The sequence below is a fragment of the Acomys russatus genome, chromosome 13, assembly GCF_903995435.1.
Source record: "Acomys russatus chromosome 13, mAcoRus1.1, whole genome shotgun sequence".
In the NCBI taxonomy this organism is placed as follows: Eukaryota; Metazoa; Chordata; class Mammalia; order Rodentia; family Muridae; genus Acomys; species Acomys russatus.
This window is the reverse complement of record NC_067149.1, coordinates 50,591,689-50,867,134: the sequence shown is the minus strand read 5'-3', so window position 1 is coordinate 50,867,134 and position 275,446 is coordinate 50,591,689. Positions and strand designations below refer to the sequence as shown.

The following is a 275,446-nucleotide window of genomic DNA, read 5'->3' as shown; positions in this document are numbered from 1 at the left end:
TTGCAGCAAAGGTTCACTCTTCTGGCCCTTGTGAGGCAGAGGCAGGCAAATCTCTGTGAGTTGGAGGCTAGTCTTGTCTACGTAGTGAGTTTCAGGCCAGCTACGGCTCGTACTGAGAATTTCTCTTGTTCTATACCACTGTGCCTTCCTTGCACCCCATGCAGAGGCTTCTGCCCTCTTTCCCACCCTTAGCCTTTTGTCTTTTTATGGTGTCCCGGTCTCCAGAGGCATGCCACCATCGGTCTGATACTGAGCAGAAAATAAAGATTCTAGGTTTCTTTCTTCTTGGTTTGTTTGTTGGTTTTGTTTTCTCTTGGGCCTCACACCATTATGATTCCAAGTCCTGAGAATTTCATCTTAAGCCAGGCATGGGGGCGGGGGGTTGGAAGATGGTGCATGCCTGTAACCCCAGAATTTTGGAGGGCGGGGCAGGAGGATCAGGAGTTCTAGGTTATCCTTTTGTTTTTGTTTTGTTTTTTTGTTTTTTGAGACAGGGTCCCTCTGTGTAGCCTTGGCTGTCCTTGGACTCGCTTTGTAGACCAGACTGACCTCGAACTCACAGTGATCTGCCTGCCTCTGCCTTCCGAGTGCTGGGATTAAAGGCGTGCGCCACCACGCCTGGCTAAGGTTATCCTTAACTAATGAAAAAAGACAGACAGATAGACAGCTGGTCCCTTGACTCTCTCATGCCTTCCAGCTGTCTTCGAGATGCCTTGTCTTTGCTTCTCAGTTTCATTCCCTCATCCCACAGATGGAAGAATCCATTTGCAACCAGAATCACCTTTACCTAAAATTGTCTGCTGGTTCCTGAGTTTCCAAAGTCAAGTCCCAGGGTCTTAGCCTACATCCTGGGACCTTCAGACACTGGCCTGGCTCTGTTGTTTCAGTCCCCATTACTTTGCCATCTCCTCCTTAAATTGTTTTCTGGTTTCATCCACAAAGAAGTCATTCTTGGCCAGGGCACACATTTTTTTTAAGTCTGAAAAAATTTTTTTTTGACAGTCTCTACATAGCCCAGGCTGGCCTCTAACTGTCTGTGTACCTGAGGATGACCTTGAACTCCCGATTTCCTGCCTCTCTCTACCTTCCATGCTGTGATTATTGGTATGCACCAACATAGCTAGTACCACTGCACACTCAGTGCTCCTGAACCCAGAGCCTCACACGTGCTGGGCAGGCACTAACTGAGCCACAATCCCAAACCCCACTTTTAATTTTTTTGAAATATTTTTTCCATGTCCTATTTTTTCTTTTTCTTTTAAAAACATATACGTTTATATTATTACACATGAATAAAATAAACTACACACAGCAGGAAGAACCATGAGACAATCATGAGTTATATAAATGTTACATTCTTAGTGCTTTGGCTATTTGTATTTGTCAAAATTGAAGTAAACATCTTTCCTATCTTGTTGTGTCTAAATTTCTGAATGAAATTCAGTATCTATCATATCTCATCTCTATTAATTTAAATAATTTATCTTGATCTAAAAAGATCTTATCCCCTAACCAACTAAACTTGATTGTAAAACTAAACTATCTGGTCTTCAACCCCCCTCAGAGACTTGAGAAGAAATAAAACTTAAATGCCTGAGTGAACTCGTAGTGCAGGTGAGCAGCTTCCAAAATAAAAAATGACTGAGACAGTTTACTGCCTGAACAGTCACCCAACACTCTCTATAACATTGGAGCCTCAAATTCGGCCTTCTAGCCCATTATCTCTGCCAGACATATTCGAGAGGCAGGAACTATTGCTTACCCTGTCTTGGCAGAGTTCAGCTGTCGACTCTGTCTGCATCTAAGCTTGCCCATTTTTAGGCAGAATTCTGTCTGTGGCGGAAACGAGGACATTTCACGCAGTGATTGGTTTGCCACATTTGAAGCCAACTCCATAAGGAGGTTCTTTGAAGCTCATCATCTTCTTTGAAGGTTGGCTGGGTGTTGCTAGGAGTTAACTTGTCTTGTCAAAGAATCTTTAGAATAATAAAAACATCTTTAGCTGGGCTTGGTGGCTCACGCCTTTAATCCCAGCACTCAGGAGGCAGAAGCAGGTGGATCGCTGTGAGTTCGAGGTCAGCCTGGTCTACAAAGCACGTCCAGGACAACCAAGGCTACAGAGAGAAACCCTGTCTCGAAAAAATAAACAAACAAAAAAATCTTTAAATGCCGTATTCTGTAGGTCTCTGAGACTTTTGAAGATCTTATTTTTGGAATATTTTTATTAAAACATTGCCACTGTCACCACAGATGCTCAGTGGTAGAGCATTTGCCTAATGTATGTGGCTCTGAGTTCCATCTAAGCAAAAATTTTGTCAAAAATGAATATACAGGGCTGGTGAGATGGCTAAGCCTGTAGGTATCTGCCACGAAGCCAGACCACCTGACTAGATCCCTAAGCCCTGCATGGTGGAAGGAGAGAACAAGTTGTCCTCTGACCTTCACACAAGTGTAATAAGTAATAAATTAATCGATAAGTAGTGAGGCATGGTGGCCCACCTGCAATCCCAGAGCTCAGGGAGGCAGAGGCAGGCGGATAGCTATGAGTTCTAGACCAGCCTGGTCTACAAAGTGAGTTGGGACAGCCAAGGCTACACAGAGAAACCCTGTCTCAAAACCAAACAGACAAACAAACAAAAAGATAAATAAACAGAGTTTAGATAAATAAATGAATAAGTAAATAAAGTAAAACTTTAAAAATGAACAACAAGCTCCCCCCCCCCACTTCAGTAAGTGATATGTTTTGTTTTCAGTTTGATGCTTTTCTTTCTTCCTTCCTTTCTTTTTTCTTTTGTAATTTATTTATTTTATTTGGATTGATGTTTTGCCTCCATGTATGTTTGTGCGAGCGTTGTTGGATCCTCTGGCACTGGAGTTACAGACAGTTGTGAGCTGCCATGTGGGTGCAGAGAATTGAGCTCGGAGCCTCTGGAAGAACAGCCAGTGCTTTTAACTGCTGAGCCATCTCTCCAGCCCCCTCCCTTTTTTGTTTTTGTTTTTTTCAAGTGAGGGTTTCTCTGTGTAGCCCTGGCTTTCCTGGAATTCACTCTGTAGACCAGGCTGGCCTCGAACTCAGAGAGCAGACTGCCTCTGCCTCTCAAATGCTGGGATTAAAATCGTGCACCCACCACCATCTGGCTTCTTTTTTTCTTTTCTTTCTCTGGGTAGCCTTGGCTGTCCAGGAACTCACTTTGTAGACCAGGCTAGCCTCGAACTCACAGTGCTCTGCCTCCCAAGTGCTAGGATTCCAGGCGTGTGCCACCTCACTTGTCGGGAGAGCTTCTCTTTTTTTCTTAAAAACTTTATTCTTAGACAATTTTGCACATGTGTGCAATACGTTCTGATTACTCATCTTCCACCCTTTCATCTTTCTCCTGCGGCTGCGACCTACCCTCCTCTTCCCAGCTAGCCCCTCTTCCACTTTCATGTCTTCCTTGCTTTTGTTGTTTCGTGACCTACCGAGTTTAACTAGGACAGCCCCAGAACGTGGGTAGGGAGCTGCCCACTGCATGGCAAGACTTCAGTAGCTACTCTGACTGGCCCTCCTCTGCTGCCCACAGTTCCTCAGGAAGAGGCGGGGCTGCGCCTCGTGAGGTCCCGCCCATCCATGGCTGGGCCCAGTCTTGTGCAGGTTCAGTGGGTTAAGATTGGTGAAGGCTGTGCAGTGGTGGCGCACGCCTTTAATCCTAGCATTCAGGAGGCAGAGGCAGGTGGAGTGCTGTGAGTTCGAGGCCAGCCTGGTCTACAAAGTGAGTCCAGGACAGCCAAGGCTACACAGAGAAGCCCTGTCTTGAAAAAGCAAAATCTTCCTTTAATCCCAGCACTTGGGAGGCAGAGGCAGGTGGATTACTGTGAGTTCGAAGTCAGGCTGGTCTACAAAGGGAGTCCAGGACAGCCAGGGCTACACAGAGAAACCTTGTCTCAAAAATAAATAAATAAATAAATGACCCAAACCAAGCGGCAGGGGGTCCAGTTCAATGACAGAACTCTTGCCCTCTTGCCCAGCAGGTGCAAGGGGCTGGGTTGCATCTCTGGCCTCAAGAAATGAAGAACTAAGCCAACTATGTAGCCTGAGTGCAAGGTTCATCTGTAAACATAACATGTTAAATATTCGAAAAGTACAGTGATTAGGGCTAGGTGAGTGGCTCAGTAGTAGAACACATATCTTGTGTATGGGACTCTGTAGGCCCACTACTGGAGGAAAACAAAGCAAAAACATTTACAATATTAGTAAGGGTGATATGGTTTATAGTTGAAATAAAGCTATGTGGAAATGGCTTATTTTTGAAATTTCTGAACCTACTTGTCCAAAACTTCAAATAATTAGCAAAGCAACAAGACCCGTTTATAATAGTGTCTCTTAAAACTAGACTCTCTCTCTCTCTCTCTCTCTCTCTCTCTCTCTCTCTCTCTCTCTCTGTGTGTGGTTTAAGTTAGCCTATTTTGGGGTGTGTATGTGTGGGGTATCCATGTCAGCTTGTTCCAGGGATCCCCTATGCCTGTCTCCCAAGTGCTGGGATTACAGGTGCAGGCTATCTTTTAAGTAAGGTCTGAAGTCCAAACTCACAGACCTCACATTTGCTTGGTAAACATCCTATTCAGTGACCATCTCTCCAGTTCAAAATTAGGCATTCCTTAAGCAAAGAGAGCAGTACCTCCCCCACCCTTTTTTGTTTGTTTGTTTTATGGTTGTTGTTATTTTTTTTTCAAACAGGGTTTCTCTGTGTAGCCTGGCTGTCCTGGAACTCAATCTACAGACTAGGCTGGCCTTGAGCACAGAGATCCACTTGACTTTGCCTCCTGAGTGCTGGGATTACCGAGGTGTGCTAGCACCACCTGGCTATAATTAATTTTATTAAAAGACTAGTGGGCCCATTTCCCCTCTCCCTCCCCAATCGTATAACCCAGATTAGTCTTAAGCTTGCTATATAACTGAGGCTGGTCTTGAACTCTTTCTTTTCTTTCTTTCTTTTTTTTTTTTTTTTCTTCAAGACAGGATTTCTCACCGTATCCTTGGCTGTTCTGGAACTCTCTTTGTAGACCAGGCTGGCCTTGAACTCACAGAGATTCACCTGCCTCTGCCTCCTGAGTGCTGGGATTAAAGGCGTGCACCACCATGCCAGGCCATACAGATGGCTGTGAGCCACCATGTGGGTGCTGGGTATTGAACTCAGGACCCCTGGAAGAGCAGCCAGTGCTGAACTCTCTTTTCTATTAAAAACAAATTTTACATGTATGGGTGTTTGCCTGTATGTGTGTATGTGTATCACATGGGTGCCTGGCACCTGCTGAGGTGAGAAGAGGGTATTGGATCCCTGGTACTGGAGTTACACACAGAACCATATGGCTGCTAGGAATTGAACCTGGGTCCTCCATAGGAGCAACGAGTGATCTCAGCTGCTGAGTTAACTCTCCAGCCCCTTTAATAGGGTCTCGCAATATAGTCCTTGCTGGCTTTGGACTCAGGGACTCCCACCTCAGCCTAAGACCGCACACAGGTGTGACTCTGTGCCACCATAGGAAACTATAGCTGCTCATGTTTGTGCCTGAAACTGTAGTTCGTATCTGACACCCATGAATACACTCGTTTATGCTGCTACTACTCGGGATGATAAAACTGCTATTATGCTACCAACATCACAGTCTTAATCGGCCCGGAATTTTGTGACAGATTACTGCAGGGTGCCCTCTTTAGTGTGTTAATAAGGCTCTCCAGGTTGGTTATAAAGGTCCTGAGGGAGAGAGACACAGCTTTTGTGTGCCCCAGGCCCAAGGAATACCTGAAGACTAATGGTTTCTATCTTCCTCTGCCTCTGCCATTTTGCAGATTCAGATCCCCAGCGACTCCAGCCCTTCCTACCTCAGCAAGGCCACCATGTGCCGAGGAGTCACGTTTAGGCAGTTGCTCCTGGTGCTGCAGCTGTGTAGGTTCTCTGACTTGGGGAGCTGTGGCAGACGGCTTGGGAGGTGGGGGAAATGGGGAAACGCAAAGGGTGGGGCACAGAGGGAGACAGCAGTAACAGCTGACTTCTTTCCTAAGCAGCACAATTCGTAGCTGTCACTCGAGGGAAGACCGTGATAGTGGGCAGAGAAGACACTTCAGTGGAACTCCCCTGTCAGGGTTCCCAGCGAAAGAGCACAACCTTCAACTGGAAGCTCCCTGACCAGACGAAGATTCTGGGAAATCAGAATCCTATCTTTCTCTTTAAAGGTACAATTCCCTGTCCCCCAACCCAGGGAGGAAAACAGTGAGTTGAATGAGTTTGCTGTAAAAGCCTGTCCTAGACGCCCACAGTCACATGTTGGCTAGAGGCCCTCTCTTCTGGGATTTCCTTTTCCCAACTGTGGTGGCACATGGCTTCTAGAATCCTAATTTAAAAAAAAAAAAATTCTTTCAATATTTACGACTTGAAAGGACATTGCAAAATTATCATCCAAAGTATATGGTTTCAAGAGTGTTTTACTACAGAGCACAAAGATGATACGATACTTGGTTTATTCCCATTACAAGCAGCAGCTATGATGTCGAGTGCATGCCTAGAACCTGTAAGCCCTAGGTTTGATTCCCCAGCCAAAAAAAAAAAAAAAAAAAAAAAAAAAAAAAAAAAATATATATATATATATATATATATATATATATATATATATATATATAGCAAACAAACAAAAAACTAAAACAAAGCCAGGTGGTGAGGGTACAGGCCGTTAATCCCAGCACTCAGGAGGCAGAGACAGGCAGTTCTTTGTAAGTTTGAGACCAGCCTGGTCTATAGAGTGAGTTCCAGGGCAGCCAGAGCTATGTAAAGAAACCCCATCTTGAAAACAAACAAATAAACAAAACAACCCTCCCCACCCCAGAAAAAAAAAAAAAACCCTACAATATTGCATGTCCTAGGATCTTAGCAGTAGGAGGCTATGGCAAGACTGTAAAAAGTCCTGAGGTCATACACCAAGACTGTCTCAAAAATAAATTAAAATAAATTTATTCAGTCTTAAAAGTGAACACATTCTAAGACGCCGTATAAAGGAGATAGATTCGGCTAAAGTATGTACAATGTCTCTGAATGGCTGAAGTTTGGGGAACACAGCTCCAATCCAACCTTCGTGGTGAAGCAGCTGAGGCCCAGCCCCAAGCTTTCACACCTACTGGGAGGCAGACCTGGGACTGGAGTGCTGCCCACCCCATCCCCACCCCCGGGTCTCCTCTAGAAAGCTGTGTTCTAGGCAATCCGACCCAGGTTGATATCTAGACAGATATTTTAAAGGTGATTCTATATCCATCCCTATGTGTAAAATGCATATGCTTGACCTGGTGAGATGGTTCCGTGGGTTAAAGGTTCCCCACTGCCACGTGTGACCACCTGACTTTTATTCCTGCCCCATGTGTTCCACAACTTGTCCTCCGACTCCTATGTGTGTTCTGTGGCATGTGGGAGGGAGCACTCCCAAACACACTCTAAATAAACTAATAAATGTAGTAAAATTTTAAAAATGCATACAGTTATGTGAGATAGGTATGTATCCTCAGCTCATTTCTTTTCTTTTCTTTTTTTTTTTAAGATTTATTTATTAAGTATACAGTATTGTCTGCTTGTAGGCCAGATGAGGGCATCAGGTCACATTATAGATGGTTCTGACCCACCATGTGGTTGCTGGGAATTGAACTCAGGACCTTTGGAAGAGCAGGCGGTGCTCTTAACCACTGAGCCATCTCTCCAGCCCCAGCTCATTTCTTTTCAGTAACTGCTTAATTCCTTATTCAATTATACTATCATTTGCTTGTTGGGTGTTTAGGCTCCTTTTAGTCTTTTTATAGCAAAATGATCTCCAGAGGATAATTCTGTGTCCTTGAACATATTTTGCAAATACTTTAAATTTTTTAAAAATTATCTTATTTTATGTGTGTGAATCTTTTGCCTGAGGAGGATGGAAGAGAATGGTAATCCATTGGGACTGGAGCATGGATGGTCATGAGCCACCACGTGGATGTTGGGGGCTGAACCTGGGTCCTCAGATACAGAACTCAATGCTCCTAACTGCTGAGCCATCTCTCTAGCCCCAAAATATCTTATTCTCTTATTCTCTCTCTCTCTCTCTCTCTCTCTCTCTCTCTCTCTCTCTCTCTCTCTCTCTCTCTCTCTCTCTCTGTGTGTGTGTGTGTGTGTGTGTGTGTGTGTGTGTGTGTGTGTCTAGCATTTGTTTAAAGACAGGATCTTACTCAGTTATCCAGGCTGGTCTTGAATTCCCTGTACTTCTCCTGCCTGAGCTTCGTACACTGGGATCACTGCTACAGATCAGAAGACCTGGCCTTCAAAAAGTCTCATGGGGTATGGTGGGGCCTTTAACTCTAGCATGCAGGAGACTGGGGCCAGTCTGAAGCCAATCTGATCTACACAGGAAGTTACAGGACACCCGGGGCTACACAGAGAGACCCTTTCTGAAAACAAAAACAAAAACAAAAACAAAAACAAAAAGCCAAAAGTACATCCCCCACACAGATCTTATCTCATTCCTGCAGTCTAACACACCATGTCTCATTAGATGCCATTCAAATTTGACATGAAAAAAAAAGAAAAGAAAAAAAGAAAAAAAAAAAACCCCAACAAATTTGACATGAGTGTTAACTTGTTCATTGAGTTCATTCTGAGACAAATATTCCATTTAGCTAGTTGTGCTTCTAAATAGACTGACAGGCAATAGAATTTCCACTCCTGAGGAAGAACTCAACAAGGAAGGGGTGCTGGGTGCCAGTGAAGTCCAGGCTTTGGCCCGATAAGTTCCATTACAACTTTTCTTCATTTTATAATGTACTTATTTTTATTTTGTGCACATTGGTAGTTTGACTGCATATACGTCTTTGTGACAGTGTTGGATCCTCTGAACAGGAGTTAACAGTCAGCTGTGAGGTGTCATGTGGGTGCTGCGAAGTGAACCTGGACAAACAGGTTCAATCTTTCTCTGGAAGCACAGTCAGTGTTCTTCGCTCTTCACCACTGAGCCATCTCTCCAGCCCCCCGCCCTCCCAACCCTCCCACCCCTGACCCCCTCACCTCCCCACCCCCACCTCCCACCTCCCCACCCCCGACAAACTTTTTTGAGACACAGTTTTCTCTGTGTAGCCCTGGCTGTCCTGGAACTTGCTCTGTAGATCAGGCTGGCCTCCAACTCGGAGATCTGCCTGCCTCTGCCTCCAGACAGTCATAGGCTGGGAAAGGCCTGAGCTACCACACTCTGCTCATTAGATCACAAAGATCTGCCTGCCTCTGCCTCCTGAGTGCTGAGATTATAGGCATTGGCCACTGTGTCCAGCTCACCCTGTACACATTATAACAGTCTACACACATTGTAGCAGTCTGTATATATTATAACAATCTATACATATAATGCTTTACATACATTGCTATTATTATTTTTAATTATTGTAAGACAAAGTCTCAGTATGTAGCCCTAGCTGGCCTGGAACTCACCATATAAACTAGCCTGACCTTGAATTTATAGAAATCCGTTTGCCTCTGCCTCCTGAGTGGTGGGATTAAAAGTACATATCACAACACTTGGCCATTATTCCTGTTTATGTAATTGTTTTTTGGGGGGCTATGTTGGAGGTTTGAAGCCAGTGCCTCCCATATGTGGGGCAAGTTCTCTACCACTGAGTCGTATTTCCAGCCTCCAAACATTGATTAACAGATAGCATTGAGGGTGGGACTGCAGCATGGTGGTGGATAGCTTCCCTAGTATGGGTGAAGTCCTAGGTTCAATCCACAGTACTTCCAAAAAGGGAGAAAATAACACTAGATAGCATTCTTTTTTGTTTGTTTGTTTTTTGTTTTTGTTTTTTGAGACAGGGTTTCTCTGTGTAGCCTTGACTGTCCTGGACTCGCTTTGTAGACCAGGCTGGCCTCAAACTCACAGCAATCCACCTGCCTCTGCCTCGCAAGTGCTGGGATTAAAGGCATGCACCCCCATGCCTGGCTTAGGTAGCATTCTTAAAGTTCCAGAGTAGAGAGTGGACACCAGAAAGAGATGAGGGCTCACAAAGAAAAGGGAGGTGTTTGAATTTCCTTTCTAATGCTGTGATGAGCACTGTCACCAAAAGCAACTTGAGGAGAAAATGGTTTATTACATCTTACATCCATTGTTAAAGGACCCCAGAGCAGGAGTTCAAGGCAGGAACCTGGAGGCAGGAACTGAAGCAGAGACCATGAAGGAACACTGCTCACTGGCTTGCTCCATATGGCTTACTCAGTTTGTTTTCCTCTACAACTCAGGACCGCCTGCTTTTGGTGACGCCATCATCAGCATCCTAGTTTGATGTTTTGCCTTAACTGTGTAAGACATGGCTAGTGAGATAAAGTGGGAAAGAGCACACATCATTTTTTATTTCTTACACCTGCATGTGAATCTACAACATCTCAAACCAGAATAAGATTGGCTTCCATAAACTCAAAACAAAAAGAACAAAACAGTTCCACATATAAAGGACTTTGTCAAGGGTATTCTATTAAGTGAAAACTGATCAATATATAGGCTATTTAATTCCACTGGAAAGATTATTATTTTTTTAAATATTTTCAAGATTTATTTATTATGTATTTATTTATTATGTATACAGTGCTTGCCTGCATGACAGAAAGGGGCATTAGATCACACTATAGATGGTTGTGAGCCACCATATGGTTGAACTCAGGACCTCTGGATGAGCAGTCAGTGCTCTTAACCTCTGAGCCATCTCTCCAGGCCTGGAAAGATTATTTTTAACTGTATGAATGTGTGTCTTGAGTGCAGGTATACACATATGAGTGCAGTTGCTGGAAAATGCCAGAAGAGGGCACCAGATAACTTGGAGCTAAAGTCACAAACTGTTGTGAGCCGCTTGATGTGAATGCTGGGAACCAAATACAAAGTCCTCTGCAAGAGCAGTTTGTACTTTTAACTGCTGAACCATTTCTCCAGCCCCATTTTAATTTGATTATATGTGAACATGTTTGAATAAGGGGGGAAAAAAGGGGCATAGAAAAATCTATACCAAACTAGAATAGGTAGAACTAGAACAGTGAGAGAGAAGTGGAAATGTTACCTCTGTAATTTTTGTAGTTTAAATGACTAATCTGAAAAAAAGACAGAGTGTCTTAAAGCAAATTTTAAGATGTGTGTTATGGACATTTTCCACTTCATGAAATATGTGTCATTTTAGTCAGTAGTGGTGGCACATGCTTTTAGTTTGTTTGTTTGTTTGTTTGTTTGTTTGTTTCTCGAGACAGGGTCTCTCTGTGTAGCCTTGGCTGTCCTGGACTCACTTTGTAGACCAGGCTGGCCTCGAACTCACTTTGATCCTGCCTCTGCCTCCCAAATGCTGGGATTAAAGGCGTGCGTCACCACGCCTGGCAGCACACACTTTTAATCCCAGCACTCCAGGAGGCAGAGGCAGGTAGATCTCTGAGTTTGAGGCCAGCCTGGTCTACAGAACAGCCAGGGCTACACAGAGAAACCCTGTCTCAAAACAAACACACAAACAAACAGTACATCTTAGTACCAACTCTAGTTGTCCACTAAATAATGTCTTCTAATATACCGCCATGCGGCTTGACTAAGAATGCCCCCATAGGCTCATATATTTGAATGCTTAGTCACCAGGGGGTGGAACTCCATGATAGGATTAGAGGACTCCAGAGATGGGCCTTGTTGGAGGAAGTGTGTCACTGGGAATGGGCCAGCCAGGCCAAGCCTCTTTCTCTTCTTGCCGCCTGTGGGACGGAATGTAGAACTCTTAGCTCCTTCAGCAGCATGCCTGCCTGTGTGCCACCATGCTCCACACCATAGTCACAATGGAATAAATCTCTGAAACTATGAGCGACTCCCTAATTAAATGCTTTCTTTTTTATAAGAGTTGCTGTAGTCACGGTGTCTCTTCACAACAATAGAACTAAGATAATAACCATTGTCATTTTCTGTTTTTAGAGATAAGGTCTCACTTGGCAGCCCAAGCTGCCTTTGAACTTAAAGTAATCCACCTGCCTCAAACTTTCAAGTGCTGGGATTACAGGCAGGAGCCACCATTCCCGATGCTATTACCATTTTACCTAACATAGCATAATATTTAACAATATTTTAATTATGATTTTTATCTCAAGGTAAGTTCTCACCATACAGCCCAACCAGCCTCCAACTCTCTTATATAGCATAGGCTGGCCTTGAACTTGTGATGCTTCTGCACAGCCTTCCAAATGATGGGATCACAGGAACGTACCATAACACCCAGCTAACTATGATTTTTGTTTGTTTGTTTATTTTGTTTGTTTTTTTCAAGACAGGGTTTCTCTTGGCTATCCCGGACTCACTTTGTAGATCAGGTTGGCCTCGAACTCACAGAGATGCGCCTGCCTCCACCTCCTGAGTGCTGGGTTTAAAGGTATGTGCCACCACACCCAGCCTAATTATGATTTCTGTACCCTTGGTTTGCATTTAAAAATCATTATTTAAAAAAAATGTTTATTCGTTGTTATTATCATCATCATAGTCTCTCTCTCTCTCTCTCTCTCTCTCTCTCTCTCTCTCTCTCTCTCTCTCTCTGTGTGTGTGTGTGTGTGTGTGTGTGTGTGTGTGTGTGCAGACATGTGAGAGTGAGTATATGTGTGGAGGCCAGACAACAACTTTCAGGAGTCTGTCCTCTTCTCCTACAGTGGATTTTAAGGATTGAACTCTGGTAGTCAGGTTCCTGTGGCAAGCACTTTACCTGCTAAGCCATCTCAGCAGCTGCAAAATCATTGGTTATCGTTATTTTTGAGACAAGGTCTCTCTTTGTAGCCCTGGTTATCCTGGAACTTGCTTCTTAGAGCAGGCTGTCCTTGAACTCACAAATACCTGCCTGCCTCTGCCTCCCAAATGACTAAAGCCACATTCAGTTAAAACTATGATTTCAAAGATAAAGCTTCATAAATCCAAGGCTGATAAATTTCATTTACTTACTTAAACAGAGGGTCTCTTGTAGCTGAAGCTGGCCTCAAATTCAGTTGTGTAGCTGGAGACAACCTTGAACTCTGACCCTTCTGTTTCTTTTCTTTTTTCTTTTTCTTTTTGTTTTGTTTTTTGAGACAGGGTGTCTCTGTGTAACAGAGACCTGGCTGTCTTTAACTCACTTTGTAGACCAGGCTGGCCTGAATCTCACAGAGATCTGATTGTCTCTGCCTCCTGGGTGATGGCATTAAAAGTGTGCACTACCACCACCCAACGACCCTCCTATTTCTTATACCTTCCAAGTACTGGGATTTCAGACATGTGCCAACACACTGCCTAGTCTGTGTGGCCACCCATGGTGCTGAGGGACAAACCTAGGCCCTGTACAACATGCTATGAAAGAGCTCTACCAGCTGAGCTACAGCCACAGCCTTGTTTACTTATTTTTTGAAAGAGGCCTAGGCTGGCCTTGAACTCATTATGGAGCAGAGATGACCCGGAACTCCTGATTCTCTTTTGTCTGAGAACTACAGACATGCCCATATTTACTGGTGGGAGAGGGGGACTGAAGTCCAGATTTCGTGTAGACTGAGTTATATTCCTAGTGGGCACACACTGCATTCTAGGAGAGTGTTTACAATGACTCTGGTCAACATTGCCATGAGCTCCTGTCCCCAGCGTCATGGCCGGCATTGAGCAGTTTACTTACACCTGTGTGTGCCTTTGTTTGTGAGTGTAGGAGCATACATACCATAACAAACACACGGAGGTCAGAGGACAGCCTCATATGTGAGTCCTCACCTTCCACCGTTTTTTGAGGCAGGGTCTCTATTGTTTGTCACTGTGTATGCTGAGCTTGCTGGCCCATGGGCTCCCGTGCATTTTGCTCCCATCTCAGTGTAGGAGTCCTGGGATTTATAGACTGGAAATCCAAACTCAGGTCCTCGCTTCGTGGTTGACCTTTTACTCACTGGGCCACCTTCTTAGCCTATTTTCTTTTCTTCCTAATTTTATAGTTTAAAGGTATTGCATTGTTCTTTTAATTTGCATTTATTTTCCTCACCTGTAAGATTAAAAACTTTCTAAAAATCCCTAGCCTGGTCAGTTGTGAGAGAATTAGAAAGGAATTATGGAGCTGCCACTCCACCCAGAAAACTAAAAAGAGGCATTTCCTCTTGTCGACAGTTGTTGGATACTGTCATGTAAGAGGGGGCCTCAAACCACCTAGGAGACGGGGTTCCAGGGAACTTGTGAGAGACTGCTTAGCCTCTGGGGATGACTGTGAGGACTTATCTTGGTCAAGTTCTGGTGGAGGACCTGCCCACTGTGGCAACAAACAGGAAAAAGCCATCTGAGCACAAGCATTAGTTGGTGACTCTCTGCCTCCTGCTTGTGGATACGCTGTGATCAACTGCCTCAACCTTCCATTGCTTTGATGTTTGAGCCACGATAGGCTGTTAGGCTGTCCCTGTGAGCTGTGAAACTTTTTCTCTTACATTGTTTTTGTCAGAGTGTTTTATCATAGTAATAGGAAAAGAAATTAAGACTGAGATTGAGCCGGGCGTTGGTGGCGCACACTTTTAATCCCAGCACTCGGGATGCAGAGGCAGGCGGAGCACTGTGAGTTCGAGGCCAGCCTGGTCTACAAAGCGAGTCCAGGACAGCCACGGCTACATAGAGAAACCCTGTCTTGGAAAACTGAAGAAGAAGAAGAAGAAGAAGAGAGAGAGAGAGAGAGAGAGAGAGAGAGAGAGAGAGAGAGAGAGAGGGCACTCTCTCCGGATAGGTATATTGTCTTATAATATTTCTGAGCTGGTGGGATATTGTTCCAGCCATGTAAATAGATATGGTGGTCCTCACCAGTCTGGAGTCCCTAATAGACCAGAGGGTTTTGGGCACTGTTCTCAGCAGGGATGCCGGGGTGGGGGGGGGGGATGGGGGGCCCTCACCTTCCTTTGTATGGCTTCTATTTACAGCTCCAGGCAAGCGGTTTAGCAATTTTGATTCCCACAAAGCTGATTGGGATAGAGGGTCATTTCCTCTCATCATCAATAAACTTAAGATGGAAGACTCTGACACTTATATCTGTGAGGTGGAGAACAGGAAGGAGGAGGTGGAGCTGTGGGTATTCAGAGGTGAGTGGGACAGCCCCGGGACGTAGATGCCTCCCTGCGCTCTTCCACTCTCACACCAAAACCAGAACCCAAACTGATGACATTTCACAGACCGCAGATGGGTCACACTGTGCCTCTTGGTTAATGGGGGAGGGACAAGGACTGGGGTGAGGTTGGGGGGGGGTGAAGAGAAAAAAAAATTGAAGGAAGGCAGAAGGAAAAGTGTGGAACCCTGCCTTGTGCTGGAAGTGGACGCCTGGGTTACAAGGGAGGCACTGTTGAGGTGGATGATAAAGAGACACTCTTGGTCTCCCTTCTTCTTCCTTTGTCCTTGGGGATGGTGTGCGTGACACAGGTGCTCTGCTTCCTCCACAGTGAGCATCAAGCCGGGTACCAGCCTGCTGGAGGGGCAAAGCCTGACCATGACCTTGGATACCAGCCCTAAGGTTGCTAACCCCTCAATAGAGTGCAAAGGCCCAGGGAATAGAATTGTCAAGAACGCCAAAGTTCTCTCCGTGCCCGACCTAAGGACTCAGGACAGTGGCTCCTGGCCCTGCACTGTGAGCCTGAACCAGAAAGAGAATAAGTTCAGCATAAAAATCTTGGTGCTGGGTAAGAGGCTCCACTCCCTGCGGCTTCCTTCCCTATCGGGAATTCTCAGGTCTCACTCTGCTCTTACGTTGGTTCCTGGACCAGTTGGAGGGGTGATGGGGATGGGGCCAGTCCCTTCTCCAGCTGAGGGCCCTTCCCCCATAGGGAGCCCATTACAGCAACCCAGGGAGTGTATAAGAAGGAAGAGTGGGAAAGTAGGAGGTGAGAGACTCCAGAGTCCACAATAGGGAGGTGGCAAAGACACCTATTGTCCCTTGTCACCAATCTCAATTCCTACTAGTGAACAAATCCATCTCCTCAGGGATATTAACACCAGCAAACCAGTCATATTGGCATCTGCATTGCATCTCTACAGCCTGAGCTAGGCACCATGGGAAGACTGAGAACCCTGAACACAGATCCTGTGTGTAGCGTTGACTTACACCCCAACTCTGCCACAACCATGCTCTCTTTTGTAAAAATTATTTTTAATAATATTTGGGGGGATCACGATGAAATTACATCATTTCCCTTTCCTTTTCTTCTCTTCAAACCCTCCCAACTCTCTTTCAAAAACATGGCATCTTACTTGTTTTACACAACACACACACACACACACACACACACACACACACACACACATTGCTCAGTCTTCTGTATAATGTTGCTTGTATGGACATGTTTTCAGAGCCGACCTTTTATTATTGGATAACCAATTGGTATGCTTTTCCCTGAGGAAGACTATTTTTCCTGCTCCCAGCATTCCTCTGCCGCCTTTCTTTTTTTTAATTTTTTAAAAATTTTTGTTGTCTAAGATTGAGACCTCATGAGTTCCCCTCCTTCCACGTTAGCTTGTCTATTGGTGCCATCCTGTTTCAGGCCATGTGTAGGCCGCCATGTTGGTGACGAGATTTTGTGGGTGAAGTTTCTGACATTCCTAGGAAACACAGTCTCACAGCAAACTCCCCATTTCTCTGGGCCTTACAATCTTCCCATGCGTCTTCTGAAATGACTCTTGAGCCTTGGGGTGCAGGAGTTGTGTTGTAGATGTATCGGGTGGGAGTGGGCCCCACACCTTTGCTCTTAGTCTGTTACAAAGACAAGTTTCCTTGATGAAGGGTGAGAATTACACTTCTCTGTGGGTTTAAGGACAAATATTCAGAGTGTTGTTAGGACTATGCTGGTTTAGTGAAGTGATGGCTGTAGGTTGTGGTGGTTTGAATAAAAATGGCCCTCATAGGATAATACTTTTGAATGGTTAGTTACCAAGGAAGTGGCACTACTTGAAAAGAATTAGGAGGATTAGGGGGTGTGGCCTTTTGAAGTAAGTGTGTCACTAGGAGTAGGCAGTGAGGTTTCAAAAGCCCACACCGGGTAAGATGGTCCTTGCGTTCCTGTGCCACATGCTTGCCCCACCATAGGCTCCCTCCTCATCCTCTCCCTCCTCACCCAGAGTTATTCTTGCTTCCTTCTGACCTCCAGGTTTCAAGAAGGCATCTACCACAGCCTACAATAGTGAGGGGGAGTTAGCGGAGCTCTCCTTCCCACTCAACAGTGAAGTAGAAGACTTGAAGGGAGAGCTGACCTGGAAGGCAGAGAAGGCCTCCTCCGTGCACCGCTGGGTCACCTTCTCCATAGAGAACAAGAAAGTAGTACAGAAAACAGCTGCTGACCACCTCAAGCTCCAGCTGCTGGAGACGCTCCCGCTCGGGCTCAAGATACCCCAAGTCTCTCTTCAGAGCGCCGGTTCTGGAAACCTGACCCTGACTCTGGACAAAGGAACACTGCATCACAAAGTGAACCTGGTGGTGATGAAAGGTGAGGGGTGAGCTGAGAAAGGGCGAGCGTGGGTGGGGAGTGGGGGGGGATGGGGGATAGGGTGTGGGGGTGAGGCGGGGAGTGGACCAGGGCTCTCCATGGCTAGTCACGTCCCAAAAGGCAATGCTTTGAATCTGGTAGTCTGGCTAAATAATGAAGGAATTTCCAGATTTTGAGCCAGTTTTATTTTATTTTATTTTTTTTCCTCTGAGGACAGAAACCAGGGCCTCATGCATGCTATGTATAAACTTTTTTTTTTTTTCCTTTTGAGACAGGGTTTCTCTGGGTAGTCCTGGCTGTTCTGAAACTCACTGCGTAGTGCAGGCTGGCCTTGAACTCACAGAGATCTGCCTGCCTCTGCTTCCCCAGTGCTGGGATTAAAGGTGTGCGCCACCACTGCCCAGCTCACGCATACAAACTTTATCACTGAGCCCACAGTTGTGGGCTGGCTTTGAGTTGAGGCTGGAACCCACACGTCCTCCCCTGATGTCCATGATCTGCCCTGGGACTGGCTCCACTGAGGCCTGGACTAACACACAGGATCCAGTTCTCCCTCTGCCTGACCCCCTGTGACCCTGGCTAAGTCCCTTCGACATCATGGGCCTGCATGCTTATCTTTTTTTCTTTTCTAAAGATTTAATTATTATTTACTTTATATAATCTATTTTTATTTTATGTCTGTATGTGGGTATCAGAAGCTCCAGAGTTGGAGTTGCGGATAGTTGTGAGCTGCCATGAGGGTGCTAGGAATTGAATCTACATCCTCTGGAAAACCAGCCGGTGCTCTTAATTACTGAGCCATCTGTCTAGCCTCTTAAGAAGTGTATGTGGAGGCTGGAAAGATGGCTCAGTGGTTAAGAGCACTGCCTGCTCTTCCAAAGGACCCGGGTTCAATTCCCAGCACCCACATGGCAGCTCACAACTGTCTCTAATGCCAAGATCTGACACCTTCACACAAAAAATGCACATAGATTAAAACTAAATGAAAAAAATATATATATATATAAAGAAGTGTATGTGTGGGCTGGAGATATGGCTCAAGAGGTTAAGATGTTCTCTTCTGGCCTTCTCTGTCATATACATGTACGGCATACATTCGTGCTTTTTAAAAAAGATTGATTTATTTATTATGTATACAGTGCTCTGCCTGCATGTGTGCCTGCCCACCAGCAGAGGGCACCAGATCTCATTACAGATAGTTATGAGCCACCATGTGGTTGCTGGGAATTGAACTCAGGACCTTTGGAAGAGCAGCCAGTGCTCTTAACCTCTGAGCCGTCTCTCCAGCCCCCATCTTCTTTTTATTACGGAAGAGAATCTTAGCACATAGCGGTGGTTGTGATATGAACCTGAGATCTTCGACTCCTTAACTCGTCATCACATCGATTCCACAGACAATAATGACTAATCCATAACACAGCACAGGCCAGGGCCGCAACCGAACACTTCGGGCATTCCTCCATTTCACTATTGTCAGTGGTGCAGTTTCTCCAGGGCTGTGGGTGTCTCTGTGAATCGCCACGGCTGGCAGAGTTGGGCAAAAAGGAAATCTGGTTTAATACGACTTTTGATTCAAAGCTAAGGATAGCTCACTCCCAGGCTGTTCCCCACTGACAACTACAAGAAAACACGATCTGAGAGGCTAAAGGGCCACTCACACACAGGCTCATTTTCCCCATTGACTGAGTCACCTTACTTACAGCTTGAAAGTGCTGGGAACCCTGAGCAACAGGCCCCAGGTCCCGCCTCTCCTTCCTCTGCAGTGGCTCAGCATGACGACACTTTGACGTGTGAGGTGACAGGACCCACTACCCCCAAGATGACACTGAGCCTGCAGCAGGAGAATCAGCCTGCCAGGGTCTCTGAGCAGAAGAAAGTGGTCCAAGTGCCAGCTCCTGAGGCAGGGATGTGGCAGTGTCTACTGACTGACGGGGGAGAGGTCAAGATACACTCCAAGATCCAGGGTAAGGGTCCAGTTTCTCAGGTCTCACGCTAAGCCTTGGCCTCTGCCTCTGTGGAACCTTCCCAGGGATTTAGCTACGATGACAGAGTCCCAGCTCCCTAGCTCATCTCACCTGGAGCCATTTTGTACAGTGGCCTCAAGAGAGAGAAGTGAGGTGGGTAGGTCCTGGGCTCTCGGTTCCCACTTGAATCCTCCAGACTCCCACTTCCAAACTGCCTGGGCATGAGGCCTTTCTGGCTAAGAGCTACATGCTCTCTCTAACCCTAAACAAACACATAGACCCTGGCATCTGGCCCCTGCTCTAGCTTTCTAGAGAACTCTGTATGGGAAAAAAATCCCTTCCTTGTTCTGTGCATCCAGGGCCTGGTGGCCTTTGAAAGTCCTGTGCACTCAGCTCTTCCCTCTGACCTGGGACCACAGGTCAGACTGTCCCTATATGTATAGCTGTTTCTCGTCAGTGTTTGGGGTGGAGCCCAGGGCCTCCCTCCAGCAGAGCTACAGCCCCAGCCAAATACCCCCTCCTCCTCTTCCTCCTCTTCCTCCTCCTCCTCCTCCTCCTCCTCCTCTCCTCCTCCTCCTTCTTCTTCTTCTTCTTCTTCTTCTTCTTCTTCTTTCTCTCTCTCTCTCTCTCTCTCCTCTCTCTCTCTCTCTCTCTCTCTCTCTCTCTCTCTCTCAGTTTCTTCCACAGGTTTGTTGAACCAGAATCATCCTAAGTTCCTGGCTGTCGTGCTCGGGGGCACCTTCAGCTTTCTGGCTTTCATTGGGCTCTGCATTTCTCTGCTGTGTCAAATGCCGGCACCAACAGGTGAGTGAGCTTCCACCATCACCCCCGAGCGCCCCAACCCTACCCCACCCCACCCCACCCCGCCCCCTGCTGGGCCCTCAAGCCCAGTACCTTGTACTTGAGGCTGAACACCCTGCGACTGGCTTCCGGCTTAGCTTCCTTGGCCCAACCCTGAAGATCCTCACTGCAGACCTTGCCTGTGATTCCCATCTGAAGGGATGAGATTGCTTCCTCAAGAGCTGAGTCAATGACAGGGCAGGTGGCTTAAGCCACCCTAAATGCTTCTTCTCTGCCAGCTTCCCCCTCTCCCCCCTCCAAGGGGCACCTCCCTCCTGGAGGACTGGGGCCCTCACAACTCCTCTCCTTGTCCCTGGGCAGCGCCAGGCAGCACGGATGTCTCAGATCAAGAGGCTCCTCAGTGAGAAGAAGACCTGCCAGTGCCCCCAGTAAGGATCTGGCTAGAGGTAGGAGGGAGAGAGAGAGGAGGGAGAGAGAGAGAGGAGGGGGGGGGGTGACAGGGAGAAAGTAAAGAGGTGGAAGAGACCAAAAAAAAAAAAAAAAAAAAGGGAGTTGAGAAGGACAGAAGGTACAAGGAGGAATGGAGCAAGAGATGGAGTAAAGAGGGGGTGATGGAGAGAGAAATAGAACCGGGAAAGGATTGGCAGATCTGGAGGTGAAGGGGCAGTGGGCCTGTGGTATGTCTGGACGGACACTGCAGCGATGACCAGAGATACCACTGTGCTGCAAGAGCAAAGTGGGGTCTGGAGCCATGCACTCCACTCCGTAGCAACACTGATGGACTGGGAGGTTGGACTTGCTCACTTCTTTCTTCTTTCTTCCAGCCGGATGCGGAAGACTCAGAATCTCATCTGAGGCCTAGGCCTCACCTGCAGCCAGCCTACCAGCTGTGGCCTGTCTCTCTCGTTGCCTGAGGCCTGCGGACCTAACGAATGTAGCCAACCCAGCGTCTCTGGCCTCTTGCTCTCCTCTTCCACAACTGGCCACTGTCTCTCTCCCTCTATTCCCAAGCCCACCAGCAGAGCTTGCTCTCTACTTTTTGGACCCTTAAACACACACCAATTATTCTTCCCAGCTTCCTTTTCACCAGAAGCTCGGCCCTCCTCTGACTGTCCCTCTGGGACCACATCAGCTGTCTGCTTGGATCTATGGGCTGTGAGCAGAACCAGCCCTACCTGGCACAGATGGTGTGGGGTGGCACACAGTTTACAAGAGAGGGTTCTGGGACCAAACCGAGCGAGGGCCTTGTGTGCAGATCAAACACCCTTGGGACAGACGCAGACCCAAAGGCTACTGAAGTCAACTTCAGTTTCCCATACCACCTGCTTCTTACTTTTGTACTGGCAAGACCAGACTCACATTCTGGCCAGTGCACCAAAGCATGCCCAGGCCACACACCCCCTACACACAGCCACACACTTGTCCACAGACCCAAAGAACACATCTTAATGTATAAGTCAGTTTAATGCCCTAAAGACAAAAACAACAACAACAACAAAAAACAAACCTTACATGTGTGTGAGCAAGATAGCTTGACAATAAAAGCTCTTACTGCCAAGCCTGATGACCCAAGTTCAATTCCCGAGAGTGGAAGGAGAGAGCTGACTCTTGAAATTTGTCCTTCACTTATGTGCCGTAGCCCTTGTGTACCTAACACACACACACACACACACACACACACACACACACACACACAGGCACACACATATTAGAAATCCTGCAAGCTGGTAGTGATGACCAAGATGGCAGAAATGACCAATCACCTCCAGCAAAATAGAATTTAGGTTGAATGACTACTTAAGGTTGCACAGCTAACAAGCACTCATGTCAGAACCAACCCAGAGTCCCTGATCCGTAGAGCCACTACGTGTAACACAGGGATGAATGGCACACGGAGCTTGGGAGCTAAGTCACGGGTACTCTGTGCACCATGGCTGCACAGGAGCACAGCAGCTGCCTGCAGACATGGCCAGCCTCCAAGTTCTGAGCGGACGGAGGAGCACTTCTTGTTTCAAATCCCTCCTTGACCACTGCAGTTTGTGGAGTCCTTTACCAAAGGACTCTAAGAGCAAGGCTGGGAGAACCATCTAGAGACCTGCCACTGTGTGCAGAGCCTGGGAAGTGAGCTATGCTGGGGACCCTCTAAGGGCACCCTTGTGGAAGGTGACTGTGGCTTCTAGCTTTCCCACACATCCTAATAGATCAGGGCTCTAAGTGATCTCCCTGCCAGCCTTGATCTGGTTCTCAGACTTTTGGCCTCCTCCCCGGCCTCTTTTACTTCCCTGCTTTAGTGCCTCCCTTTTCCCCCCCGACCCCCCCCCCCCCCCGCCTCTCTTTCCAGGCGGCCTATTCCAGAAAGAGACCTCCCCTAGTTGCTACCAGACTCCTCATTGCTTATTTTTTAGTTGTGCCCACTCCCCACTCCTGCCTCCTGAGCTGACAGAAAAATAAAAACTAAATAAAACGCACTCACTCTGTGTGTGTGTGTGTGTGTGTGTGTGTGTGTGTGTGTATGAAAGAGAGAAAGAGAGGGAGAGGGGGAGAGGAGAGAGAGGGAGAGAGAGAGAGAGGGAGGAGAGAGAGGAGAGAGAGAGAGAGAGAGAGAGAGAGAGAGAGAGAGAGAGAGAGAGAGAGAGAGAGAGAGAGAGCACGAGCGCACACTTCTCTGGGGACCCAGAAATCTTTGGGGCTTTAGTTGCCTGGCCTAGCCCGGGAAGAAGATGAAGTTGCCCAGAGAAGGGAAAATTCCCTGGAGGCTGATGGCCCACCTCCACATCCCAAAAGCACTGTGAGTGACTCTGTAATTAAGGGAGAGACTACACAGTAATGTGTGCTTTCCTGCCATTTGTGTATGAGAGAGTAAGGGGACGATGAGAAACTGTAATGTGTGCGGCAGTTGCGTGTGCCCCCATCGTAACTGTATGCTCGGCTGGAGGAGGAGGAGAAAGAGGTGTATGCAGGTGCACCAGGAGCCCACTTCCTTTAAGATCCCTGCAGCCAACCCTAACTTCACAGTGGTCTCAGCTTGCAGCACCAGGCGCCTTAGCAAGCTTTCAGGCGGTGCCCCTCTGAGCTCTACCCAAAAAACAGCCTTCGCAAGGATGCACGCACACTGTGACACACGGTGACACAGGCTTCCTCCTTTCTGAACAGCTAGCTCCTCAGTCCCTAACAACACCAGCTGCCTCTTCGGGCTCACTCGTGTTGAAAAAAACGGGATGGGGTGGGGGCAGGACACCAACCGCTTCACCAATGAAGCCCGCTCCCCGCCGTCCTCCTCGCCCCCTCCCTCCCGGAGCCTTCCTTGCCCCTCCTCCTCTAAGTCACAGCCGTCCAGTTTCCCCGCCCCACCCTCGCCACCCCCCCGACCCCAAGACTGGCCAGAGGTTCCCTAACCCCGGGCTCGCAAGCCGCTGACCCAGGGAGATAGGGCCCTCGAGGGGCCGCAAGCTAGCACGCCGCGGGCTGAGCCGGAGAGGCCGGGCTTGGGGGGAGGGAGGCCCAGAGGGAGGGAGCGAAGGAAGGAGGAGGGCTGGGAGCTGGAGCCGGCAAGCGGCGGGAGCTCAGGCGAGCCTCGTCGGGAGTGCGTCTTTTCTGGAGAACAGGGCGCAACTAGAGGTAAGAGGACCCCTGCCCAGTCCCTCAGGAGTCTCCGCTCCCCCTCCACCCCTCCCGCCCCGCCAGCTGCCTCCGCGCCCCTCCTCCCTAGCCACCTGCTGTTTCTGCCCTGGAGAACACCCTAGGTGACAGGAGGGAGGAGCCGCCTGACCTTATCTCATCAAGGCGAAGGGCGAGGGACCCCTGTCGGCCAGGAAGCCCCCAATCCTCCCCCTCCCCTTTCCTTCCCTCTCTGTCCTTCACCTCCTTCTCTCCGTCCTTCACGTCTTTCTTCTTCCCTCCCTTTCTGACTCTCCCTTTCTTTCTTTCGGAACCACCAAACTGGGTCTGGGGGTGGGGTGGGGTGGCGTAGGTTGGATGAAGGTGGGTGGGAAGGGGTCCAAAGGCTGTAGGGGAGGCCAGTGGGGGGCATCCAGACCAATTCCCTACACCTCCCTCTGGCTATCCATTGCCATGGCAACTAGGATGTACTGGGCTAGATGTGGGGGGAGAAAAGTAGGGGGGGGTGGACTGAGACAGACCTCTTGGGGAAAGCGCGGGTCTAAGGTTCTTTGCAGGAAATAGACGATGGCACAGCTGTGCCCCCCCCCCCACCCCCCCCCCCCCCCCCCCCGCTACCTCTCCCCCCTCCCCCGTTTGCCCCGAAGGTATTATGCGGGTCCTTATAGCTTCTATTCTGTTCCACTTGGTTTCCTAGTGCCTTCCTCATATCTCACTGAACCGTGTCACTAAGATCAAGACCCTCCTCCTCTCCCTCATCAGAGGGAAACTGAGGCTCTGGGCCAGGGGAGGAAACCCAAGGTCCTCTAGTGAAGACAGCCAGCCTATTGAAGGTCGGCTTCCCCCCCACCCCCCAGCTCTCTGTCCCCCTGCTCCTACCTCCACCCTCTTCCTTCTCACCCCCCTTGCTCCACTATCTCCTCCCCAGGGGTTTCTGAACCATTCCTTCTATTTTCAGATACTACCACTTTTCCCCCCTTTCTCCTCTGCTCAAACTAGTCCCCCCTCTTTCCATTTCTGGATGCTTCTGATGTCAGTGGTTCCCCGCCTGCAGGTTCCCTAGCTACCCACCGCTGCAAGCCCAGCCTCCTTTCTCCCATCTTCCTTTGGGGAGCTGAAGGGGTGAACATTTAGGCTTAGATTTAATGGGCTGAGCGCAAAAGACCACAAGGTCTAGGAGAAGAGCGTGTGGGAGAAGGGCTTGAATGTGAGCTCTCCCCCCCCCAACCCCCACTCCCGCCCAAAAAAAAGGAAGGCATCACAAGTCTCCCATTAGCAACTGAAAAAAGATCTGGGGACATGCAGACAGGGGTGGGTCTTTTGAGCACAGACTATTATAAGAAGGAAACTTAGAAATCCAAAGCAGGTTGAAAGGGCTAAAAAGAATGGAGCCAGGGAGACCGTCCCATGTAGTCTGGAAGTGTGGGCGGTCTGAACCGTGTGGGCGAGCAGGCATCTGATTTAAGGCTTGAGAACGCTCTGAATGACCCCAGGGACCCTCAGCAACCAGTCACCCCTACAGTTTCAAGAGAAGCGGGGTACAAATGAGCTAGAGTTACAGCACAGGCCTAATTTTTTGCTTCCTTCCATCTCATCTTCCCTCACAGCTTGTCCAGGGGACTGAGCTCCACCCCTACGGGCCAAGACTCCCCCAACGGTCAAGACTGGAGAAAGAGACCTGGAAGTTTCGGCACAAGCATCAGAGTTCCCCAGCCACCCTCATAGATGGGAAAGCAGCCAGATTGCCTCCCCTGTCAATATGAAGGCTGAGGGCTACCACCTCTACTGACTCTCTGCCTTCTCCCCTGCCCTGTCCACCTGGCCTTAGCTGGGTCAGTCATGTGATGCTGGGCAGGAAGGAAGACTCAGGGTCAGCTTGCCTGGCTACAGGGCAGGGATTGTGGGCAGCAACATGGGGGTGTGCGTGAGCGGGGCTCCAGGGTGAGACCTAGCCCCCGCCCCCAGGAATTCGAGGGGGTGGGGGTGAGGCCAAGGATAGAATGGCTCGGGGTGGATTGGGGGCAGAAGAGGCCTCCTTAAGGTCGAATGCATTGTCCTGGCTGGCCTGTGGGCTCTTGGCCCTGCTGGCCAATGCCTGGATCATCCTTAGCATCTCAGCCAAACAACAGAAGCACAAGCCGCTGGAGTTACTGCTCTGCTTCCTGGCTGGGACACACATACTCATGGCAGCTGTGCCCCTTACCACCTTCGCTGTGGTGCAGCTTCGGCGCCAGGCATCCTCTGACTATGACTGGAACGAGAGCATCTGCAAGGTCTTTGTGTCCACTTACTACACGCTGGCCCTGGCCACCTGCTTCACAGTTGCCTCGCTCTCCTACCATCGCATGTGGATGGTGCGCTGGCCCGTCAACTACCGCCTCAGCAATGCCAAGAAGCAGGCACTGCATGCCGTCATGGGCATCTGGATGGTCAGTTTTATCCTTTCCACGCTGCCATCCATTGGCTGGCATAACAACGGAGAACGCTACTATGCCCGAGGCTGCCAGTTCATAGTCTCCAAGATTGGCCTCGGTTTTGGCGTTTGCTTCAGCCTCTTGCTTCTCGGGGGCATCGTCATGGGATTAGTCTGTGTGGCTATCACATTCTATCAGACACTGTGGGCCCGACCCCGGAGAGCTCGGCAGGCCCGGAGAGCGGGGGGCAGTGTGGGAGCCAAAGCGGGTGGGCTGGGGGGCTTGGGCACCCGGCCAGCTTTTGAGGTGCCAGCCATTGTGGTGGAGGATACTCGAGGGAAGCGGCGGTCCTCACTGGATGGCTCTGAATCTGCCAAGACATCCTTGCAGGTCACCAACTTGGTCAGCGCCATCGTTTTCCTCTATGACTCACTCACAGGGGTGCCCATCTTGGTGAGATTGAGGTCCCCTAACCGGTTCTTAATATTCAGGTCCCACCAGTTCTATCAGCCATGCGGAAACTCCATCATGTTTCCTCCAGTTCCGTCACCCATCGTCTTCCCCTCCACCGGTCCCCTGACACTTGTAGTTCCCTGTCTTTATCATCTATCCTCGCCTCCCACTACTCAATCTCCCAGCTCCATCGGGCCGTTCTCCTACTTCTATTTCTAGTCTACAATCCACTATCCATCCACCCTGCCCTGAGCCATTATCTACTTGCTAATTTTCTTTGGAGACCAGGCTCCGAACACTCCTGAGTGGGAACCCCAGGCTTACCTACCACACTCTCCAGGCCCCATTTCTGAGTTTCTCTCAGGCTTTGAGTTTCTTGCAGCCTCACTCTCCCCTTCCCCCTCTTTCTCTCTCAGTCTCTCTGTATGTCTGTCTGTCTCCCCCCACCCCCCTCCCACATTCAAACCCTCAACAACACCAGGGTTTTGTCTCCAGCACTTCCTGACTTTCCTCATTCAGTCCCTTCTCTATGCTCAACCTCCCTTGCATTAGGGGTGGGTATGAGGTTTAGGTAGGGCCTGGGCTCTCAGGCCTGACCTGTCATTCCCTATCCCCTGCCAGGTGGTGAGCTTCTTCTCCTTGAAGTCAGACTCAGCTCCGCCATGGATGGTGCTGGCTGTGCTGTGGTGCTCCATGGCACAGACTCTGCTTCTGCCCTCCTTCATCTGGTCCTGTGAGCGCTACCGTGCAGACGTGCGCACAGTGTGGGAGCAGTGCGTGGCTATCATGTCTGAGGACGATGGCGATGACGGTCAGAGGAGGGATGGGACCTTTTCTTTCCTGGACAGCTACCTCTGTTTTCTGTCCTTTCCACTGCCCTTCTCCTTAAGGAGATGTGCTGCCCTAGTGTGCCCCCTGCTGGTCTAAGTTGGAGCCAACTCCAGGCCCCCCTTAGCCGGATCGTTCACTCTACCATCCAAGCCTTGCTTCCTTCCGCACTGAGGAGCATTTCTCTAGGCCTCTGCTCCTTTCTAGAAGCCCACACTGCCCAGCTTGGTCCATGCCAAGTAGAGTTCCAGAGAAAGGGCCCTCAGTCCTAATGCAAAGGAGGCGTGGCATTACAAGGAAGCTAAGCTTCCTGAAAGAGATTCTCTGCTCTTGGGACAATTCTTGGAGAAGAACAAGCAGAAATATCTGTCTGTATAAAGGACAGTGAATGCAACAAAGCTGGCCAATCCCTTGATTCTCCTGGGGCATACAGGTTAATGGGACCCAAAGGGTCCTCCTGGACTTTCTGAAGGGGATGGGGGGGAGGGTAGGTGTTGTCTGCCTGTAACCACTCTGCTCTTTCTCCCTCCTAGATGGGGCCTGTGATGACTACACAGATGGCCGAGTGTGCAAAATCCGTTTTGATGCTAATGGGGCCACAGGATCAGGCAGCCGGGACCCCTCCCAGGTGAAACTGCTGCCCGGACGGCATATGCTCTTTCCGCCTCTTGAGAAAGTACACTATTTACAGGTATGGGACAGAAGGACTCGCCTCCATTTTGGTCCCCCTGCACCACTACTCCATGGCTTTAGACTGCAGGGTACCCTAGGGGGCAGATGAAGGAAAGATGAGGGGAAGAAAGGTTCGCTCGGACCTCTTAGAACCAGGTTTGCCCACTAGAGCAAATGTTTTGGAGAAACGGAAGAGCGTGAAGCCATCTTGCAGGGTCCCCACTCTGGTTTCTGCCACCTCTACCTTTGTCTCTGCAGCACCTCCAGGTCTCACCTGCTCCTCTTCCCAGGTCCCTTTGTCCCGCCGATTGTCCCATGATGAGACCAACATCTTTTCTACTCCTCGGGCACCAGGCTCCTTCCTGCACAAGTGGTCATCCTCTGATGACATCCGGGTCCTCCCAGCCCACAGCCGAGCCCTTGGGGCGCCTCCTGAATACTTGGGACAGGGACACAGGCTGGAGGATGAGGACGATGAGGACGATGCTGAAGGTGGGGGCTTAGCCAGCCTTCGCCAGTTCCTAGAAAGCGGCGTTCTGGGGTCAAGTGGGGCACCCCCACGAGGTCCTGGCTTCTTCCGGGAGGAGATCACCATGTTCATCGACGAGACGCCTCTGCCTTCTCCAACTGCCTCACCAGGACCCTCTCCTCGTAGGCCTAGGCCACTGGGTTTTTCACCTCGACGACTCTCCCTTGGGTCTCCTGATAGCCGAGCGGTTGGACTTCCTTTGGGGCTAAGTGCAGGGAGACGCTGTTCCCTGACAGGGAGTGAGGGAAGTTCAAGGGCTTGGGGAAGACCTTGGGGCCCAGGGAACCCCATCTTCCCCCAGCTCACCCTGTGAGGCCACATGGGGACCTGCTTAACTCAGAGGAGGGGACGAGGGTGAGTGAGCACTCCTCATTCTGGCCCTGAGCCTGTGGGAGCTGCCTCCAGAGAGATGGGCACTAGATATGGGCTCTGGAGCCCAATTCTCTCCCATCCAAGCGACCAGATACCCTACTCACCCGTCTTCACCCCTAGCAAAATGTATTAAAAGGCTGAAGTGTTGCCATGGAAATCTTGTGTTCAGCATCTGCGGTGGAGAATGGTCAGTGGCTTGGACAAGGGAGAGTGGCTCATAGAGGACAAAATGGAGAAAGGGCACGGGGAAAAGATACAGAGATGGTCCAACATGCAGACATAGGAGAAATGGGCTTAGAAGCATATGATCCTGAGATGGGACGCTTGAGTGTGTTAGCTTGAAATGGAACGGATCTTTGTTTAAATTAGTAAAAGCGCGCAATCTTCATCTCCCCTAAGTGCATCGGGTCTTCATTTTTCTGGGTTGAAAAGTTTTGGTGCCAGAATTGGTGTCCCAAGCCCGGAGTCTTCCACGCTGAGTTTTAAAGGTCCTTCTCCAACCCAGAAGCGTGGGTAGATGAACGTGTGAGGCTTGTCCACAATCCTTTCCAGGATCCCAGGATTGACGGAAACGAAGTTACCCCCACGCCACAGGCATCCCAGATCCTCCATTTCACTCTTTTTCATTTTCCTTTCTTATCCACACTTGACCCATGTGTCCCTCGGAAGTCTCGCTTGGTTTCACTTTGGTTTAGCCCTGCGGCAGGAGTAAACCCAGCAGGTTTCCTTGGCTTCACTCATTCCTTCTCTCTTCTTCTCCCTCCTCCTCTCCATCTTTCCTTCCTTCTCCTCCCCCTGGCCCCCTCTTTCCTCTCCCTCCCTCCCTCCCGGCTCCGTGTTTCCCTTCGGCAGTGGGCCCGCGGCTCTGGGCACCATGCTCCAGTTCCTGCGGTTGCTGCTTTTGCTGCTATTGCCTCCCCCAGGGTCTCCCGAGCCTTCTGAGCCCCCGGGCCTGGCCCAGTTGTCGCCGGTGGAGCCACCCCAGCCCCCCGACTTGCTCTACGCGGACGGGCTGCGAGCCTACTCCGCCGGGGCTTGGGCGCCTGCCGTGGCACTGCTAAGAGAGGCGCTGCGGAGCTGGGCGGCACTGGGCCGCGCACGGCGGGACTGCGGGGTGAGCTGTGCGGCCGAGCCTGGCGCCGCGCTCCCCACCCAGATCCTGGGCGCCCCGCAACCTGCCTCGGGGCCCGGGACCTGGGAACCGCTGTTGTTGCGTGCCACGCTCCGCCGCGCCGAGTGCCTGACCCAGTGCGCAGCGCGAAGGCTGGGCCCGGGGGGCGCGGCGCGGCTCCGTGTGGGGAGTGCTCTGCGGGATGCCTTCCACCGACGGGAGCCCTACAACTACCTGCAGAGGGCCTACTACCAGGTGCGGGAGCCTGGGAGGGTGCTACTCCAAGCCAAGTGGCTGTCTTACTTGGAGGTGACCAGGAGAGGGCGAGATGTTCTCCGTCCGGACTCTGGGGTGGAGTCGTGGGGGGCATATAACGGACCTCTACACTTGAGTCGGTACCATCAAAACGGTGGCCAGTTTTGTGATGGCCGCAGAGGGAGGGCCAAGAGAGAGTGGGGGTCAAGTTGAAATGAAGAGGAGTCGGAGTAGACCGAATATGGAGGGAGGGCTCTGCAGTTTTATTTTAGCGGGTCTCTCTCTCTCTCTCTCTCTCTCTCTCTCTCTCTCTCTCTCTCTCTCTCTCTCTCTCTCTCTCTCTCTCTGTGTGTGTGTGTGTGTGTGTGTGTGTGTGTGTGTGTGTGTGTGTGTGTGTGATGTGTTCAGGAGTGGGTTGAGCATGAGATGAGCCTTCTCAGGGGCAGGACGGAGCTTCAGGAAGGCTGAATGAGGGAGGCGAGGTCTGGAGGAGGAAGCAAAGCTGAGGCTGGAATGTGGGTCTGTGGCAGTACCCAGGGTGCAGCTACCAGGACGGTAGTGATGACTACGTGGCTGGAGGAGGGAGGGGCTCAAGTTACACTCACCTCAGCTCAGGGTCCTAGAGGCCCACAGATTCTATTCAGTCAAGGTCTCTCCCACTGCCCCATCTACTTCAGCCATTCATTTCGTTGTCCCCCCCCCAACTGAAACCCCGAGATTCTCAGCCGACCCATTGCAAAGATTTCAGACCTCCTTTTTTTTTTAATGTACCAGATTTCTGGGATTCCTAACGTTCTGCCTTCCAAGGGATTTTGATGGTTTCCAGGTGTGACAGTCCAGATTGGTTAGGCTCCCATAAGGCTCTGGGGGAAGCCCGACCCCCCTCCAACACCTTTGGGCTCTGATAGCTCATCCTTTTGGCTCTTCAGTTGAAGAAGTTGAACCTGGCGGCTTCTGCAGCACACACCTTCTTTGTGGCGAACCCCACACACTTGCAGATGCGAGAAGATATGGCCAAGTACAGGCGAATGTCTGGGATCCGACCTCAGAGCTTCCAGGACCTGGCCACGCCCCTGTACTGGGTGAGAGCCTCCGTGCTGGTTGGGATGCTGTCAACGCTAGCCTTGGGCAGCTTGAGCATCAGGAGAGCTGGGCACAGTTCCTTAGTGGCCCTGGGTGAAGAGTCTTTCCCTCGTAATAAGCCTCATGTGTGGGCACTAAAGTGTGTGCTGGTCTAACAATCTGATTCTGAGGCCACAGTTGTTCTTCCTCCAGGTGCATGAAGTAGGATAATGGGTTTTATACTCCAAACAAGCCCATTGCTTGCTTTCTTCCTTCCTTCCTTCCTTTCTTTTCTTTTCTTTTTTTCTTTCTTTTTTGGGGGGGAGGGGTGTTTCGAGACAGGGTTTCTTTGTGTAGCCCTGGCTGTCCTGGACTCACTTTGTAAACCAGGCCGGCCTCGAACTCACAGCGATCCTGCCTGCCTCTGCCTCCTGAGTGCCTGGATTAAAGGCGCGCGCCACCACGCCCAACTTTAAGCCCCTTTCTTTTCCACCTCCTTAGCTTCCTTTTGGAAACAGGCTCTCACTGTGCAGCCCTAGCTGGCCTCAAAGTCAATGAGACCCAATTGCCTCTGCCTCCTTTGTGGCAGATTAAAAGCATATGCCACCATGCCCTTTGACCTCTTAATCTTGTTTGATACCCCACCACCACCACCAGTTTCAGGTGACTAAGTGCTCCCGTTGCCCACAGGCAGCCTATGACACTGGCCTGAAGCTACTGGGGCAGCAGGAGGCAACACTGGCACTGCCCAAGCTAGAGGAGGCCCTCCAGGGGAGCCTGGCCCACATGGAGAGCTGTCGTGCTAACTGTGAGGGGCCTGAGGAACAGCAAGGGGCTGAAGAGGATGCGGAGGAAGAGAGTCAGGGGGGCCTGTATGAAGCCATTGCAGGTGAGGGGCTTGGCTATGCGCTGTGAGAGTAAGGATGCCAGGAGGGGGAGTTTAGTATGCACAGGGAACAGCTCATTTGTATTCTCTGCAGGACACTGGATACGGGTTCTGCAGTGCCGGCAGCGCTGCGTGGCAGACACAGCCACTCGTCCTGGTCGCAGCTTCCCTGTCCCTGACTTCTTCCCCAGCCAGCTGCGAAGGCTGCATGGGGCCTATGCTCAGGGTCAGCTTGGGATAGGATGGCTCATGGGAGGAGTTGAAGATTTGTCTCTGGTGCCATTCTGAGCTCCATCTGTCTCTCCTTTCCATCTGACTCTGCACTGATAGTCAGGTCCCCTCTGGGGACCATCGCTTCAGAATGCTGTCCTTTGGCACCATTGTGCAAAGCTCGGGGTCTGGGCTACCTCAGCCCTTTGCTGCTTCCCACCTTCCCCCTTTATTCTCCCCTCCTCCTCTTCTTTGAGCTCTATCATTGAAGGTATGTTTGAGGATGCTTTTGAAAGAAGTGTTGGGTGGGCACATCTCACCATCAGGTTGGGGCTTCTGGGAGTTGACAGTCTTCCGAGTGACCTTCAGCTTTCCTTATCTCCTGCCCACTTCCGACCTTCCTCCGTCTCCAGTGGGGAATGTGTCTCAGGCCATCGAAAATGTCCTGAGTGTCCTGCTCTTCTACCCAGAGGATGAGGCTGCCAAAAAGGCTCTGAACCAGTACCAAACTCAGTTGGGAGAGCCAAGACCTGGCCTAGGACCACGAGAGGTAAGCCCTCCCTTCAAGCTCACAGATAGGTAAGGCCTGGAGCAAGCTGACTCCCTGAGAGTGACCTGGATTCTATACTTCATTCTGGCTTCTTTGTTTATTTAATTAATTAATTTGTTTGTTTTATTTTATTTTTACTTGCTCACATGTATATGCCCCATATATGTGTGCTCTCAAAGGTCAGAAGAGGGCATAGAGCCGGGGTGATGGGCGCAGACTCCTTTAATCCCAGCAATTCAGAAGTTAGAGGTAGGCAGATCTCTGTGAGATGAGGCCAGCCTGGTCAGCAGAATGAGTTCCAGGCCAGACCTCGTCTCAAAACAAATGAACAGACAAACAACAGAAGAGGGCATGGCTGGAATGGGAATTCCTGGGATGGAGTTAGGATGCTTGTGAACCACCTTGTGGGCGCTGGGAACTGAACCTGGGTCCTCTGCAGGATCAGCAAGTGCTCTTAACTGCCAAGACCCTTATTTACTTGTTTATTTATCTTTAGTCAGGGTCTCAATATGTAGCTCTGGCTGGTCTGGAACTCACTGTATAGACCAGGCTGGCCTGGAACTAACAGTGACCTGCCTGCCTCTGCCTCCTGAGTGTTGGGATCTAAAGTGTATAAGATCACACCCAGCTCATTCTGGCTTCTTATCCAAGCTCTTTTGCCACCAAAGGGACCCCCAAGTCTAGGTTCTGACTTCTGCCTTAGCTCCCTGACCGCCCCCCCCGGGCCCCCCACATCAGGCTGTGATTACTTAAGAGTCTATCTCCAGAACTATTTTCTTCCCTTAATCTTATGTCTGCCTGTCTGTGTGCATCAACACATGCACACGCACACACACACACACACACGAGTCTCTCAGTTACTCTCTTACTCTGAAAGCTGACCCACTGCAGACATGGTGAAGGACCTCAAGAGCGTGCAAATGTCCCACAGAGCCCAGGGCTGCCCTGTGTTCCAGCTTTCTCCTCCTTTCTGCTTTCTGTCTCCCCTCCCCTCCGTCTCTGCCCGGCTCAGGACCTCCAGCGCTTCATCCTTCGCTCCCTCGGGGAGAAGAGACAGCTCTATTATGCCATGGAGCACCTGGGCACCCGCTTCAAGGACCCGGTAAGCAGTTGTGTTCTCTGTAGAGTGAGGCACAGTGATGCTGTCATGTACCACTGCAGTCCGCAACAGTGTCCCACTTGCCCACAACCCTGCAGACTTAGTGAATTCTGGCATCCTGGGTTTTCAAGGACAGTTAAAATGGTCCGGGGATCATGCATGGCTAAGAATCGGTCTCTCTGCCACAAATACCTTCTGGTTACCAGCTTGCCCTGATCCCAGTTTCTTTACCTGTTAATTGTAAAGGTCACACATGTTGCACAGTCCTGTCTTTGAAGCTGTGCCATCTGATTTTTTTTAAAAAAGTACAGAAAGCGTCACTACTGCCAAATCCATTACACTCCTTTAGTTATGAGGAGCAAGTGCCATTGTCATGAAGCCGGTACTTAACCCAGTGGTTTTCCAATTGACTTTTGGAAAGCTGGGATGACTTAGTGATCAGTGCTTGCCCAGCACACATAAATTCCCAGGGTTCTATCTCCAGTACTGCAAAAAGAAGATGGAAGGGAGGGAGGAGGGAAGAGGGAAATATTCTGGACCCACTGGTTCTCTGTTGGAGGAGGGGATGGGCTGTCCCCCACTGACGGTGGGTGTTCAGCTGGTGCCCTGACATCTTCCCAGTAGATGACAAAAGCACACTGATAGCCCTTAAATCATGAAATCAATAGTTTTCAGACATTGCCTAGTGTCCCCTGGGAGGGTGTCAAATCCCTCTCACTGAAGGTGATGGATAAAAGTGGGGGCTGTAAGGCTGGTTTAAATCCTACCCCACCACTTACGAGCTGTGTGCAGTCGGCCCTAGTATTTGACCCTTTCTATGTCTCAGAACCCTCGACTGGAAAGTGAGCACGTGGGAGCTACCTGCTTTGTTAGACTATTACAAACTTTAAACTACACATCTCACTGCAAGTTGTAGAGCTTTTAGCACCTAGGAAACAGTAAGTGCAATGGGAGTCATTGTTCATTATAGTCTAGAACCCTGAGGCCGTAGGCTGTGGGTGAGTTAGCTCTGGCACCGAGTGCAGGCTTTCTCTCCTTTGCCTTCCTCAGCCTTTAACATGGACCTTCAGATTTTAGTGTCAGGAATCGCAGGAGCTAAACATGCCGGTGATGGCAGTGTCCTTGACTGTTACAGGATTCATGGACCCCAGAAGATCTCATCCCTAAGGCACTGAGAGAGAAGCTCAGGTAGGACATGCCCTGTGGTGGTGGCCACTTGGCCCAGGCTGGGAGGTGAGGGTGCATCCCCACTGTCTACTGAGTATGTCTCTCACTCCTGAGAGAGGATCAAGAGAAGAGGTCTTGGGACCACGAGCCTCCACAGTCGAAGCCCCTCACTTACTGGAAGGGTGAGTTCCTTAGGCTGTACGGCATGGAGGGGAGTGTTGAAGAGGGGGGTAGAAGCCTGAGTTCCTGAAATCTGCCAGCTAAGGCCCTCCAAGTGAGCCCCAGTGACCTGCCCCCCTCCCCTGCTTCCCCTTGTAGATGTCCTTCTCCTGGAGGGCGTGACCCTCACCCAGGATGCTCAGCAGCTGAATGGGTCCGAGCGAGCTGTCTTGGATGGGCTGCTAACTCCAGCTGAGTGTGGGGTTCTACTGAAGTTGGCAAAGGTATGATGGTGTGGGGTTCAGCCGCCTGGTTAGGGTCCCTCAGGCTCAGCTGCCTGCTCCTTGAACTTGGCCTGTGTCTACCCAGTGTTCTGACTGTCTCAATTTTCTCTTAAAGTCTGTATTTTATCTCAACTGCGGAAAAGGTCCTTTTCCTCTTTTTATTTATTTTACTTATTTTTCCATAAACACAAGGAGTTGATCATGATACACTCTCCATGGTACCTCATTTAAAGTTAATAGCTCAAAAAAAGTCTATTTAAAACTATATTGATGAGCCAGACGTGGTGGCACACGCCTTCAATCCCAGCACTCGGGAGGCAGAGGCAGACAGATCGCTGTGAGTTCGAGGCCAGCCTGGTCTACAAAGCAAGTCCAGGACAGGCAAGGCTAACACAGAGAAACCCTGTCTCGAAAAAAGCCAAAACCAAAAACAAATAAATAAAACTATATCGATGATGTAAAAACAGACATAGCACGAAAACGAAGACTCCTCCTGATTTTAGAGACTGTCTTAATATGGAATTGTCCTTTTAACATTTTTAGTGTCATTTCTGAGCGAATCGGGGTGGCTTCTTCCTGTGTCACTCAACAAGCCTCCTGCCCTGATCCTGTTCTGATGGCATCTCTCACGTGCACAGTGTCTGTGGAAGGAACTTTAGAACGGCCCCCTTTTTTTTTAGATTTTGAGACAGGGTCTCACCAGGTAAATCAGGCTGGCCTTGAACTCAGAGAGATCCAATGGCCTCTGCCAGTGCTGGGATGAAAGGTGTGCGCCACCACGCCTGGCTCCCCCTTCTTGGTTCCTTGTTTGAAGTCTTCTGGAGCACTTTTTCAGAGCTATAGCTACGGAGGACATGTGTCTGCTTTGGGTGACCACATTTGGGACAAATTTCTTAGTAAGGTCAGGAGGGTTTCTTCTCCTACACCTGTTAACTTCAGTACTGCATCTGTTTTGGGAGCTGCCATCTGAAAGGTGCTGTCTAAAAGGCCAGAACTTTCTATATCCACGGGTATCATTTGCTAGTGTGTGAGTGTGGGTCGACGCTGGACTGCTAATGCCCACAGGGGGGCTACAGCTGCTTCCAGAGCCTCCAGGATGCCCAGGGCACACAGGCAGAAGCCCCAGCAGCAGCTGTCAGTCGCCATGTTCCTCTACTTCCTTTCCCTCTTAATTTAGCTGACACAGATAGGGTGGGTGTCCTTATTTGAGACAAGGTCTTGCTATGTTGCCCAGGGTGTCCTTAAATTCAGGATCCTCCTTATCAGTACCCCACCTAGCCTTACGTCCTAGAATGACAGGCCTTGTGGGTGTTCGTCACCCCACCTGGCCATGGTGGATGTGCCTTACAACTAACAGAAGAAAAGGCAAAACGGAAGAGCATAGATTGGGTGGGTCCAGCAAGGCTCCCTGGTTACCCGAGAATTCAGGTGCCACTCAGGGTCCCTTTCTCAGGTACTCCATCCTAGCTTGGGTTGAATGACCCATGCTCACATGTGGAGGCTGCCATCCGGTGATGCTTCGGTCCTCACTCCAGACCTGGACTCATTTGTTATGTATTCATGGAGTGCCTGTTGTGGACTAGAGAGCTCTGAGTTCGAGGCCAGCCTGGTCTCCAGAGTGAGTTCCAGGATAGCCAGGGCTACACAGAGAAACCTTGTCTTTGAAAAAAACAAGACAAACAAACAAAAACAATAACAAAAAAGGTAAGAAAGAAAGAAGTGTGTACTATCTAAACAGAAACACTGACATGCCAAGTCATAAGTGGTTTTCCCAGAGGGCTGATATTCCAGTTCAACCCTACACCAGTCTTGCTGTGCTTTGCAGTGCCAGAGGCTCAAACCAAGGCTATTGCGCACATTAGGCAAGCACTTTGCCACACCCTCAGCTCCTTATATCAGTCTTATTCATCTGTTATCCTAGCCACTGGGGAGGTTTAGGCAGGAGGATTGCTTGGGCTTGAGCTTTTGAAGCCAGCCTGGGCAACATAAAGAGACCCAGTCACAAAGGAGAGAAAGAAAGCAGACAAGGGAGAAGACAAAGAGGAAGAAGGGGGGCTGGAGAGATGGCTCAGTGCTTAGCAGCATTGACAGCTCTTCCAGAGGACCCAGGTTCGAGCTCTACCACATGGTAGCTGACAGCCAACTTACATGCAGGCAAAAACCCCAAGACACATTTTAAAAGTATAACAAAAACTTGAAGGAGGAGCAGAAGCAGAAACAAGTGCTTTCTAGGAACTGCAGTAATACATGGGTTAAAACTGTGGTCCAGAGCCAGGCGGTGGTGGCGCACATCTTTAATCCCAGCACTTGGGAGGCAGATGCAGGTGGATCTCCATGAGTTCGAGGCCATCTTGGGCTACAGAATGAGTTCCAAGACAGTCAGAGCTGTTACACAGAGAAACCCTGTCTCAAAAAACCAAACAAACAAACAAAGTGTAAACCAGGCTGGGCAGTGCTGGTACACACATTTAATGCCAGAATTAAGGAGGCGGAGGCAGGCAAATCCCTAAGTCTGAGGCCAGCCTGATCTACAGAGCAACAAGTTCTAGGGCAGCCACAACTACATAGAGAAATCCAGTCTCAAAAAAAAAAAAAAAAAAACAAATGGGGCTCAGAGGTTAAGAGCACTGTCTGCTCTTCTAGAGGTCCTGAGTTCAATTTCCAGGAACCAAATGGTGGCTCGTAACCATCTATAATGTGATCTGATGCCCTCTTCTGGCCTGCAGGGACACATGCGAGCATTATACTGTATAAGTGATAAATAAACCTTTAAAAAACAAACACAAAACCCAAACCAAACAGAACAAAGTATGGACCAGATCTAGTAGTTACCTGTGACTTTGGGCAATTCATTTAAATGTCTGTGAGTTAGTTTCTCATCCGTAAAGTGGAGTTAATCATAATGTTTCTATCATGGTGTTGTCCTGACGGTTAGATAAACTAGCACATCGGAAAGCCTTTAGGAGGATGAAGAAAGCTCAGGATGCATAGTAGCTGTCATCCTGCTGTCTGTTATTAAGAGGATATAGGAAAGAGGGAGAGAGCCCAGAGTGGTGGCCTATCAGCAGGGAGGGCCCTCTGTTTCCTCACAGGGAGTGTCAGCTTGATTGGCAGCTGGTGGATTTAAGCATAGCACTTCCCAGTGAAGGTAGATCCGAGTGCTGCATCCTGCAGACTCAGGAGCTCCCTCTAGTGACAGTCTTCAGAAGGCAACGAGAAAGAAATGGGTGGAGGAGAATTAGTATTAGGAGAAGCTCAGTGAAGAAGGGAACAGACCAGAGAGGCAAGGAGTGAAAGTGAGAGAACGTAAGGACTAAGTCTGCAGAAGGCAGTGAGAGGACGACACCATGGGTAGCCTCAGACATCAATCCTTAGCTTAGTCTGGCCTGGGGACCTTTGCACTTGTTTTTCCCTTTCACATATTCAAGTGGCATCTCTGCAGTATCTGGTTTCAATTTATAAATCACCCCTCTAAGTAGCCGTAGGTGAACACTTGTAAAATCGTAACCTTTGTTTTAATTTTCTTCATGCCACATCTGGCCGTCTGAATTGGTTTTTCTATGTATCTTATCTTAAAGCATAAATCCCAGGGGCTGAGGAGGTAGCTTATTTGGTGGAGGGCTTGCCTAATATGCACAGAGCCCTGGGGTTTGATCTCTAGCACTTCATGAGCCAGGTATGGTGGCAGAGATCTGCAACCTGCACTGAAGAAAGCTGAGGCGGGCTGGAGAGATGCCTCAGAGGTTAAGAACACAGACTGTTCTTCCTAAGGACCTGAGTTCAATTCCCAGAAACCACCTGGTGGCCTCTTCTGGTGTGCAGGTGCATATGTGGGCAGAGCAATATATACATAATAAATAAATAAATAAATATTTAAAAAAAAAAAGGAAGCTGAGACAGGAGGATCAGGAATCCAAAATCATCTTCCACTACATAATCAAGTTTAAGATCCACCTGGGTTATGTGAGACACCATCTTAAACAGCTTACAAACAACGAATAGGGCTGGATGGTTTGGTGTGCAGCTAGCTCAGTAGTGGAGATTGCTCGCCATGGGTTGGTCCTCCCTAGGTTTCATCCCAGCATTGCAAAAGAGGAGGAGAAGGAAGAGGAAGAAGAGGAAGTAAAGGTGGCAGCCCGATGTCTTGGTGGACTCTCGGGGCTGAGGTTTGCATGCAGAGGCAACTGTGGAGTCGTGTTCATACTGAGATTCAGCAAGCAGACCGGAAAAAAGAATGTCTGTAGGGCATGGTGGTTCACTCCTATGATCCCAGCACCTGGGAAGTGAAGGCAAAAAGATTGTGGCAGATTTGAGGCCAGACTAGGCCATATATTGATTTCCAGGCCAACCTTGGCTGCAGAATGATACCATGTCTCAAAGCAAACAAACAAACAAACAAAATATCCCTTAAGTAGACAGCCAAACATGGCGTGATCCCAGGTGGCGTGAATCATGCTAATCGTTGGATAATAAGGATCTGGCATCAGGATCAACGGAATCCTGGAGCCCATAGGTTCTCCAAAACAAAACAAAACAAAACATCAATGGGACAGGGTCAGCACTGTCCCACCCCTTGAAGCCTCCCCCTGGCTCGTCAGATTCCTGCTAGGGTCCCACTTGCAGAAAGACTCCTGTCTCCCTAGGGATGGGTGACCCAGTACTTCCTGCTCCAGACCCCAGCTCTGTCTCTCCTCCAGCCATTTTTTGTTTGTTTGTTTTGGTTTTTTGAGACAGGGTTTCTCTGTGTAGCCTTGGCTGTCCTAGACTTGCTTTGTAGACCAGGCTGGCCTCAAATTCACAGAGATCCACCTGCCTCTGCCTCCCCAGTGCTGGGATTAAGGCATGCGCCACCCACACCCGGCTGCCTTCAGCCATTCTTTTTTTTTTTTTTTTCCCCCGAGACAGGGTCTCTCTATGTTAGCCTTGGCTGTCCTGGACTCACTCTGTAGTCCAGGCTGGCCTCAAACTCACAGCAATCCGCCTGCCTCTGCCTCCCGAGTGCTGGGATTAAAGGCGTGCGCCACCACGCCTGGCTTCTTCAGCCATTCTTACCATCTCAAGGTCCCTTCTTCCCCACTATGGGATGCTCTTCAGGATAAAGTCCGCAGAGTTGGGGCTGGAAAGGTGGCTCAGAGGTTATGAGTACTGTCTGCTCTTCCAAAGGACCTGGGTTCAATTCCCAGCTCCCACATGGCAGCTCACAACTGTCTGTAATTCCAGTTCCAATGAGTCTGACAGCAATGCATATAAAATTAAATTAATTATAAAGTCCGCAGGGCTCCCTTGATAAGTAGCATTCCAGAGCTTTTTTGAGAGTGACAGTCTGGACAATGGGGACAATTGCCATTCTCTGGGGGAAAGGCCATACATAGCTCAGGAAAAAAAGTCACAAGGGAATTCTGGAAGTTTCTAGCCACCTCCAGGCAGTGAGAAGGCCCGGAGGAGAGCCTGGTAGCGTGTGGCAGGGAAGTATGGTGGGAGTGACTAAAGCCCTTCCCGTTTAGGATGCAGCTGACGCTGGAGCCAGGTCTGGCTATCGTGGCCGCCGCTCCCCTCATAGTCCTCATGAGCGCTTTGAGGGGCTCACGGTGCTCAAGGCTGCTCAGGTAAGAGGAGGCACCCGGGCTGGTCTGGTGCTCAGGGACTTGAGAAGAGAGGCCATGTCAGGAGGCTGGGTACCAGGGCCTAGGCTCCTGTGGAGGCATTCTCTGGGAACCTAGATCACTGTGTTCTTGGTCCATAGTTGAGTAAGGGTGTGTTCTGAGCCCTAGGGCCCTGGTGTTGTCATGGAGGAGGAGGAGTTTGGGCTACTGGACAGTCTAGACCCATGTAGGAGAGTAGTGTCAGAGAAACGCAGCAGCTAATACTTGGCCTACCTTCCATGGCCTCTCTCCCTGCCTGCAGCTGGCCAGGGCTGGGACTGTGGGCAGGCCGGGCGCTAAGCTGCTTTTGGAGGTGAGTGAGCGAGTACGGACCTTGACCCAGGCCTACTTCTCCCCGGAACGGCCACTGCATCTATCCTTCACCCACCTGGTGTGCCGAAGTGCCATAGAAGGTAACCGTCAGGGAACCCCATCATGCCTGCCCAGCCTTGGCCCCCATCTGCGTAGGTTCCATCTTCACTGCAGAACGTCCCCTACTGGCCTAACTGGGGGCAAGGAGCATCTCTGCTTACTTGTCGCCCCAGGAGCTACAAGGCATGTGGGTGGAGTGAGCCCAGGGGGCCGAGGATGGGGACCCTGATTCATTCACTAGGTCTGTTTACATCCCAGGGGAGCAAGAGCAGCGCATGGACTTGAGTCACCCGGTCCATGCAGACAACTGTGTCCTGGACCCTGAGACTGGTGAATGCTGGAGAGAGCCCCCAGCCTATACCTATCGAGACTATAGGTAGGTCACCTCTCTGGGGACAGGCAGGTAGTCATACAAAGGCCCAAATGCTGTCTTGTCGCAGGCCTGGGACTGGGTTGGGGTCGGGGGTGGGGTGGGGTGGGGTGGGGGATCTCACTGCCTCCTGTCTTCTTTACTTCCCAGTGGACTCCTCTACCTCAATGATGACTTCAAGGGAGGTGACCTGTTCTTCACGCAGCCCAACGCCCTCACGGTCACGGTAGGGGGTTGGGGCAGAGGGCCCAGCTGTGGGGTCAGGATTCAAAACAGAGGCTCTCCAGAGGCAAATGCAGGGAAATGGCTGGGGCCACATTAAGCCTGTCCCTCCCCGCCTCTCTAGTCCTGCTGGCCTCATGTGCAAGGCTCTCAGCAGAGGCTGAGCCCCACAGGAGATCTCTAAATGGTCTCCTGCTCTGACTTTATAGTTTGCCTCACCTCCCGAGGGCGGTTGAGCACAGCTAGACACAGGGTACACATTTGGAGTTCCAGCTATTGAGGAAGCTGAGGTTGGGGGAATCACTTGAAGCCAGGAGTTCAAGGCCAACCTTGGCCATGAGGCAGTTCAGTGGGTAAAGGTGCTTACCCCTAAGCCTGACCACCTGGCTTTGGTCACTCTAGGATTGACATGGAGGAAGAGAGAGCCAGTTACCACACCTTGTCCTCTGACCTCCACACCAGGGTGCAGCATTCACCCTCACTCATAATAGAAATAATAACTCAAAACCAAAGGAGGGGCTGGAGAGATGGCTCAGTGGTTAACAGGACCAGGCTGCTCTTCAGAGGACCTGGTTTGGTTCCCAGCATCCACATGGTGGTTCACAAGCGTCTCTAACTCTAGTTTCAGGGGATCTAACCCCTCTTCTGGCCTCTACAGGCACCAGGAATGCACGTGGTATACAGGCATACGTGGGACAAAACATGCACATAAAATCATAAAATTATATATATGTATGTATGTATAAAATAAAAGGAGAGTGAAGCACAGCCCACAGGGACGCCACAGAGCCCTGTGTGTGTCCATATTCTAGGGATGTGAAGGCTTAACCCTTCCTCTCCCATAGCAAGGCCCCAGTGGAGCTGGTAGCATAGGCACAGACAGGACCATGGCGGGGGGCAGGGGGGGAGGTCCTAACATTTCTGAAACTCACTCTCCTAACTAAGGGTGATAGTAATAGTACCTATTATTATTGACATTGGTATTACTACTACTAATTTTTAAATTATTATTATTGTTGTTATTATTATTATTATTATTATTATTATTATTATTATTATTATTATTAACAGAGTTTTGCTGCATAGACCAGGTTGGCCTTGAATTGACTATGTAGCTAGCCCTGGCTGCTCCTGAACTTACAGAAATCCTCCTGTTTTGGCCTTCTGACTGCTGAGATTAGACATGCACCACCCCCAAGTGACTGACTAGTTAGCTGTCTCTTCTTTTCCTTTTGTTTCTGGAGACAGAGTCTCACCCCGTAGCCCTGGATGACCTAGAGCTCACTATGTAGGCCAGGCTGGCTTTGAACCACAGAGATCCACCTTTTCGACCTCCCAAGTGCAGGGATTAAAGTCATGTGCCACCATGCCTGGCTTTGCACACACATATTGTGCAGAGTGCAGGTTGTGTGCACATGCCAAGACATGTGCGTGTCCCCGTGCACATGTGGAGACCAGAACACAGTTTCAGGGGTCATCCTCACCTCCTGTCTCTGCCAAACATCTGGACCTAGGATTACTGGGATCACAGGCAGGAGCTGCTTCATCCAGCTTTTCTGTGGGTTCTGGGGGATCCGAACTCGTACCCTCATACTTGCACAGCAGGCACGTTGCTCACTGAGCCATCTTCCCATACTTACTATAAGAAGTAATTTTTTTAATGCTTATTTATTTTATGTGTGCATCCATGTTGGCATGTGCAAGGGGTGGATGGAGAGGAGGGCGCATGACACACACACACACACACACACACACACACAGCTTGTGTGTAGAGCAGAGAACAACTTGTGGGAGGTGACTCTCTCCTTCCATGTGGGTGCTAGCGGTTGAATTCAGGTTGTTTGCTGGTCTTGGTGGCAAGCACTTACCCCCTGAGCTATCTCTCTGACCCCATAAAAAGTAATTTACATAATATGTTTACAATAATGAGCCACATGGGTGGGGGGGGGAGGGGCGGGCAGCAGTGCATGCCTTTAATCCCAGCATTTGGGAGGCAGAGGCAGGCAGGTGGATCTCCATGAGTTCAAGGCCAGCCTGGATTACAGAGTAAGTTCCAGGACAGCCAGAGCTGCTACATGGAGAAATCCTGTCTAAAAAAAAAAAAAAAAAAAAAGGCCAGTACCTTGTATTAACAAACAATTAATGAACGTTAGGTGTTGCTATTCTCCCATGAGACTTCTATTCCTGGTCCTAGAAATGGGCAGGAAGAGGGGCAGGCATGATAGTACACACCTGTAATGCTAGCATTAGGGAGGTTGAGGCAGGAGTTCCAGGCTAGCCTGTGTTGGTACACAAAGGAATTCTGCCTTACTCTTCATCCTAAAGCATAAGCAGAGAAGATCAGTTGCCTTCTGTGTACTCGTGCACAAGCTAGGATTTCCTCAGGGTAGAAATGCTTCCAAGGTCCTCGTCTCCTTCCATCACATCCAGTGCTGCCTTAGGGCTCATGGGGACAGGCAGGAAAGGTCAGGCTCCCAGGACAGGAGGCACCTCCCCCTTTGGCGTCCATCTCCTCAAGCCTCGGTTTTACATTTGTTCCTTCCAGAGCTGAGGGCAGTTTCTCCTTTGCCCCCTCCCCACCCCCAGCTAGTCCCTGAGTTACGGAGTGAGGAGGAACAGACAAGGAGTCTGTTTCTGTGTCCCCTTCCCCCTCCAGGCTCAGGTTCGTCCTCGATGTGGGCGCCTTGTGGCCTTCAGCTCCGGTGGTGAGAATCCCCACGGTGTGTGGGCTGTGACGCAGGGACGGCGTTGTGCCCTAGCACTGTGGCACACGTGGGCACCTGAGCACAGGGAGCAGGTGAGGAGGAGGAGGGGTAGGAGGAGGCGAAGGGATGGGCAGGTGGTCACTGCAGACAGAGGGACTAACGGAGGATGGAGGGATGCTTCTAAGTGGGTGGAGCTCTTGAGTGAGTAAGATGGTCCAGGAAAGGGGGCGGGGCCCCGGCCTGAGCCACAGTTTTATCCGTCCTCAGGAGTGGACAGAAGCCAAAGAGCTGCTGCAGGAGGAAGAAGAAGAGGAGGAAGAGGAAGAGGAAGAAACTCTCAGCAGAGACTCTGCCCCAGAACCCCCAAGTCACAAGCTTCAGCGGGTCCAGGACAAAGTTGGGAAGCCACACCGGATCCGAGAGGAACTGTGAATGGCTGAGCCAACTTCTTAGGGGCACGGCCACTGAACTTGTGAAGGAACCGAGGAGAAGGCCTTGGGTGACATCAGGAACAGAGTACCATGCCCTGTCCCTTCAGTCTACCATCTTGGGGACCTACAAAGGCCACCAAGGCCTGGACTCACAAGCTTACTACACAGACTGAGCCTAGAGCCCATCAGGCCTAGGAGGTCTGGCCCCAGGTGAGGGACCTGCAGAGTCCCTAGGACAGAAAAGATCACTGTGCCTCTCTGAAAGCCATGGCAAGGACTGACGGCTGACTGCTTCTAATAAGAAAGACACAGGGGAGCCGGGCGTGGTGGCGCACGCCTTTAATCCCAGCACTCGGGAGGCAGAGGCAGGCGGATTGCTGTGAGTTCGAGGCCAGCCTGGTCGACAAAGTGAGTCTAGGATGGCCAAGGCTACACAGAGAAACCCTGTCTCAAAAAACAAAAAAAAAAAAAAAAAAAAAAGACACAGAGGGGACAAGCCCAAGCCGGGTGTAGTGGCACACGCCTTTAATCCCAGCACTCGGGAGGCAGAGGCAGATGAATCACTGTGAGTTCGAGGCCAGCCTGGGCTACAAAACAAGTCTAGGACAGCCAAGGCTACACAGAGAAACCTTGTCTCAAAAAACAAACGAGAGAGAGAGAGAGAGAGAGAGAGAGAGAGAGAGAGAGAGAGAGAGAGACGAGCCTATCCTCTCCCAACCTGTGCAATAAAGAACATGAAGCTGCCCAGCCAGGGCCTGGTCTGGTTCATCCCAGCTTTGGTGCCTGCTGGAGGTTGGTGTGTGTGTGTGTGTGTGGGGGGGGGGGGTGGCTAGAGCTGGCCTGGGAGGAGACAGGTGGTATCTTTGGGCCTCCCAGAGGTGGAGCCACGCCAGCCTGTGATTTGTCAGGGAAATCTCAGCCACCTGCTGCCTCATGCAAATAGGCCCGTGTGCCCCATCACCACCACAGCTGCTTCTTGGGCCTCCAACTCTAAGCTCTGTCATCCGTCCCTGAGATGGGTGATCCCTCTGGCTCCTACCTTCCCAGTCCAATAAGACCTCAGGAGTCACATGATCAAGCAGGAAGACAGATTTCCCCTCAACACACACACACACACACACACACACACACACACACACACCACCATTCTAGGAGCAAGACACAGGGCTCTATTCTCTTTTATAGTCATTTCTTTGCCTACAAGGCAGGAGTATATCAGCCTAGCTGCCCCCTGGGTCTCATGTCAACTCCCCCCCAACTAGGATCAGGCCCAGGGGCAGCTGGTTGGGGCTTGTCGAGAAACAGGATTATCCGGCTCAGTACCCTCTAATCTCAGCTTCTGCCTGTACCCTCTTCCCCCACAGCCCTCAGTGAGGGAACATGGTTTGGGGTGTTGACAACAGGGTCATCTATCACCCTCCTGTCCTGGCTGCTGGCCTGCTCACTGAACAGGCCCGCCCTGCCAAGATCATGACCACAAGTGGCAACTAGGGCCTGGGGGCCGCTGGAGCTGCAGCTGCTCCTGTTTTGCTCCCCAAACCCAACCAGTAATCCTCACAGCTTTTCCTTGATCCATTGGCTGATGCTCTTATCTCTGCTGGCAGATTGACCATAGGCGCACCCCTTCATTCCCCCCCCCCACCTTCGTGTGGCTGGGTGGGAGGGGGCCTGTGCTGTTCTTCTCTGGCTCACTGGCCTGCTCCCCACCCCTATAGGCTAGCCCAAGTCTCTAGAAGCCTCACACCTCCCTCCCTGGCCTCTCCCCCACCCCTGGCAGCTGATTTCATTTGCCTGACGTGGTTGTCGCTGGACTTACCCTTCCCTGTCAGCGCCCCCCCCCCCCCCCGCTCTCCCAGTTCCCAGTTGGGGCCAGGCCAGGCCAGCTCCTCTGGCAGCAGAGGGGGGCAGGTGACAGGCAGGCATCGCAGCTGAAGAGAGTGAGGAGGCGCCTGGAAAGCGGAAACCTGGGAGAAGTCCAGCTAAAGCCCAAGTAAGAGGGAGCTGGCCAGCTCTGCCCTCTGGGGCTGGGGGCCCACAGGGAGGGCTCAGGCAGGGCTGGGATTGATACCCAGGAGGGATACGGCTCTCAAGAGTAGGGTAGGACGGAAAGGACAGAAACACGGTCTGATGGGCACTCCTCAACACCTATTCCGTGTTCCTGGCAGGAGGCAGAACTACCCTTCATCCTGTGCGCCATGGGGGAGATGGAGCAGTTGAGGCAGGAAGCGGAGCAGCTCAAGAAGCAGATTGCTGTAACCCCAGAGCCCTTGCTTGTTCTGGGGACCCTGGAAAAGAGAACTCAGGACATGTGGGGGTGTGGCCTGGGGGAGGGGGGTTGGGCTCACTCTTGGGTGACACTTTAGAGACCTCTGGCCTGGAAGGATTCAGAGACTTTAAATTTGAGGATCTCACATTTGAGACCACTGCCCACCTGCAAGAGGCCCGGCCCACCCACATGTGAGGTGCGTGTGTGTCCCCCACCTGCACCCTACCATAGCCTCCCTGATGCCTGCTTTCCCCCACAGGATGCTCGGAAAGCCTGTGCGGACATCACTCTGGCTGAGGTGAGACCTTCTGCCCCTCGGAAGCGGGACAGGGTAGGAGGGGAGGGGACTGACCGAGCACCTCATGACCATACTGCCGCCTGAGCTTTTAGCACACCATGTCCTTGAAGTGAGGAAAAACACTCATGATTCAATTCAACAAACACCTCTTAAGATCTGCTCTGGGTCAGCCATTATATTGGATGCTGAAGACAGACACTGGTCTTGTCCCCCTTCAACCTGAGCTGTAAGGATGCAGCAGGTGTGCCGGATTTCTCATAGACTCAAACTGACGGTTGTCTAAGACCGTCGCTTCTGAGATGCACGTTTCTTCACCGATTTATCTAAAACCGAGATGCATCTAACAGGGCGTGCTAACCTTGTCAGCCTATTGTTTCTTCCTTGGTGATGCCCTTGGTAATACTGTTCCTTAGACTTGATTCACCAAGCCATGTCAGGTAGCACAGACTTGCAATCTAGCTACATGGAAGACCGAGGCAGGATTGAAAATTCAAGGCATGCCTGGCCTGCGGAGTGGGTTTAAGACCAGCCTGTCTCAAAGTAAAGAGTTGAGCTATGAAAAGAAAAATAAATTCTTTTTAAAGAAGACATGAAGTTGGGTAGGGGGAGGAGGGGGAGGGTGGATACGGGAGGACTTGTACCTGAGGACCTAAATTCAGTCCACAGTGCTAGGGTGTGAGGGTGGGGGTGGGGGTGGAGGGGAGACAATAGAGTCGATTGTATTAAATATGTTCATAAGAGTAAACATGAAAAAGACACTGGACCAGACACTTTACATAATTCTATATGATATCCATGGCAACTCTGTAAGATAATAGGCCCAGAGAAAGGTGTGATGACTTGCTGAAGGTGACAAAATACGGCAGACCTGGCCTGTGGCCTCTGGAGGCTTAGCAGCTAGGAGGCTGGTTGTGGCTGATGGGGTAGAGGTCGGGATTTCAGCAGGTGCAGTCCCAGCTGACGGCAGAGCCATGTGTGCCGGCTGTGTGCGGCTGTGTGCGGCTGGTGCGTGAGAGCAGATGCCTAGCAGTGCGCTATCACCTGTGTGTATCTCGCTCCAAGTTTATGTTCAGTGACCTCATAGCAACAGCTTGAAATTGTTCAAGGTGGGGGCTATCTCCATAGCAGCAATTCCCCCCTCCATCTCAATTTGTAGTCACTATGCTAAACACTTACTATACCATTTGGCAACTTGCCACTAGCTATCCAAACACCTGCCTACCGTAGGGGGCTCAGTCACTCTAGGCCAGGGACCTCTTTCTCTAATGTTGGGGAACCTGCTCAAGTGTCTGGTTCCCAGCAGAAGCACATAAGGAGCAGGGGCCTTTGCTGACACATGAAACCCAATACCCTTTTCTCTGCAGCTTGTGTCTGGCCTAGAGGTGGTGGGACGAGTCCAGATGAGGACGCGGAGGACATTAAGGGGACACCTGGCCAAGATCTATGCCATGCACTGGGCCACTGACTCTAAGTGAGGATCCACAGGGGTCTGAAGAGGAGAGGGAGGCAGGGTAAAAAAAAAAAAAAATGGGATGGATGACACAGGTGTCCTCTCTCCAGGCTGCTGGTAAGTGCCTCGCAGGATGGAAAGCTGATCGTGTGGGACACTTACACCACTAATAAGGTACCGGTCCTTCCTACTGACCATCCTCCAGGAAGGACCCTCCATCCATCCTGGGGGGTGCTATGCCTAAGCTCTCTGCCCTGTTCACCGGAAGCACAGTCTCACCTGCCCCAAATCTACCCTCTCTGCAGGTACACGCTATCCCACTGCGTTCCTCCTGGGTCATGACCTGTGCCTACGCACCATCAGGGAACTTTGTGGCCTGTGGGGGTCTGGACAACATGTGCTCAATCTACAACCTCAAGTCCCGTGAGGGCAATGTTAAAGTCAGCCGGGAACTCTCCGCCCATACAGGTGCGAAGGCCTCTTTCTGCTGTGTAAGGGGTAAAGAAAGTTAAATAAACTCCAGGTCCCTGGCCAGTTGTGACCTGGAGCCAGGGAACTGTCCTTCTAACCACCTCCAGGTTATCTCTCCTGTTGCCGCTTCCTGGATGACAACAACATCGTGACCAGCTCTGGGGACACCACGTGGTAAGGGGTGAATGACGTGAGTGCTGAGGCAGGTCATCCTGCCCTGGGCAACTGTGACCTTTCTCTTCAATGGGCCCCTTCTCTCCTGGCAGTGCCTTGTGGGACATTGAGACGGGGCAGCAGAAAACAGTGTTTGTGGGACACACTGGTGACTGCATGAGCCTGGCTGTGTCCCCAGACTACAAACTCTTCATTTCGGGAGCTTGTGATGCCAGCGCCAAGCTCTGGGATGTGAGGGAAGGGACCTGTCGTCAGACTTTCACTGGCCATGAATCGGACATCAATGCTATCTGTGTGAGTGTCCCTCTAGGTGTGGCCTTCAGGAACTACCCTAGACCCCAATGCACATCTCTGACCCACTTCCTCAGTGCCCTTTCTTTGTAATTTTTAAAAAGAATTTTATCTTATAGGATAGTTTCAAAGCCAATAGCAAGAAACCCTTTATCTGCTTTACCCAGATCCACTGTAAACATTTTGCTACTTTTGCTTGACCCTTGTCTCTAGACACACGTGCATGCATGCACACACACACTCACACACACACACACACACACACACACACTCAGATCCTCCCCTCTGTTCTCTATTCTTAGATCCAACTTAGAGCTTTTCACGCGTTAGACAAGGGTCCCCCCTAGGTCCTCCTTCCTGGGTCCTTTGAGAATAGATTACATATATCACGGTTCTGCCCCCTTTAAATACTTCCTGGAGAGCAGAAGAGGGTGTTGGATTCCCTAAAACTGGAGTCACAGTTATCAGCTGTCATGTGGTTGCTGGGAACTGAACTTGGGGCCTCTGCAAGAACAAGTGCTCTCAGCTGCTGAGCCGTCTCTCCAGCCCTAAGTCATAAGTTAAAAAATACCTTCCCTGTGCCCGCCCCCCCAAAAAAACAAGGTTTCACTCTATAGCTCTAGCACTCTATAGCTCTGGCTGGACTGCAATTTGCTGTGTAGACCAGGCTGCCCTCACACTCAGAGATCTGCCAGCCTCTTACCTCACAAGCGTTGGGATTAAAGGCATGTACCACCACTGCCTAGCCAATTTTTTTTTTTAATTTTTAAAAATTATTTTGAGTCTGTAATGTACATGTGAAAACAATTTTTGGGAGTCAGTCCTCTTCTTCTACTGTGGGTTCTGGAGATTAAACTCAGGCCATCAAGCTTGTGTACTTGCGTAGCAAATCCTTTTTAGCTGTTGAGCACATCCCCCCATTCCCCCCACCCCAGTTGTTACTTTATTTCCCACACATTTTTTTTTAACTTTTGCTTTGTTTTGTTTTTTTGGTCTTTCGAGACAGTTTCTCTGTGTAGCTTTGGCTGTGCTGGACTAGCTTTATGGACCAGGCTGGCCTCGAACTCACAGCGATCCGCCTGCCTCTGCCTCCCGAGTGCTGGGATTAAAGGCGTGCACCACCACGCCCAGCATAAAAGTTTTCTTTTTAACTTGTTCACTTTACATCTCAATTGTGGCGCCCTCCCTTGTCTCCTCCTGGTCCCACCCTCCCTCTTTCATCCCCCTCCCCCCTCCCCTAGTCCTCAGAAAGGAGGAGCCCTCCTCCCCTATTATCTGACCCCAGCCTATCAAGTCTCATCTGGAATGCCTGTGTTCTCTTCCTCTGTGGCCTGGCAAGGCCACCCAGCCATGGGGAAGTGATCAACAAGCGGGCACTAGAGTCCACGTCTGAGGTAACCCCTACTCCCCATATTATGGGACCCGCAAGGAGACGGTACTGCCTATCAACTGTATCTGAGCAGAAGGTATAGGTCCTCACCATGCACAGTCCTTGGTTGGTGCATCAGTCTCTGCAGTTGCCCCACCAGCACCACCCAGGCCCAGATTTGTTGGCTCTATCAGTTTTTGTGGAGCTCCTGTCCCCTCCATGTTTTATTTTTGTCACGCTAGAGGATGAGCCCAGGTGAAGGCTAATGAGCTGTTTCCTCAGTCCTTCCTTCTGGCTTCTGAGACAATCTCATTGAGTTGTCCAGGCTTGACTGGCACCCACTTTATAACCTAGGCTAACCTTGAACTTGAAGCAATTCTCCTGCCTTAACCTCCCAAGTGCTAAGATTACAGGTATAAAAGGCTACAGTGTAAGTCTTATGTGTATGAGTGTTTTGCTTGCATATATATCTGTGTACCGTGCGCATGCCTGTCGCCATGTGGGTGCTAGGGATTGAACCTGGATCTGCAAGAGCAGCCAGTGCTCTTAACTCCTGAACTGTCTTTTCAGGCCTGGTATAATTTGGAAAGCCAGGAAATTCAACATATACAGAAGACCGTAGTTCATATTCAAACTTAACCAGTTATCTCATAAATGTTTTTCTACTCAGAAACATGCATATCCTTGCCACGTCTTTTGTCTCTAGACTGGAACCATTCTTCTGCTTTTCTAGAATCTGTGACATTATCTCCCCCCAGCTGAGACAGGATTTCTCTGTGTAGCCTTGGCTGTCCTGGACTTACTTTGTAGACCAGGCTGGTCTTGAACTCACAGAGATTTACCTGTCTCTGCTTCCTTGAGTGCTAGGATTACAGGCAAATGCCACACACCCATTTTCTGTTTTTTGTTTGTTTGTTTTGTTTTTTGAGACAGGGTTTCTCTTGAACTAGCTCTGTAGTTCCAGGCTGACCTCAAACTCAGAGATCTGTTTGCCTCTGCCTCCCAAGTGCTGGGATTAAAGGTGTGCACCACCACTGCCCAGCAACATTTATTGTTATTATTTTTTTGTTGTTTGTTTTCTTTTTCTTTTTCTTTTTAAGCCTTCTTTATTTATTATGTACACAGTGTTCTGCCTGCATGTCAGAAGAGGGCACCAGATCTCATTATAGATGGCTGTGAGCCACCACGGGGTTGCTGGGAATTGAACCTCTGGAAGAGCAGACAGTGCTCTTAATCTCTGAGCCATCTCTCCATCTTGTTTTGTTTTTGAGACAGGGTTTCTCTGTATAGCCTTGGCTGTCCTAGACTTACTTTGTAGATCAGGCTGGCCTTGAACTCACAGGGACCTGCCTCCCTGAGTGCTGGGATTAAAGGCACCACACTTAGCTAATATTATATCTTTTTGATAAGAACACACCAGTTTTCTATAATTTCTCCCCAAGTATACCTGTTATTCTCCATGATGGCATTCAGGTTATATGCTTGGACCTTGTGCTGTTCTTACACACCCTGATCTAGTCCGTTAAGGTACTAGTCGTAGGAGTCTGGTCTTTCAGTTGTGTGGCCATGGGAAATTTTGCGGCTCTTGCCTGCAGCACGGAATGATGCCGGCCTATAGTGCTGCAGTCACGGGCAGAGAGAGCTATAAAATACAGCAGTGAACCAACTATGCTACAGCTGGCTGCCTCGCCCTACCAAGCAACAGACACAGAAGCTGAGAGAAGTGGCTCCCCACTGGGAGCCAAGAAGCAGGCAGGAAGGCAAGGCCGCCCAGGGCAAGAGCCTTGACCACTTCTTACCTGTATCCTCAGTTCTTTCCCAACGGCGAGGCCATCTGCACCGGCTCAGACGACGCCTCCTGCCGCCTCTTTGACCTAAGGGCCGACCAGGAACTGACTGCCTACTCCCACGAGAGCATCATCTGTGGCATCACGTCCGTAGCCTTCTCGCTCAGTGGTCGCCTGCTCTTCGCAGGCTATGATGACTTCAACTGTAATGTCTGGGACTCTATGAAGTGTGAGCGTGTCGGTAAGGATGTGCCCCAGACTTCCCAGCCCTCCCTTCTTCCCACCGGAACCTTTATTATTTACTTATTTATTTTCGTTTTTCGAGACAGGGTCTGCTGTGTAGCCTTGGCTGTCCTGGACTCGCTTTGTAGACCAAACTGTCCTCGAACTCACAGAGATCCGCCTGCCTCTGCCTCCGGAGTGCTGGGATTAAAGGGACCCTCTTAAAGCTGTTCCCTAATTTTTTTTTTTAAAGATTTATTTATTTATTATGTATACAGAGCTCTGCCTACATGTACACCTGCAGGCCAGAGGAGGGCATCAGATCACATTATAGATGGTTGTGAGCCACCATGTGGTTGCTGGGAATTGAACTCATGACCTCTGGAAGAGCAGTCAGTGCTCTTAACCCGCTGAGCCATCTCTCCAGCCCCTGTTCCCTAATTGTTGTCCACCTGAAGCCTTGGAGACCACTACCCTTTGTTCCTGAAACTAAGACCAGGCTCCCCAAACAGAAAATGCTCTAAGCAGCCCTTCCCCTGCCTAGTGTCATGCCTGTTCCTTCTGGGTACCCCCAAACCTGTGTACCTTAAATGTCCGGTCTTCTGGGTACCTGAGGCTTCAGGTCCATACAGTGTCAGGACAGCCTCAGGGAAGTGTGGATAGGGGTGAATCGAGGATGGAGAGGACACCAAGGTCCAGGGTCTAGCCTAGAGTAGAAAGACAGTCTGGCTTCTATCAGGAGAGACCGAGAGCCGAATGAAAAAAACATATACTCCAGAGGTAGACTCCAAATTCTATTCAGGTGTTTACCTTTTCAGTTTACTTATAAAGGTCACTCCCCTGGGGCTTGCTTTAAAATATATGTATACATATATATATATAATTTATATAGTATTCTGCTGGCATGTGTGCCTGCCCACCACAGAAGGTACCAGATCTCATTACAGATGGTCTTAAGCCACCACATGGTTGCAGGGAATTGAACTAGGGACCTTTGGAAGAGCTCTTAACCTCTGAGCCACCTCTCCAGCCACTGAAGCTTGCTTTTTTTTTTTTTTAAACCTGGAAACAAAGGACCCCTTTCTTGGACCCTTCAAAGTGTGCCTGGCCTCCCCCACAGCATATTGTACTAATCAGTTTACCTTTGCCCCACCAGTGACTCACGTTCTCCTAACAAGAAATCCCTCTCCTCAGGGCTAACTTCCTTCAGTTCCTTAGTCTCTGTCAAGGTAGTCTGTCTAGTCCACCCAAGCTAGGACTCTGTTTTGTACACAGGGTTTTCCTGTTTAGCCCTGGCTGTCCTGGAACTCTCTCTGTAGACAAGGCTGGCCTTGAACTCACAGAGATCCTGCCTGTCTCCCGAGTATTGGGATTAAAGGCATGTGCCACTGCTGAAGCACAGACCCTCACACACTCTGACAAAGCAGGCTGACTCGTTTCTCTCCCTCAGGCATACTCTCTGGCCATGACAACAGAGTCAGCTGCCTGGGGGTCACAGCTGATGGGATGGCTGTGGCCACTGGTTCCTGGGACAGCTTTCTCAAAATCTGGAACTGAGGCGGCTAGAGGAAGGGAGGAGGAACGCCATGAAGATTCTCATTGCTTCCTTCCATGCCCCATCTCCTTAGGGTCAGTCTTCTATATCCCAGGGGCCATTCCCAGTAAGTTTCCCTTTGAGAGCAGCAGGGATTATGGGAGTGTGCCTTTGGAAGCATCGGGGACACAGGGGCAAAGAACTGCCCCATTTCCTCCCATGGTCTCCCCTCTCCTTAGTCAGCACAGCTTCCTCCTTAATAAACAGGATGACCCCTTCCTCACTCTAGAGTCCTCCTGGGCTACCATAGCCTTTGTCCAGACCTGGAATGGCCAAGGTGCTCAGCCCACGACTATAGCTGTCACTACTGGTCTCCTGGCTCCCTTCCTTTTACACTTTCTCCTTTTCTATCCTTCTATCCTTTTTTCCCCCTTTCTTATTACCCAATAAAACGTAGCATCTTGGTACCTCTGTGATGTCTGGCTTCTGCCCCCTTTGTGCTCCAAAAATTCCTAGGTCCAATTAATGGACAACAAGATATTACAAATGCTAGGATAAAGGCTAAGTACTCACGGGGAGGCTGAGTGGCTGGGAAGTGTATAACAGCTTGCCGTGGACGACAGTCATAACGTGTGCAGACCTGATAGGAGTTCGATGATAAAGGGCCCTGAAGGTCATTAAAGAGTTTCACGTGGAGCAGTACCATGATCATTGAGCTTGTCAGAAAAACAAGTTTATGGTGGTGAAATGAAAAGAGAGGCTGGTGGTAAGAAACGCAGGGGTGGCAGGAGTGGGGCTGAGTATGTAGTTCAGTAATAAAGTACTTGCCTAACATGAGCAAAACTCTGGGTTCAATCTCCAGCAACACACATTCACATACATACACATGTACATGTACATGCACACCTATGCTTATGCATGCACACACATGGCAAAACAGAAAAGATTAAATACATAGACTCATCAGGATCTAGTGACAACCTCACAGATATGTCTTTCCGAATAGGAGGAATTCAATATGATGACCAATTTTAGGGAAAGCTCATAGATTTTATTTTAGGGAAACTAATGGTGAGTGCATTACGTGGAAAGAGGGATCTGAAAATTATCAGGAGCAGGTAATTAATAACTAAATGCAAACAAAAGGCGAAGAGGAGAGAAGAGCCAAGGGCAGAGCCTTGGGGACATTACAACGTAAGCTACATAAGAGAGGCTCCGAAGCGGCAGTAGAGGTATCCAGGACCCATGGGCCCCAGGCTGCCGTTCTACACACAGAAGACCCAGTGCAGCTTTACTCTAACTTTTTAAAGTATCATTTAAAACCATCTCCTTTAATATACAAGAAACACACAAAACATCAAAGAATAATGGCCAACTACCAGAGTTGGTAGCCTGGGAGGACTCAGAAAACAGGACTGTCCTCGGTGCCATTGGGGACGAAGAGGTGAAGAACGCAGCCTGTCACCGGCCCTGGGAGAGGGCAGCGTGGTCCTAGCTTTCCATCAAAGCAAAGTGCTGGTTTTCCTTGTCATGGTCCTGGTTTTGCTCCCATGCGCCTCCAGTTTTCAGAAATCTTCCAGTTCCAAGAATGGTTCCTTCCTTTAGGTCCTTAATATTTTCACTTAGGGGAGATGGCCGCTTACCCTGCAGAAGGAAGTAAGTAGGGGGCCAGAGGGATGCTATTAGGGAGAGGCGATGTTCGTTTTCTCTCCTTTAAATATTTTATATATGTATATATAATATTTATATATTATTTATATATGTGAATGCTCTATCTGCATGTATGCCTGCATGACAGAAGAGGGCATCAGATTCCATCATAGATGGTTATGAGCCACTAAGTGGTTGTGGGTGTTGAACTCAGAACCTCTGGAAGAGCAGCCCACTAGTGCTCTTAACTGCTGAACCATCTCTCTCGCCGTGATGATACTCTTCGTGGCAATTTTCACCCGCTCATCCTTTACCTGTCGTAGTGTCAAGGTCCCAGGGGAGTTGTCATCCTGCAGGATGGTGAGAGGGGACCTTCCTAGCACCTTGCTGTTGGCTTTCCGTCTACCGCGCTTAGAACCTATGGTTAAGAAAGGTTTTGTTAAAGTAAGGAGTCAAAGTTGACGGCTTACGGTTTATTCTTCCTCCGTTATCCCAGGACAAGGTCCCAGCTTCTCCTCCCTCCATCTTGCTCTTCGATTTTGTACCTGAAGACTGGGGGGTCTCTGGATCTCGACAGGGCTTGTCTGAGTTCTGGCTGGTGACTACGGTCTCTGTGGACTGTTTTGTTTCCTCCTTGGTAACCATCAGTTTGGAGGGGAGTTCAGCCTGGCTCCTAGGCAGCAACTGGTCATCAAGGGATAACTGAGAACCCAAAGGCAGCTCTAGTTCAGAAGATAAAGGCGTTTCCTGGGGCAGAGCAAGCTCTGGGGAGGAAAGCGCTTTGGACACTTCGGTCTCAAATACTTCACTCAGCTCTTTCACCAGTGGACTCTTAGCGTCTAGAGGAAAGAAGGAAAACAAGCTGTGGCCTTGTGATACAAGCAAGAGGGAAGAGATTAAGGGGCGCATGCTCAGAGGGAATCCAAGACGGGAGGAAACAAACTACGGAGAAGGGAGAAGGGTATGGTTCAGAGTGTAAACACAAGCAGGAGGGCTGGGTTTCATCCCAACTGGGCCAGGGGAGCTGGGCATCGTGCTGCATCCCTACAGTTTTAGCACTCACTAGAGTAGGATCGCCTCAAATTCCAGACCCAGTCTTAAAAAAAAAAAAAAAAAAAAAAAAAAAAGAAGAAGAAGAAGAAGAAGAAGTTAAAGAGAAAAACGCCACATTAGTAGATAAAGGAGCTTGTTGCCTGAGTTGGATCCAAAGAAGCTACATGGTAGGAGAGAACTGACTCCCTAATGTTGTCCTGTGACCTTCACACATGAACTGTGCCAAGTGTGTATCCACACACACATATAAATGTTAAAAAAAAAAAAAAAAAAGTTTAAGTGAGAAAGGTCCAAAACAGGAGGATGGAGCCCCTGGCATGCTCAAGACCTTTGGTTCAAACCCCAGCACAACAAAAAACAAGCAAAAGAAGTCTACCAAGATGAGACTTGATAGGCTGTGACCATATGGTGGGGGAGGAGGTCCCCTTCTGTCACAGACCTAGGGGAGGGGAATAGGGTGAAAGAGGGAGGGAGGGAGGGAGGAACGGGAGAAGACAAGCAAAAGGATAAAAATTGAGATGTAATCGGAATAAAATAATAATAATAATCATCATCATCATCATCATAAAGAAAAAACAAAAACAAAAATGGTCTTGATGCAAGCATAGGCTAGCTGTGGGTTTCGGCAGCATTCCCTGGGCCCATCACTTACCAGCACCACTGATCTTCATGGGTGTCCGTGCAATGCCAAGAGTAGGAGAGCGAGGATCTGGGTCTTGTGCCTGTTTAAGACTGTTCAGCTGTTCTGTCAGTAGGCTTGGCTGTGGAGAGCTCTCCACCTGTCAATACCATACGTTAGAATAAGTCTGGGCCCTGATTTTATCTCCTCCCCATATTCCCAGCCAGAACTGCTGATGCCCACGGATATGCGGCTTGCCCATTAAGAATGCAGAAAGTTGGTAGGCACGGTGGTGGCACATGCCTTTTATCTCAGTACTCTGTAAGTTTGAGGCCAGCCTGGTCTACAAAGTGAGGCCAGGGCTCTGTTGTTACACAGAGAAACCCTGTCTCAAACAAACAAAGCAGAGAGCCAGTTAATGAAGAAAGAGCATGAATTTGGAAGACAGCAAGGAGGGTAGGGTTTGGAGGGAGGAAAGTGAAGGCAAAAGTGATGAGATTATATTAGAACACCAAAACAAATAATAATAAAGAAGAGGGGAAGAATGCAGAAAGTTAAGTTCCAGGGTAGGAGGATGAGGATTCATACAGAAACAAGTTAGGCAGAGACCCACGAATCCAGACAGCTTCTCTGCATACCCGACCCGAGCCCAGCATACCTGAATAGGAGTGCGCTGGATGCCAGCACTAGGTGAACGAGGGTCTGCTACTCGAGCCAGATGCTTATTGTGGGGCAGAGGTCGTGCTGGAGTGCCTGAGACGCTCTGAGTAGAACCCATCTCCACTAGGGGTGGGGACAGGGCCCGGCTGTGCAGACGTGGAGGAAGGGACGTTCGTCAGGAGCGACTCCGGTCTCGGAGCTTACCCGCCTCTATGTCGGACCTCTGACCCCAGACCCACCCTATCTTCCCAGTTTCCAGCAGAGAAACTTCCAGGTCGCTAGCCCAGGGACCTCTTCGGGGATAATGAGTTGAGCTTTCTAACGGTGATTTTCGGATTTACCCCTAAATTTACTCGCAACACTTACCGGGCCCCAGCTCGGCCACTGGGAAGTTACCAACTCGAGAAACAACTCCAAGAGCCTGGGGTTTCAAACTTCCCGCCACGCCCCTGCCCTGACCCTATTGGCTGAACCGAAGCCGACTCTCATAGGCCAGTTGTGGGGACACGCGCCCATTAGAGCACAAAGCCATTGGTCTGGAGGGTGTCTATCATTGAGGACTGGCCAATGCGCTGAGGACTGGCTTGCCCTCCAGTGAGCCGGGGACTTTTGTTCAGTATCAGCCTGTCAGCAGTCGACTTGAGATCTTGTTGAGTGCTACTGAGCTTTTATGTTTTGTTAAGCAAAATAGAATGAGATATTAAAGTATATGCACAAAACTCGCTGGAGAGCGAGTTAGGGTGGTTTGCCTAAGGCGAGACAGCAATCCTTATTGGTTGGCGCAGTTACCACACATCTCTCAAAGTCCGCTTCATTGGCTACTGCTTTTCAAATACCAAGAAGACAAGTGCCCATCTGCTTTCCGATTGGACGAGTCCTTGGCAAAGTTTAAACAACCCGCAGTTTCTGCTCTTCCGCGAAAGGGACTCTAGTTCTAGAGCCCTTGAGTCGGAGTCCCAGCAACCCCCGGCCCTCTCGGCGCCTCCACCTGCGCGCCTGCCCTGGCAGAGCGGGATTGGTCCTTCCGACCAGCAGTTGTCCCAGCAGCGCTTTTTATTGGCGTTCGCGGAGAGTGGACAGAGGGCGGAGCACCAGGGCCGGGCTGAGTCCAACTGTCGTTCTCGCGCGTCTTGCTTTTGGCGCATGCGCCTAGCGAGCTGCGCTCATTGGACGCCTGAGTAAGGAGTGGGGGGCGGAACTAGGGGCCGTGGGAGCTGCTGTGTGAAGAGGTGCTGCTGCCGGTGTCATGGCGGAGCTAAGTGAGGAGGCGCTGCTGTCAGTGTTACCGACAATTCGTATCCCCAAGGCGGGAGACCGGGTCCACAAGGACGAGTGCGCGTTCTCCTTCGACACGCCGGTAAGCCCATTCCCCACGCCCGCAGGGACCACGACTTCCTTCCATCGCCCTGGTCATTCGGCCAGGCCTTGCAAGCCCTGGGCTACCGCCTCCTTGCGATGCACCCTGGGACTTGTAGTTTCCCCCGCATCTCTCTGCTTTTGCTTTGCATTATCTGGAGCTGTAGTGTGACTACCACTCCCAGAAGCTATGGCTCTCGCCTTGCCCATTCCTGGTCTCGTGAAGCATTATGGGCATTGTAGTTGTCCATATCCCTTGTTCCCATTCTAAGCTAGGGTTGGAACCCGACCGGCGCACTACATCCCCCAGGCGACGCCCAGAAAAAGCCTGGAAGGTGGCCTTGCACGTTGCGCAGAGCTCTCCGGGTTTTGTAGTTTCAAAGGAGAGGACTAGGGGCGACTCCCCACTAGTCTGGGGAGGGGTCGAGGTTGGGAAGGTATGGCCTGCTGCTTCTAGTCTGGAAGAGACCTGGGAAGAAGACCAATATGGAGAAAACCTGAGTTAAACAGTCCTCACGTGTGGTTAATTTGGACAGGGGGTGGAGAAGTGGGCTATTGATAAGAAAAACACCCAGTGGAAAGCTCTAGTCGTTTCTCCTTGAACTATGGCCGCGCCCCCCTCCCTTTCCCACCGTTCTTCACAGGTTGCTGAGACAAGCCCCTTTCAAGTATTCCTAGTACGGGTTTCTTTCTTTGGAGGATGCTAAAGGCCCCTTTTCCCATCTTGCTCCCACTCTTGTCTACTTAAGACAAAAGCCGCCACCCACACCGCGCTTCACGTCTTGCAGGCTCCACCTTTCACCTCCCCTCCTGCTGTTCTGCCTTCCTGTGTCATCTTCAGCTGTAGACAAGCCTCCAGGCCTGAACTGAAAGGGCTGCAGTTTGGTTGGGATCCGCCCCCTTCACCACCCCTCCCCTCAAGCAGCTGTTGGGCCCTGCCCAGAGCATTCAGCCAGACCAGCTCATAGCCTGAAAACTGCAAGTCAGACTGGAAAGGCTTCGTTAATGCATTCCCAGTGCTGAGTATAGCAACATGATGTGATGCCCTCTTCAAGACCAGCACTGTGACCTGTGGTTTGTCTGGTCTGCTGGGCTGTCATCAGGGCCCCAGATAAAGCTCTGCCTCTTTGGCTTTGGTGGAAGTAAAGGCGGACTGCTGGCCACAGCACCAAAGGTTTTCTATCTGTGCTAAAGCCAGCACCTTTTGTTTTCATCTGAAGTTGCTTGAGAGTGCCCACCTTCCTCCCAGGAGGAAACGGTAGATGTCGGTGGGTCTGTCCTTATACTTAGAGCAACTTCAAAGTTCTTGTGTCTCCTCAGTAAGTACTTATATATGATGCCCCCAAAATGTTTTTGTTTGTTTGTTTTGTAATTTGCCAATGCCTTCCCTTTTTCACTCTAAAGTAAGAGCTCTCCAGTGTAGCCTGTGTGATTTAGTAATGAGCACATCAGATCATGTCTGGTCCTTTTTATGGAAAAGAGTGTAGCTGAGGTTTGTGATAAGAAGTGCTTTATTCATGAGCACTGCTGTCTACACTGTTCCAGGGGTGGCACGGTGCAATTTGCTGGTCCACTAATGGCCTTAGATACTGTTTTACTATCACAGTGGAGAAAATTTCAAGGCCTCAAAGACTTGTATTCCAGGAAAGGATGCCTATTGTCAATGCCTTGGATCTGAGACAAGACTCTTTATTCTCCAGTGTCCTCTCCCACCTTCTCTATCGCTCTTACAAGGGCACACACACTTTAGAGAGCACAGGCAGACTGGCTTAGCCTTTGGGGAGCCTGTCTCTCCCCTCCGCTGTGATGCAGGATGGGCACTTACCTTCCTGTTCTTCTTGAGCTTTGCTCTTCATGAAAGAGATCTCTCAGATGGGTGTGGTGGCAGCACACCCGTGACCCCAGCCAGCCCCGGGAGGCTAATGCAGAACAGAAGTCATCCTTGGGTCATCCTGGGCTACACTGCAAATTCCAGCCAAGCCCAGGTTACATGAGAAAATAGTTTCTCAAAAATAAATAAAAGGGGATGGTAGCTTTGAAGCTGCAGGTTGATGAGGCTTCACTGGGGATCTTACAGAGGAGAGGGATGAGGTAGGTAGGGGGTGGCTAGTGGCTGTAAAATAATGGGTTTCGTGACCTTACTAAATTAGGTTCAGGTTTAGCTGTGAGTCCTAAGCAAGGCATTTTTCCTGAAAGCCAGGGTTTTCCTCTAGGGGAGAGTGTGGCAAAGGAGAGATCTGACTTTTGTCAGGCTCATGTTAGGTGTACTGCTTGGTGCTGCAGTCTCTGCCCCTCTGAATGACAGAGATCAGGTGGGGTTTGTCTGGTTGGGATCTGTCTGAAAGCATAGGTCTTTTTTTTTTTTTTTTTCTTTTAATATTTATTTATTATGTATATAGTGTTCTGTCTGCGTGCATACCTGTAGGCCAGAAGAGGACACCAGATCTCATTACAGATGGTTGTGAGGCACCATGTGGTTGCTGGGAATTGAACTCAGGACCTCTGGAAGAGCAGCCAGTGCCTTAACCTCTGAGCCATCTCTCCAGGCCCAGTGTAGGTCTTTTTTTATCCAAGAAGGATCTCTTTTTGTTTTGAATGTAATCCACACTGTAAACCCCATTTACTTTCTGGGCCTCTTGAGCTAAAGAAGAGGAAGGGACCCTCTGTGGTTGGTTGAGCATCAAAGCCACTCAAAGAATGAGTGAGAAGATCCTCAGTGACTGCAGGGTATCAGCTGCAACATGAGCTCGTTGCTGTTTTAAAATTCAGACATGGATAAGGGAGACCTTCAGCCATGTATCATGTCCCAAAGGCTAAATAAGTTGCTAAGAGCCACACAGTGTCAGGAACCAGCTGCTCTGGCCCTTGGCCCTTGGTCCTTGGTTTCCCGACATGTGCAAGCTTCCTCTTTTTTGTTTCCCCACTGTGTCCTGCAGGAGTCTGAGGGTGGCCTCTACATCTGCATGAACACATTCCTGGGCTTTGGGAAACAGTATGTGGAGAGACATTTCAACAAGACAGGCCAGCGTGTCTACCTGCACCTCCGGAGGACCCGTCGACCGGTAGGCACAGGGGCTGAGGTGTAGGCTGGGAACGTCCAGGCACATTCCCTGGGGTGCCTGTTGTGAATGTCTTTTCCCTTCTTAGTTAGGGTTATTGCTGTGAGGAAACACCACGACCAAAAGCAAGTTGGAATAAGCTTCCACATCATAATAAATCAGTGAAGGAGGGCAGGACAGGAACTCCAGCAGGGCAAGAACCTGGAGGCAGGACCCGATGTAGAGGCCATTGGAGAAGTGCTGCTTTCTTATAGAACCTAAAACTACCAGCCTAGAGTTAGCAACCACAATGGGTTGGACCCTCCCACATCAGTCATAATTAAGAAAATACCCTACAGCAGTGGTTCTCAACCTTCCGAATGCTGCGGCCCTTTACCACACTTGTTCATGTTGTGGTGACTCTAACCATCAAATTATTTTCACTGCTATTTCATAACTGTAATTTTGGCCACTGTTATGAACTGTAATATAAATATCTTATATGTGATCCCTGTGGGGGGACACATGAATAGGTTGAGAGCTGCTACCACACAGGCTTGCCACAGCCCAATCTTATGAAGGCATTTTGTCAACTGAGTCTCCCTTGTATCAAATTGTAGCTTGTATTAAGTTGATATAAAACTGGCCAGTACACCTCTAACTCCCTATTATTGTCCTTTGCTTTTCTTTTACCTGCTCTCATTTGTGTTGCTAAAACTTGCCACAACTTCCATTGTGCTGTTAACCATCCTTTTTTTCTCCCGTCTTCCTCTGCTGGTCCTGACCCTCTTTTGTGTGTGTGTGTGTGTGTGTGTGTGTGTGTGTGTGTGTGTGTGTTGCTTTTGTTTTTGTGTTTTTTTGAGACAGAGTCTCACTGTGTAGCCTCGGATGGCCTGGAACTCATAGAGATCCTGCCTCTGCCTCCCAAATACTAGGATGATGTCGTGCACCATCGTGCCCAGCCCTCTGAACCTCTTTTCATTGCAGAAAGAAGAAGATAGCAGTGCAGGCACTGGAGACCCCCCTCGTAAGAAGCCCACCCGGCTGGCAATTGGTGAGCCATCTGCTAGGAGAACCCTGAGCCTGGTGGGTGGCCTTGGAGCTCTGGAGGAGACACATTGGAGAAGAGACAATGACAATGCTCGTTGCCCTGCTTTCTTCCTTATTCCCTGTCCTACCCAGGTGTTGAAGGTGGGTTTGACCTCACCGAGGAGAAGTTTGAATATGACGAGGACGTGAAGATTGTCATCTTGCCAGATTACCTGGAGATTGCCCGGGATGGGTTGGGGGGGCTTCCTGACATTGTCAGAGATCGGGTATGGCTCTCTTATTACCCTCCCCAGAGACTCCAGGGCAGGGGGGCTGCTCTTGTCGTGCTTGGACAGCACTAGGGGTGAGAAGGGGCCATGGGGCAGAAGTCAGATCCTGGCTGACTCTCTGCTCCCTTTAGGTGACCAGTGCAGTGGAAGCCCTGCTCTCAGCTGATTCAGCCTCCCGCAAGCAGGAGGTACAGGCTTGGGATGGGGAAGTTCGTCAGGTGTCTAAGCATGCCTTCAACCTCAAGCAGCTCGACAACCCTGCTCGGATCCCTCCCTGGTGAGGCCTGGCTCCTCTGGTCTCTGGGCACAATCCCTAAGGCAAGGGTAGAGGAGCCAGTGAAGGAACCGGTAGGGAGCAAGACCAGAGAGAGGATGTGGGGGAAGGTGACCGATGCACGACATAGCTAGAAGGGAGAAGAGCGGGCTGCTAGACTGGCTAGGGTCTGCGGAGCACCCTCGGGCTGCCAGCCCCAACCCACAGTTCAGCTTGTTTTCTTCTCCCTGGGCTAGTGGCTGGAAGTGCTCCAAGTGTGACATGAGAGAGAACCTGTGGCTCAACCTGACAGATGGATCCATCCTCTGTGGCCGACGCTACTTTGATGGCAGTGGGGGCAACAACCATGCTGTGGAGCACTACAGGGAGACTGGCTACCCCTTAGCTGTTAAGCTGGGCACCATCACACCCGATGGCGCTGGTACTCACCTGCCCCTCCCCACTTAATGTGTTCTAGTTACTCATTTCGGGTTTGTTTTGTTTTGTTTTTTGTTTTTCGAGACAGGGTTTCTCTGTGCAGCCCTGGCTGTGCTAGACTCACTTTGTAGACCAGGCTGGCCTCGAACTCAAATTGATCTGCCTGCCTCTGCCTCCCAAGTGCTGGGATTAAAGGCGTGCACCACGCCCAGCCTCCAGTTACTTGTTTCATATGACATGAATAATACATAAATGCATTCCCCTGATTTAAAAAAATGAAAGACTTATAATTTCAGTACCACCTTTCACAGATCCTAGCCCCCTTAGAGACAGTCAGCGTTGTCTGTTGAGTAACTCTCTAAACCTGTCTGACTGTAGTAGCTTATGGTCAAGGGGTGGAGTCAGAATCAGAGTTAAAACTGGGTAGGGAGTGCACTGGTGCACATCTGTTGTCTGAGCGCTTAGGACATGGAAACAGAAGGATCAAGAGTTGGAGGCTATCCTCAACTACATAATGAGTGTGAGACCAGTCTGGGCTATGTGAGACCTATCACCAGAAACAGAGGAAAGGAGAAAACCCAACACATATATGCACTGAAAATGAAAATCACAATCCCACCCCTCATCCTGTTTGGCCCTATTTCCTCTGGCAGTCGATCCCAAAGGGGCTTGTGCCTCCCTGACATTCAAGTGAGCCAAGAGGGTGGTCCTTTACTGGCTGCTTATATCCTCTGGGCAGGAGGTAAAACTGGTGGCTAGGTCAACACCAGACTATGCCTCCTGCCACATCGCCTCTGCCTTTTGCTCTAGACGTGTACTCGTATGACGAGGATGACATGGTTCTGGACCCTAGCCTGGCAGAGCACTTGTCGCACTTTGGCATCGACATGCTGAAGATGCAGAAGGTGAGGACAACCCCACCCCTGCCCCAGTTAGCTTCAGATTCTCAGTCCTGCCCCTGGCCCTCTGTGCCTGAAGCCGAGTTCACACACACACACAATTTTCTCTTGAAGAGAAGTCTACAGTCATTGGTCATTCAGTGAATACTACCAAATAGTTGTTACATACCAGACTCTGTGTGAGTAAAATAGACACTGGTCATTTGGGCAGTGGTGGCGCACGCCTTTAATCCCAGCGCTTGGGAGACAGAGGCAGGAGGATCTCTGAGTTCAAGGCCAGCCTGGTCTACAGAGTGAGTTCCAGGACAGCCAAAGCTTGCAGAGAAACTCTGTCTCAAGAAAAGAGAGAGACAGAGAGGGAAGAATAGGTATGGTTCTTGCTTTCATAGAAATTCTAGGAGCACGGCAGGTCTTAGTCACGTGATAGTTGTCATCACCATGGTTCACGACAGAGGCCCTGGCCTGCCTAGGGGACCAGGGATGCTTCTCTGAGCAGTGTTCGACTGATGATCTAAAGGTGAGTACAGTGACTTCAGAATGGCAACAAGCATCCTGAGTCAGGAGAGGCTTGGTCATTTTACTCCCTCGTTCACGCAGAAGCCTGATGGTTAATAGCCCTGGGACGATGCCCGAGCCTCTAATTCCATAAACCCTGGACTGTGTCTGGGTCTTGTCCTAGACTCTGGGAAACTTCAGGACTGAGTTTCTTGCCCAGTCTAAAGTTCCCTTCTCTGCAGACGGACAAGACAATGACTGAGCTGGAGATAGACATGAACCAGCGGATTGGTGAATGGGAGCTGATCCAGGAGTCAGGTGTGCCACTCAAGCCTCTGTATGGGCCTGGTTACACGGGCATCCGGAACCTGGGTAACAGCTGCTACCTCAACTCCGTGGTCCAGGTGCTCTTCAGCATCCCTGACTTTCAGAGGAAGTGAGTGATTCCTTCTTTTCTACTGACCTGTGGCTGTGTACTGTGTACCTAAATCTCTGTAGGGTTTAGTTTTCCACATTTTTGAGTGACTTAAGGAAGGCTGTGAGAACCTGTGGAGGGGAAAAGATACAGTAGCTGAGAGAATTGTTAGTTGACTGAAACCAATTGCCTTTTAACGTCTTAGCTCCTCTCCTGGTTGCCAGTCTCTTTGCACACTGTCCTTGGGCTGTCCTTGGTACCCATGTGCCCGCTATCCTTCTTAGAATAGCTCTGTTCTACCATGGCGGGCATCCTGTAAAGGGAGCATGTCATAAAGCTGCCCTAGCACACACTCCCCAGCTGTAGAGTAGAAAAGAACAGAAGAATATGAGTTCTGTTTATTCTGACCCTGCGCTGCCTTATTCCCTCATCTCTGCCTGGGAAAGAGTCCAGGACGAGTGCCTTGGGCACACTGCATGCTGCCTTTGGTTGAGGAGGGAGGATATACAGAAATGGGCTATAGCACCAGGGCGAGCACGTTCATAGGATTAGTGGATGATTTGTCCCTTCCTTTTTCCTGCCTCTCTTCCTTTGCCTCTTAGGTATGTGGACAAATTGGAGAAGATCTTCCAGAATGCCCCAACAGACCCTACCCAGGACTTCAGCACCCAGGTGTATGTACCCAGTCACAGCTGTTGAGAGCCTCCCAGCTCTCTACTCCATGACCGCCTGGGGTGGGCACGAGTAGAGCCCCTAGACAGCTAGACGCTGCTGCAGACTGCCTCTTCAACTGAGTCCTGTGCAACCTGAGGTGTTCCCATCCCTACAAAGCCACACTTAGCTTGTTAAGAGTTATCTAAGTTATTGAAGGGAAGAGAAAAAGATGCATACAGCTTCAAGAATCATTAGTTAACTAACTGCATGGTTTTCTTGGATATTATTACAGGGCCAAGCTGGGCCATGGCCTTCTCTCTGGAGAATATTCCAAGCCAGCACTGGAGTCAGGTGATGGGGAACAGGTACCAGAACAAAAGGTAAGCTTGGGACTTTATTCTTTTTAGGCTCTAGAATTGTAGAGAAACTTAATGGCTGGGAGATGTCTAAACTGGGTCACTTGGTGCCTACTGAATCTCTGCCCTGGCTCTGCATAGGAAGTTCAAGATGGCATTGCCCCTCGAATGTTCAAAGCCCTCATTGGCAAGGGCCACCCCGAATTCTCCACCAATCGGCAGCAGGATGCCCAGGAATTCTTCCTTCACCTCATCAACATGGTGGAGGTAGGAATGGGAAGATGGCAGAGAGGCTGCCATTGATTCTGTTTGCCTTCACTCCCCACACACTTGCTTCCTCTCCCCAAACCAGTCCCTAGGATTTAGCAGTCTGCTTGCACTTAGCCTGCCCTGGACGTAGTAGTTGTGTCTAAGGAGCTTAGTCACGACAGTGACCCTTACCTGTGATTCCTACTTGTGGTCAGCCCAGTTAAGCTGAGAGCAGCAGCAGTGAAAGGGCCAGGAGGGCACAGAGGGAGAGCACTTGCTCAGCATGCATGAGTCCCTGGGTTAGGAACCCCAGCAGGGGAACTAACAAGGAGACACAGGTAGAGAGTATTACGGAGTTTGAGAGTGGTTACCTAGGGGAGGCTTCGACTCTCTCTTGCACCCCTGTGCTCCTGAGTGGCATCTTCCAATCCACTGCCATTCCCTACTGGCTCTCTAATAAATTTTTTTTGAGCCTCAATTTGTTCTCTTGGCTGCCCAGACCTTCCTATCCTGCCTGTTTCCCATAGAGGAATTGCCGGAGTTCTGAAAATCCAAATGAAGTGTTTCGCTTCTTGGTGGAGGAAAAGATCAAATGCCTCGCCACAGAGAAGGTTAAGTACACTCAGCGTGTTGACTACATCATGCAGTTGCCCGTGCCCATGGATGCAGCCCTTAACAAAGGTAGCTTGCTTCTTCAGCAAGGCCTTGGTGTGAATGGAGGCCGAGGTGTGGGGATGGGGTTAATCTTTCCTGCAGCTTGTTAGCACTGCTGAGGTGAGAGGCAAGGCACAGGACACATGTGTGTCCGGTAGGCTTCGGTGGGGTAGGGCACAAGGCCAGCAGGCACAGTTTGGCAGAGAACAAGGGGTGTCCTCTAAGAATGCGCCTCCTGGCTCTTTCCCCAGAGGAGCTTCTCGAGTATGAAGAGAAGAAGCGGCAAGCGGAAGAGGAGAAAGTGCCGCTGCCAGAACTGGTTCGGGCTCAGGTGCCCTTCAGCTCCTGCCTGGAAGCCTACGGGGCTCCTGAGCAGGTGGATGACTTCTGGAGCACAGCCCTACAGGCCAAATCAGTAGCTGTCAAGTATGTCCTTTGGCCTGGGTTTGCGCTGCAGGCATTGGTGGGGAAATTACCAAAGACAGTGACCCTTACCTGTGATTCCTACTTGTGGTCAGCCCAGTTAAGCTGAGAGCAGCCTCTTGGCTGTTTGCTCATCCCTTTGGTGGATGATCTCAAGATTAAATCCCCTGGGCCTGGGGTTTTGTCCCTAAGGGTACCAGAAGGTTCTAGACAGGGGTGATGATGTCATCTCTTACCTTATCCTTTCCTGACACTTGGCCTTGTCCTGTAGTGCAAGCTTTTTCCAGTATGGCCTCTGTGCTTGGCCTCTGGCATGACTTTGAGAGCTGAAGAATTTTAGGGACCAAGAGTTTAGTTGAGTTTTAGGGATAAGTCCTCATTGCTGCTCTGCAATAGTCCTCCTCCTGGCTTCTGCAGCTCCTTGTGTAGACCCTGATTCCTACCCAGGCAAGAAGAGAGGGGACTATCTTGTGGGATACTGGACTTTATCTAAAAGAACAAAGCCCAGTGTAGAGAAAGGAGAGTCCTGGATACCAGCACATTTTCTTTCTCCAGGACCACACGGTTTGCCTCCTTCCCTGACTACCTGGTCATCCAGATCAAGAAGTTCACCTTTGGCTTAGACTGGGTGCCCAAGAAACTGGGTATGCTGGTTGGGATGAGGGTGGTGATGTAGAAAGTGCTAGATAAAAGATAGTCTTGTTTTGTTTTTGTTTTTCGAGACAGGGTCTCTCTGTGTTAGCCTTGCCTGTCCTGGACTGGCTTTGGAGACCAGGCTGGCCTCAAACTCACAAGGATCCTCCTGCCTCTGCCTCTTGAGCGCTGGCATTACAGGCCACCACACCTGGCCAGGTAGTCTTAACATACGTCAACTAGTGTTCCTCAGATTCTCTCTGAAAGGGGAAACATTTTGCGTATGTTTCAGAATGTATCTAATTTGAAAAGACACAAATTAAAAACTTTTTTTTTTGCTTTGTTTCGTTTTTGAGACGGGGTCTCACTGTGTAGCCCTAGCTGGCCTGGAACTTGCTATGTAAATCAGGTTGGCCTCATATAGAAATCTGCCTGCCTCTGCCTCTCAAGTGCTAGGACTAAAGGCACATACCATGATGCCTGGCTAACCCTGTTTGGATTGTCATGAATTACTGCTGATTGCATTGTTACACATTTCCTAATTGATGTGCTTGATGATGTGCTTTTATTGTGATGATCTTGGAGCAGGTCTTACAGGTCCTGGCTCTAACTTGACACTACTGATGTATCTTGATTCTCTGGAGAAGGAAAGTGAGACCTTCAGAAATACAAGGCACTCTGTCGGAGAGCCCCTGCCTATCTGTAGCTCCTGGTGCTAGATTTAGGGCTAGAATATAGGTGCCTTGACTCCTACACTTCCACATATGTCCCAGGTTGGACCTATTAAGACCGAAACAGTTCTAAGACCCGGGCAGGTGCTTGAGGGTTCACGGTGCCTTCTCAGAGCAGCAGGAGCCGCTCAAGTAACCCTTCCGACCTTCACAATTGCAGATGTGTCCATTGAGATGCCAGAGGAGCTAGATATCTCCCAGTTGAGGGGCGCAGGGCTACAGCCAGGAGAGGAGGAGCTGCCTGACATTGCCCCACCCCTGGTCACTCCGGATGAGCCCAAAGGTAGCCTTGGTTTCTATGGCAACGAAGACGAAGACTCCTTCTGCTCCCCTCACTTCTCCTCTCCGACATGTTAGTGATTCTTCTTCCTGCCTGTCTTTCTCCCTTGCTAATGGGGAGGGCTTCTCTGTATTGCCCCCCCCCTTTGTGTTTCTCCTGTCCTCCCTTTCAAATTTTCCTCTGTACCCTTGTTGGATGTGAAGACTGGCTAAAATACTCCCAGCTACATTCTTACTAAGGATATCAGTAGCAAGGCTAATTGCCTCTCTGTCTTTGTTGCTTTCTTGGGGTGGGTTGGGGAGGGGGAAGGAAATCATGCTCCATAAATGTCAGAAAAGTGATCACCTTTGGGATACCGGATCCACATTTCTTTGTCATTATTTTTAGTTCTGTTATGAAATGCCTGTCTATGGAAGAGAAAAGCATGTAATGGGTGATTGGGAAAAAGCTAGAGGCTGGCCATGTGGGAGGCTAGAGAAACAAGTGGAAACAGTATCAGTAAGTCTGAGTGCCTGCCTTTCTACTGCAGCACCCATGTTGGATGAATCCGTTATCATTCAGTTGGTGGAAATGGGCTTCCCTATGGATGCCTGCCGGAAGGCTGTCTACTACACAGGGAACAGTGGGGCTGAAGCAGCCATGAACTGGGTGATGTCACACATGGATGATCCAGGTAGGCAGAGGTGGGTAGGAGGGTGGGGCAGGATCTCCATCCATCCCCCAAACACTCTTCCCTTCCCCATCCACAGATTTTGCAAATCCCCTCATCTTGCCTGGCTCCAGTGGGCCTGGCTCCACAAGTGCAGCAGCCGATCCCCCACCAGAGGACTGTGTGACCACCATTGTTTCCATGGGCTTCTCAAGGGACCAGGCCCTGAAAGCTCTACGGGCCACGGTATGGGCTGCCCCAGCTAAGGACTTGGAGCCCATGGGGGAAAGTGTGGGTGGGAGTAAGGTCACATCAACACCTTTGGTTAGTAGTAGCAAAAGCCAGTGTAGTGCGGTTGAAGCCGCCAGAGGCCTCCACGCCCACCCCTTGACTGTGATAGCCAGTGTTGGGTGCCTGCCTGACTTGTTAGGAAAAGTAACCCTTCCGTCCTCTCCAAGAACAACAGCTTAGAGCGGGCTGTAGACTGGATCTTCAGTCACATTGACGACCTAGATGCAGAGGCTGCTATGGACCTCTCAGAGGGACGCTCAGCTGCTGACTCCATCTCTGAGTCTGTGCCAGTGGGACCTAAAGTCCGGGATGGTCCTGGAAGTGAGTGTCCCCAAGAATCAGGGCAAACCTAACACTGTCTGCTGCACCTGCTGCACTCTAGCGCTGTGCTCTCCTCAGTCTGAGGGGTCAGAAGCGCTCTCTCTGATGGGCCTTGTGAGGGTGGAATTCTAGGTCCTGAGATGCCCTTTGCCCGGAGTTTGAGCTGTCCCATGGGAATCTCTTGTGTTTTCTCTTCTGCTTTATCTTTCTCTTCTTCCCCAGAGTATCAGCTCTTTGCCTTCATTAGTCACATGGGCACCTCTACTATGTGTGGTCACTATGTCTGCCACATCAAGAAGGAAGGCAGGTATGTGGCTGGCACTGGGTGCTGCGAGTGAAGAGGTACTGATGGGAACAAGGAAGGGCAGTCTGGGAGGCAGGAAAAAAAATGCCTCCCCACAGGGATAAGCAAGCCACATCCCAGCAGTGAATCTGGCTGTCTGCTTTTATAAAATACATTTTACTGGTACCTAGTCATCTGCTTGCTTATGGATTGCCTGTGGTACAGTAAAGTTAAATCGTTATGGCAGACTGTAATTACTCAGTGAAAATGCTGGTCAGTAGCTGTGTGTGCTGGCTTATGGCTGCAGTGCTAGCACTGGAGGTGGAGGTGGGGGAACCAGTAGTTGAAGGCTCATCCTTGGCTACATGGTTAATGAGTTTAAAGTGAGCTTGTGCTACATGAGACCCTGTTTCCAGGGGGCGTGGGGTGGGCCATAGAGATGTTTGTTGGCTAAGAGCACTTGCCACTTTTTTTTTTTTTTTTAAAGATTTATTTTTTATTATGTATGCAGTACTTTGCCTGAATGTACACCTGCAGGCCAGAAGAAGGCATCAGATCATTATAGATGGTTGTGAGCCACCATGTGGTTGTTGGGAATTGAATTTAGGATCTCTGGAAGAGCAGCCAATGCTCTTAACCTCTGAGCCATCTCTCCAGACCAAGCACTTGCCATTCTTACAGAAGACCTAGGTTCAGTTCCCAGCACCCAAATGGAGGCTAACAATCATCCATAACTCTATTTCCAGGGCGTCTGGCACCTTTTGGCCTCAATGAGCACCTGACTCCTGTGCACACACTCTAACCACAAACACACACACTCACATTTTAAATCCTTTTTTAAAAAAGAAAAAGGACCTCTTACAGGGACAGTGCTTAGAGGCACTCAGAATGGTCCAGTGTTTGGCATGCCATCGTAGGCTCTCCTACAACACAGCCTCTAACAAAACTAGGCTGTCTGAACCCCTGGCAACAGGATTGTTTACATATACACCAAGGTTGGGAAGCAGCTAAATCCACATGCGGTGTGTGTCCAGGCAGACTGCCCGGGTTCGTGCTGTGAGGCCTACTTTATGAGAGTGCCTGAGACAGAAGCACATCAGCCCATCCTAGCGTGGCTCCATTGTGTGCCAAGTGTGTCTGCGACAGGATCAAGTGGGTTTTCCTTATTGAGCAGAAAATCATTGTGAAAGTGTTGAAGGCACAAGCACAGAGTCAGAAAGCAAAATAAATATGCAGCTTTTCTTTTTTTAAAGATTTATTAGTTACACAGCATGTGTGCCTACAGGCCAGAAGAGGGCACGAGATCTCACTATAAATAGTTGTGAGCCAACATGTGGTTGCTGGGAATTGAACTCAGGACCTTTGGAAGAACACCCAGTGCTCTTAACCGCTGAGCTGTCTCTCCAGCCCCAAATATGCAGCTTTTTAAAGTAATAAAAGTCAAGGCTTGGTCTTTAAAAAAAATGGAAAAAAGGAAGGATAGAAAACACTGGTCTCTCTGGTTCACCCACAGGAATGGGTGGAAGATGAGTATATTTAAAAAAAAAAAAAATACAATTTAGACTAACAAGATCCCAGTGAATAAAGGCACTTGTCAATCCTGACAGCCTGGGTCAGAACCAGAAAACTTCCTCTGACCTCTGAACACGACATAGTTCAAGTGCTTATTAGTGCAAAACAATTGTTTGAAAATACAATCTAGCTGGGCATGATGGTGCACACCTTTAATCCCAGCACTTGGGAGGCAGAGGCAGGCAGGTGTCAGAGTTCAAGGCCAGCCTGGACTAAGGAGAGAGTCCAGGAAGCCAGGGCTACACAGAAACCATGTTTTGGGGTTGGGTTGGGTTTTTTGTTGGTTTGGTTTGGTTAGTTTTGGTTTTTCAAGACAGGTTTTCTATGTGTGTAGCCTTGGCTGTCCTGGACTCACTTTGTCGACCAAGCTGACCCTGAACTCACAGAGATCCACCTGCCTCTGCAAGCTGGGCGTGGTGATGCATGCCTGTAATTCCAGCACTCTGGGAGGACCTCTGAGTCTACAAAGTGAGTCAAGGACAGTCAGGGCTACACAGAGAAACCCTGTTTGGGAAAAAAACAAAAAAATTTGTAATCTGGCTGTGTGCAGTCATAGACACTTTTGATCCCAGCATTGGGGAGGCAGAAGTAGCTAGATCTCTTGAGTTTGTGACCAGCCTGACCTACATATAAGGTTCCAGGATGGGACCCTGCTCTGAGTAAACATCTGAAGACATCAAATAGGGCAAATGACCCTTCCAAGATTTTGAATCTCCTTTCAGACTGTTAGCTGGACTGTAGATTTGGGCATCTAGGCATGGACTGAGAGTTGGCATCTTTCCCCAGAAGCACCTCAGGGGCCATGCCTGAGAGATGAACATGATGCAGCGCGCAGGCTGCCCACTTTGTTCATTTTCTCTGTCTCTTTCTTTACTTCCCAGGTGGGTGATCTACAATGACCAGAAAGTGTGTGCCTCCGAAAAGCCACCCAAGGACCTGGGCTACATCTACTTCTACCAGAGAGTGGCCAGCTAAGAGCCCGCCCTCAACCCTTACCAATTTGGGCAGGGGACAGACCATCTGGCATGAGGGACAGGGGCTGAGGGACGGACTTCAGCCTCCTGCTCTGTACCCTTTTTCTTTTTGTCCCCAGCAGCAGGAAAGAGCTGGAGGCCATAGGAGAATGGCCAAGCAAAGAGGATGGGTACTCAGTAGACTTTGGGGTTAGAGCAGGGATGGGACAGGAAGGGGCCAGCTGCCTGTCCACAATGGGACCTCCCTGCTTCCTTCCCCTGTCCTTTGGATCCACAGTGCTCTGCTTCTCTGTGATGGCCCAGCCCCCCGAGTGGGGAGGGTCTCATCTGTGTGTGCGTGGGTGTGGCTTTATGCAGCTTTGCCGGGGGAGGGAGCGACTGTGCCTCCCCTCCCCTTATGTGTTTGCTCCCTTGTGGGGCAAAGGAGGATTTGAGGGAAATAAGGACACCCCCACACCCTTTGCCCTTCTGCCTCAGCCTCCTATTCTGTCCTTTCGGTCCTCTGGAAAAATGCCAAAATACATGATGTGAATAAAAGTACAATGACTGGTTTTGTTTAGTTCTTTTGGGAGGCTTACTTCTGGGGGAAATTACTGGAGGGGGCAGGTTCAGTGAGGCCCAGCTAGGGGCCACTGCCCTAACCCAGCCCCAGGCTGTTGTCTCCAGTTCTAAAAGTGCTCAGAAAACAGCCGCAGCTACACAGAGAAACCCTGTCTCAAAAAAACAAAAAAAGTGCTTAGAAAACTGTGAGGTGGGAAAAGGAAATAATGGGGAGAATTCGGATTAATCCCCTCTCCCCCTAACTACTGACCGAGTACTTGGCCTAGCCCTGCTGTTGCTGGTCAAGTAGAGTCTAGAGCAGGGGGTGGGCAGTCCATACTGCTCTCAGCCAGTCTGCCTCCCTCCCCTTACACTAGTATCCCACTCTGCTCCATTTGGCCAAGACCTGCAAGGACTGAGACCCAGTAACTACCAGCGATGTTTGCGAAACACTTTGGTTCCCTTGCCTTGTGATTGCTGGCAGGGCCCCCCGCAACCATGGCTTTGCCTTGTGCTATAGGGGAAAGGGGCTCTCAAGCCCCAAAGAGATGGCTGGCCCAAGGCCGTGTTGCTGCCAGCTCCACTTGGGAAGTCCTTTGGTCTGAAATTGCAAAGTTGGTTCCTCTGAGCGCGAGACTCAATATAACTGTCTAGCGACTGAGGCAGGACGTTTGAGCCCCCCGGAACCCCCTTAGAACGTTACTACAAAAGAGGAGAAACGTCAGAATATCGAAACATCAACGGGAGGTGGAGAGGCGGAGGGGAAAAGCCTACTAAGCAAGGGGCCGGGCTAACCATGGAGGAGGGCGGGGAAAAGGAGGAGTTCTGCTTCACAGCGCTCTATATAAGAGGCCAGTGGCCAGGGATGTGTGCTGGTATTGACCTTCAGCTAGACTGTTCTAGAGCAATGGCGCCTTCCAGGAAGTTCTTCGTGGGTGGCAACTGGAAGATGAACGGGAGGAAGAAGTGCTTGGGAGAACTCATCTGCACCCTGAACGCGGCCAAGGTGCCGGCGGACACAGGTGAGCTCCGTTTGGGAGCGGAGGTAGGGGGGATGGGTCGGGCGTGGCAGCACCTGCTCAGCGTCCGAGTGGATCTAGCTGGCTGGCCAGGGGACAAGGGCTATTTGGTGTCCGGGCAGCACAGAGATGTACTGAGGGGGAAAGGCATTTAAATTGTTCTCTGGGCCTGTGGGGCCCCGAAGGGTTTCTTGGGGTGGGGGCTGGGTGGAAGATCGCCCTTGGCAGCGGACGGGAGTTGAACCAGCTAAAGGGACAAGGGTTAAGAAGCGGAACCAGTGTCCGGTTGGATAATCAAGAAAAGTGGCACGTGTCCCCTAGATTGTGAGGGAGGAAGCTGGGCTTGCGCGGGCTCTCAGCTACCTGCCCCCTGGGCCTCTGGATCCGTGCGTCTCTGCACGTAGCCCGAAGCTCCTCCCCTTGCCGCCTCTTGCTTCGGGCTCTGAGCTGGGGTCTCCCATATCTCTACCCCGCCACAGCCTGGGCCACTCCTGCCTTCTGCCTTAGGGACTGAGCGGTTTAGGGAATGAAAAGCAAGCCTACAGCTCTCTTCAGTCTGGAAATGGGAAATCACAAGGTCTCTATGAGCCAGTCAACTCCCTGCTGCTCACAGGATCCTCGGGCATCCTTCCCCCTCCTACCCACCTAAATCAGAACGACCGAAGGGTATCTTCCTGCTCATTTATTTCCCAAAGAGTCCAATACAAATTCCGGTAGTTGGCCTTTTCTCCTTAAGCTAAAAAAACCCTTGCCGGGTTGGAGAAGTGGGGGTGGGCTATTTTAGAAAGAGGTTGGCTCCTGGAGAATGCTGAGTCTAGAAGGTGTCCATTCCCAGAATAGCCTGAGGAAATTAGAACCCCAGCTGTTAAAAGAGCAGAGGGCTGGGTAAGGGCCATGGCCTGTCCGGGGCGTTAAGAAGGCTCTGGGATTGGTGCCGGCCCAGCCTGGGCAGTATAGCGGACAAAGGTCAATTTTCTGGACTGAAAAACGGAGGAAAAAGCAGGACCGTGAAAGTGAAGGCATGCCAGCGAGCCTGGAGAGTGAGGCTTTCTCTCATCTCGTTCTCAGAGGTGGTTTGTGCACCCCCCACCGCCTACATCGACTTCGCCAGGCAGAAGCTAGATCCCCAAATCGCTGTGGCTGCGCAGAACTGCTACAAAGTGACCAATGGGGCCTTCACTGGGGAGATCAGGTGACCTAAGGGCAGAGAGGGTCTAAGGTGGTGCTGGGGGGAGACTTCCTTGGGGGTTCCTTGCTGAACTTTGGTGTTTCTTGTTTTAGCCCTGGCATGATCAAAGACTTAGGAGCCACATGGGTAGTACTGGGACACTCGGAGAGAAGAAATGTCTTCGGGGAGTCCGACGAGGTCAGTAAGCGAGAGGGAAGATCGGCTGCTTTCATCCGAGTGGATGTCTCACCATGTTTATCGTTCTTCAACAGCTGATTGGGCAGAAAGTGGCCCATGCCCTGGCAGAGGGCCTTGGAGTGATCGCCTGCATCGGGGAGAAGTTAAATGAAAGGGAAGCTGGCATCACCGAGAAGGTTGTTTTCGAGCAAACCAAGGCCATCGCAGGTATCTCTGGAGAAAAAGACCTTTGAGCCTAGCAAGGGCTACCGAGACGGGGAGGTCAAAAAGCCCTGCAACCTGCCTGATTATGTTGAGCCAGGAAAAGCCTTCTGTTCCTGCAGAGGGCTTAATCCCTACCATCAAAAGCCACTGGGGGTTGGTGAAATGGCTCTGTGGGTAAGGGTGCTTACTGCCAAGCCTGAGGAACTGAGTTTGACCCTCCCCGCCCCTGACATGGTAGGAGAGAACCAGCTTGTGCCTCCAGATGTGCACCATGGCATATGAACATGTACACCAGGGCCAGTAGGCCGTAACTGTGATAACCTGAAAGCTCGGTGGGACAGCTCCTCCGCACTGTTCACTTTTTTCTCTCCACTCTCTGTCCTGCAGACAACGTGAAAGACTGGAACAAAGTCGTCCTGGCCTATGAGCCTGTGTGGGCCATTGGTACTGGCAAGACTGCAACACCTCAACAGGTAATTGCCCAGGAACCCTCTCCTCGGCCTATCTTGCTTCTATAGACCTGGGCAGCTAATGTGGCTCATCCAGGCCAAGCCCCTTTAGAGACAGGGGGGGCCCCAAACTCACCAAGAAGAGTGACTTACCAGGGATGGTCTGTAAAAGTATCATTTATTTGCCTGTTTCAGTTGCTGTCTCCCAAGGCTTACTGCCTCCTTCTGTTACCTTAGGCCTAGAGTGTTTTCACCCTCTGAGTTACTGCTTAATAAGCTCACCCTCACTTGTTCTTTCTGGGCTCATAGCTGGCTGGTTCAACTCAGCTGTTCTGGCTCAAACTCCTCTCCCAGCTGACTTACTCAATCTGGCTTCTCTCTCCACCTAGATCTGCTCTGCTTGGCCTGAAACTAACTCAGCAGTCTGCTCTAATCTTCGACCATCTTCTCATATTCTGGCTCATTCCGTCTTCACCTGAGTTCTCTCTCTCTCTTCAACCCATCTCTCTATTACTGCCCTGGTAAAACTGCCTAAGTAGCTTCCCTTTCCTCTCTCTTCTGAGGGTTGGACATAGCCTATGCTGCCAAATCTCTGATTTGTCACTTTTTCTACCACTCATTAGATACCGCGTTCAAACATGGGTATTTCCTTCTACACACTTTTACCTTCGTTGTTTGGGATTAAAGGCGTGTACCACCACTCCTGAACCTAAGCTTTTCTTTACTTGGTGCTTGCTCTACACCACGCTGGTCTTGAACTCAGATCTGCTTGCCTCTGTCTCCTGAATTAAAGGTGTGTTTGTATTCCAGCTGGATCACACAGACCTGGAAGGTCTTTGTGTGTGATCTCTTGTCAGAGCAGCCATGTTCTGAGTTAACATTCCTCGACAATGTTCATTCCAGGCTGGGCTGGGATTGGAGTTTTGCTATTCTCTGATCCCCAGGGCTTTTCTGGAGACTAAACTCTCTGTTCAGAGACCAGTGATTCTTAATCTCTTTGTATGAACAGCAAGGGTCTTACTTAGTCTGCCTCCTCCGTTTAGGCCCAGGAAGTACATGAGAAGCTCCGGGGATGGCTGAAATCCAATGTCTCTGATGCAGTGGCTCAAAGCACCCGGATCATTTATGGAGGTGAGTGGCTTTGGCTCTAGCCAAGGTAGAAATGGACTAAGACTGAGGTGGCCTTCCACAGAGAGGTGGGGCTTCAGTGTACTCATCGTAGCCCTGACCAAGCTACCTTCCTGTTTCTGTTACAGGTTCTGTGACTGGAGCAACCTGCAAAGAGCTGGCAAGCCAGCCGGACGTGGACGGCTTCCTCGTGGGTGGTGCTTCTCTCAAGCCTGAATTCGTGGACATCATCAATGCCAAACACTAAGCACCAGCCATCCCCCGCACCCGCCTGCTAAACCAGGACTAGGTTGCCCAGAAATGTAACAACTGCTCCCACCAGTCAGGAGCTTCTGATGTCATCTGCCCCATCTTGTGGCCTAATCCACACTGTACCTTCCTGAACCTTTTACACCTCCTTGTGGTTGGGACCAGGCCACTCCCTTTACCGCTTACAGTAGTTAGAATGAAATATGTCACCAAGGTGTCTTCCTGGCTGGGGGCAGAAGGGTAGAACTGACTTAAGTCCCTTCAGGCCCTAGCAAGGGCTGGAGTAAAATCACCTTCCTTTCCATTTTCAGTGTACATTAAGGCCAAGATCCTCTTAGCCCAAGAGGCAGGGATGCTCCCCTCCCCCACAGTGCCGAAGCCCTACTACTGTGTTTGTGATCCATGCTCCGTGTAAGGGAATAAACACCTGGCCCTAAGCTTTGTGGTTTGCCATCTTCATTGTGTGCTTCCATATACCTTTTTTTTTTTTTTTTTTTTTTTAAGATTTATTATGTATACAGTACACATCAGATCACATAGATGGTTATGAGCCACCATGTGGTTGCTGGGAATTGAACTCAGGACTTCTGGAAGCGCAGTCAGTGCTCTTAACCGCTGAGCCATCTCTCCAGCCCTCCATATACTTTCTTAGACAGTGATAGGACTCCATTGGGGGGGAGAGGGCGCAGTGAAGAAAAACTAGGCTGACAACACCTCGGTTTTTGTTTTTTACTTGAAAAACATCTTTTGTCCTAGGCTGCCACGGCCTTTAGTATCATACCCATGTCTTGCCCCTTAGATAAGGATTAGTGGAGGGGCCCAGCCTTTCCCCTCAGCTTCACTGGCTTTTAAGGTGTTTAGGCCAGCGGTGCCTCTCCACCTGTCCCTACAGTAGGGATGGTGGCAAGGTGCCAGCACACTATGGTGCTACAGAGTCATTTGTAGAGCAGGTAGCGCTTCATGGCAGGGGGCAAAGGTAGTGTGGTTATTTGGCCAAGCCGGGTATCCCCCAGTGCGCGCCGCACGCACAAGCGGCTCAGGTGCAGAAGGGATTGCGGTTCATCCGCTGAGAGAGAAGGAAGGCAAGGTTAAGTAGAGGTGCAACTCCAGCCAGACATCCTCAAACCCTAAGATCCGCTCAGGCTCCCTTACTTCCTCCTCCAATTCTGCCTCCCCCTGGGCTGAGAGACCTAAAGCTCTGAATTTCTGCATCACACATCCAGTAAGGCCTGGGAGTGAAACTAGAGCCAAGGCCTTCTAAGTGACAGGCCAAAGTGAAACGAAGCCCCCTTCCTGTAGTCCAACCATGGGCTTCCATCCCAAATCACTGCCAAAAGAGGTAATCCAACCCCCCACACTTAGTCCAGGTCTCACCTCTTCTTTCGCCCATGTAGCGGATGCGCACCTGGCACTGGCCCCAAACAGCGCTTACAGAGGGATAGAGGGTCCTGCCCTTCAGTCCACGGAAGGCTGGTCCCAGGTAGGTGCCCCCAATAGAGTAGCCCAGAGTACCCTCCTCCATGTCGAGAACCACCACCAGCTTCTCCGGCACCACCAGCTGCTCACCTTGAGGTCCGGCTGGGTACTGGGGGGCCTCAAGGCCCTTACTCTGATGATACAATTTTCCCCGCCCAATATCCCAGCCCCACGACTCGCTGTTGCTGCCCAAAAGCGCCGCATAGTGGTCAGCCTGCAGCGGGGCTAGGGCGGTGGCCACGCCCACCACGGCGTGTGTGCCCCTCTGCTCCAAGGGCCAGCTGATTTCCCAGGCATGCAGGCCTCTAGAGTAGCCCCTCTTTCCCCGAACCCCATCAGTGCTCTGGGCCACAGGGCGCCGCTCAAAACACAGCCCCCCTTCCTTGACATCGATGTTCTCGGAGCAATCCTTGGGGTTCCAACCATGGCGTCGTTGGACCCCTAGATCAGGAAGGGGGTCAGATAGGAGCTCCTCCAAGCCCTCGGGAGGAGAGAAGTCAGAGTACAGAGCCTGGGAGGTGGGGGTGCTGCTGCTGCCCCTTGCCAGGGCCGTCTGGCCCATGAGGTGTGCAGCTGAAGGGCTTCTCGAAACAGGTTTGCTGGGGCGTCTTTCTTCTGGAAGTTGAGCTCCGGATCGTCCCCTGGAGCAGCGTGGGGGAGAGAAAGTACTGTAAGGCGCAGCATCTTTACCCAAGGTCTCCCAGCGGTTCACCAGTGTGTGCCAACCAGCTGGCTCTTTCCTTGGTCCCCCAACCCTCCCAGGCCCATCACTCTGCTTTCACCTCATCTGCGCTGCGGCCCCAAGTTTCTTACGAGTTCGGGGACCGTCCCCTTGGAGTCTCTAACGCCCGCCCCCATGCCCGCACCTCGCTGGGTACACACCGCACACACCAACCCCCGCCCGCAGGGACCTCAGCCGAAGCACAGACAGGGGTAAGACTAGACGCGCCCCTCTGACCAGCAACTGCTTCCGGCTCCTGCCGGGCCGCAGGACACCCGCCCGCGCTCCGCCCTCCCAGCCTCGCGAGGCGGTTAACCCTTTCGTCACCGCCCATGCCACGCCCCCTTGCGTACCTCACCGCCGGCAAAGAATCCAGGCAAAGAATGTGTGGTGAGTCCAGTCGTGGACAGGCGAGGGTGCTTTGTGGAGCACACTCTGGATGGATAACCTCTTATCCCCCACCCAGGACTCGATCTTCCCCGACGTCAAACTCCTCCCGGCAGCATATCCTTGGGACGACACCTGACAGCAGCGTGCCCCGCCCCTTTCCCCAGCGTCCCTGCTTAGAATTAACCCTTTGATGACGTCATCGCCTTGGATTCTGTGTGGAGAGTGTCCTCCACTGGAAACCTTTGTGCTGTCTGGGCGAGTCATTCCTGAGCCCCTACGTGTAAGAAAGAGGCTTTGACACCGTTCCTGAACTGCTGCTCCCCATCCTGTAGGTCGTGGGGACTATGAGTGTTTGCGACTACTTAGTGGGCACATCCTCTAATAGATGTGTTTTCAAGGGTTAGTTTTCAGTGACGTTTTAGATCACTAGCTGCATGATCTTAGGAAGGTTACCATTGATTTTTTTTTTTTTAAGATGGGGTTTCTCTGTGCAACCTTGGGGTCCTGGCCTCTCTTTGTAGACCAGGCTGGCCTCGAAGTCACAGTGATCCTCCTGCCTCTGCCTCCCAAGTGCTGGGATTACAGGCATTCGACACCAGGCCCAGCTGCCATTAAGTTTTGACCTCCTCAAGTGCCTATTGATAACAGTTCAAAATTCCCATAATGCTATAGGTAGTTTTAACTCTTTGTGTATGACAGGTCTCACTCTGGAGTCTCTGCTGGCCTAGAATTCCCTAAGTAGACCAGGCTGGCCTTGAACTCACACTGATCATCAGCCTGCCTCTGCCTCCTGAGTGTTGGAATTAAAGGTTTGAAATGGTCTCTTGTAGCTTTATCCTAGGACAGAACTGGCTCTGCAGCCAAGAGCTGGCCTTGAATTCCTGCTCCCCTCAGCTCCACTTTCAAGTGCTAGGATTATAGGGATATGAGTCACATACGGCTAATTTTAACTTTTTAAAATTCACACGTGGGGCTGCTGAAACGGCTCAGTGGTTAAGAGCACTGGCCGGCTGCTCTTGCAGAGTACCCAGTTCAGGTTTTTTTGCGCCCACATGGCAGCTCACAACCATCCATAAATTCCAGTTCCAGGGGACTTGATTTCTTCCAGCCGCCACATGGATTTGGAATAGGCACTCTGTGCTGTCTAGTCCTGTATCAATGTGACACACAAACGAGAATTTTGAGAGGAGGGGACCTTAATTGAAAAGAAGGCTGCCATAACATCCAGCTGTAAGGCATTTTCTTAATTATTGATATGGGCGGGCCCAGCCCATTGCTGGCGGTTCTACCCCTGGGCTGGTGGTCCTGGGTTCTATAAGAAAGCAGCCAAGCAAAGAGCATACATGGGTTGGACCTAGACCCCCTACACATATATAGCAGATATGAAGCTTGGTCAACATGTGGCTCCCCTGTCAATGGGAGTAGGGGCTGCACTGCTCTCTGACACTGTTGCCTGCCTCAGGCCTCAGTGGGAGCAGATGTGCTTAGTCTGTAACTTGAGGTACCAGGGTGGGTTGGTACCCAATGGGGGGGGCTCCTCTTCTTTGAGAAGGAGGAGAAGGGGGAATGGTGGGAGGGAGGTGGGAGGGTTAGGCGACTGGGAGGAGAAGAGGGAGAGGGGCTGGGATTGGGCTGTAAAGTGATTAGATAGACAAACAGATGATAGAGAGATAGATAGATTAGATAGATAGATAGATAGATAGATAGATAGATAGATAGATAGAAGAAAGCAGGCTGAGCAAGCATGGAAAGCAAGCCAGTCAGCAGGACCCCTCCATGGACTCTGCATCAGTTCCTGCCTCCAGGTTCCTGCTGCCCTGTTTGAGTTCCTGTCCTGACTTCCTTTGGTGATGAACATCAGTGTGGATATGTGTAAGCCAAAATAAACCCTTTCCCCCACAACTTGCCTTTTGATCATGGTGTTTCATTGCATCAATCGAAACTCTAAATAGGACACACACATTCATGCAAAACAACCATACACATAAAATAAAATAATCTTTAAAAATAAACTTTATATGTAATAATGTTACCTTAAGTTGCTCAATTATTGTTTCCTTTTGGGTGCTGGAAATTAAACTCAAATCCTATTTACTAAGCAAGCATTACTGAGCCGGGCGTGGTGGCGCACGCCTTTAATCCCAGCGCTGTGAGTTCGAGGCCAGCCTGGTCTACAAAGTGAGTCCAGGATGGCCAAGGCTACACAGAGAAACCCTGTCTCGAAAAACCAAAAAAAAAAAAAAAAAAAAAAAAAAAAGCAAGCATTACTTACACTACCACTGAGATACAACCTCCCACCCCTATCCCGAGCTGCTCAGTGAATTTTATGTGTGTGTATACACTTGCCTGACAAACACCAAAGACATTTCTCACACTCCAGAAGGTATATTGTTACTTATTCCCTGATGTTCTATATTCCTAAGGGCATGACATCCATCCATGAACATTGTTTGTTTTGGTTTTTTCCAGACAGGGTTTCTTAACCTCTAAGCCTCTTAACCTCTAAGCCATCTCTCCAGCTTTTTTTTTTTCTTTTAATATTTATTTGTTTATTATTATGTATACAGTGTTCTGCCTGCATGTACACCTGCAGGCCAGAAGAGGGCATCAGATCACATTATAGATGGTTGTGAGCCACCATGTGGGGTTGCTGGGAGTTGAACTCAGGGCCTCTGGAAGAGCAGACAGTGCTCTTAACCTCTGAGCCATCTCTCCAGGCCCCAGCCCCTGACTTCTTATTTAGCCCTGTATTGCAACTGCTGAGCATTTTCTGGTTTGTGTCTCAAAAGCAGTAAGTGCAATACATTTAGACAGCTTTGGATTTGGTTGGTTTGGGGTTTGTTGTTGTTGTTGTTTGATTTTTTTTAAATACATTTAAATATTTTTAAATTGCACTTATTTTGTGTATGTGTGTGTGTGTGTGTGTGTGACAGTGGTGTGTGTGTGTATGTGACAGTGGTGTGTATGTATGTGACAGTGGTGTGTGTGTATGTGTGTGTGTGTGTGACAGTGGTGTGTATGTGTGTGACAGTGGTGTGTGTGTGTGTGACAGTGGTATGTGTGTATGTGTGTGTGACAGTGGGGTGTGTGTGTGTGTGTGACAGTGGTGTGTGTGTGTGACAGTGGTGTGTGTGTGTGTGTGTGTGTGTGTGTGTGTGTGTGTGTGTGTAGAGGTCACAGGTTGACTTTCAGGCATCAGCAGTCTGCTTCCATCCACCATGTGAGTCCCAGGGTTGAACCCAGGCAGTGAAGCTCAGTAGCAAGTGCCTTTACCAGCTGAACCATGTTGCAGCCTCTGTGTGCTTGTGTTTTTAGTGCATATGGGTATTTTGCCTGCATGTGTGTCTGTGCATCATATACGTGCAGTGTCTATGGATGTCTATGGAGACCAGAAGAGGATCCTCTGGGGCTGGAGTTGCTGATGGTTGTGAGCTGCCGTGTAGGTAGGTACTGGGAATTGAAAATGAGTCTACTCTGGACTGATGGAGAGATGGCTCAGAGGTTAAAATCACTGGTTGCTCTTCCAGAGGTCCTGAGTTCAATTCCCAGCAACCACATGGTGGCTCACAGCCATCTAGAATGAGATCTGGTGTCCACACATGCTGGAATTAAAGGCGTGCACCACCACTGCCCGGCAAGCAGCTAGTATTCTTAACCACTGAGACCTTGGGTTTGTTTGTTTGTTTCATTTTTTCTTTCTTTTCTTCTTCTTCTTCTTCTTTTCTTTTTTTTGGTTTTTCGAAACAGGATTTCTCTGTGCAACAGCTCTGGCTGTCCTGGAACTCGCTCTGCAGACCAACCAGGCTGGCCTCAAACTCACAGAAAGCCACCTGCCTCTGCCTCCCAAATGCTGGGATTAAAGGCATATGCTACCACCACTCTGCTTCTTTTTTTTTTTTTTTTTTGAGACAGCATCACATGTAACCCAGGCTGGCTTCCATCTAGTGTGTAGCCAAGGATGACTTTAGACTCCCAGTCTTCCTCCAAGTGATTTTCTTTAAGATCTATCACATGAGCAGGGCAATAGTGTTGCATGCCTTTAATCCCAGCACTTGGGAGGCAGAGGCAGGTCCCTGTGAGTTCGAGGCCTGCCTGGTCTGTGGAGGAGTTTCAGGACAGCCAGGGCTGTTACACAGAGGAACCCTATCTACAACAACAACAACAACAACAAAAGATTAATCACTTGAGCTTTTGTGGAACTGAAATAATTTTAGATTTGAATGGTCCAGGTTTACAAATGTCTTTTTTTGTTTTTGTTGTTGTTTTGTTTTATTTTGTTTTTTTGTTTTTGTTTTTCAAGACAGGGTTTCTCTATATACAAAGTGGGAGCTATTGGCCCTAGTTTAGTAAGTCAGCTTCCAGATTCTTTTTTTTTTGGGGGGGGGTTGTTTGCTTGCTTGCTTGCTTTTGCTTTTTATTTTTGTTTTTGTTTGTTTGTTTTTGTTTTTCAAGACAGGGCTTCTCTTGTAGTCCTAGCTGTCCTGGACTTGGTTTGTAGACCAGGCTGGCCTTGAACTCACAGAGATCGGCTTGCCTCTGCCTCCTGAGTGTGGGGATTAAGGTATGTGCCACTACTCCTGGCTTCTTCCAGATTCATTGCTTGGGTGACAAATGAAGTGGTTGGACTGCCTGCAGATGGGTCCTGTTGTACAGAAAAAAAGGTGCTTTAGCCAGGCGTGGTGGTGCACGCCTTTAATCCCAGCACTCGGGAGGCAGAGGCAGGCGGATCGCTGTGAGTTCGAGGCCAGCCTGGTCTACAAAGTGAGTCCAGGATGGCCAAGGCTACACAGAAAAAACCTGTCTCGAAAAACCAAAAAAAAAAAAAGATATACAGAGAAGACCAGCACTGGGCTCAGTAGAACACTGAGCAGCTTCCATCTTACAAGATGGCCAGGCTCTGCCCTATTTAACCAGATCGTTGCTGAGTCACTCAATATGCTGTTATAAAACTAACTCCTTCTCTTTTTCTCACAACAGACGATTCCAGTTTTCACAGACTCATACAGAAGGTTTAGGTATGTTTAACTTCAGCCTTGCCGGAACTAAAGAGCTGGTAAAATGGTAGCATCAAGCGTGGGTGGAGCAGGGGGAGGGGGGAAGGGGGAGGGAAGACCAGGACATCTGCTGAGACACTTCTTTATGGGACAGAGTGTCTGCACCAGTGAAATTTCAACAATATGGTTGCCTAAACAAGGCCTGAACAGCAGACAACACCAGCTGACATGCCAAGGAGGAAGGGGAAAATCTCACAAGTCCCCACCCCTGGATGAAGAGCTAAATGCTGCTGAGAGAGAATCAGTATTCCTCAAGGGTGAGCTCTCTACTTGGGTTTTCCAACACCAACTAGTCAGTCATAAAAATATATGCATTCGAGCAACACTTGAGTGAGTTCAGCAGGTTGTATTTATATGTTTATATGTATCGACAATTAAAAACAAATGGTATTATGTAACGTGTAAAACAAAGCAGAAAGGACCAAACCCAAAAAGGAAACCTATTTTCCAAACTCACCAATAAGAATGAAATGGCAACTGGTCTGAGGTTGAGAAACCTGCATTACTGGACGCCCATAGGCCCCGCCTGCGGCTCCGCCCCCATGCCCCTGGTGCTAGTCCCGTAACTAAGGCAACGCACTGGCAGGATGGGAGCGGGGAAGCTGACTCACGCTGGCTCACGGTCACGCGCGTGGGCGCACAGTGTGCGCTGCGGCGGCCTGGGGGTCTCGCGCGTCCCTCCGCGGCCTTGTGTGTGTGCTGAGTCCTCAGCGCGCCCCAGTGGTCGGCTGTCCGGGCCCTCTCCACACAGCTCCTGCTTTGGCCTTTAATACTCAGGTCTGGAATGTTCCACCAGATGACTCCTGGCTGCGGGGCCCCGTGTGGGGGGGGGGGCGGGGGGGGGGGGGGGGGCGTGTGTGTGTGTGTGTGTGCGCGCGCGCGCGCGCGCGCTCGCGCGCGAACGCCTTTTGGAGGCGAGCTGACGAGAGATGCAAGAGTTAGAATAAACCTGGTGTGGTGATGCACGCCTGTAACCTTAGCTATGTGTCTGGCCAGAAGGATGATGGAGAGCTTGAAGCTAGCCTGGGGTATATACCAAGACTCTAGCTAAAAACAAAGCAGAATCAGACTGAAAAGTTTCTCCTGCAAGCTGGAGAAAGCATGGATGTAGAGAGAACCGAACCTGGACCCCGGAGGGTGATTTAGGGCAACACCTTAATTGAGGCTTGCCTCAACCCAGTTTGTTTTTGAAGATTCCGTTGTGACAGCCCTGATAAAATGTTTCCTTGCTCTTCATCTGCCGACCTTCTTGATGTAAGGCCTCCACAGGCAATCTGTTTTTATATTTTTCTCCCAAGGTCTGAAGTAGGACACCCGGTCAGTTTGTGTTAGAAATCTCATGGGGCCAGAGGGCTGCAAGATCAGTGGGAGAGGGCTTTCCTAGCATGTACTAGATCCTGGAATTGATTCCTGGCAGTGGGGGAAAAAACAAATAAACCACCTCAGGGAAAGGTCGCAGGAGACCTCACCTTGAGAATTTATGGGCAGCTGTTGATGCTGGGAGATTGAGAAAGCTATCGTCTGTGGTGTAGACATTGGTTAGTCAACAACCACCCAAATTCTGAAGTATGAAAGAACACAGCCATTACAGTAGCCACGCCCTCTTAAGCTCTGCCAACTCCACCAGAAATCTTAGTTTACCTAATAAAATGCTTTGTGATCTTAGCGGAAAGAGTCAGAACAAGGGGACCAAGATACAACCTGGGTGGGGTACCTGTCTCAAAACAGTAATGACCGAAATGTTCATTTGTAATCCTACCCTTGACATTTCTTGGTGGCCTCAGTTTCCCTCTGATGCATCCTAACCAGGGTACTTTCCAGGCTTGCCGTTTCACCACTCTTCTCCAGTAATGGTCCAGGAAGAGGGAGGAGCATTTTGTTAGTAAGAGCAAAGCTGAACGGAAGGGAGGGTTTCCAACGATTGCTTTTTAAAAGCATGGTAAAGTGGTTGGAAAGACGGCTCAGTGGGCGAGAGGACTGGCTGCTCTCCCAGAGGATTAGGGTTTGATTCCCAGCACCCATCTGGCAGCTTACAACCACCAGTTCCAGGGGATCTGATGTCTTCTTCTGGCCTCGGGGAGCACTAGACACATATATGATGCATAGGCATACATGCAGGCAAAAACCACATATACGTTCTTAAAAAAAATAATTAAACCATATTTTAACCACATTGAGAAGCCAACTGTGGTACGGATATGTAATCCCAGGAGAACAGAAGATAATTCTGGCAATCTAGTGAGACTCTTGTCTCAAAACGAGAAGGAGAGCAGGGCCAGATGTTGTACACACATTTAATCCCAGCACTCGGGAGACAGACAAGTAGATCTCTGTCTATTCCAGTGTATCCAGATCTATATAGCAAGTTCCAGGACAGCCATGACTATATAGTGACACCATGGAGAAAGAGAAACACATGGACAGAGAGACAGACAGACACACACACACGGGGGGAGGGATGTGCGGGGGGGGGGTGCTCATGCACATGTAGGTCACTGGTAGAAGACACTCAGCGAGCATAATGCAAGGCTCTAGTTCAGTCACTAGTTGTTGTGTGACAAACTTTTCCTGAGGAGACACGACCCACATCTACTCACTCCAGATAGGGAATCCACAACAGACCCAAGTATGAATATCCTTATTGGGATTACCTACAGAAGTAGATATGACTTGAAGACAGCCGTGTCACCAAAACCCACCCCAGTATGGATGACAGCTCACAAAAACTAGGGAACGTAGAGCACACCACACAGCCCGCAGACAGCTCAACAGATTGGAGTGTGTTTTTCCAGGTGCCTCAGCTGGTTTAAACCTCCTCCAGGCAGCTGGTTTGTTCTAGAGTCTTCTTTGTAGCCCACCTTTTTTCAACATCTGAAACGGACTCTCAGCTTTTAATACGTACTCCGGCAGGGAGGGGCCTAGTTGAATCAGATCGGTTTCAGGGACTTTCTGAAGCTATTTTGTGTTGCTTACCTTCTTGACCAAGGAGCTTCCTTGCTAAATGAAATGTTTCAATCTCAAAGGAAACTGTTACAAAACACCCTCAAAAAAAAAAAAAAAAAAAGTGGTGTGGGGGCACACCTGTAATCTCAGCAGTCTAGAGGCCCAAACATCATGGCTATGGTTGAAGAATTGTCTGGGCTACATAGCAAGACTTTGTCACAAAAAGAACAACTGAAAGATAGCATGTTAAGGACCATTGAGGTAGTTCAGTGGTTAGTAATTTATCAGTAAGCCTGCCACCTCAATTAGATTCTTGGAATCTACCTGGTGGAAACACACACACACACACACATTCACACACGTGCACTGTGGCAAGTTCTCTCTGTCTGTCTCTGTCTGTCTGTCTGTCTGTCTCTCTCTCTCTCTCTCTCTCTCTCTCTCTCTCTCTCTCTCTCTCTCTCACACACACACACACACACACACACACACAGAGTTAAAAACCAACAGAAAAGTCAGTGAACCATGGCTTAAATCTAGCCTGCTTGTCACCTGTGTATAATATAAGGAACCCTTTGCCTAATGTCTTCTCTGGTCTCTTCAGTGGCAAATTCTGTGGTTAAGAAAGGAATGGTCACCGTGGTGGCGCACGCCTTTAATCCCAGCACTGGGGAGGCGGAGGCAGACAGATCACTGTGAGTTTGAGGCCAGCCTGGTCTACAAAGTGAGTCCAGGAAGAGAAACCATGTCTCGAAAAACAAAAACACAAAAAAACAAAAAAACAAAAAACAAAAAAAGAAAGAAAGAAAGAAAAAGAAGAAAAAGAAAAAAGAATGGTCAAAGAAAAACAGGGGGAGGACCTCTGAGTTTGAGGCCAGCCTGGTCTACAAAGTGAGTCCAGGACAGCCAGGGCTACACGGAGAGACATTACCCTTCCCCCCAAAAAGTGTTTGCTTCATAATCATGAGGACTGGAGTGCAGATCCCATGTGCTCTTCTGGTCTTCTAATGCACATGTGGGTGCACACATATTTGTATACACTTATGAAAATGCACACAATAAAAGCACACAAGATTGCTGTGAGTTCAAGGCCAGCCTGGTCTACCAAGTGAGTCCAGGGCAGCCAGGGCTACACAGAGAAACCCTATCTTGAAAAAGTCAAAAATAAATAAATACATAAGCAAACAAACACACAACACTTTGACAAGTTCTTCTGAACCCCCTTGCCCCCCTTCCGAGCTTACAGATAGCTCCCACATCACCATGTCCTCCCTCACATGAGGCCTCAGGACCCCCTGACACTGTTTACTCTTGTCCCTGGTATCTGTGTCCTTACTTCTTCCAGTAGGGAAGAACCCCAAAAAGGAGAAAGGATGAAGCCTGGTACTAGCCAGAGGAGGAATTGATTCCCAGAAAATTTCAGATTCAGTTCTGCCAAGTTGTCGCACCACCCTGCAGGCGCGTGTGAGCAGAGACCTTGAGGGCCAGGTTAGAGTGTGCATATTGACAGGACCTCACATATGACCTCAAGCCCGGGAACCCGGATCCCTGTGTTTTCTCTTCCCAAAGGGGCAGCATGGAAATAAAGCTTTCTCTCCTTTTCACTACTAATTGTCATTGTGTTGGGTTTGGGGTGGAAGCTGAGAAAACTCACCAGATATGGAAACTTAAAATGAAAGCTCAGTGGCCAGGCAAGGTGGCGCGCGCCTGTAATCCTAGCATTCCGGAGGCAGAGGCAGGTGGATCGCTGTGAGTTCGAGGCTAGCCTGGTCTACAAAGTGAGTCTAGGACAGCCAAGGCTACACAGGGAAACCCTGTCTCAAAAAACAAACCAAACAAAAAGAAAGAAAGAAAGAAGAAAAGAAGAGAAAGAGAGACAGCCAGTTCAGGATCTGAACTTGTCCCCATGGGATTTGCTTTTTTTTTTCCCCCCCAGATAGGGTTTCTCTGTGTAGCCCTGGCTGCCCTGGACTCGCTTTGTAGACCAGGCTGGCCTTGAACTCACAGAGATCCATCTGTCTCTGCCTCTCTGAATGTTGGGATTACAGACGTGCTCTACTACGCCTGGCTTTGTACTGCATATTTAAAGGATAAAAGCCATAGAGCAAGGAGAGCAGGGTAGGCTGTAGCCTTGTCCAGTCATATTTTGAGGATTTTGGCAAGGGAGTTTCCATCAGTCAGGATAGGAATAGGTTCCTGGGCCTGGGAACATGAATTTAGTTGAGCCCGCCGGCAGGAGGGAGAAGTTGTCCTTGAAATGGCTGGAATCAGACAATTGTCTCCTTACAAGTTGTCCCTGAGATGTCTGGACTCAGACAACTTGCCTGCATGTACACCTGCAGGCCAGAAGAGGGTATCCAATCCCATTATAGATGGTTGTGAGCCACCATGTGGTTGCTGGGAATTGAACTCATTACCTCTGGAAGAGCAGCCAGTGCTCTTAACCTCTGAGCCATCTCTCTAATTCTGCTCCCGACACACACACACACACACACACACAACTGTTTCTTTACAACAGAAGCTGTTCAGCTATTGGGAAGTCCCCAGCTCCTCTAGGGCCTGGGGCCTTCCACTTAGTTTTCCCCTGAGTCTGAAAGCGAAACGGTAGCACTTAGAATTAATTTTCTTTTGCTTGTTCTCACAACTGGACTTGTCATATTGAGGACTGGTGGTAGAATCCAGCCTGTTAGAACAGCCAGGGCCCCAAGTAACAGTAACAATAATAATTTTACTACAATCTCTATCTTGTTTTGTTTTGTTTTTCCAAGACAGGCTTTCTCTGCGGAGCCCTGGCTGTCCTGGAACTTACTCTGTAGAACAGACTGACCTCGAAGTCAGAGATCTGCTTGGGATTAAAGGCGTGCACCACCACTGCCCAGTTTAAAATCTGTGTTCTCCATGTGATTTGCCGTCATTGTGTCCGTGAAATGCTGTCACGGTGTGCTGCTGTGTTTTCTCCCTTCTCTGTGTTCAGTCACAGTTTCAAATTAGCCATTTTTATCCTGTGCACACACAAACGAGAAAATGCTTAAAAGCAGAGATTCCTGTTCTTCTTGTAGAGTCTGATGTTGGACTTTGTCTTAGTTACTGGTGTGTTGCTGCAGACACCATGAGCCTGGCGGCTCTTGGTTCCAGAGCGTCAGAGTCTATGACCATCATGGCTGGTAAGATGGCAGCAGCAGGCAGACATGGTGCTGGAGCAGTAACCGAGAGTGGACGTCCTGACTTGCAAGCACAAGGTGGGGTTGGGAGTAGGAAGGTGGGCAGAAAGAACTAACTGGAACTGATGTAAGCTTCTGAAACCTTAACGTCCACCCCAGTGACCTACCTCCTTCAACAAGCCCACTCCTCCCTCCTTCCTTCTCAAAGAGTTCCAGCAACCGGGGACCACACAAGCATTCAAATATATGTGTCTATGGGGGGGCATCTCAATCAGGCCACCACAGATTTTATTTGTGTATTTATTTATTTATAAACAGGTTTTGATTATAAAGTGTAGACCAGCAACAAATTAGTTAATTAGTTAATTGTAATTAGTTACTTAAAATTAAATTTTAATTGGTTAATTAAAATTAAAAGAAAGAGTCTTTCTTACCTAGTCCTGGAGAGTTCCAGAACTCACGCTATAGACCAGGCCGTCCTTGAACTCACAGAGAGCTGCCTGCCTCTGCCTTCTCAAGTGCTGAAATTAAGGGCGTGCACCACCATCCCCAGGTCCCTCCCTCAAATTATATTTGTAAGAGGGATGGAGAGGATGACTTGGCAGTTGAGAGTACTTGTTACTCTTGTAGAGGACTAGGAGTTCCACTCCCAGCATGCACAGGGTGGTCCACAGCCATCTGTAGCCCCAGTTCCGGGGAATCCAGTGCCCTCTTCTGAACTCCACAGGAACCAAGTACACACATGGCACATATACATACATGTAGACAAAACACACATAAGTAATTAAGGGATTTGAGGGGGGTTGTTTGTTTTGGTTTTTCTTTCTTTTTAAAATATATTTTATTAATTTATTCATATTACATCTCATTTGTTATCCCATCTCTTGATTCCTCCCATACCTCCCTCCGTCCCATTTCCCCTTACTCCTCTCCCCCATGACTGTGACTAAGGGGGACCTCTTCCCCCTGTATATGCTTATAGGGTATCAAGTCTCTTCTTGGTTTGTTTCGGTTTTTCAAGACAAGAGTTTCTCTGTGTAGCCCTGGTTGTGCTGTCCTGGAACTTGCTCTGTAGACCAAGCTGGCCTTGAACTCACAGAGATCCACCTGTCTCTGCCTCCTGAGTGCTGGGATTAAAGGTGTGCGCCCCTACCACCTGGCTAGTAATTAAGTTTTAAACAAAACTTTTTTTTTAAAGATTTGTTTTGCTTTTAATTGTATGCATGTGTGTATTTGCAAGTGCTCCTCGGGCCAGAGGCATGGATCTCTGGAGCTGGAGCTACAGGAAGTTGTGAGCCACCTGACAGGGGTGCTGAGAACCAAACTTTGGTCTCCTGCAAAAGCGGTACATGCTCATAATCTCTGAGCCATGCTTCTAGCCCATAACCTCAAACTTTTGATCTTCCTGCCTCAGCCTCCCAAGTGCTAGGATTACAGACATGCACCACCATGGCTAGGTGGATATTATTCAAAGTCTTTTGTTTATTTTTGAGTCAGGGCCTTGCTATGTAGCTCAGTCTGGCCTAATACTCACCATATAGTCTACTCTGACCTAAGATTTATGGCAATCTTGCCTTAGCCTCCCAAGTGCTGAGATTACAAGTGTGTACCACCACACGCCAGGCATGGTGGCACGCACCTATAGTCCTAGCACTCGGGTGGCAGGGGCAGGTTGATCTCTATGAGTTTGAGGTCAGCCTGGTCTCCAGAGTGAGTTACAGGACAGCCAGAGCTACACAGTGAGATACATAACAAAACAGCCCACAAGTGTGCACCATCCCCTTTAGCATATAATCTGAACATAAGAAGATAGAAATATGGAGCTGGGAAGATGGCTCAGCCATCAAAACCACTGCCTGCTCTTTCAGAGGAACAAGGTTCGAGTCCTAGCATCAGCATCAGGCAGCTCACAGCCATCTGCAACTCTAGCTCCAGGAGATCCAGCCATCTTTTCTGGTCTCTTGAGTGCACTGTATGCATGGGATGCACAGATATACATGCAGGCAAGACACCTTTACACATTAAAGACTAGTAACAACAAGAAGAAACACACATATACACACCTTTCGTAGTTGCTGGATACCAAAAGCTGTGGCTGGTTAAAAATACAAAGAAGGTATTCTGAGAACCCATGCTTTGCAGACAGGTAGGTACATCAAGGTACCCTCCAATGAGATTTGATCTTTGGCTGTTTCCAGTCTAGAGAACACAGGCAGCTAGGTGTGCTGCAAATCCGTAAGCCCAGGATATATGAGGTAGAGGCAGGAGGGCCAGCTGTATGGGGCCAGCCTCTGCCTATGAGCCCCTAGCCCTACCACCAAAAGGTAGCCAGATAGACAGAGCACCTTTGGGAAGTCCCAGGCCACATGACTAGTTTCACATTGGCCAGGCCAAGTCTGCATCACCTAGGAGAGTGTGCTTAAAGCCCCAAGCAGGCAGCTGGGCGTGGTGACTGGAAAGCTGTCACTTGGGAGGTGGAAGCAGGGAGGGTCAACAGTTCAAGGTTAGAGCTAGAGAGACGGCTCAGTGGTTAAGAGCACTTCTTGTTCCTGCAGAGGACCAGGCATTGGTTTCCAGTACCGGTGTGGTGGTTCATGACCACCTGTAACTTCAGCTCTGTGGAATCTAATGCTCTCTTGTGCCCCCTCATGCACCTGGCACATGTGGTGCACATATATTGTCAAGCGAACATTCATACACATAAAAGTAAATAATTTTTAAAAAATTGTAAGCCGGGCGTGGTGGCACTCGGGAGGCAGAGGCAGGTGGATAGCTGTGAGTTCAAGGCCAGCCTGGTCTACAAAGCGGGTCCAGGACAGACAAGGCTGCACAGAGAAACCCTGTCTTGAAAAACAAAACAAAACAAACAAACAAACAAAAAAATGTAGGTCCAGGGTTATCCTCAGCTATATAGTAAATGTGTATAGTAAATTTGAGACAAATCTCAGCTACATAAGACCCTTTAAAAAAAAAGTCCTACATGTGACCAAGTCTTCTAGGCTCCAGAAAATGGATCAAACATAAAACTGACAGGTGTGGGCCCTGAACAAGTGATGGATTCACTGTGTTGCTGACTCTTTAATCACATTCAATAATAAATCCTATTTTCTGAAAGAACAGAAAGTAAAGCAAGCCTAACTCTTCTCTTGAAAAGAGGCAAGACCTAGTGAAACACTTCCAACAAAAAAAGTCGAAGTGATGACATGACTTTTATGTATGTTTGTGTGCACAAGGGTATGGGGAAAGCGCTAGTGTATGCATGTGAAGGCCAGAGGACATCCTTAGGTACCAACCACTGCTAGGATGCCAGCCACTCTGCTTTCTCTGAAACCAGATCTCCTATTGGTCTGGGGCTCACCAATTAGGCTAGCACCTTTGGCCCAGGGATCCTTCTATTTCTGCCTCCCCGGGATTACAAGCCTATACTACCATGCTGTGCATTTGTATATGGGCTCTGGGAATTGAACTCTGGTCTTCCTGCTTGCAAGGTAAGTACTTGACTTGATTTACCTCCCCAGGTCAATGGTGTGTGAATTACAGGATTGTGTTTTTCTGTTTTGTTTTGCATTTATGTGTTTTTTTTATGTGTGTGTTGATGTTTGTTTGTTTGTTTTGTTAGTTTTTTAACACAGGGTTTCTCTGTGTAGCCTTGGCTGTCCTGGACTTCTTTGTAGACCAGGCTGGCCTTGAACTTACAGTAATCCATCTGCCTCTGCCTCCCAAGTGCTGGTACTACAGGCATGCGCCACCATGCCCTGCTGTTTGTTTTGAGACAGGGTTTCACTATGTAGTCCTGGCTGGCCTGGAACTCATTATGCAGACCAAGATGGCCTCAGACTAACGGATATGCCAGCCTTTGCCTTCTGAGTGTTGGGATTAAATGTGTGTCCCACCACACCCAACCCTGCTTTCCCTCTTATTTGGGGACAGGGTCTCACTAAGTTCCTGACTGTCACCCAGACTCCCCACTCTCTCCTCCTGTTTCACTCCCCAAGGATTACAGACCTGCACTTCCAGACAGCGTGTTTTGGGTTGTTTTGAGACAGGGTCTCATGTATTGCAGGCTGGCCTCAGACTCTGTAGCCAAAGATGACCTTAACCTTAGGAACCTCCTGTCTCTACTTCACAAGCGCTAGGACGCTGAGTGTGCACCACCACGCCAAGTGTACGAAGTGTTAGCATTGAACCCAGAGCTTCATACATTCTAGGCAAGCTCTCTACCTACTGAGTTACATTCTAACTCTAGAGATTACGCTATAAAAAGGAGAAGGGGGCTGGAGAGATGGCTCAGTGGTTAAGAGCACCGCTTGCTCTTCCAGAGGTTCTGAGTTCAATTCCCAGCAACCACATGGTGGCTCACAACCATCTATAATGTTATCTGATACCCTCTTCTGCACTCATATACAATAAATACAATAAATAAATCTTAAAAAAAATAAATAAATAAAAAGGAGAATGACTTCTAATCTTAGTCTCTTTCTTTCTTGGGTCACTGGGTTGATGTGAACCAGCTGTCATAGTGTGAGGGCACTCAGCTTCTAGAGAGAAGGACAGAAGTAATGGGCTGTCTTGGCAACAGTTGTATGAGTGTGTTATCTTGGAAGGAAGCTCCCCCAGTTCAGCCCTGCACCTGACAGTCTGACTGAAACACCACAAAGCCACTCTTGGATTGTAACACAAGAAACTGACATAAAGTTTAAGTAAATAAAAATAAATAAAGAAATAAATAAAATAAAAAAGAAAGAAAGAAAAAAATCGCTGTGCGTGGTGGCGCACACCTGTAATCCCATCACTTATGGAGGCAGAGGCAGGCAGAGCTCTGTGAGTTCAAGGCCAGCCTGGTCTACAAAGCAAGTCTAGGACAGCGAAGGCTACACAGAGAGATCCTGTCTCAAAAAAAAAAAAAAAAAAAAAAAAAAAAAAAAAACCTCAAACCAAACAAACAAAAAATAAAAGAGGAGGAGGAGGAGGAAAAGGAAGAAGAAGAAGGAGAAATTTTTGTTAGTTTGGTCTATTTTTGGGGCACAGCCTCAATATGTAACCCAAATCAAATGACATGAAACTTGAAGCAACCCTCCTGGCTCAAAGGACTATAGACAGGAGCCGCTGTAATTGAACTGTATTCTAACTTGACTAGGCGCTGGGGGAAGGAGAATCTTAGCTCTCATTACATAGTGTAGATGTAGCTCTTGCCAGCTAAACACAAAATCAAACCTTCAGCGGCTCCCCACAGCTTCCAGGATGAAGTCCAAGCTCGTCACTGTGATCTAGCTGTTTCCCCTCCCTTTGCACACACCCCCACCCTGCACCTACTGTTACAGCCAGGAGAGCCACCTGCTTTCCTTGAGCAGGCATTGAACGTTTTCTTCAGGCCTGTGGTACAGGTGCCTGCTCAGTATGGAATCTGCCCCAAATATATGAAACTGTGCCTACACAAATACTGTAAAATTCCCCCCTTGGGCTTAGGGTGTGGCTCAGTGGTAGAGTGTTTGCTTAGCACGCTTAGGGCCCTAAGTTCCATCTCTAGCTCTGAAAACAGAACCGGATAGCAACAACAATAAAGAAACTCCTGCCACTCACTAAGAGTCCTGTCCTGCTGGTCAGTATTATGATGGCACCTGTTTCATTGTACCGATTGCCTGTGCACTTAACCCCAACACCGTAAACCCCTTGAAGACAGAGGCTGTACTAGACTGTGCGTAGGGACTTAGCTCTCACAGCCTGGCCCAGAACAAGAGTCTAACAGAAGTAGATTGAAGGATGCGTCTGATATACCTACCTATTTCTTCTCAGATAAAACCACACCCGTTCCATTGACCACATCCTCTCACATGGGTCTTCTCCTCTACAGTGAATCAATGCTTGTTGTTGTTGGTTTGAGACAAGGCTGTGCAGCCCAGTCTAAGCAAGGTAGAAAGATGGGGAAATTATAGGGAATACGAGGAGCCAAAGTCCCCTTCCCAGAATCTGACTGAAGTCTCTCTCACCAGCAGAGACGCAGAGAAGAGTCCTTACTCTCTGTAGTGGCTGCTGACACAGAGGTAACAACTCCTGGGAGTCTCAGACTAGATTGTTACTTACTTGCATATAGCTACTGTACCCTGCATCCCTGTGAGCGAAATGCCCTCAGGTGGTCCCAGGAACCAACCACCTCCTTAGCTTCCTTGTTGACCCTTTGCAGAAAATAGCTTCAGATCACCAACATTTTATGTATGATTGTGGTAAAGATGAGGTTCTTTTGGAGAACAGGTGAGCCTCTCAGGTGGACTTGACTTAATTTTCTTTCTTTCTTTTTCTTTTTGTTTTTTGTTTTTGTTTTTGTTTTTTTGAGACAGGGTTTCTCTGTGTAGCCCTGGCTGTCCTGGACTCGCTTTGTAGACCAGGCTGGCCCACATCAATCCACCTGCCTCTGAGTCCCAAGTGCTGGGATTAAAAGTGTGTGCCACCGTGTCCGGCCCCTTAACTTTCTTTTCAAACACCTCTTTCCCCCTCTTCACTAACTTGCTTAGAGTGCGTGAGTGCGTGTGTTTTCATAAGAGGCCAGAGGTTGGGCAAGAGAGATGGTTCAGAGCACTGTCTGTTCTTCCAAAGGTCCTGAGTTCAATTCTCAGAGACCATGCGATGGCTCAGAAGCATCTATAATGAGATCGGGTGCTCTCTTCTGGCATGAAGGCACACATGTGGGCAAAATGCTGTATAAAATAAATAAATGTGAAAAAGGAGGGGCAGAGGTTGATGTCAGATGTCTTCCTCTGTTGTTCTCTACCTTATTTTTTAGCAGGGTCTCCTACTGGACCTAGAGCTCATGAACTGATTAAAGTGGCCAGTCAGTGAGCCTCCTGTCTCTGCCTCCCCAACGCTGGAATTACTGGACTTTGTTGGCTCTGTTTTTTAACAATTAAACTTTATTATACAACCCAACTAGCTTACACAAGAAGGAAAAAAGGGTAAAGGGAAACAAGAGTGAACCTTCCGGTATCCGTTCCATGGGACAGGTCCCTAGGTGTCTCTGGCCTGCGCGCTGGTCCGCTGGTCCGGCCTGTTTGCTGATTCTCTTCCCGATCCACGTGCGTGTGCTGGAGCTCGGTCTGAACCTGCTGCCCCTCTTGTCCTCTCTGCCTGCCTGTCTCTCATGTGCAAGGGCCAGTCTCCTCCTCCCATGGAGGGTCAATTAGAAACACAGTAATCCAGGTGGAGTGTCAGCGATTTCATGTTGTGATTCCCCCACCCCACCCCTGTCTGCTTCCCAGGATGGCCCCACCCAGTCTATCTCAAAGTTAATCTCAGGGAGTATCCCTGGTGTGTCCTCAGGCAAAGCCCGCCAAAACTGCTTTCACCTGTGACAAAGTTTACCATCCTTCCCACAGGACTTTTTTGTTTTTGTTAGTTTGTTTTTTGTTTTTGTTTTTGTTTTTTGAGACAGGGTCTCTCTGTATCATCCTTGACTGTCCTAGACTGACTTTGTAGACCAAGCTGACCTCAAACTCACAGTGATCCACCTGTCTCTGCCTCCCCAGTGCTGGGATTAAAGGCGTGGGCCACCACACCCCGCCTTTTGTTTTGTTTTGCTTTGTGTTTTGAGACAGGGTTTCTCTGTGTTAGCCTTGGTTGTCTTAGACTTGCTTTGTAGACCACGCTAGGCTTGAACTCACAGCACTCCCTGCCTCTACCTACTAAGTGCTGGAATTATAGGCATGACCCACCACACTAGCTGGACTTCCATTTTTAATGTGGGTGTTGGGTGTCTGAACTTAGGTCCTCACTGGTGCCCAGTTCCCCACTCAGCCATTTTTTTCCAGAGCAAAAATAACGTTTTTTTATTCTTTTTTGTCTTATATGTATGAGTGAATTACCTGCATGTATGCTTTTATGTGTACCACATGTGTGGTACACATATGTACCTAAGGAGTCAAGAGGAAGGCACTGAATACCTTGGAACTAGAGTTTCAGATGGTTGTGAGCTGGCATGTGGGTGCTGGGAATTGAACTTGCATCCTCTGGTTCTCAACCTTCCTGATGCTGTGACCCTTTAATAAAGTTCCTCGCTGGGTGTGATGGCTCACTCCTGTAATCCCAGCACTCTGGGAGGCAGAGACAGGTGAACCTCTGTGAATTCGACGCCAGCCTGGTCTAACAAAGTGAGTCCAGGACAGGACAGCCAGAGCTACACAGAGAAACCCTGACTCGGAAAAACAAAAACAAGAAAAAACCAACCAAACAAACAAAAAAAACTAAAGCAACCATACTGTTAAGATTTCATGGGTTAGCCTGTAATTACTTTCTCTGTTGAAGCCATGAGTCCAGAGTTGACCTGTGGTCCCTGAATTGCTAGAGGATTAAGGGAATCCCTTAGAAGGTTCCCTGTGTCTCCTCTCTTGTCCCCTTGACAGGCTAACCTTGAACTTACTTTATAGTCTAGGCTGGCTTTGAACTTAGAGCAGTCCTCCTCCTACAGCCGCGAAGTGCTGGACTTAGCACACTCGCTTCTGCTTGCAAAGCACTTTCAGCTTTCAGAGAACTTTAATATCACTCCTTTTGCCTATAATTCTAGCACTTGGGAGGCCGAGGCAAGATTGCTGGGCCAGCTTGGGCTACACTGTGAATTCCAGGCCATCCTGGGCTAGAGACTGACATTCTGTCTCCAAATATTTTTTTTTTTTCCCTCACAATAACATCGGTACTGAGACTACTGAGGGGGTGGACAGGAATTTGTTTAATAAGAGTCAACCAGAGGGTGGTGGTGGCGCACACCTTTGATTCCAGCACTCGGGATTAAATGCAAAACCCTTTATATTGTTTTTGAAAATTCTCTAATCCTTTGAGGTGAATGCTGCTTCATTTTGTGGCAGCCCAGGCTAGCCTGGAACACCCTCCTGCTTTACAGAGAGCTGTTGCTTACAGCTTCATGCCACTGTGCGTAATTCAGCAATATAGTTTTAGATAATATAGGCTTGTGTGGCATAACCTGAAGACCACGCAGCTATTGAGTGACAGAGCTGTTGGGAACCTTAGTATTCATACTTTAAAGTTCCTGCTTCACTAAAGCCCCTGCTCCGTCGTAACACCAGAGGAGCAGATTTGTCTATGGTGTCCCTCAAGCTAAACCGATCCAAAGGAACACTTCCTGAATTTCAGCCCACATCTTCCATCAGACCCTTTGCAATCTTTAAAAAGATTTACTTAACTTTGTGTATGTGTGTGGGAGGGGGGTGGCATTGTACACGAAGGCTAGAGACATTGGATGCCCAGGAGACAGAGTTATAGACAGTTATGAGCTACCTTTTGTGGATGCTGAAAACCAAACCCGAGTCTCCCGCAAGCACATGAGCGCTCTTAACCACTGAGCCATCTCTCTAGCCTCCAACTGTTTATTTTGGTTTTTTGAGAGAGGATTTTATTGTATAGCCCTGGCTGTCCTGGACTCACTTTGTACACCAGGCTGGCCTTGAATTTACAGAAATCTGCCTGCCTCTGCCTCCTGAGTGCTGGGATTAAAGGCGTGCTCCACCTCACCTGGCTTTTTAGCTTTCTTTTTCTTTTTGTCTAGCCTCTAATTTGCATTTTATCTAAAACATGTAACAAGTTAATCAGTCCCTTATCTTCTGGTATTACTTAATTGTCCCACAAGATAGTATTAGCTGGGAATGGTAGCACACACCTGTAATCTCAGCATTTAGGAGGCTGAAAAAGGATAGTGATTTCAAGACTGCCTGGCCTACAAGACTGCCTCAAAACAAAACACAGTAATTGCAAAGACCCAGAGTGACTCAGCAGACTCCTGCCAGTAGTTAAAGTTTATTCTACAGAATCTTAGAGAAACGCTAGTAAACTGCAGATCTACAAGACTCCAAGCTGGGCCTTTTATTTTTTAGATTTATTTTTATTATTTTACGTGTGTGAGCGGTTTCCTGCATATGTATGTGCATCGTGTGTGTGTGTCTAGTGCTTATGGGGATCAGAAGAGGACCGTCAGAGCTCCCTAGAGCTTGAGTTACAGATGGTGTGTGGGTTCTAGGGATTGAGCCTGAGTCCTTTAGAAGAGCAGCCAGCGCTCTTAAATCGCTGAGCCATCTCTCCATCACTTGGAAGCAAGCGGGGTGGATGGGTGGGGTGGGGCGGAGGTGTGTGTGTGTGTGTTGTGTGTGTGTCGCATGCTGGGTCTTTTGATAGCTGGGCCCTTCCAAGGCCTACCAGAAAATAACAAATGAGCCGAACCAGAGCAGCAACAGATCTTGCTTCTCTTAGTGCCTTCCCCACTCACTCATCTACCCACCTCCCCTTTTGCTTTTTAGGCATAGTCTTAAAGCTCAATGTTCTTTGCACCGGACACCTGGTCTCTTTAAGGACTTAATGGCCAGCTCCGCCTCCCTCTCACTGCTCTGCGCCGCTGTAATAAGTGGACCATTGTTTTATGTCCGCCGACAATTAACCCCGTGACACTCTTTTCTTGCCTCCTCCATGTTCCTGGGATTGGGAATTTGGCCTCGTAACCTGGCAACCACTGAACTACTCGCTGAGGGTGGGTGTAGGGACCTTAAGGTTTAAGCTTTACGGTTGGATAACTCCAGGCTCTCAACGGAAGCTGGCTGCAAAACCAAGCGTCCCGCCCCCGTTGCTATAACAACAGTATACAACCCCTGCCTCCCCGCTGTGTCTTCCAAAACACAGTCCTTGCCTCTGCACAAAGATCCTCTCCATAGCTAGAGGAACAGAGCCAGGGTCTGCGGCCCCTTCTGAAGGCAAATTGGGTTGGAGGGTTGAAGACTGTGCGTCGGGGAAATGGTGTTAAGCAGAGAGATCGCATTAGTAGAGCAGGGGCTGGGGGCGGAAGAGAACCGGGAAGGGATGTTTGGGTAAGGGAGGGGAGGGGAAGGGAGGGGAGGGGAGGGGAGGAGGAGTTGGTAGAGGAGATTTTAGGAAAACATGTGCACTCTACCAAAGGGAGTTTGGGAAACAGGACTCTGGGTTTGCTGGGCCAGAGTTGGAACCACTGTGAAGGCAGGAACGGGGAAAGTGTCTTCCAAGCAAAGATTAGGAATCCAAAAATGTTCTCCAGGATGAGGAAAGAAAGACGCTCAGGTGTGAACTCAGAGGTGACAGGGTCTGTAGAGGGTACCTGTAAATGGAGGTGAGGGACTTGGGGGCGGGGTGCGGGGTGGCGGTAGTGGTTGGTGGGTTGGGGTCTAAGACGACCTCTCTCAGCACCAGGACTGAGTTTCATCTGACTCCAGAACGCAGAGGGGAGAAAGATGTCGGACGAAGATGATCTGGATGACATTGAGCCAGACCAGGATGACCTGGAAAAAGATGAGGATGACAAAGACATGGAGGAGTGGGAAGACTACAGGAAAGAGGGCGAAGAAGTCTCCGAGGAAGTGAGAGCCTGGAAACGGAGGGGACCTGGGGCTTAGCGCTTGAGGGAGCCGCAAAGGGATGCCTCTGTTACTCTCCTCTTGCAGTGGATGCCCATGCCCCTCACTGAGGCCATGATGAAGGAAGGGCTGTCTTTACTCTGCAAGACTGGCAGTGGGCTGGCCCATGCTTACATTAAGCTGGAGGCTAAGGACAGGTGAGGGCTGCAGAAACTGCAGCAGCACGTGCCTTCCCTCTTTCATTGCCGAGTGCTATGGCTAGATCTCGCGTCTCTCCCATCCTGATCTAACCGGAAGAGAAGGAGCCGGGCGTGGTGGCGCACGCCTGTAATCCCAGCACTTGGGAGGCAGAGGCGGGTGGATCACTGTGAGTTCGAGGCCAGCCTGGTCTACAAAGTGAGTCCAGGACAGCCAAGGCTAACACACAGAGAAACCCTGTCTCGAAAAACACAAGGCTCTGGATTCGTCCTCAGCACAGTGAGGCAACGAACCGAAGCTTCTGCGTGGGCTCTGAAGGGCTTACCTGAAGTATGTGGGAGAGCATTTTGTTTCATGTAGCCTTCATTGTAGAGTCTCTCTGCCTGGGCTGAGTGGTAAGAAGGCTTGCCTACGGTGCACAAAGAGATCGCCCTGACCTCTTCGCTGAAAACCAAGAACAAAGCTTCGCCTACCTCCTTTTCCCCCCTCCCATTCTGTCATCCCGTCATAAACTACCTCTGCGTTGCCCTCTGTTTTAGCACCTCTCCCAGTCCTTGCTGGGTTCTTAGCCTTTATGGTGGACCTTCTCCCCTGCCGTCTCCTAGGGACCTCACGGACATCTACTTACTCCGCTCCTATATCCACCTTCGCTACGTGGATATTTCTGAGAACCACCTAACAGACCTGAGCCCGCTCAATTCTCTCACTCACCTCCTGTGGCTCAGGGCTGACGGCAATCAGCTTCGGAGTGCCCGGTTGAATGAATTGCCCTACCTTCAGATCGCCAGCTTTTCCTACAACCTGATCGTGGACACGGAAGGCATCTTTCATCCCCGTCTGGGAAGCTTGGATCTCAAAGGTGGGTCCTTAGGAGGAGATACACAGAGCTCCCCTTCCTATCAGGGGGCTCATGGAAGTAAGTAGTATCTGATTCTTGACTGAGCGGCACAGCCCACCCGTCTGTACCCATGCGTTCATCTTACAATAGTCTTTATTAAATTTTATTTTTAATTACATTATATGGGTATGTGCAGGTGTCTGTGGAGACCAGAAGAAAGTGTCAGCTTCCTGTGATCTGCCTGATGTGGGTGCTGGGAATTGAACCCAAGTCTTCTGGAAGAGCAACCAAGGCTCTTTACCATAGAGTCATCTCTGCAGCCACTCATTATAATATTTATGACAGTTCTTCATGCTTGAGATACAGCAATGAGCAAAATAAAAACCCTCTGTTCTAATGGAGAGTCCGTTCTAGTTTGGAGGGATCGATGGTTAAGAGTGAGTGTAATAATAAGTCGGGTGTGGTGGCGTATGCGTTTAATCCCAGCTCTCTGGAAGCAGAGGCAGGCAGGTCTCTGTGAGTTCCAGGCCAGCCTGGTCTACAAAGAGAGTCCAGGACAGCCAGGGCTCTTTGTAACAGAGAAACCCTGTCTCAAAAAACAAAACAAAAAAGAGTGAGCATACTAAATACAAGCCAGGCACGGAGGCTCACAACTGTAATCCTTACCTGCTGGAGGGTGGGTCAGGAGTGCTGAAGCTCAAGGGCAGCCTGGGCTTCATAGGGAATTACACATCAGTTCAGCCTACAGAGTGAGACCCTATCTAAAACAGAACCCCAAAAGGAGATAAATTCTATAGAAAAATAGAACACAATCTCTCTCTCCCTCTCTCTCCCTCTCTCTCTCTCTCTCTCTCTCTCTCTCTCTCTCTCGTGTGTGTGTGTGTGTGTGTGTGTGTGTGTGTGTGTGTGTGTGTGAGAGAGAGAGAGAGAGAGAGAGAGAGAAACAAAGGATTGAACCTAAGGCTTTGTGATGTTAGGCAAGCACTCTTCGACTGAGCTATATCCCCAGCCCTATCATAACTTAATTAATTAATTAATTAATTAATTAGGGTTTTCGAGACAGGGTTTCTCTGTGTAAGAGCCCTGGCTGTCCTGGACTCTCTTTGTAGACCAGGCTGGCCTTGAACTCACAGTGACCCGCCTGCCTCTGCCTCCCAAGTGCTGGGATTAAAGGCGTGCGCCACCACGCCCAGTACCTTACTTTATTTTTTATAAGATTATTAAAGTTTTACTTGCTGTGCACTTTAAGTATGAGTGCTTTGTCTTCATGTACAGCAATGGATTTCATTATAGATGGGTTGCAAACCACCATGTGGTTGCTGAGAATGGGACTTGGTACCTCTAGAACAGCAGTCAATGCTCTGAGCAGCCAAGCCATTTCTCCATCCCTGACTTAGTTTTAATTTTGAGAGATAGGGTCTCATAAATTTTCCAAGCTGGGCTTGAACTCACTCGGTAGTAGAGCAGAAAGGCTGTAGATTTGTGACTCTGCTGCTTCGGGCTCCTAGGTATTATAGGTCTGAAACACTGGGCCCAGCATAGATGACATTTTAAACTGGTTGCTTAGGGAAAACATCACTTGACCAAAGATGTGCAGGAGGGAAGAAGTTTGTCCTGTGCATTGCCAAGGCATTACCAATTCATTCTCAAAACACAGATGGTCAAGCCCAGGCCCACTTGCCTCAGGGCTCCGAAGATGTTGGCCTTTCACCCTGCATTAGAGGGCAGAAAAGATACAGGGGAGCCAACATTTTTAGTGTTGAGCATTGAGAACGCACCTCTGAGCTCTCGACTCCCGCCTTTTCTGCAGGGAACCGCATCCGCTACGTGACTGGTCTGGATCCTGAAAGGCTGACTAGCCTGCACACCCTGGAGCTCCGGGGGAACCAGCTAGAAAGCACAACGGGAATCAACCTTCCTAAGCTAAAGAATCTCTACCTGGTAGCTTGCAGGGCCCCGGGGTGGTGCAGGGAAGGGGCCACAGCCTTGGCCTCTAGAAGGCTCAGCCAAAAGCCTCACCACCTTGGAGGTGATGGGCTCTTAGTGGTGCCTGGCTGGCCCACGCCTTTAATCTCAGCACTCGGGAGGCAGAGGCACGTGGATCTCTGTAACTTGGAGGCCAGCCTGGTCTACAAAGTGAGTCCAGGACAGCCAGGGATACACACAGAGAAACCCTGTCTCGGGGAAAAAAAATTTTTTTTTAGCCAGGCAAGGTGGTGTATTCCTTTAATCCTAGCACTAGGGAGGCAGAGGCAGAGGCTGGCAAATCTCTGAGTTTGAGGCCAGCCTGGTTTACAAAGCAAGTCCAGGACAGCCAGGGCTCTGTTACACAGAGAAACCCTGTCTTGAAAAACCAATATATATATTTATATATACATATATGTAAAAGAGTGTTTTGTTTGTATGTATGTATGCATAGTAGCATGTGTGTGCCTGGTGCCCTAGATGTGAGGAGGGAGGTCAAGGTCAAATCCCCTGAAACTGGAGTAACAGATGGCTGTGAGCTGCTGTGTGGTGCTGGGAACTGAGCCTCGGTCTGCTAGAAGAAGGGTAGGTGCTCTGAACTTCTGAGCCATTACTCTGGCCCCAAGTTTCTTTTTTTTTTTTTTTTTTAAGATGTATTTATTATGTGTACAATGCTCTGTCTGCATGTACACCTGCAGGCCAGAAGAGGGCATCAGATCACATCATAAATGGTTGTGAGCCACCATGTGGTTGCTGGGAATTGAACTCATGAGAGCAGACAGTGCTCTTAACCGCTGAGCCATCTCTCCAGCCCTTTACTTTGTTTTGAGACAGAATCTCTTTGTATGGCCTACACTGGCCTGACTCCTTAGATGGCTCAGACTTGCTCTCTTATCTATCCCCAAGTGGGTGCTGGGGTCACAAGTGTACACTGCCACACCAAGCTCTAAGGGTCTGTCTGTTTAGCTGCATTCTGGAATGGTACTATAGCCACTTGTCAGTTGGTGGGCGGGGCTCCTAGACCAAGGGCAGGTTCAAGCAGCTTTCCTGTAATAGGGATGACCTTGATGGGACAAATAGCAGGAGACTGTAGCCGAGCTTTTCTTGTGGTAGCAGTGGCTTTTTCTTTTTCTTCTTCTTTTGTTTTGGGAATTGAAACTAGTGCCTTACATATGCTCTAGGAGTGTGCTACCACCAAACCGCCTCCCAGAAACTATTATGTGTTTCTATTTTCTAGTGACAGAGTTGTTATTATTATTGTTGTAGTTCTGGGAAATCTAGTCTTTGGGCTTCTTTCTTTCTCTCTCTCTCTCTCTCTCTCTCTCTCTCTCTCTCTTAGTTAAAATTACTTTATAATTATTCCTTATTTTGTGTGTGGGGCATGCACAGCATGGCATGCATCTGGAAGTCAGAGGATGGACAGCAGGAGTTGGTTCTTTTTACCATGTGGGTATGTGGGGCGGGGTGGGGGCGTGGGGGATGAACTCAGGTTGTCAGGCCTGCCTGCAAGCACCTTTACCCACTGAGCCATCCTGCTGGGCCCCTCGTCTTTGTGTGTGGGGGGGGTCATATTTGAGATGGGAGTCTCACACTAGAGTCCAAGCAGGCCTGCGATCCATGAGATAGCCTAGGCTGGCTTCTAAGTTATGACAATTCTCCTGCCTCAGTCTTGTGAATACTAGGATTTGGGGACTGGGGCGGGGGAGGGGAGGGGAGGGGGTGGCGGCGGCATCACACCTAGCTTTGCACTTCTGTGTTCTCCATACCGCACCATCTGCTCCACTCCCCTTCTGCACTCCTCCCGTTCTACTTGGATTTTTTTCTTGTGTCAGTCTTTTCCAATGCCCTCTCTCTTCTCCCCTCTCTGGGTCAATGTCCCGTATGTTGCGTGCAGGCTCAGAACATGCTGAAGAAGGTGGAAGGCCTGGAGAACCTGAGCAACTTGACCACCCTGCATCTTCGAGACAACCAGATTGAAACTTTGGATGGCTTCTCCAAGGAGATGAAGTCACTGCAATACCTCAACCTGAGGTATGGGCAGGATCCTCTCTCTCTGCCCGTCAGCAGGAGCAGCTCCTGAGTCAGTGGTCCTCTCCTAGTAACCCATGCCTGGTTCTCCTTCTCAATCTCGCCCTCTGCTTCCCTTTCTTTTCCATTTGCTTTGAAGAGGAACACAAAGATCTAGGGAACCCTGTATCCTTAGAGTAATTTAATCTACGGTGAATAAGAATTTACCGTGGTCGGGTGTGGTGGCGCGTGCCTTTAATCCCAGTACTCGGGAGGCAGAGGCAGGCGGATCGCTGGGAGTTTCAGGCTAGCCTGGTCTACAAAGCGAGTCCAAGACAGGTAAGGCTACACAGAGAAACCCTGTGTTGAAAACCCAAGGGGAGAAAAAAAAAATCACTGTCCACTCTTCCAGAGGTCCTGAGTTCAATTCCCAGCAACCACATGGTGGCTCACAGTCATCTATAATGTGATCTAATGTGTACAGGCAGAGAACTATATACATAATAAATAAATAATATATTTTTAAAAGTTTTTCGAGACAGGGTTTCTCTGTGTAGCTTTGGCTGTGCTAGACTCACTTTGTAGATCCACCTGCCTCTGCCTCCTGAGTGCTGGGATTAAAGGCATGCACCACCAAAATCTTAAAAAAAAAAAAAAAAGAACTTACTGTGTTTAGCAGGGCCTATACTATGCTTTAGGAACATCTTAAAGAATCAGAAGTGACTGTGCAGTGGTGGCACATGTCTTTAATCCCAGCACTTGGGAGGCAGAGGCAGGCAGATCTCTGTTAGTTTGAGGCCAGCCTAGTCTGGTCTATAGAGCGAGTTCTAGGACAGCCAAGGCTACACAGAGAAACTCTGACTCAGAGAGAAAAGAGGGGCGAGGGGAGGGAGCAGTCCCTGTTTGTTTGGTTTGGTTTGGGTTTGGTTTTTGGTTTTTTGAGACAGGGTTTCGTTCTCCGTGTAGTCCTGGCTTTCCTGAAGCTCACTCTGTAAACTAGGCTGGCCTCGAACTAACAGAGATCCACCTGTCTCTGCCTCCTGAGTACTGGAATTAAAAGCGTGTGTCACCACAGCCCACAAACTGCCCAACTTCCCTTTCTTTTCTTTTTTTCTTTATTTATTTTTTCTTTTTCTTTTTGGTTTTTCAAAACAGGATTTCTCTGTGTAGCCTTGGCTGTCCTGGACTCGCTTTGTAGACCGGCTGGCCTTGAACTCACAGAGATCCGGCTGTCTCTGCCTCCTGAGTGCTGAGATTAAAGGTGTGTACCACCGTGCCCAGTTTTCATTTTCATTTTCAAATATGAGGGTCTTGCAATGTTACCCAGGCTAGCCCCAGTCTCTTGTATTGGATTCACCCTCCTGCCTCCTGGGTAGCTGAGGTTATAGGCATTCACCACTATGCTGTTAGTCCCTGTTTTTAAGTGATTGACAGTCTGACCTTTTCCTGTCTCAATCCTATACAAATGGCCTTCTTTCTCTCCTAGCTCCCATCTACCCTTTCCATTTCTCGTCTCTTTTCTCCTGAGCTGACCTTTACCTGTAAAGGACAGTTCTTTTTTTTTTTTTTTTAAAGGACAGTTCTTAACCTAAAATATTAAACATAAAATATGTCCAGTAAGGGGTGGTGGTGGCACATGCTTGTAATCCCAGCACTCAGCAGAGGCAGGTGGATCTCTGTGAATTTGAGGCCAGCCTGGTCTACAAAGCCAAGGCTACACAGAGAAACCCTGCTTCAAAAAATCAAAACTAAACAAACAAACAAACAAAACATCAAAAACAAATAAAAACAAACCCCTCAAGGCCAGAGATACATGCCCATAATCCTAGCACTTGGGAGTCAAAAGCAGGTGGAGCTCTGTGAAGTTCAAGGCCACAAAGTGGTCTACAAAGTGAGTCCAGTACAGTCAGGACTACAAGAGAAACCTTGTCTTGAAAACAAACAAACGACAAAAAACCAAACCAAAACAAAAAGGTTTTATAGATGTGTGAAAGCAGGAGGGTGCCATTTTCCATACAGTCTTAGAAAGAAGTATGTTAGAAGACTGAGCTTTGTGTTTGTGTTTGTTTTTGTTTGTTTTTCGTTTTTTCCAAGACAGGGTTTCTCTGTGTATCCTTGGCTGTCCTAGACTCACTTTGTCGACCAGGCTGGTCTCAAACCCAGAGATCCATCTGCCTCTGCTGGGCTTCAAGTGCTAGGATTAAAGGTGTTCTCCACCACAGCTGGCTAAGACTGAGCTTTTTATTCAAGCTGGGAGATCCAATGTGTCCCTAGCTCTGGGTTTCTTACTGAAGGAAGCCCCCCTCCCCACTCTCAGGTCTGGCCTCCTACTGAGCTGACCTGACCCTCCTAACATCTATTGTGGTATGGCTGACACAGAAAATGTCTGCTCCTATAAGAGGCATTTGCCTCTCCTCCCCAAATACAAGATGGGATGAGGCCGAGCTTTGCTGCTCCAAAGTGTTAAGATGACACATGACAAGAGTGTCTAGACACTGGCGTTTAGTGATGATTCCTTGAGGGCAGAAGGGTGGGAGCTGGGTAAATCTGGTACTTGACCATCATTCCTTCCAGGGCTCAGCAGGAGGTGTTCTAACTGAGGAAGCCCAATTCCTAGCTAGCAACCAAAGCCCATTTTCCCAGGTTAACCCCTCGTGTGACCTCATCCACAGGAGTAACATGATTGGTGACCTGAGTGAGCTGGCCAAACTGCGGGACCTGCCCAAGCTTCGAGCCTTGGTGCTGCTGGACAACCCGTGTGCGGAGGAGACTGACTACCGCCAGGAGGCCCTGGTGCAGATAGCGCACCTCGAGCGCCTAGACAAAGAGTTCTACGAGGATGAGGACCGCGCCGAGGCCGATGAGATCCGCCAGAGGCTGAAGGAGGACCAGGACCAAGATCTCGATGCAGAACATGACATGGAACCATACACACCACCAACTTAGTGGCTCTTCCAGCCTGCATGGACAGTAAGGGCGATGCCAGAGAGGCAGCTGGGGGAGGTCGAAGGCCGGGCACACAGGAGGAGAGGCCAAGAGAACCCTTAGCAGAGACCAGCGTTAGGGGCTGGTGGTATCTTAGGTATGAAGAAAAGATCAGAGAGGCAATCGGGCGGTGGTGGCGCATGGCTTTAATTCCTGCACTCGGGAGGCAGAGGCAGGCGGATCGCTGTGAGTTCGAGGCTAGCCTGGTCTACAAAGTGAGTCCAGGACAGCCAAGGCTACACAGAGAAACCCTGTCTCGAAAAACAACAACAACGACAACAGAGAGAGAGAGAGAGAGAGAGAGAGAGAGAGAGAGAGAGAGAGAGAGAGAGAGAGGAGTAAGAAGAGCTGATAAAAGATATAGGCGACCAGAAAAGTAGGCAGAATTGGAGGGCGGGCAGAGGAGCTGCAGAGAGACTACTAGGAAAGCATGGGTCTGGAGGTATGTATGGGGGAGCTTATGGGGAGGGAGGTTGCTGGTGGTGTGTGGAGGATGTAGCTGGGCCAGGGAAAAGATCCTGCACTGAAAAGCTGACGCTAAAAATAACAACACAGGGTGGGGAGGCAAAAGGAGGGCAGGGTGAAGCAGAGAGCCCGAAAAGCCTGGAGATGTGGGCATTTCGAGTGGAACGCAAGCTTCACGTCTGTTTTCTTCTTCCAGGAGGCCAAGGACACCAGCCTCAAGAATTGATAAGACTCCAGTGGGGGGACCACCACATTTATAGCCCTGTCACAGGAAGTGGGAGATACTTCCTTTTGTCCCAGACTCGAAATCCATCACATCCCAAAGCCCAGACTCTGGGGTGGTCATTTCTGTGGGCCTAAACTCCCAAGGTCTGTCTGGAGCCTAGACCTGGGACCAATCACAAGCAGGTCCAGGGCAACTAGGATGTTAGTAGGTGTTGTCTGGAGAGAAAGGGGCTGAGGAGGTGGGCTGTGATGGGCCAGTTCAGGTTTCAAATAAAAAGGCATTTTTATATTGTGTCTGACTGAGTTCGTGAGCCTCTGTGGTGGGCTTCTCTCCATCAGTATGGGCTAGTACCTGGCGCAGTACTGGACTGAGGCTGCACCTGATTCCCTCGAGTTGGCCAGCTGGACAGGGATTCTGAGCACCGGCGTGCTTAGGGGGTGGCCAACCTGGTCCTGGTTCTCCCCGGCCCCTCCCTCCCCCACCCTTTTGGCTCCCCACCACCACCCGCGCTCGTACTTGCATCTCTGCCTGCAGCTCTTGACTCATGGGGGCCCCCCAGGTCACATGCGTCCTCCCGGCTCTATAGGCGCCGCCCCCTGCCCTTCCCCCTCCCCCGCCCGCGCCAGGAGCCGCAGCCGCTGCCACTCCTGCTCTCTCTGCGCCGCCGCCGTCACCAACGCCACCGCCACCGCCACCGCCACCGGCTGAGCCTGCAGTCCTCGAGGTGAGGCCCGTATAGGGCCGCATCCCCCTAACTCGCTCTTTGCCGCGTCCACTCCCCGCTGTCCTGAGCTTGGCACGCCCGGCGGGTGACGCTGCATACCTGCCTGTCACCTGCCTTCGCTGGCACCCTCCATCCCTGGCCTTCCCGGACAGCTCCCGGCTTTCTGGCTCGTAACCTCCTCCCGGTTTTAGGTACCAGCTCTCTGCACCCGTTTCTCTAATTGCACGATTCCACCTTCGCCTGCCCCTCTCCCCACGCCGGTGTTCGCCTAGGGTCCTGCCGATTTGTTTCTTAAGTTCGATGTCAGGCGGCGCGTGCTTTCCTGGCACATCCTTTTTGCTTTGCGAAGATACCCTCTCTCACCCTTCCTTGGCTGCTTCAGACTTGCTCTATCTGGACTCATCCATTGGTCTCTCCTTCTCTTCCCCTCTCTCTGGCATTTTGTTTTCTCTCATGCATGGGGGAGGGATGGAAAAAATGAGAAATTTGTCTCGGGGTAGGGAAGACGATAGATCTACCTCACCATTCCTCACTACAAGCCCATAGGGACTAGAGGCCTCCTTAAAAAGAGGAGCGACTCATGTTTAAGAGAGAGAGGTGACGACCCCGGGGTGTTTCATAGACCCTGTGTATGTGGGCTGTCAAGTTGGGGCTCCACCTGCCCCGACAACCCCTCTCCTTCCTGTTCCAAGATCGAAGGGAAAAAAATGCCAGCCTGGCAGCCACCCTCCTGGGAAAGTCTAGGGGAACCCCACTGGTCGGTGAAGCTGCTAAGGGGCGAAGAAAATCGCTGTCGCTCTCCTCCCCTCTTCACTGCGGTGTTCTCCCATCTTGTCATGAGATGTACCCCGCCCCTACTGCAGTGACCTCCCCTTCCTCACTGCATTGACCTTCCCTTCTCTCCACAGGGGAGGGAGAACCCCTTCTCCTGTGGTTGATTGCAGCTGCTCCTCCCCACCCCCTACCCACTGCAGTAACCTCTTTCCCAGCCCTCCCAGCCTCTGACCCCTCCCACTAGCCTAAGGCTCCACCCCCCGCTAAGCCTCTTATCTTTCTCCTTCCTTCACTTCCACCCAAAGGAGATCCCAGCCATCATGTCTATAGAGAAGATCTGGGCCCGAGAGATCTTGGACTCCCGTGGGAATCCCACCGTGGAAGTGGATCTCTATACTGCCAAAGGTGATGGGCCAGGCATGGACTTTCGACGGCCCCCACTTCTCCTACGCTGGGCCTGGACAGGGTCGAAGAGGTCTTCCTTCGAACCCAGGGGCCATGGGTGCTGGATCAGGTTCCCAGGGCTGGAGTGTGGAATCTGATCTTCCTTGACTCTTGGAGCCAGGCTAGGTGGTGGTGGTGGTGGTGGGGTCTGTGTTCTAGTTTAGAGTGAGAAAAGGCCCTGCCTCTGTGTCTGTCTGTGTGCCTGTGTGAGCACAGGAGCATAGCTTCGTTTCTGTGGCCTCCCACTTGTGCCCGTGAAGAGGCCCTGCTTGTGTAGCTGGCACACTGTAGGTGAGTGTGTGTGAGTGTGTGTGGTGTTAGGGCACAGTACGGGGAGAAGTCTGGATGTGGCAGGCAGGAGTTGAGACCAGAAGGCTCACGGAATCTTTGCCTCCGGAGTGTCCTCCACCCTCCTCACTGTACATCTTCTAGGTCTTTTCCGGGCTGCAGTCCCTAGTGGGGCATCCACTGGCATCTATGAAGCCCTGGAGCTAAGGGATGGGGACAAACAGCGTTACTTGGGCAAAGGTGATGACTTCCGTCTCCCAGCATGTCCCAGTGCCCTAGGTGCCCTCTCCCTCCTCTATCCATTCTCCATCTCCTCCTGGCCTGACCAGCCCTTTTTCCTTTCTCTAGGTGTCCTGAAGGCAGTGGACCACATCAACAGTACCATTGCACCAGCCCTCATCAGCTCAGTGAGGCCCGCTCTTTCCTTGGAGGCTGCTGGACCAGAACCCTAAAAGAAATCTTGGGGGGGGGCGCAAGGGGAGACCAAAAAAAAAAAAGCCTACTCTTTAGGAACTGTAGTTACAAAGGCAAGGGTGAGGGAAAATACTGTTTACCGTAGTCTGTGCATGAGTTTAAGGTCCCAAAAGCTGACAGAGACCCTGCTCAGATATAAGGCTGTGTGTGAAGGGGAGGGGGGGGCTCCATCTTAGGGCCCAGCCTCCATCTTGGCTCTGGGTAATGGGGGGCTCTGCCCACAGGGTCTCTCCGTGGTGGAGCAGGAGAAACTGGACAACCTGATGCTGGAGTTGGATGGGACCGAGAACAAATGTAAGCAGGGGCTGGGCTAGGAAGAGGAGGTAAGCCCACAGGGAACTGAAGGCAGGCTGGGCTGGGGTCAGATAGACTGTCAAAGAACCTCCTCCTCCCTCGCCCAAAGCCACCGCAGAGGGAGGGAGTGACATTAGACAGAAGGAAAAACCTTCCTTAAGCATAAAGACAGGAGTGGGCATGAGGTAGTCTAGGGGATGTTTAGGAAGAGGTGAGGCTTTCCCTTTTTTGTCACCTCGGTTCCCCAATCCCTCTATTTGTAGTAGAAAATGAGCTGCTGGGGGTGGCGGGAAGTCTCCTTTACTGGCTCTTCTGAGGAGTATAGGTTGGGGGCAGGGGCTACAAAAGAGAGGAACTTTTTTGCTCAGTGCCTTCTTCCTCTGTAATCCTCCCAGCCAAGTTTGGGGCCAATGCCATCCTGGGTGTGTCCCTGGCCGTGTGTAAGGCTGGAGCAGCTGAGAGGGACTTGCCCCTCTACCGCCACATTGCTCAACTGGCTGGGAACTCCGACCTCATCCTGCCTGTGCCGGTGAGCACTGCACTTGCCTAGCCTCTCCCAGGGGAGGAGGAAGCATGCCACCTGGTGAGGCTGCAGAGAAAGGATGGGGCTGTGAAACCTGAGCCTGGCAGCTGGGCATCTCAGGATGGCTCTCTCAGGGCCACAGGAGGGAAAGGCTTTAGGGCTCTTCTGTAACTCTTTGACTTCCTGTGGCTCCCCAGGCCTTTAATGTGATCAACGGTGGCTCTCACGCTGGGAACAAGTTGGCCATGCAGGAGTTCATGATCCTCCCGGTGGGTGCTGAGAGCTTTCGGGACGCCATGCGACTTGGGGCTGAGGTGTACCACACACTCAAGGGGGTCATCAAGGACAAGTACGGCAAGGACGCCACCAACGTGGGGGACGAAGGCGGCTTTGCCCCCAATATCCTGGAGAACAGTGAAGGTGAGGCCCGGAGCCCTTACTCTGGCTCTGAGTCTCACACTGGGAAAGGTGGCACACACGGGTCCTGTGGGGGTTACTGGTGGAAGGCCCTTGAACTTCTGAAAATTTCAAGAGGTCCCAGCTCTTGGGATGGGGTCCAGGGGGCCTTTTGATTTCGCACCCAGACTTTGGAGCTCAGGCTGTTACCGACCCGGCCGAATCTGTTAGCGTAGGTTCTCACTGGAACTCCTGAGACTATTGGTAAGTGGTGTGGGTAAGGTCTGGTTTTTTTTTTTTTTTTTTGGTCTTTTTTGTTTTGTTTATATATATATATATATGAGTGCTTTATCTGCAAGGACACTGGCAGGCCAGAAGAGGGCATCAAGATCAAATTACAGATATAGGTTGTAAGCCACCTTTGGAAGAGCACACAGTGCTCTGAGCCATCTCTCTAGCCTCTCCGGTTCATCCTTTAATGCCCCTGTCTCAGTTAGATGGCATAATATACCATGCTGTAGGGAGGTGGCTGGTACCATCCCCTTCCCAGCCCCTCAGGTATCTCCAAGCCCTACATTTCCTGCGGAGCAGAATAGGAACTGTAAAAGTAGTGGTTAAAAGTGAAGACACAGCCGGGCGGCGCAGCGGCACATGCCTGTAATCCCAGCCCAGCACTCAGGGAGGCAAAAGCAGGCCCATTGCTGTGAGTTCCAGGCCAGCCTGGTCTACAAAGTGAGTCCAGGACAGCCAAGGCTACACAGAGAAACCCTGTCTCAAAAAAAAAAAAAAAAAAAAAAAAAAAAGTGAAGGCGGTGGTGGCACATCATGCTTTTAATCCCAGCAGAGGCATAGGCAAGGTAATCTCTGTGCTAGCCTGGTCTACAGAGTGAATTCCAGGACAGCCAGGGCTACACAGTAAAAGCCTGTCTCAAAAACAAACAAAAAACAACAAAACGAACAACAAAACCAAAAAAGTGAAGATACTAGCTGGAGGTATGGCTCAGGGATAGAGTGCCTGCCCGCTCAGCCTGTTTGAGGCCACCAAGCCACATGCAAATGTACTAGTTTGTGCATGTGCTCATGCACATACTTAACATGCACACACACATGTAAATGCATGCATATTCATACCCATGCGTACACAGACTCTGCTCTGGAGTCAGATTATTTGCATTTATTTGAACCTTGAAGAGTTACTGGCAGATGGGCCTGGAGAGATGGCTCAGAGGTTAAGAGCACTATCTGATCTTCCAGAGGTCCTGAGTTCAATTCCGGGCAACCATGTGGTGGCTCACAACCATCTATAATGAGAGCTGTTCTCTCTTCTGGCATGTACTTGCCAGTAGAGGACTCATATGCATAAAATAAATAAATAAATCTCAAAAAAAAAAAAAAAAAAAAAAAAAAAAAAAAAAAGAGTTACTGGCTGGAATTCCCCCACCTGGGAGGTTGAAGCATAAAGGTTGCTATAAGCTTGAAGCCTGCGCTATATAAAACTCTGAAATATATATATATATATATATAATGAAAGAAAGAAAGAGAAAAGAAGAAAAGAGAATCATGATAATAGAAAGATATAGAAGTGCCGGGAGGTGGTGGCGCACGCCTTTAATCCCAGCACTTGAGAGGCAGGAATAGGCGAATCTCTGGGAGTTCAAGGCTAGCCTGGTCTACAAAGTGAATCCAGGATAGCCAAGGCTTTACAGAGAAACCCTGTCTCAAAAAAAAAGAAAGAAAGAAAGAAAGAAAAATAGATACAGAAATGGTCTTTTTAGGAACTAAGCATTTAGGGCTGATGTTGTGGCACACACCTTTAATCCCAGCACTCAGAAGGCAGAGGCAGGTGGATCTCTTGAGTTTGAGGCCAGCCTGGTCTACAAAGAGAGTCCAGGACAGCCATGGACTAGACAGAGAAAACCTGCCTCAAAAAAACAAAAATGAAAAGCAAACACACAAAAACCCACAAGCATTTCATCAGGGCATGGAAGTGCATGTCCTTAATCCCAGGTAGAGGCAGATACAGCTCTGAGTTCAGGGCCAGCCTGATTTACCCAGAAAGTTCCAGGCTAGCTAGGGCTACATGGTAAGAACCAGTCTCAAAACAAAACAAAGTGAAACAAAAAGGAATAATCCAAGTTCTACAAATATGACTGAAGATTGAATGAGGTAACATATGTAAAACGCTAACATGAAGTGATAAACGAAAGAAAGCGGCAGTAAGAGGCTGGAGAGGTGGCTCAGTGGTTAAGGACACTTGCTGCTCTTGCAGAGGACACAGGTTTGGTTCTCAGCACCCATATGGTTCCAGGGAATCTAACACTCTCTTCTGGCATCCATGGGCACCAGCATGTGCATGGAGTATGGACATACATACATGCAGTCAAAACACTTAATACACATTACACAAAAATAAGCAAATATTTAAAGAACACACACACACACACACACACACACACACACACACACAGCCTGCTAGCCCGGTGGTGCAGGCTTAAGCATCCCAACCACTTAGAGGTGGAGGCAGGAGAATTGAAAGTTTAAGATATGCCTAAACAAGCTGGGCATGGCCATGGATGCCTTAAATCCCAGCCCTCTGGGAGGCAGAGGCAGGCAGATCTCGGTGAGTTCAAGGCCAGCCTGATCTACAAAGTGAGTCCAGGACAGCCAGGGCTATGCAGAGAAACCCTGTCTCCAAAAACCAAAACCAACCAAACAAAAAGACATGCTTGAGCTATGGAGTGAGTTGAAGGCCTCCTGGGCAACTTAGACCCTTTCTCAAAATGAAAAAAGGATGGGAATGTGGCCCAGTGGCAGAGAACTTGCCTCAAATGAATGAGTTTTAGGCTTAAACATCAGGATGACGGGTGGGAGGGTAGGGGAGGGGACCAACACTGCTAGTTACAGAATTCCACTTGCCTCCCTAGATGGCCTCTCTTGCAGACCCTTTCCACACCTCCCTACAACAGCCCTCTCCTTCCACTCTGATTCTCCTTTCTGTCTCTCTTTCCTTCTTACCTATTTTCTCTCCTACTTAGAATCTCACTGTGCTTGTTTCTAGCCTTGGAGCTGGTGAAGGAAGCCATTGACAAGGCTGGCTACACAGAAAAGATCGTGATTGGCATGGATGTGGCTGCCTCTGAGTTCTATCGCGATGGCAAATACGACTTGGATTTCAAGTCTCCCGCTGATCCTTCTCGATACATCACTGGGGACCAGCTGGGGGCACTCTACCAGGACTTCGTGCGGAACTATCCTGGTGAGAGCAAGGGATGTGGGAGATAGGAGAGGGACAGAGCAGAGGCAGACAGGGACCCTAAGAAGGCAACTGAACGTCATGGGGTACAGAGTCTGGAGTCGGGTGATGGCCTAAGGAGCCTGAGAAGCAGGGACAAGGGGGAAGAAACTTCCTGCAGAGCTGTGCTTTCAGTGGCATGCACATGTGCACACTGGGATGGCTCTCTCCTCTATCCAGTTCAGAATCTGGGCTCTAAGAGCTGCAGGGTCCTAGGGAGAGCTCTAGAAGGAGCCAGGGGGTGGGAAGAACATGAATGGATGTGGCAGAAGATTGGCAGGCGTTCGCGCCTTTGATTGGTGAAGGTAGGTACTGAATGAAGTTGGTACTACGGCCTGAGGAAGGATCAGGGTTACAGAGATTCTACATCTGCAAGAAAGGGCTTCCATCCTGCTCCATGGAGACGGCTGCTGGTCTCCATCTTCCTAAGACAGAGCGAGGGAAAGTAGATACCAATTGGGAAGGAAGGAAGGACTTCCTGGGAGTAAGAGCAGGAATGTGCTAAGGTCGCTCCCTTGCTACTGGAAGTTTTATGAAGTAATAGGGACCAGAGCAGGCTTCTTTGGGAAGGTGGGGGAACAAGGAAGAGGAGGCTTTGTTAGCTGGGAAGTCAAAGAGGGGGGGGTGTCCCTCCAGAGAGCAAGAAGCATCAACAGCCCCTCTCCCCTCCCTGTACAGTGGTCTCCATTGAAGACCCATTTGACCAGGATGATTGGGCAGCTTGGTCCAAGTTCACAGCCAATGTCAGCACCCAGATAGTGGGCGACGATCTGACAGTGACCAACCCAAAGCGCATCGAGCGGGCAGTGGAGGAAAAGGCCTGCAACTGTTTGCTGCTCAAAGTCAATCAGATCGGCTCAGTCACGGAAGCCATCCAAGCGTGAGTGGCTCCTGGCCTTCTCCCACCTAGCCTCTTTGTTTCTTCAAAAGTCCCGCTAGCTCGATTCTGCACAATCCTCTTGTCATCTCTCTGTACTTCATGTTCTGCCCACACTTGCCCTTAGCCACTTTCCTCCGGGTGTTTCTTGACATAGACCAAGCCTTGGGCTGGGAGGGAATAGCTGCACTTTGGGGGTAGAAGGTCAGTACTGGTCTACGCTGCAGGTGCAAGCTGGCCCAGGAGAATGGCTGGGGGGTGATGGTGAGTCATCGCTCTGGAGAAACAGAGGACACATTCATTGCTGACCTGGTGGTGGGACTGTGCACAGGCCAGGTAAGTAGAGTCAGTCTGTGGTATTAGGGGAGATCTTTGTGGGGTTGGTGGATTTTAGGTCCAGGTGGTTCCTCTCTTGATGGAAGGATGAGAGAACTTTTAAGAGTAGAAGTTTTGCCAGGCGTGGTGGTGCACGCCTTTCATCCCAGCACACAGGAGGCAGAGGCAGGTGGATTATATTGTGAGTTATAGGACAGCCAGGGCCACACAAAAGGACTCTGTCTAACAAACAAAGAGTAAAAAGAATAGAAGTTTTGTTTTTTTTTAATTTTTATTTATTATGTATACAATATGCATCCGATCACATTATAGATGGTTGTGAGCCACCATGTGGTTGCTGGGAATTGAACTCAGGACCTCTGCAAGAGCAGTCAGTGCTCTTAACCACTGAGCCATCTCTCCAGCCCCCAAGAATAGAAGTTTTTCTTTTTTCCTTTTTTTTTTTTAAGAATAGAAGTTTTTTAATCCCAGCACTCGGGAGGCAGAGGCAGGTGGATCGCTGTGAGTTCGAGGCCAACCTGGTCTACAAAACGAGTCTAGAACAGCCAAGGCTACACAGGAAAATTCTGTCTTGGGAAAACGAACAAACAAAAACAAAAAGAATAGACATTTTGAGCTGGTGAGATGGCTCAGCAGGTAAGGGTGCTGGGTGCCAAGCCTGACTGACAGTGCCTGGCACTCACGTGATGGATGAAGAGAACCAACCCGTTGTCTTCTGGCCGCATCGTACGTGCACAGCACAGCATGAGCAGACCCACAAGCACATACACAGACACAAAAGACGCAAAGTGTTAATTTTTTACAAACACAAAGTAGAACTTTCAGGGCTGGAGCTTAGCTCAGTTGCAGAGTAACTGCCTAGCATGTGCAAGGCCCTAGATTCCATTTAAAAAAAAAAAAAAAAAAAGTAGAGTATGATGGCACACACTTTTAGTCCCAGCAGTTAGGAGGCAGAGGCATAAGGATCTCTATAAGTTTAAGACCAGCTTGGTCTACATATCGAGTGCCAGGACATCCCAGGCTACATAGTAAAACCCTGTCCTAATAAACAAATAAACAAAAGATGGCACATGCCTATAGTCTTTTTTTTTTTTTTTTTTTTTTTCTTTTTTTTAATGAGACAGGGTTTTTCTATGTAGCCTTGACTGTCCTGGACTCTCTTTGTAGACCAGGCTAGCTTTGAACTCACAGAGATCCACCTGCCTCTGCCTCTCAAGTGCTGGGATTAAAGGCGTGCACCACCATATGCCTATAGTCTTCACATTTGGGAGGCAGGAGGATCAGGAATTCAAGGCTAGCCTGTCACTTTGAGGCCAACCTTCATGAAATTATCTCAAAAAAAAAAAAAACAAAAAAAAAAAACGGCAGGTTGCAGGGAGCGGGGTACAGTTGTTCCATCAGGTGAAGGAAATCTTTAAGCTGCATATCTCCTGGAATGTTCCAGATCAAGACTGGTGCCCCATGCAGATCTGAACGTCTGGCGAAGTACAACCAGCTCATGAGGTGAGGAGGGTCCCCGAAAAACAAGAAACTGAGACCTGGGGCTAAACATCACAGTCTTTATCATTCCGTGTCTAGCATCCAGGACCTGGATAGTAGTCCAAGCTGAGAAAATAGTTTTGCTTAGTGGGTTCAGGGATGGTCTGAGTGACAGATCACTATGGTTACACAAAAGCCAGGGAATGTTCACCTTGGGGCAGTCCTCAGAGGAGGAGCCTAAGGGGGGGGGGGGGGGCGCAGAGAAAAAAGCAGAGCCCTCTGCCCTGCTGACTGCTACCCTCTCCGATCATCTCTCAGGATTGAAGAGGAGTTAGGGGATGAGGCTCGCTTCGCCGGACATAATTTCCGAAATCCCAGTGTGCTGTGATCCCTCTGTTTGCCTGAAGACTGGAACCTCCGCCTCATCCTCTTGGAGCCTCCTTCCTGCTGTCCTGACCTGCCATAGTTCACCCCGATACCTTCAGCCCAGACTCATCCAGAACACCTCGATGCACCTCCGCCAGCTGTTCTTGGCTTCTACAACCCCCTTGCTGTCTCTGCTCTTCCTCTTCTCTGGGGCCCCATTTTTTGGGATCCCCCCCCCCACTTTCCCATCTATTCTCTCTTCTCCTAAAAACGAAACAAACAAACAAACAAAAAAAAAAAAACAAAACAAAACTGGAAATGAACATGAAGATTAGAAGGGGTCCACAAGAGAACCATGGGTGTCAGATGGGCGCTTCAGGACTGGGGTGTTGGGGTGTTTACAGTGGAGCCATGTGGCCTGTGTGCTTTGCTGTTGTTTTCCATGTTGCATAGAATTAGTGTTTGGGGTTGCTGGGTGTGTGTTCATGCTTGGTTAAGGTACATGTATGCATATTTATTTATTTATTTATTTATTTATTTATTTATTTATTTATTTAATCTATCTCTCTATCTATCTATCTAATCAGCTGGTTGGTCAGTCATCTCGCTGTAACTCCATAGTCTGGAAATGACCCGACTTGACAGGACTGGCGTCTGTGTTTTCATATGGCTGCATCCCCTGATGACCCGGGATGGGAGGCTTCGCTAACATGGGAAGGGTAGCAGGAAATGGCCTTAGCAATCGGTTCACTTAGTGCACTAACTGAAGCTTGGTACTTTACAGAATGGGGCTGTGTGCCTTGGGGGTGGGGGGTTCTTCTCCTACAAATCTCTCTCCAGCCCTCGGTTCCCTTCTCTTTCTCCGGCTGCACCAGAGCACTGCCTCAATCCCCCACGCTATGTCCCACTCTTGCCACTATCTCTGTGGCTTTGAAATGAGCGCCACCATTAAAGTCTGAATCGCAGTGTACTGCTTGGTGTCTGAGGACTTTTACTCTCTATTCCATGTGAGAGGAGGAAAGACCAAGGACTGGGTATTGGTGAAACTAAGTAGCAGGGCTGGGGAGGGCACAGAAAAAGGAAAGCCACTGAGCACATGACCAAGTCTGTGGCCTTGCTGGCTAGGTGGGGGTCCATGTTGATTTTAATATTTATTTATTTTGGGTTTTTTGTTTGTTTTTTTGTACACAGGGTTTCTCTATGTAGCCTTGGTTGTCCTGGACTCACATTTTTTTGTTTGTTTGTTTGTTTTGTTTTGTTTTTTGGTTTTTCAAGACAGGGTCTCTCTGTGTTAGCCTTGGCTGTCCTGGACTCGCTTTGTTGACCAGGCTGGCCTCAAACTCACAGCGATCTGCCTGCCTCTGCCTCCTGAGTGCTGGGATTAAAGGCGTGCGCCACCACGCTCGGCTCCTGGACTCGCTTTTGTAGACCAGGCTGGCCTCAAACTTAACAGAGATATGCTTGCGCTTGACTCCAGAGTGCTGGGGTTAAAAGCGTGCGCCACTGGGCCAGACTGAACTAAGGACTCTTAACCCTCAAATGTTAGGGATAGCATGTGGGATGAGGAGTAAGGTGTTTACGGCTCCCAAAGGCTTTTCCCAAAGCAATAAAGCAGTAGACTTAAAAACTTAAAGTGTCCCTGTACTGGGCCTCCTCAACAGAATTCTGGGTGGCTTTGAACTAAGTCAGGATTTCATGGCTACCGACTTGGTATTAGAGGCCTGAGGAATCTGAGTTCTCCAGTAAAATGGATGCTATGCCTGCAGCACTCAACAGCCTCCTCAGCTGGCCAACCTGTGAGGAGGCTATCAGTGTGTGGCTGGAGGCCCTCTAACTCTTCAGATCCAGTGGGGCCGCGGTGTTGAACCACTCACCCCACCTTGGGGTACAGTTTCCTTTCCGTGACTACACTTCAGGTACTAGGGCTCAAACTTTCAGGCATCTGCCCATGGGTAGCCGTGACCACTAGAGGGAACCCAAGTTCTGCAGGACACCGTACTAGACGCCAAGGTGAGGCTGGGGTGGGAAGAATTTCAAGGTTGCACTCTCTGCCTTCCTCTAACTGATCCTCTCAAGTTCTGGTCTCAGGCTCCCTCAGCCTTCCTTTCCCATTCTAGGGTTAACAGAAACGTTCAGGGGCCACATCCCCCCCTCATCTCATTCTCCTCCTCCCACACCTTCCTGTATCCCTCAACTATTTTCAGTTCAAAGAACGTCTTGCCCCCTCTCCTTGTGCCTCTTAATTTCTGTGTAACCATCTCATCTTTCCCTTCTCTCCTAGCACTCCTTTCTGCCTTGGATAGGGCTTGCTTCATTTTTCTCTGTGGCTGCTTTCCCAGAAACTCCCAGGCTGGCCAGGGCTATTGGAGCTGCCGCCACCTTTCCTAAGCCTTGTCTTTTCTTCCCACCATCCTAGCTAGGTGTCTTTCTCTGACAGCACTCCCTCCCACCCTCCAGGTACTGAGTTGGATTGGGTTACAGCGAGCTCTGCTTGAGCCTCCAAGGCCCCTCTCTCCTTCCTTTTGTGCCGTTGCCTGGAGACCAGTGGGTTGTGGGGGGCTGGGGCCAGAGAGGGAGCTGGGGTGAAGGGTGGGGGTGGGGTTGTATATATGATGCTCCCAGCAGCTGAGCTATGAGCCTGGCTTTGGACACCAGAGGAACTAGAAGGGGCAGTGCTTCCTTCTTTTCCTAGTCTCATGGCCTCCCACCCTCTCCACTCCACCTTACCTAGGCCCTACTTTTTTTTTTTCTCTCTCTCTCTCTCTTGCCTCTGTGGTTATACATAGAGAAAAGCTCAGTCTAGAAAAGACTTAGAAAGGGTCTGGGCAAGGCCCAGTGGGGAACTGAAAGGAAAGAGAGAAAATGCAACAACGGGAAGGGGAAAAGGGAGGGAAGGAGAGAGGAGGAGTCTTAGAGCAAAACAAGAGTTGGTGGAGGGAAGTCTGTCTTGGAGCACAAGAAACAAGGGCACGAGAGGACAGGGGCTTGGCCTGGTCCCTTGGAGGCCCTGGAAGGGGACAAGAAAATGGGCATGGGGGGGGGGTAAAGGGAGTCCCTGCAGAGGCAAGGGATTTCAGAGTGTGTGTGTGTGGGGGGGGGGGAGATGGTGGGGAGGATATTTGCTCCTAGATCAGCAAGCATTCTTTCTGTTTCCCTAGTGCTTTGGAATCTGTGTAGAGCTTTTGGTTAAGTTCAAGAACTTGGCTGAATCTGGCCTAAGGAATGGTGGCACAAGATCTACTTGGGTTGCTACAAGGCCAGCCTTTCTCTTCCATTCCCAAAAGGTGGCATGCCCATTCAGTGTTGTGTCCCCCCCCCCCAGCCCCACCCATTTGGTGTGCAGGTAGACTGGCCCCAGAAATGCCCTACCCCCACTCCACATCTAGTGAACTACTAAGGGCTCCCAATCCAGACTCCAGCTCCAGCTCTTCCCGCCTCCCAGCCTGCCTCCCTCCCTTTCTCTAGCCTTCCCAATTTCAGCTGCCAAAAATCACCCTGTCTCTAGTGTCCTTTGTCCTGAGAGATGTTGTTGCTGGTGTGGGGCCAGACTTAAGAGACCAGAAGAAGGCACTGGTAGACTGATGGGGAGTGCTGACTTCATGGCTGTAGACTGGGCATGGCTGGCACAGGCCGGAGGAGGAGAGTTGGGAAGAGCATGCTGTGTCTGGGCTGGGGACTGCCACCATATTCCAACAATTGTTATGAGGAGCCAGGGCACCTAAGGATGTATGTAGGCCCTTTCCACCTAACGCCCGCCCCACTTCATCCCTTCTGTGACCATGACCAAAGATGCTAGTGGTAATGACTTCAAAACACGGATACAGTAGTAAATGGAAGGACCCGAACGGGACATTCCAGGGCCTGCCGACCCCATTCTGTCACTTCTCCACAGTGTTCTCCCTTCCCACCTCTAGCTCCTCTCTCTTCCCATCACTGACCCTCCCTTCAGGATGCCACAAAGGACCTATTTATCACGTATTTCCTTCCAGATCTCGCTTATCCATTCTCCTCCACTTTATTTGCCAAAGGAAATAGTTCTTAGTGCGATTGGGAGTCCTCGCCTTCAGGTTTTGTCAACCCACCTGAAACCAGTCTCCCTCCAGAACTGGCATCTGGTTTCACCTTTCTCCCGGCAACCCCTCTTCTCTCCCACAGAGCTATCTCCGGACTTCCCTCCAGCCTTCCTTCATCATCCCCAAATTCTGGTGGTTTGCATTCAACACCAATCACCCCTTAACTTTGTATCTATTCCAGGAACACCATTCTCTTAGTATGTCTTCATCTTTTCATTCTTCTCCACCCAGGTCCCCAAACTTCCATCGTATTCTCTCCGAATAGCCCCCTAAGCCCCTCTCCAGCCTTAGCTTTCCGGCCCAACCTCTCCATCTTTCCAATATAGCCCATTATCCCAATCTCTACTTCGGTATGCCCCAAACTCCTCCCACCTCACCCCTGCCACAGCCCCTCTAGTCCCCAAACTTCTCTAGCCTCCCCATGTCAGCCTTTAGAGTCCACAGCCCCTCCCACCCAGCCCTCTCCCGCTCGGGGCCCGCGAGCTCCCCACGCTCTACGCCGCGAGGCCCTCTCTCTCCGCGCCCCGGCCGCCTTCGGCCAACTCGCCCGGCGCCTCCCCTTCCCCGATCCTCCCCCCCCGCCGCCCGACTGCCGCGCGCTCCCTCCCTCGCGTCTCCTCCGGGCCCGTCTCTCCACCGTTCCTCCGCGCTCCCTCCTTCTCCCTCTTCCTCCCTGCTCCCATCCCCCTCTCCCGAGCGCCCTCCCTCCGCCGTCCGCTTTCCTGTGCGAGTCGCCGGACGCGCCGCCCAGCCTGTCCGCCGGCCCGCAGCCCCGCGCCGGGCCGGGGCCTCGGGCCAATACGCGTTTCGGGGCTGCTGGCCTCGGGGCGGGCTAGGGGCGCGCGGCACGATCGGCGGGAGGGCAGGGGGTCGCGGGCCTCGCCCGGGCCCGGAGTGCGGGCGGCGGCGGGCGCGGAGGCGGGCGGCGCAGCGGGGGCGGGCGGCGCGTTCCGGGCGGACGGGCGGGGAGCGCGAGAAGCCGATCGGGGCTGCGAGGGGAGCGGGGCATGGGGGCCGCCCTCCGGGGGGGCCGGGGTCGCCGCCGCCGCCGCCGCGGCGGCGACTGAAGCCGTGCAGCGAGCAGGGACGGGGAGTGGCCGCCGTCTCCGGGAGGCGCCGGAGCCCGACTGCACTCGCAGCTAGCCAGCCGTCCCGAGCCGCTCGCAGGTAAGGTCCGCTGCCGCCGGCCCGAGCCGCCCGGTGGCTCCCCGCCCCCACCCCTCCCTGTCCCCCCTCCCGCCGCCGCCTCCATTTGTTATTTTCCTGGTCGCGTTCCCCTCACTGCGGGCACGACCGGGCCGGAGGCTGGGGGCTCAGGGGGTGGGGCCGCCCGGAGGAGGGACGCGGGCCCGGGAGTCGCGAGCTCGGGAGGTGGGGGAGGAGGGTTTCGGGAGGAGGGCAGACCGGGCCGTGCGTCGCCAGGACCAGACAGAGCCTAAAAGGGGAGGAACCCCCGAGGTGGAGACTTGGCGAAGGTAAACCGGGGGATGCTGTGCGGGTGGTTCGCGGAGAAGGCAGGACGGATCGGAGAGATGGCAACGAGGTGGGGCGTGAAGGCTCCCGAAGCACCACAGGCCCAAGAGCCCCGGTTCCAGAACCTAGGGTTGCGGGTATTAGGAACAGAAGGGAAGTGGGAACCGGGAAAGGGGTGTGGTAGGTGGTAAGAAGAGGATTGTAGCTGCCGAGAAGAGGGAGATTGAACCCGGGGGGTGGCGGGGGGGCATGGAGAAGGACTAGGAGAGGCCCAGCTAGGAGAAGCTGGACGTTTTCAGGGGTGGAAATGGGAAGGCCGTATCTTTTGTGACTCAGTTTTCTTTTCCCCACTCCAGGTCACCTCTGACCCTGTTTTCATAATCCCAGACCTAGTTACTTCGTGAAGGGGCACTGAGGCTTGGCAGTGTGAGTCCTCCTAACACCAATAAGAAAGGCAGGAATACTGAAGGAAGAATTAGGAAGGTTGGGAGGATTGGGCAATCGTGGAGGCATTCCAAGGAATTGTGACCTCCACCCTCATCCCCAGAGCACTGGGCCCCACAGCTGGGCTCTATCTGGGAGGCCGTAGTTACTGCTTTGATGGCAGAGGTCTCTCTTTGTGCCTGGGGCAGATTACCCTAAAGCTCCCTTCCCTGAGGGTACTGTGGGCAGGTCGGAGTTGCGCTTGGCAACTAAGGTGGTAATAATGGCTGCCAGATGGACCCCTGGGATGATCTCTTGAGGGGCACTTTTTTTTCACCCATTTGTTGCCATGGCAGTGATGCAGTGGGAAGTCCAGTAGGTGGGGATTCGGTATGTGGACTGGACCTCAAGCCTGTAGCTATGTCCTGGGGGCTCTTGGTGGGGTTTTGAGAGATGGCTAAGGAGGTGCACCCTTCTACCCCAGAAGTCTGTTGGAATGGGTAGCCCTGTTGCTGCAGGTTGTTCCTGCACGCTTCTACCTGGGTATGACAGGAAGATGAAAATATTGTTCTAGCTATACGGTTTTGGGCTAGGGGTAGCTCAGTACCAACGTTGTTTCCTAGTATGCATACACAGGCCCTGAGTTTGAGCTTCAGAACCAAACGAAATAAAGAACCAAGTTATGTCATCCTGGGCAGTTTCTTCTGGCTTCTTGCCACCTATGTGTCTTGCAAATGGTTGACTTTTTGAACTATTTTATTTTCTTGAATTCTTCTTTGGACCTCTTTTTCTTGTTGTCAGTTCTCGAGGTGACCCCTCCACTCAGCTACTCCTTGGCCTTTCACTTTTCTGAACTTACTGAAATGGCATGGCTCTCCATGCCTGTCTCAGGTGAGGGCAACCCAAGGGAAAGGCCACGACATAGCCTAGAGTACAGCACGATGCTCCAGAAGGGGAGCCAGGAGACTGGGGTGTACCTCTGGCTGTACCTCTGTGACCTTGGGCTAGTCACTTCTCTTGTCTGTGAGCTTCACCTCTGTTGCGTGATGACACAGCCTCTGTGGCTCCTTCAACGGTCCTGGGTTCTAACAAGGCATAGGATACTGCTTTGCTGTCTGCTGGTCTGTGCTTCATGGACATAGCCTGGCTGGTCAAGAATGATAGAGGCTGGCCGGTGACCCTGAAATATACCCCATAAGCTCTTCCCGGGGAGCCTGTAATATAGACATTTTCTGACATTCATGTCACATTTGTTCCTTATTTTCTGCTTTTTTGGGGGGGGGAATGTAATTGCATTCATTTATTTTTGTGTGTACAGTGGTGCACATGTGGAGGTCAAAGGGTAACTTGGGTCGGCTTGGTTCTCTTCTGCCATGTAGGTCGCATGGGTCATTTGGTTTTTTTGTTTTTAACTCACTACCTAAGGAAATGACCTTGAACTTGTGATCTCCCTGCCTCCACCTTTGATACCTGAAACTGCAGACATTCACCACACCCTGTTTTATAAGGATCTAACCCAGGGCTTCATGAATGCTAGTCCCCCCTACCCCCTCTGTACACCGATCTACCTCTGCTTACTTATGGATTCTTTACTGGTTTCTCACTTCCCCTTGCCTTCTGAGTTTGGTCTTCCTTGCTTTAGGTAGGGAAGGCAAGTATGTGCAGTTGCACAGGGTTGATACTTTATAACTGTTAGTTAGTGACACCCTTCCAGCCAAGATGGAGTGCCACTTGGTGTTACAGTGAACCTTACCTGCATTCGGACTTACCTATGATCTGATCAGTTCCGTCCCTCCCTCTGCCACTCCTTATCCCAGGAATTTCTGCCTGGTTTGTTGACTGTTCTTCTCTTCCAAAGCTGCTCATTGCAAATTTAATCAGATTTCAGCTGATTAAAAAAGGCAAGGAAGGCTCACAGTGATTGCTCTGTTCTCCAAGGAACTTCGGTTGTATTTTTTGACCTTTCGGCTCTTTTAGGATCCAAACTGACTTGGTGAACAGGTTCTGTGGTGGGCGGAGATGGGTACCCTGTTTGGGGAGCTGAGTGCGCTGGTAAAGAGCCAGGCACAAGAAGTCACCTTTGTTGTCACTCTTGTTTTTTAAATAATTTATTCAGATTACACCTGTTATCCCTTCACTTGTGTCCCCTCCCCCCAGTTATTCTTGTTAAGGATTTCTTCTGCTTGGTACTGTTCTTTGGACATTTGTTTATTCTCCCTCCTCTTTTTTCATTTGTAGTTTCTTTTTTTGAGAGAGCGTTTGCTGCTACTTAGACTGGCCTTGAACTTGCTATTTGCCAAGGGTGGCTGAGTGTCACCATGCCTGGTGATGTGTACTACTCTAAAACCAACCCACAAAACAACTAGAAAATATATAAAGGAAAACTATGACAATAGCATTTTTTTGCTCTTAAAATATCTTATAGGCTGGGGCATGGTGGCATACACTTTTAGTCCTAGCTTTCAGGAGGTACAGGTAAGCAGATATCTGTGAGTTCAAGGCCAGCCTGCCTCAGAGAAGGGGGTGGAGAGAGAACTTAGTGGTTTAGAGCACTTGTTGCTCATCCAGAGTACCTAGGTTCTATGCTCAGCTCCTACATGACAGCGCACACCACCCTAACTGTAGTTGCAGGGGATCTGTTATCCTCTTCTGACCTCCACAGGGACTAGGCACACACATGGTACACATACGTACATTCAGGCAAAACACTCATATATAGTAAATTAAAATTTAAAGATGTATGGGTAGTATTATTGAGTGATTTAACTCTTAGCAAGAACCATAAACAAGTACCAAGGGGCCGGAAATACAGATCAGGGTGCTTGAGGTCCAGGGTTCAGAGCGTAGTACCAAGTAAGCCTATAATCCTGGCTGGGGAGTGAAGGCTGGAGGCCAGGAGTTGAGTGCAGCTGAAAGTGGTTGGCTGTGGAGATCAAGATAGATAGATGGTGATACCCATATTTGTAGCGCTGGATACAGGTAGATAGGCTGTTGGTGCCAAGTGAGAAGACAAGCTTAAAATTTGTAAATCTGCATTGTACATTCATTGATACTTTGTCTTTTTGTAGTTTTAAAATATTTTGAAGCCGGGCGTGGTGGTGTACACTTTTAATCCCAGCCCTCGGGAGGCAGAGGCAGGCAGATTGCTGTGAGTTCAAGGCCAGCCTGGTCTACAAAGCAAGTCCAGGACAGCCACGGCTACACAGAGAAACCCTGCTGTTTTTTTTTTTTTTTTTTTTTTTTAAGAAACCCTGCCTTGAAAAACCAAAAAAGAAAGAAAGAAAAAGAAAGATTTTGAGTTGGTCCAGGCAGTGGTGGCATATGCCTTTAATCCCAGCACTGGGAAAGCAGGTGGATCAGAGTTCTGGGCCTGCCTGGTCTTCAGAGTGAATTGCAGGACAACCAAGGCTATACAGAGAAACCTCGACCCCACCCCCCTCCCCCCCAAAGTTTTTGAGTTGGGCTGGTGAGATAGCTCACTGGGTAAAGGCACTTGCTGCAAAGCCTGACAACAGGAGTTTGTTTGATCTCTAGGTCCCACGTGGTGAGAGGGGAGAACTGACCTCTGATCTCCACACATACATTATAGCATGCTCATACCTGTCCCCTCGGTCAGTCAGCCAGCCAGCCAGTCGGTATATTTTTGAGTCTGCCTAGTGTGAACGCTTTGACATTTCTTTTAAGCACAGGAAACACGAACATAGTCATCCCCTGCTATCTGGGGAATTTGTTCCAGTACACTCCACACAGCAAAATGAACACACTCAACTCCTGTGGCTGTTTATACCTGCACACACTCTTCCATATACAGTAACCAGTCCCACGTGTTCGTTAAAGTCTACCTGTTTAAAGCCGAGGTTACAAACCATTGTAGACCTAACTACCTGCCACACCGAGGTGAACAATGGTTGTCTGGTGAAAGCAGGAAGAGGGACTAGGGCTTGTGAAAAGGTGGGACACAAGCTGGCCGTGGTGGCGCAAGCCTTTGATGCTAGCACTCGGGAGGCAGAGGCAGAGGCAGGCGGATCGCTGTGAGTTCAAAGCCAGCCTGGTCGACATAGTGAGTTCCAGGACAGTCAGGGCTGCACAGAGAAACCCCATCTGGGAGAACAAAAACGAAATAACAACAATCCTGTAAAACTAGATAATGCATCCTTCTGAGGCTTTCTGAGTGCTGGGCAGTTCTGAAGATGCCCAGCTTTGGGGTTGATGTTGGTGAGACTGTGCTGCTCGAGGCTGCAGATAGGCCACATTTTTTTTCTGCACCGTCTTATGTGAAAAAAAAAAGATTCTTATCTGTGTGACTGATCTAGGCCTTCTTAGAATTCTCTCTGACTTCGGAGGAAAGTTGAGAAGAGCAATCGTGGCCTTTTGAAGTTGGATTGCTGAGGGCTTGGCTCTGGCTTCGTCATCGCTGCTCTTCCCTGTGGCCGGTGGGGCAGGTCACAGTCACAGTTTGAGCCTCAGTTTCCTTACTTCCTCATGCCCACGTTAGAGTGTGCCCTCGGAGACGTTACAGGAAATCATTATATAAAGGGTTTGACACAAAGGAGACATTCGGTGACCTAGCCCTGAGCCTCACTTCTTCCTGCTTTGGAATTTGTAAGGCTCTGGAATTCATGAGTGCACAAATGTTTTGTTTTGTTTTTTTGACACGGGAGTTTGCTGTCTAGATTAGGCTGACCTTGAATGTGTGATGACCACGCTGCAGCCTTCTGAGTACTGGCATTACAGCCCCCACTGCCATACCAGGCCACAGGTCTTTTTTAGGGCTGTGAAGGGTAAAATCCTGCTATGTGTTAGGCTGGGGCTCATAGGTACATCTAATTTTTTTTTCTTTTCTTTTCTCCAAGACAGGGTTTCTCTGTATAGCCTTGAGTGTCCTAGACTCACTTTGTAAACCAGGCTGGCCTCCCAACCCCCAGAGACCTGCGTGCCTCTGTCTCCCCGTTGCTGGGATTAAAGGTGTGTGCTATCACGATCAGCACATCTGAATTTTTGAAAGAGATATAAGAATTTCCTTCCCTTATCTGATGGAGGAGTCACAGTCTCTTGTGGTCTCTGTCTCCTGACCCCAGTGCAGCTTCAGCCCCTACTGTTTCTGCTACAACATGAAGACGCTGATGGTTTTTCCTAACAGGTTTCACTGAACACACCCTGCAAGTACCACGTGCCCACAACTGCTCCCAGCTTCCCAGGTCACAGCTGTGGGGAGCTTGGGGCACAGCAGACAAGTTTCTGTATTCAGCTGCCCAGGCAGAGGAGAATGGGGTCTCCGCAGCCTGAAGAATGAAGACGCGACAGAATAAAGACTCGGTGAGTAGACGCCATCTTAAGCAATATCAAGGGCAGGGGCAGGAAAGCTAGGAGGAAGAACAGAAACAGTGTATATAGCCTAAAATTAGGTGCAACGTAATAAAAACACTACCTGCATCCCTCCTGCCCTCAGATGTCAATGAGGAGTGGACGGAAGAAAGAGGCCCCTGGGCCCCGGGAAGAGCTGAGATCAAGGGGCCGGGCCTCCCCTGGAGGGGTCAGCACATCCAGCAGCGATGGTAAAGCTGAGAAGTCCAGGCAGACAGCCAAGGTATTCCGTCCTCTGGTCTCCATGGGTGCGCAGCACTGCAGCTGAGGGGTGTTTTGGGGCTTCAGGTCTGGCAGAGCCTTGAGGTAGAAGGTGAGAGTGTTCTCTTCTTCCTAACAGAAGGCCCGAGTAGAGGAAACCTCCACCCCGAAGGCCAACAAGCAGGGCCGGAGTGAGGAGATCTCGGAGAGTGAAAGTGAGGAGACCAGCGCACCCAAAAAGACCAAAACTGAGGTCAGAGACCTTGTAACTATTGTGTCGTTTTCTGACTATTCTTTCTCCAGACTTCTCGTGTGCATCGTTCCTGCCTAGGTAGGAAAGTCCTGTCTTGGTGTGTTATTTGGGCGGTCCTGTCTATAGTATGGTGGACGGCTTGTGGAACTCTAGTTAGAACAGTAAGGGGACTGGAAATGTAGGGAAGGGTATTACAGTGCAAAGAAGAAGTAAGCTCTAAGGAGGATGCAGAAGTGCTCTTCCTAGTACTTAGTGCTCAGTCCAAGCACTTAATAACATCTAAAAGCAGGTGAACCTCTCTTATCCTAGCATTCAGAAGGTGGAGGCAGGAAAATAAAACCTCAAGGTCATTCTGGCAGTAAGAGCACACACCTTTAATCCCAGCACTCAGGAACCAGAGGCAAGCCAGCCTTGTCTACAAAGAGAGTTCTAGGACAGCCAGGGCTATCGCACAGAGAAACCCCATTTTGAAACAAAACAGAACAAAAACAAACATCAAAAATAAAAGAAAGAAGGGGGCGCAGTGCTTGGGTAAATGGTCCATCAGTTGAGAGCACTGGCTGCTCTTCCAGAGGAAGAGCACCCACATGGCAGCTCACAAGCTCACAACTGTCTGTAACTCCACTTCCAGGGGATCCAACATCCTCACACAGATATGCATGTGGGCAAAACACCAGTGTATGCTGGGCACTCGGGAGGCAGAGGCGGGTGGGTTCTAGGCCAGTGTGTTCTACAAAGTGAGTCTAGGACAGCCTTTGGGACCCATGTATGCTGGTGGAGGTGAGACAGAGAAATCCTGCCTCAAAAAACCAAAACACCAGTGTACATAAAACACAAATCTTTACACCCTCCCCCCCCCAAAAGGAAACCAAGCATTTGGAAATAGCTAGAGGAGGCCTGAGAGGAGAGGGTCCTCGTGAGATGGCAAAGGTCTGCAGTCGGCTGTGAAGGGACAGCGTTTTGAGATGGACACTTGAGAAAGACTAGGGTTTGACAAGGAAGGAGATGTGTTGACTATTAGGAAGCAGCTAAGATGTGGCAGGCGCTAGGTGACAGACGGTAGCACAGCAGTACTGTGAAGAGGAAATAATGGTGGGAGGTAAGTTTGAATCCTGGGAGAAGAGGAAAACTTAGCCCTCTTCCCTGACAGCAGGAACTCCCTCGGCCACAGTCCCCCTCAGATCTGGACAGCCTGGATGGGCGGAGCATTAATGATGACGGCAGCAGTGACCCTCGGGACATAGATCAGGATAACAGAAGCACATCCCCCAGCATCTACAGCCCTGGAAGTGTGGAGAATGACTCGGATTCATCTTCTGGCCTCTCCCAGGGCCCGCCCCGCCCCTACCACCCACCTCCACTCTTTCCTCCTTCCCCTCCACCGCCAGACAGCACTCCCCGACAGCCAGAGCCTGGCTTTGAACCCCATCCTTCTGTGCCGGCTACTGGATATCATGCTCCGATGGAGCCCCCCACATCTCGATTATTCCAGGGCCCGCCTCCTGGAGCCCCTCCCCCACACCCACAGCTCTACCCTGGGAATGCTGGTGGAGGTGTTTTATCTGGGCCCCCCATGGGTCCCAAAGGGGGAGCAGCTGCCTCCTCAGTGGGTGCCCCTAGTGGAGGCAAGCAGCACCCCCCGCCCACCACCCCAATTCCTATACCAAGCTCTGGGGCCGCTGGTGCCCCTCCAGCAAAGCCACCCAATGCACCAGTTGGTGGTGGGAACTTACCTTCTGCCCCACCGCCAGCCACTTTTCCCCATGTGACACCAAACCTGCCTCCTCCGCCTGCCCTGAGACCCCTCAACAATGCCTCAGCCTCCCCTCCTGGCATGGGGGCTCAGCCAATCCCTGGGCACCTGCCCTCTCCCCATGCCATGGGGCAGGGCATGAGTGGACTTCCTCCTGGCCCAGAGAAGGGTCCAAATCTGGCTCCTTCGCCCCACCCTCTGCCCCCAGCTTCCTCCTCTGCTCCCGGACCCCCAATGCGGTACCCCTATTCATCCTCTAGTAGCTCGGCAGCAGCTTCTTCCAGTTCCTCCTCCTCTTCCTCTGCCTCCCAGTACCCAGCTTCCCAGGCCCTGCCCAGTTACCCTCACTCCTTCCCTCCACCAACGAGTATGTCTGTCTCTAATCAGCCACCCAAGTATACCCAGCCCTCCCTCCCATCCCAGGCTGTGTGGAGCCAGGGTCCACCACCACCACCTCCTCCCTATGGCCGCCTCTTGGCCAACAACAATACCCACCCAGGGCCTTTCCCTCCTACCGGGGGTCAATCCACAGCCCACCCACCAGCTCCTACACATCACCATCACCAGCAGCAGCAACAGCAGCAGCAGCAGCAACATCATCACGGAAACTCTGGGCCCCCTCCACCTGGAGCATACCCTCCTCACCCCCTAGAGAGCAGTAGCTCCCACCATGCACACCCTTACAACATGTCACCCTCCCTGGGGTCTTTGAGGCCCTACCCACCAGGGCCAGCACACCTGCCTCCACCTCATGGCCAGGTGTCCTATAACCAAGCAGGTCCCAACGGTCCCCCGGTTTCCTCTTCCTCCAACTCTTCCAGCGGCGCTTCCTCTCAAGCCTCTTATTCGTGTCCACACCCCTCCTCATCCCAGGGACCCCAAGGGTCAACCTACCCCTTCCCACCAGTTCCTCCTGTCACCACCTCTTCAGCTACTCTTTCCACTGTCATCGCCACCGTGGCTTCCTCGCCAGCAGGCTACAAGACGGCCTCACCACCGGGGCCCCCTCAGTACAGCAAGAGAGCCCCATCCCCAGGGTCCTACAAGACAGCTACCCCGCCTGGATACAAGCCAGGGTCACCACCCTCCTTCAGAACAGGGACCCCACCTGGCTATCGAGGCACCTCTCCGCCAGCAGGCCCAGGGACCTTCAAACCAGGCTCGCCCACTGTGGGGCCAGGGCCCCTGCCACCTGCGGGGCCTTCGAGTTTGTCATCTCTGCCTCCACCGCCCGCGGCCCCGGCGACAGGGCCGCCCCTGACTGCTACGCAGATAAAACAGGAGCCAGCTGAAGAATACGAAGCCCCCGAGAGCCCGGTGCCTCCGGCCCGCAGCCCCTCGCCCCCTCCCAAGGTGGTAGACGTGCCCAGCCACGCCAGCCAGTCCGCCAGGTGAGCAACCGTACGGCGGGGGTTGGGGTGGGGATCTGGAAGCGGAAGGCGAAGGGGCGACAGGGAGCCTCGAGTTCACGTTCTCCGTGCTGCTAAGAGTTGGGAGACACGAGCTGGTGGGGACTGCTTTTTTTGTTTGTTTTTGGTTTTTTTTTTTTTTTTTTTTGAGGCTCGGGCTCACACTTGTGCGCCCAGCAGGTTCAATAAGCACTTGGACCGTGGCTTCAACTCGTGCGCGCGCAGCGACCTGTACTTCGTGCCGCTGGAGGGCTCCAAGCTGGCCAAGAAGCGCGCCGACCTGGTGGAGAAAGTGCGGCGCGAGGCCGAGCAGCGCGCGCGCGAGGAGAAGGAGCGCGAGCGCGAGCGGGAACGCGAGAAGGAGCGGGAGCGCGAGAAGGAGCGCGAGCTGGAGCGCAGTGTGGTGAGTGCGTCACAAGGTGCGCCGCGCGCCTCGCCCGGTTCCCGGGCTTCGCGGCGCCGCTCGCTACGCCACCTGGCGGAGGGGAGGAGCCACTGCAACCCCGAAAGCTCAGGTTTCCAGCCCCCCCCCCCCCAATGTGATGTGGGATGGGGCACATTGGTTTTTGATCACTGAGAACAGATGGGCAACCTGGGGCCAATAACTAACTGTTTCTCGTATTCGCTATTTTGACTTCACTTGTTTCTGTATCCTACAGAAGTTGGCCCAGGAGGGCCGTGCTCCAGTGGAGTGCCCGTCTCTGGGTCCAGTACCCCACCGGCCTCCTTTTGAACCTGGCAGCGCTGTGGCTACGGTGCCCCCGTACCTGGGTCCTGATACTCCAGCCCTGCGCACTCTCAGCGAATACGCCCGACCTCATGTCATGTCTCCTGGCAATCGCAACCATCCATTCTATGTGCCCTTGGGGGCAGTGGATCCGGGGCTTCTGGGTTACAATGTCCCAGCCCTGTACAGCAGCGACCCAGCTGCCCGAGAACGGGAGCGGGAAGCCCGTGAACGTGACCTCCGTGACCGCCTCAAGCCTGGCTTTGAGGTGAAGCCTAGTGAGCTGGAACCCCTCCATGGGGTCCCCGGGCCAGGTCTGGATCCTTTCCCCCGACACGGGGGCCTGGCTCTACAACCTGGGCCACCTGGCCTGCATCCTTTCCCTTTTCATCCGAGCCTGGGGCCCCTGGAGCGAGAACGGCTAGCTTTAGCGGCAGGGCCAGCCCTGCGTCCCGACATGTCTTATGCTGAGCGGCTGGCAGCTGAAAGGCAGCATGCAGAAAGGGTGGCAGCCCTGGGCAATGACCCACTGGCTCGGCTGCAGATGCTCAACGTGACTCCCCATCACCACCAGCACTCTCATATCCACTCTCACCTCCACCTGCACCAGCAGGATGCCATCCATGCAGGTAAGACACTATTTCCTGCTTTGGACTGTGGCTCCATTGTATTCTGTTCCTCCGGCCAGAATTTTCCTCCCCTGATCCGGCCTCAGTCACCCTCTCCTGAGATGACTGTTCTGATCTTTGCTTCCTCACTTTCCTTCACACTCTCGCACACCCTCTTTATAGTCCAGCCTTCTACCCGTGACAACAGACCAGTATGTACCCTCTTTCTCCAAGCCCCTCACATACCAACGTTCTTGTTTCTCTGTACAAATCTTGTTTGTTGCCAGCATGTCCTTTCCTTATATCTAGGGTCTTCTGTGTTTCGGCCCATCTGTAGACTTAGAACTTTTTGTTTGTTTGGTTTTTTGTTTTTCGAGACAGGGTCTTCTGTAGCCTTGGTTGTCCTGGACTCATTATGTAGTCCAGGCTGGCCTCGAACTCACTGAGATCTGCCTGCCTCTGCCTCCCGAGTGCTGGGATTAAAGGATTTAGAACCTTTTAGGAAAGCCCATATAGCTTTGGTTTTGGTGCCACAGGCAATAATGAGCTTTACTGTCTTACTAATGTACATAGAGCCTAGGACACTGCCTGCTTGGCCTTTAGACTTGTTTAGTTTTAGTTCCTTGTGTCTTCTTTCCTTCCGACCTTTTCCCTTGTTAGACCATTTATTTATTTAGTAAGAAAGTATATAAAACAAGAAGCTTTTGACATTTTTGTACATTGTCCTCTGTTCATATCCAACTGACCTCTTAATATTTCTTGTTTTTCGTTTTTTTTTGTTTGTTTTTTGTTTTGTTTTTTGAGACAAGGTTTCTCAGTGTAGCCCTGGCTGTCCTGGACTCTCTTTGTAGACCTGGCTGGCCTTGAACTCCCAGAGATCCACCTGCCTCTGCCTCCCTGAGTGCTGGGATTACAGGGGCGTACCACCGCATCCAGCCCTGTTTTCATTTCTTAAACTTAAAAAAAAGAAAATGTTTCCTAAACATATTCTTCATCCCTTCAAAGTAACCTGGTCTTGCCTTTGCTCGTCGGCGCTCTGTGCTAACTGCAGTCTCCTGTCTTCCATCGTCTGTGTCTGCACACTGTCTTCTGCCCATCATCCAGGGCCTTTAGCTCTTCTCTCCTGGCTTCAGTCCACTTTGGGCCCTTTGTGTCCATCTCGCCCTGATGCATGCTTGTCCCTAACCCTGCCTCCTGGTGACACCTTCCTCTTCTCTGCCCTCCAGCCTCCGCCTCGGTGCACCCTCTCATTGACCCCCTGGCCTCAGGGTCTCACCTTACCCGGATCCCCTACCCAGCTGGGACCCTCCCTAATCCCCTTCTTCCTCACCCTCTGCACGAGAACGAAGTTCTTCGTCACCAGCTCTTTGGTAAGGATGAAGATCGGGATGAAGAGGCTCGAGTGAGGGACGGTGTGGAACAGAGGCACTCGGGTGGTGGAACGGGCTGAGTGGAGTTTGCAGAGAGATGTGTGCAGCTAAGCTGAGGCCCTTCTGCAAGAGCCTCAAGGTCGAGGGCCAGGCAAAGCGGTTAGGCCTGTTAGGTGGTGTAACTTTGCATTTTAGCTGTAGCTTCCTCCGACTTCCTGGAGAGTAGTGGCTGACCGTCCTCAGCCACTAGTCATACTCCTGTGCTTTCTTCTCACAGCTGCCCCTTACCGGGACCTGCCAGCCTCCCTTTCTGCCCCCATGTCGGCAGCTCATCAGCTGCAGGCCATGCACGCCCAGTCAGCCGAGCTGCAGCGCTTGGCGCTGGAACAGCAGCAGTGGCTACATGCCCATCACCCATTGCACAGCGTGCCACTACCTGCCCAGGAAGACTACTACAGGTACTGTGGGTTGCCCCCGAAGCAGAAGGGCAGGTGGGCTGTGGGTGTGGTACAGCAGGGATGCCAGGCTCTGTGGAGGGGGAGCCATCCTTTCTCAGTCTCACCTCTATGATGTGTTGCCTCTTTATCTAGTCACCTGAAGAAGGAAAGCGACAAGCCGCTGTAGAACCTGCCATCCAGAGAGCACCCACTGCTCCTTCATCCAGACCTTGGAGGACCCTCCCCCAACCTTTTGACCCCACTCCACCTCACCCCCAAGCCGAGGAGAGGGTGACGCCCACTTGCAGAGTTTCTGCAGCTGCGCAGAGGGAAGAGGGGACAGACAAGGCCTAGGCCCCGGGTTGTGTGCAGAGCTGTGAAGTGGCCAGGGTGGGGACAGAAAGTGCACAGTATCTTGGACCAGGTCCCTCCTCCTGTCCCCTGCTTTTCTTCTCCTCTATGCCCAATGGTTGGTGGCCACCGCCCCTCCCCTAACCTGTTGGTGTGATTATTTCATCTGTTAGACGTGGCTGTTTTGTGTAGCATTGTGTGCTGCCCCTGCTCCGTCCCTGTGTGTGCACCCCCTCGGCGATATGTGCCCCTTGCCCGTCCCACATTAATAATTTATATATATAAATATCTATATGATGCTCTTTAAAAAACATCCTGACCAAAACCAACCAAACAAAAAACATCCTCACAGTTCCCCAGGGATATGTCTGTGACTTGGTTTTTTTGGGGGGGGAGAGCAGGTGTGGGTGTTGGTGGGTGTGGGTAGGGCGAGAGAAAGTGGGGAGGGATGGGGTTTTCTTATGGAAACTGAAGAGTTGGACAGGGTTTTTCTTGATTTTGGATTCTCAGCTATACTTATGGGGGCGCCCAAGATTGGGAAGTTAAGGCAGCTAAGGTCTTTCAGAGCAAGAACAGGATCACAGCAAGCATGACCAAATCTAAAAACTATAAAGACCCAGGAAGTACCTATGCCTCTGATCTAACGGTGCCACCAGAGTGCCTCACAGACAGCTTCAGAGATCTGACTCCACTTCTATAGCACAGTTCGATAAATGGTTTTGAAACAGTTGAGTTTGCATAACTTCAGTGGGCCAATAAGATTGGTTTTGAGGCATTTAAAAGAGATTTATTTATTTAGGTTTTTCGAGACAGGGTTTCTCTGTAGCCCTGGCCGTCCTGGACTCGCATTGTAGACCAGGCTAACCGGTCAGCCTCTGCCTCCCAAGTGCTGAGATTAAAGGCTTTGCTACTGGGCCAGGCTAAAGATTTATTTATTTTTAGTTGTGTATGTGTTTGTATCTGTGCTCCTGGATGTAAGGGCCCAACAGAGGCCAGAAGAGGGTGTTGGATCCCCTGTAGCTTGCATTGCAACAGTTGAGAATTACCAATTTTCTAACTCCTCTGTGTAACAGCCCTGGCCATCCTGGACTTGATTTGTGAACCAGCCTGGCCTTGAACTCACAGAGATCCACCTGCCTCCTGAATGCTGGGATTAAAGGCATGCGCCACGGAGCCCGCCTCCCTCTATTTTTAATGAGGGCCAGGTAGAGCAGGCTGGCCTTTAACTAGTGATTTGGCACACTATACCCTACCCGGTCAGGCCTGAGGTTCTGGAGCCCTTGCAGTTTGAGGAGGAGATGGAGGGTTGGCAAGAGCCTGTAAGGATAAGAATACAAGACATTAGGCCATATCGCCTACTACTACATAAGGCCAATTTGCGTCGGCGTTTGCTCGAAGCTTTTATTATTGCGAAGCCTTTTTTTTTTTTTTTAATAACAACAAAGGAACTGTGATTGGCTGAAAACAGCCAATCAGCATTGAGTCATTTGCATAGCTTCTATCAAGTGGTCACAAACTCAAGAAAAGATCAATTTTAGAAGTCTTCTAGAATATTATTTACCGAACTGAATAAGAAAGTGTGTCTTGTCATTCACACATTAGTGGAAGCATGAAGGATTGACACATTGGTCTCACCCTCACCGAAAGTGGAGTTCGTGCTCTTCCCCAGCTCGCGGCAGACACACTTCCGTCAAGTGTTACAGCTCTTTTTGAATTTGTCTAGCAGGTTTTCTGACTTTTTGTCGGAAAACCCTTCCCAATCTCGGAGGTCTAAATAATAGTTGCCGTTACTGGTTGTGCGGGGCGATGTGGTCTGGTTTCGCGGAGGCTCTCTAGGAAGTGCGTGCGTCTGGACCGCGCGCGGCAGACACTTCCGCCCTGTGCTTCCTTTCCGTCTCCGCTGGCCTCGCAGCCGTGGGGGAGGCGGCTGGCTGCAGGCTTCTCTGGATCTCCTCAGTATTCCACTGTCTAAGTAGCGAATGGCGTCCGCCTCGGCCCAGCCCGCGGCCCTGAGCGCAGAGCAGGCCAAGGGTGAGGAGCCTCGTCTGGGCGTGGGCCGCCCTTAGGGGGAGGGCGCGATACTGTCCTTCCCCAACTGGGGGGCCGCTGCCCATTGGGGCGAAGGGTCGGGAGGATGAGCCGATTGGGTTACTAACTCCCTGCCTCTTTCCTCCTCTGGGCTCACCCGCCCTGCTCCGCCGACCTCCCTGGGATGCTTTCCCCTCGCAGTGGTCCTGGCAGAGGTGATCCAAGCGTTCTCGGCTCCAGAGAACGCCGTGCGCATGGACGAGGCTAGAGACAATGCGTGCAACGATATGGGCAAGATGCTGCAGTTCGTGCTGCCCGTCGCCACGCAGATCCAGCAGGAGGTTATTAAAGCCTATGGCTTCAGCTGCGACGGGGAAGGTGGGTCCCACATGCAGTGGCCAAGGGATGGACTTGGGGGTGGGGCGCATGGTCCGTGGCCCCTGAGTCGATCCCTTCCTCGCCACAGGGCGGCAGTCACATCAAACATTGGCACTCAGGTCCTAGCCTGAGATTGCCCTTTCTTTCTTTCTTTCTTTCTTTCTTTCTTTCTTTCTTTCTTTCTTTCTTTCTTTCTTTCTTTCTTTCTTTCTTAAGTTCTAGCTCTTGAATCCAAAGCCCTTAAGTTAGGCAACCTCTCCACCACTGAGCTGAGCTCTATCTTCCTAGCTCTCTTTGAGTCAGGTTGCCCTGACTGGCCTTGAACCAAAGAATCTCCTTTCTCAGCCTTCTGAGTAGGTGATATGACAAGCTTGAGTCACCAGGCATAGCTCTAACCTGAATTCCTGTGTGCCTGACAAGCAAGCTTCCGCAATGGTTAATAGATTTGGCGTTGGAGGCTGAATTCTCTCTTCCCAAGGACTCATGTTCATTGATTTGGCCTAGCTAGGCAGCCAGGGACTACCTGGAAATCTCATTCATATTTAGTATGCTTGAGACTAAACTGCTAAGCATGGTTTACCAGAGAATGAAAAACAAAACAAAACGTAATTTTGTTTTCCAAGACAGGATTTCTCTGTGTATCCCTGGAACTCGCTCTGTAGACCAGGCTGGCCTCGAACTCACAGCGGTCCACCTGCCTCTGCTGAGTGCTGGGATTAAAGGCGAGTGCCACCATGCCCGGGTGCTTTCGGGCTTTTACATATTGTGTGCAGGTGTGCCTAGTGAAAAATGGAGGAAGGTTGATTGAAGCCACGCAGGAAGTCGGCGTGTGTGGTCCTCTCTTGCAGATGGCCGTCTGGCTAGAAGGAGATCCCCTGCACTAGGGAACGCCCTTCCCTGCCTCTGCACACTGGTCTCCAGCAGTGTGGACTGACTTGCTCCCTCTTGCAGGTGTCCTTAAGTTTGCCCGCCTGGTCAAGTCTTATGAAGCCCAGGACCCTGAGATTGCCAGCCTGTCAGGCAAGCTGAAAGCCCTGTTCCTGCCACCCATGACACTGCCGCCTCATGGGCCTGCATCTGGAAGCAGTGTGGCTGCCTCCTGACTTGGTTCTTTGTGCTGCCGTTAGGGGAGAAGCCCCAGTGTTCCAGAGGAAAATAAATGTGCTTCTGACTAAACCTCCGAGTCAGTCATTTGTAGTCCTGACTTGTTGCCTCCCGACTGCCTCTGGCCTATCCCCACCCCTTCAGGTCTAGTCTTTGCAGGGACCAACCCTGCTCTCAGGAGTCCCAGGCCCCTCCTTCCTTCCCAGGGTGTGGGAGGCTAAATGGGCCCCTTGGCACACTGGGAGGTTTGCTCACCAAGGTGGTACCTCCTACAAGCAGTGGGTTTCCAGGGTTTTCCTCAGGCCCTCTGCTTTCCACTGTCTGTGAGGTACTGTGCTGGGGGCGGGCCCTTGGCTAGGGTTACTTCCTGGTCTTTGCCTCTACCCGCCCTCAAGCTGCTCCAGTCAGTTTGAACTCCAGGTGGGACAGCAGGACGCTCCTCCCCGTCCCTGAGAGGTAGGTCCTGGCAGGCCTAAAGCCTGCTGGACTGCTGCAGGCCTCTGGGGAATTTGGCTGTGGTGGGCGGTCTCGGGCCGGCCCCGCCCCACCTGTCTTTCCCTCCGAGACCTGTAGTCCAGTGCCATTGGTTTGACAGACTGGCTAAGAGGAAGAAGAGGCTGAGAACCGGACTAATCTCCCTGAAGGAAGGTCTGGATCCCCCAACAGCTGTGCCATTCGATTGGCCCCGCCCCCGCCACCCTTTGACTGTGACTTTCCCCACTCCTCCAAGAAGATGCTGTCCCGCGGGTAAGTCCCCTGCACCACCTGTGTCCTACAGACTCCCGTTAGTCTAGGTGGAAGGACATGTTTACACACTCTCAACAAGTATGCCGCCATAAATAACCTGCCACCACCATCACCCCCTGCCTGGAGTCGGCTTCCTGTCCCTGTGAACTCTCCTTACCACAAGATACAGGACCTCCAGGCTCAATCATATTCCCCGGCCTCCTCTTTCTCCCTCTTGCCCCCCCCCCCCCCCCCCCCCCCCCCCCCCAACACACACACATGTGTTTTCTCATTTTTAACCAGGGGCCTGTGGTCCTCTGCTTCTACCTCCTGCCTAGGGCCTGTCCCCGCCCTGGGTAGTTCGCATCACCCTAGAGCCGACAGTCTGAAGGCATAGTTGAGAAAAATTCTCCCACTCCTAGGCAACCCCGTCTCCCTTACTTCTGGACCTTAGTTCTGTTGTGTCCTTTCAGATAAATGGTGAGCATCCACGGTGGGCAGGTGGTACTAATCAAAATGTTGGTATATGAGAGCCTCTATGAGCCAGACGTGGTGATCTCTGTCTAGAGAGCTGACACTCTAGCCAGAGATGACAGAACGAATACATAGGCAACCCAATGACTGGGACGATTTTAGATGGCTGAAGTATTAGCTAATGCCCTGGAAAAGAAACAGCTGAAGGCGCTAGCAAGGGGTGGGTTCTGGAGACGTAAATGGTTGATGGTATTAGGGAGCACTTTCAGAGGAGGTGCTGTTTGAGTTGAGACCTGGTGATGAGATAGGGACAGCCATATTGTCATCAACAAGTCAAGTACCATCCCAGGCAGAAATATCAAGCGTGAAGCCTTGGCTGGGGGACGAATTGACAAAGGATGGCGTTGTCACTCCAGAGGGAAGCCTAGACTTTGGTGGGGCTCGGATGTTGTAAGTGAAAACCCACCCAGCGAGGGCTAGTGACTTTGTGGGTTGTTTGCCCTGGGATCCTTCTGCTTTTTGCTTTTCATGTTCACGTGACCCTTTCTGTTTGCACTCTCCATCGCCTGAGGTCTGGCGTGGCAAGGCCTCTCCCAGTAATAGGGCCCTTCTTGGTTCTTCAGCCTGGACTTGCAAGACCTCTGCTGCTGGGGTCCTGCCCCTGGTAGACTTTGGTTCAGTTGCATCGTCAGCTTGCACTGAGCAAGCCAAGTGCATGTGATGCATGCCACCCTATGTTCTGGTCCATCTGCCGTGGGAATGACCTGCTCCCTCCATCTCCCAGCATGCTTTGCTGTACCCTTCATACCCCTTTAAACCTGCTGTGACAGACAAATCTCTGGCCCCAGACAGATTTGTTTTTGTTTTTGTTTTTGTTTTCACCTTCCACTCACCAGTCACTCAAAGCTTGTGACTTTGGGCAAGTTACTTAACATATCTGAGTTTTTCTTTTTGTTTCTAAGATTGGGATAGAAACAAGAAAACAGTATTGTCATGAAAATTAACAGTAATACAGTTGTCTCAGGTGGGTATAGTGGTTCATGACAGCACTAGGAAGGCTGAGTTTGAGAATCTTGAGTTTGAGGCTAGCCTGGGCCACACCTGGCAAGATCCTGTCTAAATAAACATCATCACCATCATCATAAAACAAAGATGAGGGTTATTGCTTAGCCTAGCAGGCATAAAACCCTGAGTTTGGACAGGTGGTGTAGCTAAGGCTACACAGAGAAACCCTGTCTCAAAAAAACAAAACAAAACAAAACAAACAAACAAACAAAAACGGGGCATGGAGGCTCACACCTGTAATCCCAGAACTCGGGGAGGCAGAGGAAGGCAGATCTCTGTGAGTTCAAGGCCAGCCTGGTCTACAAAGTGAGTCCAGGACAGCCAAGGCTACACAGAGAAACCCTGTCTCGAAAAACCAAAATAAATAAATAAATAAAAATCTAATAAAGCAAATAGGTGAGGTGGCTTGTACCTGTAACCCCAGTGTTCAGGAGGCCGGAGCCTGGGACAAAAGGTCAAGTGTGATGGGACATGGCAGCCCTGGGGAGATATCCTTCCCTACATAACTGCTAAGTGACAAAGTTTCATGTCATCAGCTTTAACATTTTACAGTGGATTCTGTCTTTTGATTTCGTACCTGCAGGTTCAGTCAACTGTAGACAAAAGGTATATCTACCTGACGGGTGCAGACCTCTTTTCCTTGACAAAATTTCCTCAATAATACAATATAATGATTTGCATAGCTTTTACATTGTATTATGTACACAGGGATGATAAAATATGCATCAGTACATGTGTGGGTCACATGCAAATACATCTGCACAGTTTGGTATCTTCTGGTTGCTCTGGAATCAGTCCCGCATGGACATTGACAAATGACTTTTTTTTCTCTGTGTAGCCCTGGCTGTCCTAGAACTCACACTGTAGACCAGGCTCGCCTTGAACTCACAGAGATCCACCTGCCTCTGTCTCCCGAGTGTTGGGATCGCAGACATGTGCCACCGTGTCCGGCAGTCATGAGTTTTCACTGGATACTTCTCTGTGTTAGACTCTGGGGGTTGGGATGGGGACAAGTGAGGATGCTGGTGGACCTCTCCATGCTAGAACCATCTGTGCCTCTTGTTTTTCCGACCCTCATGGTGATCTGAGTCCACAGGTGTTCCAAATCTTTCATAGTGTAATATACAGGCATTTAGCAAGAAGAGAAAAGCCTAAAAGGAAGGTGGAAGGGAGGGAGGGCTTAAGTGATATTTGATGTTTTCTTTCTATTTATTTATTTATTTTTGGTTTTTTGAGACAGGCTTTCTCTGTGTAATAGCCCTGGCTGTCTTGGACTTGCTTTGTAGACCAGGCTAGCCTCCATCTCACTTGAGCACCACCATGCCCAGCAGATACTCGATGTTTTCAAGAATACTCAAGTTCTTGTCATAGAGTATTAAATGTAAAACAAAACCCAAAAACTACCAGGGTTTACTATGTAGCTCTAGCTGACCTGGAACTCTTTATAAAGCCTAGGCTGGCTTCAAACTTGTATTTATTCATTTACCTCTGTCTTCCAAGTGCTGGAATTACAGGTGTGTGCCATTGCACACAGCAACCCAGGGCTTCCTACACGCTAAGCAAGAACTTTACACAGAGCCACACTAAGCCCTTGTTGTTTTTGTTTTTGTTTTGTTTTTAGATTTATTTATTTATTGTCACATTATAGATGGCTGTGAGCCACCATGTGGTTGTTGGGAATTGAACTCAGGACCTCTGGAAGAGCAGGTGGTACTCTTAACCTCTGAGCCTTCTCTCCAGGCCCCTTGTTGGGTTTTTATATTCTCTTATTTTTCATGTTTTTAAAATATGATATGTACACTGTGAATGAATATTAAGCATACAAATAACTCTACACTTACTCATGAATTTCCTGCGTTTGTTGCAGAGGTGGAATCTAGGGCCTTATGCTATCACCGAGCTATACCTCAAGCATGACACAATTTTTAAAAAGTGTAAGGGAGCCAGATGTGGTGATAATGCCTACACTTTCAGCTACTGGAGAAGTTGAGGCAGGAGGATTACAAATTCAAGGCTACAGAGTGAGTTCCAGATTATTCTGGGCAACTTAGTGAATGCCTGTCTCAAAATTAAAAAAAGGAAAAAGAGAGCTGGGGATGTAGCTCAGTGGTAGAGCATTAACCTAGCATGTCTGAGGTCCCCAGGACTGCAGAAATGTGTTTTATGTTTGTTTTGTTTTTTGAGATAGTGTTTCTCTGTGTAGCCTTAGCTGTCCTGGACTAGTTTTGTAGACCAGGCTGAACTCAAACTCACAGAAATCCGCCTGCCTCTACCCCCAACCCCATGGAATTATAGGCCTGTGCCACCATACCCAGCATCAGAAATGTAAAGTGAATCAAATGAATAAGAAATAGGCTGGGCATGGGTGGAGCACGCCTTTAGTCCCAGCACCCGGGAGGCAGAGGTAAGCAGATCTCTGGGATCTTTGTGAGTTCAAGGTCAGCCTGGTTTACAAAGTGAGTCCAGGATAGCCAGGACTATACAGAGAAACCCTGTCTCAAAAAACAAAACAGCAACAACAAAAACAAAGCCAAAAAGCCAAAGAAGGAAAGAAAGAAAGAAGGTAGAAGATATGTCTCACGTGATGCTTGCCACGGATGCTTAAAGGATGGGTTCTATTTATTTATTTTATTATTGTTATTTTTGAAATAGGGTCTCATACTATGTAGCCCTGGCTATCCTCGAACTCACTTTGTAGACCAGGCTGGCCTCAAACTCACAGCGATCCACCTACCTCTGCCTCCTGAGTGCTGGGATTAAAGGCGTGCGCCATCATGCAGAGCTAGGGCCAGGATTCTGATTCCAGTGTGACAAAAATGTCGAAACACCACAGACAAATAACTTCCTAAAAAGGCTGTAAGGGCCTCTGTTCAGCTCTGTTCTCCAGCAGCTTGTCTTCCCTCTCGTCTTGGCTTGGTAGCTGTTGTATTGTTTTGTATTCATTTATTATTTTTTAAAAAAGATTTATTTACTGAGCCGGGCATGTGAGTTCGAGGCCAGCCTGGTCTACAAAGTGAGTCCAGGACAGCCAAGGCTACACAGAGAAACCCTGTCTTGAAAAACCAACCCCCCCCCCAAGATTTATTTATTTATTATTATGTATACAGTGTTCTATTTGCATATACACCTGCCCACCAGAAGAGGGCATCAGATCACATTATAGATTGTTATGAGCCACCATGTGGTTGCTGGGAATTGAATTCAGGACCTCTGCAAGACCAGTCAGTGCTCTTAACCTCTGAGCCATTTCTCCTCCCTTGTTTTGTATTTATACCAGGGATTAGCTTCGGGGCTGAGAGATAACCATCCCTGTGAGCATCTGCCATTGTTGGGGTCTTGGCCAACTCTAACCTCCAGGAGTAACCCCCCCCCCCATCGCTCTACTCCCTCCCTCCCCGCCCCCCCTCCCCCGACCCTCAGAGTCAGGGTATAGGAAAGAGGCCTATAAACAGACAGTCTACAAGTAGAAATGGCCCACAACAGACGGTGCTGCCTGAGGCTGCTCTGTGGGGGCTCTCTGCTGCGATGGTATCTCCTTTGGACAAGGAGTCTATTGACTACTGTTCTTTGGGTCCCCAGGGCTGGCAGGCAGTATTTAAAAATCCTCAGCTGAGTCCTGCATCTTACTAAGTATAAGGCCTGGGGCCGATGCCTCAAATTCCTCAGCCTTGTCCGGAAAAGTGGGGATCAAGATAGCGCCTGTGTAAGGAGGCTGTGGTGAGGTGTATCTCACAGGAGGCATGCAAATGACATTGTAGCACCTGAGTCTGGCATATGTGGCAACACTCCATTAAATGGCAGTGTCACTGAACACCATCATTAATTAGACTGGGCCAAAGAGTGCTGAGCAGCAGCAGCTGGTAGAGAAGGAGGGGGTGACCTGATGACCCATGGGATTCATGGGGTGTGAATCTTGACCTGTAGGGGCCCTGAGGGGCGCGCGCGCGCACACACACGTGTGTGTGTGTGTGTGTGTGTGTGTGTGTGTGTGTGTGTGTGTGTCCTTATCTTCTGAGTCATGCATGAATGCATAGTGCCATGCTCCTGTGCCTTTGATGGCAGACTGTGGGAAGTGGGCCCTCCCCCACGCTGCAACCCTTCTGGCTTCTCTTCCCTTGCTCTGAAAAGAGAAGTGCAAGTGAGTTCCCCCAAGGGGTCGGCCGCGCCCCTTCCTGTCTCCGCCCTGCTGCTGGCTGCCCCAGGCCAGTAGAGTGGTAGCCCGGGAGCAGGACAGCAGGTTGCCTTCATAGGAGGCCTTGGCTCTGAGAGCCCTGCTTGAGGCTCAGCCCTAGAGTTTTGGCACGCCTGCGGAGACTGGGCTGTTGCGTTCACTTTTCCTACAAGCCAGTTCAGCTAGAGCCCCAGGATGGTGAGGTAAGGACCTGGGACCCATCCATGGAAGGTAGGAAGCAAGGGTATTCCTGGAGTCCAGGGGACATTACCTCATCGCCCTATGTTCCTTTAGGTGGTTTCACCGGGACCTCAGTGGGCCAGATGCAGAGACCCTGCTCAAAGGTCGCGGAGTCCCTGGGAGCTTCCTGGCCCGGCCCAGTCGCAAGAACCAGGGTGACTTCTCGCTCTCAGTCAGGTGGGTACCCGTCCCTGTGCTTTGGCAGCTCATCGTGTGGGCCCTGAGCATTCTTGCGTCCCCTGGGTTGTGTCGCCTCCTCACGTCATCCCGTATGTCCCTGCCTGTAGCCCCAGCATGTCCCCCATGACTGTCCCTGTCTACCCTGTGCCTGGCCTGTGGGCTTTTGCCGTCAGTCTCCTGTCTCCTTTCTCATTCTACTTCTGTTCCTGTGCCTGGAACTCACTTGCTACCCTGGTGCCTCACAGGGTGGATGACCAGGTGACCCATATTCGGATCCAGAACTCAGGGGACTTCTATGACCTGTATGGAGGGGAGAAGTTTGCCACCTTGACAGAGCTGGTGGAGTATTACACTCAGCAGCAGGGCATCCTGCAGGACCGAGATGGCACCATCATTCATCTGAAGTACCCACTCAACTGCTCGGACCCCACCAGCGAGAGGTGAGGGGCATTGCAGGCTGGCCCTCTCCTTTGAGATAAGTGTGAAGGAGGTGAGCACCCAGCCAGGTGACCTGCTCAGTCTCTTCCTCCTCCCTGCCCTTCCACCCCTGTTATAGCTCAATGCTTTGAACCTCTTTCCTCAACAGCCCGATGACTCCCATAATCAACCGATCCCCTGTGCCCTGAGGAAGCAAGAGAAGGGCTCCCTTTGCCCTTTCTGCAGGGTTCCTGTGGCCTAGCAACCTAGCCTTGAGAGTGACAGAGAGGCCACCCCTTGTGGCTGGTGTTTCCCATCAGGTTGGGCTTATTACTAGAAAGCTCTTTCTTCTGTGGAGCTCTGTTGCCTTCCTCTAGCTCTCCACACAGTCTGGGGCTCTAAGTCCCAGACGTTAACAAGGTCTTGGAGGTCCGCCGTTACTGGAACAGTCAGGGACTTACCTCAGCAACACAGCGAGGTAGGGCTGGACAGAGCTTGGTTGAAACAAGGTCACTGGTGTGGTCACAGGTATAGAGGGGCCCAGGCTTACTTGGCTTAAGGAAACACTCAGGATAGGCCCTACTAGTGCTTCAAAGACATGGCCCCCATAGCTGGTCTGGCTGGTCTGTGGGTCTCCACAGAGCATATACGAGGGGTAGGCACATAGACTGATGGATGTCCCTCAGTCTGCTGTGGCTCATCTTAGCTATGCGATATACAGTGACTGACAGCTCCAATTAAGCAAAGGGCACTGTAATAACACTGTTTTTTTTTTTTTTAATGGACTCCTGGGGCCACACCAAATTGTTAAAATGATGCTGAGCCTTCATCTCCCCAATCCCTCACTCCTCTGCTGGGGCCTGAACTCAGGGCCTTGTACATACTGAGAACCTGCTTTGCCACTGGGCTACCTTCCCAGCCGTTTTTTTTTTTTTTTTTTTTTTAAAGGGTTTTGTTTGTTTGTTTGTTTGTTTATTTGTTCGCTTCTTTGGTTTAGACTTGTACTTAAAAACTTAGCTCTATGTTTTTGTTCACAAGTTAGTGACTAAAGCTTAGAACTGGAGGCCTACAGGCTGTGGTTCAGTAGGCAGAGTGCTTGCCTGCCATGCATTAAATACTGCGGCTGATTCCCCGCAGTGCACAAGCCTGGTGCCACATGGCTGCAGTCCCAGGTGGAGGCAGAAGAAAGTCAAGCCCATCCTCAACTACATAGCAAGTTTGAGGCCAAATTGGCCTATATGAGACCCTGCCTTTAAAACCTAAAACGAGCTTGGTGTGGTGGCGCACACCTGTAATCCCAGCACTCTGGGAGGCAGAGGCAAGTAGATCTCTGTGAGTTTTTGAGGCTAGCCTGGTCTACAAAGTGAGTCCAGGACAGCCAAAGCTACACAGAGAAACCTTGTTTTGGGAAAAACAAAACACAAAAACTAAAACAAGCCAGGTGGTAGTGGCACACACCTTTAATGCCAGCACTCAGGAGGCAAAGGCAGAAGCCAGTCTGGTTTATAGAGCGAGTTCCAGGTCAGCCAGGGCTATGTAGAAAAACCCTGTCTCAAAAAACCAAAGCAAACAACAACTAAGCCAAATAGACAGACAAAAATAAAAATAACTAAAAACCCTGTGGTTCAGTTCTGGAGACCCCTTTTCAGCCAACATTAAGAAGCTGGTCTAAGCTTCCTGGGAGACAGTCCTCTCCTGTGGTGAAAGGCAAGGGAAGCCAGTTCTCACCTTATCTCTTCTTCCTGCTCCTACCTGCAATACCCAGGGTGGTCCTGCCTCTCAGAGTCTCCTTTACTTTTTCCCCCCTTTGTTTTCCCTTTGTTGCTGTCCCGAGCCAGGATCTGTCCTGCTACAGGAGACGGATTATGGAGGTACAGCAGCATGGTAGCCAGTGTGTTCCTTGTGACAGGGTATGAGGAGAGACAGGACAGCATCAGGAAAGCCGGGGGAGGGGGATGTGTGTGGGGAAGCATGGGACACTACATGGATGATACACTGCGGACAGGGTTGTGGGTGACTCTGAGAGGCACTTTGGATCATCAGCTAGGAAGCTTAGTTTCATCCCTAACCTTAGGGTGTGTGGAAGGCAAGACCCAACACTCCTTGTGTCTTTGCCCCTCCTCTTCTGGGAAATTTGCATTTGTCTCTTCAATGGTGAAGCCTGTGGTCAGTTCACATTTGCATGGAGACTTCCTCATCCTGTCCCTGAAGGAAGGAGCTTGATCCCCCTCACATTGCTTGGGGGCTCTGGCCTGTCCCTGAGGTAGGCTCCGGTGGCCCAGGATGCCTGGGTTAGGATAAGAACCTCTGAAGGACCCTGAGCCATGGTGTTCTCTGGACAGAGTTGAGGAGGATCAGGAGGACTGAGACTAGCCTCCCCCCATCCTGGTCCCTGCCGTCCTTCCCCCAACCCCGTCCTGCTCCCCCCCACCCCCCATCCTTGCGGTTGGAAAATGCTGCCCTCCCCTGCCCCTGAGCTGAGGAAACCTCACAACCTCACTTCTCACTCTCTCCCCAGAAGGAGTTTTGTGTTTTTTCCATCACGTGGTTTCCTGTGAGGCTAGGCATTGTGGGTCCACAGTTTCCTCTTGGGAAGGGGGTGCTTCACGGAAAGGCCCTTAGTTCTGCTTTCTGACCTACAACCCCTTGGAGCCCCCTGGAACCCCCGCTAACCCTGGAACCCTGAAACTGCTCTCTCCTCTTTCAAGTGTTTGCGCCCCTGCCTCCTCCTCCTCGAGGCGGTTTCCCTCCTCCTCCTCCTCCTCCCTCTCCTCCTCCTCCCTCTCCTGCTCCTCCTCCTCCTTAAGGTGTTCCCGTCGGTCCTTACCAACTGCTGTCTCTTCAGCACCCACTGCCTTCTGTGGTTTAGGTCCACGTACATTATTCTGTCCCAGTTCTTAACTCAGTCCAAGTGGGCTTCATGGTGCCACTTCATTTTGTCCCTCTAAGTATTCTTAATACAGCCTTTCTGTTATTCCTGACTGATCAGGAGCAGCTTCAGGATTTGGCTTGAACCCTTCTTCCCTCCCTTTCTTTTTTCCTTCCTTCTGTTTATCTAGGTGCTGGGAAGGGAAGCCAGGGTCTTTTTTTGTTTTTTGTTTCCGAGACAGGGTTTCTCTGTGTAGCCTTGGCCGTCCTGGACTCTCTTTGTAGACCAGGCTGGCCTCAAACTCACAGTGATCCCCCTGCTTCTGCCTCCCTGAGTGCTGGGATAACAGGCGTGGGCCGCCATGCTCAGCTGGAACCTAGGGTCTTACATGTCCCATTGAACTTAGTCTTGGTGGTTAGAACTCTATGGAGGTTTGTCTTCCAGGACCAGTGTGCAAGTGCTTAGCATCTTTTTTTCTTACTGTAAAGTAGGGAAAATGGCAACCTCTCAGGTTTAGTTTTGTTTTTGGTTTATTTTGGTTTTTCGAGACAGGGTTTCTTTGTGTAACAGTCCTGGCTATCCTGGACTCATTTTTGTAGACCAGGCTGGCCTCGAACTCACAGCGACCCGCCTGCCTCTGCCTCCTGAGTGCTGGGATTAAAGGCTTGCGCCACACCACGATGCCCAGTTTGTTTCTTTGTTTAAAAATTTTTGTTATATATTCTTGTGTGCCATAGGGTACAAGGAGAGATCAGAGGACAACTTACCAGAGTAGATCTCTGCCTCTGTATGTGGGTCCTGGGGATTGAATTAAGGTTGTGGGGTTTGGCAGCAAACTTAAAAAAGTTTTTTTTTTTTTTTTTTTGGGCTTTTTTTTTTTTTAAGACAAGGTTTCTCTGTGTAGCCTTGTCTGTCCTGGACTAAATTTGTAGACCAGGCTGGCCTCGAACTTACAGCGATCTGCCTGCCTCTGCCTCCCAAGTGCTGGGATTAAAGGCATGCGCCACCACCACCCGGCTATTTTTTGGCTTTTTGAGACAGGGTTTCTCTGTGTAGCCTTGGCTTTTCTGAACTGTAGACCAGGTTAGCCTCGAACTCACAGTGATCCGCTTGCCTCTGCCTCCTGAGTGCTGGGATTAAAGGAGTGTGCCACCATGCCTGGCCCGGCAGCAAACATTTTTACCCATCTCACATAAGCCCTTTCCTTCCTTCCTTCCTTCAGTTTCCTATTCTTTCTTCTTTCTTTCTTTACTTCCTTCCTTTCTTTTTTCTTTTTTAAAATTTCATTTATTGGTGTTATGCCTATATGTATGTCTGTGTAGGACTGTCAAGTTACAGACAGTTGTGAGCTGCCATGTGGGTGCTGGAAATTGAACCCTGGTCCTCTGGAAGAGCAGTCAGTGCTTTTAACTGCTGAGCCATCTCTCCAGCACCCCCCTTCCTTTCTTTTTGAGAGACAGAATCTTACTGTGTATATAGCTCAGGAGGGCTTGACACTCACTATGTAGACCAGGCTAGCCTCAAACTTACAGTGATCTTGCTTCTGACAACCCAAGGCTGGAATTATAGGTTTGGGTCACCATGCCTGGCTGTTTGTTTTGTTTTTGAGTTAGGGTCTCACTGTGTAGCTCAGGCTGGCCTGAAGCTTACCATGTAGAGCAGGCTGGCCTCATTGAAGCACTTCTTCTGCTCAGCCTACTGAATGCTAGGTATTTATTTATTCATTCATTTATTTATTTTTGGAAGAGGGTGAGTCTTTTTTGTTTTTGATTTTTGTTTTTTGTTTTTGTTTTTTTGAGACAGGGTCTCTGTGTTATCCTTGGCTGTCCTGGAGTTGCTTTGTCGACCAGGCTGGCCATGAACTCACAGCAATCTGCCTACCTCTGCCTCCTGAGTGCTGGGATTAAAGGCATGCACCACCACTCCTGGCTTTGAGTCTTTTTTTTTTTTTTTTTTTTTTTTTTTTTTTTTTCTTTTTTCCCCCATAGCTGAGGACCAAACCCAGGGCCTTGTGCTTGCTAGGCAAGTGCTCTACCACTGAGCTAAATCCCCAATCCCCTGGCTTTGAGTCTTAAAGCTATGTTTATGCAGATCGTACTGGCCTCAAATTCACTATTACTCTCATGTCTCCTGAAAGCTGGGATTCCAGCTCCGAGCTGGGATTCTAACACTAACCCTGGTTTTTTTTTTTTTTTTTCCCCTCTAAGCATTTATGTGAGATAGTAATGGATCTAGTTGTAGTGGTAGATTTGAAAGTTTGTAGTTCAAGCCTAGCAGGTAGCAGATCTCAGCTCTCACCCTGGGACCTGGCCACCATCTTTTCGATGCATCCTCTCTAGGTGGTACCATGGCCACATGTCCGGAGGCCAGGCTGAGTCACTGCTGCAGGCCAAGGGCGAGCCTTGGACATTTCTTGTGCGTGAGAGTCTCAGCCAGCCTGGTGATTTTGTACTCTCCGTGCTCAATGACCAGCCCAAGGCTGGCCCAGGCTCCCCACTCAGGGTCACTCACATCAAGGTTATGTGTGAGGTAAGTCAACTGGGCTGTGGGGAAAGGCCTCATGCCAGAATGTCAGCGGGAGATGTGGGAAGGTTTTTTTCCTTGGGTTGGATTTAAGTCTGGGGGTGCTAAGAGGGGGACTCAGAACTGAAGAGTGGCCCTGCTTGGTGTCCCTTCAGGGAGGACGCTATACTGTGGGTGGCTCAGAGACTTTTGACAGCCTCACAGACCTGGTGGAACACTTCAGGAAGACAGGGATTGAGGAGGCCTCGGGTGCCTTTGTCTACCTGCGGCAGGTGAGGGGCCAACATGCTTGCTTGCCTCTTCCCTTCCTCTGAGCCATCAGAGAAATGGCCTTCAGAGGTCTCTCAGCCACTGACTTCCTGCCCTCCCTCACCCTAGCCTTACTATGCCACTCGGGTAAATGCAGCAGACATTGAGAACCGGGTCTTGGAGCTCAACAAGAAGCAGGAATCGGAGGACACAGCCAAGGCCGGCTTCTGGGAGGAGTTTGAGGTGTGTGCTGGCACAGCAAGGCTGGGAGAGATGAGGCCACCTGCCCTCTCTCCGTACCTCCAACATGACCCATGGCCTCCCCCACCCCATCCCCGGATGCGCCCTAGGGCGGGGGCTCAGTTCTCTCCCATTTCAGAGTTTACAAAAGCAGGAGGTAAAGAATTTGCACCAACGGCTGGAAGGGCAGCGGCCAGAGAACAAGAGCAAGAACCGCTACAAGAACATTCTCCCCTGTGAGCACCAGCCACCCTGGCCCCACTCCGCCTCCCGCAGACTCCTGCCCCCTCCCATCCCCACTGCCCAGCAGAGCTCTCCTCCATCCCAAGAACCCCCACACAACTACCAGGCAGTACTCCCGCCCTGCCCCCTCCTGCTCATGAAGCCCCTGCCCCGACCCTAGACACATTTGTCCCCTACCTGCTGTCCTATCCTCTCTGAGCCTATGGCGTTAGAGACAAGAACAGCTGTGAGCTTGGGAAGGGTCTGCCCCACTGGGTGGCCCAAGCCGTTCCTTCTTTCCCCATGCCAGTTGACCACAGCCGAGTGATCCTGCAGGGGCGTGACAGTAACATCCCTGGGTCTGACTACATCAATGCTAACTATGTTAAGGTAAGCTGGGTCAGCCCTGTGGGAAGGAACAGATGATGCTTACTGAGAGCTCCCGGTGTCTTGGGGTCCATGATTACTGATGCCTCTGGGAAAAGGTGATGGTGGGTGGTGCTGGCACACCCTATGCCCAGAGATTTACAGTTCTGGGTTGGGTCTCCCTGTGCTTGTACCCCAGAACCAACTGCTAGGTCCAGATGAGAACTCTAAGACCTACATCGCCAGCCAGGGCTGTCTGGAGGCCACAGTCAATGACTTCTGGCAAATGGCCTGGCAGGAGAACAGTCGCATCATCGTCATGACTACCAGAGAGGTGGAGAAAGGCCGGGTAGGGCAAAGCTCCACCTTCCTGACCTCTACGTTTTCTTCCTGACCCTCCTCAGTCCCTGTTCACCACCATACACAAGCAAGATCAGGGGTTCAGAGGGTTAAATGTGCTTGCTGACAAGCCTGACATTGTGAGTTCAATCCCTGGGACCTCCATGGTAGAAGGCGAGAAATGACCTCTGCAAGTTATCCTCCAACTGTGATGTGCATGCTGTGGGACATTCACACACACACACACACACACATACACACACACACACACACACACACACACACACACACACTGTAATTTTTTTTCAAGGCAAGATCAGATGCCAGTATAGCATAAGACCTCAGTGACAACGTCCCAGTGCCTGTTGGGAAACTAAGGCCTGAGCTGAAATCTCCACTATAAATTGTGACTCCTGAACATTCAACCCTTCTGAGTGACATATGCTCAGCTGTGATGATATAGCCCAGTGGCAGAGTGTTTGCCTACTACGTGAACCCGGGTTTGATCCTCAGCACCACAAAGTCTTTAGTGTGTTCCAAGGCAAACATTCCTCATTCACCCCCCTCCCCCACCCCTATCCCCTTGCCATCCGCCCCTCCCCAGCAGGCTTCACCTCTGGTTGCTTCTAGACGAAGAGCTGCCCCTTCAAGCCCCATGGCTTCCTTCCAATCCTCATGACTCTACGTAATGCCCATTGCCTCTGCTGGGCTGAGCATGTTGGCCTTCTGAAGGCACTAGCTCTGTTTTTGCTAGGAAATGGCTTTCCCGGACCTTACAGATTGGAGGCCAAGCTCCTCTGTAAAGCTATCTTGCATTGCCTCCTTAGCCCTGTGGGAGAATTGGCTCCTTCCCTAGTTCTGCTCCTGAGATGCGCCCTGTCTGCCCATTTCACCTGCCTGTGTGTGACCCTGTGTCCTAGGACATGGACAGTGCCTGACTTGGTCTTTCGGTTTCTTACTGCTAGGGATGGAACTCTGGGCTTTGTTATAAGCACGAGTTGTTCTCACTGACTGAACTGTGCTCTCCCTCTCTACCTCTCCCTTGAGTTTGCCCCACAGCTGGTTGGTACAGCTTCAGTGGCCACTGACTGGATTGTGTGCTTAGTTGGTTGATGAGGTGGTGGTTAGCCCGAGGCCAGATCTAGAGACTGATTCTGAGCTGGCTCATCTGTTACTGTCATGGATGGGGACGACTTAGTGGCTAAGCATTTGCCATGAGGGCATGAGGACTAGAGTCTGGAACCTCAGAAACCCTTGTACGTTCTGGGTGGGCAGAGGGGTGTAAACCTACAACTCCAGCTTTGGAAGTAGGGTACAGGGGACCCCCAGTGTAAGCTGGCTAGCACAATTTGCCCTATCTATGAGCTCTGGGTTTGACTGACAGTCCCTGCCTCAGTGCATAAGGCTTCCATAAGCAACCATCCCCCATGGATGTCTCTATACACACGTTTTCCATCCCTATGTATGTGTCTATACACACATGTATACCACCCCCATGTATGTCTCTATACATACGTTTACTATCCCCATGTATGTGTCTATACGCACACGTTTACCATCTCCCATGTATGTCTCTATACATACATGCACACCACCCCATGTATGTTTCTATACACACATCCAAAAAACCCAAAACATTTAGTTCTATGGCTTGGGGCCCGGAGGGAGACCCAGGGCCTGCCGTTGTGCTTTACCGCTTTCCTTCTGTTTTCAGAACAAATGTGTCCCATACTGGCCCGAGGTGGGCACTCAGCGGGTCTATGGGCTCTACTCTGTGACCAACTGTAAAGAGCATGACACAGCAGAATACAAACTTCGCACCTTACAGATCTCCCCACTGGACAACGTGAGCATCCCCAGTCCTCACCCACGGCAGGAGCCTCTCCTCGATTTGTTTTCTAGTCTGGGTGGGTGGGACACGGATATTTTGTGGAAGCAGCAGGCATTTGACTCTGTGTCCTTGGTACAGGGGGACCTGGTTCGGGAGATATGGCACTACCAGTACCTGAGCTGGCCTGATCATGGGGTTCCTAGTGAGCCTGGGGGTGTCCTTAGCTTCCTAGACCAGATCAACCAGCGACAGGAGAGTTTGCCTCATGCGGGGCCCATCATCGTGCATTGCAGGTGAGAGCCCATCACGTGGGGGTGGGTAAAAAAAAACAGAGCCGGGGCTGGAGCTGCTCAGAGGTTAAAAACGCTCTGGCTACTCTCCAGAGGACCTGGTTTGATTCCCAGCACCGACATAGTGACTCATGTCCTTCTGTAACTTCAGTTCAGGGGATTCAACACCCCCCTATAGCCTACAAGAGCACTGCATGGTGTACAGACACACGTGCAGGCAAAACACCCCACACATGTAAAATTGAAATAACAGCCAGTGCCCGGGGAACACTGCTGAGTCAGCACTTCCAGCCATGTGGCTAGGGACTCAGTTAATGTCTGTCTGCCCCCATCCCCTCACCCCCCCCCACCCCCCACCCCCTGCACACACACCTCAGCTTCTGGGCTCCTTCACTGGTCCTGTCTTGTGGGTGGGCCTGGCTTGAAGCAATCTCACTGCTGGCTGTTATTCTGTTGTGCCTTCCCCAGAGGCCTCCCCAGCGAAGGCCTGGCTGCCAGATACAGATGCAGAGAGGCCTGGTCCCCAGTAATTAGCCCAGATCTGGCCACTCTGTTTTCTGTCTCAGCTCTACTTCTTCACAACTTGAATTTATTTGGGATCAGTGTGGGGCTACCACCTCCCATTCTTTCTTTTTGTTTTTTTTCGAAGACAGGGTTTCTCTGTGTAGCCTTAGCCATTCTGAACTCACTTTGTAGGCCAGGCTGGCCTCGAACTCACAGCAGTCAGCCTGCCTCTGCCTCCCGAGTGCTGGGATTAAAGGTGCACACTACTGAGCCCGGCTACCTCCTCCCCTTTGACATTAATGGCTAGCTCTGTAGCTAGGTAAGAGGAGGTGGGCAGACAGGTCAGCATGAGGAGAGGTCCTACAAATCAGCCTTCCCAGGTGGCCTTGCCTTGGTTGGTGGGGGACAACAGGGAAGGGGTCTTGGACAAGAGGCTGCTTGCTTATATCAGCTATGTGACCTTGGGCAAGTTACTTACCTTCTCTGACCCTTGGGTTTCTCCTCTCACTGCTCATTGCTGGTATGGTGGCATAAGCCTGTACTGTCCCAGTATTTGGGAGGCTGAGACAGGATGATCATGAGTTTTAGGCCATGTAAGACCTTGTCATTATCGTCATCCCTCCTCCTTCTGCTCCTCCTCCTCCTCCTCCATTTGTTTTTTTGGTTTTTCGAGACAGGGTCTCCCTGTGTTAGCCTTGGCTGTCCTGGAATCTCTTTGTAGACCAGGCTGGCCTCGAACTCACAGCGCGATCCACCTGCCTCTGCCTCCCGAGTGCTGGGATTAAAGGCATGTGCCACCACGTCCGGCTCTTCTTCTTTTTTTAAAGACTGATTTATTATACATACAGTGTTCTGCCTGCATGTAATCCTGCAGGCCAGAAGAAAACACCAGATCTCACTCTAGATGGTTGTGAGCCACCATGTGGTTGCTAGGAATTGAACTCAGGACTTTTGGAAGAGCAGCCAGTGCTCTTAACCTCTGAGCCATCTCTCTAGCCCCTCTTCCTCCTCCTTCTTGGCAGGGCATCCCTTGGAACAGCCCTGGCTGCCCTGGAGCTCTCTTTGTAGACCAGGCTGGCCTTGAACTCCTAGAGCTCTGCCTCCCTAGTGCTGGGATTAAGGACCTCATTTTAAGGACAAAAGTTTCTAGTTTGTGTGTGTGTGTCTTTGGGTGTGTGTCCCTCTGTGTGTATGTCTATGTATCTGTGTGTTTTTCTGTGGGGAAACAGGAACCAGTTCTCCTCTTCGTGCACGTCCTTGGAACCCCAGGGCCTGTGGGAGCTTCAGACTCCCTCCTTCTCTGCACCATTAACCTGCAAATGGGCTGGAAGTACCCTCCCATACAGTCTTGGGGGACAAACTCTGCCATCTTGGGGATACCTCATCCCCAAGAACCTCTCTGCCACCCCTCCCCCATTCGCATACTTCTTGAAATCCCCATGGCCTTTATTTAGAAGTTGCAGGAAGGAAGTGGTATGGGGGGCGTTATTTTTGACAATCTGGGTTTGAAATTAGACAGCTCAGCTTATGGCACGGGCAGCACGGACTGGGCTGTAGAAGGGTCTGGGGTCCGAGCCATCTGTTTGCCCAAGGGTGGGGGGCAAAGGGAGGTGCAGCACTTGCTTCACTTTGTGGGTCCCAGGCCAGCGCTTACCTTTCTGTCATGTTGAAGAAAAGAGAAATGAAATTCCACAGAGAGAAAGGCCAAATGCCACCTCCTCTGTCTGTCTGTCTGCCTGTCTGTCTGTCTGTCTGTGTGGTGCTGGGGATGGGACCCCAGGGCCTTAAACATGTAAAACACATGCTTTACCACTGAGCCATACCCTAAGCCAAATATAACTCTGTGTGTGTGTGTGTCCCTGGTGTGTGAATGTGTGTAGAGGCCAGAGATCCAAGTGTTCCTCTATGGCTCTCTGCCTTATTTTTGTATGTATATATTTTTATGTGTTTGTCTGTGTGTATGCGTGTGTGCGTGCATGCGTGTGCCTGTGCGTGTGCATGTGCGTGTGTGTGTGTGTGTGTGTGTGTATGTATGTGGCCCAGTGGCCTAGGTAGACCAGGCTGTTCTTTTTTTTTTTCTCCCAAGACAGAGTTTCTCTGTGTTAGCCTTGGCTTTCCTGGACTCACTTTATAGACCAGGCTGGCCTCGAACTCACAGCGATCCGCCTGCCTCTGCCTCCCAAGCAGGCTGGTCTTGAATCCACAGAAGTCTACTGTGTCTGCCTCCCAAATACCGGGATTGACAGCGTGTATCACACCAGACTCTCTACCAGGCTCTCTCGCTGAGCCTGGAGCTTATCAATTTCAACTAAGTTGGCTGGCAGTGAGCTACAGAGATCCTGTCTGTACCTCCCCTAATCCTCTGGTGATGGGATTACATGGCCTCTGTGCCTGTCTTTGTTGTGTGCTGGGGATCTGACAGCAGGCCCTCATGCTTGCATGATAGTCACTGAACCATCCAGCCCATCCCGAATGTTTTGTTTGTTTGTTTGTTTGTTTGTTTTTGTCTCTCTATGTAGACCAGGCTGGCCTCCTGAGTACAGAGATTAGTATCATGTGGGGGCTGGAGAGATGACTCAGCAGTTAAGAGCACTATCTGCACTTCCAGAGGTCCTGAGTTCAATTCCCAGCAACCACATGGTGGCTCACAACCACCTATACTGGGATCTGATGCTCTCTTCTGACATACGGTGTACATGCAGATAGAGCACTCACATACATAAAATAATAAAAAAAAATAAATCTTAAAAAAAAAATCATGTGTCACCATCCAGACACAGGGCATATGCCTGTAATCCCAGCACTCAGGGAGGCAGAGGCAGGCAGATCTCTGTGAGTTTGAGGCCAGGCTGGTCTACAAAGTGAGTCCAGGACAGCTAAGACTACACCGAGAAACTCTGTCTTGAAAAACAAACAAACAAAAACCCAAACCAAACCAAACAAAAAAATAATGTGCCACCACGCCTGGCTCTAAATGTAACTCGTTTTTTGAGACAAGATTTCTCTTTGTAGCTTTGGCTGTCCTGAAACTCATCCTGTAGACCAGGAAGGCCTTGAACTCGGTGATCCTCCTGCCTCTGCCTCTAGAGTGCTGGGATTAAAGGTGTGTGTTACGACCACCCAGCTCCAAATTTAACTCTTGAAGGCAGTCATGAGGGACTGGGGGGACCAGGTACCCGAGGAGCAGGCAGGACAATGTCAGGGTGTGGGTACTGTTTCTCCCACGAATGGAGATTGCCATCAGTTGGGAGGAGTGACAAGTGGGAACAGGAAGTGGGAGACAAATGCTGGGAAGGAGGGAAATGGTGTCTGCACCTCAAAACAGGCCCCTGCGTGCACATCCATGACTGGGGCAGAAACATACGTGCAGAGCTGGCCACAACCTGCCTTTGCTGGCCTAACGATCTGTACCCACTACTCACTCCTGTGGCTGTAGCCTTGCCTACTGTTGAGGTTGCCCCCCGCCCCCGGAACAGTTTGTTTCTTGGGGACGGCCAGGCCTGTGATGATGGTGCCTTCTCTCTGCAGCGCTGGCATCGGCCGCACAGGCACCATCATCGTCATCGACATGCTTATGGAAAGCATCTCTACCAAGGGTGAGGTGTCCTGGGGAGTGCAAGGGGGTGGGGGTGGGAGATGGGCAAGCGGTCCCCTGGCTTTTGTCTACCCTCAAGTTCCACTACCACCCTCGTCCAGGGCTAGACTGTGACATTGACATTCAGAAGACCATCCAGATGGTCCGGGCGCAGCGCTCTGGCATGGTGCAGACAGAGGCACAGTACAAGTTCATTTATGTGGCCATTGCCCAGTTCATTGAAACGACCAAGAAGAAGCTGGAGATCATACAAGTGTGTTCAGAGTGGGGCTGCTGGGTGGCTAGGGGAGAGTGGGCATCACCTAGTCTTGCTGGTACCACCATCCTCCCACCACACCCACCTTTGCCCACAGTCCCAGAAGGGCCAGGAGTCGGAGTATGGAAATATCACCTACCCTCCTGCTATGAGGAGTGCTCACGCCAAGGCCTCCCGTACCTCCTCCAAGTGAGTGGTCCCTGTTTGCTCCCCGAGTATCTCCCTTCCCTCTCTTGCCTAGCCTTAACTGTCCTTTCTGGAGTGAGCTAGTGTGGAGGTTGGAGAGACCCTGCTTCGAGGTCAAGCTTCTTCCTACTGATTGGTTAAATAAACAGTATGAGCTAATTGGAGACGAAGCTGTAATAGACAAATGCAGGTTTATTAGGTTTATTAGGAGGGGGAAGGCGGAGCATGCACTGGGGGTCAGGGAAGGGAAGGAGAGATGGTAGGGAGGTGGAGAAAAAGGGGGACCCTGGAACCAAAATGTCTAGTCTACACGGTGAGTGCCTAGGAGAGGGGGAGCCCCGCCCCTAGGTAGAGGGCAGGCCATGCCAGCCACGCCCTGTAGCAGGACCTAACACCTACAACCTCTGTTCTTAAATTTTTTTTTTTCTGAAGGGCCCATTGTGAGCATGTGTGGGCCCATGCTATGGACCATGCTGTGGACTCATGGATGAGATGCAGCCTCTGTCCCTGGGAGCCTTGGGTCTAGTATATGGTTATCTTGCTGTCCCGGGGGCTTCATATAGTGAGAGTCTGGAGGGGCTGCTGGTGCTGGGTCACCCTTCACAGTTTCCAGATGTCTCCTCACCCCGCTTCCCCCTCCCCAGACACAAAGAGGAGGTGTATGAGAACGTTCATAGCAAGAACAAGAAGGAAGAGAAAATGAAGAAACAGCGGTCGGCGGACAAGGAAAAGAACAAGGGTTCCCTCAAGAGGAAGTGAGCTGGGCATTCGTCCGCAGGTGGCCATGGTGCGGGCCCTTCCTGCATCATCTCTTCTGCCTCTTCTTTCTCTGCCCCTACTAACCCCACTCCGGTTCAGACATGCATAGGATGGTCACAGTCTCACCTGACCCTGTCTGTGTGTCCCTAGATCTTATGTCCCCTTCCTGGGACCCAGATACCCTCTGACCCACTCCCTTTCTTATTTGCAGCATCAGCCTTAACCCCTGCAGAGGCCTCCACTGGACAGATCAAGAGCTGCTCTGCCCATACCGGAACCTGGGACCGCCCCCATCCTCTTGTAATTTAAGTGACTGTGGTCCTCTGAATCTGTATATAGCTCAGCAAGTCCTCAGGCAGAGCTGGACCCTCCTATTCTTGTAAATAAAGCCCCTGGACCACCATGTGTTGCTTCCAACTTTGTGCCCTGTGTATCCAGGGACCCTGGGCAGGACGGGCTGGGATGACATGTGTGGCTGCATAAAAGCTCAGCCTTTTGGGTCAGATAGACCCGACTCTGGATGCCACTTCACACAGCTAGACAGATGCCTGTGGCAGTCCTGGTGCTTAGATCACTCTGTTTTCTCTGTCTCATCCGTGCTGGGGATGGAGCCTAAGGCCTCCTCCTATGTGCCAGGCAAACAATGCAGTCTTCTTACAGCAGAGGGTGATCTGGGCTCCTCTGCCCTCCTTGGTTTGGTAGTGAAGATCACTGAGCCAGTGAGTGCCTGTGACAGTGGCCATAGCTGTATTACACACTGGCAACAGGCCCAGGTACTATTTAAGAGACTACAGGCTCAGGGGGTGTCAGGGAGACCAGGCACTTAGCTTTTGTTTTGTAGTACTTGGGACAAAGCTCAGGGCCTCTCACATGCTAGGTAGGGAACAGCTCTCCAGTGAGCTACAACCCCTAGCTCTCAGTCTGGATACCTTTTTCATCCTTACTATACAATGGAGAAAACAGAGGCAGAACTCAAATAAACTTGCCCAAGGTGACAGGCCTACTGGCCTTGAGAGTCCGTGTCCTTATTACCTTGCAGACTCAGCAGGGTCCACCCCAGAAGGTCACCACGCAACCTGCTGTTGATTGCTAGATCCAACCAGGCCGATTTTTTTGGGGGGTGGGGGGGATTGATCTAGGCTAGCCTCCCCTGATCAGCAGTTCCCAAAGCACAGGGGAGCATCCCACTGCACCCACTGAGGCACCCATCTCTCATCGCCCTGGACATGGAAGATCACTTTATTACTCTCCCTTCTTTTCCCATTGTCTAGTTGAGTTCTTTAGATATGACTTGAGGCTCCTTGTCAGTTGAATGTGCCAGCCATACCTTGGGAAGAGCAAGGGTTAAGGAGAGTACATTGGGCTTGAACGCCCACCGTGTCAGTGTCATGGGTCCGAGGGTAGTGAGGGTGACATGTGAGTAAGCTTACCCTACTGGGACTCTGAAGATGTTGAGGGTGGAGGGTGGGGGTGGGGGGTGGGGGACCAGGTCTGAATCAGTACACACACACACACACACACACAAACCACAATGGAAAAGTATGGAGAACAAAGAGAGGCTTGGGGATTGAGCAACCTGATAGCTCCCTGGAGCTGTGGCCCTCCAGGGGGTGCATGGGTGGGGCCACCACCTGTGTGCCTCAGGGCCCCTCTCCCAGCAACACAGAACCACACAGAAGAAAGGCAGGATCTATTCCTCTAACTGCCCTGGACTAATTCTTCCAGGGCCAACTGAGAAGAGGGCTCGCTGAGAGGTGGGTTGTCTGTCCAGGTCTAGCTGCTGCAGGGATAGAGCCGGAAATGGCGGGGTTGGCGGGAGAGGGGGGACTATTTTCGCCTGGACAGGGTAAAACCAAAGATCTGGAGGCATGCTACAGGGTCTTGGAAATCCACAGGTCTTGTAGGGTTTTCTCCCTTCCCAAGTCTCAAGGGGTCGCCCAACTCTGGCTGAGGACAACCCTGGACAGGGACACAGACCAATGCCTGCCCTTAGCTGACCCCACACTGACCTCAGGGATGATCCTCTGACTCTGGCCGAGGGCAGGGTTGGAGAGTCCTCAGGGATGCCTGAGGAGAGGGTTTGTTTGTTTGTTTTTCTTTCCTTAGCTTGGGGAATGAGCCGCTGGTGGAAGGGAATCCAAAGATGGCCTCACTCTTTATTCCTTTAGAAACAGGCAAAGACTAGGTAGGAGAAGAAAGGCCGCCAGAAAGGGCGGGAGGCCTGGCGGGGTGGCCAGGCCTCAAGAGGAGGTGCCCAGGGCTGGTGCTGGCAGGGAAGGAGTTAAGGCGGAGAAGGTGGGGGGGGGGCAGCCTATGGCAGGAGGACACACCTGTGCGCAGGGCAGCAGGCGGGCGGGGCCCAGGTGAGGCGCCAGTGTTGCCCGGCAGGTGAAGGAGGAAGAGTGGAGGCCAAGCTGGCTCTAGGCGGTTGAATCCGGGGCCGTTGACACTCCTTCTTTTCTTCTGCACCATTCTAGGGGTCAGGCGGGTCTGGCACCAGGTAAAGGCCACTGATCAAGGGGTCCTGGGGCTGCGCTAGGAACCGAAGAGCTCAGTGAATTAATGGGTTGGGGGCAGAGACAGGCTGTGGAATGGTAAGGGGGCTGGCTCGCGGGCGGACAGTAGAGGGGTAAGGGGGGGGGGGCTGCTGAAGTTGGTTTTGGCTTCAGTGATGAGTAACTTAGGGTAAGCCACCGGTGGTGAGCAGCAAGGCTCACCCGGAAGTGTCCTAAATGACGCGGAGGTGGGGGATGGGAGCCGGAGATCTGCGGCTTTTCCACCGGGCTTGGCCTTAGCCAGGGCTGATCTTGGAGGTGGACTGGTTGGGTAGGGGCCCTCGTCTTACCCAGCAGTGTTTGGGTGCTGTTTGGGACTCTCTAATACTGCCGGGTAATGATGGAGGCCCCTGTCCCTGTGTCAGCGTCGTCCACTGCTTCAGGCCCCCCATCTGGCCGCAAACCCCTTCCTTCCCCACATACCCTGAAAGCACCTTCTCCTGAGGTAAGGGTTCTGTAGAAGTGGCTCTCCGCTTGGCCGCTTGCCCACTGGAGGAACACAATGGCCCCAGCCCCTCCTCCAACCTAGTGTGATTTGTCATCTGGTGGATCCAGAACTTACCAGAAGCAGACCTTGGCCTTGGGGTTGTCTGCGGAATGCAAGAGGCCTCTGTGTGCCAGCCAGAGGCCACTTCGCTGCTTCTCTCTAGCACTTGGTCAGCAGGAGTCTGGTTTTCTGTTGTCTGGCTCTGGGTCCATCTTCCAGTGCAGTGTTGGATGGTTGAAGTATGAAGCTCCTAACACTGTCTGGTAAAGATGGCCCCCGGGTCAGTTCCGTCAGCTGACCTTGGAGCCTCGAAGACCATGGAGGCCTCCAGACCAACAACCTCTGACCTTAACCTTCAGGATGGGGTGTATATTTGTGAATCACTTGGCCAAGGGGAACAATGGGAAAGACACAAAATGGCTGCCTTCAGAAGAGCGGAAAGATTTGGAAACACATTTGGTCCCCAGGCACTTCCATTGTCTTTTCACCAGGGGAAAATGAATATCCACGGGTAACATGGGATGTTGATTCAGGGCCATTGGCCTGTCTAGTTTAGGCTTCCTAGATGGAAGGAGAGATAATCTACTTCCTTCTAGAACACACGAGCTGAAGCTTTACTGCACCCTCTATAGAGCCCAGTTAAGATTCACTTCTTCCCCTATTGCATTGTTTTATGGTTCCACATATTTCTTGTCTACCCCAAAAAGAAAGACGGCGAAGGTTCTAGTGAGCAACACGTATGGACAGTGGCTTTTCTCAGCACCTGAGACTGTGTCCCCAGAAGAATGAGGTAATCTGTGGAAAAATAGGTTCTTGTTCAGTTGGCCTCCAGGGCTCCCACCTCCATAGGGAGAACCCTATTTGCAAATACCTCATTGCACCTGGTGACTAAGTAACCGTACACTGGGCTTTGGGACATTGAAGCCCTCAGGAGGAACACAGGATCTCCCATAGCTACCCAGAAGCTGGTTACCAAGGAAGCATCTCCCGTTGGGGTCACCCCAATTTTAGTTTGGCTCAGCAAAGCCACAGCTGCTTAGCTTTACAAAAGATGTTATTAAATCAGCTGGTTCGTTTCGTAGACATGCGGGCGGCGTGAAGGGTGCAGTTGGGCCTTTGGTTCTGAGGCCTGCTGCTCCCAGCTCAGGTCCTACAGCGGCAGTCTCAGTCACAGCCAGACTGCTTGTGCCCTCTGCTGGCAGAGACCCAGGGTGCATGTGACCAACTGTCTCCGTGCAACCTATGTAGCCCACTCAGATGCAAAACTTGGACTTCAGTTTAAGTAATAAAAATTTTATTGAGAATTCCTGGGATGGTGATTCTCCCTCCTCATTCCGGGAGAGGGACAACACTGCAGGAAATCGCTAAGAAATCACACTGTCCCATCCCCCTGGGCCACTACAGGGAGGCGGGAGACCCTCTCAAAGTTTTGCTCTTCAGTCTTCCTTAATCCAAGAGGGCAGACACAAAGGAATCCATCACACGATGCTTGGGTCAGGGTGGGGTGTGCTTCACCCCGCAGCTGGCTCCTCGGAACTGGAGGGATGCACCCTTCTCTGGCGGTGTTCCTGCTGTCTGCTCACTTCTTACCCTTTATGAGGCTGTCACTGTAGAACAAAGGAAACATCCCTAATGTTACTGGGGGTCTTAAATGTGAGACGCAGAACATCCCAAACCATCCCTTCTTCCCAAATGAAGGTTCGACTATGGGGAGGTGTAGGTAGGGGCAGGTCCCAGAGCAGATGGCCCTCAGGACCCTACAGTAAGGATGCAGTCACTTACCTTCCCCTGAAGCCAGCACGTTGTCAAGTGAGCAGGAAACAGAAGAGAGAAATATGTGTGATAAGTCGGTTTCCGGGCCCAGCTGCCCCAGACCCTTCCCCGCTCCACAGTAAGCAAAGGAGCTCTCTCGGCCACTATTTCTGTCTGCTCCTGACACGGTTTCATTACCAATGAGCAGCGTTCTCAAGCAAGGACACCATCAGCCATCACATTAAACTTTAATATTTATAAATAAAGTGCCTTTTCCATAAGACATCCTACTTGTTTTCATGAGGTCAGTCCTAGAGGATCTAAGATAGGGACTGCCAACTAGCCAGATGCCCATTTTTCTGACTAGAAACTGTCAAAGGCCCTGTGCCTACTGTGACAGAATCCAGAGCCAAGGGAGCAGAAGTAGGTGCTCTGCTCTCCGCACAGTGGCACCTCTTACCGAGTAAAGCTTTCATCCTGTAGATTCAGCACAAGGTTGTCAGCTGTGAGATAGATGCGGTTCTGTGATGTGGCGATCTGCAGGAGAGGGAGTGGATGCCTGCATCAGCAGCGGCCCCGAGTCTCTGGGGCCCAGGGGAAGGCAGCGATGAACAAGAACAGCTGCTCGAGTACAAAGCCCCAAGCAGTGAGAAGCTGGTCCAGTCAGCTTCTAACAGCCGCTAGTCCAAAGGCCGTGTGCACTGTGGCCACGCTGGGGGGGGGGGGGGGGGGGGAGTACAATACCAAGGAAGTTGTTCAAACACAGACTCAAGCCAGGCTCTAATGGGCATCCCAGGGAGAGCGAGGCCGTCCACTCACCGTTTTAGAGATGTTCTGGGCGGCCCGGATCTTCCGGAGCTTGATGTATCCAGGATTCTTGCTCAGTGCTTCTCCAAGGTGGGCACACAGGGTTAAGGGTTATGGGGTCATCTAGACCAGGTTACATCTGCAACCCCCACCCCCACCCCAAGGGCCATCCAGGCTGTCAGATTCAAGGTTGCGCTCACATGGCTACTCACACTTTGGCTACCCACTGTGGGCCTCCCTACAGGATGCTGCTAGAGCTATGGTGGCAGCAGACATGAAGGCAAGGCCAGCAGTCCTATCGATCTGGCCTTACAGTAGGGAGTCAGGCTTCTGTACCCCCACCAAGATTTCAGATCTCACCATAGTTGTCCCCACCCCACCCCCCACCAGCCAAGAGTCAGTAGGTGGTCGCATTCGCCTTAGTCTCATCAGCCAGCCCAGGAGGGAGGGGAACAGGGTGTCCGAGGGGAACATAAGGATATCATCTTGGCAGCCTCGGCCTCCCCCTCAGCCTGCACGATCTTCTGTCGCTGTTCCTGCTTTGCTTTTTCCACCAAAAACTGGGCCCGCTGGGCTTCCTGCTGGGCTGTGTTGGTGAGTGAACCAATGTTACTGCCACCACGAGGTATAAGAATCCGGAGCACACGCAGCCCCCCCACCAGAAGCCCAGTGATCCCCCGACTCCTGGGACTTACCCACTTGTTTGGCTTCTACAGCAGCTGTGTATTCCCGGCTGAAGCTCAGCTCTGTGATGGCTACATCATCCAGGATGAGGCTGAAGTCCTTGGCTCGCTCTGTCAGCTCTCTTCGGATCAAAAGGGACACCTGGGGGCAAGGGCGGGGAGGGGAAGGGAGGGGTGGTTTGAGGGGATCAGAGAACTGGGAGGAAGATGGTACTGCTGTAACCATCTGGGTACCAGGCTCCTGAGTATGGGAAGCAAACCCACCACTTAAATCCTCAAACATTCATCAGAAACACTGATTCAATCCCTGCATGTGACGGGTGTTGTGACCGGCCCATGTCACACTGACACCTAAGCGTCCCTTTTTTCAATGTACCATGTAACTCGTTAGCCTCCTGCCAAGCAAGGAGAACTTTAGAGATGTGGGTAAGACTATATTGCCATTGTTTTCTACTGTGCTTCCTCCTTAACACTGACCGGTATCAGGTTCTACAGTTGTTTCTCCTTGTTTCCCACGTCAAACTGGCTATGCCGCCAAGGGTAACTTAAACTTCTGATCCTCTGGTTTCTACCTCTTGAGTGCTGGGATTGCAGGCACGTGCCACACCTGGCTTAAATAATGCCTGGGAACAAATCCAAGGCTTGTGCATACTAGGCTAGGGTTCCCCAACTAACCAACAGTTCCACCCCCATCCCCAAATGCCTCTTTTTTGGTCCCCAGTACCCTGGACCAAGGACAGACATGCTGCTGCCATGCAGACAGTGGTAAGAGTCAGACCTGAGCCCGCTGGGTAATCAGCTGCGAGGCATTGAACTTGGCCACCACACTCTTGAGCACCTCGTTGACTATGGACGGCAGCACTCGCTCCTCGTAGTCCAGCCCCAGGCGCTGGTACATGCTAGGGAGCTCTTGGGCGTTGGGTCTAGACAGCACCCGCAGGGAGATGTTCACCATCTGCAGGTCTGAGGGAGGCGGCAGCAGTGGCTGGGTAAAGCCAAACCCCTTCCCCAGCGGTTCTCCCATGAGCGCCTCCCACCACGCCTGGCATCACTGTGTGGCAGCGCAGGTGAAACAGCTTCCTGTTCGCTGTGAGATCCTCCCTAGAGGTCATCTGCTAGTACAGCCGAGCCCCCACCTCCACCCCCAGGCCCTTCTTCTGCCCTAGACTTGGCACAGCCTCCGAAGTGAACTCCACCAAGCAGCATCACAATCATGGGTTTCCCCCTAGACTCTATAGAGACTTTGAGAACCAGAATTGGGAACTGTTTATTTCGCAAGGCCTACAGCTTCAGGAACGAATAAACAACATAACCCTGAAAAGAGCACAAAGAAGCACCTCACTTGGGCTACTTGCCTCCGTGTGTACATGTGAGTGGGGCAGAGGCCTGGGCGAGATCTCACAGGCCGGGCTTCTAAGTGTGGTCTAAACAGCTAGTGAAGAGTGGGGGCACTTTCTCCAGAATGTAGATATAATCATCCTTGGATGCAATCAAGCAAACAGGAAAAAGGCCTTTAAAAAGGCTCACATCTAGGCAAGGGCGACCACAGAGAAAGGCAATCCTGATTCCTTTTACCCTAGGCAGAGGTAATATTTAAATGTGCAAGCATGCCCAGCGCTGGAATGTTCTGTATTAAGCCACAAGGCACGCTTTTTTTTTTTTTTTGGCAGATGGAGAAACTAAGACGCAACTGCCAGGTTCATTTTATGTTTACTTGTTACCCCACCGCCACGCAGCTCCCAGTTGTCCTCACTTACCTTTGGAGCCTGTAGGGGAGGAGATTTTTCGGGGTCTGGCCCGAATGTCATAGATGATGGGGTACTGGAACCAGGGGATCCTGGAGAGGAGAGGTCAGGGACAGGGATTGGGAAACTGCAGTTTCATGGATTTTTGACAAGTTTCTCCCAGCACTCGTCTTTGGGCCTGTTCCTCCCAATGACCACAGACAAGGAGATTCCCTTTCCCTTTCGAGAACAGCCCTTTATGCACGGCTGGAGTTTCGGAGCACCTACTGACCTAGGGACAGGAGTGACGATGGGAAAAAGCACCACCAAATCCTGTTTTGCAAGTCTGGCTATAGCCGTCAAGGGTGAAGGGTCAGGGCCCGTTCGCGCTGCCCGCCATTACCTGAAGTGAAGGCCTTCGGCCAGGATCGTGTCCTGTTGCACGCCACCGATGCGATTAAAAAAGATGGCTCTATGACCCCCTTCCACTGTGGAGAGAGGGGGTGGGAATCAGGACAAGCTGCTGGTCGGCGCAGGTGAGGCGCGGATGAGGGAGCAGGTAGGTGCGGGCACCTTGTGTGTGTGTGGTGGGGTGGGGACAGGCCAGTGGGTCTGGGGACCGTGAGGTTCCAGGCCAGTGGAAGGAGGTTGCTCACCGGTGAACACGGACTCACGGACGCCATAGGCCACGGCCCCGGCCCCCAGCAATAGCTTGAGCGCCGTGCCCATGCCCCGAGGCCCGGCGGGCAGGCGTCCCGCTAAGTCCTTTAAGTTCTGGGCCATGTCTGCTCCTCCTGAAGGCAGCAGCACCAGCGGTCAGGAGGGGGGTGCCCGCCAGCTTCTACCCCACTCCAGTTTATAGACCTCGCCTTGCGCACACGAGGATTGGGGGCCGTGAGTGCTCGCGGGAGAAAGGGCACCGGAAGTGCGCGTCCTTCTGAACCCTCCCACTTTTGCCTAGGGCTACCCGAACTCCGCGCACAGGAATGGCGCACCCGGAAGTCCCGCCTCTTTTGGAAGGATGCCCTCCTAGAGAGGCTTCGGTTGTTCAGGACTACAGGTATCGCCATTTCCAAGCGCCGTCTTTCGAAATGGCAGCTAGAAAGGAAGTTTGCAGTGAGGCCGGACGCGAAGTCCTAACCTAAGGACGTCAGCGCGACTTCCGGTCTCCTTACAAGATGGCTGCGCCCAGTGGTGGTTTCCAACCTCGTGAGCGGCGTTTTCCAGTGCAGGAACAGGACTGGGATACGGCGCCGCCTAAGAGGCCCCGACTCGGGGCAGGAAGTAAGAGCGGAGGCCGAAGGCTCATTGTGGTGCTGGAAGGGGCTAGCCTGGAGACAGTCAAGGTAGTTTGGAACAGTGAATGTGGAGTGCTAAATTGACTAGATTCGGTGGGGACCAGGGACACAGTATGTATGGAAAAGCTGAGCAGTGAAATTTGTTTTTGAAGGGTGACCTTATTTTGCAAGCTGTTGGCATCCTGGGTTGGCAGTACCTTTGTTTGCTCTTGACTCATTCCAGCAGTCAGAAACCTCGATTTTCCCCCCTTCTATTTTTGCTAAACGATCAATTAGATTTTTTACTTTAACGTAGTAATTGATATTTCCAGCCTAACTGCAGGCTTTTATATATTCCTCCCTAAGTGATTGCCTGTCATCAGTGTTTAAATTTTTTAAAATGTGCATATTGGTGTTTTGCCTGCATGTGTATGTCTCTGTAGGATGCTAGATTCCTCTGGAACTGGAGTTACAGACAGTTGTCAACTGCCATATGGGTGCTGAGAATTGACCCAGGGTCCTCTGGAAGAGCAGTCAGTGTTCTTATCTGCTTCATCTATCCAGCCAGCATTGTTATTATTGCTGTTGTTGTGACAGGGTCTCATTGTGTAGCTCTGGCTGGTCTGGAACTCTCTGGTATCTTCCTATCTCTACCTTCTGAGTGCTGGGATTGAAGGCGTGCACCGCCAGGCACCACCAGCTGCCTATTAACTCTGAGTGGTGTTATTATTTTTGGTTTTTCTGAAACAGGGTTTCTATGTTTGGCCTTGGCTGTCCTGGACTTTCTTTGTAGACCATGCTGGCCTCCAACTCACAGAGATCTGCCTGCCTCTGCCTCCCTGAGTGCTGGATTACAAACCAGCGCCACCATGCCTGGCATGAGTGTTAATTTTGACATTATTATCACACTAGCAATCCCATAATAACAGTAATGTCCACTAACGTGGAAACTTTTCCTGGACGAGTGTTTGAGACTGTAGATGCACCAGATTGCCTTGGTTCTCGTCCTTCTGTATGCCAGTTTTGTGATGTAGGCAAATCAGTTCACGTAATTGTTGTAACTGGCTAGAGTAAAGTTATTATATTTATTTAGAATAATGTCTGGTACTTGAAATACATTAATATTACTTATTCCAGGCTACTCACTGAGAAGTCAAAAAGGTTATGGCCAATTAAAATTCCTAGAGCAAAGCGGGAGTGATGGCTTGGCTAAGAGCACTTGCTCTTGTAGAGGAGTTTTGGTTCCCAGCACCCACACTATGGTTCCCAGGTGACTGTTATTCCAGGTTCAGGAGATCTGATGACCTCTTGGCCTCTCTGGGTATGTGCACCCTGTGGCACATACATACAGGCAAGCAAAACACCTACACACATAAAATGACATTAAAAATATGTATATACATACATTTTTGTATACATTATATGCATTATTATTATTACTATTTTTTTTTTTTTTGGTTTTTCGAGACAAGGTCTCTCTGTGTTACTCTTGGCTATCCTGGACTCACTTTGTAGACCAGGCTGGCCTTGAACTCACAATGATCCACCTGCCTCTGCCTCCCGAGGGCTGGGATTACAGGCATGCGCCACCATGCCCGCCTCATTATATGCATTATAATGTATGTACACACACACACACACACACACACACACAAATATATTAGCCCACCACCTGCCTTTAATTCCAGCACTTGGGAGGCAGAGGCAGACAGATCAGGGCAAGCTGTGAGTTCAAGGCCAGCTAGGTCTGCATAAAGGGTTCCAGGACAGCCAGGTCTCCATGTATAGAGACTCTGTCTCAAAAACCAACCAGCCAACCAAAAATGCATATTAAGAAATTCCTAGCTGGACATGGTGCCATATACCTTTAATCCTAGCACTTGGGAGACAGAGGCAGGATCTCTGTGCGTTCAAGGTCAAGCTGGTCTACAGAGTGAGTTCTAGGTTAGCCAAAACTATACACAGAGAAACACTGTGTCAAAACAGAACAAAAAAACAAAAAGAAAGAAAAAAAGAGAAAAAAAATTCCCAGAACATTTATAGTCTAGAAGAACTCCAGGCCAGGTATTCATCAGTAGTATTTCAAAACTGATAGAAAGATGGGGGCTGGAGAGATGGCTCAGAGGTTAAGTGCACTGACTGCTCCTCCAGAGGTCCTGAGTTCTATTCCCAGCAACCATATGATGGCTCACAACCATCTGTAATGTGATTTGATGCCCCCTTCTGGCCTGCAGGTGAACATGCAGACAGACCACTGTATACATAATAATAAATAAATAAATCCTTTAAAAAAAAAAAAAAAAAAAAAAGAAAGATGGCTGGTTGAGATTTTCATCAGACTATATTCTCCTTTTCTTTTTATCCCATCGTCAGTGCTGGGGACTGGATGCGGGGCTTTGAATATACTAAAGAAGTGTCCTGTCACTGAGATACATGCCCAGTCTCTTTTTCCCTTTTGATTTTGATGTACAGGGACTCAGTTTGTTGCTAGGCTGACGCTGAATCACTCTGCAGCTCAGGTTGACATTGAACTTGTGATCTTCTTGCCTCCACGTCCTGAGTGGCTGAGATTACAGGCCTCCCTATCAGTTCCAGCTGTATTTGTAAGTTTTTTGAGACAGGGTTTCTCTGTGTAGCCTTGGCTGTCCCGGACTCGCTTTGTAGACCAGGCTGGCCTTGAACCCACAGCAGTTCATCTGCCTCTGTCTCCCGGGTGCTGGGATTAAAGGCGTGTGCCACCATGCCTGGCTTCTTTAAGTTCTTTTTGTATCGTTTATGTGTGGGTGTTTGCCGGCATGTGTGTCTCTACCATGTGCATGCCTGATACCCAGGGAGGCTAGAAGAAGTTGTTAGATCAGACTTACAGGTGGTTGGGAGCCACAATGTGGGATCTGGGAATGAACTGGGTCCTTGGGGAGAGCAGCCTATGCTAAGAGTTGAGCCACGTTTTCAGCCCCACATTAAGTTCTGTGAAAGCATTAAGTTCTTTTATACCATAAGGCCACTGAATATTATTAACTGCAAACCCTCCTGATTGGTATTTTTTATATCACTAATTACTACTTATTTGTTCTTTCTTTTTTGAGACAGGGTCTTTGTTATTTATTTTATTTATTATTATTTTTTTTGGTTTTTCGAGACAGGGTCTCTCATTGTTAGCCTTGGCTGTCCTGGACTTGTTTTGTAGACCAGGTTGGCCTCGAACTCACAGAGCTCCACCTGCCTCTGCCTCCCGAGTGCTGGGATTAAAGGCGTGCACCACCACGCCCGGCTTGAGACAGGGTCTTACCATTCAATCTAGGCTTGTCTAGAACTTGCCATCTTTCTTCTTTGCCTTAGCCTCTTGAGTGCTGGAATTGTGGGCATAGGCCACCATGTCCAGCTAATTGTTGAATATCTGTTGCTGTTCTATTGTACTTTTTGAGATGGGCCTCACCCTATACCTTATACTGGCATGGCATCTGGTGGCCTCCTAAATGCTGGGATTACAGGTGTGAGCCCCCACCTCCAATTTGGGATGCTGCTTCTGAGACAGTTTCTCTGTGTGGCCCTGGCGCTCTGTAAAGCAGGCCAGCCTGAAACTCACACCTGCAGACCCACCTGCCTCTGCCTCCCGAGCGGGCACTCCTGGCACTGCTTTACTTTATTAGAGCTTAGACCAAGGAACTGCTACATCCCAGAGGGGCAAGATGGTTGGGCTAGCAGAGTGTTTACCATGTACTTTACAAACATGGGACTTGCGTTCTATGTAAGGACCTATGTAAAAAGCCCAGTCATGCCTTAATCCCAGCACTGTGAGACAGACAAGGAGGTAAATTGCTGAGTTTGAGGACAGTTGGAAGAAAGAAAGAAAGAAAGAAAGAAAGAAAGAAAGAAAAAGGACCCAGTTCAGTTTGTAATCCCTCGTTGGAGAGACAGGTGAATCTGTAGGCTTGATAGCCTGCCAGCCTAACTGAATTGGTGAACTCAGGTTCTGTAAGGAACGCCATCTCAGGAAATAAGAGTGATGGAGGAAGACACAGACATCAACCGCTGGCCATGACATGTAAGCACACTGCGTGCGCAGGCACATATTGTACCCACGCAAGCTGATGTAAAGGTATAGAGAGGTTCATCTATTAATAAACCATTTCTGTTCTTCATAGTTTGTAGAATCATGTGATAGTTTGCTGTTTCTATGAGGACAGAGTATTAGATTTCAAACTTTCTTCTGTTTTGTTTTGTTTTTCCTTCAAGACAGGGTCTCTCTGTGTACCCTTGGCTGTCCTGGAATTGCTTTGTAGACTAGGCTAGCCTCGAACTCACAGAGATCTGCCTGCCTGTGCCTCCCGAGTGCTGGGATTAAAGGTGTGCGCCACCACGCCCGGCTCCTGTATCTTTAATAACGTGAAGGGTGTGGTTTTAGGTCAGTACAGGTACTCATGCTTCACAGACTGTCATCGTTACTGGGAAGCACGTTCATGTTTCCTGTTGTGGTTCATTAAAAGAGAACCTGGGCTGGGCATGGCTGGTGCACACCTTAGTCCCAACACTCGGGAGGCAGAGGCAGGTGGATCTCTGAGTTCAAGGCCAGCCTGGTCTACAAAGTGAGTCTGGACAGCTAGGGCTGTTACAGAGAATCCTTGTCTCTAAAAACCTGGGCCTGGAGAGATGGTTTGTTCTTGCAGAGGACCCAGGTTCAGTGCCCAGCACTCACATGATGTCCCATAACCTTAGGTCACTCTAGTTCAACAAGATCTTGCAGGCATCAGGCACACACATGGTGCATATGTATACATGCAGGCCAAACACTCATACATGTAAAACCAAGCAAATCTTTTAAACAATTAAAAGCACAAAACCTCCAGTTTTATCCTACTAATGGATTGAAATTGGATCATTCAAAAAGTCATTTTCTTTTATGATTAAGGGCATCCTAAGGGCTTAGTTTTTGATCATTTGTTTTAGTCTGACAGTCTTTGTAAGATTTATTTTTATGTGTGTGTGCTGTCTGCATGCGTTTATGCATACCACACGTATTCAGGTGTCTGAGCAGGTCAGAACGCTCCTGGAGCTGGCGTTCGAGATGTAAGGCACCATGTGGGTGCTGGGACCTGAATCTAGACCCTTTGCAGGAACAAGTGCAGTAGGCACTCTTAACCACTGAGCCGCCTCTCTAGCCCCTACTCCATTTATGTGGGGCTGGCGCAGTGACGGCTTCTAGAGGACCAGGTTCAATTCCCAGCACTCACCCATTTGGTGGCTCACAAGTGTGACTCCAGTTCCAGGAGATTCAGTGACCTCTTTTAGCCACCACTGGCACTGCGTGAATATGGTACACAAACATACATGCAGGCACACATGCACATAAGAGTAAATAAATATAAATATTTATTTGTAACTGTGTATATGTGTGTGTACCTCTTGTGTTTGGATGCCGTGGCAGCCAGTTTTCAGATTCCCTGGAGATAAGAGTTCTAGACCATCTGACATGGGGGCTGGGAGATCAACCCCGGGTCCTCTTCAGCACTGAATCATTTCTCTAGCCTCTTGACACTCTTGTTTCAGCTATTCTGTTAATCCCAAAACTTTCATCCCCCAAATATTTTGAAATGCTTATTGTCACTTTGTCTCTAGACATGAGTTCTAGTGATACACAAAGCAGACTTTGAAAACCTGGGTTTGTATATAACACTATGGTTTTACACTTAAAAATTTCCTGGCTGTAGGGGTGGGTTCTTTCCTACCATGTGCGTTCTGGGGACTGATGTCAGGTCAGGCTTGGCAGCTAGTGCCAACTCAAAGGCCATGTTTATAGACTTCTGTGTGTGGTGTGTGTGTATACTTGGGCATGTGTGGAGGTCAAAGGACAACTTGTTGGTTCCTTCTTTTCACCACATGAGTCCCGGGAATTGAACTCAGATCTTCAGGCTTGGTGGCAAGCACCTTTATCTGCTGAGCTATCTGTCCAGCCAGGTTTAGATTTGGACAGACTGACTGATTCTCCTAATGTCCTGCATTTGAAGTTGCAAATGACAGATGTTTCAGAGTGCAGTCCCAGCCTACTTCACTTGCCCTGTTAATAGCATGAATAGTCCTGCCAGGATACTTCTCAGGTGTCCAATTCTCCTGACACGACATCTTTGGCTCTTTGCTTTCGAGGATTTTTGGGTTACAAGGCAGTTTCACGTATAATCCTAATTCTCCAGTGCCTCCCCTTTTTCTTCCAACTTTTCAAGCTTTCATTTTGTAGTGCTGGGGTTTGAAATCAGGGCCTTGCTAAGCCCTCTGCCACTGAGCTACACAGTCTACCTGCTTTTTCTCAATGGTTTGCTTATACCAGATTTTTTTGTTTGAGGCAGGGTCTTGCTGTAGCATAGGCTGGCATTTCCCTCAGCACATACACACTGCTCTTATGACTAGTCTTGGTCATGAATTCCTGTCTGATTCTAGAACTTGTGATCTCACATGATAGCCATAGGCCCTAAAAACTAGATGTGGTGCGACTTGTGCCCCTCCTTCTGTGCTGTGAGATGGTCATTCTGTGTGACAATGTGGCCATAGGTTGGTGTTTCTGGCTCAGGTCTAGAGTGGGCTTGGATTCGCTGCGGTTTGCTCAGGCATTGCTCTCGTCATGTTCTGTTCTTCAGGTTGGGAAAACTTATGAGCTGCTCAACTGTGACAAGCACAAGTCCATGTTGTTGAAGAATGGACGGGATCCAGGGGAAGTCAGACCAGACATCGCCCACCAGGTAATTGTGGGAGCAAAGCTAGTGACCCTGAGTCTACGGAAGGCAGCCAGCGCTGTTTTCTCAGCTTCGCTGCGCCTTGCTGTCTCCCTTCCTCAGAGCTTGCTGATGCTGATGGACAGCCCCCTGAACCGAGCTGGCTTGCTACAGGTTTATATCCACACACAGAAGAACGTGCTTATTGAAGTCAACCCTCAGACTCGAATTCCTAGGACCTTTGACCGCTTTTGTGGCCTCATGGGTGAGAAATCTTAGGACTTAAGTTCTAAACGAACTGGCAAAGTGAGGAGGAAAAGGGAGACTCTCACATACCCAGGCCTCCAGCAGTGGGGAGTGACCGCCATGTCCATGGAAACCCACTTCCCTGTTCTTTCTGTGTGAGGGATAAAGCTGTCTGAGCTTGTCAGCAGTATTAGTGATGTGCACGACAGTGTGTGCAGCATCTTGGAAAACACAGGGTGCTGTAAAGGACACATAGCTCAGTGTCCCCAGGGCTGGTTCTGCTGAGGTCACTGGGCAGAGGAATGTAGTCTCTTCCCACTACTGAACTCTCTTTTCCACCCCCTAGTTCAGCTTTTACACAAGCTCAGCGTCCGAGCAGCTGATGGCCCTCAGAAACTTTTGAAGGTGAGTTGGTGAGACCTGTTGGTAGGTTCTAGGGCTGGTTCTGAGGCTGACTTTTCCTTTTGTCCTTAGGTAATTAAGAACCCAGTGTCCGACCACTTCCCAGTTGGCTGTATGAAAATTGGCACTTCCTTTTCCGTCGCAGATGTCAGTGATGTGCGAGAGTTGGTGCCCAGTAGTGACCCAGTTGTTTTCGTAGTGGGGGCCTTTGCCCACGGCAAGGTACAGTGTGGGCTCTGTGCTTAGTTTTTCCTGGAGCTGCAGTGCAGGGCGGGCGGGCTTCCACAAGCAGTTAGCTAGCCTTTTGAAAAGCCCTGTCCTCACAAAGTGGAAGTGCAGGCTTAACACAAGCGGTAGTTGCATTCCTGCCCCAGCATGCATTCTTTGAGGATTCTGCCATGTCTCTAACAGATCAAGAGCTAAGTGTCCGGTTTTTGTAGCAGTCTGACATTGAACGACAGTGCTGCTGAGACGCCCTGGGGTTTGAACCTGCCACAGGGTAGCGTTGCCTGACCAGCTCCTTCTCTCCTCAGGTCAGCGTGGAATACACAGAAAAGATGGTGTCCATCAGCAACTATCCGCTCTCTGCTGCCCTTACCTGCGCTAAACTTACCACAGCTTTTGAGGAAGTATGGGGCGTCGTTTGAGAACAGCAGCGCCCGGTTTCAGACAGGACTGCTACATCTGTTGATCCCTAACATCTGCTGGAAGTTAGTCTTCTGAACCAAGATGGCGGAGTGGGGAGCCCACACCGAATAGTCGTTTTTCCTATAAAGACTGTTGTGTTTTGTTTTGAAACCCGATTGTTTTTGAGTTCTTAAACTCAGCAGCACATGGTAGTGTAAACTGTCCCCCTCAGGTTCTGGTGTTCCCGACTTGAAGGTACGAGTTCCTGATTTCCTAGATTCCTGTGCTCTCAAGGACCCTGATGACCTCAGCTTTAGCCAGCACAGAGCCCGTGTACGAAAGAAAGCAGTCTGGGGTGCTAGCAGTGAAAAACTGAACAAACAGAAGTGATTTTATCTGGTATAGTTCCAAGATAGAAAAAGTGGAGCAGGCAGGGCCTTGTACCCTTCCCTCCCCCCCATGGGGGGGGTGGCGGTATCGGCACATATACAATCGTAGTAGATTGGCAGAAGAAAACACAACAGATTCCTGGCTAGAGGGAAGAAATAAGGCAACGTGCATGGGGGAGTCCAAAGGGGGTGCAGCCCCTCTGCTCCTCCCACAAGAGCTTCCCCTTTGGCCTGGTGAAGACTTGGCTGTGGCAGAGGCACTGGGAGCGCTGCGACGTGTAGCTCCTGGCATCTCTGCTCTGGGGTGAGGAGTGCTGTGAGAAGGGAGACAAGTAGCTCCTGCACCGGTCCAGCTCCCGGCCACCTACGAGGCAGGGTGTGTGGTTAGAAGATCGCCCGAGCGCGTCTGGTCCCTTCCCAGCAAAGTGCACTCCCAACAGGGCGCGCTACACCGAAACCCATACTTTCCCCATACTCTTTCTCCCTAGTCTGCGCTTCTGGACTATTTACTTACCAGGGAAAGAGGTCATTCCCTTTTTTTTAACTTTTCTTTTCTTGGCACCATTGCTTTGTGAACATAAGGCAACACGAACAGTAGGCTCAAGAAGAAGACGTGTCCAAGGAAATAGATGGATCTGTACACCTGTGGAGAGACAGCGAGTACTGAAACGGATGGGAGGCGCAGGCTGGCTCTTGCTTCTTGAGGCTTTAGTGACCCTGGGGCAGCCTTGCAAGCTGGTCTTCACTACCTTAAGCCATTTGTCCCATGTGAAGAGGCAGAAGGCGGTCATGGAGTAACCCATAAAAAGCCAGTGGATGGTCTGCTGCACCAGGTAGTAGCAGGGCTGCAGGGCAGTGATGGAGGCCAGGCTGCTCAGGACTGGGCTCTCCTGAATTAGACGGGTGACCTGGGGAGGAGGCAAGCGAAGTCATGAGTCGGGTCCTTCTCCCCAGCCCCCTTCTCCTACCACCTTTGAGTCATACCTGCTTTTCCACAATCACAATGAGGAATTCCATCTGGAAGCAAATCAGGTATCCTGAGTGTAGGCCGTGCCAGAGGGCCAAGAACAGCAAGGACAGACCTTGTGAGAGTTCTTTATTTCCAAGAAACTTGAGGCGTTTGAAGATGTAACTAGAGGAGAGGGTGGGTAAGGATGAGTCTCACACTTGACTCCTGCTTCTGGGTCCCGGAGCCCTGAGGAGTGCAGTGCTGACTGGCTCCCACTTGTGGCCACTGAGGGTACAGGAAGCAGCAGTGCTACTAGGATGGCTGAGATGGAGGAAAGCTGCCATAGTTCAGACACAACAGAGACTCCAGGCTTAGATGGGTAAATGGGGACCAGCCGCTTGTTTCGGCACGCAGAACTGAGTGCCTACTGAGCGTCTGGCACCAGAGGTGCTATGGTGCAAGGATTGCTTGTCAGGCTGCTTGTATGTCAGGGATGGGACCATCCAGACAATGGCAAGACCAGGGTTTCTAGCCAAGGCTTGAGGCACTTTTACAGATGTTTTTGGGGTGGGGGAGGAGGGGGAGCTTGGTGAGAACAAAAGCTTAGAGTGATAAGTAGGAAACAGGGACAGAGGTGACAGAACATTCCTGCCCTCGGGTGCAGTGCTTACCGGGCTACCCAGGCGTTGGTATTGATGTTGAAGGAGGCGATGGTGCCGTTGAAGCGAGGAGTCGTTTCAAAGAGCCACACTTTCATGTTAGCACAGGCATCCCATTTCGCAGTCCCATTTTCAATGCCATTAAAGCCCAGCCCCGACAAAATGCACACTCCTTCCTGAGGGGAGGGGCGGCTTAGGGTTCTTGCCACTCTACCCTCCCAGTCTCCCCAACTTGTCTAAATGTGAGTTATCTTTCCAACTTACTGTGACCAGCCAACAGGTGACATACTTGTACAGCACAAATTTGCCCCAGATCAGCATGTACATGCACCGGAACCAGAATGGGCGGCTCTTGAGAAGAGAAACATGGGCATTAGGGGTGGCACAGAGGCATGGCACAGTCCCCTAAATACTATTTTTAAACATGTGCCAGCTCCTTCACTCCTGTCAATTCCACAGGTGCCATGACAGTACCGACCTGCTTGTCTGTAACCAGCCCACTACCTCCTCCTTTGCAAAGTCTGGTTAGCACAGAGGCGCCCTGCATATCCACAGTCTGTTAGTTTTCAGAGATACAGAACTACTGTAAGCTTTTCAGGGGGACTGGAGCAAAAGGCAGCTTTCCCTCCCTCTTGGAGTATGAACTCCCCACAAGCCCCTAAGTTGCTCAGTTAAAAGAAGCCCCGCTGCAGAGTCACAGCTACTGTACTCCTAAGAAGTCATCTGGCATGAAGCAAGGAAAACTTGGGGCTTTTTTTGGGGTGGGGTGGGGTGGGGGAGTCAGGAAATGTTAAAGTGTAGCTGGCACTGCCCCCCCATACCCAAGGTTTGTTCATGCAGGCGATGGTCTGGGTGGCACACACCAGCTCTCATAGACTAGAACAACCCACATGCATCTGTAGATGGTATGGCCTGCTTCTCTGTCGTCTATAGGGCTCTTTGCTTATCCCTTTTTGTGAGGCATTGCTATGCGGACAGCCACTCACATCATAGTCCTCAGTGAGAAGGTAGTCTTCTGTGATGTGGGGGCTCAGCACAGTGTAGCCCACCAGGTAGATGAGGCCCAGACTCAGGCGTTTGAGAGCAGGTATGGTGCTAGAAAGGAACAAGTGGGGGGTCACAGACCGGAGGGCCCCGCCCTTCACCCTCCGACCTGCAGAGAGAGGCATTTCAGGGTGTGGCAACTGCATGTAGTGGCACCAGGGGTTTCCAGAAGGACACCTCTGTATGCTCGGCAGGAGTGAGGGCAGGAGGGAGCAGTGCATGGGAGGCTTTAACCCTCAGCCTGTCACTGAGCTCCGGAGCTCACCAGGATTCTCAGTCAGTGGGAAGATTAAAAACCCCTTGTACAAGCTGGGTACAGAAGCACACCCCTTTAATCCCAGCACTCAGGAGGCAGAGGCAGGCGGATTTCTGAGTTCAAGGTCAGCCTGGTCTACAAAGCGAGTCTAGGACAGCCAGGACTGTTACACAGAGAAACTGCATCTTGAAAAACCCAAACCAACCCCATGTAGAGAACAACCAGCAATTTCAACTCATGCTGAAACTCAGGGTGACGACTTCCCAGTGAAGATTCTAGTGGCTTTTGCCTTATCTCCTGTTAAGTATATATTTTCATATACATTTTTATATATTGAACAAGGTCTGTGTGAGAGGAGGCTTTGAAGGGAGGGGCATACTTGGAGGGCAAAACCCTGAGGCATAAAAACCGAGTCTTTACATCTGTACTTCAGGGTCTGCAGGAATGGCTGGGGAGGAGCACGTAGACATTGTCCACGTGACACTGTGTAAGTTGGGCCTCTGTGCTGGGGTTGGCCTTTAGGAAAGTCACTTCATAGTGGCTGCACTAGGTGGGGTACCTACACAGAGGTGTTGACTGAGAGGGGCAGTTACCTGTTTGGCATCTTCCCTGGTATGTCAGTCAGTTGTCCCTGTACCAGCTTCATGTAGTGGTTCATTGAGAACTGGGGCCCTACCAGGAAGGCTCCATAGAAGTAGGAGAAGCCAGCAACTTCCAGCAGGGAAGGGACACCCCGTATGGCATATTTCTGCTGCTCAGTGGTCAGGGAATTCTGTGCCAAGGAGAGAATGCACGGTTCAGGATAGCTTTGACTCTTACCCCCAAGAGCCAGTCTGAGGGCTCCCAACCTGTGCCCCACTGCCTGAAGCTCTTTAGTTTGGCTTCTCCTTGGTGGGGGTGGTGCGTGGAAGGTTGCTTTATGTGTGGGGTAGCTTAGCCAACAGCTGCCTGTGGCTGCTGTGACAAATGCCTTGCTGGCACTGATCTCTGAACTTTGCACAAGAGCTGGATCCTGGACAAGTCCCCCTGGTTGGTCCTTGCCCAGTTGTTATCTGAAAGACCGCTCAGAGGCTAGGGAATGAGGCAGAAGCTCCGTCCTGGCGGCAGAGCCGTCGTTTGGTAGCAGTGCATTTTCTCCCTCCCTCTGGTTCTCCTTAGCCTCTGCCACGGAGTAAATACGTACCCTGTCTTTGCCTCCATCATAGTAGTCAATAGTCAGACCTGAGCAAAGAGAGGAGAGGGGAGGGGAGATATGAGGATGTGGGTTGGTAGACAGGGACATCAATATGGTTTATTTTTGGCTTAGTGGGGGAGGGACCCGGCTGTAAAGGAGGAGTCCACTTACCAATTAGCTTTAACGTCAGGACACAATGTGGCATTGTCCACTTGATATCATAGTCACCAGTGGCTGTGTAGTAATATCCAGCAAGAAGGTAGGCCTAGGAGAGGGGAAGTTTACCCTTCTTCTCCTCCCCCTTTTGTGGTCTATATCCTGTCACTCAACTCTCCTGTCTTAGCCTTCCAAGCCTGTGCCTGTGCCACCATGCCTCAGTTCTTAAGTGTCCCCTTGTTCTGAAATGCCCCGTATTCTTTCATTCTGGTCCCATAATTTAAAGCATTACAAAGTTCCTTTGAGCCAGGCTTGCTGGTGCAGACCTAAAATCCTGGCACTTGAGAGACTGAAGCCAGCTTGAGCTATAGAATTTGAAGGTGCCTCGGTCACATTGTGAGACCTGTCTCAATAAATCAAGAAATCCTACAAATGGGGGCGTTGCCACCTCAGCGAGCGGTGGGTCGCCTAAGGCCCCAGATGGACACTTCCACGCTTAGCTTCCTCAGCTCACTCTAAATTGGTTTTCTGCCTCACTTTTGAGTGACGGCCCTTATGTCAGCTGGGCCAGCCCTGGGGAGAACCAAGGAACCCTGCTGGCACAGTCCTGAGGCAAGCAGTGAGCTACTGCTACAATCTGCCCAGGGCCTGTGCTGCAGGACCTGCCCAGCCAGACCGCTGTGTGTTGGGAGGAGCAAGTGCAAGCCAGGTCTCTTCAGTCACTACGCTATCACCCCCGGCCTCGCCCCTCCCCACACCTGCTGTCAGATGGGACCCGAGTCGCTATGAGAGAAACTTACCATCTGGAAGCAAAAGGTAGTGAAGATGGCAGTGACGGTGCGGCCCATGAGTCGCAGGATGAGGAACTGAAGAACGACACATAGCAAGGAGTGGTAGGACTGGGAGCCTGGGTGCAGAGAAGAGAGCAGCATTTAGGACCTTCGTGTCCATACTCCTCCCGACATCCCCAACCACAACAAAGAACACAGCAAGCAGCGCTGGAGGATGGGGATGCAGCACACAGCCCAGGGGTTGGTGGGCTAGGCTGGACCAGGCACGGTGTTGAGGCAGGAGGATCAAGATCACCTTCTATACGGTTCAAGGTCAGCCTGGGCTACGTGAGACTGTCTCAAATGTGTGTGGGTGTGCTGTGGTAAGTGTAGAGGTCAAAGGGCAACTAGAGGGAATTTGTTGTCTTCATCCAGCTTGTAGGCAGGTCATCAGACTTGGCAGCATGTGCTCTTACCTGCTGAAACAACTCTCTAGCCCCTGAATAACACTAATTATTGTTATTATCATTATTTTTATTTTTGAGACAGGGTCTCACTATGTAGCCCTGATGGGCCTGGAACTCACTACGTAGACCGTGCTGGCCCTCCTATGCCTCCTGAGTGCTAGAATTAAAGGTGTGTGCCACAATGCCTAGCACTAATTTATTTACCTCTTAACTGATACATAAGTGTACATACTTACGGGGCACCTCCTGATCTTTTGATATATGTTACCTTATTTTGAATTATTTAACATACTGTTTTTCAACGTGTTTAAAAATATTTACCTTGGATCAGAGGGATGGCTCAGTGGTTAAAAGCACTGACTGTTCTCCCAGAGGACCTGGGTTCAATTCCTAGCACCTACATGGCAGCTCACAACTGTTTGTAACTCTAGTTCCAAGGAATCTGACACCCTCACACCAATATATGTAAAGTAAATTTAAATATATTATTAAAAAAAATCTTTATCTTAGCCAGGCATTGTGGCTCATGCCTTTAATCCCAGCACTCAGGAGGCAGAGACAGGCAGATTTTTGTGAGTTCAAGGTTAGCCTGGTCTACAAAGTAAGTGCAGACAGCCAAGGCTAGACATAGAAACCCTGTCTCGAAAAACCAAACTAAACCAAACCAAAATAAAACAACAACAACAAAAACCCTCTTTATCTTTATTTATGTGTTTGTGAGTATATGCGGGTGTATGCGTTATGTGTCCATGTAACCAGAGGAGGGCTTCAGATGCCCTGGGACTGGAGTTACAGGTGGTTTTGAGTTACCTGGCATGAGTGCTGGACTGAACTTGGGTCCTCTGGAAGAAAAAATACTGCTGTGGCATCTTTCCTGAATCCCATTTCCCCCCTTTGGTTTTTCAAGACAGGGTTTCTCTGTGTAGCCTTGGCTGTCCTGGATTGGCTTTGTAGAACAAGCTGTCCTCGAACTCATAGAAATCTGCCTGCCTCTGACTCCCGAGTGCTGGGATTAAAAGCATGCGCCCCCACAGCTGGCATGACTCCCAAATATTTTTATCAGTAAAGAAATGTAAAAAAAACAAAAAAAGAAAAATTAACTTGGTTTAAAAAACAAGATTTTAGTTATTTATTTTATGTATATGAATGCTCTACCTGCAGGCCAGAAAAGAGCATCAGATCCCAGTGCAGATGGTTGTGAGCCACCATGTGGTGGCTGGGAATTGAACTCAGGACCTCTGGAAGAGCAGTCAGTGTCTTTAACTGCTGAGCCATCTCTCCAGCCCCTTAAGTTGTGTTCTTATTGATTCAATTCTCTTTATTTTTTAAAAGATTTATTTACTTATGTATATGAATACTCTGTTTGCATGTATGCTTGCATAACAGAAGAGGGCATCAAATCCCATTATAGATGGTTGGGAGCCACCATGTAGTTCTGGGGAATTGAACTCAGGACCTATGGATGAGCAGCTGTGGCTCTTAACTGCTGAGCCATCTTTCCAGCCCTCAATCCTCTTTTTGTCGAGATGAAAACATTTTAAAACTAAAACTTCCTATCCCAGGGGGGTTTTCCTCTGCTCTGTTCCTCCCCAGTGTCCTTACACAGTCACTTACCAAAGTTGAAATAAGCAATTGAGAGGCCTGTCACAGTGTGGAAGAGATGGATGAGGTAGCTGTCCTTGTAGAAAAGGTAATGCCGGTAAAACAGGGCCAACGGGTAGCCTAGGTGGGAGGAAGACAGGAAGAGGGTCATTCATGCCTGGCGCCATTGAGATAGAAAAACACAGGATTTTAAAAAACATTATTATTAGCTGGGCATGGTGGCGCATGCCTTTAATCTCAGCACTTGGGAGGCAGAAGCAGGTGGATCACTGTGAGTTGGAGGCCAGCCTGGTCTACAAATTGAGTCCAGCTAAGGCTACACAGAGAAACCCTGTCTCAAAAAGCAAAAACCAAAACCAAAACAAAACAAAAAAAAAACCAAAACAAAAAACTATTATTATTATTATTATTATTATTATTATTATTATTATTATTATTATTATTATTATTATGTGTGTGTGATGTATGTGTGTGTATACATCTGTGCTACAGTGAACAGAATGTTAGACCACAGTCTTTGTAGAGTCTGCTCTTTCCATCCACCTTATGAAGGATTCAGGGATCGAACTTAGATCTTCAGGCTTACTTGACAAGTGCCCTTTACCCACTGAATCATCTCACTGTGCCCCCCCCCCCCCCCCCGAAACGACATTATATGGATGCTGAAAGAGAAGACAGAATAGTACTTCCATTTGTTGTTTTTGTTGTTGTTTGTTTTGTAAATACACATTTAGAACTGCAAGTATTTTTAACTAAGACAACATAAACTGAATCCCAGGACTAGCTTTTATTTATACCTACCAACTATTGAGGAAACGGTGTAGTGACAAACATCCACAAAAGGGTGCTGGGGCCAGCCTGGGCTACATAGTGAGTACCTGGCAGGCCTGGGCTCCATGGCAGATTATGTTTCAAAAATGTATAACAAGGGCTAGAGATCTCCCTCAGAGTGCTTGCCAGCATGCATGAAGCCCTGGGTTTGATTCAGACACGGCAGTACACACTTGAAATCCCAACACTCAGGAGGTGCAGTCAGGAGGACCCCAAGTTCAAGGCTACCATCATCTACTTACCAAGTGAGGCTAGCTGTGAGTGGGACCCTGGATCAAACAAGACAAACTATTGCTAAGAAATCCTCTCTCCACTGAAAAATAATAAGTAAAGACACAAAGTCTGGGCATGATGGCACATGCCTCTAGTCTTATCACTTGGAGAGGCCAAGAAAAGAGATTTGAGTTTGCAGCCAGTCTAGCCTATGTAGAAAGAAACCTGCAAAACAAACAAAACAAAACACCCAGAGAGAATATGTCCACTACACTCAGAAACAGTGCCTTGCTCTCTGTGATCTGTCCTGTGAGGACAGCACCCTCGGACTTCTGAGAAGACTAAAACTAACCTAAACCCAGGCTGTGCTGTGGGCTTGCTGAACCTCGGCATCAAGTATAGAGCTTGTTTTGGAACAGTAGAAAAATGTCTTCCAAACTTAATTCAGGGTATGATCCAAGGGCTATGAGCAAACTCTTAGGGGAGCTCCTAGAGTTCTACACTGCCAAGGGTTGCTCAGAGAGGGCCAATGCATCTGGTATCCCCAAGTCCAAGACAGCATCGGCAGAGGCTTCAGCTGGTCGAGCTGGCATGCTTGCCCTTGGGCACATATGGCCAAACAGTCTCCCTCTTGGTTTTCTGGAAAGACACCTTACCTACTCTGGGAGCTGGTCATGGTTCATAGTTGCCGTGGTTCTTGCTTTTAAAATATAAAACATAGGGTCAGGGAGATGGCTGAGCTGGGAGGGCACTTGCCACCAAGCCTGATGACTTGAGTTTGATCTCTGGGGTCTACATGGTGAAAAGAGAACCGATTCCTGTAAGTTGTCCTCTGACCTGCGCACACACAAACAAGTAAATGTAATAAAGGAATTAAAACAAAATGCAGCCGGGCATGGTGGCCCACGCCTTTAATCTCAGCACTCGGGAGGCAGAGGCAGGCGGATCGCTGTGAGTTCGAGGCCAGCTGGGTCTACAAAGTGAGTCCAGGACAGTCAGGACTACAACGAGAAACCCTGTCTTGAAAAACCAAACCAAACCAAACCAAATGCAGTTAGTATATTATTGGCAATATAGTTTTGAGCTTGAAGTAATTGATTTTTGTTGTTTGGTTTTTTTTTTTGAGATAGGGTTTCTCTGTATAGCTTTGGCTATCTTAGCATTCATTTTGTAGACCAGGCTGGTGAATTTGCTCGGAGCTGAGGCTGGCCTTTAATTCCCAGTCCTTCACCTCCTGACTACTGGGATACTGCCGGGGTTGCTGGCTCCTACCACCTTGCTGGATCCCATTCAGGGCCTGTACTCCCCTCCAGCCCTAAGTCCGCACTTGTCGGTGATAGGGGTCACTGCATTTCAGAATAGAGCTGTCATAACCTCCTGCCCTCTGGGGTGTGGGAAGCTGCCTCAACTCTAGAACTTCCACTGTCCTGGATGCCAGGCTCTTGTATCCACTTCGTCCAGTTTTTCCCGTCCTTTCCCTTTGCTATTCTGGGATCAATAGTCACTTCTTGAGCTTTCAACAGGCCTGCCAAGAATAGCTCCTCTCCCTATTTCTAACTCACCACGGAGTTTAGAAAGCATGGTTGTGTAAGACAAGAAAAGATGCGTGACCAGAGCCAGGGTCTTGGCTGTGTGGACTTAGCATAGGCCTGGTAGCTTTGGTTCTGGCTGCTTCAGGGGACCTGTTTGCTACCTCCTGGTTTGCAGGTTGTACAGTCCCACACAGGTCAGGGACTGCTGCAGACTGGCAAACACGTAAGAAGTCGAGGAGCTGCAAGAAAATAGAAAGGACGAGCAAGCTGGGGTACCAAGAACACTGAGAGCACAAGAGAAGGGTTAAGGCTGTGAGGAAGCTGCTAAGAGGAAAGGGACGGACTGGGCTGGGGGACTTGCTGTGACAACCCAGGCCCACGGTGGGTATGTAAACACTGAACCTTGCTCTTGGCTGTTGCCCAATTCGGCAAGCTTTGAAGCCTGGCCGCTGGTCACGGGGAGGAGCTGTTTTCAGAGAGAGCGCGGTGCCCTACAAGCTGTTTCCGAGTCTTAATTCCTTCTCTGTGGGAACTAGTGCTTAATTCAGTGGCAACCATCACCTACAAACCGTCAGAAACATCGAGCCGCACCCGGCTGCTTGCCCGTCGGTCTGACTGGGAAGGACGCGTGCTTCAGTACCACCTTGCTAAACCCTAAAGACGGGTTCCGAGAATGAACGGTCAGCTTTGGTTCAGTCTCACCACACAGGTTTTAATAACTCTGAGGACCTGTGGCCGTGTTGCCTTTCTCCTTTGTGATTGTTAAAGGAGGTTCTTAGCAGGTCTGACATACAGCGCAGGCCAAGGAAAACCAGGCTCGGTCTATTAAGAGCAAAGTTCCGGCTGTGCTGTGTACTGTGACTGGCTGCAGCTAGGCACGCGGGCAAGCGGCCGGCACAGGGAGGCTGCATTCCGTGTGGTCTACATGTGCTTCTGACTGAGCTATGGCTGGGACCTGAGCCGCCATGCTGTTGATGTTATGCTAGCTCCTCCCTCCCTACACACTTGTTGTACAGTTACCTATTAATGTTAACGTTCGAAGAAAACGGGAGTGAACTGTTTTTATTAGGGCCTGATGCATTTGTCTTTCATCTCTGTGGCCGTTCATGAACTCTGCAGGAATGTGATAGGGCCCCATTTGGTCTGTCAGCAGGTCACATGACCCAGGCCAAAGAAAACGAGCTATGTTTGTCAGGTGAGAGGAAGAAAGTGGAATTCCAAGTGCTATGTGCTGCCAGGTCAGCTGATATCAATTCTACAGAATAACCCCCCCCCCCCACCCCGGCTGGGGGTTGAGGATTGAACCTAGGGCCTCGGGGATTAAACCTAGGGCCTCATACACGCTAGGCAAGTGTTGAATTACCCCACCCCCACTGAACACTTTTTCCTGCCTCCTAAAACATCCAAACTTGTTTCTCTATTTTTGCTGTATTGCTTCTGTGGAAACTCCTCGATGCCCACGCAACCTAATATGAACTTTTCCTATTTTAGTCCCATATCCCCTGGCTCCTCCCTGGATATTTTTAGTGTGATATTTCATTACTATCTCAAATGCCGTATAACTAAACCATCTTTTTTTTTGTAAGATGATTTATTTTATACAGTGAGTGTTTTGCCTGCGTGTACAAATAGGTACCATGTATATGCCTGGTGCTCATGGAAGCCAGAAGAAGAATGTCAGATCCCCTGGAAATGGAATTACAGACAGTTGTAAGCTGCCATGTGAATCCTGGGAAATCCAAGCCTATGTCCTCTGAAAGAGCAACATGTGCTCTTAACTGTGGATTCACCTCTCCAGCTTTTGTGTGTGTGTGTGTGTGTGTGTGTGTGTGTGTGTGTGTGTGATGTGTGCTACATATATTTTCAGTTAAGATCCCCCTATATCTCACCCCTAAGCCCTGGCAATGGCCTCCCACTGTAACTGTTTGCAGCCACATGCCCCAGCAACGCTACCTCACAGAAACTCTCCTTCAAAACCTCAGAGACAGCTGGGTGGTGGTGACGCACACCTATAATCCCAGCACTTGGGAGGCAGAGGCAGGTGGATCATTGTGAGTTCAAGGCCAGCATGCTCTACAAAGTGAGTCCAGGACAGCCAAGGCTACACAGAGAAACCTTGTCTTGAAAAACAAACAACAACAACAACATATTTTTGACAGGTTCTCACTAAGTTATCTAACTATCCACTTACTTATTTATGTGTGTGGTGGCGGGCTGCACATGTGGTGTGTGTGTTGAGGTCAGAGGACAACTTGTGGGAGTTGGTCTCTCCTTTCACTGTGTGGGACCCAGAGAGCAAACTCCGGTGCTGGTAAGTGCCTTACCTACTGAACCACCACACTGGCCCCCAAATCTCAGACTTAAGGACTGTTTTATAAACTTCTAGCTAATGCCTCCCCCACCCCGCGTAACTAAAACAAGCCTGTCTGGTTTTACCCAAACATGTCCTAGGTGTTTTGTAGCTGTGCTGAGCCCTTGCCAGCTCCCTTGTGTGGAACAGCTCCTCTCAAAATCTCTACAGAGCAAACTCCTGGCCATTCCTCAAAATTCAGCTAAGTATCTCCTTCCGACGACAGAGAACTCATGCAGTAATGCATTATGGCCTTATGACCTAAGTGTCTGGCACACAAGTCACTGTACACACTGCATAGCCGCCCTTATGTTTTGTATTGTATGTCTTTGGATATCTGATAGTGTGCTCTGCCTACACTTTATATACATCAACTTTTTTAAAGGTTTATTTCATGCATCTGCGTGTTTTGCTTGAATGTATGTATGCACACCGTGTGTGTGCCTGGTGCCCACAGAGTTCAGAAGAGGGCATAGGATCCCCTGCAACTTGAGTTAGGGATGGTTGTGAGCCACCATTGTGGGTTTTAGGTGACACACCCATGCCATCTGCAAAAGCAACAAGTACACCGACCTGCTGAGCCAACCCTCCAGCCCCGTGTACTTTCTATTTTGTGTTTGGACAACAGTGACTGACCTTCAGTAGCTGTTTTCATACCGTGTGCCCGCTTACACACACACACGCACATGCACACGCACACACGGGATAGTAGTACCAGATGTGCACCAACCACTGCATCTGGCCGTTTACACGGGCTCTAGGGATGGAACTCGCGCTCTCAGGGTCGCACAGCAAGCATTCCGTTCAGAGCTGTCTCTCAGCCTCTTCCTGTAAATTATCCCTTTCCCCTTCCTAGGATCCAGGGCCTCCCAGGTGCCAGGCGAGCACTTTAACACAGCACTTCTATCACTGTTGTGTTGAGTGTGATATGGGCACTGGTATGTCCAGTGCACACGCAGAGGTCAGAGGTCAATTCTGTGATCTGTGCTCTCCTCCTACCTTCATATGCGTTTTGAGAATTGAACTCAGCTGGTCAGGCTTGTGGGCCAGGTGCTTACCCACTGAGCCACCTGGCTAGCGCCTCAACACCTGGTTTTATTTTTGAGACACAGCCCACTATGCTGCTCAGGCTGGCCTTGGACTCATGAGCCTGTTGCTTCAGCCTTACAGTTTCTGAGATTGCAGGAGTGTTCCACGCCCCACATAAGTTACGGCATGCACTAGTGTACTATCGGGGGACACTAGAGTGACAGACTGGTCTGAATGCTTGTCCTGCTCCTTCTCTGTCACTCCTGGCTGTGTGGAGCCAGTGTTGTAGAGTGAAATGGGTACCTACGGAGGTTGTCCCCTGTGCCTTGACAGTGACCTGTCCAGTGATCTCACCTAGGCCTTCAGAACCCATCCATAGGATGTTTACTCATCGGATGTCTCCTCAAGCTCAGAGCCTCTCCTGATCGCCACTTGCTATCTGCTCAGCATCCTGTGTGGGTGTCTGCCCAAGGGACAGCTTGAACCTACCAGGCGCAAGCTGAGCTGCTGCATAGCAAAACCTGCCCCTCTCGGGGCCTTCCTTGTTTCATTTTATCTTATTTTTATTTTGGGACAAGGTCTCACCGTGCAGTCCTGGCTGGCCTCAAACTCAGAGATCCATCCATCTGCCTCTGCCTCCCAGGTGCTAGGATGAAAGGCGTGCGCCACCATGCCTGGCCCCTACCACATTCCAGACTGCAACTTACTTTTCTGTTTTTTCAGAACTAAAACCCTGCCCACCATCACTGTTACCTTCCTTCCCTTCTCTTCACAATCAGCCAATTCTGTAGGTCCTACATCAGAGCGTCAGAGTTCTGCCCTCTCCTCTTCACCTTCCCTGCGTCCCCTGGTCAAGTCACCATTATAATTACAGTCATCTCCTGAGTGGCCTCCCCATATCCCTGACTCCTTACGCTATCGCAGCATCCAGCTGATTCAATTCTGAGTCAGACAGTGCAATCGTATGCTGGAAACCCTCTGAAGGCCCATCTCAGAGAGCGCATGCCCAGCCAGAACATGCAGCATCCGGTCCCATCTCTGCCGGCTTCTCTCTGATTCATCTCTTCCCCTGGTCTTCACCCATCTGCCCTGGATGTAACCCCTCTCCCCCTTTCCTGGAATGTTCCAACAGGGTCAGCCTTAGAGCCTTCACATTAAGAGTTCCCCGTATGTACGGAATGATCTTTCCAAACAGCTCCTCAGCACTTCAGATGTTTGGTAAAACGTCACTTTAACAGCGAGGGCTTCCTTGACCATCTTATCGCACCGCTGCTCTCCACCCCTGTGGCCATCCCAGCAACACATGCTATTCTTTCTGTGCTCTGTCTAATTTCCCCCTTGGCACTCACTGCTCTTTAACAGACTGTATATTTTATTTATTTATCAGTCTTTGAAGGCAGAGATTGTTGCCCATTTTGTTCCCTACTGGACAGCACACTGTTGGGTAGTTGAAAACAAATGCTGTATTCTCTCCACAGCTAATAAGATAATCATTAAGCACCCATCATGTGGCTAGGCATTGCACTAAGCATTAAGAGACGTATGGCAGGATTGCTAGGAGCACTTTTTACTCTTAAGGAGCCTGCAGCTTTTCCTTTAGGTAGAGATAAAAGAAATGCCAACTCTAGGTGCCATGGCAAGTGCTAACTGTAGGGAGGGCAATACTGGGGGGGTTAGAGGAGAGACAGTGGTGCGGGAGTAGGCATGGATAAGGCCCTTCCAGAGGGGAAGAGGCCAAGACAGTGACATAGGCAAGTGCATGAAACATGCATTCACTAACCCACAGACTCCCCCTCATAAAAACAAACCTCAAAAAGAGCGACTAGCACAAGGTTGGCACAGGACCTTGGGGCAGAGCCAGTGTCCTCTGGGGGCCACCTGCCCCACCCTTTCACTTCCACACTCTTGCTGCTTTAAGCAAAGAAATGTGGGATTGCTCGCTCTTACAAGGCCAGCAGCTGCAGCACAGGGAGTGGCCAGCCACTGCCCCAAGACAGGGTAACGCCAAGGAGGAGGTGGCGAGGTGCTGGGGACCTGCCCCTGACATGGCTGGGTCTCAGCTTGTTCACTCTATGGAACAAGCTTTTGCAGAGGGACCTCTGACAGCCAGTTTAAACACAACTGACAATCCTCGTGAAAGCAATAACAAGATTAGAGTGCTAACAGGTCAATTTTATCTGGCACGATGACATTCCCGATGGTAACCAGCCCCTACCCCCCCCCCCCCCGTTGTTGTTGTTTTTTGGTGGTTTCTTCAAGACAGGGTTTCCCTGTGTAGCCTTAGCTGTCCTGGACTCACTTTGTAGACCAGGCTGGCCTCCAACTCAGTGATTCGCCTGCCTCTGCCTTCCAAGTGCTGAGATTACAGGCGTGCACCACCACGCCCGGCTGTTTTGTTTTTAAATTGTTCTTCTCGTCCCTAGCTTATAAGAGAAGTAACCTAAAATTACCATTTTGCGTCTGTTCTCTCTCCAGGTCTTTTCTGTCAGAATCGCCCTTCTGGGGATGGAGAGGTGAAGGACAAGCACTTGTTTCTCCCTGCAAAGGACCCAGGTTCATCCCAGAACCCACATGGTGGTTCACCAGCCTTCCTTCCTTCCTTCCTTCCTTCCTTCCTTTATGCTGCTTCACTGTATGCTACAGCCAGTGTATATAGAATAGTTAAGCCTTGTGAAACAGAAATCCATGAAAATTCAGAGAGGTAGATGCTAAGGACTGACAAGTAGAAAAGACTGTATATCACGGCCCGTGTTATAGAGATGCTCTGTACAGACTTCAAATTTAGTTCCCTTGAGTCTTCACTGGCTCACGAAAAGCGGTTTGAGAAACCTCGAGATGTGTGCCTACAGAAGGAACAGACTTTATGGGGCCTGAAGGGACTTGTACTTGAAGACACTGCAGTCAGCAGAGGGTCATGGTGAGCGTTCTGCAGACACAACTGTTTCAAGGCTGCGGCTGCCTGGGACACCTTCACACAGTTGAACCCAACATTGCGCTAGGGACAGTCTGACTGCCAACTGAGGAGCGGCAGGTCGCGGGCCACAACCATTTCTAACTCCAGTTCCAGAGACTCTGATGGCTTCTTGTGACCTCGGTGAGCACTAGGCACGCATGTGGTACATTTACATGTGCTCAGGCAAAACATTTGTGCAGGAAAAAAAAAAATTAAGCCGGCAGTGGTGGCCCACGCCTGTAATCCCCGCACTCCGGGAGGCAGAGAGAGGTGGATCACTGTGAATTTGAATTCAAGACCAGCCTGGTCTCCAAATCGAGTCCAGGACAGCCAAGGCTACACAGAGAAATCCTGTCTTGAAACACAAACAACAACAACCATTAGTCTTCCTGTGTCCTCCACCTATTATTCTATTCTGTAGAATGAAGTGTTCCTCAATCTTTGTTTTTTTTGTTCTTGGAGACAGGGCTTTTCTGTGTAACCCTGGCTATCCTGGACATGCTCTGTAGACCAGGCTGGCCTCGAACTCACAGCGATCTGCCTGCTTCTCTCTCCCTCTGTGCTGGGATTACAAGTATGCACCACTGAGCCTGCCTGTGCTTCCTAATCTTTAAGACAAAACAAAACAAAAAAACAAAAAACAAAAAACCAACCCCCCCAAAAAACCAAAAAAACCCCACACCTTTATGATTACTGTGTGTAAGCTTGTGCCTGTGCATGTGTGTCTGTGTGGCGTGTGCACACCTGTGTGCTTGTGTGCTGGAATACACATATTTGCTTGTGTGGTGCTCAGGGAAAGTTTGTTATTTTCTGCTTCCGCCATTACTTGGACTCCATGGATCTCATGCAGGTTTTCAGGCTTGAGCCTCCAAGTGCTTTTATGTGCTCAGCCACCTTGCCAGTCTTTTACAAATTTAACCTTTATTATTAATTCACGCTGTAGACCAGGCTAGCCTTAAGACTCACAGAGATCTGTTTGCCTCTGCCTCCTGAGTGCTGGGATTACAGGTGTGGGCCACCTGACAGCTAGCCCTTTTTTTAAAGGGGGGGGGGGCAGAATTGTGAGAGAAACGTGAAAGGAAAAACTCCAAGGTGGAGACATTGGTGCAGCAGTTTTAGAGAAAGGAACAGGTGAAGGCTGGCTTCTTTCTTTTCCTTCCTTCCTTCCTTTCTTCTTTCTTTCTTTCTTTTTAATACAAGGTTTCTCTGTGTAGCCTTGGCTGTCTTGGACTCACTTTGTAGACCAGGCTGGGCTCGAACTCACAGCAATCTGTCTACCTCTGTCTCCCAAGTGTTGGGATTAAAGGCGTGCGCCACCACGTGCAGCAAAGGTTGGTTTCTTTAGCTCCCCATGCCCGTGAGTCCCCTTGGCAGGTCTCTACCAAATGAGGTATTTGTTCTTTGACTCGAAGCTGCTTATCTCAGGTTCTCATATCGCATGACTTGGTGGTTAGGAAGAAGGTGATACCATTCAAAGTGACACAGAGATTGGCTGCTGCTGTGGCATGGTTAGTGACAGATAAAACCAGGAAGAAAGATAAACACAAAGGCACATCATAAAAAGGAGAGACCAGGTGGCAGCGAGAAGGCTCAGCAGGTGGCCTGGTGGCCTGAGTGGGATCCCAGGACCCACATGGTGAAGACCTCTAAGCTGTCCTCTGAGTTCCACATGTGTGCCATGCCACCTGAGTGCCCACACATAGGCATGTACACGACAGATCAATAAGATGTAATGAAACAATAGAAACTGTTAGCAAAGGTGAAACCAGAGAACTGAATAATTCCCTAGTCTCATGAACCCGCCCCCACCCCCACCCCCCCACCCCCACATGTGCGAGTGGCAGCACGAGGTCCACAGAACCAGGAGCCGCTGGCCACTGAGGGCGAGTGACAGTGTAGAAAGACAAAGACAGACTGCAAATGAAGGCTGTTCCTTCAAGGACTTGCTACTGAGGAAAGGAAACATTTCTTTGTTTTTCTAAGACAGGGTTTCTCTGGAATTCCCGCTGGAGGTCAGGCCTCCAGGGTGGGATTAAAGGCGAGTGTCACCACTGCTCCGCTGAAATGACATTTTTTTTTTTTTCCTTTTTAGTTTTCGAGATAGAGTTCCTCTGTGTAGCCTTGTCTGTCCTGGACTCACTTTGTAGACCAGGCTGGCCTCGAACTCACAGAGATCTGTCTGCCTCTGCCTCCCAAGTGCTGGGATTAAAGGCGTGCGCCACCACTGCCTGGCTTGACAAGATCTTACTATGTTGTGCTGGATGACCTGGACCTAGACAGACCCCCTGCCAGGGCTTCCTGAGTTCTAGGAGTACCTTTTATTTTATTTTATTTTTTCGATAGTGTCTCCAATATGTAGCCCAGGTTGGCTTCAAACTGTTGGCCATCCTCCTGCCTCCATCTTCTTTATGCTATGTACCCCTAAACTCATGATACGTTTATACTCAGTCTTTTTTTTTTTTTTTTAAGATTTATGTATTATGGATACAGTGTTCTGCCTGCATGTATGCCTTCACAACAGAAGAGGGAACCAGATCTCATCATGGATGGTTGTGAACTACCATGTAGTTGCTGGGAAATTGAACTCATGACCTTTAGAAGAGCAACCAGTGATCTTAACCTCTGAGCCATCTCTCTAGCCCTTACTCAGTCCTTTTTTTTTTTTTTTAATTAAAATTTTTTTGGAGTGGGGATTGAAACAGAGTCTTTCTATGTAGCCCAGGGTGTCCTGGAACTTGCTTTGTAGACCAGGCTGGCCTCAAACTCACAAAGATCCACCTGCCTCAGCCTCCTGAGTGTACCACTATGCCTAGCCTAATTTTTTTTATTTTTAAATGATGTGTCTCTGTGTGTGGAGTCTGTGCAGGTGCCATGAAGCTGGAGCTGGAAGGTGACCTCAGTCCTCTGTAAGAGCAGGCTATTCCTCCTAAACACTGAACCATCTCTCCAGGATGGCCAAGCACTCGCAAGAGAACCGCCTGCCTCTACCTCCTGAGTGCTGGGATTAAAGGCCTGAGCCATTGTGCCTGCCTTTTTCTTTTCTGAAAGAGAACCAGCCATTCTCCTGCCTTTGTTCCTAAATGCTGGGATTAGAGGTGTGTGGCACCACTCTGTAGCTGCAAGGCATGGAGAGCAGGGACACTCAGGAGGGGGCATGGCTCATCTCTGGATATGCTCAGAACAGATTCTTTTTGCTTTCTGATCACCAGATTAAGCCGGCCTGGCAGTCTGGGCAGGGTGCCGCCCCACCTTCTGTACTACAGCAACCTTGCTTATCTTCAGCTGAGTCCGATTCCTCGAGCTGAAGAAAGCTTAGAAATCATCTACTCAACCCTTCATTAGGCAGATAAGGAACTGAGCCCCATAGGGGATGACTGGTGAGCTGAAGCTAACAGAGCAGGGCTCAAAGTAGACTCCACACTGCCCGACTTCATCCTACTGGTCGGGCCATGTGCGCTGGAACTTGGCAGTGACCTGGGAGTGGTGCCACCGATAGATAACTAACTTCCCTTTTAAAACTGCAGCTATATTCTCGGTCTTTAGAGAACAGTCTAAGCCCAGTCCTTGTTCACAATCACACCCATTTTTACGCCTGCTTAGCCCCCTGTTTAAAAACGTTTTATAGGGGCTGGAGAGATGGCTCAGTGGTTAAGGGCACAGCCTGCTCTTGCAGAGGTCCTGAGTTCAATTCCCAGCAACCACATGGTGGCTCACAACCATCTATAACACTATCTGATGCCCTCTTCTGCAGATAAAGCACTCATATACAATAAATAAATCTTTAAAAAAATGTTTTATAAAAATCTTATTTTCAGATGGGTGCCGTGCTGGCAGCACGTGCCTGCAGTCCCACCTAGTTGGGAAGCTAAATGGTTTGAGCCCAGGAACTCAAGGGCAGATCAGGCAACATATATAGTGACACACAATCTTAAAACAAACCCACAGCACTTTAATGCTACATACAAGTGTTTTCCTGTACTTTGTCAGTATAATTACTGGGTACTCAAGTCCCTTCTCTATAATAATACCCCGGGGCTGAGCATCTTCAGCATTCTCCACAACAGTGACAAGGGACTGAGGGAACTAGGGCAAGTGATCAGAAGTGTCCAGGGGATGAGGCCAGAGGCAGCATTATTATTACTACTATTCTGCAGTACTGGGATAGAAACCAGGACCTCACACATGCTAGGCTAACAGCTACCTCTACCCCTGACCTATAGTTCTGGGCTGGAGGATTTAATTGTGATTTTTATTTTATTCATTTTAGACACAGGCTCTTGGGATGTAGCCCATGCTGGCTTAGAACTTACAATGCAGCCAAGGCTATCCCTAAAGGCTCAGACTCCTGATCCACCTGCCTTTCTAGAGCTGGGATGCTGGGATTCCTGGTGTGGACTGCCACACCTGGTGCTGGGGGATATTCTGAAGATGGACTAGTGGTTGGTGAAAAAGAAAAAGCATTTTTGTGGATGTTAAGAAGTATTTTTTAAAACCAGAGAGATTGGTAGTGTTCATCTATAAATCTCAGCACTTGGGAGGCAAGGCAGGAGGATCAGGAGGTTCAGGCCAGCCTTGGCAACAGCCTAGGCTACATGAGACTGTTTCAAACAAGAACAACTATAAAAAGTATCTTTTTGTTAGTTCCTCAATGCATCAAAACATTCTAACCCTAACTTCCCCAGAGCTCCACCAAGAGTATGCCTTCTTTACTTTCAAGCCAAGTACTTTTAGGAAGTCAGTCTTCCCATTTCAATGCTAATGGCTGATCTATGAAACTGTGGTGGCTTAGCCAGTATCAACAAAAGCTGAATGAGAAAACTACGCTGAGGCAGGAATGGGGCTCTCCCATCACCAGCTTACTATCATGAGTTCAGTGAAAGTCATCCTGAGGGCTGCCCTCAGGAGCACTTCCTGGCTGATTAGATGGCTAAAGCAATGTCCCCCGTGCCTGGCATCTAGACTGTAGCATTTCCCTACAGAACGACACAATGTTATTTCTCTTAGTAGAAGAGTGACCACAGACCTTCAGACTGGTTTTGAGGCACCCAGGAGACCCTATTTGCCTCTCCTCGCAAAGGTAACCGACCTAGCTGTCCTGCTAATTGGGGGGCATTTAGTCACACTTTAACTCTCTTCAAATTACTACAGCATGTAGTAGGCAGATTTTCTGGGTTCTGGAATGGGAGTGGTCTGGTCAAGGTTCAGATCTACAGGCTGAAAAAAAAAAACAAAAACAAAACCAAAACCAAAAAAAACCCAGCCACATTCCTTGTGTCTTATCATATCCATTTCTGAACTAGGGAAAATACCAGCCATGGAGCAGGCCACTCTGCAGATTAATAGAAAATACCAGCCGTGGAACAGGTCACTCTGCAGATTAATAGGAAATACTGGCCTTGGAGGACTAGCTTGATGACCCAAGTTCAGTCCCCAGAACCCACATAAAGGTGACAGAACAGACTCCACAAAGTTGCCCTCTGACCTCCACAAGGGTGCCATGCACACCCTCCTACACTAACAATAAAGAAAAGGACCTGCAAAAGCACCACGCACATAAAGCCCTTTATCTCAGCGGTCACTGATTTCACATACTACACAAAATTCTACCACCCAGAAATACTGAATGGATTGCTTTTTTTTTCTTTTGTTTTTTCCAGACAGGGTTTCTCTGTGTAGCCTTGACTGTCCTGGACTCACTTTGTAGACCAGGCTGGCCTTGAACTCACAGAGACCTGCCTGTCTCTGCCTCCTTGAGTGCTGGGATCAAAGGTGTGCACCACCAAGCCCGGCTCTGAATGGAAAATTTCAATAAACAAATCCTAAAATTATACACTATTCTGAGGCTTGTGAATAAGTCTTGCACTGACATGAACCCCCATTCTTTTATCTAGGGTTTCCATGCTGTAATGCTACCCACCTGTTAGTGACACTTGGCCATCACACAGGCAGATCCACACTAGTGTCTGCAGATGAGAGTAACCTTCACTTAATAATGGCCCAAGTGAGAGAGCAGTGATGCTGGCAACTCAGACACGCCAGAGAGGCCGTCAAGTGCTTCCTTTATGTGAAAAGCTAAGGTTTGTTTTTGTTATTTCTTGGTTTGTTTGAGCCTAGGGCTGGTCTAGAATTCACTATGTAGCCAAGGCTGCCTCACGGAAGTCCTCCTGTCTCAGTCTCCCAAGTGTTGGGATTACCTATGGGTGGCTGTAAAGAGCTACAGCACAGGGCTGGAGAGATGGCTCAGCGCTTGAGAACACTGACTGCTGTCCCAGAGGCCCGAGTTTAATTCCCAGCAACCACATGGAGGCTCACAACCGTCTATAACATGATCTAATTAATGTGCACTGTATACATAATAAGTAAATAAATCTTTAAAAAAAGTTACAGTACAATAAGATGTGTATGCATGCATGTAAGATCTGCCACATGTATAGCATAATTTTAATTACAGTGCAATCTTCCAATTTCTCCTTTATTATTCATTACTGCTGATCCTTACTGTACTTAATTTAGCAATTAAGCTTCATTACCAGTGTGTGTATGTGTGTATGTGTGTGTGTGTGTACACAGTACATATAGGGTTTGGTGGGATTCACTCAAGAGTCTTAGACTGCAACCCTGTGGATTAGTGGGAGATTATACTTTAAACAACTTGAAGATATCTGCTCATAAAAGTTCAAATATTTCATATAAGCATATTTATAATACTCAACTTCTCTGAACTGCTTTTAAGCTCTCAGTGGCTCGCCTGCTCCGCCTGCAGGTATTCATAACCACACTTACCTTGTATTTCGTTTTTTTAACAATATTTTTTTGTTTTATGCCTGGATTTTGTTTGTCTTTTTTTGTTTTGTTTTGTTTTCAAGACAAGGTTTCTCTGTGTAGCCTTCGCTGTCCTGGACTTGCTTTGTAGACCAGGCTGGCCTCGAACTCACAGCTGCCTCTGCCTCCTGAGTGCTGGGATTAAAGGCGTGAGCCACTACTGCCCAGCTTTGTCTTTCTTAAGAAAGGTTATCTTTGTAACCTTGGCTGTCCTGGAGCTTGCTCTGTAGATCAGGCTGGCCTCAAATTCAGAGATCTTTTCTTAAAAGCCATTTAAATTGTTTTCATTATTACGTGTGTGTGTGTGTGTGTGTGTGTGTAAGGCTAAGGAAGTCAGAGGCGTGTCAGATTGCCTGAAGCTGAAGTTACAGGTAGTTGTGAACTGTCTGGTGTTGGGTGCTGGGAATCGAACTCGGGTCCTTTGGAAAAGCAATATGTGCTTTTAACCACTGAGCTGTTTCTCCAGCCTCTGCTGCTTGAGTGCTGGATGGAAAGGTGTATGCCACCATGCCAGATGCCAGCTGGGGAAGGAAGCTGGCTGCCTGTGCCAGCATTAGGCCTGAGGAGCAGTCAGGCTGAGAAGACTCTGCCAGGATGAGACTCCCTGGGAAGCCAGCTGGGATGTGGGTGGCACCTCCCAAGGAAATCTGAACCTAGAGGCAGCAGGATGATTGGTCTGGACTCTGGAATAAACAGTCACTTCGAGCTCGCTGGGCTTAGCACAGGAAAGTCTCATGATCTAGGGAACTTCCTCCTTGGCTGTTAACATGTTTATCTGCAGAGCATCCAGGGGAGAGAAAGTCCAGTCCTGTCTTATCTGGTCTGCTGGGGGCTAGGCCTGCTCAGCTTCACGGCCCTGTGATTTACCTGGTTTCTTTCCAACCTTCCCTAATACTACCTCCCTGCCATCAGCGGGGCAAAACCCAACTGTTGGAGATATAAACAAGGTAGGCAATACTTCTTTGCTCAGCAGATGTCTCAACAAACAAAATAAGCTCTCTGCTGCTCAGCTGTGGTACTAATAGGAGAAGTAGTCCAAACTGTCCTTATCAACCTGAGTATGTGTCATTGGGGCATTCTTGCTCTCTTCTGTGTTTTTAGTGGAAAAATAAAGAAAGTTGGTGGTGATGGTGGTGGCAGCAGTGGGGGTAGACACGCGAGTGCATGTACATATCCAGACACAAAGACACACACACACACACACACACACACACACACACACACACACACACAGACATACACACCTTTAATCCTAGCACCCAGGAGAGGCAGGACGTTTGTCTTGAAAAACAAACAAACAAACAAACAAACACCCCAACATAACCCAAAACAAAACAAAAAAAGAGTGGAGACAGGCTCTCCAAGGGAGAACTTTTACTACCTGTCAGTTTCCCAAGATTTTTTTTGGAGGGGGGGATGGGGAGGGTTTCGAGACAGGGTTTCTCTGTGTAGTCTTGGCTGTCCTGGACTCGCTTTGTAGACCAGGCTGGCCTTGAACTCACAGTGATCTGCCTGCCTCTGCCTCCCGAGTGCTGGGATTAAAGGCGTGCGCCACCACGCCCGGCTTCACAACAAGATTTTAAAGGTAACATGGCACAAAACACTCTTTCTTCTTTACCCATAGTATTTACGGGGCACACAGAGCTTGGATACTTTATCTAATTTTTAGGTTAAATTTATTTTATTTTATTGGTTTTTCGAGAGGGTTTCCTTTGTATAGCCTTGGCTGTCCTGGACTTACTTTGTAGACCAGGCTGGCCTGGAACAAACAGAGATCCACCTGCCTCTGCCTCCTGGAGTGCTGGGATTACAGGCATGTACTGCCATGCCTGGCTAATTTTTTTATTCTATTAGGCACAAATATGGTTTCATTCTTACTACATGAGTAGATTTTATTATCTGGTTTTCATTTTATTGCATCTCATGCAGTAAGTTAAATACAACTGGAGCCGGGCATGGTGGCGCACACCTTTAATCCCAGCACTTGGGAGGCAGAGGCAGGTGGATCTCTGTGAGTTCGAGGCCAGTCTGGTCTACAAAGTGACCCCAGGACAGCCAGGGCTACACAGAGAAATTTGTCTTGGGAAAACAAAACAAACAAAACTAACAAACAAACAAAAAGAGAATCACTGTGCTGAGCCAGCTCTCTAGATTCTCATCCCTTACCTTTGAAAAGTTGTTTATTCTTTTATAATTGCAATGGACCGTGCACGGACACACACGTGTATATGACATACTTTGGTGGTATACCCATGTCTAGTGTCCTCTCTATACCCCTCTTCCTCATTCTGTGTGGTTGAATGGTGTTCCATTATATGGGCAACTTACTATTTTTTTTTAAGACAGGGTTTCTCTGTGTAGCCTTGGCTGCCCTGGACTCACTTTGTAGACCAGGCTGGCCTCAAACTCACAGAGATCTGCCTGCTTCTAACTCCCTGAGTGCTGGGATTATAGGGGTGCGCCACCATGCCTGGCTTTAACATACTGTTTATTAATTCATCGGTTGGTGAACAATTAGCTGTTGTAACATCGTGTTGGCTTATGTGAGCAGATGCTTTCAGCACTCTTGGGCCTACCCCTCGATTCACCCCACTGGTTCTCAACCTGCAGCACAGGGAAGAGGTACTTTGGGTAGACTTTTTGAAGATTAGATGTTAGTTGTTTAACTTTCTGAGAAACCAGCAAACTTCCACATTTTACATTGCTAATAGCAGTGTACACTGCTCCAACTTCCCCCATGGCCATCACGTATTCCGTCTGATACAAGCTATGCAGACAAGCTGGTCTGCGCGGCTGTTGGCTTGTTTTGTTCTGAGGTGATCTTGCTGTATGGTCCAAGCTGGCCTCAGTCTCAGGATCTTTCTTTTTGGATTCCTGAGTCTGGGATTAGGGGTGCACCACCACATGCAATAGTTAGTGCCATACTTCCGTAGTAACTAATGTTATCAAACAACTCTAAGGCAGTACTTCTCAACCTTAATGCCGCAACCCTTTACCTCATGTTATGGGGCCCCGCCAACTATACAATTATTTTCATTGCTACCTCATAACCGTAACTTTGCTACTGTTAGGAATCATAATGTGAGTATCTATGTTTTCTGATGGTCCTACGTGACCTCTCTGAAAAAGTCATTTTTTAAATTATGTATACAGTGTTCTGCCTGCATGTACACCTGCAGGGCAGAAGAGGGCACCAGATCTCATTATAGATGGTTGTGAGCCACCATGTGGTTGCTGGGAGTTGAACTCAGGACCTGTGGAAGAGTAGCCAGTGCTCTTAACCTCTGAGCCATCTCTCCAGCCCCCTAAACTTTTATTCTTATCTCATATCCCGACTGCAGTTTCCCCTTCTTACACTTCCTCCAGCCCCTCTCCTCCTGTCCCCCAGATCTCCAGATTCACGCCTCCTGTTTGAAAAAAAAAAAAAAAAATAATGAAAAGAAAAAAGAGAGAGTGAGAGAAAGAGAGAGAAGCAGGCTTCCTAGGGATATCTGCTAAGCATGACCTAACAAGATACAGTAAGATTGGACACAAACCCTCATAGCATGGGTGGATATGGCAACCCAGTAGGAGGAAAAGGGTCCCAAGAGCAGGCAAAGGTCAGAGACACCCCCACTACCACTGTTGGGAGTCCCACAAGAACAAGTAGCTACACAACCATTAGGTATATGCAGAGGACCTGAGTCAGACCCATACAGGATCTGTGTTTGTCACTTCAGTCTCTGTGAGCCCCTATAAGCCCTGTTTAATTTATTTTATGGGCCGTGTTCTCATGGTGTCCTGACATTTGGGTTCTTTTTATTACTGAATTTTATATATAATTATATATATGCCTGTATACTAGACACTTAGGAAATACATGAGTTACAAATATTTTCTCCTATCCTGTGTATTATTTTTTCATTTTTCATGACAGTACCCTTTGATGTACAAGAGTTGTTACTTTCCAGCTCTAAAGGAAAGCAGTTTGGGCTGGGCATGATGGCACACACCTTTAATCCCAGTTAGTACTGGCCTATGGCACTTTTGTTGTATGACAGGATAAACAAACAAACGAAGGGAATATGTCCTTGGCTGTATGGTGCTTGCCTTCCGAGCATTCAGGAGGTCAGAGGTAGGAGGCTTCAGTGAGACTGAGGGCCCTTAAGCCTCATAAGGAATTCAAGGTCACCCTGGCCACATAACTGAATGGTCTCACAAAAACAGCAAGCCACGTGGACTGGGGTGTGGCTTGTTCAGTAGACCCTGGGTTCTATTCTGCAGGCCACAAACCCAAAGCAAATCACCACTCACTACCTACAAGTTTGTGTCCTTGCTTTCAATTCCTAGGTTTTCAGATGGGTGATGCCTTATTTAGGGACAGCATGACCACAGCAACGCTTATAAAGGAAAGCATTGAACTGGGGCTGGCTTACAGTTCGGAGGTTTAGTCCATTGTCATCATGGTGGGAAGCATGGTGGCATGCAGGCAGACATGGGGCTGGAGAAGGAGCTGAGAGCTCTACATTTGGATCTGTAAGCAGCAGGAAGAGACTAAGACACACTTCCTCCAACAAGACCACATCTCCTAATTGTGTCACTCCCTATGGGTTATGGGGGCCACTTTTATTCAAACCATCACAGGCGATCAATGAAGAGTTTTTAAAATGGTCAATCGGGTTTGGTGATGCACACCTAAAATCCCAGCTACTTAGAAGGCTGATGCAGGAGGATCGCTGCATGTTTGAGGCTAGATTGGGCAAGACAGAAAGTTCCAAGTCAGCCTGGGTAACTTAGGAAAATCCAAATAAAAATAAATGAAGCGAGACAGCTCGTCCTTTAAGAATGTGGATTAAAAACAAGAGTGAACAATTCTAGTGGTGCCCACAGTTCAGTGTTTTTGCTCAGGTCCCATGTCTACACTCCATCTTGAATCAATCTTGTCCACTTTTGTCTGAGGTGTGGTGCCAGGAGCCGTAAGGGGCACCATTCCAGTTGGCTTCTGCTTGCTGGCTTGGAAAGAGCGGTTTCCTATTTACAGACAGTAATCTAGAGTGGTGTCCAGTGGACCTGAGCTTAGAACTGCTGTCACAGCACAACGAGACCCTCGGGAGCTAGAAAGCAACTACCCCCGCTACAGGCACGCCACTTCTCAGTGTAGCACGCAGACGGAGATCCCGCACAACACCAAGGCCTGTGTAGGTGGGTAAATCCTTTATTTCTATAGTGAATTCTTCATTACTTCCAAAATGACTGCCTCACTTTATATGGACTTTAATAGACAGGACCACATCTGGGCTGTTTGTTGGCTGGCCTGGAACTCAATATATAGAAGAGGCTTCAAACAGCTTCTAATTCACATGGATCCTGCCGGCCACTGACTCCCACAGTGTGTGTGTGCCCTCTCCACCCTTTGGCTTCTTGGCAGCCTCTTCCTTGCCAGAGATGCCACAAGGATTTGAGGGCTCTGATATCTGATCTGATTCTTCAATGACTTTAGGGTTACCTCTTAAGAGTATGCTGGGGGTTGTTAAGAATAGTAATAAAGGCCCATTAAGTCCTTTTCGTCAAGAGAGCAGACATCTGCTTTGGGTGGAGTCACTGGTAACTGTGATAAGACTATCTTATTTGCTGGGTGTGGTGACACAGGCCTGTAATTCCAGCATTCCGTAGGTGGAGGCAGGTGGATCTCTATGAACTCCAGACGAGACAGGGTGACTCTGTGAGACTTGGCATGTTGAACCCAATATAAAACCTCAGTATGATTATTTTTGACTTAGCTGGCCCTCTCTGATGAACCTTCCCTCTAGCTATGATGCAATGTCACAGGTACCCAAAGCCTTTATTATTAATGTTTACTGTACATGTGATTCTTTTTTTAGTTTTTTTTTTTTTTTTTTTTGAGAAAGGGTTTCTCTGTGTATCCCTGGCTATCCTGGACTCGCTTTGTAGTCCAGACTGGCCTCGAACTCACAGAGATCCACCTGCCTGTGCCTCCTGAGTGCTGGGATTAAAGGTGTGCACCACCACATCCGGCCTGTGTATGTGACTCTTATGCTGAACAGTTCATTCAAGGTGCCCAGAGTTCATGCTCCTGACTGATCTTCAAAGCTATGACTTGAATAGAGAGGACATGAGAGCTTAAAAATGGTACATTTCAAGCCAAAATAAAATCCTGAGCCAGAAATTACTTTTTTCGAGCGCTTTATTCTCCGTACCCCTTTCTTGGTTTGAAAACGGGGAGAGAAAAACAACACATATGACGCTTTCTGAGTAAACAAGATACAGGTGAGGTGTCATGTCTTATGCTTGCTTGCTACCCCAGCTGACGCTAAGGGGAGAGTGGAGTTCCTTCCTGGGTACAACAGTGAGCCCCAGGTCCTAACTGCTGGGAACACACACACACACACACACACACACACACACACACACACACACACACACACACACACTCACACACACACTTCCCTGGCAGGTGCAACTGGGATCTAATTCTTGTTAAAGCCACAAGCCAGTTTCATTAATTGCATTCATAAATGTAACATCAGTTACATTACGAGTTGAGTGATGACTCAGTAGCCCAGGATCTGAAAAACAACAGGGCATTGCTTAGAGCTCAGGGCAAGCCTATAGGCCACGTGAGGTCCAGGCCAGCCTGGCCTACAGAGAGACTCGCCTCAGAAAAACAAACAAACAAACAAACAAACCAGAAATGCTATACTGCTCAAGGTGGCTGATTTGATACAAAAAGCTAAATTGGCAACAAATTGGTCCAATCATGTTGTAGGGAAGTTTCTGTAACTGACCCCTCATTTGAACCTCCCGGATGGTAACAGTCACAACACTGAGGATCTGTAAGGAAGAATGACTAGGCACGCTGGCCAGTGGGGGACACTAAGCCACAAAGAATCCAAGAGAGCTGTTTTGCCAAAGATCTTTTTTTTTTGTTTGTTTGTTTTTTTGTTTTTCGAGACAGGGTTTCTCTGTGTAGCCTTGGCTTTCCTGGACTCACTTTGTAGACCAGGCTGGCCTCGAACTCACAGCGATCGCCTGCCTCCAAAGATCTTAACATACACTGAAAATGTCAAAAAGTTTGAGACTACCTGGACATCAAGTATTACAAAATAGATGATGAAATACTTTCAACAGTCTACCTTTTAGCTCTAGGGCAGCAAGTGTAAGCCGAAGGTCTGCTAACAGGCAGGTCGTGGCGGGGCCTGGTGTGTGAAACCTGAGATCCCAGCACCTAAGGCCGAGGCAAGAGTGAGCCCACAGTCATCCTGGGCTGAAGACAGGACCCAGTCTCAAACAACTGGTGGCAGATTACTCAACGGAGCCTGGTGGTGTAGGCCTGTGATAACTAGCTACTCTGGAGGCTGAGGCGAAAGGCGTGACATAACCTAGTGCCTACTGAGCAAGGCTGGTTTCAAATAAAAAGCAAGAGGTGAGCTAGCTGGGTGGGACAAGTGGCTGAGGCAGGAGGATTCTGTGAGTTGAGCGCCAGCCTGGGCTACAAGGTGAATTCCAGGCCAGCCTAAGGTACACTGGAACATCTAATCAGCCTATATATCTTCAGTCAGTCCAGAGTCCGGTGTAGCTCACACCAGCATTCCATCCCACCACCTGGGAGATGAAGGCTGCAGGATCAGGAGTTCAAGGTTACCCTTGGCCACTCACAGACACGTCTCAAACCAGAAGCTTCAGATGCTGAGAAAAATCTCTGGCTGTGAATTAGCATAAAGTCTGAGGACACAGATGTCATATAATTTACCTAGACTTTTAGAATTGGAAGGGCCCAGTTTTATAGTATGGCTCACAGTCAGAAATGCCAGTTGTTTAGTTAATGTGATTGAATTGTTCCATTTAGTTAGCTTTGATGTGTTTAGGTTGTGATTTCATTGCCACCCCAAGAAAGACTGCATGGAAAAATGGCCTTTTCCTTGACTTTGGTCCACAGGGAGTTAACCCATGGGCCTTGTCTTAACTTTTCTTTTAAGTCACTAACATGAGTGACACTGATTCTAAACTTCCAGGGAAAGAATTCCTACTCCTAACTGCAATTTTTGAGCAGCCAGTCAAGCAAGCTACGGCCACAGCCACAGAACCCCATGTGGGCAGAGCGGGCATCTGTTCTATTTGGCCAGTTCTGACTTTGGATGCCGAGGTATCCCATGTGCTGAAAACACCTTGGTTAACCACAGAGTCAACAGAAAGGATCATGGAGGACATTTGTATTTTGAACCTCTACTGGCTCCACCCAAGCCCAATATGGCCGTGAGCTCGGACTCCAGGTAAGTGTGTTCTTCAGTAGTTCATCCTTTCTAGTCCCCAGTTATTGGGAACAAGGGAGACTACAGCAGTGCTGCAGTCATCTTCTGAGAGCCTGCCTGAGCATCCTCTGGAACAATGTCTGGACATAGCAAGCCCTTCATAAATGGCAGCTACAGAAGCCCAGTGTGGTGTTCCTCACTTGCAATCCCAGACCCCGGGAGAGAGAGGTGGAAAGATCAAGGCCAACCTGGGCTACCTGGGATGTCATCTCACCAAAAACAAACAGGGAAATAATAAATAGTGGTAGTTTCTTCTGTTGTTAATAAGGCAGTGATATTAACCTAATGGATTAGACCCACTTTACCTATAAGTGTTCCCACAGTTTTTCACTTCCTATCTGATTCAAGCATGAAACCTAACTTACTCCGCCACCTGGCTGCTATGTAGCACAGGCTGGACTTGGTAGCTGAGGCCCATCCTGAGCCACCTTCCTCCACCTCCTGAGTGCTGGGCTCAGAACAGCTAGAGATCAAACCCAGGACACACAGCAACTGAACCATCACTCCAGCCCTGCCTAAACCCGCTTAACTTCTTTCCCAAATTCAAGCTCAGGTCTTACAATTTCCTCCGAACTTAAAGTAAATCTCAGAGTAGATCGTGACCCGGCCCTGAACAGTAGCCGCGCTTCTTTTTGTCTCTCTGTGCACTTTCGGGAGGTGCTGCTGTATACGGCTCCTGGTCTCCCACTGAGCTACATAACCAGGGCTTGGCTTAGGGTCCAGGCTGGCCTTGAACTCAGGACTGTGTACAGACGGACACAACTACACTCAGTCTTTTTGGAGGGGGAATTACTTTTCATTTTGCCAACAATTATTTCTGGGGTCAAGCGCTACGCCGTAAACTCTGTGTACACTGTGGTAACTAGTAATCTACAGTGGGAAGATTTCATTCAGCACAAGAAAATGTAAACCGGGACCTGATTTCAAATGCGTGTCAGGAAAGGACGCTCAGAGGAAGCAACAGCTTGGTGAGCGGCAGGTGCGTCAAGTGAGCAGCTGAGCAGAGAGCTTCAGGGCAGTGGGGTCAGCTTTCACAAAGGCTCGAGGGCAGGAAGGGCTTACTGCTTTCTCTGAGGAACCGAGGAAAGGCCGTGTGGCTAGAGGCTACGTAGCACTTGTTTGAAACAAGGCTAGAGCAGCAGGTCAGGGCTCACCAGGCAGACACAGGGAGCCCCTGGACGGTGCTGAGCAGGAGGCTGCTGGGGGCAGATGTGTGTGCGTGTGTGTGCGTGTGCGTGTGCGTGTGCGTGTGTGTGTGTGTATGACAGATGGCTGGTGATGGAGAGGAGGAGAACTGGAGACACAATTTGTTGTTTGCACAAATGATGACTGGGGTGTGAGCAGTGAGTGACAGGGAGGTAACATGGTGGAGTCTTTTATTTCCCCGAAACACCAGCTATGTAGATGAATATATGTTCAGAATCCACTTTACAAACAATTCTGCATTTCCCAAATGGACCCATTTTGCCTCCAAGTCATCTGAACCCAAATCAATGAACGTACTAGTTACTCCCCTCCCCCTTTTAAAATCACCTTTGTACGTGATCTTTCCAGCTATGGCCCTGGGCACAGTATTCCCCATTCAAAAATCAAACACCAACAAGGATTTTGTCTTTGCGAGACAGCCTCGTTGAGCAGCCCAGGCTGAGCTAGAAAAAGTGGCAATCCTTCTCCATCAGGGCCTTACTACTCATGTGCTTCTTACGTTTTCCAATCTGAGTCCGAGGAGGAAACCTCACTCTGTACCTGAAGTTCATCACGTATTGAAATGCTCCATCTTTAAATCTCATAATGCTTTGGTACTTCTTACAGCATTTGGGTTTCTGCCTTTTATTGGGGTCTGCACGCTGCTCTCCCGGCCATTCCCCACCGTGACAGACCATAATGTCTGAGCGCACGGCTTTACTACACATGCCGCTGCTCTCACTGCTCTTGCCCTTGTGGCATCAAGAACACTACTTGTGCTGGGTGGTGGTGGCGCACACCTTTAATCCCAGCACTCGGGAGGCAGAGGCAGGTGGATCTCTGTGAATTCGAGGCCAGTCTGGTCTACAGAGAGTGTCCAGGACAGCCAAGGCTACACAGAGAAACCCTGTCTCAAAAACAAACAAGCAAACAAACAAACATGAGTTTATTAAAGAATTCATGTTATAAGTTAAGGAATAAGACCCAAGTTGAAGGGGGATGTTTCCCAGTAGCATTTGTCAGCACCAGGGCTCGTAACAAAATTCACCCTTAGCATCCGTGCAATCACACTCAACAAAATGTCTACACCAGTAGTGATCTGGCTACTGAAAATACTCCAATACAGCCTCCCACATAACCTCACTCTGGCCTTATATGTTGAATATTAAAATTATAAGGTGGTGAGTCTGGTATGGTGGTACATACCTTTAATCCCAGTCCTGAGTTAGACACTGACAGATCTCAGCGAGTTTGAGGCCAGCCATGGCTACATAGTGAGACCTGTCTCAAAAAGAGTTAAAACAACAACAATAACAAAACAAGTGGCCCAGCAACATTAGCAATTGTGAAGCCCTGGATTCAATTCCCAACATGCCCTCCTTCCCCTCTCAAACTATAATCAGGGCTCTTCAGGAAGCTTTCTGTAACTCATAATGCGTCATGAGTTCAATGTAGGGGGCATAAACGATATCAAAATAAGGCAGGAAGGGACAACATTGTTTCCCAAAAACTTGTTTCTAATACATTTATACACTGTGGAAAGTATTCTTTCTCATCATAGGTCTTTAGCAAGGAGATCAGAAAACCAGGGTTTTAATACTCTTCAACCCACAGAGAAGGTAGAGAGCTGGGCGCGAGTTCAGTCCCCATTTCTTTCTTTCTTTTTCTTTTTTCTTTTTTTGTCTTTTGCGACAGGGTTTCTCAGTGTAGCCCTGGCTGTCCTGGAACTCACTCTCTAGACCAGGTTGGACTCAAATTCAAAGAGCCATCTACCTGTGCCTCCCACGTGCTGGCATTAAAGGCATGTGCCTCCACCAGCCACCAGCATCACTTGTTTCTTTTCTTTTCTTCTCTTTTCTTTTCTCTTCTCATTTTTGTGGCCTTGGCTGTTCTGGACTCACTTTGTAAACCAGGCTGGCCTCAAACTCAAAGAGATCCACCTGTCTCTGGCTCCCAAGTGCTGGGATTAAAGGTGTGCCACCACCACCCAGCTCACTGTTTTCTTTAAGATTTATTTTTTTTTAAATTATTTTTAATTCTGTGTACTTCTTCTGTGTGGATATGTACAGGTGAGAGCAAGCACCAGCTGTGCCAGGTCCCCTAGAGCTGGAGTGACAGGCAGTTGTGAGCCCAGTGATGTAGGTGCTGGGGATTGGACTCGGGTCCTCTGGAAGATTAGCAAGCACTCAACCTCTGAGCTACCTCTCTAGCCCCAATTTTGTTTGGTTCTTTGAGGCAGGCCGGTCCCATGCAGCCCAGATTGGGTTCAAATGCAAACATGCTGTTCAATAAAAGGATGACCTTGAACTCCTGCTGCCCCTGCTTGCACTCCCAAGTACTGGAATTACGAGTTAATGCCTCTATAAGGAAAATGCATTTACAAGCAAAACATACCTTTCATGTACGGACCAACCTTATCAATTTGTATTTACACGTTTATATTTAACCTATGCCTAGAAATAGCATCATGTATAGACATGTAATTGGGCAAGGAATGCAATGCAGTGGTCCAGTGCTTGGCGAGCATGAGTTAGGCCTTGGATTTAACCCCCAGTATGGGAAAGAAAGAAACCAGCCCAGAGTTGATCTGAAAACAGTGTATAAGCCGGGCGGCGGTGGTGCACATCTTTAATCCCAGCTCTTGAGAGGCAGAGGGCCAGCCTGGTCTATAGAGCGAGTTCCAGGACAGCAAGGGTTGCTACACAGAGAAACCCAGTCTCGGGGAAAAAAAAAAAAAACAAAAAAAAAGAAAAAGAAATGAAGCAGTGTATGTGCAAAGACAGGAAGGGAGGGAGGCCGTGGGATTGACAGAGTGAACAGGCGAGAAGCCTTGGAAACTCGGCAAATGTGCCAGGTGTTTGTTATGTGTAGTAATGACAGACGAAAGAAGTGGGGATGTGCACACAAAAGACAGATTCCAAGTCCTAATTCCAACCAGAGCTCCATTTAACAGGCTGACCTGACAATTTGTTGTTGCTTGTCTTAGACTCAAGGCTCAATATACTGTTGAGTAAGCAGCAGAGGACCGCGTATCTAATGAATGTAAGCGTTCTTAATTGTCAATCCCAACGCCAACAAACTCGGTCAGGAGCAAGGTTCAAAGAGTAAGTAACAAGCTCAAAGCTGCTGTGGTACATAAAGCCAGAGGTGTGGGGTGCTGAGAAATCTGAGTAATGTCTGAGTCCTATCCACCTCTAAGGTCTTGGGATCCTACCAAGGAACAGGATAACTTTATCAGAAGGAAGATCTTCTTGGCACAACATGAAATAGGCGAATAACGATAGTATTGGTCAGCTGGGTGTGATGGTGCACACCTTTAATGCCAGCACTTGGGAGGCAGAGGCAGGTGGATTGCTGTGAGTTCGAGGCCAGCCTGGTCTCCAAAGCGAGTCTAGGAGAGTCAAGGCTATACAGAGAAACCCTGGCTTGAAAAACCAAAAAACTAAAACAATGGTATTGGTTGAGGTTGTTTAAATATGAATTAGATCTCCTGTCATTACCTAGATTGACAATATTATGTGTCAATGTCTCTACTGACTCCTGGATAAATTCCACATTTCTTTCTGGAATTTTAACCCTTCCACACCAGCCCAATCTATCTCAAACTTTTTATTTTTAAAATAGGGTCTCACACCAATGTCCCAGGCTTAAACTCACAATTCTGTTGCCCCAGTCCCATAGTACTGGGAAATACAGGCAGGCATAAGCCACCACACCCAGTTTATCACAAACTTCCTACAGTTGAGATCTGCTAGCCCCCTCTACTCATGCCCAGGCCATCTTTCCTGGAGCTTTCACTTATTTTTTTCCCCCACCCTCACTCTCTCAAGTTAAAGTTGTACAGCCTTCCCCAAAAGTTCCAACTCCTCAAAAAAAAAATCTACGGAATTGACTCCCATCTCTGATCTTGGCGTATGGATTCTTACAGGAGTTTATAGCAATCTTATGGTAAGCACAGCTAGCACAGGATTTCATATATAAGAAAATTACATGTAGAGGGATTAAACAGCTTGTATAGGGTGCAGTCCTTTGCGATAGGGGCAAGGCTGGGTCAGATTCCTTTAACTTCAAAGTCCACGATTTTCATCACACCATACTACCTCTATGTATTAAAAAAATCTTGAAGAATGTGGTTTTAAAAAAGCCTATAAAATAGTTATAATACAGCTTGCCATGACATAAATTCAGATGCAGCACACCCTTTCAACCATACGAATTATAGTCCCTTGGAACAAGCACGAAGTTTTTTTTAAGGGTGTTAATAGTCCTGTTTCCTAAGACCAGCATAAGAATGTATTCCAGGGTAAATGACAGGTGGGGGGCTAAGGGGAAAAACAATATAAGGAAATATTAGAAACAGGGCTGAAAGATTATAAGTACAATATACGTTGGCAGTGCACAGACTAGAATGAGAAGACATAAGTATGTTATATGGGGTAGAGGAGGCCCATAGGGCTAAAATATCCCAAGTTTGAGGCATATCATAAGAGGAGCGCATAGTGGGGTCTGTTAATAACAGATAAGCAGTACACATGGCCAGAGTCGAACTCTCGAGAGCCACATGTAGACACGGGTCGCGAGGACACGGTCCGACATATCCATGACAAGGTGGGAGGTGACTGAGGGGCCAAAGGGCATGGGCCGAGAAGAATGGAAAGAGGTTCAGAGGGTACGGAGACCCCAGACTCGAGACAGGACTTGTGTCTTCCCCTCCACAGCTGGCTGGTGTGCTCGAGGACCTACACCCGCAGCCCCGGAGCCCTCTGGGTGGTTCAGGGCAGACAGGTCCTGTCCCCAGTCCCCAATCTGCCTATTTCCCTGGGACTCCGCGAGGGGGCAGAGGCAAGCAGGAGGGTCCTTACCCAGGAAGATGGAGATGATGAGCCGCAGCGCCTGTTCCGACGCGCCCAGGGACGCCGCCAACTTGTTAAGGCTCAGATCCTCGACACCCGGCCACAGCCCCCGCATCTGCTCCAGCGTCTCTCCCACGTCCCCGTCCGCTGCAGACGCCATCTTAACTGCGGGCGCCCCCCGGGGACCCCCAGCTCCGCGCCCCGAATGTGGGCAGAACGCGGTGGCTTCACCCCCAATTCCGGCCGGGGGCCCGCCCACGGCGTGCGCATTGGCTGCGGGCCCGCCCAGAGCCTCTAGACCCACCCGATTATTGGTCGATCCAGCCGGGGGCGGGGCCGAGCGCAGCAAGGTAGGAAGAGGGCGGGGCCGAGCGTTTGTAAGGCAAAGGTGACTCCCGTGTGGAAGGCAAACGGACCGGGACGGCAGGGCGGGGCTTGCGATCGCGACCTAGCTGCCATTGGAGAGCAGCCGGGAGCGCGAGGCGAGGTGACAGTACAACTCGGTCCAGCGGGCTCCGGGAAGGAGTGGGTCGGCCGGGGTGTCCGGCCGGCTCGCTCGCTGCCTTCCCATTGGTTGAGACAGGAGCAGGCGAGAGTCGGGGCGGGGGGAGTGTTGTGTGGGGGCGTCACCAGACCGCGAGGTTACTCTCGGTCGCCAGCGCTGGGGTTACTGGGGCATGTAACGGAGAGGCGCGAATGCCTGCTAGCGCTCCGCGAGCGCCTCCTAACGGTACCTCTTGGGGGGGGGGTCCTGCAGTTCTCAAGCCTTTCCCAAGGGGGGTCCTGGGTGTGTGGGTGGGAACCCAGGGCCCCAAGAACACCATTGGACCCTTTTATTCTACGTAGCCCTTCCCTTCTTGCGTGTCCCTTTCGGTTGTTCACTTACTGGGGAATCGAACCCAGTTCACGTGCATGCTTTCCCGCCGGAGCTACTACCCTAGTCCTTACGCGGAGTTCCTTTTCTATAGTAAAACCGACCTTCGCTCCAGAGGCAATCAGATTAGGATATGGCTATTTATATTTTTTTAAAAAAGAGCCTATTAAAAACTTGCCGTTTTAAAATTAACAATTAGACTAGTTTTGTCACCGCTTAAATAACGCGTGTTCATGATGAACACTCAAGCAGTAGAGGCTCCTATGCAGCTTTCCAGTCTCACTTCCCATGGGTGACCCCAGGGAAAGTAACAATCCACAGGAGTATGTAACAAAGGGACTCACAATTTCTTTCTTTCTTTTAAAGATTTATTTATTTTATTTGTACAGTATTCTGCCCACATGTTCCTGCATGCCAGAAGAGGACACCATATCTCACTCTAGATGGCTGTGAGCCACCATGTGGTTGTCTGGGATTTGAACTCAGGACCTCTGGAAAAGCAGTCAGTGTTCTTAACCTCTGAGCCATCTCTCCAGCCCGCGACTCATGACTTCTTGTCATACAGAGTTCAGCTATGGCTTACACTTGCATAGCACTTTGTACTTTTTCCTGGCCCCCAATCCCCACCCCTTCTTTTTTTTTTACTGGGGAATTGAACCTAGGTTTTGCACGTGCTGGGGAAGCATTGCATCACTTAGCTGCATCTTCTGCCTTTTTATATGTTCTACTTTTATATTTATTTATTTATTTAGGCTTTTTTCTTTCTTTCTTTCCTTCTTTCTTTCTTTCTTTCTTTCTTTCTTTCTTTTTTTTCTCGAGACAGAGTTTCTCTGTGTAGCCTTGGCTGTCCTGAACTAGCTTTGTGGACCAGGCTGGCCTCGAACTCACAGCGATCTGCCTGCCTCTGCCTCCCAAGTACTGGCATTAAAGGCTTGTGCCACCACACCTGGCCCCTTATTTTTAACTAAAAACTTTTTTTTTTTTTTTTTACATTTATGTGTATGTATGTTGCGGGAGCGGGGCCGGGGAGCGGCTAGCTTTTTGTCCCAGAGCACACATGAAAGTCAGAGGACCATTTGTAGGAGTTCTTTCTGTCTTTCACCATTCGGATTCTGGGAATCAGACTCGGGCCGTCAAAGTGGTAACAAATGCTTTTACCAGATGAGCCATCTCTCTGGCCCACAATGATTTTAATTGGTTAAATTTTAATTTAAAAAAGATTTACTTTTTTGTTGTTTTGTTTTGTTTTGAGACAGTTTCTCTGTGTAGCCTTGGACTCTGTGTCCTGGACCTCGCTTTGCAGACCAGGCCGGCCTCCAACTCACAGAGATCCACCTGCCTCTGCTGAGATTACAGGTGTGGGCTACCGAGACTGGCTGATTTACTTTATTTTTAATTATAGATTTGTGCCTGTGTGGGTAGTATATAGAGGAAGATTTCCTTTCACCGGAGTCTGGAGTTACAAGGCAGTCGTGAACTGTTTGATACGGGCTCTGGGAATTGAACACAGCAGTACTCTCTCTTAACCACTGTGTCATCTCATCAGCCCTGCCATTATTTTTAAATATGAAATATTTCACTCTTACTGAAGAGTAGCGACTACAGCCTTCCTGGACTAAGAAAAAAGCACCTAAGGCAGTGGTTCTCCGCCCTTTAACACAGCTCCTCATTTTGTGCTGACCCCTAACCATAAAGTTATTTTCGTTGCTACTTTGTAACAGTAATTTTGTCACTGGGATGAATCATAATCTAATTGTTTTTGGAGCTAGAGCTTTGCCTGAGGGTTTGAGATCCACAGGTTGACAACCACTGACCTATCCAGTTTGAAGAGCCTGCTGTAACCCTTTCTGATGTTATCTCCCTCTTCCCTTCTTAATCTGAGACTGAAGATCTTAGTCAGTCACCTGACTGATATCAATATTCATCTCATTAAGCCGTTTTGTTTAAAGCAGTGAGACTGGGCCTTGGGTGCAGCAGGTGAAAGGGCTTGCTGCAAGATCCTGTCTGACTTCTTGCAACTCATGATAGGAAGAGAGAACCAACTCCAAAAATCTGTCTTCTGACTTCTACATATGTACCATGATATACCTGTGCCCACACGCACACACACATACATACAAACATCAGATCACACACATGTACATCATACACACACACACACACACACACACACACACACACACACAATTTTTTAAAGGGTTTTTTAGTTTTTGTTTTTTGGGTTGTTGCTGTTGTTTTTCTTTGAGACAGGGTTTCTCGGTGTAACAGCCCTAGCTGTTCTGGACTCACTTTGTAGACCAGGCTGGCCTTGAACCCACAAAGATCTGCCTGCCTCTGCCTTCCAAGTGGTGGGATTAAAGGCGTGCATCACCACTCCTGGCACAAATAAACATTTAAAAAGTGAGTGGACATGGTGGCACACAGCTTTCCCAGCACTTGGGAAGCAAAGACAGGAGAATTTCTGTGAGTTCAAGGCAAGTCTGACCTACAGAGTGAGTTCTGATACATCCAGGGCTACACAGAGAAACCCTGTCTCAAAAAAACTGGGGGGAGGGGAGGGGGAAAGACCATTTGCTTCTGTGGCAGAGGATTCAGCTTCTGTTCCTGGGACCCACGTCAGGCTGCCCACGCTCACCTGAAACTCCAGCTCGAGGGGATCTCGGTGCCCGCTCTAGCTTCTGTGGGAACCCACACGTGGCGCCCACACAAATAAAAGTAAATCTTAGAATTAGGAAGACTAGAGCTTGTGGTGGTGGCACGGGTTCTGCAGTCCCAGCCGTGGGAAGCAGAGACTGTAGGATTACTACAAACTGGAGCCCAGCTGGGGCTACAGAGAGTTGATACTGGAAAAAGGAAGAGCTGGGCCAAAAATAGTGGTTCATGTACTTGGGAGGCCTTAGACAGGATGAGTTCTGTGAGTTCCAGGCCAGCCTAGGCTACCCAGGGAGATTCTGTCTGTCTGTATGTATATCTATCTATCTATCTACCTACCTACCTATCTGTCTGTCTGTCTATATATCTCTGAAATGAAGGAGAAAGAAAGAAAGCAACATTATTAAAAAAAAAAAAAATCATGGTGGCTCATCTTGGTATTCCAAACACTTGGGAGGTAGAGTTAGGCAGGAGGATTATGAGTTTAATGTCACCTTCAGCTACCTGGATAATTCAAGACAGCCTGGGCTAGATGAAACCCTGTCTTAAAAAACAAAACTAATGGCCAATCATGGTGGTACATGCCTTTAATCTCAGCAGTTGGGAGACAGAAGCAGGTAGATCTCTGTGAGTTTGAGACTAACTAGCCTGTGTTCCAGGCCAGCCAGAGCTACACAATGAGACCTCGTCTCAAAGCAAAACAGGTTTGTGTGACCAGATCTGTTGGCTCATACCTGTAATCCTAACACTTAGGAGTCAGAGACAGGCAAAATGCTGAGAGTTCTCGGCCAGCTGGAACACCTAGTAAGTTAGAAGGGTCAGCCTGTCCTACTGAGTGAGACCTTGTATCAAAACAAACAAAACAAAACAAAAGAACTCCAAAGTGGGCTGACACGATGACTCTGTGGGTGAAGACACTCGCTGCCAAGCCTGATGACCTGAGTTCGATGCCCAGAACCCACTGGTGGAAGGAGAGAACCAAGTCCTGAAAGTTGTCCTCTGACCCCTGCTGCCTCTGACATTTCTTTTTACATAGGACCAAAACCTAAAGCTAGAGAATTAGAGTCCTTCCCTAGCATGTGCTAAGCCATGGGTTCCATCTAAGCACGGTGAAGAAGGAGAAGAAGGAACAAAAGAAAGGAAGGAAGGAAGAAGGGAAGGAAGGAGGGAGAGAAGGAGGGAGGGGTGGGGTGGAGAAAAAGTGCCACCACACCTCCTTTTTATGTGGTGCTGGAAATCGTGTCCAGGGCTTTTTGCTTTATACATCTTGGGCAAGCAGTCAACAAACTGAGCTACATCTCCGTGCTCCACTTCAGGATTCAGTCATCTCCAACAGGTCCAACCTGAGAGTGTCTCCTGTAACCCATAGAACTCAATATCCGGTGGCCCAGGATGACCTTGGACTGCTGGTCCTCATGCCTCCACTTCCCCACTGCTAGGATTACGGGCCTGTAACACCATGCCTGCTTGGTGGTGAGGATTGGAGCTGGGGCTTCCTGCAAGCCAGGGAAGCACCCTATCGAATGAGCCACATCGTCAGCCTCCAACCTCTTAATATGAACACACGGCTCATTAAGTTTCAACATTTAAGCCTTTGATGTCTGGCAGCACCTGCAGGGTCTAAGATCCTGGGAGACCCCCCCCCCCCTTGCCTTTCTCTCAACTTACTGCCTTCTTTTCCTCCCTGATCACACTTCTGAAACACAATGCCCTGCGCAGCTGTTCTCTTGTTCCCTCTGTGCCCTCCGACCTCCTCTGCTTCCTTGTGGCTAGGCCAGGTGACCAGGTCTGGCCACGACTGTAAGCAAGAGTGAAGTGTACTGTTTCTAAGTCAAGGGTCAGTGTGCTTTTTAATTTCTGTCTCCTCTCACCTTACAAACGTCACCTGGCATGGCTGTTAAGAGGGACGAGATGAAACATGCGGCTGGCATCAGACTTAATTGTGAACAACAAACGAGTAAACCTTTATGCTATTAAAACCCCACGGTCCAAGGTTTCTGCTTAAATTACCTATTACTCTTTGTTTTGGGGGCAGGGTCTCCTGTAGCTCAGGCTGGCCTCAAACTTACGATGTAGTCCCGGATGGCCACCGGCGCCTAACCCTCCTGCACTCGCTTCCCAAATGCCGGCATCACAGGTCTGAGCCGCCATTCCTGGCATGTAAAAAAAATGCCTTTCTTTCTTTCTTTCTTTCTTTCTTTCTTTCTTTCTTTAGTTTTTTGAGAGGCAGGGTTTCTCTATGTAGTCTTGGCTGTCCTGGACTCACTTTGTAGACCAGGCTGGCCTTGAATTCACAGTGATGCACCTGCCTCTGCCTCCTGAGTGCTGGGATTACAGGCATTAAAAAAATATGTATTTTTTTTTTTAAGACAGGGTCTTCAGGGCTGGAGAGATGGCTCAGTGGTTAAGAGTGCCGCCTGCTCTTCCAGAGGTCCTGAGTTCAATTCCCAGCAACCACATGGAGGCTCACAACCATCTATAGTGTGATTTGATGCCCTCTTCTGCAGATAAAGCACTCATATACAATAAATAATTTAAAAAATTAAAAAAAAAAAAGACAGGGTCTTCACACTTACTATGTAGAGCAGGCTGATCCTTGGAGCAATTCTTTTGCCTCAGCCTCTTAAATGGTAGGAACATAGGCAACATGCCTGGCTATTCACTGCTCTATCTTCATAAGAAATCTCTCTCTCTCTCTCTCTCTCTCTCTCTCTCTCTCTCTCTCTCTCTCTCTCTCTCTCTCTCTCTCGCGTGTGTGTGTGTGTGTGTGTGTGTGTGTGTGTGTGTGTGTGTGTGTGTTGCTTACTGGCTTGCCCAGCCTGATTTCTTAGGTTTTTGGTTGTGAGCCATTTCTCCAGCCCCAACCTACTTTCTTATAGCACCCAGGACCACCTGCCCAAGAGTGGCTTCACGCACAGTGAGCAGCCTCTCACTCATTCCTTAATTAAGACATTTCCTCATAATTTACCTACAGCTTGCTAAGATTGCTTTGGCTAGCTGTGGCTTTTGGTGTTTCATATAAAATTTGAGATTGTTTTTTCCTGTGTTTGCAAAGGATGGCCCTGAAATTTCTTCTGGGATTGCACCGAATCTGTAGATTGCTTTCCATAGGATAGTAGGCCATTTTTACAGTATTAATTCTTCCAAACTATAAACATGGAAGGGCTTGCCATCTTCTAGGGTTTTCTGCAATTTATGTATCTATTTTCTTTTCTTTCTTTTTTTTTTTTTTTTTGTATTTTCAAGACAAGATCTCACTATGTAGCTCTGGTTGTCCTGGACTCACTTTTTAGACCACACAGGCCTTGAACTCACAGAGATATGCTTGTCTCTGCCTCCCAAGTGCTGGAATTAAAGGCGCATGCCATTTACACTTTATTTCTTTATTGCTTAACCTTTCTTTGTAGAAGTCTTGAGCTCCTATTAAATTTTGTTAATTACCAATTTTATATTTTCAATGATTTGAAATTCCAATTAAAGACTGATTTAAAAATATTTATTGCCACCGGGCGGTGGTGGTGCATGCCTTTAATCCCAGCACTTGGTAGGCAGAGACAGGCAGATCTGTGAGTTCAAGGCCAACCTGGTCTACAAAGTGAGTCCAGGACAGACAAGACTACACCAAGAAACCCTGTCTCAAAAAAAAAAAAAAAAAAAAAAAAAAGAAAAGAAAAGAAAACAAAAACAAAAACAAAAAAACCAACAAACAAAACCCCAAAAAAAAAAACCAAAACAAAAATCCCCCCAAACAAAAACAAAAGCAAAAACAAAAAAATATTGCCTAGGGTTTCTAGTTAAATGCACAAAAATAAAACAATTTAAAGAAGCAAATGTTTCCGTTGGGAGAAGCGTTGGAGCCAAGCTCTGTTTAGTCAGAGTCCCCTCCTTTTAACACTTGCAGGTTGAATTAACACACTCACCAAACATTAAACTAAGTCATCTTTGTCTTCAAACATTTCCTCCCTTCCTTAAATCAGAGGGGAGTGTCCAAGGCAAATCGGACCAAATGAAAGCAAATTAACAAACCAAATGGCCAGAAACCAAAATGACTGCAGAGGTCTAGAAACACATTTGAAAACACACACACACACACACACACACACACACACACACACACACACACCCAAAGCTGAATGGTGGGAAACAAAAATGCTTTCAAAGTGAGCAAAATAGAGCCTGAAACACATGCTTAGAAGGCACACACTCTCAAAAAAGGTAACAAGTAAGATCGAAACCAAGAAACTCAGAATAGACAACAAAGAGACTGCTGACTGAACTAAGGGAAGTCTGAGACCCAGAAAGAACCCAGCAGAATCTACCCAAGGAGATAGTGCTGTCAGGTCTGCATACAAAGGACCTAGCTGGTAACCTCCACCCCTTCACACCCTCTCACACCCCCTCACCCCCCTGCCAAATCTGGGTGACTACTCCAGTGAGCAGTGGTTCATTCCTGGGATCTCTGTTCCAGCACCATGACTGTTGACACACAAACAGAAAGCTCACCTCACAGGGAACAAATATGAGTGACCATGGCCCAGGAGCACAGACTCAGGTTACCCCAAATGCCATGTTCCAATATGATGACAGTTTCACCAGGTGGTCAGCATAACAGTACAAAGAAAGCAACAGAAAAAGAAAGCCACAAATGAAGGCGCTTTTCAAATGCAGTGGTGAGAACATCAGGTGGGTGGGGTATAGCAAAGCAGGAGAAAAATCTCTGTGGTGGGCCCCAGATGCTATCTGATGACATGCTTGGCCTTTTGGCGGGAGTTCCAGCCTTTTAATACATTCCAAAAGGTTCCACCTGATAGGTACAAGGATGCTAGGTCAGACACAAAAGTCGCCAAGAAATGGCTAGTGAGGGATCTGAAGACTGTCTGAGATGGACTGTAATTAGGCTCTCCTAATTCCAATTTCACCTGCTTCCACAACCACTGAAATTCTAGTCAGTTACTTGGCCTTGCAGAAAAGTTTGTGTAAGGTGTGGTTCCTTCTAGAAGCTTCTATTCAAACACACACACACACACACACACACACACACACACACACATGCACATATATATGTATAGGTTGGTTGATTGGTTTTGTTTTGTTTGTTTTGTTTTTTGAGACAGGGTCTCTCTGTGTAGCCTTGGTTGTCCTGGACTCACTTGGTAGACCAGGCTGGCCTCGAATCTCTGTCTTGGCTTCCTCCATGGTGATCAGCCAAATAAACCCTTTTGTCCTCAAGCTGCTTTTGATCATGGCATTAGCTTTGTGTCCAGCCATTGAGGTTCCTCGCCTATGTTAAGCCAAAGGCAGATCTCCAATGTCTGGAATCCCTCAGTGAGGGCCACAGTTTGCTCCATGTTTCATTCTGCTATTGGAGTATTTGCCAACACCCTGTACCATGAAGCGGAGAACTCCTATTGAGCCGACGCCAAGAAGGGAGGCTTGGTTCCCCTTCTGTTTCTTTTGCTGTCAATCTAAACTCTCAGTATCTATTTCTACTTATGTTGCTAAGATTTCTGTTTATATAAACTAGACAACAAGCAGCCACTTCCCTTTAGTCTTGAAACAGAGTCACACTATGTTGTTTATACTGGCTCCAAACTCCTAGGGTCAAGCAATCCTTCCTGCTTAGCTTCCTGGGTTGCTGGGATTTCAGGTCTGGTTTAAAGCACCCCTCCTCCTCCTCCTCCTCCTCCTCCTCCTCCTCCTCCTCCTGCTCCTCCTTCTTCTTCTTCTTCTTCTTTTTTTTTTTTTTAATTAATTTTTTTTTTATTAATTTATTCTTGTTACATCTCAATGTTCTTCTTCTTCTTCTTTTTGGTTTTTTGAGACAGGGCTTTTCTGTGTAACAGCCCTGGCTGTCCTGGACTCACTTTGTAGATCAGGCTGGCCTCCTACTCACAAAGATCTGCCTGCCTCTGCCCCCTGAGTGCTGCGATTAAAGGTGTGCACCACCATGCCCAGTAAAACAATTCTTTTGGAGTATGGTACATCTCCTGGTGGGTTATACTTTTCCTTTTAGTGCTGCTGGAACTTAAGTTGTATAGATTTAGACACAGAGTGGAGTGGTGGGGTGAGTCCCAAAGAGCTATGTATTGTTTTGCTTAGCAACAGCTTCAGGGAGGTTGTTGACATTTCGTTATTAAGCAAGGCAGGTATCCTGAGTGGTGTTATGTCAGAAACAGACAGACATGTTTGTTTCTTTGGACAGTGTCACAGTATGCTGGTTAACACCAAATCCACAAGCTACTTTCGTTTGGTTGGCTGCCATTTGCCAGGGAGTCCCAATTTTCCTTGATAGATAGCTGGTGTACGGGTACTTTTTCTCCAATCTTAAGCACTTGGGAGGCAGAGGCAGGTGGATCTCTGTAAGTTTGAGGCCAGCCTGGTCTACACAGTGAGTTTCAGGCCATGCAGTGCTATGTATGCTACAACAACAACAAGAAGCAGCCCTGTGTCCTATTTCTCGGCATTTGGAAGGTAGGGGCTAGGATTAGAAGTTCAACATCATCTGCTACTACACGGGGAGTCCCAGCCAACTAGGGATCTATGAGATCCTGTATAAAGGAAGGAGGGAAGGAAGGAAGGAAGGAAGGAAGGAAGGAAGGAGGGAAGGAAGGAAGGAGGGAAGGAAGGAAGGAAGGAGGGAAGGAAGGAAGGAAGGAAGGAGGGAAGGAAGGAAGGAGGATAACAGGTCCAGTAGGGCCGTTGCTATTGAAATGTTAGGTGTTCCTTTCTTTTTCTTTTTCTTTTTAAAGATTTATTTATTATTATGTATACAGAGCTCTGCCTGCATGTACACCTGCAGCCAGAGGAGGGTATCAGATCACATTATAGATGGCTGTGAGCCACCATGTGGTTCTGAGAACTGAACTCATGACCTCTGGAAGAACAGTCAGTGCTCTTAACCGCTGAGCCATCTCTCCAGCCCCAGGTGTTCTTTTCTTTATGGGAACCAGATGGAGTTTTGCACTCTAATAGGTACAGTGTGTTGGATCAGTTCTCTGGCCTGGTTTCCTTGATATGATTTAAATATGCTCATATGGTTCGAATTTACTTTGATAAGGATACAAAAATGTTAAAGAGGGCCGGGGAAAATGTTCAGGACCTGAATTCGGATCTCTAGCACCTGTGTAAAAAATAGGTGTGGTGGTGCACATTTTTGTTTGTTTGCTTGTTTTTGAGACTAAGTTTCTCCATGTAACCTTGCCTGTACTGGAGCTAGCTCTGTGGACCAGGCTGGCCTCGAACTCACAGATATCCACTTGCCACTGCCTCCCGAGTGCTGGGATTAAAGGTGTGTACCACCATACCAGGCGGTGGTGCCCATCTTTAATCTCAATACCGGTGAGATGGAGACAGGAAGATCCTGGGAATTTGCTGTACAACCAGTTTGACCAAACTAGTGAGCTCCAGGCTCAGTGAGAGACCCTTTCTCAAAAGCAGACTTCAGCTACCACCACCTTTACCACCACTACCACCAAAACCACCACCACCACCAAAACCAAAACCCAACCAGTGAATAGGGAAAAACACTTGACATTGACTTCTGGCTTTCATATGCCTGTGCACATGCATGCCCTAGCGTACACACACACACACACACACACACACACACACACACACACGGAGCACATATACACCTAGCCCTGCCCTAGTAATATGACAATTTCAATGGTTGGCGATTAGGTGACAAACTGCTGGTGTTGCTGAGGAGCCAAGCCTCCAGCCTGCAGCTGAGCCTCAGGGTTGAGCCAAGCTGCAGAGACAAAGCATAGGTTGGGTCCAGAAGGACAAACAACTGGGTAGATGGACAGATGGATGAATAGAAATTTGATTTGTTTTTGTTTTTGTTTTTTTTTGTTTTTCGAGACAGGGTTTCTCTGTGTAGCCTTGGCCATCCTGGACTCACTTTGTAGACCAGGCTGGCCTCGAACTCACAGCGATCCGCCTGCCTCTGCCTCCCGAGTGCTGGGATTAAAGGCGTGCGCCACCACTGCCCGGCTGAATAGAAATTTGAATAGGTCATGTACAGTGGGGACAACTGAGCTGAAGCTCATGGACCAACCGTTCTCTGCCTGTTGGTCCCCTGATGATCACCAGGTGGTCAGATGACAGGTCCTTTAGGGTCACTGCCATTACAATGTTTGGTGTCCTTTAAGGGAACCAGATGAGGGTTTTGCTGTCCTCTTAGGTCTGATATGTTTCATCAGTTCTCTGGCCTGTTTTTCTTGATATAATATGCCCATACAGTTCCACTGACTTTGATAAGCTTACAGAGCTGCGCCCTTTTTACTCTGAGGAATGAATTTATCAGCTCAGGCCTCCTGGGTGGTGCTGGGCAGGCGGGGGTGTCTACATGCACAGTCAGGCGGGGAGTTATCCTGCTTCTGCGTTCACACTCAAAATGGAGTTCAACACTGCCCTAGAGAGACACAGTCTGGCTGGGCATGATGGCTCACGCCTTTAATCCCAACACTCAGGAGGCAGAGGCAGGCGGATCTCTGAGTTCAAGACCAGCCTGGTCGACAAAGTGAGTCCAGGACAGTCAGGACTGTTACACAGAGAAACCCTGCCTCGAAAAACCTAAATAAGAAAAAGAAAGACAAAGCAAAAGAGAGACACAGCCTGAAAAGCTCCTGTTCATACAATGAGAATTACAGTCTGATCTCAACAGCAGGGGGATCCTTTGGGGAGGGGGGCGGGAAGGCTGGGATGGCCAGCTCCATGGCTTCCTAGATAAAGGCTAATACTGCAAAGCCTCACTATTTAAATGCAGTCTCTGGGACCCACATAGTGGAAGAAGAGAACCAACTCCTGCAAGTTGTCCTCCTGGCTTCCATATGTGTATTCACACACACACACACACACACACAGACACACACACATGAACACACATATACCACATGCACACACACACCATACACACATGCACACATGACACATAGCACACACGTGAATACACAGAGTATAATATAAAACAGAGAATGCAGCTGAGCATGGTGGCACATGACTTTAATCCCAGAACTGGAGGGGCAGAGGCAGGTGGATCTCTAAGAGTTCAAGGCTAGCCTGGTCTACAGAGAAACTAGGACAGCCAGGGCTGTTACACAAAGAAACCCTGCTTCGAAAAACCTAAAACCTAAAACCAAACCAACCAACCAACCAACCAAACAAACAAACAGAACCCAGAGGATTCAGGCCTGGTGATGGTGGTAACCCAGCACTCTGAAGGTGGATCTCTGAGTCTGGTCTACAGATCAAGTTCCAGGACACCAGAGCTACACAGAGAAACCTTGTCTCATAAAACAAACCAAAACTAGGCTTGGTTATGTCCACCTGTAACCCCAGCACTTGGGGAGGCAGAGGCAGGGGATCTCTATGAGTTCGAGGCCAGTCTGGTCTATAAATCGAGTCCACAACAGCCAAGGCTACACAGAGAAACCCTGTCTCAAAAAACCAAACCAAACAAACAGAAAACCCAAAACAAACCAAATAAAATAAAAGGAGTCTTCTCCCTTCCATGGAGATGGGTGTGCCTCTTTCAAAGTGACAAGTTTCATCAGAATTTAGGGACTTGGGGCTGGAGAGATGGCTCAGAGGTTAAGAGCACTGACTGTGCTTCCAGAGGTCCTGAGTTCAATTCCCAGCAACCACATGGTGGCTCACAACCATCTATAATGTGATCTGATGCCCTCTTCTGGTGTGCAGGTGTACATGCAGGCACAGCACTGTACACATAATAAGTAAATAAATAAATAAATACATCTTAAAAAAAAAAAAAGAATTTAGGGACTAGATGTCTGCTTCATCAAGGTCTCCCCACATGTCCCCATTATAAAGAATGGAATCCTGTCACTTCCCAGTCAAGCACTTCAGTTTAAGAACAGATATCAGGCCAGGTGGTGGTGGCACACACCTTTAATCCCAGCACTTGGGAGGCAGAGGCAGGCTGATCTCTCGGTTCAAGGCCAGCCTGGTCTACCAAGCAAGTCCAGGACAGTCAGGGCTGTTCCACAGAGAAACCCTGTCTCAAACAAAACAAAACAAACCAAAACAAAATAAAGCAATACAAAACAAACAAACAAACAAACAAACAAACAAACCCCAACAACAACAAAACAGACACCAGGGTACTGAAGTTCAAGTGTGCTGTAATTTAGCTAGTTGCAGGATGAAACTGGAGGTGAGCAACACTGGGCCTGCAGCTACAGGAGGAGTGTCTCTATAGCACCCAGAGATGCTGTCAGGCTAGTTGTGGAGTTCAGGGCGCAAGGCTGCAGGAACATACCTGCCTTTGGGAACACAGAGTCCACTGTGCACTGTGTTCATTGTGGGAGGTCAGAGCCCAGCCATACGCTTGGACAGAGAGCACATAAACTGCACGTCCCCAAGTGGGGACCAAAGGAGGAGATCCAGGGCACATTTAAAAGCTACTACAAAGCCAGCGAGGTGGCCCGGGGATAAAAACGCTAGTTTCACAAGCTGGATAACCTGGCTTTGATCCCTGGAATTCCGGGTCGAAGGAGAGATCTGATTACTGAAAGACCTCCACAGGGGCGCCATGTCAAGAACACGCACACACACACACACTTTCTCCCTCCTCTTCCTCTTCCCCTCCCCCCTTCCTGTAGCTGGGCCTGGAAGCACATACCTATAATCACGGCTCCTTAGGAGGCTGAGGCAGGAGGATTGCAGATTCAAGGCCTGCTCAGGAACCTTAGTGTGACACTGTCTCAATATAAAAACAAGCATAAAGAAGGCTAGGGGAAGTGGAGATGGCTTGGTGGGTAGGAGAACACTGACTCCACCAAGTTGTCTGCAGACCTCCCCATATCCAGGCACGGGAGTGCTCTTCAGTTATACACACACTGCAATAATAAAACACTGAGAAATATACTAGGGATATAGAGCTCAGTGGGATAGCACTTGTTTAGCTTGTTTAAAACAGTTAAATTAAAAAAAAAAAAAAAACCAACAAAAACAAAACTGTTAAATTCAGCCAGGCCAGTGGTGGTACATGGCTTTAATCCCAGCACTTGGGATCTTGTTTTGCGTATTCAAAAGAAAAAGTTGCCAGCACAAAACAACCAACCAAACGAACAAACAAACAAAAAACCCACACTAATATGTTCAATTTTGGAAGCAAGCCAGATGGTTACTTCTCTAGAAGATAATAAACTGAAAAGCTAACCACATATATACAGAAAAATAAAACCCAGTGTTATCATTAAACTTTCGTGTAATTTTTTGTCCTTTATTCCATTAGAAAACAAGTTTTTTTCCTCAGTGCTCTTACTTCCTTTCTTTTTCTTCTCCTCCTTCTTCTTCGTTTTTCAAGACAGGATTTCTCTGTATAGCCTTGGGTGTCCTGGACTTAGTAGACCAGGCTGGCCTTGAACTCACAGAGTTCTGCCTGCCTTTGCCTCCCAAGTGGCGGAATTAAAGGCGTGTGCTACCACTGTGAGAGCAGGTTCTCTTATTTGTGTTTAGATACTCACTACAGAATAAGCATTCTTTATTTGTTTGTCCATTTGGTGGGGCAGCTACACAGGAGGCCAGGACATGAGAATTACAAGTTCAAGACCAGCTTGGCAGCTTCAAGAAAATATGTCGCTGGGTGTGGTGGTGCACGCCTTTAATCCCAGCACTCGGAAGGCAGAAGCAGGCTGATTGCTGTGAATTCGAGGCCAGCCTGGTCTACAAAGTGAGTCCAGGACAGCCAAGGCTTACACAGAGAAACCATCTTGAACCCCCGCCCCCCCCCCCCCCCGACAAATAAACACTGTCATGAAAAAGAAAAAGAAAAAAATGTCTAAACAACAACAAAGTGCACTGGGGTGGGGGTGGGGCAGGAGCCAAAGAGATGGCTCAGCAGTTAAGAGCACTCAGGTCAGGCAGTTCATAACTGCCTGACCCTCCAGCACCAGCGCATCTGACATCCTCTTCTGGTCTCCCTGTAGGAACTGCACACATGTGGTATATACAGACATACATACATAGCACATACATACATAGCACATACATTTAAAGAAACACCTTTTAAATTAATTAATTAATTAATTATTTGTGTGTGTGTGTGTGTGTGTGTGTGTGTGTATGGGTGCACAAGATATGTGTATTTGTGGGTAGGACAGCTATGAGAGTCAGTTCTTTTCTGTCATGTAGCTACAGGGAATTGAACTTAGGTCATCAGGCTTAGCAGTAAGCACCTTCACCCACTGAGTCATCTCACCAGCCTTATTAAAAAACAAAACAAAACAAAACAAAAAACCTAAACTAGCGGGGGGGGGGGGGCGGTGGCGCACCAAAAAACCAAAACCAAAGTACTAAAAAGAGTGCTGGGGGAGGGGTGCTCAGTGGTCAAATGCTTGCTTAGCACACCCTAGATTCAGTCTGAAGTATCACAAATCAATAAGACCCTTATTTGTTAGATACATGAATTATGGTGATATATTAGAAGTCTCTGTTTTCCCCTTCTGTGTACTCGGGATTGACCCCAGTGCCTTGGACATGCCAGGAAAGAGCTCTGTCCATCAAGCTGTATATCCCACCCTGGAAGTGACAGTTAGCTGCCACAGAGAAAGGACGCTCTGTTCGGGAGTAGTAAACCATCCGGAGAAACCAGCACCTGCCATCTGGTTCTCATGGGCATCAGAGTTCCGGAGACGTACAGCGCTGTCATCAAGGAAGATGAGTTTCTGTCTGGTGTAGGATAAACCCAGGGGAGGTGAAAGAGGAACAAGTGGCAAGGTCAGATCTGAGAAAAGTTGGCAGAAAAAACAGAAAACAGGGTTTGGCCCACTGTAGAAATGCTGGCCCTTTTCTCCCCACCCCTCCCCCCCTTCACTTTTTAAAAAGATTGTTTATACAGTATTCTACCTGCATGCCAGAAGAGTTGTGAGCCACCGTGTGGTTCATGGGAATTGAACTCAGTAGAAGCTCCCTTAACCTCCGAGCCATCTCTCCAGCCCCTCTAGATCCCTTTTTAAATTTCTTAGGGTAGGAGGAAAAAAGTCAAATACCAAGATAAGCAACTTATAATGAGGAAGGGCTTATCTCCTCGGCTCGGCTCATGGTCTCATAGATTTCAGTCCTCAGTCACTTCCTCCGGTTGTTTTGGACCTGGGACGACACAGCACATCACACATGTAGCGCACATGTGGCTACCGTGTATGGTGGCAGAGGCTGCTCACGCCACTGGAAGCAAAGAGAGGAACAATATGCCCCGGTGGCTTAACCCCCAACCCCCAAAACTCAGGGGCTAAAGGATAACACAAGGGTTCTCAACTTGTGGGTCGCGACCCCCTCAGCAACCCTCTACCTCAAAAAAAAAAAGTTTACATTGTAATCATGACAGTAGCAAATGTACAGTTATGAAGCAGCAATGAAAATAGTTTTGTGGTTGGTGTTCACCACTGTATGAGGAACTATATTAAAGGGTCACAGGATTAGGAGGTTTGAGAATCACTCTTCTAATTCCTCCTACTAGTGCCATGGGCTTGTGACCAAGCCTGGAACAGATGTGACTTTTGCTTACTGACAATGTTTCATTTCAGAATGAACCTCCTGCAGGTGTCACAGGAGCAACAGAGCCGCAGGGAGAGTCCAGCTTTAACTTGTGAGGGCATGGCACAGGTATGGTGTGCTGGGATGGCAAATTCCATCCTACACCCAGGACCCTGGAAGAAATTAGAGACGGTCTGACCTTGGATTCAAGTGACTCGTTCCTGAGCCTGAGCATGGGAAAGTCTCCAGCTTCCTGGAGGAATTTCAAGGTTACAGAGTTACTAGAGGTGGTTTTGCTGGGGTTGCCAGTAACTTAAGGTCATTAGAGTTGGTTATTTGAAATTAAAAATTAGAAGAGAGCCGGGCGGGGCTTTAACCCCAGCACTTGGGAGGCAGAGGCAGGCAGATCTCTGTGAGTTCGAGGCCAGCCTGGTCTACAAAGTGAGTCCAGGACAGCCAGGGCTACACAGAGAAACCCTGTCTTGAAACAAACAAACAAACAAACAAACAAACAATTACAAGAGAGCCCAGTGTGGTGACAGCTGTAATCCCAGCACCCAGAGGCAGAGGCAGGACAATCAGGATTTCAAGGCCAGCCTTTGGTGCATAGTGAGTTTGAAGTTCGCCTGGAATACATGTGAACCTGTCTCAGAACAAAACCAAACACGAGGCAAGGAGAAAACCTGCCTGAGGAGGAAAATGCCTTAAAGCAGTGACCTCATGAAAGTCAGTGCTAGGAGCCATAAAAGAGATGCGTATCTGAAAATGCCTGGAGACATTTGAGGAACTGTCCCTCCAGGAGGCTGGAGAGATGGCTCAGCTGTTAAGAGCACTGGCTTCCGTTCTAGAGGACACACGTTAAATTCCAGCACTCATAAGGAGGCTCACAGTCAACTTTAACTCCAGTCCCAGGGCATCTGGTGCCCCCTTCTGGCATCTTCAGGCACTGCATGCACAGGCATATGTAGGGGCAGAACACTCAAACATTAAATAAAAATAAATAAATAAGGCCAGGCATGGTGGCGCATGCCTTTAATCCCAGCACTCGGGAGGCAGAGGCAGGAGGATGACTGTGAGTTCGAGGCTAGCCTGGTCTACAAAGCGAGTCCAGGACAGCCAAGGCTACAACAGAGAGACTCTGTCTCGAAAAACCAACCAACCAACCAACCAACCAACCAACCAAAAAAACCCAAAAAACCAAACCAAAAACAACCCCCTCCCCCCAAAAAAGGCTTGTGCTCTAGGAGAAAATAGAAACTAGAAGTTTCACACAAGAATGGCAGTGGAGATGGGCAGTGGTGGCGCATGCCTTTAATACTAGCACTTGGGAGGCAGAAGCAGGTGGATCTCTGTGAGTTCCAGGCCAGCCTGGTCTACAAAGAGGATAGCCAGGGCTGCACAGAGAAACCCTGTCTCAACAACAACAACAACAACAGCAACAACAACAGAATGGCAATGGAGGTGAGGCTGGAGGTACAACCTCGTGAGGAAAAGAATTTCAAGATAGTATGAAACAGAGCTGTTTCTTCAAGAAGTTTCTTTCCTTTTTTTTTTTTTTACAGATTTATTTATTATTATGTAATAATAATATCTACATATTATTATGTATATAGTGCTTTGCCTGCATGTATACCTGCAGGCCATAACCTCTGAGTCATCTCTTCAGCCCACTCATTTCTTCTTCTTTTTCTTCTTCTTCTCCTCCTCCTTCTCCTTCTCCTTCTCCTTCTCCTTCTCCTTCCTTCTTCCTTTTCTTCTTCTTCTTCTTCTTCTTCTTCTTCTTCTTCTTCTTCTTTCTTCTTCTTCTTCTTCTTCTTCTTCTTCTTCTTCTTCTTCTCTTCTTCTTCTGGTTTTTTGATTCAGGGTTTCTGGGTGTAGGCCTGGCTGTCCTGGACTCACTTTGTAGACCAGGCTGGCCACAAACTCACAGCGATCTGTCTCTGCTTCTCGAGTGCTGGGATTAAAGGCGCGCACCACTATGCCTGGCTAAAGACATAAATTTTATGGATTTTTTTGTTTCGTTTTGTTTTGTTTTTTCAAGACAGAGTGTCTCTGTGTTAGCTTTGGCTCTCCTGGGCTCGCTTTGTAGACCAAGCTGGCCTCGAACTCACAGCGATTCGCCTGCCTCTGCCTCCCGAGTGCTGGGATTAAAGGTGTGCGCCACCACGTTAAAGGCATAAATTTTAAGTACAAGAGGCAGTGGGGGAAAAGTAAAACATACTGAGAGCATGGGTGTGGGCTTCGCAAATAAGAGACCCATCTGAGTGTCTACAGCAGCTGTATGTGTTGTTTTGGGTGGATGAGGACCCCAAATGAGGCCACAAGGTGGTTCTTAGTCACTCGATAAGATTAAGGCTGATATCATAAAACCCTAGGTTACAAGGGTTGCAAGGGTAGGGAAGGGGCTTAAGATGTTTAAAAAAAATTTTTTTAAACCAAGTTTTAGTTTTCAACACTAGATGGCTACCGAGTGGCAGGAATATGCTTCCAGCTATGAGGGAGGTGGGGTAAGTGTCCTACTCTAATACGTGTGTGTGTGTGTGTGTGTGTGTGTGAAACGAAAGTGTGCAAGCCCTGGGGCTTCCACGGCAACTGGGCAAGGAAACGCTGTCTCTGTGTTCTCCGAGCTCTCTGAGTGTGTGTTGAGGGGAGGGAGAGCGAGGGGGTAGCTGAGCGCCTACCTGTGGGTTTTAGGAAGGCCCCACAGTTGAAAGAGCCATCGCCGTCCCCATGACCTGCCAAAAGAGTCTCCACTGCTAACACCATCATCTCTCCCAGGGCTGTCTTCACCATGGGAGCTCTGTGCCTACAACGTCGCTGGTCCCCTCTGCCCATGTGAAGACCCTCCGAGAGGTTCTCATCTCTGACTTGGTCTCAGGTCTTGGCCACAGCCTGGGAAGACGGCAGGAATATGACAGTTCTTTACTGCTGGGCTTTCCCAGGACCTTGAGTTCCTTAACATGGTCAGGCCCAGAACTTCCATCCGGGCCCATGCTGGCCGTACAGGATCTGGCCATCACGAGGCAGATGGCTCAGAGGCCTCCTAGAACTGAAGCTGTTCACATGAGAGATGGGCAAGGGCCTTCTGGCTTTGGCAGGGTTCTGAGGTACAGCTGGCTCACCTTGGACTTGGCTGGAGTGGACCCTCCTGCAGGCTGGGTAGCAGGCGGAGAGATACAGAGCCCTGCTTGTTTCTTCATGGGAATATCCTTCTTGCAAGGGACCACGTCTAACAGCCAAAGGACAGCGTGCTAATGGGGGGACGATGAGCCATTTCTGTTTAAATATGCAGAGTCCCACCAGGTTCAGATAAGGGGCCTGGATGGAACTAGTTAGAATAGTCTTCCTCCCTCCCTTATTAGAGTTTGAGAGAGAGACAGGGTAGGTAAGCCATAAAACCTGGCAGATGTTGGCAGGAGAAAGATGGAGAAGTAGAAATGAGTCAGGCCTCTTAAGTTAGGGTGGAGGGAAGCTGGCAGGTTGAGTAATGCAGGTTAGTAAGCAGCCGCACGTTGGAAGAGGGGCTGTGGTTTGAGCCATCTCTCAAGCCCTTGTTGTTGTTGGTGTTGTTATAGAGCTTTTAGCCATGAGATGTCTGATTCTTTATGAACTAACTTGTGGCCTTTTCTTATGCACGTTCTGTTAGTTACATAAAGACAGGGGAGCGCAGGCGCTTACTCTTTCCCTTGTTTGCTTGTGAGCTGCCTGACAGGAGTGCTGGGGAGCAAACGTGGGTCCCCTGGAAAAGTTCCCCCTACCCCAACCACTGAGCCATGTCTCCAGCCTATGGCTTGTTTTACTTTCATTTCTGTGTGTGTGCACAAATGTGTGGGTGCCACAGGGACATCAGCTCCCTTGGAGCTGGTGTTACAGGCAGTTCTTAGCCATAGCTTAGTGCTGGAGATTGAACTTGTTGGCTGTCTGCAAGCGCAGCAAGCCCTCGTAACTGCTGGGCCATCTCTGCAGTCCTAGTCTTTCCCGAGAAGCTGACTTGAGAGTGTGTCTCTCCTATCTAGTCTTGTTTGTTTGTGAGACAGAGTCACAGTGTGTAGCCCGGGCCTGACTGACACTTCCTGTGTAGACCAGACTGGCTTGATCTGGTGACCCTCTTGCCTGTGCCTTGCAACTGTTGGGCTTGCACCACAGTCAGTTTCCCCTTCACTGCTCAGTTGATGCTCAGTCTTGCTGTTTGTTCTATAATCGAAGGAAGAAGGACTCTATTGGGGCAAAAACTGGTAACACTAAACTCGAACTTGCCTTCTAACACTAGGTCTAGCTCTGAGTAACCAGAGGTAAGCCACGTGCACAGACAGCACGCTTCATCCTTTCCACATCTTACCACCCCTGAAAAAAGTGGAGACCGATGTGTGTGAGAATATTAAATCTTGATGGTGGCTGTTACCTCAGTCCTGAGTTGGGATGGGGTAAGCACTAATTATGGGTCCCTGTAGCCATATTGCTTTTGCAAAATGATGCATCTGACGCAAGGGTCATGGCTTAGTGACTCTGGGTTGTACCCCATTAGTAGATGGACTCGCAATGGAATATTTCTTTCCCTCCCTCCCTTCCTTCCTTTTTCCTCCCTCCTTCCCGTTCCATTTTGATTTCAGGTAGCCCAGGCTGACCTCCTGACTATGTAAGGAAACACTGGCCTTGAACTTCTGAGAGCTGCCTGCTTCACTTCCTAAGTACTAGGATCACAGCTGTGCATTGGGTTGAACAAGAAACAACTTTATTATGTAGAATGAGCTGGCCTGATACTCTCTATGTAGCCCAGGCTAGACTCAAATGCTCAGCAATCATTTCTGCCGGAGTTATAGGCATTGGCCACATTGCCCAGGCTTGAGATGGGATTTTTAGGCCGGGGGGGGGGGGTTGGAGGGGAAGGGAGCCCATGCCATCTGTAGTCTACGTGTAAGTTGTCATTCAACCATTACATTTGTCTCAAAGGCAGGATGAGTTGCATCTATTTTTTTAATTAGAAGAAACAAACAGACAAAAAAGAATAACATCTGCATTGTCTCAGAGGACAACGTGCAGGGGTTGGTTTTTTACCTAAGATGTGGGTCCTAGGGACTGTAGAATTCAAGTCTTCAGGCTTGGAGGCAGGCATCTTTCAGAGATGAGTCGCCTGGCCTCCTATTGCCTTCAGACAACGGCTTCCTCTCCTTTGATTTGTGACTCACATAGATAGAGGGTTGGGCTTGCAGAGTTTAGTTTCCCCCTCCTACCAACCCCTCCCCCCCTTTTAAAATAAATCACCTGACTTCCCCGAAAACTCTGAAACACACCCTTTGGCTGAAAGAGAGAATTAGGCAATCTTGAAATTCCCCATTCCTCTTTTTTCTCTGGATCTCTCATCCCAGGGAGGCCGACACAGTTCTCGTTTTAAAAGCAGAGGGAGCTCTAAGATCAAGGCTGAGTTACCCTTTCCTCTCTTATGGTCTCCCAGCCCCCTCTGTTTGGAACAGGGAATTTCGGACATGCACACACACACACACACACTCGGGTAGGGGATCTCAGGAGCAGACAGAACAGGGAAGTCGGGCAGGCGGAGGAGGTTCCTGCAGAGTCCGACTCCCTCTGGGGCCGCAGGGTCTTCACAGCATGACCAGTGGCAGGAGAGGAGACTAACTCACGTGCTCCCATCCGCTCCTGAAGGTAACAACTCTAAAGAGCAAAGCTTTGACGGAGGAGCAGGGAAAGACAGAGACCATGTAAAGTAAGGCTGGGAGCGAAGATGGAGGGTTGGAAGGGACAGAACATAGACGCCGTTTCTCATATGCTGGACACATGCCACCCCAACACTAGCTCCATCTTCTCACATAGCAGTGTTTTCAGGGGGAAAAGGCAACTTGTGAAAGACTTTTCTGGAAACCATGGGAAGATATCTTGCTTTTAAAGCAAAGGACAAAGCAATCCAACTCTAGACACTTAAAGTAAGACATAATCCTCTTGTCCTAAGGTTTCTCCATTAGCGGTCCCTTTCTCACTTACTGATGTCACAGCAGGGGCAGCACTTTCTTTCCGACTAGCTTCTCCCAAGGTTTCTTCCTGTCCCTATTGAAGGAAGCCCATTCTTCCATCAGTGGCCACTGGGCCATCCCCAGAAGTGTCTTTGATAAGCGTGCCAATGAGGGCTGGCTTGAATGGTTGGGTATCGGTCTGAGGAAGAATGAAACAGTCCTGGGTGGGCATTCAGGATGGACAGACCTGCGTGAAAATACAGGGGGACTGATGCAAGGGGCCTAGGAGTTGATGGAGGAGGACACAAAAGACAGGGAGAAACTCCTTATTCATTTGCAGAAAAACTGGAAGATGGCTCATGACAGCAATGGGAGGAGGGTAAGACAGTGTTAGTCAAGGAGCTTAGTTGAAATTGCACGGTGCCAGGGAGGATGTGAAAAGCCAGGTGTCACGTGGTGACAGGTACTGATGGGAACCTATCTCTATGGTATTCTTGCGAAGGTGACACTAAGCCCTGGGTGGCCCCTCACTACCAAAGCAGGTGCCTGTATTTGTTGGATAAACAGAGCCAGGCCGGTGGCTCTTTACCTCCAAAGTCAGAGGTCCAGAGAGCCAGAGAACCATGGGCAAATCACCAGAGATGTGGTAAGTGACCAGGTACCTACAGAAACGTTCATGAACTTCACCCCCACTCACTTTCTCTCTTTCATCTTTTTGAGACAGTGTCTCACTATACAGCCCTGGCTGGCATAAAATGTACCCTTCCTCTGCATCCCCCTCCCCACAGGGCATTGGCCTTACACACAGGCCTGCTGCATGTGGCTTCTCAATTTCATCAGAAACAGCTCAGCTCTGAATACACACACACACACACACACACACACACACACACACATATTTAAATATAGTTATTTCGAGCTTAGTCTATTCCATGGTATACTGGATGCCTTTTGGTCTTTTGGTCTCCTTTGGAGACCTTTGCCCTTTGGTCTCCTGCTGACAATGGTCAGGGCTTTCCGCATGAAGCCATTGGTACCTGTATTCCACAATTCCCTGTGATTTTTTTTTCCCCTTCCTCTTCTAGGTGCATCGTCTTGTTTTCTCTTTTGGCATCACTTTCTGCCGAGCCTGCCATGTACGGGGAGATCCTGTCCCCTAACTATCCTCAGGCGTACCCCAATGAGGTCAAGAAAACTTGGGATGTAGAAGTTCCAGAAGGCTTTGGTATTCACCTTTATTTCACCCACCTGGACGTAGAGCTGTCAGAGAAGTGTGCATACGACTCGGTGCAGGTATATCACGAGCACGCGAGGAAGAGAGATGGAAGGGTAGGGAGGGATGGAAAGATGCGAGGATGTCGGGGGAGGGGCAGTGTGGTGTTGTTATCCTGTGGGGCACGGCTCAGTGGTAGAGTGCTCGTCATGCGTGTACAAGTCCCTGAGTTTGATTCCCCAGTGCCAAGGGTGGATGCGTGGGGATGGGGGGGAGACAGACAGACTTGGTGATTTTTGTCCATTTTTACTTCTTTTCTCTCAGATAATGTCAGGAGGCGTTGAGGAAGGGAGACTCTGCGGCCAGAGGACCAGCAAGAGTCCCAACTCCCCTGTCGTGGAAGAGTTTCAGATCCCATACAATAAACTCCAAGTGGTCTTTATGTCAGACTTCTCCAATGAAGAACGGTTTACTGGCTTTGCCGCGTATTATACGGCCATAGGTGAGACTCCACTCTCTGTGGATGACGTGTGGGTCCAAGTAAGAGATGAGAAGCAGGAAAAATACCGCGCGGTGCGTTAGAGGAGGATCCTGTTCTCTCTTGCTTTGCGCCACGGTCTCACTATGTAGTCTAGGCTGCCTGACTTTCGAACTCTCAAGTCTCCCCTTCAGTCTCCGGGTGTGTGCCCCATCCACCCCTCAGGGCTGTTTTCATCTTTAACAAGTGTTGACTCAGCCTGGGTCTGCCCATGAGTTGCCTTTGTGAGAGTCAAACACTTTATCACATGTTAGTGGTGATAATGGCAGACAATGGGCAGCAGTCTATGGAGAACCACTGTGAAATTCGCACTGATCAGAAGGCTTACATATACCAACCCAATCTTCAGTTCATCCCTACAAGGTAGGCACACTATTTTCCATAAAGAACGGGTCTGGTCCTGGTGGTGCAGGCCTGTAATCCCATATGCTTTGGAGGCCGAGGCAGAAGAATTGTGAATGCAAGGTTAGTTCGAGCAACTTAGAAAGATCCTGTGTCCACATCAGAAGCAAAAAGAGGGCTGATGAGACAGTTCAGTCCATGAAATGGCTGCTGTGAAACCACCTGTTTGAGCCTGGGGTCCACGTAAAGGAAGAAGAAGAAGTAAACAACTTCATAAATTATTTAAGAGCGGCTATGTGTTACTCTAACGCATTTGAGCCTTCAGATCCTAGGTCCTTTTGCATCTGTGTGCAGGTTAAAATGAAGTTAGGACTGCTCATAAAGCCCAAATGTCATCCGGATTTTACAGAAAGACCATCATCCTATAAGCAGCCACTGACGTCCCTCCCCACGTGCCGTCACCGCCATGCTTACTTTCAGTGTTGCCTCTGGCACAGAATTTTTTTTTTTTTTCTTTTCCAGACAGAGATTCTCTATGCAGCCCAGGCTGGCCTTGAACTCCTGACTCTTGCTTCAGTCTCCTGGGTACTGGAGTCACAGCATGTGCCAGCTGGTCAGGGTATCGTATGCAAGAAAAGTCAGAGGGCTTCTCCCTGGGAGAGATCCCTTAGCGCTGTACATTGGCAGGCCACAGCTCTGAATTATATTTCAGAAACATAATCTAGAGCGAGGCTGTCATCGTAGTGTTTTTACAGATTTTAAAATACGGGGCTGGAGAGATGGCTCAGTAGTTGAGGGCCCTTGTGCTTGTAGAGGAGCAGGATTTGTTTCCCAGCACCCACGTGGCAGCTCACAACTGTTGGTAACTCCAATTCCAGAGCATCTAATACTCTCTTCTGACCTCAAAGGGCACCAGACTTGCACGGAGCACATCTGTGCAATAAATAAATGAATAATTTAAAATGAACTATTTTAACATTTATTTTACTATTTTTAAATATTTTATTAATGTCACGTGTATAGGTGGTTTACTTGCTGGTATGTGTGCGTTCCACATGCATGCAGTGTCTAAAGAGTCCACAAGAAGGTTTTGGATTCCCTGGAACTGGACTGGAATTATAGACGGTTGGGAGTTGCCTTGTGGGTGCTGGGAACTGAACCCAGGACCTCTGGGATAGCAGCAAGTCCTCTTAACTACTTAGCTATAAGCTATATCTCTGCCCCTCCCAACTTGTTCTTCTTCTCCTCCTCCTCTTTCTCCTCCTCCTCTTCTTCTTTTAAAAAAACATAGGGATTTATTCTTGTTCAGGGCTTGGCAGGGCAGCAAGCAGGCTCTATCCACTTGCTGGCCATAGTGGGTTCTGCAGCACCACGATCACTGAATGGTCCCCTTGCAGGAGCATCTTGGAGATGTAGCGGTCCTTGTTGACAGGCTTGGACTTCTTGCTCTTGCTGCTCTTGGACCACAATCTCCATCGCCTTCACATTCTCCAGCACCATGTTGCAATGCCTGTCAAAGGCCTTCATCCGGCCCAGGATCTTCTTGTGGTTGTGACAGTTAATGAGCACTTGTGTGTTGTTCTTGACAGACCGTGTGAGCACTGAGAAGGGACTTGTGTGACTTCCTCCCCCCCCCCCCTGCTTCTTCAGCTCCTCTGGGGTCATCTCACTCTCGGGCTTATTGAGGAGACTCATGATGGAGACTTCGCTCACAGATCACTTCCACCTCCAGTGTGTTGCTCTAGCATCCCCCAACTTCTTTTTATTAACACGTGTCATCTATACATAATAATAGGTTTCATTATGATAGTCTCATACGTAATGTGTTGTCCAAGCTTGCCCTCATTACCTGCCCTTGCATCTGCCTACCGATTCCTTTCTTCTTTTTTCTGCCTTCGTGTCTTTTATACGTGCTGCTGAGTCTCATCAGGGCTGTGCAAGAGCTCGTCCAGGGGTTATTTATAGGAGCATGGGCACTTTACCAGTGGCTAAACCACTGAAGAAAATGCCTCTCCTTCCTCCAGCAATAAAACAGTTGCCTTTAGATCCTCAGGGGCGGGTGGGCCTCATGAGTCACTTCCCACTCCGTGACAGGTTATTGACAGGCACAGTCTTGTGCAGGTAAGAACAGCTGCAGCGAGTCTGAGTGTCATGCCCTGTCGTGCCTGGAAGACAGCATGCCACAACACTTCCATCTCTTCCTCTGGCTCTTACATTCTTTCTCCTTCTCCTTCTCCTTCTCCTTCTCCTTCTCCTTCTCCTTCTCCTTCTTCTTCTTCTTCTTCTTCTTCTTCTTCTTCTTCTTCTTCTTTTCTTTTCCTGAGACAGGGTTTCTCTGTGTAGCCTTGGCTGTCCTGGACTCACTTTGTAGACCAGGCTGGCCTCAAACTCACAGCGATCTGCCTACCTCTGCCTCCCAAGTGCTAGGGTTAAAGGTGTGTGCCAGCACGTCTGGCCTTACATCCTTTCTTACATGGCCCCCTCTTCCGTGATGTCTTGGAGCCTCAACCTTCGTCCCCCCACCCCTGCTCTGTCTCCCTATCTCCCCCTCCCTTTCTCTCTGAGAAAGAGTTTTCCGTGTAGCCCAGGCTGGCCTTCAGCTCATGTCAGCCCTTCTGCTTCAGCCACTGGAACACTGGGATTACATGTGTGAGCCACCATGTCTGACTTTGAGAGTATTTAAGCAACAAGCGTTTTCTGTTTTTCTTTATCCTTATAGATCTGGGCTTAATTGTTATAAAGAATGAGAAATCCCAATCTTTTGATTTTTACCAATAAAGACTCAGGAGCCAGATGCTGGGGTGAAAACCTGCTAGCTCAGAGAGGCAGAGAAAGCACCCAGCTTGCATCGCAAAGGAAAAAGTCAAAAAACCAAAAGTTTGCTAGCTCAGAGACAGCCCAGGAGGAAAAGGCCTGCTAGCTCACCCGACAACCCAGGAGGAGAAATCCAAAAGCTGAAAGCCAAAAAAGCTCCTTCTTTTCCACAATGTCTTAAGTATCCTGCAACCCAAAGTCCCTCCTACTCTTTAATCCCTGCCAGCCTGCTTCTCCCTCTGGCTCTGGACCTAGGGTTAACTTTATTAAATCTTGTGTACAGAAAGCTCTTGGATTAAAGGCGTGTGCTAGGGCTGAGCCACAGCAAACAAGAGGCAGGTTTTGGTGGTCCACAGTCGCGGGGTTCCCAACGGAAACAGGTGTCTTGCGACACTTAACATCATTCTTCCCTCTAGGCCTTTGACCTCGAGTCTTCTCTATGTTTTACAGACATAAATGAGTGCACAGACTTTGCAGATGTCCCTTGCAGCCACTTCTGCAATAACTTCATTGGTGGGTACTTCTGCTCCTGCCCCCCAGAATACTTTCTCCACGATGACATGAGGAACTGTGGAGGTGAGCTTGGCATCAGTGGGTATTCACATTCCCTAGGGTTTGGAATAGATTGAGGGCTTAGAGCTAACTTCCACCTATTGGGTCCTACCTTCTGAAGATCCCATTATCTCCTGATAATGGAACTGTCAAGTAACCAAGCTCTTAGTGTAGGTAACTTTGGGAGACATTAAAATCCAAACCACAAGGCATCAGGGTCAAGTTAGTTGATTGGAAGAGAGAGAGAGAGATAGATGCCTGTGAAGAGACCTCTCAAGGCTGTTTACAACCATGGGAAGTTGTGAACATGCCATAGTTCCCACACAACCACAACAAGCAAAGTGTCACCGCACAGGCAGTGGCTAGCTCTCCTCACCTTGGATAATTGCTTCACGAGGCTTCATCCAGGGAACAGATCTAACCCGGGTGGAGGGCTCTGAGTTTATGACAAAAGGCAGAAGAAGGTAGGAACTTCTTGTTTGTCCCTATATCTGACTGGTCCTTCCCCCCCCCCCCCTTAGTCAATTGTAGTGGGAATGTCTTCACTGCCCTGATTGGGGAGATTGCAAGTCCCAATTACCCAAGTCCATACCCGGAGAACTCCAGGTGTGAATACCAGATTCTGCTGGAGGAGGGTTTCCAGGTGGTGGTGACTCTGCGGAGGGAAGATTTTGACGTGGAGCCGGCCGACTCAGAGGGGAACTGTCACGACAGTTTAACTGTGCGTGGTGGATGATGGTGACTTTGGCTCCTCCCCCAACCCATTTAGATTGCTGAGGCTTCTTTTGCAGCCCCCTTTCTCTCTGGTTCTGGACAAAATACTCTACCGAATAGCTGCATCCTTTGCTTGTGGTCTAGCTCTCTCTCTTTGTTCATGCCTTTCCCTCTCTCATTTCATGCTCAGCCGGCTCCTTCCTTAAGGCAGGGTTTGGCTTATGTAGTACAGGCTAGCCTCAAAACTCTCAAAAATTCCTCCCCTCCCAGCCTCTTTAGTGCTAGGATTACATATGTTGACCACCATTCCTGGTGAGAAAATTCTCCTTTCTTCATTTTATTTCTCTCTCTCCTTCTCTTCCCCCCTCCATGCCTTCCTTTTTTTTTCTTCCTGTACTGGGGATTGAACCTTTAGCCCCATGCATGCTAGGCAAGTGCTCTACCACTGAGCTACATTTGCAGCCCATTTCTATTTGTTATTTAAGGCACAGATTCTTGTTAAATTGCCCAAGGTGGCCTCAACTTGTAATGGTCCTGTTTCAAGTACTACAGACCTGTAGCACCAGACCCAGTTCTTGAAATTAAAATTATCTTTCCTTCTGCCCATCCTTTTGTTTGCTTGCTTGTGTGTTATTTTATATCCCGCTAATTAATTCTATCATGTTCATACCCCCCCATTTAATTCCTTCCTTTAGATTGTTCTCTCTTCTGATTTTATTATATTGCTTTCCTTTCAGTTTGCTGCCAAAAATCAACAATTTGGTCCTTACTGTGGCAATGGATTCCCTGGGCCACTAACTATTAAAACAGAGAGTAATATTCTCGACATTGTCTTTCAAACTGACCTAACTGGGCAAAAGAAGGGCTGGAAGCTTCGATACCATGGAGATCGTGAGTAACTTAAAAGTGCCTCTCTGGTGATACAAACTTCTTTGGACATGCAGCATCAAAGCATAGACTGTTGTTTGGTTAGTAATCTCTCACCCAGTCTTGAGAACAAAGACTACGGGGAAGGGGGCAGCTAGTTAGCAGCATTGTATACTCCTACACATCTGCCACACTGGAATGTTAGACATTAGAACTGAGGACAATGGAAGACATTAGAAAGTATGAGAACGGGGCAGGAGACAGGGCCAGTGTGTAAGAGTGTCTGCTGGGCAAGTGAGGCATAGCCATGTATGTTTGTAACTCCTCTGTTGAAAGGGCAGGCACTGGGTCTGGGTGGTCAACTAGCCTAAGCAACAGCAGGGAGCTCTAGCTGCAGCGAGATACCCTGTCTCAAGAGGGCGAGGTGGACAGCCATAGAGCGGGCACCCAGTGTCTTCCTCCGGCTGTGGATTGGCACACCAGCCGCTCCCCTCATGCACAGAAAGTGTGTGGATGTCTGGGGATGCTATTATACAGCCATAATTCCGCCCTGGAGAAGCAGAGGCAGGAGGATTACTGCAAGTGAGACCAGCCTAGGCTACATAGCAAATTCTAGTCTAGCCTAGGCTACACAGAGAGGCCCTGTCTCAAAAAAGAAAAAAGAAAAAAAAAAAAAAAAAACCAAGTGGGAATTAAATAAAATAGCATACAGTTTCCAACTATTTAGTAAAATCTCATTTTTTTTTCCCCTGTCTTTCCAAGCAATCCCCTGTCCCAGAGAAATCTCTGCCAACTCTATTTGGGAGCCCGAAAAGCCAAAATATGTGTTTAAAGACGTGGTGAAGATAACCTGTGTGGAAGGATTTGAAGTTGTGGAGGTAGTGTACTGCTCAGGCGTCCCCCTAACCTCTGGCTCCAGTCAGAAACTGCGACCATGAGAAGCTGTCACTGCCTGATCAAGACACTAACACCCGAGCCACAGCCGGGACAACTCAAGGTTGTCAGTCCTTCCCTGGAGGTTTGGAGCTCCTGGACCAGCTTGCCCTCTCTGCCCTCAGTCCTCCTGAGGTCAGGGAGCTGAAATGCTGGGGCAGAGCCGTCTTCCAGCCTCAGCTTCTGGAAGCTTCGGAGGAAATCTTCTAAAGTTGCTCCGAGCCCCTTTTGATGAGGCTTCTCATTGATCCAAGGCCAGAGATCAATTCATTATTGGATTTGATTTTCCGTATGTTCTTGTAAATTAATGTTGATGTCTGTTTCTCCCCAGGGAAATGCTGGCTCAACATTTTTCTATTCTACTTGTCAAAGCGATGGACAGTGGAGCAATTCCAGACTAGAATGTCAACGTAAGTGTCTCCCCAAAGTGGAACCCTGCCCCCTCCTCTCACACCAAGGGAACTAAATAACTAACACATCAAAATTCAAATGCATCGTTTCCTCTTAGGCTTGTGAGAGAACTGGAAGGAGAGTCTGTCCTGGGGTTTGTCTAGCCTGCTAGTCCTAGGCCAATTGGACTAGCGTGTTTCTTCTAAAGGAAGGGGCAATGGCTCTAAGGGAGTTTATTCAAGGCTCACAGGAGCCTCTGCCAACCAGACAACTAGGTTGCTCCTGGCCTCTTTCTTCCTTTCCTCCTCCTCTTCCTCCTCCTCCTCCTCCTTTATTTATTTATTTTGGTCTTTTGAGACAGAGTTTCTCTGTGTAGCCTTGGCTGTCCTGGACTCGCTGGCCTCGAACTCACAGCGACCCACCTGCCTCTCCCTCCCAAGTGCTGGGATTAAAGGCGTGCGCCGCCACCGCCGCCACCACCGCCACCACCGCCTGGCTCTCCTGGCCTCTTTCAAGGGCCATTTGGATTGGCAGGTCGCCGTGGGCAAGAGAGTATGTTATAAAAAGTCTGATGTTGGAAGATACTTCCTGGGGGATTATGGGTGTGCCTAAGGAAGGAGCGGGCGTGGAAGAGGTCCCTACCTCTTCCTGGGAGGGAGTGGTTGTCCAGACTGTGCGTTGCTCTGCTTCCTCTTGTAGCTGTGGACTGTGGTGCTCCAGAGCCCATCGAGAACGGGAGGGTTGAAGATCCGGAGGGCACTCTATTTGCTTCCGTCGCTTACTACACGTGCGAAGAGCCGTATTACTACATGGAACAGGAAGAAGGCGGTAGGTCACCAGGGAAGAGAGAGGGAAGGAGCGTGAGCGAGTTGGAGGGCGGTTGCCCACTCCCCCCCCCCACCCCACCCCGTTGGAGAGAGTTTGTTGGGAGCTGGAGAGGAGAGTGGACACCGCCATCCTTTTAGCTGAGTCTAGGGACACAGTTGCCTTGTGGATGGGGTGTGTTCTCAGGGACCACGCCTGGGGAATCGTAGAGGCCACCAGCTTAATGTCACAGCTGCAGCAGGAATTCCTGTACAAGATCTGCTTCACGCCGTTATCTGACTTCTGGCAGGTTATTGCATATAAAATCCACAGGCGGAGCCGGGCGTGGTGGCGGGCGGATCGCTGTGAGTTCGAGGCCAGCCTGGTCTACAAAGTGAGTCCAGGATGGCCAAGGCTACACAGAGAAACCCTGTCTCGAAAAACAAAAACAAAAACAAACAAACAAACAAACAAAAAATCCACAGGCGGGCAGGCACGGTAATGGAGGGTTGTGATTCTAGCACCTGATAGGCAGGGTAGGCAGGTGAGCCTAGGCTATGCTCCTCTTCCTCTTCTTCCTCCTCCCCTCCCCTCCTCATCTCTCTCTAGTTTTTCTGAGATAAAGTTTCACATAGCTCAGGATGGCCTTGCCTTTTCTCCTTCTCTCTCTCTCTCTCCCCTCCCCCCTCTCCCTCCCTTCCTTTCTTCCTTTTTTTCTTTCTTTCGTTTTTCTCTGTGTAGCCTTGGCTGTCCTGGACTCACTTTATACACCAGGAAGGGCTCCATCTCCTAGAGACCGGCCTGCCTCTGCTTCCCTGAGTGCTGCTGGGATTGCAGGCATGTTGCCACTGCACCTGGCGGCCCTGCCTTTTCTATGTGGCAGAAGCTGGCCTAGAACTTCCTTCTGTCTCCTAACGACTGGGATACAGGCTGGTGCCGTCATTCCTGGCTAAAGACTTTCTTCCAGCTGATTTGACCTGGTTCCCTGTCGAACATCCAAAAGGGCCAAAGCTTTGAATAAACCGGGGATGGAGGAGAGCTGCGCCACAGAGTGTGACCCGTGTCCCTTGTGTTGTTCCAGGGGAGTATCGCTGCGCTGCTAATGGGAGCTGGGTGAATGACCAGCTGGGCACCGAGCTGCCGAGATGTGTTCCAGGTATCTTGGGCTGTGGGTGGGGAAACCATAGCTATACACACAGGGAGTAGGCATCATGTAACCCTCCCAGGAAAGGACGTAGTCCCGCCTCCTAGAGCTCAGCACAGCCAAGTGATGGTAACCGGCTTCAACCTTCAACAGTACTAACTCAGGCTGACTGAAGGAAAATCAAAGGGTATGCCAGCTGGTGTCACATTAGTCATTCAGGAAATGCAGATCAAACCACACTAACAGGCCGGGCCTGGGGGTGTACCCTTGTAAGGCCAGCACTCGTGGTGCTGAGGAAGGAGGCCTGTGAATTGTGAGACCAAATTTGGATTACATAGTGAGACACCCCTGCCCCGAACACACACACACACACACACACACACACACACACACACACACACCAGATAAGGACTTCATCTGAGTAAAAGTTGAAGGTAGGAAGCCTGATTCCATAATCCGAGCTTCCCATGTGCTAAGCGTGGGCATGAGGGTGCCTCAGAGGGCCTGTGAGTCAGGCTGAGGACAGTTGAAAGTATTAGCTCATGTGGACTTAGTCATTCCCACACGCCTCCTCTGTGGCCAATCTCGACCATAAGTCTACTTGGCATTGGCAAAAGAGATGCCTAGGTGAGGCTAGGAAAAGTCAGATATGGAGGTAGTTGATCAAATCATTTCGATGAAGACATGCCGTGGGGCGGGGGTGGGGGCGGGGAGGGGGCAGGGGAGGTGCTTTGCCCCGCCCCCTGAAAGCATTTGAGTAGCTGAGCTTTCCGGAAGCCAGCATCACTTCCTGCATCTCCCTATCCTGTCTGTTCTTATTCCTCCCTAGTCTGTGGAGTACCCTCTGAGCCCTTCAAAATGCAGCAGCGGATATTCGGAGGATACCCTACAAGGATTGAAAGTTTCCCCTGGCAAGTCTTCTTTCAGTACCCGCGGGCTGGCGGGGCTCTTATTGATGAGTACTGGGTGCTGACGGCTGCTCACGTCGTGGAGGGAATCTCTGAGCCAACCATGTATGTTGGGTCCACGTCTTTGAAAATGGGACATTTGGAAAACGCCCAGAGGCTCACCACAGAACGTGTGATTATTCATCCAGGCTGGAAACTGGGGGATGACCTAAGCACGAGGACAGATTTTGACAACGACATCGCACTGGTACAGCTGAAGGACCCCGTGAAAATGGGGCCCGCTGTCTCCCCCATCTGCCTGCCAGGCACCTCCTCAGAGTACGAGCCCTCAAAGGGTGACCTGGGGATGATATCAGGGTGGGGCCGAACAGAGAGGAGATATAACGTTGTCCATCTCAGAGGGGCAAAGTTACCCGTCACCTCTTTAGAAAAGTGCCAACAGGTGAAAGAGGACAACCCCAAAGCAAGGGCAGATGACTATGTTTTCACCGGCAACATGATCTGTGCTGGAGAGAAAGGTGTCGATAGCTGTGACGGGGACAGCGGTGGGGCTTTTGCTTTGCAGATCCCCAAAGTACAGGGCCCCAAATTCTATGTGGCTGGCCTGGTGTCCTGGGGGAAAAAGTGTGGGACCTATGGAATCTACACAAAGGTAAAGAACTACAGGGAGTGGATACTGAAAACCATGCAGGAGAACAGTGTCCCCAGTAGGGACTAATCTGCACGCACTAACACCCCTCCAAGGCACGGCAAACTCATCGCTCTCAGACCCTTATGACAGGTCCCACTATTTCACAATGAAGATGCAGAAATATGGTGAACAGTGAGTCAGTGAACATGATTGTCAAGACACCTGCACAGGGGGAGGGTGGGTCCCAGACCTGTGTTGGTTAGTCAGTTGCCAACACCTGTACTGCTAACAACATGGCGGAGGCCCTTCTATCTTGTACCATTTTACAGGTCTATCTTAACTGTTTTTTTCCCCCCTCTCCTTTTACCTGCTTGAAATTACTTTATTTACTTACAATAAAGCATGATTCTAATCCAGTTCGGGCTGACTGAGAGCCAAGGAAGGAGAGGGAAATGCGAGGGCATCGTGTCATGCAACTCAGGTGTCAGCAGCTCATCTGTAAACCTCATGAAAAAGGGAGGGGACGCAGCCTCTTCTTTCCAACTGAGACTGAATGCCATGAAGTTAGAATCGGCTCTCTCAGTTTTCCTTTGTGAGTTGTTTCAGTAGGTGTCCTAGAAATTAATTTTCTTATAATACTCCTTTGTATTACACAGTGTAATGAATTAGTAAAAAAGAAATTGAACATTTCCTGTCTGCTTTTTTTTTTTTTTTTGTAGTTTTGGTCAATTTGTCAGTTGGATGGCAAATTGGACTGAATTCTGTGACAAAAGGCGACAGCCAAAAGTTCCGAGAGTGCTTCCCTGACTCTCTGGAGGGCAGAAAGCTGAAAGCAAAAACTATCAAAACAAAACAAAATCTCCTCCCCCAAAATGCCAAACGACCATAGAATAAAGATAGTTTGTTTGTGAGGAGATCTGAGCCTGCACTGGCTTAGAACTCACTCTGCGGCCCGGAATTTATTGTTCCCTTGCCTCAGTCTCCCCAAGTGCTGGTCTATGCCAACACAGCTAGTATGTGTGTGTGTGTGTATGTATGTATGTATGTATGTATGTATGTATGGGCAGTGCTGGGCATAGGATCCAAAGGCCTCCCACGTGCTAAACAAGTCCTTTCCCACTGAGATCTTCATATACACAAGCTCTGAAATGCAGCACTGTTTTTTTTTTTTTATTTTTAAGGCAGTGGTTCTGAACATAGCCACCTGAAAAAAAAATGCATATTCCGGGTGGTTTTAGAAACTGCCACCATACATTTATTTTCGTTGCTGCTTCATGACTGCAATTTTGCTACTGAGTGGTGTCTCAGCTCCTAAGATCTTTGGAAATATGTGTTTTCCAATGGTCAGGACCCACTGGTTGAGAACCTCTGTGATAGGGTCCTGTATAATCCAGACTGGCCTCAAAGGAGCTAGGTAGCCAAGGATGACCTTGAACTTCTGATCTTCCCACCTCCACTGTCCCAGTGCAGGGCTCACCGCTGTGTGATGCCATGCCTGCTTTACCCAGTGCTGAGGACTGAGCTCAAAGGCTTCAGCAATGCTAGGCCAGCACTCTGTGAACTGAGCTACATCTCCAGAAGAAACACAGCATTTTAAAAACCTGAAAGCGCCAACAGTGGTGGCGCACGCCTTTAATCTCAGCACTCAGGAGGCAGAGGCAGGCAGATCTCTGAGTGTGAGGCCAGCTTGGTCTACAGAGTGAGTTCTAGGACAGCCAAGGCTACTCGGAGAAACCCTGTCTTGAAAATCAAAAACAAACAAATGCTGAAATCAGGGTGTCTATCTTGTTTTCATGAAGGTTAAGGACTGAGAATAAGGGTCCAGGGCTGGAGAGTGCACCCTTGACAAAACCTGAATTCCAGCCTCAGGTCTGTAGGAGGAAAAACTGACTTCTCAAGGTTGTACTCTGACCTCCACACACAGTGTGCCTTGGCACGTGTGTGACCAATTTGATACACACACACGTACATATATGTGTACATATATTATACACACGAATAATAATAAACAGGGTGGTGGTGGAGCAATGGGCTAGGTGTGGTGATGTGTGCCTTATATCCCAGCACTTGGGGAGGCAGAGGCAGGTGGATCTCTGGGAGTTTGAGGCCAGCCTGATCCACATAGCAAATACCAGGCCCACCAGAGCTACACAGTGAGACTTTGTCTCAAGACAAAAATCGAAATAATAATAAGAAATTTAAAGGGAGGTCTGTGAGATAGTTGGGTGAGTAAAGGCACTTCCTGCCAAGCCTGACAACCTGGGTTTGACCCCCAAGATCGACATGGCGCAAGGAGGAGACCAGTTCCCGTGATATGTTGTCCTCTGACTTCCACATGTGAGTCCTGGTGTACACATGCACACAGGCAGAAACACACATGCACATGTACACACATGTAAGTAAAAATAATAATGGGCATAGAGATTTAGCTCAGTAGTCCAGGGCTTGCCTAGCATACACAAGGCTCTGAGTTCAATCCCCAGCACCACAAAAACAAACCAAAAAGAGTAAGAATCTGGGGCTGGGGGCGGGGCTCCGGGCTGTGTGCTGGGGGCGGGGCTTCGGCCCGTGTGCTGGCAGTGGTAGCTTTCGGAAGAGTTTTTGCCAGGGTGTGCAGGAGTGTGTTTGGAGCTGATCAAGAAAGGACTCTGGTCTTGCACAGAGACAAATACGTTCAAAAGTTCACCTAGACCGAAGGGTAAACACATTGCTAGGTAAGCAGAACAAGAAAGCAGCCTGCTGGGCCCAGGGCCTGTTAACCCCAGCTGCTCAGGAGGCTGCCACAGGAGGGTTTTGAGCACAAGTCTAAGCAGGCTTACAGAGTGAGTTCAAAGCCACTCTGGGCTACAGAGTGAGACTCCAGACCCTGTCTCATAAAGCAAAACACAACACAACAAACAAACAACAAGAACTCCTCCGAGAAACAGGGCTGGAGAGATGGCTCAGGGGTTAAGAGCACTGGCTGCTCTTGCAGAGGGTTCAATTCCCAGCACCTCCATAATGGCTCACAACTGTCTGTAACTTCTGTTCCAGGAGATTTAATGACCTTTTCTGTCCTTCTCAGGCACTAGGCGCACACGTGATGGACAGACATACATGCAGACAAAGTATTCACACGCCTAAAATAAATAAAAATAAAATAAAATAACTCTATTAAAAAAGACAACAACAAGCCGGGCGGTGGCGAACGCCTTTAATCCCAGCACTCAGGAGGCAGAGGCAGGCGGATCGCTGTGAGTTCGAGGTCAGCCTGGTCTACAAAATGAGTCCAGGACAGCCAAGGCTACACAGAGAAACCTTGTCTCAAAAAACCAAAACCAAAACCAAAACCACACCAAACCAAACTAAACCATACCAAACCAAACCAAACAAACAAACAAACAAACAAAAAAAACCCAACAACAACTGAGAAACCTGATCTGTGATAGTGTATTTCCTTCCTTTTAATATTTGAGATAACAGCAATAAATAAAAAAATGAAGAATATGAACTTGAACTAGACCTCTGGTGCTTTTTTTTTTCTTCTTTTTTTGAGACAGGGTCTTGTGTAGTCCAGGACAGCATCCATTTTCCTGTATAGCCAAGGACATCAGCTTCTGGTCTTCTTACCTCAGTTTCCCAGGTTCAGGGCTTAGGTGTGTGTGTGTGTGTGTGTGTGTGTGTGTGTGTGTGTGTGTGTGTGTGTGTGACCATGTCTGGCTTTAACACTGGAATGTTCCCAGTGAGAAGCTCCAGTCTGCCTTGGCCTTTAGCCCTTGCTCTTGAGCTGAGGCAGCTGTGAGAGAATTCCCTCCTTGCTGGCAAGGGGTAGTGGGAGAGGCTTGTTACCCCAGCTGGGGTAGAAGGAGGCTAAGTTCAAGGCCAGCCTGGGCTTCAGAGCAGGTTCAAGGTCAGCCCAGGCAACTTAGTGAGTACATATTTTAAAATAAAAACGAAGTAAAGGGCTTCCAGAGAGAGGACAGACATGGCCAGATGGTCTGAAGACCTGAGTTCAATTTCCGGGATAGAGAAGGTCATTTACTCCTGTTAATTGCTCTCTGCCACACCTGTGCCATGGTGCATGCACTCTCCTCCCCCGTACACGCAAGTGTAATACAAAAAGAAAAGAAGTGAAAGAAGTACTTCCCCTCTGTCAGTCCTTAGCCAACACAAAGGGGGCTCCTAGGAGGCGTGTTAAGGAGATGGGGGCTTCTCTAGGCTCTGCCAGTGCTGAGCACTGTCCTTCCCTCAGCTCCAGGCTCCCTTAGTCTCAGCACTTGGGAAGCAGAGGCAGATGGATCGCCATAGTGAGTTCCAGGCCAACCAAGGCTACACAGTGAGACAGTGTTTCAAAAAACCAACCAACCAACCAACCAACCGACCGACCAGAAAAGAGCATAAAAATATAATTTTTAAAAAGATGCCTTAGGAGCTGGAGAGATGGCTCAGTGGTTAAGAGCACTGGCTGCTCTTCTAGTGGTCCTGAGTTCAATTCGCAGCAACCACATGGCAGCCACAATCACTTTTAAGTCCAGGCCCAGGGGATCCAATGCCCTCTTCCAGAGTTCTTGGGTGTCAGGCACATATAGTGCACAGATGTATATATAGGCAAAACACCCACACACATAGAACAATAATTAAAAAGGTTTTTTAAATGGCTTAAAATTTATCCCTTATTAAAAAATTTTTCCCTTATTATGAAATAAATTAAGTAATTTGTTCTATATGCAAAAAATCCCCCCAAAACAAACCAAAACCAAAACCAAAAAAACAAACCCCAAGAAGAGAAAAGGAAGCAAGTTTGGGCTAGGAAGGCAGCTCAGTAGGTAAACCATACCTGTTGTCAAGCCTGAAGACCTGAGTTTGAATCCTGGAAGCCACATGATGGGAAGAAAGAGCTGACTCCTGCATGTTGTCTTTTGACTTCTACACATGTGCCGTGGTGAGCGAACACACACACCAAACACACAGACACACAAACATACCACACACACACAAACACACCACACACACATATACATATACACACCACATACACACACATATACAGACACACACAAACACACCACACACACATATACACATACACACCACATACCCACACATATACAGACACACACAAACACACCACACACATACACAGACACACAAACACATCACACATACAAACACACCACACACAGACACACAAACGCCACACACACGCCACACACACATATACACATACACACCACATACACACACACAGAGAATAAATGTAAAGAAAGAATGACACACACACACACACACACACACACAGAATAATTGTAAAGAAAGAATGTAACTTTGTCCAAAGCTACCTACCTGAATACTGTCCTTTTAAAAATCATTTTTTTGGAAAAAGATTTATTGACTTTTGTTTTGTGCATATGGGCATTTGAATGTATGCCTGTGCACCACATGCATGCCTGGTACCTAAGGAGGCAAGAAGAGGGCATCAGATCCTCTGGAACGGGAGTTACAGATAGTTTGAGCCACCATATGGGGGCTGAGAACTAAACCCAGGACCCAGGCAAGAGTATCAAGTGTTCTTAACTACCGAGCCACCTCTTCAGCTCTTTGTACTGTTTTGTTCTTAAAGTATGAGGTCTGGGGTCCTTCAAAGCAGGGAGAGCTTTGGGAAGTATGGCACAACGTTTATACTTCCTAGGTATGGCATTAATGACAGACCAGAGTCAGAACATCATCAAAGTTTAATTGGTGAACTAATGAGATACTGGGGTTACTTGTAAGACTATGGGTTGAGGTTGTTACAGGACCAAGAGGGAGTCCAAAGCAGCTGCACTGCTGCAAGTCTACCCCAGCATGAGTGAGAGGCCCTGAAATCCGGAACCCTGGAGCTCCACTGCAGGACTTTCAGGCAGCTCTGCTCAGCTGAGCCTCTTCCAAGCAGCTTGGCTGGTCTGAGTGGCCTCAGCTGTCCCTATAGCTTGTATAATCTGGGAGGGAGGAGCCTGGTACATCTGGTCCATTTCAGGGACTTCCTGAGGTTCTTGAGTTGCTTATTTCCTAAGTTTTAAAGAGCTCTCCTTTAGAACTTTTTCTCTTTTTTCCCCTCTCCTTGAAATAATTTTTGTGTGGCATAGGTTGGCCTTGAACTAGCTGTATAGCCAAGAATGACCCTGGATCTGTGCTCCTCCTGCCCCCACCTCCTGAATGTTGGCATTACAGACATGCACAGCACCCGGTGAATCATCAGTTGTCTTTATTTAGAAGAAAATAGTCCAGTGAGCCTGGTGTGGTGTTGCACGCCTTTAATCCCAGCACTTTGGGGGGCAGGGGCTGAGGCAGGCAGATCTCTGTGAGTCCCAGGCCAGCCTGGTCTACAAAGCTAGTCTAGGATAGCCAAAGCTACAAAGAGTAACCCTGCCTCAAATTAAAAAAAAAAAAAAAAGGCCACTGAATAAGCACATTAGTCAGCTTCCTGTTATTGTAACAAAATACAGGAAACAATCACCTTAACAAGAGGAAAGTCTGGACTGCAGGGTGGCTCAGTGGTTAGGAGCACTGGCTCCTCTTGCAGAGAAACAGGGCTGGTTCCAAGCAGCTTAGAATCATGTGTAACTCCAGAGTCTCGGGATCCAGCGCCTTCTCTGCTTTCTTGGGGGAACTGCACTAACACAATACACAGACATATACACAGGCAAAACACCCAGACACGTTAAATAGAACTAAGAATTTAAAAGAAAGAACACTGTTTTTTCAAAATATTTTAGTAAACTGGGCATGGTGGCCACAGCTGGGGTCTCAGCTCTCGGGATGCTGCGCCTCGTCTTGCCTCTCCAGCCCAACGTTGCTAGCCTTAACCCTGACCCTCTCTCAGGCAGGAGGAGTGTAAATTTTAGGCCAGCCTGAGCCACACGGTCAAACTATGTTGAAGACAAAACAAAACACGGAAATGTTGATGGGGCTATAGCAAAGCGAGTTTATTCTTCCACACACGGCCTGCATCTGTGATTTTAGTATGGGAACCGTAGAGGCTATCTTTTTTCTTTCTTTAATACACTATACATTGGATTCTGACCTAGTGAACGTTGGGTTCAGTCTTCCTCTCCCATCTCTTTCTTGATCCAGTCAACGTAACTGAGTAACTTGGTGTAGAAACCGTATCCCTCACCACACCCGAGGCCCCAGGACACGATGCCTGTGGCCACCCAGATATCACGACTGCGGTCCCTGACTGCAAAAACGCTCCCACTGTCTCCCTGGCAGGCGTCCTGCTTTTGGGTCGGGTCCCCCGTACAGAACATGGTTTGAGAAAAGACATCACTACTCTTTTTCGTCTGGAGCCATCTCTGGCACGCCTCTCGATCAGCTACAGGCAGACGGACAAACCTGAGACCAAAAGCTATCTTATCTTCTGTTATCCCAAAGCCGCTGACATAACCCATGAGGTTTTGGTCATAGAAGGTCTCGTTGTCTGGGAGACAGACGGGAAGGAGGTTGGGGCCCAGTGTGACACTGTTTTCCAGCTCTAACAGGGCAATGTCTCCTTCAAAATTGTTAGGTTCATCTTGGCGGTAGTCTGGGTGTATGATGACCCTACGGATTGGGTGATGTCCCAATTCTTGGATCTGCATCAGATCTGTGTGGCCCAGGAAAACATCTATAGTGGCATTGTTTTCTCTGTTGTACCCCTTGGGGTAGATGGTGTGAGCTGCGGTAAGGATCCAGCGGTCTCTGAGCAGGGCCCCGCCCCCTCGCCCATGGATATTGGTGAATGCCTGCCAGGGGAAGTTGCCCGGATTGGCTTTCTGTCCTCCGATGATGCGTTGCTTCTGAGTCACAGGGTTGACTGGCTTCCCACACACTGCAGAGAGATGGGAGGTGGGGTGGGGGTGGTGGGGTGGTGGGATGGGGTTGGGAGGGTCGGGGACAAGGACCAGTCAGTCCCAGGTGGGGGTGGGGGTGGGGGTGAAGGTGGGACGGCAGGGGGGGGGCGGCAAGGACCAGTAAAGCAGGTTCCATCCCCCTTCTTCCTTCTTTTGCTCAGTTTCCCCCTTTCCACCCTCTTTGTTGCCGCTTCACCCTCTTCCCTCTTCCTCCACTCCAGCTCTTCTTCATCTTCCTGTTCCCGCAGTCCGTTCTATGGCTCATTCTCGGCTAACTCTCCTTCTTCTTACTTTTTCTTTCCTGGAATTTCCCTCAGCTCTGCTCTCCCATTCCTTGTCTGGTGTGAGGGCCAGACCATGAGGACTACTAGCTCAGGTGTTCTGTGCCTCTCTTTTCTCCTGGCACCCTTCACTCTCACTGCTTTTTCCTTACTCCTCCCCCGGCTTTTCACTCTGAGCTAAGGCTCACTTGACTTCCTTTCTCTGCACCAGGCTGCTTCTGAGAGGCCCCACAATACTGCGAACCACCCCTGGGATGACCCAGAGGGTATCCGCTCTGTACCTGGCAGACACCGAGGCATTTTCTCCCCGTCCTCTTCGTTCTTCCAAATGCCCTGGGCTGTGCAGGTATACACCCCTGGGGACAAACAGAGTTAGAATCAAGGCTGGAGGTGATGGGCCAAAAAAAGCAGGCAGCAAGAGGCCTTAGGAAACTGAGTTATACGGGGAGTTGGGGAAAAAGAGATACCACAGCCAGGGATCAAAGTTAACTGGTTCAAATCTATATGGATATATAAAGATGTTAAGGGAACCCACACACGTATTTTGTCTTATTGTTGAGTAAGAAAAATCAGGACACACACACACACACACACACACACACACACACACACACACATATATAATCTCAGGATTATAGGTAATAAAGACATGTCTTCCTTCCAGTTTTTCTCTTTCCAGGTTTTGTTGTTAGGAACAGGCTGGCTTTGAACTTGCTGTGTAGCCCAAGCTGGCCCTGGACTCTTCATCCTTGTGCGGTAGCCACCCAAATGCTGTTACTCCAGGAGTGCAGTGCCCCACCCGGCAGTAGCTGCATCTTCTCATTGCTGACACTTCCACCTTTGTTTCCGAGTATCTTATCTGTGTCATCTCATTTAAATATCGTGATGCTTTCAAGTATGCATCATCTTCTTCTTTTTTTCTTTTCTGGTTATTCGAGACAGGGTTCCTCTGTGTAGTCTTGACTGTCCTAGACTTGATTTGTAGACCAGGCTGGCCTCAAACTCAGAGAGATCTGCCTGCCTATGCCTCCTGAGTGCTGGGAATAAAGGTGTGCGCCACCATGCCCAGGCATCATCTTCATTTTTAAGATGAGGAAACTGAGATTAAGCCCTTCCTTTCCTCTTCCCAGTGTTGAGTATCTAAGTCAAAGATGCTCACGGGTAGGCAAGTGCGTTACCACTGAGCAGCAGCTTTAGTCTTAACTCCTCTTTTTTATTTTAAAGAGAAATTTTAGTTAGAGGTGAAGGCACGTGCCTGTTATCCTTGGGATGCAGAGGTAAGAAGAGTAGGTGTTTAAAATCATCCTTGGCTACACAGAGAGTTTGGAAAGAAAGAGGAGGCGAATAGAGTATTAAAATAACACCAGTGGGGGCATGCCGGGACTATATAGCTCAGCGGTAAGAGTGTATGCTTTGAATTCACGGAAGAGGCCCTAGGCTCAATCTCCATGACTACAATAAACAGGGCAACCAACCCATAGACGAGTTTGAAAATCATTAAGAAAATGCAAAATATAAGACAGCCCCAAAGAGGGAGAATAGAGGAGGTATTTCGCTGTAAGCGTGGTGGTGGTGGTGCAGGATTATTAGTAATGGCAGAGTTGGGGCAACCATTTTATTGGTATTGCAAATGAATGGATATGATGGAGACAGTGTTGATGTGGTGATGATAGCAGTGATGGCGATGGTGATATTGATTTTGGTGCTGTTGCTGGTGCTGGTGCTGATAATGTGTAGTGGAGATTGTCGATGTTGGTAGTGGTGGTGGTAATAACAGTGTGGTGGTGATGTTGGTGCTGCCTATGGTGTTGGCGGTGCTGGAGTTGGTATGATGTTGGCGACTGGTGGTGTTGGAAGTGACGAACGGTGATGGTGATACTGGTGGTGTGTCAGTGGTGACTATGGTGTGATTGTGCTGGTGTTGGTGCTACTGGTGGTTAATGCATTGTTACTGGTAGTGGTAGTATTGGTGGTGGTTGTGGAGGTGAGAAGGAACTGACGGCTTAAGAGATTCAAGTTTTTGCTTTCCATTGGCTTGGGTGCCTTTTCTTCAAACTTACTAGGTTTTTTTTTTCCCCATTGTAATTTAGGATCCTTCAGCCAGTACGTAGGATGCTATTGAAGAGAAATCAGCTGTCCCTCACAGCTGTAAAGAGAACCAAGGACTGTGATGGGCATCGGTTCCTACCTCGTATGGACTCGCTACTGCCAGATCTGGTCCTCATCTTGTAGTATGGTTCATGGCAATGATACTGGATGCTGGCTTCATAGGTGTTCACGCCTTTTGGGGTGATGTAGCGGAAGTCCCCATTAGGCAGGCTTCGGGGCTGCCCACAGTCCTTGACTGAGAGAGAACACAGGGTTGTAAGCGAGTGTAGACACCTGGGTGGAGACTTCGGTGGGGCAGGGAGCTGTCTCAGAGAGCCTCAGACACTTGCAATGGATGGAGTGAAATTCAGTTCAGGCCTGAGATGAGCCCTGGGCAGTTTCTGAGATGGGCTGTGAACGTCAAGGAACAAGGCAAGAGGCAAGAGGACCCTCGGCGATGAGAATCTGGATTTCCTCCCTCCCTGCTCGACTCTCAAGACTAAGGGATGGCAGGTCTCTAGGGGCAGAGGCATCCAGTTTGTGACTTACTCTTGCACCTGGGCATGGCGCGATGCCATGTGCCATCATCCTGGCAAACAGCTGTGAAGGAGAGCAGCGGCTGGCTTCCCTGTTCAAGCAGAAGTTAGACATGCATCAGTGTGCGGCTCCCCTTCCCTCTGAGTGTTTCCCGTATGCATGCATGCAAAGCTGATTCCCTTTTTCTTGTTCTTTTTCTTTTTTTCTTTTTTCTTTGCAGAACCTGGCATTGAACCTAGGGCCACCTGCATGCCAGGCAAGCACTCTGCTACTGAGCTATATCCCCAGCTCTCTTTTTCACTTTTCACTTTGAGACAAGGTCTCACTAAGTCACTAAGGTTGGCCTTGAACTTGCTCTGCAGCCCAAGTAGACCTTGAACTCCTGTCCCCTTTATGTGGAGTCAGATCTGAGAGCAGACAGACTGATCCTTCCGGCTCCACCCTTGATGGAGATCTGCCCGTCTCTTCCTCCCGGGATACCTGGAACATCTCTCCCATCAGCCCCTTACCTCCATGAGCTGGTAGCCTTGTTTGCAGGTGACAATGTAGTAATCCCGGAACTGGTACTGAGGCTGCGGTTCCTGGATGATGGTGAACTCATCTAGGACCTTGGGTTGGGGGCACTTGATGACTGTTGGTGGGGCCAGAGAGGATGTTCACATCATAGCCATTGGTCCTTCCTTCTCCCCACTCTCCCTCATTACTGGCAGCAAGGGAGGTGCTTAGATATCTTAGTTTTGGGGGGCTGGAGATTGCACCCAAGGTCTCGTGCACGTAAGCTACACCCCACCGTAAACCTCTTACTCTCAGTGGTGTAGCGCAGCTTCCAGCCTCGGCTGTCCCCAGACTCATCTGTGAAGAACAGCAGATCTACTGCGTTGCTGCTGGTGTCAAGTTCTGGAGGCCTTTGCTTTCCACAGAACTCACCCAGGTTCTTCCCGTTAGCATAGATCTGACGGGAACAGGGGTGGGGATTGGGGACATATTTTACACATGTCCGCTTGGGCGTCAGAGTCGTGGCCAAGGGTGTCGGTAGAGATAGAATCGGCTGCAGGTGAAAAAGACCGCCCCCCCCCCCCCACCAGGACCCGCTGCCTGTTGTACGGGAGCTATGCTAGCCCTGCGTGATGCTGGTCAGCAATACGTGATCCTGTCCCACTAAGTCGGAGGACCCGGAAGTAGCAAGGACCCCGGGGGCCATGCGAGTACGTGAAGGAGAACGTGAAGTCTGGCTGTACCTGGAGCTGGTCATAGGGGCAGTGTACTTGCTGGTGGTCATCGATTTCAAAAAGGTCCAGGAACTTGAGGTGCAGAGTGAGGCCCCGCTCTACCCGGATGCTATAGTTGCAGCGCAGATCCGGTGGGTAGGGCTGAGGGTATTCGAGGCTAGAGATGTAGCCCGAGGGCTCCGTGTACAGTCCACTGCTGCACTCGGCTATGAGAGTGAGGGCGGAACCGGAGAGAGGTCATTAGGGCTCCCAGGCTGGCCCAGAAAGACTCTGCTCAGCCCGTGCCACCCGCCTCACCCCCACTCCTCTCTGCCTCACCTTGGCAGGACTGCCCATCTTTCTGAAGCTTGTAGCCCAGACGGCAGGAACAGAAGTAGCCTCCGACATAGTTGTGACACAGGTGTTGGCATCGGGGCTGGGGACCCTCGTCCGCTGAGTTGGGCTGGGATGCACATTCGTCAAGGTCTGGAAGGGATTTCAGAAGGAAAGGTTAAGTTCCTGTCCAGAGACTTCCCGGGTCAGATGTGCTACTTGTGTCCAGAGACTTATATGTGGTTCTTTCTCAAAGAGCCGTGTACTAGAAGCCTGGAGACAAATCTACTTCTGGGCCCCAGGAACTGCTCTATGGCAGCAGAGCCCAGACCGTCAGGCCCCATCTTGAGGAGAGAAATAAAGGAAAGCTACACTTCTGGCTTCTTTGGGTTGAAGCTTATCCCGTACAGACTCCTGAGGCTGAGGCCGGTAGAAAGGGCTGACGGCAGGGACCACTCACCCACAGCCTGGTAGTAAGCCAGGAAGCCCTTGTAGAACATGGTGGTCCCATTCTCTTCATTGGAGAAGTCTGTGTGAAAGGTCAGCAGCATCTTGTTCCCCTGGGACGTGAATTCTTTCTTTTCTGGGGGATTGCCCAGGCCAGACCCCAGCTGCCCACAGAACCTCCCCAGAGTTCTCTTATCAGCAGAAATCTGTTGGTGGAAGGACAAGGAAGAGAAAGCCTGCTAAGGAGCCTGGTTCCAGGTGGCAGGCCATCGAAGGTCCTCTCTCTCTTGCCCTGGATTGAATCATGACGCCAAATCTGGCTCGTATGGGCATCCCCAGGTGATGCTTATCTGCTCACTTTCGTCTTTCATTAATTTTTATATTTTAGCTAGGACTGTACTACATCACCTTGGTGATGCCTAGACTGGCCTTGGTGACATTTCTCTCTTTCTCCCTCTCCCTCCCCCCCCTCTCTCTCTGTGGTGGGACATGTTGGGGGCACATCTATGGTGAGCACAGAGGACCACTTGCGGGAGTCAGGTGTTTCTCTCCATCATGTGTGTCCTTGGTATTGAACTCAGGTCCTCAGTCTGGGAAGCAAGTGCCTTTACCCACCGAGCCATCTCTCCAGCCCTTGTGATTGAACTTGCAATCTTCTGCCTTCACATCTTAAACTATTGACTAGCTCTCCACCTGTCATTCTGTGCCCGGTACTTCCTCTCTTCCATTTTCTGTTCCTCATCCCAAGGCTCAACTCTCACGTTATTCCCACCACTTCCTGTACCCTCCTTCCCCAGGAATCCCTGTCTCTAGTCTGCTTTATCGACTTTCTTTCATTCCTAGAGCTCGGATTGGTCATCTTTAGTCTTTGTCATTGTCCTTCTTCCTCTTCCTCCTCCTCTTCCTCCCCTGACCCCTCTCTTCTCATCTTCCTTTTCCTCCTTGGTGTTTTTGACAAAGTGTTTTGCTAAATAGCCTGTGCTTTTGCCTTGAACTTGCTATATAGTCTAGGCTGGTCTGGAACATTCTAAGTCTCCCTAGTACTGGGATCACAGGAGTGTGCTACCACGGCCAGAGTTTTGTTTGTTTTGCTTTGTTTTCCACCTCATCGTTTAAAAACTGCACTCAGCCCTGCCTCCTGATATAGTCAACTAAACAGAGAGTGTCCTTTGTACCCAGCAGCTGTGGCGCTGGCCGGCGCTGCCTGGCATCTTGACTAGTTTTTCTCACAGATCCTTTACTTTCCCCAAAGGAGGAGATATCACCCTCACTAACTTTGCCACCACATGCACCATCCCCACACAACAGTGGGGCCCTCTTTACTGGGAAGATGTGCAGTTTTCACATTATTTTTCTAGCCTCCAGGCTGTTGCCTAAAAGTAATAGCTTGTGCAAGTGCACAGGCTCTGCCTGGATCCTGCCTTTTATTTTATTTTATTGCTGGACATAGAAAGGTGAGGCTGAGAAGAAACCCTTTGAAGGGCGCAGACCAGGGGTGACCAAGATCCTTGTCCTCTCTCAAGGCCACCTGCAACTGTTACATGTTTCATTCCCTCATGTTTCTGATGAGGTAGGTAGCCATACAGGGAAACCGAGGCACAGCTTAAGGCTACTTAAGGTCTTACAGTTAGCGATCTCCTGACTCCCATACATAGTGAAATCTCCTGGAAAAAAATGCTCCCTCCCCAAGCCGGGCAGTGGTGGCAAAGCCTTTAATCCCAGCACTCGAGAGACCAAGGCAAGTGGATTGCTGTGAGTTTGAGACCAGCCTGGTCTACAAAGTGAGTCCAGGACAGCCAAGGCTACACAGAGAAACCCTGTCTCGGAAAAAAAGCCCCCCCTTTTCCCTCATGAGTCTCACTGAGGGCCTCAAAGAAATCCATGAATATCTCCTCTGTGGCACCAGGAACCGAGGGGCCAGCATTTCTGCAGAGCTGCGTAATGCTGGGGTGCAGGCATATTGTCCAGGGTATTTAGAGCACAAACTTCGAGCTTCTTGAGTGACCCAGCTGTCTCCCCCTCCCCCCACTCCCTCCCTCCACCCCTCTCAACATGACTCCTACCTTGACATAGTCGTAGAAACAGCCATCAGAAGGCTCCACATCAAACTGCCAGAAGGCAAGTTTTACCCTGTACCCCGTGGGGACTGTGATCACGGTGGTTGTCTCTAAGTCGTTGGGGTAAGGCTTGGGGTACAGAGGGGAGGTCACCTCTCCGTAGAGCTTCTGAGAGAGGTAGACAGAGCCTTGCACCGTGCAGGACACCGTCACCAGAAGGACGGCGAAGAGCCGCCTGTCAAAGAGAAAGAGAGGGTGTTTGTGGGGCTGGATGGGTGCAGCACCCTTGCCATTTGGGCTGTTATAAGGCAGGAATGGGATGACTGAACAGCCCGTTCTTTCCCTTCTGCCGATCATAGAGGTACCATGAAGGGGGGCGGCGCAGCCTCTGCAGCTGTTGCATCCATGGCTCTCCCAGGCCAGGGTCCAGTCCAGAGGTCACCAGGCCCCCATCATCACCCCTCCCCCCTCCGAGCTGCCCCCTCTGCTCTCCTCTTTCATCTCCTTTTCTTCTTGGAATAAGACTGGCTTGGGACCGGCTAACAGAGGGCAAAGCTTTCCAGCAATGGCTCTACAGAGGCTCCCAAGGTTTCAGCAAAGGCCTCTGGGAGAAACTCTTTATGGGGTCTGAGAAGCACACATGGGGGGCGGGGGATTCTCTGCTCACTTAGAGAGCTCCCTACTCTCACTGTTACCCTGATACGATCCTAGAGATGAGAAAAGAGAGGCTGCCCCAGCTCATGTCTAAGGGTCTGGTCCCTGGGAGGAGGGCTGAGGAGCGTGCCCCTCTAAGTGTGTGTGCACAGGAGATAGGGATTACAGGAAGGAGGGTTTTGTGTTCCTGCTTTTTTTTTTTTTTTTTTTAATGTGGGAGCATGCTTGCCTCCTATGCCCAACTCCTCCCTCCTCCCTTGGTGCCCATCAGCCTTACTCACATGTCTCAAGGCTAGTTTGTTTTGGGTCCTCAGCTCTCCTGATCAGACTCTTCAGGCACTGTGAGCTGAAGGAGGGAGTGGGCTTGCAGAGGAGGGAAAGGGGAGGGAAGGACTGTGGCAGTGGAGGGGTGACCATTCCCGGAGGAATGCTGCAGGGAATGAGCCATTTGCATAAACAACAAAAAAATTTTTTTTTTCTGAGTTCCCAGTTTACTTTTGGTTTCGAAATCCCCGCTGCTGGCGCCCCCTGGTGGTCTACATTGAAAAGGGCTTCAGAGACGGGATCTGAATTTTTAAGGGCCAGGAAACCGTTTGGTTGGAGGTCCGGACTAGCATCTCTCAGAGAATTTCCTGGGGGACTGCTAGTTGTACTTTATTTGCGGCTCCTCGCCACGGGCATCCCTGGCGGCAGAGGCCCTTGAAGGCTATAATTTCCCCTGATTACATTCTTGTTATCCGTATTCACCCAGCAGCTGCGGTGCAGGAATGGCTAGAGAACTGGGCTGAGGAGGGCTCTGGGATCTGGAAGGCAGGGTGGGTCAGGGTGGGTCAGGGTGGGGTGGGGTAACTGCTATGTCGCAGGATCCTAAAGCCAGGCTAGGCTTTGAGCCCCCACCCCCATCACTGAACGAGGGCTTGCCAACGGACTTAGATCTTATTGAAGATAGGGCAGCTACGGAGCGGGAAGAAACATCTTTTTCCTGGACATCCGGTCAGTTTGAGCCCTCAGGGATGAAATCATTTTAGTGCTTCGAGCAAAGGGTGTGGGTGCGGAGTGAGAGCGACTCGGTGTTCTTAGAAGGGAAACCACTGTACTATCCATAAGGATAAAATTTTTGTTCCTGTGTCCATGGCACCAAATACCTTATGGCACTTTGTTCTGTAAAGGCTTAGGCTGCAGAGCAGGCCTCCCCGCTCCTGAGACATTGGAGGCCGTCCTGATGTGTTCCTTATTAGACGGACCTTCCATCCCTCTATGTCCTCAACTTGTCCACACATGGGATTATTTGTATTAGGGGTCAGACTGTGGATTCCAAGGACTCACAAAGATGGAGGCAGTCTCCGTTTGACCAGTCATCTTGGAATGTAGCTGGAGAGCAGGCACACACAGGATTAAAAAATTACCACAGTTTGGAAGGCTTGGTATGAATGTAGTGGCAGGGCTAGTCTATAATTTTATCACAGTAAGATCCATGGCCTTGTCAGGTCAGGAAAGACAAATAATGAGGGAGAAGGGGATGGATTAGGTCAGAAGACAGAAAGAAGGGGAAGTCTTGTTCAGTGAATTGCACGCTGGTACCCTAAGAGCTGTGTGTGTTTTACATATTTATTTTAAAGATTTTTATTTATTTTATGTATGAATGCTCTATCTGTTTGTATGCCTGCACACCAGAAGAGGGCACCAGATCTCATCATAGATGGTTGTGAGCCATCATGTGGTTGCTGGGAATTGAACTCAGGACCTCTGGAACAGTAGACAATACTCTTATCCCCTGAGCCATGTCTCTAGCCCGTGTTACCTATTTGTAATGGAGGCAGAGGGAACAGATAGAGAGGAGGTGGTCCAAGAAGAAATGTCAGGTGAAGCAATCTCATCTCTATTGTTTCTAGGGGTTCTGAGACTTCACACACACACACACACACACACACACACACACACACACACACACACACACACACACACACAAAGCCAAACCCGGACCTTACCACCTCAAGTCTAACCCCACTTCAACTCTGTTCACACATTCAAATAAAGTCTAAAACTACATCTAGAGACAAAAAGAATCACATGGATCTAGACAAATAT

General features: G+C 49.5%; 18 protein-coding genes, 2 non-coding genes and 1 pseudogene across 30 annotated transcripts; 14 read left to right on the top strand and 7 right to left on the bottom strand.

Moving 5' to 3' along the window:
- Positions 1-1,084: 1,084 nt before the first annotated feature.
- On the top strand, positions 1,085-21,608 carry Cd4 (CD4 molecule). Its single transcript, XM_051155348.1, is given in 11 exon segments — positions 1,085-1,104; positions 5,828-5,924; positions 6,044-6,223; positions 14,931-15,089; positions 15,444-15,680; positions 17,142-17,477; positions 19,241-19,441; positions 20,117-20,214; positions 20,216-20,245; positions 20,603-20,670; positions 21,067-21,608. Coding segments are annotated over 10 exon segments (1,389 nt in total). The 5' UTR covers positions 1,085-1,104; positions 5,828-5,875; the 3' UTR covers positions 21,098-21,608.
- Positions 21,609-25,854: 4,246 nt separating this feature from the next.
- Gpr162 (G protein-coupled receptor 162) lies at positions 25,855-29,552 on the top strand. Its single transcript, XM_051155347.1, has 4 exons — positions 25,855-26,727; positions 27,349-27,538; positions 28,089-28,246; positions 28,518-29,552. The coding sequence occupies exons 1-4, from the start codon at positions 25,861-25,863 to the stop codon at positions 29,067-29,069; spliced, it is 1,767 nt and encodes a 588-aa protein (XP_051011304.1). The 5' UTR covers positions 25,855-25,860; the 3' UTR covers positions 29,070-29,552.
- A 188-nt stretch (positions 29,553-29,740) lies between these two features.
- P3h3 (prolyl 3-hydroxylase 3) lies at positions 29,741-45,962 on the top strand. Its single transcript, XM_051155346.1, has 15 exons — positions 29,741-30,494; positions 31,424-31,576; positions 32,247-32,445; positions 32,537-32,668; positions 33,066-33,202; positions 34,215-34,304; positions 35,437-35,489; positions 35,583-35,650; positions 35,787-35,911; positions 41,416-41,517; positions 41,816-41,966; positions 42,184-42,301; positions 42,446-42,521; positions 45,174-45,314; positions 45,490-45,962. Exons 1-15 carry the CDS (start codon positions 30,003-30,005, stop codon positions 45,652-45,654), a joined length of 2,202 nt encoding a protein of 733 aa, XP_051011303.1. The 5' UTR covers positions 29,741-30,002; the 3' UTR covers positions 45,655-45,962.
- Positions 45,963-47,505: 1,543 nt separating this feature from the next.
- Positions 47,506-55,925, top strand: Gnb3 (G protein subunit beta 3). The gene is made up of 10 exons (XM_051155344.1): positions 47,506-47,643; positions 47,819-47,905; positions 48,179-48,217; positions 49,582-49,688; positions 49,778-49,841; positions 49,973-50,135; positions 50,246-50,312; positions 50,405-50,606; positions 53,784-54,000; positions 55,432-55,925. Exons 2-10 carry the CDS (start codon positions 47,849-47,851, stop codon positions 55,536-55,538), a joined length of 1,023 nt encoding a protein of 340 aa, XP_051011301.1. The 5' UTR covers positions 47,506-47,643; positions 47,819-47,848; the 3' UTR covers positions 55,539-55,925.
- An 828-nt stretch (positions 55,926-56,753) lies between these two features.
- On the bottom strand, positions 56,754-60,384 carry Cdca3 (cell division cycle associated 3). Its single transcript, XM_051155345.1, has 6 exons — positions 59,864-60,384; positions 59,496-59,643; positions 58,871-58,997; positions 57,711-58,004; positions 57,480-57,583; positions 56,754-57,159 (listed from the first exon to the last, which is right to left on the bottom strand). The coding sequence occupies exons 2-6, from the start codon at positions 59,613-59,615 to the stop codon at positions 57,007-57,009; spliced, it is 798 nt and encodes a 265-aa protein (XP_051011302.1). The 5' UTR covers positions 59,616-59,643; positions 59,864-60,384; the 3' UTR covers positions 56,754-57,006.
- Positions 60,385-60,655: 271 nt separating this feature from the next.
- On the top strand, positions 60,656-76,339 carry Usp5 (ubiquitin specific peptidase 5). 2 transcript variants are annotated; one of them, XM_051155342.1, is made up of 20 exons: positions 60,656-60,854; positions 63,790-63,915; positions 64,879-64,945; positions 65,074-65,207; positions 65,342-65,487; positions 65,721-65,905; positions 66,712-66,806; positions 67,538-67,731; positions 68,313-68,384; positions 68,657-68,744; positions 68,862-68,987; positions 69,497-69,650; positions 69,875-70,049; positions 70,602-70,690; positions 71,571-71,762; positions 72,220-72,363; positions 72,440-72,585; positions 72,798-72,951; positions 73,174-73,258; positions 75,688-76,339. In XM_051155342.1, exons 1-20 carry the CDS (start codon positions 60,744-60,746, stop codon positions 75,779-75,781), a joined length of 2,577 nt encoding a protein of 858 aa, XP_051011299.1. In that variant the 5' UTR covers positions 60,656-60,743; the 3' UTR covers positions 75,782-76,339. The 2 variants fall into 2 exon arrangements, with proteins under 2 accessions (XP_051011299.1, XP_051011300.1); XM_051155343.1 differs by having other exon boundaries at positions 60,657-60,854; positions 71,571-71,693.
- Positions 76,340-77,101: 762 nt separating this feature from the next.
- Tpi1 (triosephosphate isomerase 1) lies at positions 77,102-81,172 on the top strand. The gene is made up of 7 exons (XM_051155341.1): positions 77,102-77,342; positions 78,408-78,531; positions 78,621-78,705; positions 78,780-78,912; positions 79,297-79,382; positions 80,402-80,489; positions 80,615-81,172. Exons 1-7 carry the CDS (start codon positions 77,117-77,119, stop codon positions 80,731-80,733), a joined length of 861 nt encoding a protein of 286 aa, XP_051011298.1. The 5' UTR covers positions 77,102-77,116; the 3' UTR covers positions 80,734-81,172.
- A 415-nt stretch (positions 81,173-81,587) lies between these two features.
- Positions 81,588-89,097, bottom strand: Spsb2 (splA/ryanodine receptor domain and SOCS box containing 2). Of its 6 annotated transcripts, none has more exons than XM_051155339.1 (3): positions 88,988-89,097; positions 82,110-82,852; positions 81,588-81,801 (listed from the first exon to the last, which is right to left on the bottom strand). In XM_051155339.1, exons 2-3 carry the CDS (start codon positions 82,771-82,773, stop codon positions 81,671-81,673), a joined length of 795 nt encoding a protein of 264 aa, XP_051011296.1. In that variant the 5' UTR covers positions 82,774-82,852; positions 88,988-89,097; the 3' UTR covers positions 81,588-81,670. The 6 variants fall into 6 exon arrangements, with proteins under 6 accessions (XP_051011296.1, XP_051011292.1, XP_051011295.1 ...); XM_051155335.1 differs by lacking the exon at positions 88,988-89,097 and adding an exon at positions 83,286-83,460; XM_051155338.1 differs by lacking the exon at positions 88,988-89,097 and adding an exon at positions 83,170-83,206.
- A 15,996-nt stretch (positions 89,098-105,093) lies between these two features.
- On the top strand, positions 105,094-113,803 carry Lrrc23 (leucine rich repeat containing 23). 2 transcript variants are annotated; one of them, XM_051155333.1, is made up of 7 exons: positions 105,094-105,216; positions 105,680-105,852; positions 105,937-106,046; positions 106,653-106,906; positions 108,696-108,826; positions 110,745-110,881; positions 113,530-113,803. In XM_051155333.1, the coding sequence occupies exons 2-7, from the start codon at positions 105,727-105,729 to the stop codon at positions 113,801-113,803; spliced, it is 1,032 nt and encodes a 343-aa protein (XP_051011290.1). In that variant the 5' UTR covers positions 105,094-105,216; positions 105,680-105,726. The 2 variants fall into 2 exon arrangements, with proteins under 2 accessions (XP_051011290.1, XP_051011291.1); XM_051155334.1 differs by having other exon boundaries at positions 105,124-105,243.
- A 1,409-nt stretch (positions 113,804-115,212) lies between these two features.
- Positions 115,213-125,021, top strand: Eno2 (enolase 2). 3 transcript variants are annotated; one of them, XM_051155332.1, is made up of 12 exons: positions 115,213-115,257; positions 116,337-116,436; positions 116,908-117,003; positions 117,112-117,170; positions 117,462-117,531; positions 117,927-118,060; positions 118,252-118,474; positions 121,509-121,706; positions 122,421-122,622; positions 122,847-122,955; positions 124,400-124,458; positions 124,753-125,021. In XM_051155332.1, the coding sequence occupies exons 2-12, from the start codon at positions 116,352-116,354 to the stop codon at positions 124,820-124,822; spliced, it is 1,305 nt and encodes a 434-aa protein (XP_051011289.1). In that variant the 5' UTR covers positions 115,213-115,257; positions 116,337-116,351; the 3' UTR covers positions 124,823-125,021. The 3 variants fall into 3 exon arrangements, with proteins under 3 accessions (XP_051011289.1, XP_051011287.1, XP_051011288.1); XM_051155330.1 differs by lacking the exon at positions 124,753-125,021 and having other exon boundaries at positions 124,400-124,488; XM_051155331.1 differs by lacking the exons at positions 115,213-115,257; positions 124,753-125,021 and adding an exon at positions 115,264-115,448 and having other exon boundaries at positions 124,400-124,488.
- A 4,893-nt stretch (positions 125,022-129,914) lies between these two features.
- Atn1 (atrophin 1) lies at positions 129,915-143,576 on the top strand. The gene is made up of 10 exons (XM_051155329.1): positions 129,915-130,040; positions 135,910-136,085; positions 136,219-136,356; positions 136,474-136,587; positions 137,738-139,731; positions 139,930-140,152; positions 140,409-141,105; positions 142,311-142,454; positions 142,732-142,912; positions 143,045-143,576. Exons 2-10 carry the CDS (start codon positions 136,059-136,061, stop codon positions 143,076-143,078), a joined length of 3,552 nt encoding a protein of 1,183 aa, XP_051011286.1. The 5' UTR covers positions 129,915-130,040; positions 135,910-136,058; the 3' UTR covers positions 143,079-143,576.
- A 1,358-nt stretch (positions 143,577-144,934) lies between these two features.
- LOC127197837 (U7 small nuclear RNA) lies at positions 144,935-144,997 on the top strand. Its single transcript, XR_007831788.1, has one exon. It is a non-coding gene; the product is annotated as a U7 small nuclear RNA (small nuclear RNA).
- Positions 144,998-145,158: 161 nt separating this feature from the next.
- Positions 145,159-146,824, top strand: C13H12orf57 (chromosome 13 C12orf57 homolog). Its single transcript, XM_051155328.1, has 3 exons — positions 145,159-145,273; positions 145,472-145,648; positions 146,600-146,824. Exons 1-3 carry the CDS (start codon positions 145,222-145,224, stop codon positions 146,749-146,751), a joined length of 381 nt encoding a protein of 126 aa, XP_051011285.1. The 5' UTR covers positions 145,159-145,221; the 3' UTR covers positions 146,752-146,824.
- A 371-nt stretch (positions 146,825-147,195) lies between these two features.
- Ptpn6 (protein tyrosine phosphatase non-receptor type 6) lies at positions 147,196-168,659 on the top strand. 2 transcript variants are annotated; one of them, XM_051155327.1, is made up of 16 exons: positions 147,196-147,499; positions 153,483-153,605; positions 153,854-154,048; positions 159,234-159,423; positions 159,573-159,689; positions 159,796-159,909; positions 160,046-160,142; positions 160,439-160,518; positions 160,694-160,843; positions 162,548-162,679; positions 162,803-162,957; positions 166,987-167,054; positions 167,155-167,306; positions 167,407-167,498; positions 168,140-168,273; positions 168,466-168,659. In XM_051155327.1, exons 1-15 carry the CDS (start codon positions 147,486-147,488, stop codon positions 168,252-168,254), a joined length of 1,794 nt encoding a protein of 597 aa, XP_051011284.1. In that variant the 5' UTR covers positions 147,196-147,485; the 3' UTR covers positions 168,255-168,273; positions 168,466-168,659. The 2 variants fall into 2 exon arrangements, with proteins under 2 accessions (XP_051011284.1, XP_051011283.1); XM_051155326.1 differs by having other exon boundaries at positions 147,198-147,499; positions 168,140-168,282.
- A 4,660-nt stretch (positions 168,660-173,319) lies between these two features.
- Positions 173,320-177,199, bottom strand: Phb2 (prohibitin 2). Its single transcript, XM_051155324.1, has 8 exons — positions 176,919-177,199; positions 176,666-176,750; positions 176,296-176,375; positions 175,317-175,501; positions 174,551-174,680; positions 174,338-174,441; positions 173,868-173,945; positions 173,320-173,585 (listed from the first exon to the last, which is right to left on the bottom strand). The coding sequence occupies exons 1-8, from the start codon at positions 177,043-177,045 to the stop codon at positions 173,505-173,507; spliced, it is 870 nt and encodes a 289-aa protein (XP_051011281.1). The 5' UTR covers positions 177,046-177,199; the 3' UTR covers positions 173,320-173,504.
- On the bottom strand, positions 174,032-174,291 carry LOC127197801 (small nucleolar RNA U89). The gene has a single exon (XR_007831763.1). It is a non-coding gene; the product is annotated as a small nucleolar RNA U89 (small nucleolar RNA).
- Positions 177,200-177,320: 121 nt separating the features above from the next.
- Emg1 (EMG1 N1-specific pseudouridine methyltransferase) lies at positions 177,321-185,928 on the top strand. Its single transcript, XM_051155325.1, has 6 exons — positions 177,321-177,608; positions 184,169-184,270; positions 184,367-184,508; positions 184,836-184,894; positions 184,964-185,113; positions 185,425-185,928. The coding sequence occupies exons 1-6, from the start codon at positions 177,441-177,443 to the stop codon at positions 185,536-185,538; spliced, it is 735 nt and encodes a 244-aa protein (XP_051011282.1). The 5' UTR covers positions 177,321-177,440; the 3' UTR covers positions 185,539-185,928.
- Positions 185,929-186,190: 262 nt separating this feature from the next.
- On the bottom strand, positions 186,191-223,545 carry Lpcat3 (lysophosphatidylcholine acyltransferase 3). The gene is made up of 13 exons (XM_051155323.1): positions 223,071-223,545; positions 192,997-193,104; positions 190,946-191,052; positions 190,161-190,254; positions 189,999-190,036; positions 189,409-189,587; positions 188,502-188,610; positions 187,780-187,866; positions 187,528-187,691; positions 186,892-187,039; positions 186,657-186,815; positions 186,422-186,550; positions 186,191-186,271 (listed from the first exon to the last, which is right to left on the bottom strand). The coding sequence occupies exons 1-12, from the start codon at positions 223,219-223,221 to the stop codon at positions 186,434-186,436; spliced, it is 1,461 nt and encodes a 486-aa protein (XP_051011280.1). The 5' UTR covers positions 223,222-223,545; the 3' UTR covers positions 186,191-186,271; positions 186,422-186,433.
- A 21,995-nt stretch (positions 223,546-245,540) lies between these two features.
- On the top strand, positions 245,541-258,077 carry C1s (complement C1s). The gene is made up of 12 exons (XM_051155322.1): positions 245,541-245,748; positions 246,556-246,699; positions 247,139-247,346; positions 247,591-247,768; positions 251,411-251,536; positions 252,034-252,233; positions 252,964-253,117; positions 253,856-253,971; positions 254,358-254,436; positions 255,116-255,244; positions 256,302-256,376; positions 257,194-258,077. Exons 2-12 carry the CDS (start codon positions 246,677-246,679, stop codon positions 257,988-257,990), a joined length of 2,085 nt encoding a protein of 694 aa, XP_051011279.1. The 5' UTR covers positions 245,541-245,748; positions 246,556-246,676; the 3' UTR covers positions 257,991-258,077.
- LOC127196916 (small nuclear ribonucleoprotein Sm D2-like) lies at positions 249,481-249,841 on the bottom strand (annotated as a pseudogene).
- A 6,834-nt stretch (positions 258,078-264,911) lies between the features above and the next one.
- On the bottom strand, positions 264,912-273,061 carry C1r (complement C1r). Its single transcript, XM_051155653.1, has 10 exons — positions 272,711-273,061; positions 270,661-270,853; positions 270,207-270,353; positions 269,898-270,094; positions 269,464-269,611; positions 269,169-269,290; positions 268,672-268,750; positions 268,223-268,378; positions 266,316-266,390; positions 264,912-265,731 (listed from the first exon to the last, which is right to left on the bottom strand). Exons 1-10 carry the CDS (start codon positions 273,059-273,061, stop codon positions 264,962-264,964), a joined length of 2,238 nt encoding a protein of 745 aa, XP_051011610.1. The 3' UTR covers positions 264,912-264,961.
- Positions 273,062-275,446: the final 2,385 nt, after the last annotated feature.

Coding starts and splice junctions, on each gene's coding strand:
- Gpr162 (XM_051155347.1), top strand. CDS start 25,861: ATGGCTCGGGGTGGATTGGGGGCAGAAGAGGCCTCCTTAAGGTCGAAT. Junction 27,539..28,088: donor TGAGGACGATGGCGATGACG/GTCAGAGGAGGG, acceptor TCTCCCTCCTAG/ATGGGGCCTGTGATGACTAC. Junction 28,247..28,517: donor AGAAAGTACACTATTTACAG/GTATGGGACAGA, acceptor TCCTCTTCCCAG/GTCCCTTTGTCCCGCCGATT.
- P3h3 (XM_051155346.1), top strand. CDS start 30,003: ATGCTCCAGTTCCTGCGGTTGCTGCTTTTGCTGCTATTGCCTCCCCCA. Junction 32,669..33,065: donor GCATGGGGCCTATGCTCAGG/GTCAGCTTGGGA, acceptor CTCCGTCTCCAG/TGGGGAATGTGTCTCAGGCC. Junction 45,315..45,489: donor CACCTGAGCACAGGGAGCAG/GTGAGGAGGAGG, acceptor ATCCGTCCTCAG/GAGTGGACAGAAGCCAAAGA.
- Gnb3 (XM_051155344.1), top strand. CDS start 47,849: ATGGGGGAGATGGAGCAGTTGAGGCAGGAAGCGGAGCAGCTCAAGAAG. Junction 48,218..49,581: donor CGGACATCACTCTGGCTGAG/GTGAGACCTTCT, acceptor TTTTCTCTGCAG/CTTGTGTCTGGCCTAGAGGT. Junction 50,313..50,404: donor AGCTCTGGGGACACCACGTG/GTAAGGGGTGAA, acceptor CTCTCCTGGCAG/TGCCTTGTGGGACATTGAGA.
- Cdca3 (XM_051155345.1), bottom strand. CDS start 59,615: ATGGGTTCTACTCAGAGCGTCTCAGGCACTCCAGCACGACCTCTGCCC. Junction 58,998..59,495: donor TCCAGCGCACTCCTATTCAG/GTATGCTGGGCT, acceptor TGGTATTGACAG/GTGGAGAGCTCTCCACAGCC. Junction 57,584..57,710: donor AGAGACCCCCCAGTCTTCAG/GTACAAAATCGA, acceptor TCTTAACCATAG/GTTCTAAGCGCGGTAGACGG.
- Usp5 (XM_051155342.1), top strand. CDS start 60,744: ATGGCGGAGCTAAGTGAGGAGGCGCTGCTGTCAGTGTTACCGACAATT. Junction 65,906..66,711: donor CATCACACCCGATGGCGCTG/GTACTCACCTGC, acceptor CTTTTGCTCTAG/ACGTGTACTCGTATGACGAG. Junction 68,745..68,861: donor AACAGGTACCAGAACAAAAG/GTAAGCTTGGGA, acceptor GGCTCTGCATAG/GAAGTTCAAGATGGCATTGC.
- Tpi1 (XM_051155341.1), top strand. CDS start 77,117: ATGGAGGAGGGCGGGGAAAAGGAGGAGTTCTGCTTCACAGCGCTCTAT. Junction 78,532..78,620: donor GCCTTCACTGGGGAGATCAG/GTGACCTAAGGG, acceptor TTCTTGTTTTAG/CCCTGGCATGATCAAAGACT. Junction 80,490..80,614: donor CACCCGGATCATTTATGGAG/GTGAGTGGCTTT, acceptor TTTCTGTTACAG/GTTCTGTGACTGGAGCAACC.
- Spsb2 (XM_051155339.1), bottom strand. CDS start 82,773: ATGGGCCAGACGGCCCTGGCAAGGGGCAGCAGCAGCACCCCCACCTCC. Junction 81,802..82,109: donor CTACATGGGCGAAAGAAGAG/GTGAGACCTGGA, acceptor CTTCTCTCTCAG/CGGATGAACCGCAATCCCTT.
- Lrrc23 (XM_051155333.1), top strand. CDS start 105,727: ATGTCGGACGAAGATGATCTGGATGACATTGAGCCAGACCAGGATGAC. Junction 106,907..108,695: donor GGGAAGCTTGGATCTCAAAG/GTGGGTCCTTAG, acceptor CCTTTTCTGCAG/GGAACCGCATCCGCTACGTG. Junction 110,882..113,529: donor CTGCAATACCTCAACCTGAG/GTATGGGCAGGA, acceptor CCTCATCCACAG/GAGTAACATGATTGGTGACC.
- Eno2 (XM_051155332.1), top strand. CDS start 116,352: ATGTCTATAGAGAAGATCTGGGCCCGAGAGATCTTGGACTCCCGTGGG. Junction 116,437..116,907: donor GGATCTCTATACTGCCAAAG/GTGATGGGCCAG, acceptor TACATCTTCTAG/GTCTTTTCCGGGCTGCAGTC. Junction 118,475..121,508: donor TATCCTGGAGAACAGTGAAG/GTGAGGCCCGGA, acceptor GCTTGTTTCTAG/CCTTGGAGCTGGTGAAGGAA.
- Atn1 (XM_051155329.1), top strand. CDS start 136,059: ATGAAGACGCGACAGAATAAAGACTCG. Junction 139,732..139,929: donor CACGCCAGCCAGTCCGCCAG/GTGAGCAACCGT, acceptor TGCGCCCAGCAG/GTTCAATAAGCACTTGGACC. Junction 141,106..142,310: donor GCAGGATGCCATCCATGCAG/GTAAGACACTAT, acceptor TCTGCCCTCCAG/CCTCCGCCTCGGTGCACCCT.
- C13H12orf57 (XM_051155328.1), top strand. CDS start 145,222: ATGGCGTCCGCCTCGGCCCAGCCCGCGGCCCTGAGCGCAGAGCAGGCC. Junction 145,274..145,471: donor GAGCGCAGAGCAGGCCAAGG/GTGAGGAGCCTC, acceptor TTCCCCTCGCAG/TGGTCCTGGCAGAGGTGATC. Junction 145,649..146,599: donor CTTCAGCTGCGACGGGGAAG/GTGGGTCCCACA, acceptor TCCCTCTTGCAG/GTGTCCTTAAGTTTGCCCGC.
- Ptpn6 (XM_051155327.1), top strand. Junction 153,606..153,853: donor GACTTCTCGCTCTCAGTCAG/GTGGGTACCCGT, acceptor GGTGCCTCACAG/GGTGGATGACCAGGTGACCC. Junction 162,958..166,986: donor CCCATCATCGTGCATTGCAG/GTGAGAGCCCAT, acceptor TTCTCTCTGCAG/CGCTGGCATCGGCCGCACAG.
- Phb2 (XM_051155324.1), bottom strand. CDS start 177,045: ATGGCCCAGAACTTAAAGGACTTAGCGGGACGCCTGCCCGCCGGGCCT. Junction 176,376..176,665: donor GCCGAAGGCCTTCACTTCAG/GTAATGGCGGGC, acceptor TCTCCTCTCCAG/GATCCCCTGGTTCCAGTACC. Junction 174,442..174,550: donor TGTAGAAGCCAAACAAGTGG/GTAAGTCCCAGG, acceptor TCACCAACACAG/CCCAGCAGGAAGCCCAGCGG.
- Emg1 (XM_051155325.1), top strand. CDS start 177,441: ATGGCTGCGCCCAGTGGTGGTTTCCAACCTCGTGAGCGGCGTTTTCCA. Junction 184,271..184,366: donor GACCAGACATCGCCCACCAG/GTAATTGTGGGA, acceptor TCCCTTCCTCAG/AGCTTGCTGATGCTGATGGA. Junction 185,114..185,424: donor GGGCCTTTGCCCACGGCAAG/GTACAGTGTGGG, acceptor TTCTCTCCTCAG/GTCAGCGTGGAATACACAGA.
- Lpcat3 (XM_051155323.1), bottom strand. CDS start 223,221: ATGGCGTCTGCAGCGGACGGGGACGTGGGAGAGACGCTGGAGCAGATG. Junction 189,588..189,998: donor ATGATGGAGGCAAAGACAGG/GTACGTATTTAC, acceptor TCCTTGGCACAG/AATTCCCTGACCACTGAGCA. Junction 186,551..186,656: donor CATGGGACAAATGGCTTAAG/GTAGTGAAGACC, acceptor GTCTCTCCACAG/GTGTACAGATCCATCTATTT.
- C1s (XM_051155322.1), top strand. CDS start 246,677: ATGGGCAAATCACCAGAGATGTG. Junction 246,700..247,138: donor GGCAAATCACCAGAGATGTG/GTAAGTGACCAG, acceptor TTCCTCTTCTAG/GTGCATCGTCTTGTTTTCTC. Junction 251,537..252,033: donor TGACATGAGGAACTGTGGAG/GTGAGCTTGGCA, acceptor CCCCCCCCTTAG/TCAATTGTAGTGGGAATGTC.
- C1r (XM_051155653.1), bottom strand. CDS start 273,061: ATGATCGGCAGAAGGGAAAGAACGGGCTGTTCAGTCATCCCATTCCTG. Junction 270,854..272,710: donor GTTTCTACGACTATGTCAAG/GTAGGAGTCATG, acceptor TTCCACCAACAG/ATTTCTGCTGATAAGAGAAC. Junction 269,612..269,897: donor GCCCCTATGACCAGCTCCAG/GTACAGCCAGAC, acceptor TGTTCCCGTCAG/ATCTATGCTAACGGGAAGAA.